General features: G+C 44.5%; 2 protein-coding genes across 2 annotated transcripts; one reads left to right on the forward strand and one right to left on the reverse strand.

Moving 5' to 3' along the window:
- Positions 1 to 30,149: 30,149 nt before the first annotated feature.
- On the reverse strand, positions 30,150 to 197,661 carry LOC147899807 (putative serine/threonine protein kinase IREH1). The gene is made up of 17 exons (XM_087377056.1): positions 194,997 to 197,661; positions 169,052 to 169,131; positions 168,720 to 168,893; positions 167,132 to 168,514; positions 137,899 to 138,071; positions 126,598 to 126,847; positions 104,218 to 104,310; positions 96,204 to 96,344; positions 95,896 to 95,988; positions 81,663 to 81,870; positions 81,450 to 81,535; positions 67,762 to 67,850; positions 55,143 to 55,194; positions 40,445 to 40,501; positions 40,101 to 40,262; positions 30,966 to 31,043; positions 30,150 to 30,669 (listed from the first exon to the last, which is right to left on the reverse strand). Exons 1-17 carry the CDS (start codon positions 196,000 to 196,002, stop codon positions 30,574 to 30,576), a joined length of 4,221 nt encoding a protein of 1,406 aa, XP_087233182.1. The 5' UTR covers positions 196,003 to 197,661; the 3' UTR covers positions 30,150 to 30,573.
- Positions 197,662 to 239,745: 42,084 nt separating this feature from the next.
- Positions 239,746 to 241,869, forward strand: LOC147899808 (pentatricopeptide repeat-containing protein DOT4, chloroplastic-like). The gene is made up of 3 exons (XM_087377087.1): positions 239,746 to 240,874; positions 240,959 to 241,249; positions 241,322 to 241,869. The coding sequence occupies exons 1-3, from the start codon at positions 239,746 to 239,748 to the stop codon at positions 241,867 to 241,869; spliced, it is 1,968 nt and encodes a 655-aa protein (XP_087233213.1).
- The last annotated feature ends 21,587 nt before the right edge of the window (positions 241,870 to 263,456 follow it).

The raw sequence follows: 263,456 nt of genomic DNA on the forward strand, positions 1-263,456 counted from the left end.
CATATCTGCACAGTCGCTAGACCATCAATTCTCTAGTGATCCTCGTTTCCAGAGTAAGGTTACTTTGATTGAGCAATTATATAAGGATTACAAAGGCAAGGGTACTTGCTCAAAAGAAAAAGTAAATGTATAGCAGGTTTGCAATGTTGTACATGAATCAACATTGGTTACTTCACCTTCTATTAAGCTATTACACCGCACGCAAGTTATTTTTTTGCCAGAAGCGCATATAGGAACTGGCACATTTACACAAGTCAGCAAGGTCAGAATTTTTTAGGAGACTTCAGGGATGGTGTGTTTGCTGCAAAGTGTTTTGTAAGAAGTAGTCGTCAAAATAGCAAAGAATTGCTTGCACTATTGGAGGCTACATGTGTCCATGTTACTTATCCAGGCATTGTCAGTGCAATAGGATTAGTCAGAGATGACAATGAGCCAATGGTCAGATAAAGGTATTGGAACGATAGCCACTTGGATAGGTGGTTATACTTGATTAGTGCAAATACTTGTAGATCTGTACCCAAAGATTTTTTAGATATACTTGAAGGAGTAGGTACTTTGGAACATTTTAAGTGCCATTTTAAGTGCCATATATTTGACATTATCAATGGGTTGATCAAAACTGTCAAATACATACACAACAAAGGCATTCTACATAACAACTTGCACTCAAAAAATATAATGGTTCATTTTTCGTAAGAAATAGACGATGTTTTTGTTGATTTGGTGGGTTAGAGCTTGAGTACTAAAGCTGATAAATTGAAAACATTTCCAGCTCTTCCGGATGATACTGTAGAAACATTCCAGCAACATAAACAAAGGTTTCAACATGTTGCACCTGAATGTTTTAGTATCAACCCTCCCCGATATTGCAAAGCACAGGATGTCTACTCGCTTTGCTTTAACATTAGCAAACTAGCAAAAGGGTTAGAATGTACTGCTGCACCCAAGGAAAGATATATACTGAATAAGCTTCATGACATATGTACAAGAGCATTCTTTGTTAGTGCTGTCCATCGTCCTACTATTGATGCCCTATCTGAAACAATGATCAGTGCTTATCATCTTGGAGTATTGACTTCTACAAACTCAGGGCTTTGATGTAATAGTAAATAGATAGAATTTGAGAGCCATTGATTTGTCTTGTGCAAATTGTAATTTGTAGTTGCAATATTCATATACAGTGCAGCTACTCACTTGTTTTTCTCTCTCATGCTAATTTTTAATAATAATTGAAAAAAGTTATTGGAAAATAAATATTTACTACTGCTTTTAGTTAAATACAGTTACAAATTTTTTTACTTTTGCCATCGAAGGATGAACAGGTCATACTATATTAGAGAAGATCTCAAAAAGGTACTTCAAAACTATAAATACAATATCATAAACAAATTTCAGGGTACTAAAAAAACATTTGACAAGGTACAACAGCAATATCTAGGGGTTCCCATTTATCTCCATTGCAAATAATTTTGAGCATTTAATTGTGTCATTGTATGATTTCATTGCTACTAGAAAATAGATATTTCTTACTACTTTTATAAAAATGAAAATTTTGCAATTAAATATTTTAATGCAGTTACATTTTTTTCACTCTTGCTACCGAGGGATGAATAGATCTTAATGTATTAGAGAAAATCTCAAAAAGGTACTTGAAAAATACAAACACAATATCATAAACAAATTTCAGAGCAAGGTACAACCGCAATATCTAGGGGTTTTAATTTATCTCTTTTGCAAATACTTTTGAACATTTAATTATATCATTGTACAGCTTCATTGCTTTAATACAATTCAAATACACTTCTACTATCATATATATGCATGTATACATACATCTATGTTTGTGTATGCTATCTATGTATATACGTACATGTATTTATGTGCATAGTAACATAATGATAGCATATTTCATATATGTATAGACATATGATAATAACATACTCAAATATATTACAATTTACATTTCATATTGAAAACATGTACACTGACCTCACTAACTTTTTTGTTGGTTTGACAGGTATGCATGCTTTGAGACATGGAAATGAAAAAGCAATTACGATGACAATGAGCTTTTGCCTGTTGCAAAAAACCCGCTATTGCTAAAAGTAATACCACCAATACAGATAAATACTCCAACGTACCAGGTAGAATCCATACAGAGATAAACTCAAAACTTGAGACTATACAAATAAAAGACCTTGAGATAAACATACGAGATGTTGCATTTGAAGGTCTAATTTTAGACAGATATGGCACATATGACAGGAAAAAAGACTCCATATACCAAAATGTCCATGCGGATTTGACCGATCGATTGGGATTGATTACAATTACTTTACAGCTTGACAATACTCTGAACAATACCTAACATGCCTTCAAAGTAGCTTACGAAGACCCACACTTTTTTTGAAAAGACCGCTGCACAACGTATGGACAAATTGCAAACATGCAGCACCCCTTTGGCAAGCGAACACGGATGCACAATTCATACTAGACCCTTATGCAACGGCAAGCTACTGCACATCGTACATAACTAAAGTTGACAACACAATCACAAAAGAACTGCATGAAATAATGGCACAATGTCATCGAGACCAAACTGATGCAGAACAATTCAACTACAGCATGTCATGTTATCATCACTCGAATATCATCATCAAATTTAAGGCTTAAACCAAGAATAAAGGCTAATTTTTTATGACATAATGTATAGAAAAAGAACAAGCCCTGCCATTCCATTGCATATTTTCCTATTCTAAGCTTGCTAGTGGAACAACTAACAAGAAACTACAACAAAGAACTAGGTGTTGATCCCTTGAAATTGAAGGTTCTAGAAACTGCATACACTGGTAAAGCTACATGCCACATAGACGGAAGCACAATTCATGAATCTTTAGGGATTCTTGTTAACTGTATGAACTTAACACACATGCGCTTATAGAACAACCTTGAACAAGAGCCTTCTACTGCCAACAATAAACTAGACATACTAACCAAGGCTTACAGCGACCTCAAAGCAATAGAAATTGATGAAATTTCTCTTGTAGGTAGTAGAATGTTCAGATTCATTGATCAGAGGTTGTGTGACATCATGCATGTTCAACATCTTCCATTCGGAGGCCTCGATGTTGTTTGGTTTGGTGACCTATGCTAAATCCCTCCTATAAGAGACAAATGGATATTTCACGAAACATCGGCTCTTGGCAAGATTGCATTTACCAATATGAGTTGACAAAGCCAATGCGGCAAGAGGATCCAAGGTTTGTAAGCATGCTAAACAGATTTAGAATAGCAATGCAAACAGATTGCGACATCAACAACATCAATAGCACTTGTTGTAACCCTCTCCCACCTAACTCAACAATTCCTCACTTATTCTACTACGTCAAATCAGCCAAACAACACAATGATATGATCCTCAACAAAACAATAGGGCATCCTTTCACATTTCATGAAACCGACACACACATAAGCACATGCCTTTAACATTTTTACCTACTTGATAATCCTCAGAAAATAGTTGGCTTGCACGAAACCTTGTAACTCAAAATAGAAACAGCCATAGGACTATGTGTTGGGAACTACAACATTAACGACAGACTCGTACTCGACTCGTAAATGGTGTTGATGGTATTTTCAAAGGAACAAAAATCGACAATAAAGGTCCAATTATTTGGATCTAATTCCACAACCAGAAAGCAAGTGAGGTTACATGCTAAAAAAATAAGCACTTAGACGAAGATAACATATAAAAACAATGGATGTCGATTTGGCCAATAACAAAGGACATCCAAATTGGTCAAAACAAGCACCACACAATAACAAGAATGCAATTCCCAACACAACCTGCAATTGCCAGAACAATACATTGCTCCCAAAGCATGACATTAAATAGTCTTACATTTTATCCAATGGGTTCAATAAAACACGGCCTAACATATACAACGTTATCACGTGTATGCCACAAAGATCAATTATACTTGCTAAAGCCACTATCACATAGAAATTTCAAAATTGATCCAAAGGTGCAAAAAGAAATGACAAGACTATCCATAGAAAGAGCATGGAACTTAGCTATTACAAATTTGCATCGATACAAAGACACACAGTTAGTTCTCCAGTCATTAAACATAAGATCTTTACCTTCACATTACGAAGACATCAACCACGATCCCAATTTACAAGCCTCTGATATACTATGCTTGCAAGAGACAAGAACCCATGATCCATCCCTCTACTTTGACCAATCGCAATACAAAGCAATAACAATAAACACCACAATTGGCACTGCTATACTCTATAATAGCATGCTATCAGTCCAAATTGCCCAAGTCGATGCCACAAATGAAAATGAATTCATTGCAATACACATCAAGCCTTGTACAAGAAATTCATTATTTGTCATTTCGACATATTGTTATCCAAAAGCAAACATTGATACATATCAAAATAAACTACAAGATGTACTGATGCTCTCACCATTAACATGTCCAAGAATCATGCTTGGTGACTTCAACATAGACATGCTAACCCCTAGTCCGGAACAAACAAAATTACAAATGCTCATGGACAACTTCAACATGAAACTCACATTCAAACAGACAACAATAGTATATAACTCACAACTAGATCATATATGGACAAATGTTCATTTGCAAGACAGCATATCTGGCATCACAACGGCATATTGGACTAACAATGTTCCAATTTACCTTGCCTATCGCATGCTAACACATATCCCACAATTCATCCCTCCAGTGTAAGTTCCTTGCTATCCCACCAATCAACAAAATCTACCATAACAAAGACTCTAGAAAATTGATTATGTTTACGTCATGTACATTTACATTCTTCTTAAAATTAAATACGTTTATGTCATGCACAATAACTAGAGCATGTTGTTGTAACTAACACCAGCAAAGCATGCATCTAACCAAATTCCCTATCCATTGCAGAGATTCCGACATACGTCCTCAATGCTTCAAAGACCACTGCTAAAACTCAGCTTCTCAGGTACCAATAAAATAAACATTCAATCCTGCAAATTCTTAATATACTCTTACCTGTTCCAGTATTCAATTATTGTTAAGACTAACAGGAAATTGTCTATCTTTTCCAGATTCGGAACAACAAGAGCCGACAAAAAAACAAAGGGCTCCACGACACTTGCACTTTTCTAGTCTTAGAACACTCCTTCACAAATTCTTTTTCCCCCAAGAGAAACACTATCACAGTTTCTCAATGTACATGGCTTCAACAATTGGTCATGTTTCCGTAACAGTTACATGGTATTGATATATAAAAAATACTTTCATGTTGCATATATTCACATACACATACACAAACATTCTTTTTTTCCTGGCCTTAAAAAAAAAGTTAACCTTACATTGAATATAAAAGGCAGTGCTCATCACGAGTACTTATACTCACTTGATCTTTCTAAGAAGAAGATATCAGGTCTCACCAAGTGCATTGAGTTGCTTGTGTAGGTAAAATGCAAATCTTAGGAGCGCAAAAGAAAGTTGAGGGTATCACATCATGAAAACTAGTGAACTGTGGATGTTTCTTGTGGGGCTACTTAAGGCTCAAGGGGACAACCCAAACGTTAAGGAGCAAAGCCATGAAGGGTGAATGTTTGAAACCATGTAGCTATCGAGCAAGTTACATCCCTTCGAAGCAACGACTCAAACCAAGCCATCGACACATAGGAAGTCCAAGGGATAACCGAGTCATTTGAATGCACAAGGTCAAGTGCAAGGCTTAAAGTCTAAAGGGCTAAGTCAGGACATCGTGTAAGGGCGCACAAAGAGCAAAACCCAAAGGGTACGATCAACAATAAGAAATAGTGAGGGCACCCCAAGCAAGGGAGGGGCAGCCAAAGGCTAGAAACAGTCTAGAGTGATGAGTTTTGTAGTGAAATGGGCAAGGAGTGACCCTGCACATTGGTACCAAGAGTGAATGTGTGTATTGGTGCTAAGAGTGAGCCTAGCCATCTCCAAGAGACACATGCAAAGACTGACTGAACAAGGCAGTCCAAGCATGGGATGTGCCAAGCGTAGGAGCAAAGGAGCATCCCAGGATAGGGCATGACATGTGAAAAATCGGAAGGCAGTCCAATTAGGGAAAGAGGAGCAACCAAGGCAAGGGCACAATGTGTAGATAATCAGGTGGCAATCACAGCAAGAATGTGCTAAGTGCAAGAAAAGGAAGGTAGCCAAGCAAATGGGCTTGGAACATGAGGTGACCGTGCTGAGAACTAGGAATGTAGAGTTAGCCTATGAGGGGAAACGAATGAGGAGTGAACCCCAATGTAAGTGATTTCACTGTGAAATTGGAACAAGTCATTAGATAATAGTGTGTAATGTGGAAACAACATGTGCTAGGGTGCAAACTAGCACTCTAGACTGGTATCATGAGTGTGATGAGGTGTAAAACAAAGATTGGATGTGTGCAATATTGTGATAGATTTGGATAGGGATAGGAGTGATGTATGCAATGATGTAGATGTGTTGATCTAAGGTGATGTTAATAGATTTATGCTTTCACCTTATATCTTGTGCATCGTGTCCATCCCACACCTCTTGTCAAATATCCATCCTTCTTTTGCATTAGCTTGTGTTTTTCACAAGGTGGGTATTGGTATTAGACATGTGCTAAGGGCAAGTGAATAGTCAGTATTGGTATCAGACATGTGCTAAGGGCAATTGCATAGTGGTACAACCATGGTACAATAGCAAGTACATTTAGGAAAAGACTAAGTGTCATATGTATCACATTACAACGCCTTTGTAGGAAGATATGAGATCTCCTAGTAAGCTGAATGACAATTGAGTGAATTGTATTCAAGTGATCAAAGCACCCTTGTAGCAACCCCTTGCTTGTAATTGCTCTCTTGGAATAAAAAGTTATTTGCATCTCTTGCTGGTAATTAGTCTCTTGGAATAAAATCCTCTTTGTACCTATCATGTTACAACTCCTTTGTAGAACGATATGAGATATTGTTCTTGACGTGGCCATTTAGCAAACTATGTTCAAGTGATCAAACCAACTGCCAAGCAATCTTTTGTTTGTAATTACTATGTTGCAATAAATTCCATTTGCATCTCTTGCTTGTAGTTACTAGCTTGGGATAAAATCTCTTTGAATCTTTTTTCTTACAATCTTGTCACATGAGCATGCATAAGAAGACAATATAACGAGGGCTGGAGAGCATGAAAGGACCATGAGGGCACTCGATTTACCACATTGTAGAAAGTAGGAAACTATGAACATCTCCTATGCCAAGTGGTCATGCTCAAAGGGGTCAAAAAAGAAGACTTGAACCTATAAAAGAAATCCATGAACTCTAATTGTTTGAAACCATATAGCTATGTGGTGTATTGCATGTAAAGGAGAAGCTCCTCAAAAGCGACAACTTGGACTAAAAGCAAGAGACTTTGAAGTGATCAATTGCTCATATCTTGTGAATCATGATGTCAATTAACAAACTATTTGGATAGGGTAGTATTAGTGTCACATGTGAGGCTTCAGGTCTAAGGGGATGAGTTGGGAAATGGGGCTTTAGCATGATGAACCAAGGGGGTCTAAGGCAAGTCCTAAACGCTTAGGTCCCCACTAGTCAGTGAAGAGGGGTCCATCCATGGCTATGATAGTGGTGGTTTAAAAAATATAAGGTGGCTGGAAAGATTTCTCCATGAGATTCCTAGTCGGTTTGAAGTCTAGCTCTCAAAACAATTCCAAAAAGCTAGCAATAGGTGATAATGAGTGCAACCTAAGCAAGGGGATGTATCAACTCATTCAAAGGCTAGAAGTAGTTGACAGAAATGAGTCTAGGAGCAAAAAGTTTTGAGGAGCCTTGTAGGATGGTGCCAACCCAATGAGGAGCTATGAGGAGCAAAATGACCATACATGGGTAGGAAGCCTACGTGTTGGTGCCAAACCATGAGGAGATGGGTGTAATCATAGATTTTTTGATAGGTGATGAGGGATTGAAAGTAGCATCTTGGACTAGCATGCAATTATAGATTTGTCTTTTTGTGACGTGGGACTAAGAGTAACATCTTGCACATGCGTGCCATTGAATAGCTTGCCACCATTTGGTATAAGACCACTATGTCATTGGCAGCTTACCACCACCACCATTTGTGTCGTACATGGGTATGAGGACATGGGTGCAATCATAGGTTTTTTATATAGGTACAAGGGACTGAGATCAGCATCTTAAAATAGTGTGTCATTAGTAGCTTGTCACTGTTCGGGTCTTGCATGTTCAAGGATTACATCAGTACTTCCTATCTCACGAGACAAACATTGTGGCTTGTATACCTATAGAGGGTAGTGAAGCTTGTGTGATAGGTTATCAAAACACCACAAACACTTGATCCATGTGTTGTGAGATGTTGTACATGGGTGTGTTTTGGAGGGTGCAGTCCAACCCTAATGGGTTTAGGGCGTTTCTTGCCTCAACCCTGAAGTGTGAAAGGGAAGGCAATGTGAAAGGTTTTTGGGATGACGAATGTCACCCTTGTGTGCCCATTCTACATTTTTCTATGCTTAAGCATGCACAAAGATTTTTTTATATGCAAGCAAAAACATTACTGGATGGACACGCTTGGGGTGGAGCCCATCATAGTGCATACTCGATCCTCCTAGGATTGGTCACTTCCCATGGCCATTGGGCTTGTACTATTCATATACTTGAGGATAGTGACCTAGTTGATCCTACCACCAGTATTCATATGCTTGTCTCAAAGATTAAGCCATGCATGTGTAGATATAAAATCTCTTATATTGTGAAACCACAAATGGCTCATCAAATCAATTATGGTTTCTTTGATGTAATCTTGCTACTTAGATAACCATAGTAATTCTAGAGTCGATTCGTACACCAACTTTTTTGACTTTTGACAGGAACATGTTTATTAGATGAAAGGCTAATGCAAGCTGTGTGGTATTGCGATGAATTATGATAACTTCTCAAATCACATTATGGCCTTTGCACTGATGATGCTTCGTTTGAATTTGTTGCCCTTTCCATGGTAGGATAGAATCCTCCCATGGTGGTGATGAGTGTTAGAGAGTTAGGTTTTGATCTTGGAAATGAAATAGATACTATGTCCAAGGAGGTAGTATGAGTGCAATTTCCATATCCAACGAAGGTGTTGGGCATGCAAATTACCATAATGTTGAGGCCTACCACCATGTGGTGATGGGTGATGGATTAGGGTTTGATTTAAAGAGGGATCTTGATAAATAAATGCCACAGCTAAGGAGTAGGGTATGGGATTCTAAGAAATGGATATCACAGCTTATGAAGGAAGCAAGCTAGCAAATTACCTAATTTCCCAACATGAAAGCAATAAATAACAATACTAAGCTTTTGTAATTTTTGTGGTAATTGGATGGGGCGAACAATCTGGCGCTTTTGGTGTGCATCAATCCATTCTTTTTATCGCAGACATGCTCTTGGTCTTAGTTGGCTTGGACTTGCATTTAATGATGTTACTTTGAAAAATTTAAGGTGCCCATGTGAGCATATTCTCAGAATGCATTAACATATGGAATAATGTGATAGGGCATTGGTCCTATGACTTCATGACATGGTTGAGCCCAAATCAATGGACCAAGGAAAGACTCCCGTAAGGGCAATGATCTAGAAAGTGAACAAAATAAATAGCAGTGGAGCATGTTGAGTGGGTTGGATGGGTTGGTGAGAGTCGGTAGCACTTAGAGCTACCCCTCTCAAAGAGGAACCACAATCCCATAGTTTAGGTACAAGAAGATGATAAAGAGAGGAACTCCTATGGATAGATAGAAAGTCCTCTGGTGGGGGTAGATAGAGGAATGAGGTCATGCATCTAGCGCTTACATTCACTATCAAGAGGGAGAACAACTTGATGACATGGTTTGACCAAAAACTTGATGGACTAAGTCTTATCTCATCTTAGTTGCATATAAGATTTTCACAACGGTCATAGTGATGTGGATTGAGCATCAAGTCAAAATCCCATGGTTTGTTCGGTAGGCTAGTTTTCAATCCAAGGAAGAGTGTATGGGACAAATATATGCACTCAAAGAAATTGCTATGAGGCATAGGAACATTAAAGATCCTCATAAGGGTCATAGTGATGTGGATTGAGCATCAAGTCAAATCCCATGGTTTGTTCCTCCAGGCCGGTTTTCAATCCAAGGAAGAGTGTATGGGACAAATATATGTTCTCAAAGAAATTTCTAATGAGGCATAGGGACATTGACTTGTAGCCTACATCACATAAACTTCCAAAGGGCATATAATAGTGTACTATACAAGCCTCTCCACTAAATTGAAGGCAACTAGTGTAGAGGTAAAATAGACTAAGATTCTTGACTTCTATATATGATTCATCCCAAGTGAAAATTTGGGTAGGGAACCAACTTTTGGAGCTAAGTATCATCCATTGTTGGGGTGTCTACCAAGGCTACTCAAGATCCCCTAGGATACTTGTTTGTTCTAGGACTAGCTCATAAGATCTTAGGCTTCTTGTTTGATGATGACATGGTGCTACTAATAGAGTATCTAAAGGAGCTCCAAAAAGCATTGGATAGAGTTTGTCCCAATATTGGGACATGTCCTTTGGCATCAATAAATGAAATATAGTCATTTTCTTTGGATAATTGGATGCATTCAAGCAACAGAACTTGGAGATCTTTGTTTCCTTTCGAGAGTTGGATGCCCTCAAACTACATAATTTCATGTTGGGATCTTTGTTTCCTTTTGAGAATTGGATGCCCTCAAACTACATAAGTTCATGTTGGGATCTCACGAGGTGGATTTGGCTGACAAGTATACTATCCTTGAATGTCATAATGATTACCTTCCTTATGATGTTAACTAGACCAAGTTCCCCTTCTAGAGGAATCACCAGTGGTCCTTTAAATAAGTGATATGTAACAGGGTTGAGCATAGGCATAACGATACGACACCTCTAACCTCGAGGGCTTCAATAATGTTTTTCCACCCAGCCACGGTCTAGACCTTCAGCTATATGCTAGCTCACAAAAATAGTACGTGGGTTTTCTCTCTCAAACCCCCTTCTAGCCAGCTTCCCATCTAGATCCTCCCACATAGCCCAATACCTCCCAAGTGGCCAACCGTCATGGTGCCATGTGTCCAAGTGGACCTTACCATTAAACCCCTCTTTAGGTTCAATTAATGACCCTTCCATTAATTGCCTAGGCCTAGGATTTCCCCCTAGACCCTAGCCCTCATTAGCCACATGGGCAAGCATTGTCAAGCCCTCATGGTTTCCCTGTTATACTGATGTCATGGTATTATAGTTGACATAACATTCCCTCCCCCTTAAGAATTGTTTACGTCCTCGAAAACAAAATTGGGAAACCTCCTCTGGAGACTGCTTACCCTTTCCCATGTTGAACTCTCTTCATATCCATCTTTCCACTTAACCAGACATTCTTTCCATATAGTATGTCACGTTCTTTTTTCTTGTGTATCTTAAATTTTTTCTGGTTCATGTGGTAAAGATGCAGGTTCAATAAGTTCAACTAGGACTTTATTTCCAATGAGATTATCATCATCTAATTTTCTTTTAGTCTACTTACATGAAAAACTGGATGTACTCTACATCCCTCAGGTAAGGCTAATTTGTAAGCAAGTTCTCCAATCCTCTTAAGTATTGTGAATGGTCCACAATACCTAGAGGACAACTTCGGACATTTACCTATCTTTAGAGATTCTGAAGATTCAGGTACCTTAAGGTAGACTTTCTCATTTACTTCAAACTCCAACTTTCTACGATGGGGGTTTGCATAACTTCGTACTCTATCTTGAGCTCTTCTTATGCTATTTTTAGCTAACTTAAGCATTTGATTCATATCTTCAAGAAAGTCTTAGGCCGCTTGAACCTTCTCTTTTTCGAGTCCCACTATCATTGGGGCTCTAGGTTGAAATCCATACATCATCATGAATGGACTGAAACCTATAGCTAAATGTTTGGCACTGTTATATGCAAATTCTAATATGGGCAAATACCGTTCCCAATTAGTTTGCCGTTTACTTACATATGCTCGAAGCATATCCTCAATGATCTGATTGCCCCTTTCAGTTTGACCATCACTCTGTGGATGATCCGCGATGCTCATATTCAATGAAGTTTCCAACCTCTTAAACACAGGCCTCCAAAAATGGCTGTTAAATTTGCTATCCCGGTCACTAACAATTTTGGCTAGTAGCCCATATAGTCTACAGATATGCTCCACAAATAGCCTAGCTAATTCTGGAGTTTTAACATCTTCACTGATAGGAATAAAATGAGCCATCTTGGTCAACCGATCCACAATTACCCACACAGAGTTGTGTCCCCTCTGTGTCCTAGGTAATCCCACAATGAAATCCATGGAGATGCTTTCCCATTTGCCAGATGGAATCTCCAATGGGTGTAGGAGACCTCCTACCTTAAGGCATTCAGCCTTGTTGACCTAGCATTTTTGGCACTTTAATACATAATCTTGGATGTCCTTACCTATTCCAGGCCAGAAGAATTGTCTTTTCAGAAGCACATATGTCTTTTGAATTCCCGGGTGTCCAACACACTCGGACTATCATGACATTCAAAAAGGATTTGGCGCCTAATGTCATTATCCTCCGGGACACATGTTCTACCCTTGTAGAGCAGGTAGCCATCTTTAATAGTATATTTTTCCCACTTGAGTCCTTTATCGCAAACCTGTGGTGTGTCGCCATTTCCATGCAACTCCTCAGTGAAAGCCTCTTGATTTGTTGGATCCCTATTTTTAATTGCTTTCCATATTTCAGAGAAGTGAGGATCAAACTCACATTTCCCCTTTAAGGACTCTAGGAAATCATTATGAAATTGAGTAAAACTCAATTCATTAACAATTGGCATTCGGCTAAGAGAGTCTACTACCACATTAAATTTCCCTTTCCTATATGTCAATTGTATAAATCAAACTCTTGCATTAACTCAGCCCATCTAGCTTTTCTACCTTTAAGCTCTGGCTAATTACAAATCCATTTAATGCTCTCCTGATCAAAGATGATCTCAAATTTTGCACCATATAAATAGTGCCTCCACTTCTTTAAAGCATAGACTATAGCATATAGTTCCTTCTCACATGCCGAGTAATTCCGTTGGGCACGATCTAACTTTTTGCTTTCAAAAGCCAGCGGTCGATCTTTTTGTATAAGTACCACCCCAACAGCAAAATCACTAGCATCTGTCTCAACCACAAATGGCTCATTGGGATCCACTACTTTTAAGATAGGAGCTGCCGCTATAGCTACCTTTAATTTTTCAAAACTTCTTTTTTAAGGTTCATCCCATATGAAGGTGCTTCCCTTCCCCTTAAGCTGGTCTATCATCAGAACAACAATCTTAGCGTAATCTTGGATGAATATCCTATGAAATCATGACAAACCTAAGAATGTTTGTAATTCTTCTAGATTTGTAGGATGTGGCCATTCCAATATGGCCCTTACTTTGTCAAGGTCCATACGAACCCCTTCTTGGGATATTATATGTCCCAAGTATTTCACTTCTTTTGCAAAGAATTCACATTTGGATTCTTTAGCAAAGAGTGAATTATCTCTAAGCAGTTGGAATACTTTTTGCAAATGTTCCAAATGTATTTTCCTTGTTTTACTATAAATAAGGATATCATCTAAAAATACTACAGCAAATTTTCCTAGATATGGCCTTAAGACACTATTCATAATTGTCATGAAAGTTGCTAGAGCATTTGTTAATCCAAATGGCATTACTTTAAATTGATAATGCCCACACCTAATACGAAATGATGTCTTAGGGACATCCTCTTTCCTAATTTGTACTTGGTGATATCCTGATCTTAAATTAATTTTAGTAAAGTATTTTGCCTCTTACAACTGATCAAAGAGCTCATCAATGCGAGGCATAGGATACTTATTTTTTAAGGTGATTTTATTTAGTGCTCGATAATCTATGCATAAATGCATAGTACCATCCTTTTTCTTTACCAGTAAAACTGGTGCAGACCAAGGTGAGCTACTTGTTTGGATTTTGCCCTTCCTAAAGTATTTTGTTAACTGTCTTTCGACCTCACGTTCCTCCGTTTGACTAAGTCTATATGGGAGTTTACAAACAGGAGTAGATCGAGGAATTAAATCTATTTTATGATCTACTTCTCTCTCAGGAGGTAAATCATCAGGTAAATCAAATGGAAGAACATCTTTAAATTCAAACATTAAATCATTGAAATAAGATTTATACTTTTTAACATTATCAAAAACAACATTACTTCTTTCCGATGCAGAAGACATAAGCCCAAACATTTGAAACAAAGATTTTCTTGCCTTGCCCTTTCATAATCCTCTTTCTTCACGAGAGGATAATTTTGTGTTTGAGGTTTCTTAGGTGGTGCCTGAGGAACCTCCTTCTTAAAGTGCCCCTTCCTTTTCAAATTGGAAAATTTATTGAACTTTGGCCACTTGTTTGCTCTAAAGTTCCAACTCTGAATTTCCCCATTGTTATGTTCATTTTGGAGGTAGGTTATCTAGATCTACAGATGATATCCTTACACATTTTGTATTTTAGCTTGTCAAGGTTGTAGGTGATGTGAAGCAATGCTTTTTGGAGTTGGGATGGTATCTAGATCCCAACCTAGGTCACATTCCCTTCAGGTCTTGGAGGCTTTGCCTCTATGGAGATAAAGGCATTGAGAGAGGAGCCTCCCTTCTTTTGATACACAATTTGTAATGTGAGGAGGTTTCAGCTTAGCCTTAGGTGGGGGGCTGGAAGCCCATCAGAGCTCCTCATTTGGAAAAAATTTAGATTTCTTCTTATTTGCAAAAATCCTTTTGAAAGAGACTCTGGAAATCCTTCAAGAATAGAAAAAACACTATTTTCTTGTGGCTTTCTACTCATGTAGTGAACTAGTGGTGGTCAAGGTTTGGGGTAGATTCCATGTGTATTCGTTTCCTTTCTACTGATGAGGACTCAATTCAACATTTCTTATGCGAATGCAAACATGCAAGGATCATTTGGAAGGAGATGGCTAGACTATTGAGCACCTTTATGCGTTCTCCTTTCTTCATGACTCTGGGGCTCTGTAGCTTGGCTCTCTCTTTCGAGGCATCTGGTGTTCTACAAGAAAAATTTATGTTCTTGGACTCGCTCGATTCGATAAGATTAGGTTGAGTCATGTTCTTTGGATGATGTTCCTCGCTCTCTAGATAGATCTATGTATGCATCTATGGATACTTCATGGGAGATCTTGGTGAGCATATCAACATGACATCTTTGGAGATCCAAATGCATGAAAGCTTTCGACGGTTTACAGGTCTACCCCACACACATTGGCTAGTATCTACACAGATAGGATACACACTTGGTAGCCATTTGGGGGAGCATGCAAGTCACGGGCAGCCTCTACTAGGAGGAATGTATTCTTGAGGGAGTGCTTTGAGGTGCCAAGTCAACTGGATTTTGATGAGTTGTGCTCCCTTCTCCTTGAGGAGGGATCGATTCTCATCTCCTAGGGTAAGCTCCGAGTCACTCTAGCTGGTTCTAGGTGGAGGTGAAGCACTTTCAACAATGCACAAGAAAAAGCAAAGCAAGTGCTATAAATGCAAGAAGAAATAACAAGTGGTCAAAATTGTTGGTCCAAATGTAAAGCTAAGGACCAGGAATGGAGTCAAACTCATCTTCTCAATTAGGTGGTTCCAAGGCAACAACGATTGCCAAGGATCACCAGATACCACCAACCTTCTAACAATAAGATAGTCTCTCCTCATGGGTCACAGCTAGAGAGGGCATGTGGACAAGAGTGCGGGCTAACAATGGCCCCAATCATTTGAAAGTATGGTAGGCAAAGCAAGGATGTGGAGCTATGGACCAGATCGAAGTTCATTGCTTGGCTCGCAAAGACTATGGATATGGTGTGTTTATGGAGTTTGTTCTTTGAGGTTCCTAGACATGATGTCTCACAAGAGGATTTCAATCCTGGTGGGTCCCACGCATCATTATACACCATTAGAAACTCACTACAGACTCCATGGGAAATCACAAATGAGGACATCTCATTTGATGTTCATGGTGGCATTATGGTTCGAGGATCCACTCTTTTCGAGGTGAATCCAATAGGTGCACTAATGGAGGGTCCATGGTTGTATGTTCATCGGCTTGCTTCTTTAGATCACTACGCTCACCATGAGCTGTAAATAGGGAATAGGGTGTTACAGTTAGGCATCTCATTGTGAGAGAGGGTTGCGGATGTGGCCACCCAGAGAGGATAGGTTAGGATAAGACCTAGATAGGCTAGTTTAGTAGGCTAGTAAGGCTAAGTTGGGAGCCCAAACTGGGCCCCAACCAGGTGGGTTAATTGACCTGCACAAGTCAGCCTGATGCAAGGGTCCAGCCAACTTGGCTAGTCGGCCTGACTTGGTTGGCGAGGGGGCCTATAAATGGCTCCCCTCATTCTCCACGTTGTCTTATATAGGGCCACCTTTGGAGCATATTCTCTCTCCATTTAACCAACCTCCTTAGGTGTGGTTGTACCCTTGGATCAATATATAATTGTATTCCCTTCTTCATGTCTCTCGCGCTCTCACTCTCCCCTCCCTCTCCCCCCCCCCCCCTCTCTCTCTCTCTCTCTCTCTCTCTCTCTCTCTCTATTTCACCAGATGTAAAGGATCACTATTTTTTATAGTGAGATCACTAGTCCGATAGAACCTGAAGAGTCTCAAGAGGACTTTAATATATATCATCTCTCTCTCTCTCTCTCTCTCTCTCTCTCTCTCTCTCTCTCTCTCTCTCTCTCTCTCTCTCTCCCCAAAATGCTTTTGCACATGCACAACCCTCACAATTGTAAGTTTCAATTAGTAAGTCACTTTAGAGGAACTGAGATGAGAATTGAGTAGATCGATGCAACCCTACCCTTTGATTGGGGAGCTACACATGGTAGGCCTCACCATCCTTATTCTTGGCTTGGGGCTTTCATAAGGTCAGATATCCCACTTCAGGTGATAGGACTTCGCTGAGGTTCAGAGACAAGGATGCCTTGGCTTTTTATGTTCACACTGGGGCTGTTGTCCAAGTCCAAGGATGAGGATATTCTTGTGGACGTTTCCTTTGAGCTTCTCAAGGATTGGGTCATGTGGAGCAGTGTTTCTTGACTTCAGGTTGGTACCTAGGCCCTAATCCAGATCACATTCCCTTGGGATCATGGAGAACTCGGCTCTACAAAGGTGTCCCACTAAAGGTGGAACCCCGAGGAGTGGGTGTGGATTGATGTAGGGAATTGAGAAAAGAGCCTCCCTTTCTTTTGCTACAATGTTACTAATACAAGGAGATTTCATCTCAGCCTTAAGGGTTGGAAGCCTACCAAAGGTCCTCATTGGGAGACTTTTCATATTTTTGCTAAGTTGCAAAATTCTTTTGAAAGAGACTCTGGAAATTTTCTCAAGATTAGGAAAAGTAGTATCTTTCTAATCACGAAGGGATTGCAGTGAACCATTAGACCTATTGGTTTGGGTCATACCCCTCGCTCTCATTACCTTTCTATTGAGGAGTCCATTGAGTATTTTCTTTTTAAAAACATCGGACCCCAAGGATTTTCTATTACTAATTGTTTCTAGTCTAAATTTACTATGTTTTGGAGCCTGAAAGATAGGTGGGTACCAATACAGAGATTCTAAAGAACTCAACCTAATATTTTTCTAAGATGGGACTCTACTCGGAGGGATTTTGTGCCTTTCTGAACCCGAATATCCCTAGGGGGTGGTTATTTTCTATAGAATTTTATTACTTTGGGTTCTTATGTCCATTTTCTTTCATTGGGGAGACCATTGTAAAATTAGCATATATTATGTTCTAAGACTTCTAGTTTTCTTTGGATTCTATCTAAGGATCTGAATTTTTATTAATAAAAGCCTAGCATGATTGTAATAGGGAATTATACCTTGCAAAGAACAGATAGGGGTGTACCTCCTTGAGACCCCATCAGGTATCAAAGTCTAATCTTTCTCTTTTCTCTACCCTATCCTAGTTGAATGATATGTGATTATTAATTTCTAGGTAATAGCTGTTTAAAATTCTTAGTTGTCAAATAATTTAACTGGAAATTTTGCTCTCACATGATCACGACTCTGATATCACATCATATCTCTCTGTGAGGAGAGATACACAGACCCCCTTTGGAGATGATACACTCTTGATGCGGTATACATAAGCCACCTATCCCTGGGCCTAGGGACCCCCTTTGGAGATGATGCAAACGTCCCTCACACTTTGTATACACTTGTCTCACTAGTTCAAGATGCAGCCACAGCAGATTGTTTCCCACGGCCTGCTTTATAGCACGGTTGCCCACTTGGAAGATGCCACAAGATCCATGGTATGATGATGAGTGTTAAGAGCTGAGATCCCACCTCGTACAAGAGAAGGCTTTGGGGAACTTGACAAGATTAGAGGCACAATGGATCTCAAGGTGTCTGACATGATGTAAGAGATAGGCATTTCTCTCACACAAGGTGGTTGAGGTAATTTATTGTTTCCAAGGAGGTGACCCCCTGACCCCCACCATTGCTTGGGGGTTATTGACTAAGGGGAAACCACCGATTCCTATCATAGATCATCCAAGCATATGGTACACATATGCGACATCACTATATGATGCCCTAGATCAAACCACACCTGATATGCCTTCTGGCCTCAAGCCCACCACTTGCTCTCTATTCACCACCTACAATGTGTAGGCTACACTATGTTGACTTCATAAAGGATCATAAGGGACTATGAATTAAGCATTTTGCACATGGGATGGAGGTCCTGGCTCCAATCCTACTGCAATTGTTCAACCAACAACCAAGCTGTTTGTCATGGATTTGCCCCTACTTGGAGCACTACCACTATTGTCCCGATACGCAAGTCAAGAGCCCCATGGATATCGAGAATTACCGTACACTCATGATTGCCACACACGGGCTAAGGTATATGGATTAGTGCTAGAGAGATAGATCCGTAACTTCATAGAGACACATGGGTAGTGAGCCTTAGGGCATGCCGGGTTGAGAAAACACTATAGTTTAAACAACATTTTCACGCTATGGGCCATTATTGAGTGAAGGACTATGAATTAAGCATTTTGCACATGGGATGGGGGTCCTGGCTCCAGTCCTACCACAATTGTTCAGCCAACAACCAAGCTGTTTGTCACAGATTTGCCCCTACGTATTTGCCCCTACTTGGAGCACTACCACTATTGTCCCGATACACAAGTCAAGAGCATGGATACTGAGAATTACTACACACTCATGATTGGCCACACACGGGCTAAGGTATATGGATCAGTGCTAGAGAGAGAGAGATCAGTAACTTCACAGAGACACATGGGTAGCGAGCCTTAGGGTAGGCTGGGCTGAGAAGATAGCACTATATTTTAAACAACATTTTCACTCTATGGGCCAATATCGACGAGGAGGCGAGGTCCAAGAAGAAAGAATTCTACACTTCCTCGTTGACTTTCGGAAGTACTTTGACATTGTCCCATAGGCTCGCATGATCAAGAGGCTTCAAGAGATGCAAATCTTGGGAGTCATGATATGGGGGGTGATGAGCCTATATGAGACAGCCAGAGGTAGAGTACGCACCCCACGAGGTCTATCAGATTGGGTTGAGAGTATGATTGGAGTGTAGGATGCCCCCTATCACCAACACTCTTTGGCCTTTATATTGATGAAACCACTACCTTCATTGATAGTTTAGAAGGAGAGGGATCACTGCTCACTGACCTGATGTACAAATATTGCTATATGTTGATGACATAGTCCTCATATCCTTTTCCATCGGCAGTGGGTCTCCAGAATCACATAGAGGCCCTAGAGGTGTTTTGCAAGGAGAGGGACTTGACCGTCAACCTTGGAAAGACCAAGGTTATGATTTTCAACACCTTGCACGCAGTGTTTCATCGACGTAGTTTCACCTACTGAGGTCATCCCATAGAAACTGTGTAGTCCTCTGCTGACCATAGAACTCCCGCTTTGCATGCAATGACAAAGAGAGAAAGAGTCCCTAAGGGATCCCGCGCGACGTGAATACTCCGCCCTATCCACCACACATACGTCAGAGCAATTTTCTTGGGTCCAATCTTCAAGGTGTCCCAAGTGGCTAAAACACAACTCACACGTGGCCAGGGAGCTCTAGTGCGACTAGAGCGACAATGCTTTCAAGCACATTTTCAGGACCCCCACACGAAGGGACGACTCTTTTGATACACTCGTGAGATCGATAGCCATGTATGCAATGCCCTTCCAAGGCTGACCTTTTGGCAATAGATTGAAAGAGTTTTGAGAAATTGCAGGTGACTAGGGGCGCTTGGATGATCCGTAGTAAGTCCTTAGTTCCCCATCAGATTATACAGGTAGAGTTCACCATGACACCTCTCCAGAATTGATGATATCTTCCAGACACTGACATATATTCACAAGGTTTGGACTCTACGAGATTGTTGAGATTGTCAGTAGAGTCATCACGATGACTTGCAGATAGTGGAGTCAGTGCAGCTTGGTATGCATGTATTTCCAAATGGTTTGATAGCCAAGGTATCTAGCTCATGCCCTTCGAGTACAGTCCGGATGCCTCCTGAGCCCCCTGGGGGTCCTTGATTCCACGAGATGAGATCAAATTTATCATACAATTACATCTATTATAGCTTTACATGGCACAGACTTGGGGGGGAACCAGGTACTCCCCACCAAGATCCACTTCTATGGATTGATCATCAGAGCCTCATACCTGGAGGATAGACACATCTCACATGCATTGAGGATTGCCATTGGACAAATGCGAGTGTCTTTCCATCAACTGGGGATAGAGGCAAGTAGAGCTGCCGGTATACCCAGAGAGCAACTGATATGCAAACTTTGAACAATGAGGGAAGTGGAGTTAGAGAAGCATGCTCTATGCATATGTCCAGCATATATTATGAGATTCGAGAGCGGTACCACTGCCTATATCAAAAGGGGCTCCAATTTCAACCTCTCTCTTACTTGATCCATTTTCAGGACCAGGTCTGTGTTAGTCATTATGTGATGGAGATGCGATGACATAGAGAGACTCTTCTGAGACATATTAAACAGCATTTGCCAACAGTATTACCTGAGCCAGAGACAGGCACAGCCTTGTGACATGTCATAGAATTATACATCTTTGAGTTATCCCTGAGGCACAATGAAATGCAGTTAGGAGGAGATAGATGATGTGATGGCATAGTGGACTGGGCATGCCATGATACTTAAAAATATTATGCATAAATAACTTCGCCATATGATCTGCCCCAGTCTTCTTTTGTACATGAAAAAAAAGTGCCTGCTTGCTAAATCAATCAATGATCATCCATACTACATCATTACCTGTACGAGTCCTGGGCAAATAAAAATGAAGTCCATGGCTATGCTTTCCCACAATCTATCTGGGATGGGCAAAGGATGTAACAATCTTGGATTCGGAAGCTCATACTTCACCTTATGACAGGTCATGCATGTGCGAACATATTCTTCAACATCACGACGCAGTGTAGGCTAATAAAAGAAATGCTCCACTGCCTTAATTGTAGCATCAATACCACGATGTCTTGCATACAGTGGATCATGGCATTCACTCTACCTTCTGCCTCAACTGCTTAGTGACACACAACTTGCCATACATCATCATATAGCCATCCTTAAGCACATAATGCTCATGTCTCTACCCATTCACAAGCTAATCATAAATTCTAGCAAATTGCTCATCATCTGCATATTGATCCTTCATAACCTCAAGCTCATTAAGATAGGCAATTATCACAACTGAAACTTGCGGCTTTCGAGACAAGGGATCTACAACCACATTCTTCTTACCTTCAACACGTATAATTTGAAAATGAAACATATGACAAAAAGCTTGCCCACCTCGTGCTTCTTGGGCAGTTTGGATTGAGTTAAAAAGTAGCGCAAGGATTGATGATCCGCCTAGACCGTAAAATCACCTCCCAAAAGATAATGTTTCCAAGTGGACAACGCATGAGGTACAACCAACATCTCCTTCTCATAAATCTGTAAATGCTTCTCAGCTGACTGTAATATGCGACTCTCATTGGCTACAAGGTGCCCATCCTATGTTAGAACAACCCCAATACCATTCTTACCACAGGCATCCACATGCACATGACAACATTTCTGCAAATCAGGCAAAATTAGCATCGGGTCTATTGTAAGTTTCTGTTTCAATTTCTCAAAAGAGTCATTTATCTCCCTTGTCCACAAAAATACTCTTTCTTTCTTTGGCAGTGCCTGCACAAGTTTGCAATATCTTCAAAATGATGGATAAAGCGGCGGTAATATGAACACAAACCCAAGAAACTGTGAACTTGATGCAAGTTCTTCGGTTGTGGCCAACTCTTTATGGCCTCCACTTTAGCCGGATCCATCCGGACTCCTTCCTTGGAAACAATATGCCCCAAAAAATGAATTTCTACCATGAAAAATGCAATCTTCTTAGGGTTAATAAACAGCCTCTGTTTCCTCGGCTCTGCAAACACAATTGCCAAATGCTCCTGATGCTCCTCTTCATCTTTTGAAATCACAATCATGTGATCAAAGAATGCATCAATTACATGGTTCTTCCCTTTATGACAAACTGTAATTTTTCTGTTTTTTGGCTTCTATCACTGCATCCATGGAATTCCCATCAAAACATCACAACCGGAGAGAGGCATGATATATAGAAGTCTTTGCTGTCCACCAAAGACTGAATATGCAAGCGAAGCTTCCGTATAATGGGAGTGACAAGAGTGCTAAACTCTGGATATGCCATGCTGGCTTCACAACTCGGCCCCATCTCATCTACATGGATCCCCAATCTGGTTGCCATATCTAGAGAGATAAAATTGGCCTTTGTGCCACGATCAAAGAAGATGAGGGATGTTTGATCCCGAATCTTACCCCAAGCCCTGCATAACTTTGTTTCTTCACCCTGGGGCTGTTCACTGATTACATTTGGCATTAAACCAGCCATGGTCTTCGATTTCTTTCCCTTCTGATCACTCTTATCTGCATCACATGGATCCCCAATCTGGTTGCCATATCTAGAGAGATAAAATTGGCCTTCGTGCCACGATCAAAGAAGATGAGGGATGTTTGATCCCGAATCTTACCCCAAGCCCTGCATAACTTTGTTTCTTCGCCCTGGGGCTGTTCACTGATTACATTTGGCATTAAACCAGCCATGGTCTTCGATTTCTTTCCCTTCTGATCACTCTTCTCTGCATCAGCCTTCTCCTCTTTCCATTGTGGGCAATCCCTGGATATTGTCCGAGTTCCTTGCATTTAAAGCACTTCTTTTCCTCATACAAAGACTTCAGCTCTTCAGGAGATAAATAAGCAACTGCCTTCTTATTCTTTTCCACCTTGCAACAAACACAGCTTTCTGGCGGTTAGCCTTCTTCTCTATTTTGAAAAAACGAGACCCAAACTTCTTCTCTATGCTGTCCTTGACTTTGTGCTTCTAACCTCCCTTGAATTCATAAGTCTTTCCCTACATCACTCAGAAACCTTCGTTTTCGTACAGTGGTCTCTAAGCTCCTTTGGTAATTCCCGTGATGAGGGACCTAGAGATGGCTGAGCTGATAAAATTCTAAGGCATTGCTTTGTAGATCGAAAGTGATTTGGAGGGCAGATTGCTGACTGCAGAGCTTCTACAAGGCATGCTGCAGCAAATGTAGCAGGGAGCTCTTGAAGGCAGTCCTTAAATGGTGTGGACAGATCAAAGGGTCAGCCACAAGTCGGCAAAAGGCAGTCTGTTACACTTTCAAACAATTGGATAGCACTGATCAGTGCTTGCAGCAGCCTGACACATGCGATCTACAGCAAAGATAAATCGGCCATTGTTCAGGACAATTTGTTTGATCACCTAAGGGAGCTGTTCAGAGGAGTTTCTACTAGGCGCAGAACGCCCTGCACAAGGTGTCGTGAGGCTGGAGTTCAGAGCAGTTTGAGGGGTCAGCTGTTGGAGAAGGCAGCAAGGGTGCGAGTCTTCTCTTCCCCAAACCCCACCTTCCCTTTCCCGCCCTTCCTTTCCGCCTAGTAGGCTTTCTTTTGCCAGGATCAGAGGCAAGGTGCAAGGTTTTGAATAGTTCCATGGGACACTTGTGTACGAGTAAGAAGGATAAGCTCTACGGCCTGAACTATGCCCATTGGAAGCTTCACATGATGGGCTTATGGGACCTTGTTTAGGGCTGTGAACGGAAGCCTCAACGTCCCAGGAGTTCTATCTATTGGGATGCAGCCCGGGAGGATGAATTTCATAAGGTTGCACATTCAGCTTTGTCTGGGCAATCACTAAGAATGTGTCTCCGGCTGTCTACACACCGCACAGTGCATACGAGATCTGGTCCCAAACTGGAGGACCTCTACAAAAGGGATTCAGTGATAGGTACTGTCACTTTGCACGGACAATTGTTCAATCTCGAGTTCCTCAAAGGGAGTACCATGTAGCCATTCTTGATGCAGGAAAAGGTTCTCCATGGTCAGCTTGCAGGTAATGGGTGCTTCCCCCACATCTCTTTAGGTGGCGCTCATCCTGACCAAGCTTCCTCCAGATTACAACATGGTCTCTCGAGCTTTGAGGTGCCAAGTCACAAGTCAGCTGGACTTTGATGACTTGTGCTCCCTTCTCCTTGAGGAGGAATCAACTCTCGTCTCTTTAGATAAGCCCCGGGTCACTCTGGGTGCCACTCCAGGTGGAGGTGAAGCACTTTCGACAGTGCACAAGAAAAAGCAGAGCAAGTGCTACAAATACGGGAAGAAGGGGCATCTAGCAAGAGATTGTCGATCCAAATGCAAGCTAAGGACCAGGATCCGAGGCAAACTCATCTTCCCAATCAGATGGTTCCATACCTTTGAAAAAGTAGGAGTTGGTCTTGCACATATAGAATGAGCTTTAAAAGTTTGCTATCATGTAAGCATACTCTACTCTGTATTAGTTAGTTCACCTTATTCAAGTGGTTCGTGGTAATGTAACCTTTCAAAATGTGACATCAATATTTGAAATTCAATCAAATAATGAACCTCTTGCATACATGCATTGACATAATCTTACTTAAAATTTCTACAAGTACAAATAAATCATATTTGAGGTTGGTCTAAACTATCGCAACATTGTTCCTCATCATGTAGAGTTAAAGATTTTCACTAGTCTAGTAAGTTTCATATAGAAAAGTTTATGCTATAACAACAAAGTTTCCAAGTTGCATCAATATCATTTATTGTTTTTGTTATTAAATGTGTTAAAGTGCATAAGAATATTTTATAAAATATCAAAATAATTTTGATTATGGCTATGGTTTGATGCATTATTTGTGACTTAATGTTCATGCCCATTAAGAACTAATATACACTATTTTGTGTTGGGCTGAGCAGATTCATAAAATATTGAATTAAAAACAAATACTTCTGGGATAGAATGCAATCATCGCAATTGTGGCAACTACAATTGACAAAGAAATGGGAAATCATTATAAGGTGAATTCTTAAGTTTATAAGCATAAGGAAAATCTCAATTTAATATGCATACTAGCACAAAAGGATATCATGTACACTTTTCTAGTTGGTGGGATAGTTCTCTTTAAATAACAAATGGGTGAGTTCTAGAAAATCCCCACTAGTAATGTTATTTTCAACCCAAACAAGCATTATGGTTGGTTTGAGTGAAGGTTCATCATTGTTGTAATAGGAGATGAAACTACCATGTGATTCTTCATCCCTTATTTGAGATACAGGAAGTCGTAACAAATGGAGCCTAACTTTTGAGAGGGAAATAATACCAATATGTTTTGTATATGAAAGTGATCTCATAATTGTTCTCAATCATGCCAAGGTATTAGGTAAACTACTACCAAGTATACCACAAATATAAAAGAGTAGAAATTGTTTCAATTGTAGTTGTCTAAATGTTGAGATCAACTTCACATTTGATCTTCCTTGAAATGAAATTTATGAGTGTGAAAATAAAAAAAAATAGTTTCTTGATCACTCTTTTTATGAAGTTTATCTTCATGGCATGGATTGTGCTTATTATCATCTCATGCTTGATGCTCATCGATGCTCAAGTTCCCAATTTATGTGATGAGTTATGACTCATTCCATATGAGATATAGCAACTCTCGATTGTATACAGACTTGCAATATGTATTTAGTGTTAAATTTCTCTAACTCAGTTCTCATGCTTGGTGCTCATCCATGTTTAGCCTCATGCTCCTCCATGCTCAAGTTCCCAATTTATGTGATGAGTTCTGAGTCATATCATATGCACTGTAGCAATTCTCAATTGTATTCACACTTGTAATATGTATTTAGTGTTACATTTCTCTAGCCTTAGCTGTCATAGCTCAAGGCAATTTAAATTTCTATAATGCAAGCTGATCAATGATGGTTATGTTTCCTATGGGTACATATTCATGTCTTGTGAATCTATAATACTTTTTAAGTCTACTCCCTTAAACATCTTATGCCTCTAAGATTTAAGAGTCTTTCGAGTTTGTACCTTATGCATCACATATAACACAAACCTTACCACTATGACCACTACACAAACTACCACCAAGAGCATCCATTGACTTTGCAAATTGTCGCAAGCCAAACATGTATCACATCCACTAGCTTTGGATGGTCTCTTACCATAAACTATCCACAAGGGATACTCAAACGGATTGGCTTTTGGATACTTAGAAGTGTGGATAACCATCGTCCAATGTGAACATATTCTCCATCATGCTTGCAAAGTTGCAAAAGGGTTTTTGGTAGCTGCATCAAGATCTAGAGACATGATTTTTATGTACTCATATAATTCACATAAGATATCTATACATAAATGCAAAATCACAATTTCATTAAGTTCTTTTCTTCTGCTTATCACAATCGATCACAACCAAAGTAGCACATCATCCAATCATTGTGTAGAGCCATGTAAATGTAAAAAGTGCCAAGACACACCTCACTATTTGAGAAGACCCTCGAAGATCCTATGATAATCGCTACTCTTATAGTTTGCTCTAACTTCAAGATGCAAGGCCATAAAAAATCTACCAAAATACCAACCTAGAGTCTTAACGGTGATAATGTATAACTTCCAAACTTTTGTTTGTTTCATGAAAAACTCTTATGATAAAGCTTCACTCAATTTTCTCAACAACATTTCCATTTGACAACTCAAACACAGTGTCAATAACAATGAAATGATATCAATGACTCATGTAGATCTCTAGAAACTAACTTCACATTGCATCTTTCTATTGAGTACTCTACTCTAGCTTAGTGAATATACCTACTCAATAATGATTTGAGATTTTATAGATTGTATCAAATGCTAGTTCTTCTTTATTAAGCCTTTTATTCTTATTCCCAAGGTCTTTGGCCAATGCTAACATTGAAGCGATCCTTTGTATGATGTTAGCCCCTAGCCTTTTAAAGTTGAAAAGAGCTAAACTATTGTAACCTTACCTTTCCATCGGGCAATAGTATGTGCTTTTCTTTCCTATTTTTCCATACATACACAATACTTGAATATAATCTCTTTTGAATTTTTGCAAGGTAATTGCAATATTCAATCGATAATGGTTGTTCTTGTTTCTCCTTCATGACTTCTCATATACTTAATCTATGTGCCACTTTTTGTAATACAAACAACGGTGAATTGCAGCTTTCTTTCACATCAAATAAGTTGTAGTACCACAATACTTTACAATATTTGGATCTCAAAATAAATGTCCTTTATTGATTGGAATACCCATTAAAAATGCATTTCTTAAAAGTAGAATCCAAATTTCTTAAACGTTTTGAACATAAACGTATGCAATTGAACATTTAAATCTAGGGTAGATACAATTTTGAGCCTTTCTACTTGAGGGTTCTTCTCTTTCTCCTTTGATAAGCACCTAGCTACTATGAGCTAGTTAGTCTATACAAAGAGAAAATCCCTTTGGTCCATGCAATCGAGAATCCAAATCGTACAAGGGTACCCTCTGAAAAACCTGATTCTACTCTATCATAAGCCTTTTCAAAATTCAAGAGTAAAATGGCAAGGCACTGGTTGCTCTACATAGCCCAATATAAGCCTTCCAAAAAATGAAGATATTATAAAAAATGCTTCTGCCATGCAAAAAGAACGTCTGTATCGTGAATAAGATCTAGAATTATGGGATGCAAACCTGAAGTTACACCTTTAACTAAAATCTTACAAAAGCTTTCCAAAAGAGTGATGGGCTTTCAATAAAATGTTTCCTTCATTGAAGGAGATTGGGGAGAGGAGGGTTGTGCAAGGGGGGGAGAAGAGAAGGAGGGAGAGATTGCAAGAGAGGGGACTAAGGGGAAAGGCAATGTGATGGAGGGGAGAAAGGAGTGGCAAAAGAGGGGATAGAGGAGGGCTAGTAAGAAGGGAGGTGATGAGAGGGGTGAGGCGAGGGACAGAGGATAATTGGAAAAGGGGGAGTGTAATGGAACGGAGGGGAAAGATAGGAGAGGGAGGGCAATATGGGAGGAGGGATGGGAGCAAGGGTGAAGTGGGATAAGATGCATTGAGAGGGAGAAATGTGAGGGAGCAAGGAAAGAGCGTAGGCAAAGGGCAACAATATGGGCACGAGGGGGACAAGAGGAGACGTGAAGCGCGAAGGAATGAGTTTTGGTTTACTTATGTTAATTTTTCAATGGGGAGGTTCAACTTTGATTGATTTTTCAATTCTAGGGGGTTGGGTTGGGGGGAAGGGACTTAATATGAAATTTGATCAAAAGTTTGTTAGGGGGAAACATTTTAGAATACCCTTGACTTTGATACCTTATGTGTCACCAATATACTTGCAACATGTGTATAATACTAAATTTCATTAGGCTTTCCGATGCCTAAATCTTAAATAGCTTAGTGTGATGGATATATTCCCACATCTTTAATATTGATTGCCTCGCTCTTTCCAACTTTTGCTCACTTGAGTACTCTTATTTGGGTGTTATATGTGTCTACCAAAATATAGTCTTGTTTTCTTATTAGCATTCGTGCCCTTACTACTTAATAGTAGACCTTTAAAACAACTTAAATAGTAGACCTTACAACTTATTAGTAGACCTTTAAAACAACTTAAATAATAGACCTTACAACTCAATAGTAGACCTTTAAAACAACTTAAATTCAACGTTCTCTTAATCATTCATTGGTATAGTCTTGTCAAATTAAAACTATATGTTGTTGAATTGCGTCTACTTTCACATGTTGCCGTTCACCATGGATTTTAGAGTCATCTTTTTGACTGCGGCACCTTCACCATACCCACCTCCTCATACTATTCCCTTTTGTTCTTTGTGGTACAAGATTAATGTTGAATCTTTAATGTATCCTCTAAAAACACAACATAGTGCAATTTCAATCCCATGATAGTCACTCGTAAGGTTGAAAACCATAAACTCCATCACGCATGGTAGGGACTAGCTACTATGACATCCCCACTGATGTCATCAGCGGCCAACAGTGGGTGTAGACCATAGTATAAAACTATGCTCACATACATACAAATCCACACTTCCACACATACTTGAGCATCCATTTATATAGTCTTTCGTACTCAGTTTTTGTCGGCACTCCGGAGGTGAAGGGCTGACTCAGCCATGACGAAGTATAGCACTAAATCAAGAAGCTACAAATGTGGGCTTATTGGCTAAGAAAGCACTTGTGGATAAGGTACTCAATGAAATGAAGAAAAAGGGTGGGAAGATGCAAGAAGAAAGGAGGACAGAGAGGAATGGGAAAAAGACAAGTTGGAATGGGTAGCTGCCAGCCTTCAAGGTAAAGTACATGCATTGGAAATTGAAGTACTGTACATAAAAGAAAGGCTTCCCTCTCATAATGATTGCTACCCTAGTAGCTTCACATGGAAAGATATGGACATAGGAAAAAATATGTTCAGCAAACTTCTCTAAAGAAATCTCTAGCTCCGATCTCAAGTTGAGCTCCTTGACTATGCCCCTTGTGATCTAGTACTAGTGCTCAATCATCTAAGAAACTCTATTTGTGTTATCAGTGTATATGCAACATATTGCTATCTTAAAGTAGACCTTGTTATCCCCAAAAAAAAAAGAGAAAAAAAGAACAGGTAGGATCTTGTGAATTGTAACAGAGATTTCCAGAAATTACTGCCCAAAACTGTTGTCAAATGGATGCACCCTCCCGAAGGGGGTATTTCCTCTCGTATATTACAAAAGGGACTCTTTTCCAAAGCTCCCCTTATTTCCCTCTTCATGCTTGAACCATATCAGCCCAACAGTGCTAAAATTGAACCCACTTATGGGCTTGACAAGGTCTCACCGTATAACAGGCCCTGTAGGGTTATAAAGGATACTGCACTCAAATATCAATTTGTATGACACATGCCCTCTGAGTTGGACCTTCCCCTCTTTATGTTTCTGCCTTTCAGGAGGCACTCATTAGAGCAGGTTCAAGTTCGCTAATTTGATACATGCTACATAATTTACAAAATCTAGATTTGTTGCATTGGCTACAAGTATTAAGATGCTGATTGATGTCTTGAATGCCCCTTGGAAGGATCCTTCCCAGTTTGTAACAGCAAATCATAATTAATAGAAGCAAGCTGTGATAGATTCTGCAATAGAAAAGTATTCAAAGTAAGTTACACAGGACAAGGTTGCCCTTCTTTGAACAAACAAATTTTCAGCTTAACGACCAGAGTGACAGACAGAGAGAGAAAGAGAGAGAGCGGGGGGGGGGGGGCAAGCTATTCAAATACTCACACACACATTGTCAAGATAGAAGGTTTTCCCACACATTGTCAAGATAGAAGGTTTTCCCACACATCACACATTATTCAGTGAATTTGTGTAGAAGGCAATAGATAATGCATTCACTACCCTCTCATATTTTTAAAATTTGGGCATGTACCTTGAAAGAGAAATTGTTGAAAGTGTGTTCAACTGAGGCATTGCTTCCGAAGTCGGCAAGATCTCCACATTCATCCTCCTGCCGAATTTGACTTGAATCAATTTCAGTGTGCGTCATAACAATCATCATCCTATGTATCTTTAGGAAACTCTAATTCTAGACACACAGGATGGCAAAACATGCAAGTTCACTCACAAACCTAGCATCAATGAAAAATACAAACAAGCACGTACATTGTTCATTTTCTGTCTTCCACACTCACAAAACCTCAAACCAAAAACTTTGCAATGCTGGTCACCCTACAACCCCCCTGTTTTTTGGTTTACCCATGTGCCTTTACTGTTGGGCATTGTTGATATGCAATACTCATGAAAAATGACACTGACAGATGAGCTTTTATTTAAAAGCATATATCAGTCACCGTGCATATATGCATGAAGTCTGGACGCAAGCATTTGCATATATGCTTCTTGCATATAGATGCAGATGTTTGCAACACGATTCATAAGCTTGGAGCTCGATCTTCAACGAACAGAGTGGACCTCTTCCAACAAAAGATGCTGCTCCCAAAAAAGCCGAAGTATGAAGGGTACAAGAGTGCTCTCCCAAACCATCTCTTCTTGAGGTTCTATACCCATCCTTGTGCCCTGATGTGGTCCTGACTGAGTGCCTTCGTGAAGAAGTCTACTGTGTTATGCTTGTTTGGGCATTGAATATGACTAATGTCTTTGCTTTGGTTCTTTTCTCAAACAAATTGGTGCTAAACCTGGAATTGACTTATCCAAGAATAAGACTAAACCTGGAATTGGTGCTAAACCTGGAATTGACTTATCCAAGAATAAGAAACTGGATTCTTTGCTATGGGAATGAGTAGATCTTGTGGCATTACATCTAGTGGAATCTACAAAAAACTGGATTCTTTGCTATGGGAATGCAGCTCTCATCGCATTTCAAGATGGTTGAATCAGCGTGAGAAGAGCCCATGTCCCACAAGATCCCTCTCAACCACACTGCTTTGCATCATGCATGAGGCCTCACATTCTGCTCGTGGTGAAGATCATCTTGGTTCCTCAAGCCTCTCAAGGGTAGTGTAAGGAGAGGTTGCTCCAACTGCAAAATAATAGTGATCTGCCATCGTCGTGACCCCGCTGCTTGAAACCTGCTATAGTCTAGTGAGCTCTTAGCTCTTTCCACTGATCTCTGCCTCTAATACAAAAGATAAACTATTCTTAGCGGGGTCATGGCTGTTGAGTTACCTACAACCACCCATGAGTCTACATTGGGCTAGTAAGTTGGCACCCAAACGGTCCTCTTAGTGGGGTCATGGCTGTTGAGTCTACAACCACCCATGAGTCTACATTGGGCTAGTAAGTTGGCACCCAAACAGTCCTCTTTGTTGTTTGCAAATTGGAGCATAAACGTTCGGGACCCCAATCTTAAGGTTCAACACTCTCAGCCCCATCCAAACCGCTCACCAACCACTGAGCTCTCCTTGGTCAAACGCATAAGGTGCAAGGAATGAGCTAATCAAGATATCAAGACCTTTCACTTTGCCCCAACAAGTTCTCTACCCTCTCGCTAGTAGACAATGACACCTAAAACCATCTGCATAAGAAAACATGTGTTATTGTAGAATACGTATGTTGCCAGTTCGCCTACTAGGGCAATCTGCAATTTTCGCTGAAGAATCAGGTGCTTCGGCTACTTTTTGGCACACTCATCCAATGTTTCATTGGTTAGAAGGGTTAGGACTTAAGTGTGAGGGGAAAACCAATGTTTCATTTGTGTGGGTTAGAGCATTAATGAGGGGCCCACATGGCAACCACTCATGCACACCTACCCTCTTGCTCCCCTTCCACCTTGGTTTTCATGAAGGTACGGGTTTTCTTGAATGTTGCTCGCTCTCCTCTCTTTCCGTACACATCACGAGGTCCTCCCTCTCTAAGGCTCTTTCTCCAAGGCTCCCCTACGGCTGTACGGAAGTATTAATGATTGATTGTACAGGCTGTTGCACGGAATCCAAGGCAAACATCCGTTTTGCTGAGGCTGTTTGTACGGTTGATTGCACACTTCCCGTGGTAGTTTGGCGCTGATTTTGAGACTATTGTGCAGCTGTTTTCTGCATATCATTCAAGGTGCACGCTTCCCTAGGCGGATCTTGCAGGCTGCATTGATCTCTTCCTCCTCCTACCCATGATCCTCCTGCTCTTTTCTTCTCTCTGATTTCCAGCCTGTTATCTCTCTCTTCCCTCCCTTCACCAAGCTGCCAGTTCCTCCTGCTAGTCTCCACACTGGATCTGTTGCTTCTGGAGGTGTTTTTTGCATGCTATAACTCCGATTGCATTTTTTTAAAGTTCAAAATCGAAAGCATGAGTAGCTCTATGATATTTGACTGCAAAAATAGGTATACGACCCTATTTTTCCTCGAATGTTCAAATGCAATGTAGAAAACCTTCAAAAATCAGTCACAAGTTGAGGGGATCATAAATTTGTAATTACTTTGGATACAAATGAAGGAAAAGGGACAAGTTTGCATATAAAAGGTTCACCTCTCTACACAACAAACTTGGAGGTGGTGTATTCAATACTCTACAATTCAAAGCGATATTACCTTATATTGAATTAACAACACATTCAAAATTTCAACCATGACTAGTGAATCAACATTATTGCTTATGACATGAAGCTGGTTTGAGTTCTTTTGTCACTATCGCTTTCATGTTGATTGCATTTGGTGATTTTGGAAGCTTGTTATTGCTCCATTTGTTGTTGGAAGCCCCTTTTGGCCATTCAGGCAGTGATTGGGAACCCAATTATAGAGGGTGTAACCAAAGGGGCAATGTGAGGATTATCTTCCTGTATTGTGGTCACTTGTTCAGTATGAGATCTGTGTTGAAGCTTCATCACCCTGAGAGGCTGATGAGTGGGTTGTGGGATTGCCAGTCTTGGTTGAGTAAGTTGGATGCTTTGTGGAATGCTTGGACACCTTTACAGTTGGTCATGGACAATGGTGAATGCCTTAGCCTTTCCTTCGAGGCAGAGCATACGAAGCATTTGGTAATAGTTTTTGCAGAAAACTCAAGAAGCATAGGCTGCTCATAGATGCCAAGAAAAGTGACTTCTTTACGCTTGAGATTCACTTTTTGGGACACATCGTGTCCAAGGATGGAGTGCATATAGATCTTGCTAAGTAGAAGCAATCCGCAATGGACCACAGTTGAGAAACTTGCATGATGTATGTAGCTTCATCTATGCTCGTACTATAGACAGTTCATACGTCATTTTGCTGAGGTTGCTTAAGCCCTTTATGCATTGCAGAAGAAGGGAGTTTCTTTTACATGGGCTGAAAAAGAAATGGCAGCATTTGCAATGCTGAAAGAAAAGCTTACTTCAGATCCAGTGCTGACCTTGCCAGATCTCTAAAAAGCTTTTGCTGTCCAGTGTGACACATGTGAAAAATTTAGAATTGGTGCAATTATCATGCAGGATGGATGGGTTGTTGCCTATGAGAGTAGAATTTTGCAAGATGCTGAAAGAAATTTGCAGATTTATGAGAAAGAAGTGTTGGCTGTGGTTCATGCTCTTTTTACATGGAAACATTACTTGCTTGGGGCTGATTTCACTATTCAAACAGATCACTTCTCCTTGAGATATTTCCTTACTAAGTCTAAGTTGTCTAAGAAGCATATGTGTTGGGTCAATTTCTTATCCATCTTTACAGTCAGATGGTGCAAGTTGAGGGCAAAAAGAACGTTGTGGCTGATGCCTTGTCAAGGAAACCCCAGGTTTCAGCAATATCCATTGCATACCACCATGAGTTGGATGCAATGAAGGATCCATATGCACGAGATAAGGATTTAGCAAGGATCTATAATCAGTTGTCTAATGGTCAATGTCTTAAGCATTATACTCTCAGAGATGGCTTTCTTATGATGCATGGTTGCCTTTATGTCACAAAGTAGTTGAGGCCTAAGGTTTTAAAACATAGTCATTCCCCACCGTATGCAGGACATAAAGGCATTGATGCCACAGTGAAGGCAGTTGAGCAATTCTTCTATTGGCCAGTTTTGAGACAAGATGTAGAAGCCTTTGTCAAGACATGCATTATCTGTCAGAAGGTCAAGTTTGACCGACAGAAGGTACCAGGATTGTTGCATCCGTTGCTTATCCTAGATAGACCACAAGAGAGCATTGCCATGGATTTTAGTTTTGATCTTCCGAGAACACCTACAGGGAATGATGACTTATGGACTGTGACATGCAAGTTCAATAAGCAGACTCATTTCATTCCGGTAAGGAAGAAGATAACAACGTGCCATATGGCAAAATTGTTCATGCAGAACCTCTTCAAGTATCATGGCATGCCCGAATCTATCATTAGTGACAGAGATCTGCGTATGACGAGATTGTTTTTTGGAGAGAGCTTTTTGGGAATATGGGCACTACTTTGAAGTTCTCATCTTCTTTTCATTCACAAACAGATGGGCGACCAGAAGAGGCTAATTCCATTGTGCTTGATCTTTTAAAATGCTATGTGTCTCAGCATAAGACACAATGGGAACAATATTTGCCTTTGGTGGAATTTGCTTACAACAACTCCATTCATACTTCCACGGGTAAAGCTCCTTTTGAGATTGTGAAAGGAGGAAGGGAAGTCCCACCTATCTTCCATACACAAGATAAGATCTTTGAGCCCAACAAGTATGTTGAGAGCATGGATGTAGCATACCACAAAGTCAAGCAAGCTCTCCAGAAGACTCGGGCAAAGCAAAAGAAAGTAGCTGATCGTCAATGCTGCGCACTAGATTTGCAGAGGGTGATTGGGTCTTTTTGCGTTTTGAAAAGGCAAGGCTGAAAAATAGAAGGAGCAAAGACCGGTTGTTCCCCAAGTTGAGTATGAGATATTAAGGGCCTTTCAAGTTGTGTAAGATCAATGATGTACCTTACAAGGTTGAAGCTACCAGATCATTAAAGGATTCACAATGCTTTCAAGTGAGTCTTCTCAAACATTTCCAAGGAGATGTGCCGAAGGATATGCCTTACGAGATACAGCCATAGGTTGAGGAATTTGATGAGATTCTAGTTCCAAGGCAAATATTTACACATAAGGAAAGGAAATTCAGATGTAAACTTTCCTTCTGCTATTCAGTGGAGTTTTAGAAATATTCAACATTGCATGCGAAGTGGCTGGAAGAGGGTGATCTGGCAGATATATCTCAGTTGTTGCAACTGTACCTAGAAGCTTTTCAGCTTGAGACAACTTTGGTTGTGGCTCCTTCAGGCTTAGTGAATCAAGGTCAAGCCTTGGCCACGTGGCCCATCCCTCTGTAGTGTAGGCATTGTCCACCAAGACCAACCAAACAGCTTGATGACACTTCAAAAGCACTCTATGGTTGATGCATTGCCACCTCTTGAGATACCTCCTCCACATGCCTGTGAAGGGTGCATTTTAGGCAAGATGCATAGATTCCCCTTCAAAAAGGATGGTTCAGTTAAAGCTGTACGCAAATTACAGCTTATACACAGTGATGTCTTTGGTCCCATGAGGACTCCATCATTGGGTGGTCATCTCTACTTTGTTACTTTTATTGATGATTACTCCAATTTCACTTGGGTCTTTGGGCTGAAGCGCAAATCAGAAGTGTTCATGGTGTTTAAACACTTTTCAGCCATGGTTGAAAATGAAACCGGACTCAAGATATGGACATTGCACACAGATAGAGGTGGGGAATACTTGTATGCAGATTTTGATGCTTTTCTGAAAGGCAAGGGTATTGTGCATCAGCTCACAATGAGGCTGACCCCTCAGCAAAATGGCAAAGCTGAGAGGAAAAATAGAACTCTTATGGAGATGGACAGATGTATGCTGAAAAGCAAACACATGCCTCACAAATTCTGGCTTGAAGGTCTGATGTGTGCCAACTACATTTTAAATCGGGCTCCCACTAAGGCTTTGAAAACAAAAACTCCCTACGAGGTCTGGAATGGGAGAAAGCCTTCAGTGGATCATTTCCGAGTCTTTGGATGCCTTGCATATGCTCATGTGCCAGTTGAATTTAGGCACAAGTTGTCAAATAAGGCAATTAAGTGCATATTTGTTGGGTACAGTGCAGAAAGCAAGGGCTACCTTCTCTACATTCCTGCTACACGCAAGATCATTGTCAGTAGAGATGTGATATTTGCAGAGAATTCAGCTCACACTCAGGCTGAATTTCATATGCCTTCTTCTTCAGAGGATGTTTTTGAGGGGTTACTACCCATTGCTTTGGGTTCCCCTGCTGATATTTCTGATACAAATCAGAATTTACAGCCACCTCCCGATGCTCCAGTTCAGCCACAAGATGTCTTGCCACCTCCACAGGCAGTGGAATAGGTGGTTCAGCAAGAAATTGCAGACATACATGCAGCAAAAACAGTCCCAAACTGGCTGTTACAGACTCTCAGAAAGAGTAAGATTGATGCTCCATTACCTGGCAGGACTCGCAGTGCAGCAAGGCACATGGAAGGTGCTAATTCAGTGGAATCAGCATATGCAGATACTCTTCTCGATGAGGAGGAGCCTGCAACATTCGAAGAAGCAAAGGACAATGTGCATTGGATGAATGCCATGCACGATGAGTTGCAGTCCATTAAGAAAAATCAGACTTGGGATGTTGTAGACTTGCCACCACGTAAACATACCATTGGCACACGATGGGTTTCCAAGGTGAAACGGAAGCCAGATGGCTCCATTGACAGATACAAGGCAAGGCTATGCTCAGAAAAAGGGCATAGATTATGAGGAGACTTTTTGCTCCTACCATCCCGGATGACCACCACCCGATCTGTTATTGCAATGGCTGCACATTTTGAGTGGAATGTTCATCAATTGGACATAAAAACAGCCTTCTTAAATGGAGACTTGCTGGAAGAGGTTTATGTCAAACAACCTCCAGGCTTTGAAATTACAGCAAATGCACTTCAGGTATGCAAGCTAAACAAAGCTTTGTATGGGCTGAAACAGGCCCCTCGTGCATGGTATGCCAAGATTCATGCCTTTTTGACCAGCAAGGGGCTGCACAATAGTCCTACTGAGAGCACCCTCTACATCAAGCTGGATGGGGGGGAAATTTTAGTCATCCTTCTTTATGTCGATGACTTACTGCTCACAAGGTCCAAAGAAGATAATATTGCAGATTTCAAAGCTGATTTGCAGACCACCTTTGACATGTCAGATTTGGGGCTGCTTCACTTTTATTTGGGGATCCAGTTCTCTCAAGAGAGACGTGGCACTGTTATGTCTCAGTCCAAGTATGTGCAGAAACTCTTGGACAGATTTAACATGGATGATTGTAAGCCCATAGCCACTCCCATGGAGCCGGGGCTGAAACTCACAATGCATGATGCAGGAGAATCAGTTGATGCCACATCTTACAGTCAGGCTGTTGGATGCCTCATGTATCTCTGCAACACTAGACCTGATATTCAGTTTACAGTATCTCAGGTGAGCAGGTATATGCACAGCCCAAAAACTATGCATTGGCAGGCAGTTAAGCGCATCTTCCGTTATTTGCAGGGCACGAAGTCTTTTGGCTTGTTATTTCCCAGGGGGGGTGACTTGCAGATGCATGCCTACAGTGACTCAGATTGGGCTGGTGATTATGACACTAGGCAGTCCACTAGTGGCAATTGTTTCTTTTTGGGTAAATCTTGCATTTCCTGGCTGAGCAAGAAACAATCTACAGTGGCTACCTCATCATGTGAAGCTAAGTACGGGGCAGCTTTCACAGCAACAGTTGAATGTGTTTGGCTGCGACGTCTATTTGCTGATCTTCATCTGTCTTTGGAGGGTCCTTCTCCAATTCTCACTGATAGTCAGAGTGCCATTGCAGTGGCAAAGAATCCAGTGTTTCATGCTCGCACGAAGCACATTGAGGTTCACTATCACTACGTCAGAGAGAAGTTGCATGCAGGAGAGATCAGTATACGTTGCAGATATTTTCACCAAAGCACTACCACGTGAAAAGTTTGAGGCATTTCACAGTGCCCTGAACTTATATCCGTTTGGTGATTGATCAGCCTTGTACATGACATTGGCACTGCAGGGGGGTGTTAGAATTATATCTTATAGATATAATTCTAACAGTGACCTGTAATTTAATAAGCTAGTTAGGGACACTTTTCCCTCTTTAAGAGGTTTTTCCCCCTAACCGCGGTTAGTTCACTAACTATGGTTAGTGACTACTAAGGTTTTGTCAATAGGACAAAACCTTATCTCTCACTCTTTCAGTTGAACTCTTACACTATTCTATTGCAACTAAGCTTTCAAGCTTTCAGCTCTCAGCTCACTCTCTCTTGCTCTCTCTCTCTCCCCAACACTCACAGTTATGTTGGTCCTAAAAGGTGATCAACTACACTGCGATCCCAGCACATATGCTATGATGACAGTGGCCGAGGTTACATAACACTGTAGATCAGAGGGCTTCCTCATTGCCTTGCAATGCAAGATTAAGTGCTCATACTATGTAATAGCTACACTGTGACCTCAAAAGATCCATGAGAAGTGAGATCCATTCTAGGCGACCATCTCAAAGTCAATAGATCATCGAAGGAGGCATAGAATTCATCTTGGGATTGGATCTTGCAACCTCACATTGCAGTTCCACCATTCTATTTCTGCTGACTGGTTGTACAAAAAAATGTGACGATGGCCTTCAACTGACATATAACCTGGCCATCAACATGCTGAGTATATAGCATCTGATCTTCTGAAGCAGTTATAAAGAGAATACTTTTCTCTCTTCTTGTGGAGTTGTCATCTTACTTTTTTCCTGTGACTTCTATTGACATGATGATTATTGGTCAGCCATATGCAATATTTCTCCCAAACTGTATCAAATTCTGTGCACTTATTGCTGCCCTTTGTCTATAAAATAACATGCCAAAGGACGATTTTAAAAAGTGACACAAGCAGCTTATGTCATATAACTTTGAAATTTTTGAAGAGAGTGGAAATCCAATAAGACAAGTCCATTAATAAGACAATGCTTGCAATTCATAAGATACATAGCTAAGATTTGAGAAATCTGTTACTGTATCCCTTGGAACACCACAACTTCCTCAGTAAGGAATGAAGAACAGTGATTCCTTACATACCCCTTCATTCAGTATGGCCTTCATGGAGCTGGTGCTTGAACAGCTTGTCGAGGTATCGCTTGAATCTGCAAACAGCGGGGATGAATGTCTATACTCTTCAAGATGCCTAGACATGAAATAACTGGTATCATCCACACTTTCAGGACTGGGAACAAAGGCAGCCTGCAAATGGTTCTCAAATATCAGTGCCATATTCTAACTGTGAAAGTGAATCCGCAAAGACTACTATAACATCGAACCTGCAAAGACCACTGTAAAACTCAATCGCAAAGACTACTGTAGAACTGAATCTGCAAAGGCTGCCTCACAATTTATCCAGAATTACGAAGAAAACTCGAATGCACCTTTTGTCTAGCTAGAGTGTCCCAACTTATATCCTTGAAAAAGGGATGATTTTTCACCTGTATGGTCAGCCACACAAGATACATTCAAAGCAAGTTTGATGTTTAAAAGCATAAAATAGACATAAAATCATCAGTTTCTCAAACTCCTTTTGTTAAAACACATGATATCTTGCAGCTGGTATATATTCGGCTTATCGAGCCACCTTTCTACAATGCCTCTTAAGTCTTCAAGCCAACTCTGACAAGCCTTTCCTCAAACAAAACTTGCTCCCCATCCAGCCTTCCCCTGACTCCGCCCCTGTTTCCCCCCGCCCACCCCCCCCCCCCTCCCCCGCTCCTCTCCCCCCCTCCTCCGTCAGCTTGCTGAACTTTCCCAATCTATTCATGTTTGCCCATCTTTCTAATTACACAGTCCCAACTTTGTCCTTGAAGAAGGAATGATATTTCATCACACATGCTGCATTCAAAGAGAGGTTGACATTTATAAACATAAAAAACACAAAATGATGCCATTGCATCCTGAAACCCTCTTGTTGAAAGACACAAGATATCTCACATAAGTGTCTGGCTGTTAAATAAAAAACATTTCTATGAGATTGCCACCCTATAATTGTGAAGGTTGGACAAAATCGGAAGGAGTAAAGCACCACCTCAACTGCCAAAGGAGATGTGTCCATGCTTAGAGACCATGCTATTATTGAGCACATCAAGGTTATCTGACAAGGGGTAAAGCAATGAAAACCATTTCAGACAAGGTTGGGATAGGGAGATCAAAGAGATGAGAAGCTGGCTTAATTGGTTAGCGCAAGACATAAGCAAGCTTTTTGTGGAGCTCTGGATAGCGGCACAAGAAAATAAAAACTAATCCTTGTAATGTGACCATTCAAGATGACAGGAAGAAACATGAAAAATAGAGGTAAACCAATATGAGATAATGAGAAATAATGGAATGAATGGACTCGGATTAGAGCTTGCATGCACTAAGAAAGGAATGGTGACAGGAACAACAAAACTTCACATAAGAGCACTCTATGATCATCCAAGGGCTGTTGAGAGAGAGCAACAATTGGATTACTGATAATCAGGAGCAATCTTAGTAGTGTAGCAAATATAGGGACCTTTTCAAGTCCGAATACAAAAGCAAAAGCACATTCACTGCAATAAAACAGGTTTGGAAGCAATCCCCCATCTGGAGCAGCTCAAAGAGAACCTCAAGCTTGAGATTCCATCCAAAGAATGACTATAGAAATGGTTAGCTAATGGCAAGGCTCCTAGGCTCTCATCAAGTGGCTGGCTAGAAACTAGATGGGTTTTGAAGAAGAAAAGCAATTCACAGCAAGCAGACTCCCAAGGTAAATACACTCATTTGGTTACTGTCCCATGAAAGAAAGAAAGAAAGTTTATTAAAGTCTATCCATGTCGAGCCCCAGTCAGGGAGTTCACTCGGTTCCAACCAAGCCCGAAAAGTGTGTAGCTGTAGTAGATTCTCACGGATAACCTCGTTGACCTCGTGTAATAAGAGGGGAGAGAACGGAGCATCCATGCTATACTGGAAGGGAGGTAGTCTATCCATGTCAAGCCCCAATCGCTCAAACCCTCTCTCTGTACGTGCATATCAGCACCTCTGATCTCCTCCTGCTGCAAGTGCCATAAAAGAGGATAGAGCTATCCATGGTAGCCTGCTATGCCCCGAGGTATAATCCCCATATTCCCTAACTCGGTACAGATATGTGATGACCTGAAATGCAACATCTAGCTGTAAAGGGGGTGACCCAAACTTAGCCTGAATGATCTGGTGAGGAACGGATGACTTACCACGAATCATCCGTGATAGCATGAGAGCCTGTAGCCGCTCCACACGGGCCTACTCTGTATCCGACAAGTCTGGCCCCCAACAAGGACTGCCATACATCCCCGCTGGGCGAGCCAAGGAGTCAAAAAGCAACCCCTTGGTGCGTGGATCCTAAAAGTGTGAGCGGAAGCACTGCCTCTCTAGCCTGGCCAATGAGGCATACCCTCTACTCAAGAGCGTGCCTGCATCGCGGGTCTCATAGTGAAGCTCGGTCCGTAGAAGATAACCCCAAGATAAGTGTATGATGAAACTATCTCAACAGATGACCCCGCAAATGTGAACTGCTCCTGACGCATGATGGCTGGAGATGTATTGAAGATCATGACCTTAGTTTTACCCAGGTTGACCTTAAAATCATGAGACTCACAAAAGGACTGTAGTGCGTCTAGGTGTCTCTAAAGCCCCTCTGCTGAGGAAGACAAGAGAGCCACGTCATCTGCATAGAGCAAAATCTGGATCAGCGTGCCCGCAAGAGAGTAACCTACACCCCCCTGTGTCTGCATCACTGTCTCAAGCTCGTCAATGTAGAGGCCAAACAAGGTAGGCGACAAAGGACAACCTTGTTTGACCCCGATGGTACTCATGATCTCGTCTATCCATCCGGATCCTGCCTGAACTCTGCCAGAAACTCTCTCGTAAAGTGCCATGACAGCCCAAATGATCTCCTGGTCATAACCCAAGTCCTGTAGGCGCCGTATGAGGCGGGCTCTCGGGACTGTGTCAAATGCCTTACGAAAATCCACAAAGCAACAATAAACCCTCTGCTTCCGTGACCTCGCCTCCTCGATGATACATCTGAGCGTCAGAATGTGGTCCATGGTTCCATGATCACGCCGGAATCTAGCCTGTCCTACTCCTCTGAGTCCTCGATACTTTGCAAGTCTGCTAACCTCGGAGTCAAGTACTGATGCATAAATCTTGGACATGACATGTCCAATCATAATGGTCCTGTAGTTCTCCGGGCTCATGGGATCCTCTGCCTTGTGGATGGGTGAGATAGTGTTAATGGCCCAAGTGTGTGGAAATCCCAAACAAACCACTTCATTAAAAAGCTTTGCTACGATCGGGGCTAGGAGGTTAATCCCATATGCAATGAACTCAGTGCATAGTCCCTCACGATCCTTCACTCGGCCATTATGAAGTTTCATTACAGCATCCTTTACCCCTCCTCTAGTGAAGAGGGTGCAAGATGTGGGACGAGGCATGTGTGAGGCTAGGGACTGATTGATTTGGGATGTCATAAAGTGTGTGTGCATAATCAAACCAGATCTGGGTGTCAGTGAGTGGCGGAGGGGACCGTCCTTCTAGAAATCTCCGCCACAAGTCCTTAGAGTTGTTACTAAACAAAATGTTCAGTAGCTCCTCCTCGTTTTGACGAATGAAGTCTAGTTTCTTCCTCCGTACCAGTCTACGGTATTCACGTAGCGTATCTGGTGTGCTCGGAAGACTATTTTTGGTTTCGAATCTGAGTTGACGGCGTAAGGCCTTACACTCATCACTGTACCAACTATTACAGGGTACGGTTCCAGGGGGTGGTGGGCGGGTGGAGCGGGTGGTGTGGGGAAAAGCGTGAATGGCAGCCTCGTGTAGTGAGCGGGTGACAAGGGCAGCACGATCCTCTAAAAGGGGTATGAGAAGATAGACAACAAAATAACTCAAAAATGCCACATGTGGAACGAGGGTGATGCAAGCTGAATGGAAGGCGAATATCTATCAAGAATTTGACAAAATGAAGCACACAAGGGGATGATATTGTGGATTTCTATGAAGAGCGGACATAAGTGTACATTTCTGTCCTCATTTGGATGAAGATTATGGATTTCCCACATTTTGGACACTTTTCGTCCCAAACAGAAAAGAAAACAGCAACAAGGTAAATTTTCAAACTACAACTTCAGTTTTTATGCATATTATGGGGGTGCTTACTCAGGTTGCAAAGTGACAAGAAGTGGGGCCATAGTGAAGGCCATGGAAAATGCCTACCTAGACCAGATCTGCTCTACTCCACTAGTGACATTACCACCAAGACAAAAGAAATGGAGAAATTGGGAAACCCACAAGAGTTAGCACAAGATATTACAACGGGAACTACAAGTGCTTAAAAAGGCCCACAATGAGTCACAAGATGCCATAAAAGGGGAAATCGATGCCTGAAAAAGACATTGGAGGAATATGCATTCAATAATTCCGGCAGTCAAACTCAAAGTCACATGGCACCTGACTCAAGAGGATATGCTGCCCTTAAGAAATGACTTGAGGAGTTGAAGAGAACATAAGGGAAAGCATTGAGAGAGCCCAGAGACAGGGAGGAAAAAAAAGATGCAACAATTGAAGCAAACACCAAAGATACAAAGTCTTGGTCATAGATGGTGGGCAAGCATGCCCCCTGCGAGGTCATTCAAGAGACTTTTGAGAAGGAAAGCCAAAGACGCACACCAAGGTTCTCAATCCCAAAAGTAGTCGTGATCAAGAATAATGTGACCAGCCATAGGCTAATAGTGGTCACTCTAGACTCTCTTAGCAATCTAGTAACTAGTTAGTGAGTTGTGACTAGCTGAGGGTCAAGACTTGACATTGGGGCCACGCTCATCTTTGATCAACGTGAACTCGGAAGTTTCAAGTCATATTTTCAAATTATGGAGCGTGCAACATGTAAGTTGCAAGCTGCTTTTGAGGAAAGGTTTTCATATTTCACTTTGTAATTTTTTTTTAAAAATGGTCAAAGCCCTAAACTTCGTAATTCAGATTTTTTTGAAAGGGAGGGGGTAGCAGGCAGTGGGTGCAGGGGGAGATGAGTTGCTTGGGAGAGCAGCAGAGGGGAGGTGGGTGAAGGCTGAGTCAACGCTGGAGGAGGAGGGGAATGGGTTGGCAGGAGCCAAAGGCGGGTGAGCAGGAAGCGGCAGATCGGCAGGAAGGAGAAGGTGGGTGAGCAGGTGTCCGATGGCGGCGGGCCTGGGGCAGCAGGTGGCAGATGTCCAGCAGCAGCCTTGAGCAGGGAGGTGGGTGAGCAGGGGGGGGGCTGCAAATGGCAAGGCTGCAGCAGCAGCCGGGCAGAAGAGGGTGAGTAGGGAGAAGGCGGGTGAGCAGGAGGTAAAGGCAGTAAGCAGGAGGGGAGGCAGGTGAATAGGAGCATCTGTTCAAGGATTTCACTGACTGAACAATTTTGGCATGCACAGCAGAAGTAGAGGGTCTATAACAGCTTGGTGGTATTTCACAAACCTTTTCACACATTGACATGGGCCCGACTATTCAAGCGATTACTGGACCTAGGAAACAGCTCAGACATCATTTTGACAATCTGAACACTCTATGAGTCACATAGTGTCAGGACTGCCACCATTTCAATATAGCCTTGAGACCCCATCTACCCGGCTCACCTATCACAAAGAGAACCAGGTCATCAGGGAGGATCTCTTACAACTCCACATGTACAAGACCTAGCTAGCACCTCATGAGTTTTCGGTAAACTTAGCTTCTACAACAATCAATGCTTGCAAATCTTGGAGGACGGTTTTGTCGATCCCCCTCGGTATACTCAAATCTATCTTCTACATGCACTGAGGATATCAATACAGCAGCTCCGAGTATCCTCTCATTGGTCATGGATTTGAGGCAAGACGAGCAAAGGGCACCCGACACAAGAGGATCTGCATTTTATCCAACGTGTATGATGTTAATACAGAGGAGCACTTTCCATTCAGATGCCCTATGTACTATGAGATCCCTCGACAGCATCAATATTTAATCAACGGCCGATTTGGACCACTCAAGAGATATCTTGGCCCATCTTGATCAACGGCATGTAAAGACTATCCTTCTAGAGGCCCAGCGATAGAGACTGACTCCTTCAAGTGCAAAGGCCAGACCAAGTGGGCCCATTGGAGTCCATCAAGGGAACAATCAAAGACTTCTTCTCTAGTTACTCAGGGGGGCATGACACAACAGGGACCTAGAGAGCACGACACGAAAAACTTGTCCTCATCTCACATGAGGACAACAGCCATCTCCTCCTTACGGTTTTGACTTGGCGAGACAGACCACCGGAGTGACAACCGCACTTGTCAGACGTCGAGCTACCTCTTGGACACTACAAAGGAGGAGAGAGGAGACCAAAGCAGACTGAACACGCGTGATTACCAACAATTCTAGTATGATTTCCTTGCCTAATGGCACTAGCTCTCACCAGATCCAGAGTCACTGTCGGACGGCATCAACTCCTCTATCCCTCAATCGACCAACGAAGTTGGTTTCAAGAACAACAAACATAGGCTCCGTCACTCGAATAATCAACTGATCAAACGGACGCCCCACTGGTGTGAATTTTTTGCCCCTTTCTTTCTTTTTTGTACTCTCCTAAAAGACGGCGCAAAGTATATCTCCATTGATATTCATGTCTCAGACATCAGCCTTGGGAGTCGATACCCGCTTTAGTTGCTCAACCTAGTCTCATAGACCCTTCCATCTTAATAAATTCCCTCCCTCCCTCTCTCTCTCTCTCTCTCTCTCTCTCTCTCTCTCTCTCTCTCATTTTGCATTCTGCATTGGTGTGGATGCTCGTTTAGTACCTCCACCCTCACAGCTCGTTTGTACCAGGATTTTCACAATCTCATAGACTCCCTCCCTCTCCCCCCTCTCTCTAAAACATGTCCATGGAGGCCTCTGCTCAGCCCTGTATTAGCACACCTATTCCTCTTCTCTATCGTAGAAATATAGCTAGGTTTTGCACCAGATCTCATACGCTTGCTATAGAGAAGGGAGCTTGGATGCATCAGCCCAAAGACGCCAAAGTTTGTACTCTCTGCGACTTGCAGTCAGTTGAGACGGAGGCACATATAGCTTTACAGTGCCCCCGATATGCACATATCAGGGAGGACTACCAACAGATACTGGAGGACTCCTCTCAGTTGACATCAGTTCTCTCTACTGCCTCTCCGGCAACGTTGGGATCTTTTGTCACCCGTCTTTTTACATGTCCTCAGGAACTCATAGATAACTGACCCCTCTTTTTTAGGAGACTTTCTTTACATTGTATTCAGATGGTCCCATGGGTCATTTTTGGCCCCTCGTGGACGTTAATAAATTCTACTTCTACTTCTCTCTCTCTCTCTCTCTCTCTCTCTCTCACTTGCCTTTAATGTAGTTCCACGCAAAAAACTATGGGAAAGACTGGAAAAGCTTCAAGTCCATCACAATTTTCAAGAGGCTACATAATGTTTATACAAGAAAGTTGTAGCTGAGCTAGCCCAACCACTTGTGGATGAGTCATTTTCCAAGCGACAGTTGTCATAAACAATGACATAGGGGTCAAATAGGGATGTCCCCTCTTGCCAACTCTTTTTGGTCTTTCCATGAACAAGGATGTCTCCTCTCACCAACTAATTTTTGTCTTTTTATTGATGAACTGGAAGATTGGGTGAAAATACATAGTAGAGAAGGTGTCCCAGTTGCTCTACAATTGCTCATTTACATAGATGGTGTGCATTCTTCGCAAGAGCAAGCAAAAAATGCAAGCACATCTAGATGCACTGGGAGACTTCTACAGACACTCCAAGATGCAGCTACATCTCTAAGACAAAAATCATGGTGATTGGGACTCGCAGTAAACCGATTGATGTGACTTTCGAAGGGCAGCCCTTGGAATTAGTCAAATCATATCTACGGCTGGAATTTACGGACAACTACAAGTGGAATTTGTATGTAAAAAGAAGAATTTTGGGAGCACTGAAAGCTTTGTACAGCTGCCAAAACAAGTGCAAGGAAGGCACATTTGTGGAATTGGAAAAGAATGAGAGAGTTTCTTTACACTACGCTTGTACAAAGAATGATCCTTTATGGGTGTCTAACATGGGCTCCCACACTCTCTAGGACCTATTAGAAAAGAATAGAAACTTTATATAAAAGATTTCTCATAAGGGAATTGGAGGTTAAGGCACACACACCCTACCCCATCCTACTAGCCGAAACGGGTATGATACCTCTCAAAGGGCAAGCATTATGCCAATTTATGGCCTACCTCAACAAAGTTGAGAAGATGGATGCCATTAGAATGCCTCAGAAGGCCGTAGGCTATAGGTTTGTGTTTGCCTTCAATAAGCTACAAAACACTTTTCTATCATGTCTCGAGCCAAGAGTAGAGAAGTGTTTATTGACTCTTCCTCCCATCTAAGTCCAACACGACTTTGGTACATGAAAGGAAAACTCTACTCTCTCTTATCTAAAACACAGATTCCAGAGACACTGATATGGGGGGTGATGAGCCTGTCCGACGAGTCGAGTCAAGGCAGAGTTCGCGCTCCAAGTGGTCTAACGGATTGGGTCGAGAGCACGATCGGAGTGATGCAAGGCTGCCCCCTCTCACCGACTCTCTTTGGGCTTTACATTGATGAGATCGCTTCCTTCATAGACCGCCTAGAAGGCGGAAGGATCACTACTGGCCGATCTCATGATACAGATATTGCTATACGCCAATGACATAGTCCTTACCTCATCCTTTCAACAGAGGGGCTATAAAGAGGGGTTATAAAGACACTTGGAGGCCCTAGAGGTGTTCTGCAGAGAGAGAGATACCTGACATCCAACCTTGGGAAGACCAAGGTTATGGTCTTCAACACCTCACATACTATGCTTCGTCGTCTCAGCTTCACTTATTGAGACGAGCTTGTGGAGATAGTGCAGTCCTACACCTATTTAGGAGCAATTTTCACAGGACCCCTTTTCACTATGACACATGCAGCCCATGCACAGCCCACACAGGATGGGAGTGGGTTTGGCCCACTGTCGCGACTGATCCATTTCCATGACCAAGTCTGCATTGGGCTCTATCTACTTGAGATGCACTGCCACAGGGAGACCTTGTTACGATAGATTAGGGAGCAGCAGGAGGGGACTAGACCACAGGATACAGAGGTTGACTAGACACAATGGCATGTCACATATTTCTATGGATTTCAGTCGGCTCTAGGACACAGTGGGGTGGAGGAGAAAGAGCTAGCTGACATGCGGGCACTATAGAGTGCTGAGAAAGATGCAGAGGCTACCCATGACACGGAGAGAGACCAAAGAAACTTGATTGAGGTCCAATCTATCACAACTTTCCTCAGAGGAGACCGCCCAAGACGATGGGTCACTCTGAACATAGGTCAGCGGGTTCAAAGATTGACAGACCACGCCCTCCTCTACCACCAAAGCATGAGACGGCTAGCCAGACGCAGATCCGAGACATCTTCGCCGCTCATAGACGAGTCCCCACAGTGCTTGGTTTTGGATTTGGAGATCGTGTCCTAGTTCCAACACTCTTCCTACTTCAGACAGCACATGATATGATGTGACATAATACTATATGATACGACATGATTTGTATTTGATTCTGCTTAAGCTATTGACCTCTTTATTTCAGCGTGGTACTCACCAAAGACCTTAGCGTGCCCATTGCTCCAGCACTTGGTGGCTTATATGAGTTTTTTTCCCTTTTTGCTGTTCCACACTTCGACCCATAGGCCCACGAGGCCTTCCGCGGTCGTTAATCTCTATGTGTGTGTATGTGTGTTTACATAAATTTCCCACTGACAGATTGCCTTGCCAAAGGCTTTTGCTGATTAATAATAGTTATCTGGAGCATGCTGTCTTTAAAGCCTTGTCTCTGATGCTATTCAGCCTCTCTCTCGTCAGATACGCATTGGTTTGGATTATGCCTAGCAGGCTTTTGTTACTCGGAGGCAAGCAGTTATTCGAGATTATGGCAAATCCTATATGCAAGCCACAAGGGAGACTGTAGCACATGCCAAATTTACCTGTCAGAGTTTGACTGAGCTTGCTCATCTTCGCCCTTTGTCTTCAGAGGAAAGCATGCTCTTATGTCAGGCTCAATTCTCTCTTCAATCTAATGATCGCAGAAAGCTTGCTAAATGGGAAACTCGATCCAGACAACGGGCATTTTTGGATATAGGCTGCACTTCCAAGCAATTTTTTAAGAGTTTACACTACAAAAGACAGGCTGCCAATATCTGTCGGATCCGGATGCCTGATGGTTCTTGGTCAACATCTCATTCAGAGCTTGCTGATTTATGTGTGCAGCACTTCTCCACTCATTTTGGGCATCTGAATACTCTTTCTCCTCAGGTCGTGTCTACACGTCAGCTTCTTTTGCAGCATGTCCATCCAATTCTGACTGATGCTCAGGCTTTGGAACTTGAACATCCCTTCACTGAAAGGGAATTGTCTGATGCACTGAGATCCTGTGGCAGATGGAAATCTCCAGGATGGGATGGTCTCACTGTTGAATTTTTTCTTGCATTCTGGGATCTTCTTAAATTCACCTTGTTGCAAATGGTAAATACAGCATGGCAAAATCAGCAGATGCCTTTGTCATGCAAAAAGGGTCTTCTCAAGCTGATTCCAAAAAAGCAACTATGTGATTCACTGGGTGATTGGAGGCCAATCACACTTATGCCAGTCATTTACAAGATCATTGCCAAAATGGTAGTTGATCGGATTAAAGGTTATTTGCATGATGGGTTGCATCCCTCCCAATATGGCTTTGTTCCACATCGCCATATCGCAGATAACATTGCCAATGCTTATATTGGGATTGAATATGCCAAATACATGCAGCAGGATGTTCTACTCTTGCAGGTAGATATTGCAAAAGCCTTTGGCACAGTTCAATGGGATTTCATCTCGCAAACTATGCAAGCTTTGGGGTTTGGACAAAAAATGCAACATGTTATTTCCTGGCTTTACAAAGATAGCAATGCGGCTTGCATTATCTCTGGGGATATCTCTGATGAGTGGACTCTTCGTTGTTCGGTCCGCCAGGGATGCCCTCTCAGTGCTTTACTGTATACCATTGCTACTCATCCTATGCTGCAATATATTGATCACCTTGTGGCTACAGGATCACTTCATGGCTTGGAATTGGATGCTAATCGCAGCATGGTTGCTCAAGCTTATGCTGATGATTCCTTCCTTACCCCGAAGAATACGCCCCATGATCTTGGTGCCTTGATGCAGACCCTCTCTATTTATGGTTTGGCAGCTGGTCTTCATGTTAATTTTCAGAAGTCTAAGCTGCTCCCTTTGCATTCCAAAGACTGGCATAGTCTATTATGGCCCGGGGATATCATTCCACCCACTCAGTTTGTTCGTCATCTTGGTTACCCTTTGGGGTGGGAACTCACTCGCCGACAACAAACTGATTGGGTTTTGGCTAAGCTTCGGAAAAAGCTTGAGTATTGGAAACTGGCAACCTGGCCTTTGCACGTTCGTCTTCAAATAGTGCAGTCCATCCTTGTGGCATATATTCAATTTTACTTGCCATTGATCATGTTCACTAAGGCAAATCTTACATCTTTCATGTCTGTCTTTATGGAACTCTTCTGGCGATCCAGACATGGCAGAAAAAGTCTCAGGCTGCTTTCGATGCATCACATTTGTTCTCCCAAGATGCATGGTGGATTGAACATCACGGATATTCATGTGCATATTCTTGCCCACACGGGGAAAATGTTGCTGCAATTTCTGCAAGGTGATCAGCCTTGGGCTCTTATGATTAGGACTCTGGTCACTCATATCAGTATTTCTGCGTTTGGTCATTGGCAACTCGATCACTAGGGTTTCTTTTTTGGCTGCACTGATGGCACTTTGCCTGGATGCCCAAGGAGAAATCAGTGAAAAACCAGTCGATTTTGAAGGGGCAAGCTATGGAGTTTTGACGCGTTTTTGCGCCTCTTCTTCCCAGAGGATCTTCTGTGGTATAATAGCTCTCTTTTGCCTTAAAAATAAGTAACACTGCCATAGCATCATCTGGAGTAATAGGAGAATTGATAGAAGCTAATTGAGTCATAAGACTCCGCATATAGTTGACATGAGCTGCCAAAGTAGTGCCATTAACCATCTTCAATTCAAAGAAAGAGATTTTAAGTGATAATTTAGAGATGTGAGAGCTAGCACCAAAAATCATGTCAAGCTTCTGCCAAGCTTCTGAAGGAGACTCTAAGTCAGAAATGTGGTGAATATAATCATCTCCTAAAGCAAGAGCAATGATACCATATGCTTTCTCCTCTCTAGCCGGATCCCTTGCCGGTCGTGTCGGAGTTAAGGATTCTCCAGCATTGGAGGCTGTAGAAGAAGCGGTTGGAGTCGGTTTGACAAGTCCCCGGAGGTTCTCCCTCATCAATGCAAATTTCACCTTCATCTGCCATGTGTGGAAGCCCTTTCCATTGAACTTCTCTAGATTCAATAGGGTAGCCATGAGAGGGTCTAACCCAGATATTGGGCAGTGTCTTTCTCTCTTACAAGGCAATAAAAATAACTGAAAGGCTTCCAAAATATAAGCACTTGATGTAGCAAAGACTAGTGACCAATATTCAAACAATGATGCTTCTTCTTACATGCTTCATAGAGGTGGCTAAAATGAATACTTTCCAATCAAAACCAGGTCTAGCAATTCAAAGCAAAACTGAAGCCACACTTGTACTGATGTTATTGAAAGTTTCAAAAAACCAGAAATGCTAGAATAGCATCTTATGTAGCATCTTTTTCAAAAACTTGTCAAAACTGTCAAAACCAAAAGACTGAACTTGGAGGGCTTGTAGCTTACTCTTCAGAGCAAAGGAAAAGGGGGTGACACTGTTTATGCTGTAAAAGTCCAGAAGGGCAAGTATACCCCTTACAATCACTGTGGAAAGACAAATCACCTTTCAAAGGACTGCTTCAAAATTAACCCATGCAAACACTGTGGCAAGAACAACCATCATGAGAAGTTTTGCAGAGCCAAAGCAAAGACAGAAAATGCAAATCTACTTTCAGTTGATGAGCCTCCACAAGATGAGGCATCCTTTGAAGATTATGCATTTTAAATCATCTCTATGTATGCTCCAGATCTCTCTTTTTATGTCAAGGTACTCAGCCTGGAGAGTCCTCCAAAATGAATGAAATAAACTATTGTGTTTTGTGTGTTTTGTAAACACCTCTGGTCACCTTATGATGTAGGCCATGTGTATTTGCTCCATGGTACCTCCTGCAGACATTGTGTGCATGTACATGCAAGGGAGATAACCATTGGAAAGTCTTTTTGTATCCCTTTTGTTTACCTTACACCCATGGGAACCCTTGCTAGCATGAGAACCTAGCCATAGATTTATCCTTGACCACCATGAGATGGCATGAGAAACTATGAGACTAGATGTATCCTTGACATAGCCTGAGGCATTCCCTTGAAGGGGGGTTTGATGGGATATCTCAAGGTGTATGCCTCAGGCACACCTTGGTTTCTATGTGTTAGTGCTAGAGGCACAGTTAGGTGCCCACAAGCACAATTAGGTGGTGGAAAGCCACATAGGATGATTGCGAGAATCTAGGAGCAGATTGAGGAGATGATTGTGGAGCTCTGAAGTCATCAGTGATGTCAGTGAGCATGTATGAGGTGCCTACTTAAGGACCTCACTCTTCTTCATTCAATAATGCAAGTATTCTGAGTTTGTGTCCACTCTTTCCTTTCCTTTCAGTTTACCAACAGTTCTCTGCAGCAATCTTTCTTTGATTGCCTGCAGACCCGCTGCATAGATCATGAGGTCTTTTTGGCATATACTGAAATTTTCAGTTGATGTAATTGTACAACCTTTCTTTGAGGTTACTACTCATATAATATAATCAATCAATGATTTCAACCCCCAAAAAAAAAAAGTGTGTGTGTGTGTGTGTGCGCGCACGACTACTTTCTTGTTCTCTTTTGTTTTCTTGGCAAGCCATCACCATTCTTTAAGGTTTTTTGGGAACATGTCCTGAATGTGCCTCTTCCTTTGGTGGATCTGCCACATCTTTGAAGCATAGTTAAGAGGACACTAACATCACAATTGGCAGCCCGGTCAGGAGGGTGACATTATCATAATGGTTCCATGGGGTTTACAGAAACTTAAACAAGTTCTTCTAGTATCACTCAGTTTCTTCTTCTCTGTGTGACCTTTACAATCCTGGACAGATTATTGGTGACTGCAAGATGGCAGCATCAATAGCCCCAAACTGGTTGCCAACTAGAAATTATGTGCCACAAATTGAGTTCCTTGCAGGTGATGCAATCCATCTTCGTTCCATTATGTTTTCTATAGCTTCTATTGGTTGCCTCCAGGGCTTCAGCAATCAGCAGTTCTGGGAGCCCAACTTTGAAAGCCTTGTAGGATGGCTGATATGTGTTGATGAATCAGGATGCATGCATCCTTATCCAGTCAGTATGGCAGCCAATCCAGACATCTTACAAACCTAGAAAGGTCCACCATAGAGTCTACGTACCATCCAGCTTCTCTCAGCCTCACCTATGCAGCTACCTTCACTCCATAAGAGAACACTCTTGTTAAAAAATTTAGGCAGCAAAGCATCTTTGTCATCATTTCTCTCAATCAATTTTTTACAAAAACACAGTACTTAGCTGCATCAAAAATACTTCACTTTTAACACTTTATAAAATAACACATTTCTGAGAACTTATGCTACAAAGCATCTTCTAAAGTTTGTTCAGCATTACACTCCACTTCTATTATTCTTTTATGGATCCAACCTTCTTAGAGACCCCTATGATCCTCTCAAGAGTGCGTCTTAGTATCACTGGCAAAAAATACATGAACTACGTCCGATTCTGATAAACTTGGTTAATTTATTTGCTTTCGAAGTCTTAAATACACTCTGGCGCCCTGATACAAAGCATAACTTCACGGGACACAAACAATAGTAGTAATGTTGATAATGTATCTGAAAACTACAAGAGGACCCATCCAAACATCAAGCATTTAAGAAGGCTACCACAGAATTTCAAGCAACCACAGTTGCCCTATATGACAGAGACCAAAAGAATACCTCTCGTGCCCCCTTTGCTCCTAATCGCTGATTAGGATCTTCTGTCAGAAGTCTGCAACAAAAAGAATGACCTCCATTAACTTTGGGTGACATATTGTGCCTCTTCAAAACAACAAAAAAAGTCTTCAAATGGTCAAGGGACTGCAAGGTTCCTCTGAATCTAAGACAAATAAGAAATCCCAGAGTGATGAATAACAAGCTGGATGGCCAAACTTTTACCACCAGCTTCTTCAGTACGCTCTCTCAAGGACAGAAACAATAAAATAGAGGACAGACAAGCTTTAAACTCAAAACAAGAGTCAGACACAGTGGGTTGCCTGTACGGATGACTCCTCTACAAGCTTTATCAAGATCAAGAACAAGCACCAGACCAAAGGGATGGAAAAAATAGAGAAATATCAGCATTAGCTACAGCCCTCCACAAGGAGAGAAACCTTGAAATAGAGTGATCAACAAGTTTTTACATAAAAACTTGAAATCCACAGAAGCCAGCTGCCAGCATCCACCCCTCCCTCCCTTCCAAAGAAAAAAAGGATAATAATAACAAGCAAGTACAAGTACTCGTGAGCACTGCCCTTAGAAGGAAGAGTCGATTTGGAAAGAGAGAGAGAGAGGGAGAGAGAGAGAGAGAAAAGCGGGGGGGGGGGAGGGGGGAAGGGGGACTAGTTGATTTGGGAAGGGGGGAGAAAAGAGGGAGGGAGAGAAAGAGAGAGAGAGAGAGAGAGAAAAAGAAAGAAAGAAATATTAATGTCCACAGGAGACCTTGCGGGTCTATGGGACAAAAAAACACACACCAAAATCATCAACATCAGTTAGAGACTGAGAGTCTTTGGGGGAGTATATCTTAGAGAGAGAGAGAGAGAGAGAGAGAGAGAGAGAGAGAGATGTCACTAGAATAGAAAGTGTAAACGGTGGCCTAAAATAACTGGAGGGACAGTTTTTAAGAAAAGTGTACGGAGAGCACTGCCTGCAGGGCACTGGTAATCAAATCAAACAATTAGGCAAAAAAAATAAAACAAAAACAAACGACAATAGAAAAAAAAAGAAAAAACAGCTCTTTCTATTGACCCTCTTTTCACAGTTTGGTTTTTAATGTCACCCTTGAAGGTTTTCAAAAGACAGGTTTACGGAAATAATAACCAAGATAGTTCCCAAAACACATTTTGTTGGATTCTGAAACATAATGAAGGATTCAGCTCTACATAGCCAATTCAAACAATCTCAAATTAGTTGAATTGTCTTTCCAATGTTTCACAGTTTTTTTTTTTTTAAACATCGTTTTAGCCACTAATAACAAACATTAATCTTGGCTGGACGAACAAGAGTGTCAAAGAGGAGAGACTTTAATCCTAAGATCCTGGAAATACTCTCCTGCTGCCCACCCTGCCTCCTTGCCTTGCCCTCGCCCCGCCTCGCCCCTCCTCCCTCTCCGCTCCGCCCTGCCTCCCCCGCTCCACCTCTGCCCTCAGCCCTGCCTTCTCCCCCGCCTCCCCTTGCTGCCATCTCCCCCACTGCACCTCCGCCCCCCAGCCTGCTTTCTCCCCCCCTCCACCTCCGCCCCCCCGCCTGCTGCCTTCCCCGCTCCACCCCCCCCTTGCTGCCCCCCCTCGCCCCCTCCCTCCGCCTCCTCGCCTCCCCTCCTTGCCGCCTCGCACATCTTCCCGCCCTTCTGCCCTCCCGCCAGTGCGGCCCCCCTGCCACTCCGCCTCCTCCAACCTTCTTCTCCTCTTCTCCCGCCTCCTTCCATTTCTTCATTCCTTCCTCCTCCCCTTGCTCCCTCCTTCCTCCCCTGCCCTCTCCTTCTCTCTCCTCCGCCTCTCCGCTTCGTCCCTTTTTCATTTGCCTCCTTGTAGCGGGAGCATTCATGTTTGTTACGTTGAAAGAAAATCTTGGTGGTGACCTTTGGTTTGGCCAAAGGGGCTCTATGGCAGCACCCTCGACTCCCACAGCCGTTCAGGTTCTTCTTTCCCCATCTGACAAGCAGCAGGTACAACAAGCAGTCCAGTCCCTCCAGAACAAGGCGCTTGTGGGCAAAATTGTGGGCCTCACGCCAACACGGAGACACGTGCGAGAGTGGATCTAGGCGAGCTTGACATTATAGGGCAACCACATCCAGGAGGTCAACATCTATGGACGAGGGGTTTTCCTCATCCAGTTGAGCTCCCCTGACACCACCTCGACACTTGTGGAGCAGAGCCCCATTCTCCTTGGCCCGCACCTTGTCTACCTCTTTCCTTGGTATCATGGGTTCACAGTGGAGGACATGGATACGACACACCATGTTCGACGGTTTCCGGTTACATTCCGCTTCCCAGGGCTCCCCAAGGAGTATCGAGCCATCCTCCCTTCCATTGGTCGGGCATTTGGCACAGTGCTCGAGTCTCGCCAGAGACGGCCGCCTCCGTCCTAGCAGATGATGGAGTCCCCGGGATCAAACTGGTGGTGGAGAGCCCGAAGTCTCTCCCAAAGCTGATCCTTCTAGAGACCCTGGAAGGGGGCACACTTCGCCAGAGGGTGAAGATCTCCGAGCTATCAAGCCAATGTCTTCGTTGCAGACAGATGGGTCATCTCACCAAAGATTGCCCCCGTGGCCACCCATGTGCGCCTCCCCCCCCTCCTCCACAAAGTAGGCAGAGTCAGCAGGCCCGAGTTTAGCGCCCTCTCAGGCAGGAGCAACAGGAGTCTCAGACCCCATGGGTCAACCCCTTAGAAGGGAACTGGACACAGGTTAAAAAGAAAAAGAAACCAAGCAAGCAGGCGCGCAAACGCCGCAGACAGAGGGCCAACCGCAAGGAGAGAGACAGGGTTGCCCGAGAGGCTTTGAAAGAGGAACAGCAGGAGTCACCTCCCCCAGCAGCAGAGGCCACTGTCCATCCAGTCGATCCTCTAGCTTCGGAAGTTCAGCCTCTGCACCCACCCTTGCAACAGCAGAGAGCCCCAGAAGCTCCAGATGCGGCGATGGCTGAAGCCGCAGACACTAGCCCGACGAGGGCCGTGAAGGAGCCGACGATCCAGAGCCCCGACAAGCCTGATCAACAGGGGGCGGTGGTCGTCCTTTTCCCTCCTCCTCCCCCTCCCCCCCCCTCCCCCAGACCCCTCCCCCTTCTCCTCTTCACTTCCCCCTCCCTCCCCAGGGTTCCCCCCGTCCCCTCTCCCCCCCTCAACCCCCCCTTCTATGGTCACCCTCATTACCCGCCCCCCGCCCTCTGTCCCCGCGTCCCTACCTCTCACTCTCCCGCCCCACCCCTCTCCGCTTTAGTGGCAACCTCTTTCGCTTTGACACCCCTACCATCAGGCAAGGGAACGACGACGCCTCCTTCTGCTTCCTCATCACAGCAGCAAGTCCGCTCAAAGAGGGATCTTGAGGGACGAGGCTCGTCTTCCCAGCCAGCAACTCCCAACTTCCAGCCTAGGCGTCTCTTACCACGGAACTTCTGGAGGTTAGGACACTGGAACTATCTAGAGATTCCGGATTCATACCCTCTATCATTGGAGGTCACGCTCATGGTCCTTCAGTCCCGAAAGGGGGGTTTGATCAGCGCAGTGGAATCTCAGACACACCTCGTTTGGAGATTTCTATTTGCCTCCACAGGGTTGGAGAAGTGGTCCCCGGAGGTGTTTGATGCTATGACAAGGTAGTCTTTCTAGGATAGGCACCCACTCACACGGGAGCCTTGTTCCCGACTCCCCCGTCCTCATGAGCTGGACTATAGTGAGCTGAAACGTACACGGGCTCCACGACCGTGTTGGTAGTCAACCGCAGTACCTGATGCTCCGACAGGAGTTGCAGAGGGTAGTGGTAGGGCGGGCAATGGACATCCTTATGATTCAAGAGCACATGTTTTCAGCAGCAGACATCAGACGACGCCATCACCTTCTCCCAGGGAGAGGTCCAGAGGAGTGGTCTCCGCAGTAGGACGGAGCGGAGCAGTCTGCATCTCAGTCTCACAGACTTTGGCTTCAGAGGTCTACCATCAGGGCAAGCTCCAGGACGGGCAGTTTGGATGGGAGTTCGGACAAGAGAGTCCAGAATCGGAATCCTGAACGTGTATGCCCCAATCTTTTGGAGGAGGCTGTCAGAGTGTCTTCCGGATGTTGACTCCTGGATTGTTGGAGGGTACTTCAACAACCTGGAGTTTGGGGAAGACAAGCAGGGCGGCGCCTCGTTCTCAGAGATGCCAGCAGCAAAGCGTAGCGTCTTGTGGCCCGAGAGCTAGTTTGGGATCATGTTCCGACAATAGTCTCGTGGGACTTATGCAGCAGACTTGAGCCTTTTATAGATCAAGAGCTCTGGGAAGCCCTCAAGGCTCTCCCGACCTGGAAGTGCCCGGGGGAGGATGGCTTCACTTCGGCCTTCTTCCGAAACTTCTAGGAGATCATCTCTACCCCTTTCTGTTTAGCTTGCCAAGAGATTTTCAACACAGGCCTTCTCCCTCAGTCCTTGTGTAGGGGGTAGATCTGTATGATCCCGAAAGGGGGAGATAGGTCAGATATTCGACAGTGGAGGCCGATCACTCTGCTTGATACTGCATACAAGATTCTCGTCAAGGTCTTGAGTTTGTAGTTACGGCCTCATCTTACCGACATCATCCATGACACACAGACTAGGTTTGTCCACGAGCGCAACATCCTGGACAACATCTTCACATTCTGGGAGGCAATGGACTGGTCCAGGGAGGAGTCACAGCCACTGGCCATCCTTCTCTTGGACTTTGAGAAGGCCTACGACAGGGTGGAGTGGTCTTTCCTGGAGGGCACTATGAGGAGATTGGGTTTCTCAGACAGATGGGTCAAAGGAGTTTCAGTGCTATACGTAGGGAGCTCTAGTCAGATGATTATCAAAGGACACACAGGCAAGGCCTTTCCTCTCTCTCGCTCGGTTTGCCAAGGCTGCCCACTAGCTCCCTTCCTCTTCCTGTTTGTAGCGAGGGTCTGGGCTACTATTTGAGATCACAGGTGGCGGGTCTCACAGGGTTGAGGCTCCCAATCAGGCAGAAGGAGGAGCTCCTTGACTCAAAGTTTGCAGATAACACAGCCTTGTATGTTGAGGGCACCACAGCGAGTCTAGAGAGAGTCAAAGGTGCATTGGCTATCTATTGTGAGGCCTCAAGGGCACGGATCAACTGGACAAAATCCATAGGCTTCTTCACCGGCTTTGAGGAGACACAGGAGATCCATGAGTAGGGTGATGGGATATCTCAAGGTGTATGCCCCAGGCACACCTTGGTTTCTATGTGTGTGTGCTAGAAGCACAGTAAGCTGCCCATAAGCACTGTTAGGTGGTGGTAGATGCCACATAGGATGATTGAGAGATTCTAGGAGCTGATTGAGGAGATGATTGAGGAGATGATTGTGGAGCTTGGTGGCTCATGTAAGAGGTGCCTGCATATGGACCTCACCTTTCTTCATTCCATAAGCAAGCAAGCATTCTCATTTAGTGTTCAGCTTCATGCTTTCCTTTCAGTTCTTCAACATGGTATCAGAGCACTATGATCCTCCTTGAGCCCATTTGTGCCATGTCATCTTCTTCTTCTTCATCTTCCTCTCCATTTTGCCCCTTTCTGCCCAACCACTTGGAGGGCTGACTTCTTTACCTACAAGCAACCATTCCCAGGGTCCTTCTAGCTAGAGAGACCCTTCATATGGGCGAACTTCCACGTCAAAGGAATAAGATAATGGTAACCACGAAACCGCGCAACAGTCGTCTTCTTCCTGACGCCATTTCTTGCAATGCGACTTGCTGGAGCAGCCATTCCAAAATTCCTCTGAGCCAAGCTTGCACAACAGTATGAGCTAGCTCCTGTCCAGATTTGAAGGGAAATGGTCCACCAGGGAGGGAGAAACAGCAAAAACAACGGTCGACTTTCAAGCTGCTGGCTATGGCGACGTGATGCGGCATTTTGCCTCTCCTCCTCAATGGCTGTTCTCTGGTATATCAGCTTTATTTCTACCTAGAAAGCCCTCTTTTCTTTGCTTTGAGGAGTGAGATATAAGCCCTCCAAGTTCAGGCCTCTGTTTTGGACAGTTTTGACAATGTTGTGAGTTTGGTGCTACATTAGATGCTACTTAAGCATTTCTGATGTTTTAAAGTGTTGAATAGCATCAGTACAATTGTGGCTACAACTTTACTCTAGGTTGCTATACCTGGATTTGGAATACTTTCATTTAGCCACCTCTATGAAGCATGCAAGTTGAAGCATCATTTCCATTATGATTTTTAGTATGGAATTTGGTTACAAGTCTTTGCTACACTAAATGATTGTACTTTGAAGCTTTTCAACTCTTTCTAGCCTTGTAAGAGAGTAGACACTGCCCATTCTGGGTTAGACCCTCTCATGGCTACCTTCTTGAATATGGATAAGTTCAATGGTAAAGGCAGATGAAAGCTAAGTTTGCATTGATGAGGGAAAACCTCTGGGGAATTGTTAAACCTGCTTCAACTTCTTCTTCAACAGCCTCTAATGCTGGAGAATCCTTAGCTCCTACACACCCGCCAAGAGATCTTGCTAGAGAGGAGAAAGCCTATGGCATTATTGCTCTTGCCTTAGGAGATGACTATATTCATCACATTTCTGATTTGGAGTCCCCTTCTGAAGCTTGGCAGAAGCTTGATATTATTTTTTGTGCTAGCTCTCACATCTCAAAATTGTCACTTCAGATTGCTTTCTTTGAATTGAAGATGGCTAGTGGCACTCCCTTGGCTGCCCATGTCAATCACATGCGGAGTCTCATGACTCAACTTGCTTCTATCAACTCTCCAATCACTACAGATGATGCAATGGCAGTATTGCTCAAAAGTATGCCTGAAGATTATGATCATGTTGTTACCACTTTGAAAAATCTTCCTAATCCTACTCTTGAAGGTCTTATTACTGCCCTTCAAGAAGAAGAAAGGCACAAGGAACTCCGAAGAGGCAATGACACAGCCTATGCCATAAAACCTCAAATGGGCAAGTTTTCACCTTGCAAACATTGTGGGAAGACTAATCACCTCTCAAAAGATTGCTTCAAGATCAATCCTTGCAAACATTGTGGCGAAAACAATCACCATGAAAAGTATTGTAAAGCCAAAAAGGAAGCAACTACAAAGCCAGAAACTACCAATTTACTTTCAGTTGATGTGCCTCCACAAGATGAGGCCTCCTATGAAGATTATGCTTTTTGAACCATCTCCATATATGCTCCAGATCTCTCTTTTTATGTTGAGTCAAGGTACTCTACCTGGATAGTCCTCCAAAATGAATGAAATAAACTATTGTGTCATTTGTAAACACCTCTGGTCACCATATGATGTAGGCCATGTGTATGTGTTTTGCTCCATGGTACCTCCTGCAGATATTGTATACATGCAGGGGAGATAACCATTGGAAGGTCTTATGTATCCCTTTTGTTTACTTCACACCCTTGGGAACCCCTTGCTAGCATGAGATCCTAGCCATAGATTTATCCTTGACCACCATGAGATGGCATGAGAAACTATGAGACTAGATGTATCCTTGACATAGCCTGAGGCATTCCCTTGAGGGGGGGTATGATGGGATATCTCAAGGTGTATGCCCCAGGCACACCTTGGTTTCTATGTGTGTGTGCTAGAGGCACAGTTAGGTGCCCATAAGCACTGTTAGGTGGTGGTAGATGCCACATAGGATGATTGAGAGATTCTAGGAGCTGATTGAGGAGATGATTGTGGAGCTTGGTGGCTCATATAAGAGGTACCTACATATGGACCTCACCTTTCTTCATTCCATAAGCAAGCAAGCATTCTCATCTTGTGTTCAACTTCATGCTTTCCTTTCAGTTCTTCAACATAGGGGAGTGAGTTTAGTTTCAGATGGATACCGCGGGGCCAAACAGCGAGATACCTCGGATGCCAGGTGGGTATTGATAGCAGATTGCCCCGGTCCTTGAGAGTGTTCGGTGCAAGCTTCTCTATTAGAGCTCGGCCAAACTCTCCCTCGCAAGTCGCGCCTTAGTGGCAAACCAGGTCCTTCTTGCCACTGCCTGGTATGTTGCCTCATGTTGGTGCTTTCACAGAGGATGCATTGGGCAGCTCCGACGGTTGGTACAGAACTTCCTTTGGGCAGGTTCAGACGGCATGAGGAACACTAGGGCCCAAGTACCTTGGCAGACGGTGATCATGCCGCAGGCACTGGGAGGCTTGGGTATCATTGATCTGGAGATGCAAAGCAGGGCCCTTCTGGGCAAGCTGGTGGCTCGTGGCCTCACCCCAGGTGCCGAGCCTTGGAAGCTCCTCTTACAGAGAGAGCTTCTGAGGAACACCCCACGCACTGGGGGACAGTGGCAGCCTTCACATAGATGGATCTTCTCAGAGGCCCCCCTTATGGGAAAGGGCTCCCCCTTGATGAGGAGTCTTCACAGGGTTTGGCAGAGACTAGCAGGGGGTCTCATCCGTGCTCTGCCCAGATGCAAAGAGGAGTTCGAGCGTCAGCCCCTTATGTGGCACCTAGAGGTCAGAGATCAGGAGCGACGTATGCTTGGGCAGCAGACTCACATTGGTTGGGCACAGTGGGACAGTGGTCCAACAGGCTCTTTTGGTCCCTGGAGCAAACTACCTATGGAGGCAAAGGCGAGGCTTGACGCCCTAGCGCATCTGAGAGGGACAGGGCAGCGGATGGGCGAGATCGACTTAGCCATCCCTGAGTCCTCGTGGGAAGGACTTCACATTTGGAGAGACAGCAGATGGCTAGGGCAGTTTTCCCGTAATGGTGTTCCCTTGAGGATTAAGATGCAATGCGGCAGCACACACCTTGGCTTCTTCTATGTAGGACCTGGAGGCCTACTGCAGCCCCTCACGAGCAGTGGAAATGCAAATGGAATACTAGGGAGCAAACGACAACTGAGAGAATAGGAATACTTGCAAATAAATAATAATAAAGTACAAGTGTGGCCCCTATATGGCCCTAAGTCAACTGGTTGACCATGCCTAGGACAAAATGTCCTAACTAGCCTACAAGGCCATGGTATGGCTGAAGTATCCTCGACACATCTCAGATATACCTGGAACCGATATCATGGTTGCACATATTTGTCCAAGATGGATATAGCAACCTATTAGCAACCTACGGAAGTACACGAAGATCGACATCACGTAATAAATGGTGCCGAGTGTAAGGCATGTCGAAAAGCCTCAAAGTTGGGTCGGTAGAGCCTTCGTGAAGAGATTTGCTAAGCTATCTTCCGCCAGGACGTAGGACATCTGTATAACTGCAGCTATCGGGCGCTCTGGAACATAATGAATGTACCTCAATGTGCTTCATCCGTGCATGAAGCACTGGATTAAGCGCACCTACTAAAGCACTATGGCTATCAGTGTAGGTGATAATAGAAGTGTCCTGGATGAAATGAAGATCTGAAAATAATTTACATAGCCAAACACCCTCTTCTGTAGCTGTGAAAGCCACCCTATACTCAGCTTCACAACTAGAACTGGCACCTATAGGCTGCGTATTGATGAACCAAAAGATGCATGAAGAGCCAAGCATGAAACAGTTGCCACTGTGTGACACACGCGTGTCATAACAACCTGCCCAATCACTGTCCATGAATGCATGCAACACTATAAAACAGTGCCGAATGCTGAGTGGCCTTCACGTAACACAGACTTACTTCATTGCTTGCCAATGCTGCGTGCTGGGCTCGTCAATGCACCTGCTTAATTGGGAAATGGCTTACTGCAAACCAGGCTGGTATAAACTAGGCCGGTATGACATAAGTAAATAAGGCAGCCCACAGCTTGCTACTAAAGAATGCCATCAAACAGGGCACTCCCATCTTCAAAGGAGAAATGGAAGCTAGGTCCTGGCTTACAATCCCCGAATTGGAAGCATTGCAAGAGCTATTCAATATACTTGGATTGACTCATCATTATGCCCCCCTCAACATTCGCATACTGGATGCCCAAACAATAGTGCAACCGGCCTATATCTGACATTACAAACAATTTCTGCAAAACTGCCTTGAAATATGCAATTTTTTTAGTGTTTGGCCCAGTGATAAGCATGTCATCCACATAAAGAATTAAAATCAGAAATCCAGATTCACTCTTCCGGACATAAAGAGTGGTCTCTGTAGGGCTGTTTTGAAATCCAATGCATAGCGAAAAAGAATGTATCTTATATTATGCCCGTGGTGCCTGCTTCGAACCATAGAGGGCCTTTTTCAGCCTGCATACGTTATTTTCAGAACCTTTAACCTCAAAGCCTGGAGGTTGGGTGACATAGACCTCTTCCAGTAAATCCCCATGAAGGAAAGCAGTCTTAATGTCCATCTGGTGGACCTCCCAATGCCTCTGGGATGCAAGAGCAATGATGCACCAAATGTTCGCGTGAAGTGGGAGCGAATGTCTCTCAAATTCAATGCCATGTTGCTGGGCATAGGCTTTTGCAGCAACAGGGTGGGCTTTGTAGCGATCAACACTGCCTTCATCTTTCGACTTTAATTTGCAGACCCACTTAGTGCCTACGGCACGCTTGCATGCTGGCAAGTCACACAACTCCCATGTGGAATTAAGTTCTGTTTTCATCGCATTCATCCATTCTCGAGCTATCAAATGCATCCTTATGACAAAGAGGTTCCTGATTGCAGGCTGAAGCAATCAAAGCAACATGAAGCAAATTGGCATCCACTTGTTTTTTACCACCTCTAGTGCAGGCAGACAAGGGCTCGGCTTGCTTCTTGTCTCGTAGAGTATCCAAGGGCCACCTAAGAACTCGTTTTTGCTGTCTAACGACAGCATGTTGTTCTGTAACTACCTGTTCAATTGCATGATCATCATGTGGCTGCAAATCAGGCTGAACATTGGTAACTAGAGGAGACTGTGAGCTGCTAGAAGCATTTGGAGCCGTACCCTGTAAAGTGCATCTGAAACTGTGAAGGGCAGTATGGCATCAAATACATCAAAGGCTTCAACTGCTGGCTGTTTTTTACAGTCCAGCCAAGGTAAAGGGGCATGCTCGACAAAACCACATCTCTACAAGCAATCACCTTCCCTATGCTAGGCTGAAACAATCTGTATCCTTTACTCTGTGAGCTGTAGCCAATGAAAATGCATTTGATGGCCTTATCATCAAGCTTATGCCTCAAAGGCTACATGTGCATTGATGAGCTGTGATGTTTATTCTTTTGTGGATAGTATGCATCCAACAAGGTATGATGCACTGGTTCCTTTTTTGCACTTAGTCCGATAATATAAAAGCTTCGATAGCAAGCAACCTGTATATTTTAAGTCCAAAGGTGCATTATGGCTTTTCATTTCTACATATATTTTTATTAACAAAATTTGTTAAGATTCTTTTTTAGCGCTTTACTTCTCTAAATCCTTAGTCAACATACCTCCAACAAGAAAGATAAGAAAGGCACCCAAGGAAGCTTGTCATACCAGGCTCTTTTAATGAAGGGTACAGCACGACATATTTGGAGATTTAGACTCATAGAGGCTTTAGATGGCTCCCAAAACCACCCATTACAAACATTGGCCAGTATTTGGACAGATACGGTACACTCAATGACGGACATTTGGGTGAGCATGCAAGGGTCTTCCCCTGGCGGCTTTTGCCAGGAGGACTATTTTCCTAAGGGAGTGGAGTTGCTCTCCCCATTTTCTCGGAGTCCTCCGTATGGTTGAGGTATACTTCCAGCATCAACCTTGTTTTTTGTTGTAGCTCTCTTGCATGAGCACGTTTTTGGCCCTCTTAGGGTGTTTGGCTCTCCTCATGCTTTGCATGATATATTTCTGCCATGAGCTTTGCTCTTTGATTTTCTTTCATACTTCAGAAGTCTTTTCTTCGGGGTGTTGGGGGGGGGGGGGACCCTACTTATCCGGCATGCAAGGCTCCCACAAACATGAAAGATGCACAAAGAAATAAAGAGCTACTATCTGCAAATGCTCATGAAGCTAAACAGAAATAAAGAAATCCCAAAAATTTTAGACAAAGAGTCATGGACAAACGCACATACGCACACACAAACTCACACATTGAGGAAGGAAAGGAGAACTGCCGATTACAAAAATTAAGATGACTAAAATGCTAGATGAGTATGATGGCTTTTAAACCACACTAGATCAATCACTGATGCAGTATTCCAGGAATATGGTATATGATACACCTATACTGAAGAACCATTGAGGAACAAGCATTTTGTTATGTGCTTGACGTCTAACTGACTTCAGGCCAATCAAAATTTGTTGTGAATTATTGCTTTCTGATGTGGATTTCTTTTCCTTCTGCTTTTTGAAGCCATATATCCCAGGTAAGCCTAGTGAAATATCCCTTCTGAAACTTCATGTCAGGAATTATTTTCAACCAATGCTCTTGCTGTGAATTATTTACCATGTCCACAAGAAATCATACAGACTATTGACCATTCCGTGTGAATGATATACTTGTTGTCCAAGCAACAACAAATCAGACGCTCTCAGAAAGATCTTCTCTACTATGAAAGCCCCAATTAGTACAAGACCCCAGCAATTCACACAGAATCATTCATTATGAATTCTTTCAAACAATTGAAACCCATATCATAATGTGAATATCAATTCATGAGCATTCTATCCTATGGGAATAGCACAATCAATGGACTTCATGACCAAGTACCCTACTTGTCAATCAAGTCTTTTGCCTCGCAGGACATGTCATCCGGAATGTGAGGCCAGGGTATCTTCCGATTCAATATGTTGTCAAAAATTATCTGCCATCACAACCGATATAGAGGCAAGTTATTACAGAATACATATCAATTACATAATTCCAGAAGTGTTTGATGTACTTCCAACCCACACCAAACAGCCAAAAGCCATCATCTGTATAAGCTGTCTAAGGATCCCACAGCTGACATGGCATACAGGTGAATTTCTCCAAACTACATGCATGACTGTTCCACAAAAAAAAAAACATGCAATGCCATCAGGTATGGCCCAATATTACAACAATTTGTAGTTTCAATATTCTTTAAAGTTACCTTAAACACTTTTGTATGTCATAATTATTAAATTTACACACATCCTATTAACAAGCCGAATCAATTCAGGGGACTGGTGTACATGGAAATGAAGTTTTGGTTCGATTTGATTTGGTTGTGTCTTACACCTTATTCAGGCCCTCAGGCTCATAAGGCCCTTATACATGACAGTAAGCATTTAAATGAACACTAATGATTTTTTTGCAACATTCACACTACTTATTTGCTACCGTCATGTCTATTGTGTCACACCACACTTTCTGAGTTGTGCTGATCAAGTCTCTCCTTTCCTCTGGGTTATTCTATAAACATAGAACAGGATTCAATTTGCCAGTGCCTCCATTGGACTCAATCCTTAAAATAACTCATCCAAATTACCCTCTTGTTGAGAAATTCCAATGTACGGGGGTGGGTATCATTTGATCCTCTGCTGAGCCTGAGGGAAAGGGTAATCCCCGTTTGCCTTTTGTTGGTCCTAACCATTGTATAAAAGGTACCTTAAATCATGAATAGAGTATCTGCCCTGCATTGGTGGCATAGCTTCCCTAGAGTATCCATAAATCCATCCCACAAGCTTCAGTGTCTGTCCCGGACAGCTTTCTCACCTTTAGCAACTTGCCCATTCCCTTCATTTCCATAGTTACATACTCCAATCCCACTCTCAACTCCCCCAACTTCCTCATTTTCAGCAATTCCTGAGTCAAAGAACGTGACATTTGCAAGCAATGGTGGCTACAAGATGGTGATGGAAGTGAAGACTGATAAACAAAATGGGGCCTCATTAAGTGTACAATCATGCATAGATCCTGCACCGTTAAATACAGGAGTGCATCCCTTCTCATGATGCCCTGATCAAGTGCCTCCCCAAGTACTGCTCTCTCTTTGTACTTGCACCCAATGCTCTGTCTGCCCAAAACTCAATCATATAACAGTGAATCACCTTTATTAACTGTGATACACTGCTTACTAAAGTACAAGCAAGGTACAAGTCATTTAACCCAAAATAAGTTCCCAAACCTTGCAATTCACTTCTGTATCAGTATCTTAGCAGTTAGAGAGCTTGAAAAACTGAGCATAACAGAGAAAAATGTCATCCAACCTCAATGAGACTGAGTAAATGCCTACCTTACACAGTAGAGGTGGAGCTGCAATCATCTGCCGGAAGGGTTAAGCATCCAAGCCTGCTATGGGTGTAGGTTACCAAATCATCCTAGACCCCATAATCACCTGTAACTGCTCAAATTTCTTCCAGTCTATCCTCGGGTCGCATCCCCAAAAGGGTGCTGCATGTATGGCATTCGGTTGCACTAGCGTGTCAAAAAGCTCATCGGTGGATCCTGGAAGTGTACCTAGAAGCATTGTCACTCTAGCTGAGCCAAAGCATTACGCCCCCGTGTGAGTCATGCCTGGGCTGTGTGGGTCATCGTGACAATGGGTCTTGTGAAAACAGCTCCCAAATAAGTGTAGGGCTGTACTATCTGGACTGGCTAGTCACAATAGGTGAGGCTAAGTCAGCAGAACACTGCACGTGAGGTATTGAAGACCATAACCTCAAGGCCTTCCCAAGATTGATTGTCAAGTCTCTCTCTCTGCAGAACACCTCTAGGGCCTCCAGATGTCTCTGCAACCCTTCCACTAAAATGATATAAGGAATATATCATCATCATATAGCAGTATTTGCATCATGAAGTCAATCAGTAATGATCCCTCGTCCCCTAAACGGTCTATGAAGGCTATGATCTCATCGATGTAAAGTCCAAAGAGAGTTCAAGATTGTGTGACAATGTCGAAGGCCTTCCAAAAGTCTACGAAACATGTGTAGAATTTTTGGTGTCTAGACCTCGCCTCCTCAATGATAGCCCTCAGAGAGTGATGCATCCTGAATCCTGCCCACCCTAGTGCCCGCTGCCCTCGTGCCTCTGTGTGACTGTTAATCTCCCTCTCTAGTACCAATCCATAGATCTTGGCCAGTGTGTGGTCAATCATGAGGGTGCGATAGTTCCAGTATTCATGGGGTCTCCTGCTATGCGTATCGGTACAATAGTGGTGGTGCTCCAAGCAAGTGGAAAGCCGTGGCATACCGCATGGTTTAACATCTGTGCAAGAACCAAGGCTAAGACCTCCTGTCCATGTGTGAAATGCTCAGTCTAGAGTCCCTCGTGGTCATGTGCTTTCCGGTTGTGGAGCCATTAAAGTGCAGCCCGTGCATTCTATGTCGTAAACAAGTGAAAGGTAGTGGGCCTAGGCATAGAGGACATATCCGGTGGTTCTTGCATTGGGATATCATATAAGGAGCATGCATAAGTGTACCACACCCCCATATCAGTAATGGGAATGATGGCTGGAAGGTTCGTCTCTTGCGTCGTGTCCACTGTTGGAAGATCAATTGTGGCTCAGATGATGTGAACTAACCCACGGCTTGCTTCCATGTGAGATGGGCTCACGCCTCTTCGCACTCGTCATCAAACCAAGGGTTTTGAGGCATCTTCCAATCTCGTGCCTGTGTGGATTCGGGTTGTAAAGAAGGGTCTGGTGGTAGTGTCTTGTACTATTGAGGCAAGGGTGTCTGAGGCGTGTGTGAGATCTATATCATCCTCCAGTAGGGCAGGAAGTTCTCTTGCCAAGTGACTCACATATACTGGGTGGAGGGCACGGTCAAAGTGCATCTCGGTACGAGCAGGTGTGGCACGGGCTCTCCTTGTGGTTGGTGCGGTAGCAAAGATACCGAAGGCTAGATATAAATGGTCAGCTCTGAGTAGGGGAGGGGGTACTGTGAAGTCATGTATACGCGAGACAAAAGCTAATGGGCCCAGTAGGTAATCCAATGTGCTAGACTCACATGATGGCCATCTCTGAAGGCCATTGTAGATGATGAAGTCGTGGACTACTCCCAACTCAAGTATCGCACGTATGCTATCAAATGTGAGGTATATGTAGAGTGTCTCAAGATCCCGAGCTCTACCGCATCTAGCTCCGGAACCACGTGAGGATCTTTCTCATATACAAAGTCTAGTAGGCCCACTTGCCTATCTCTTGTCCTAGCATTTAAGTCCCCCAGAGGAGGGTGTCTCCCTGTCTGGAGAACTCTGTGATGTCATCATGTATTGTCTCAAATGGGATGTGTCCCTCTGTAGTGACCTCATGAGCATATGATGACGTGTCCGAGGGGGAAGTAGTGTACCACAATGGAGATCGGTCGCGCATCTAACAACTGGACTCGTATCCACATATGGCGTGCATGCTCCTCTCTTCGTACCACAGATATGAGTGGTCTTAAGTGTGTCTTGAAAAGAACAGCCACACCTCCAGAGCCTCGTACACCTTTGTCTCTTCTCAATTCTCTAGGTGTATCCTGTCACTATGGGCAGCCCTCTCTCTGGGCTGTCGTGTCTCGGTGTAGAAGATGAAGTCTCTATTTGTGTATGTCTCTAAGAAACCACCTTGGAAGGACCAAAGGGTACTGTTACGATTCCATACATCCATACTCAGCTTGCTCTGTGCACTCCCCTCTTGGATAAGAAACCGTCATAATTCCCCTTCTTTCTTCTCCCGCTTGTGTGCTCTTTCCCGAATAATCACTTTGTAAGCATATACCTAGATGAATCCAAGAACGTTCCCAAACACATCTTCTAAAAACACAACATAGTGCAGTTTCAGTCTCACGATAGTCACTCATAAGATTCAAAACCATAAATAGCCCGGACTAGCTACTATGACATCCCCACTGACGTCATCGGCGCCCAACAGTGGGTGTAGACCATAGTATAAAAATATGCTCTCACACATACAAATCCACACACCCACACACACTTGAGCATCCATTTATACAAAGTCTTCGTACTGAGTTTCTGTCGACACTTCGGAGGTTAAGGGCAAACGTAGCCATGACGAAGGCTAGCACTAAAGGAGAAGCCTAATCAAAAAGGAGTCCAAATCTCTTCATTCAAGCTACAACTGCTTGTGAAGTCTAAATGATTTCATTTTAGTCTCTCCCAAACGAGCATCTAAATCTAGCTGATAGGGCAACACAGCCCATTTCCCTGCTTCCCTTGCTGCCATTACTCGTGTCATCCCTTCGCTTCTATGTTCCTGCTCTAGAAGCATGAGTTCATCATCCATGTAGGTTTTGGTTCCTTTCAGAGATGCTCTCATGCTCATGAGGGTGGACCTATATACCGCAGTTCGGAATTTCAGCACTAAGGGTCTTGTCGGTATCTCTGTATTTCCTACCCTCCAAGCTGCCTCACACGTAAGGTTGACCCCCATCTTGGTGAATAAAGTTTGAGAATATGCCATTGGGGTATCTCCCACTGTTAAATCTCTAGCTAGGACATTCATTGCTTTGCTGGCCCTGCTTTTCTCTTCCTCTAGTGTCTTAGAGATGAACTCTTTTTAAGGAGCTGCTGATCCTTTTTTAACCGCTTCTTTCCACTCAAGCATCACTTCTTTTCCCTTATCAAGCTGTTGTGCAAACTCGGCATGTTTACCATTCATGGTATCCTGCATGACTACCATCTCTGCTGCATTTTCTGCTCTGAGCTCTTCCATAGCTTTGTAGCCCCCATCTGATTTTATTTGCATGTCCTTCATTTGTTGTAGTTTAAACCCCATTGTGTGTACTTTCTCTTGGAGCTTGGTCTTCTCATTTTTCCATCCTGCCCTCTCCTTCTCCCATTCTTCTTTCTTGGCCTTTTCCTTCCTCCATTCTTCTTGTACCTTCCTTGTTGTTTAATCTGAACTAGAGTCTTGTCTACATGCACTTTGTCAGCCAATAGGGAGACATTGGTGGCCTCCAAGTTATCTATTTTTTCTATCAGCATGAGGAAAATATTGTTGAGACATGTGAGCACATCTGTGGTACCTTTATGTGCTGTCCCGTTAGTGAGGGCTACCATAGCTGTCTCCAAAGCTTGTTTTCCCCATGTGTCGTCTACTTCCGCTCTTGTAGGCATGGTATCCTCGCTAACCGTGAGAGTATGCAGCAGATTTTGACTTACAAGATTGTGTGGCAATGCAGAAATACAGACATTTTCACATATTTGCTGGCGATCTTCAAGTGTGCTGGTAATCCTTCTTTGCCCTTTCTTTGACTTTCTACTATTGCATTTGCTGGTGAAGCTTTCCTCGCTGAACTTTCTTGGTGTTGATGCTGACATTCTTGATCTTCTTGCTGTCCTTGCAGGTTTGGAGCTGGTGGGAGTTGCGAGCCTAAGTCCTTGTTGGCTAGGTGGAGGGCTGAGAATCCCAGCAACCCTAGAAGGCGTGCGGGGACTAGTAACAGCCCCCCGTGACCTACAAGCGCAGGTTTATGCGCGAGGAAAGGGGACGAAGGCAGGCAGCTGCTTCACGACAGCAACTGCTACCATGGCGAGATGTAGAGAGTCATGATAGGTCAGGGGTCGTGGCAGGGGGGCAGCAGGGCGCCATACGCACCATACAGGAGCAGCAACAGCGCCATAGGTGCCGTGCGGGAGGCGGCAGCAGCAGAAGAGTGACAGGCTGGGAAGAGAGAGAAAGAGAGAGAGAGAGAGAGAGAGAGAGAGAGAGAGAGAGAGAGAGAGTCCAATTATGAGTAAAGCAAATGGTGACCTTAGCATACTACCAAATAAATTTGTCTATTCCAAGCTATTATTCAAACAGCAGTAGTCGTCTTCCCACCCCTACCTTGCATTTTTCATGTATTCAGGCCTATGGCATAGTTATATAGCCGTAATGTATTTTTTTGTATAGCTTGGAGAACAAGAGGCTGAGTTATACGGTTGCTTTAATATAGCGCTTTGAAAGACTGCCACGTGGCCTTGGGTGAGCCATTACCCCGTGTGTGTGTGTGCGCACGCACGCGTGTGTTTGGAGAGAGAGAGAGAGAGAGATTATTAAAAATATACGAAAGACCGAAGGTTCTATGAGATTAAAAGAACCTGATACCACAAGCTAAAGGGGTGGAGCCTCTAAGCAGTCATCCACATCCATGACGAATACAAAAAGGTCCATAATCATAACAATACTGGGATTCCGATACCAATACATAAAGAGAAAACTCTCAGCTCATGCAGAAGATGGGGCTGGCAGCACTATGATGGTCATCTGCGAGCTGGGAGAGACATCAAGCATAAGAGGAGGTCCGTGATGTATGAGGCTGCGGTGGCATAAAGCCTGTGATGGCAATCCACATGTGTGGTCAGTTATGATCTCTCCAGGGTGTGTTGGACAGCCTGATGGAAAGCCACCAAGCATCTCTGATCTAGGTAGGACAAGAAACTAGATAGGGATCCGAAACCATCGCTGAAGAGACAATGATAGCATCCTCGATCTCAAGGTATATAGGGCATCTGAAAGTGCAGTGCTCCTTTAACTCAAGTGATCATGATCACATAAAGTATAGATGCGACCCTCTCTATGTATGCCCTCCACCCAACCACACTCAATGCAAAGTTGGTGTGATGAAACACGGAACTTCCCGATTGATATACTTAAGGAGGGATGTATTCATTATTAAGGAAGTAGGGCAATATAGATATATGCTCTCAATTGTTTAAGGTCGTTTTGTGAAAGAAAAGAGTAATAATTTTAAAACAAGCGATAAAAAACAGGTGATGTAGTTTTATTTAGACATTTGTAGGCCATCTTCTCTCGGTCGTATTGATGCCCTCTGGTCCTTGGTATGTGCCATGTAGCTTTAGTTATTGGCACTTAGGTCACCTATCTAGTACTAGTGATACCACTAGGACACTACTTTGTACTTTCATTTTCATTCTTCTAGTTGATGTGACGGCTTCCACTTCTTGCTCCACTCTTGTGCATACTTTTGCTTCTGTGAGCCTACAGTGTATTAGAGCACTTCCTTCCCGGACCTGCTCCTACTCCTAGCATCCTGCTTCCAGCTCCAGCTCCCGCACTACAGTTGCACGAAATTCCGTACTGTCCGTACAATTTCGATTTTCGACATCCGTACTTTTCCTTGCCACTCCGTCCGTATTGTCCATACAGTCGTCCGTACACTGTACGGATTCCGTACGGGTTTGTACTACAGGATTTGTTTGCAAGCTAAAGGTGTTCGGTGTCCATTTGCAGGCTAAGTTGTGCACCAGCCATCGTTTGGCTTCGATTTTCGGAGCAAACATTGCATTGCAGTAGATCTGCAAATTTTTGGCGACATTTGGGGCTTTTGCATTCGGGCTACGATTTTGCAAGTGGATTGCAGATTTGTAGACACTTTGGGGCTTTCCCGAATTTGCCCCATTTTTGGCTCAGTTTTGCTCTACAAATTGGGGCTTTTGGGTCTATTGCCTGTAGATTGCATGATACTTTCAGATTTGCAGTGAATTTGGCAAGAAATTGCAGGCCATTTGATCACATTTGCAAATTACAGCTTATTTTGGGGCTTTTCCAGATTTGGACAGCAAGTCCTATTTTTTGCAGTTGCAAGCCTTAAGGCTATCTTTAGGGTCACTTTGTAAGTGCTTTTTGACTTGTCCCATTTGCAATGGCTAGCAACAATCATGATTTATTTGACATTCTTCGTGAAGATGATAAGTTGGATGGCACCAACTATCCCATGTGGTCTTAACTCAAGAAACATATTCTTGTTGCAAGGCATTTTTGGAACATTGTTTCTGGGTTGAGATCTGAGGCCAGCCAATGCCACAGTGGCTGCCCCTACTGCTGATCTCTCTGCAGAGGGTACTCCTCCTAATGCTTTATCCTCTCACACCCCTGTTTCTGCTCCTCAAACAAGATGGGATGTAACAGATGCAAATGCACATTCTATTGCTTTATCATGCAAGAGAATCATTTTCCACACATCCGGTCATGCAGGACAGCAAAGGATGCTTGGGACAAATTGGCTTCTCTTTATCAGATTCAAAATGAGGCACGTATTGCATATTTAAGAAGGCAATTGCAGGAAGTCAGCATGAATGAAGGTGACTCTATGGATGCATACTTGACAAAGGTCAAGGACCTCATGGAACATTTTTCCAATATTGATGAGGTGGTGCCAAATTCTCAGCTTGTCAGTACCACATTGAATGAGCTGCCAGATACATATCAAGGGATTGCTACAACCCTTCGACTAGTGGCCATGGGTAATCCAGACCACTACTCCTTTGATCAGTTAGTCACTTTGCTTTTGCAGGAATTGACTAAATATCAGAAAGCTACTGTTCTACAGGTAATCGTATTCCAAGAACCTCGCCACATATACGTTTCCCCAGCTAGAGCTGTGCACGTAACCGTACCCACGCTCACGGGCTATTTGCGTGACCACATCCAATTCAAAATGTGGCGAAAATGGGTTCCATCCCTCCAACGTTTAGCTCGACAATGGATGTGGATTCATTCTCCACACTGCCCATTTCTGCACGCAAGGCACAACTTCCGCAACACCTCACAAGGGATCAGGCGCATGGGGCTGGTCCCAAGCATCATCCAACAGAGAGAGATTGCCTATAAGCGGATTGTTTAGCTATCGGCAGGGACGTAACACAGGCGATAGCAGCCACTCTTTGCTCTCGTTGGAGACCCTTCTTCCTGTCTCCAAAATTCATCCTCTCAACTGACAACTGTTACTGTAGATGAACACGCCATCGTTCTCTATCTCAATCTCAAAATAAGCATTTCTGCGTGACTCGCGATACACGCTTCGGGGTTCCTATATTCTCCGTCCTTGCTCTGAATCGTCGAATCGGTTGCACTGCAACAGAAAGCTGAGAGCTTTGTCCAAGAGCCCACGCTAACTACCCATCAGCCCATGGATACTTGCATACGCCAACAATGCCAGCCCTGCGCTTCCTTCATACGCGACTCCTCTCTTTCACGCGCCACCGTTCCCAGGCCCTACTGTTCGTCGTCACAGCCTTGACCGAGCAATTGATACGATCATTATCTAACTCTCTCTCTGCTTTTCGTCGACCGCTGGTCTCACGTTCTTTCCACGAAGTAATCTTTCGTCCAGCCTGAACGCTAACCTGCTCTGATACCAAAATGATACAAACACTTTCTAATCCTTCAGCTTTTCGTTGATTCACTAGCTAATCCAAAATCACAGGCGCTGGCATCCCGAATATCCACCTAGCCTATCTCATGGATCCCATGTACAAAAGATACGTAATTCAATTTCTTTTCATGCATATCCACAAGCCCTCAGTTCCCTAGATGGTTCCTTCTGCCACATGTCATCATTTTAGACCTTTAACTTGGTACACCATTTACCCCTCTCTTGGGGCACAATTAAAACATTTGCCTCTTGGCATTATTACACATTTAGGTGCACCTAGGCCTTAGCACTCAGAACCACCTAGTCGATGCCAATACACCCTCACCTAGGACCTTGGCAGTTACTTCCCTTGACCATTTTATTTACGCACATAAAATATTACAGAAGTCGGTCTTCTAAGGGAAAATGCCCACCGATCTTTCCGAGGTCACGCTATCTCAGCTAGAGCATAACAATGGGTACCTTCTTGAATATGGATAAGTTCAATGGTAAAGGCTTTCACACATGGCACATGAAGGTTAAGTTTGCATTGATGAGGGAAAACCTCTGGGAGCTTGTCAAACCTGCTTCAACTTCTTCTTCAACAGCCTCTAATGCTGGAGAATCCTCAGCTCCGACACTCCCGGCACGAGATCCTGCTAGAGAGGAGAAAGCCTATGGCATCATTGCTCTTGCCTTGGGAGATGACTATATTCATCACATTTCTGATTTGGAGTCTCCTTCTGAAGCTTGGCAGAAGCTTGATATTATTTTTTGTGCTAGCTCTCACATCTCAAAATTGTCACTTAAAATTGCTTTCTTTGAATTGAAGATGGCTAGTGGCACTCCCTTGGCTGCCCATGTCAATTACATGCGCAGTCTCATGACTCAACTTGCTTCTATCAACTCTCCAATCACTACAGATGATGCAATGGCAGTATTGCTCAAAAGTATGCCTGAAGATTATGATCATGTTGTTACCACACTGAAAAATCTTCTTAATCCTACTCTTGAAGGTCTTATTACTGCTCTTCAAGAAGAAGAAAGGCACATGGAACTCTGGAGAGGCAATGACACAGCCTACCAGAGAGGCAATGACACAGCCTATGCTATAAAAATTCAAAAGGGCAAGTTTTCACCTTGCAAACATTGTGGGAAGACTAATCACCTCTTAAAAGATTGCTTCAAGATCAATCCATGCAAACGTTGTGGCAAAAACAATCACCATGAGAAGTACTGTAAAGCCAAAAAGGAAGAAGCTACAAAGTCAAAAACTTCCAATCTACTTTCATTTGATGAGTCTCCACATGATGAAGACTATGCTTTTTAGGCACTTCACCTTTTTTGTTTATCATCACTTGGTCAAATTTTGAGGTTCTCTACCTGGAGTAGTACTCCAAAAAGAATATGTTATGTAAATCACCTCTAGTCACCATATGATGTAGGCCATGTGATATGTGTTTTGACTATCCCATTTCTGTAAACCTCACACCCTTAGGAATCCTTGCTAGCATGAGATCCTAGCCATAGATTAATCCTTGACCACCATGAGATGGCATGAGAAACTATGAGACTAGATGTATCCTTGACACTGCAAGAGGCAATCCCTTGAGGGGGGTTTGTTGGGGTGAGTATGATCAAGGGCTTACTCTATGATTCATGTGTGCATCTAAGGGAATCACATATGTGTTTGTGTGTGTTGTAAAGGCACATCAAGTGCTATGATGTGTCTAGTGTGTGACCTAACTGATGATGTAAGACAAAGGGAATCCCACTGATGTAGGGATTGATTCCCACTGATGTAGGGGCTGATTGCCACTATGTAGGAAAGGTATTACCTTCTCCCTCTTTCTATAAAAGAGAGTCCTCTCTCTCACAATCATAATAGAGATCTACTATCTTTCTTTCATTGTGCTCTCACACCTCTTGCAAGATGCATCTATTCTATCCTACAGGATTCTACAATGCACACTTACTATCCCTTGGTTTTCAGAATAGCCCCATAGAGCCCACTCTTTATGTCCATGGGAGTGGATCTGATCTTTTAGTGCTGATTTTATATGTGGATGACATGCTGATCACGGGCCCTGATACTCAGCATAGTAGTGCAGCTTTCAAGGCTGATTTGCAGCAAGCTTTCAAAATGTCAGATATGGGACAGCTGCACTACTATTTGGGCATTCAGTTTGCTCATGTTGAGGGGGGTATTCGCCAGACATCCTCCACTATGGTCCACACTAACAGCCAGAGTGCTTTGGCCATTGTGCGTAATCCAGTGTTTCATGCGCGTACCAGGCACATTGAAGTTCACTATCATTATGTTCAAGAGCGGTTGTCAGCAGGAGACATAGAGTTGTCCTACCTTCCCACAGAGGACAACATAGCAGATATGTTTACAAAGGCACTTCCTCGTCCCAAGTTCGAAGTCTTTCGACAGGCTTTACACTTGGTTCCCTTTGTTACATGATCTGGCATACCTTGTACACTCATAGGTGGCTATATCCTTTTGGATGAGCATGTGCCACCATGACCAAAAAATACCAAGTATTCTGAAACGTTTCCAGAATACTTCAGCCCATACCATGGAGGGGGGGTTGTAGGCCATCTTCTCCCGATCGTATTGATGCCCTCTGGGCCCTAGTATGTGCCATGCAGCTTTAGTTATTGGCACTTAGGTCACCTAGTACTTTTAGTGTCTTATGACACCTAGTACTAGTGGTACCACTAGGACACTAGGTCCTAGGGTTCTCTTTTATAGTACTTTGTACTTTCATTTTCATTCTTCTAGTTGACGTGATGGCTTCGACTTCTTGCTCCACTCTTGTGCATCCTTTTGCTTCCGTGAGCCACCTTCTCCCGATCGTATTGATGCCCTCTGGCCCTGGTATGTGCTAGGTAGCTTTAGTTATTGGCACTTAGGTCACCTAGTACTTTGTGTCTTATGACACGTAGTACTAGTGGTACCACTAGGACACTAGGTCCTAGGGTTCTCTTTATAAGTACTTTGTACTTTCATTTTCATTCTTCTAGTTGATGTGACGGCTTCCACTTCTTGCTCCACTCTTGTGCATCCTTTTGCTTCCGTGAGCCTACAACATCATGGCCCAATTTGACTGAGCTTAAGATTTTATTGAAGCAACCTGGTAATTTAAATCAAAATCACACATGAAAATTTCCCAAAAGTAAGATCCAATTCTCCAGTCACGCACTCCATCTAAGGAGGAAACACTAAAGAGGCCCAGCATATGGCAGTGCCTCAAATCAAAGGTAATCAATAGGCAAGGTCCAAGGATGATATTAGAGGAAAATGACAAAACAATCAGCACGCCATGAGTCATTTTCCAACCACCTATTGATCACAAAAAGTCAATAGGAGGCCTTTCTCAAGTGTCAAGGTCATCAATGAAGTAGGTGATACATGGATAGATACATATACATACCTGCATGCATACATGCACGCACACGCACGCACGCACACATCATTCAGCAGCAACTTTCCTACAGCTTCTTTGTGTCATAGGTTAATCATTATCACACCTATATGTGTATGACATTGACAGTCCAGGCCTAGTGCCATATCAAGTAGTGGCCTGTTAAACAACAAGCTGAGAGGAAGGCAAGATGAAGGAGGTATGAAATGAGAAGGTTGGGAGATACTGTGCAAAGCAATTAAGAACATCTTGTAGTGGAACACCTGTTCTGAATCCCCATCCTTGGGGAGTGGGGCATGGCATTCGTTCAACACAGGGCTATAAAATAAGCTCAACGAACCGCTGACTAGTCATTTGAGAGGGAAACACTGTATGTGGTAGAAGGGTCCGGAAATAAGGGCATTAAGCCAAGCCATCACTACCAGGCCGAACTATTATCCAAAAAATCGGAAGACCTCTAGCTGGAAGACCAAACTAACACATGCTCAAAGGGGAATATGTTTAGACTTGTAACTGGGCATTGTGACCAAGACTTTAAACTTTTGGGACTCCACCACATAGTAGCACATCCACCTCCACAACAGTGTCAAAAAATTACTGAATGAATCCCAAGTAGGCAAATTTTCCAAAACATTCTATACTTTTACCAAAACAAGTTTTACTTTTACACATTTTTATCTTTGAATGAATCAAGTTCCCCATTCCATCACATTTCTGGAGCCATTAGGGAAAACATTCTATACTTTTACCAAAACAAATTTTACTTCTACACATTTTTAACTTTGAGTAAATCAAGTTCCCCATTCCATCACATTTCTGGAGCCATTAGGCAAACATTAACTATGTACAAATGATAAGACTACCTAGATTGTTTTTGTGAAGTTTGGAACCTTAATCTGGATAAGTCAAGAAAAGGGTCCACACCTGGGGATGTTCTGCATTAAAAGGTGGTAGGCCTGTAAGACACTCAAAAAGGATGACACCAACTGACCACCAATCAGCAGTATAACCTGTTGTAATAGCAAAGAATAAATAAGCTTGCGCTTACAAGACTTTGAAACTTTAAAGAGCCATTTGCAAATTGAATCGGCTATCTGAATGTTCTCTGCACAATTTGTTTGTTAAAGTGCAGCATACCATGTTCTGTCCCTAGAAGAATTTCAGGTGCCAAATAGTCAGGTGTTCCAACAGCAGAACGCTCCTTGCAGTGTTTGTCCTGCATGATATGTTCTTCGGAGTCTACAAATATCCTTTCCTCCATTAGCACAGCACCATTACTACCAGGACCAGATAAATCATCTGTACTGTTGATGAGACCCACTTTTGAAAGCCCGAAATCTGTCAGCTGAGCACATTTCACAAGTCTTAAAGATAACCAAAAAAAATGTGTAGGTGCTTCATATATTCAAAGAGTCATGAACAAGGCTCCTATATCCAGAAAATGGTATCCCAAGAAGAATGCAAGCATCAAACTCTAACTCTCAGACATTTTTCCTACATTGCATAGTGAGTTTCAGAACTGAGTAAAAGTCTCCACTACAATAGTTGGATAAAAGCCTATATCAAATGCTTCCTTGGACATAAGAACTCTTCGCTTCCTTGTATGGTGTGCAAACATTCGACCAACGACAGCCCTTTTCCAAAGATTGCAAACTATAGCATTGCGATTCAGATCCAAAAGAAAACGTGGCTACGATATGTTAAGATAAAAACTCACAACAAACAAGCCCAAAGGCACAATGGATTTGGAGACGCAAGTGATTGTGGAAGTGGACACCAAAGTAAGTCTGACATTCAAGCAGAGATTAAAGAACACGAAGCTACATGTGATAATGCGCTGAAGATTAGAATAGGGGGACTCCCAGAAGATTGGTACAAAGAGGAGGACACTCTCTGTACCACAGATACGAGTGGGTCTTAGATGTGATCTGGAAAGGACAGCCACGTGCCCAAAGCCTTGCACCCCGGTGTCTCTCCTCATCTCCACCGAGAAAGAAAGAAGTTTATTAACGTCCACTAGAGACCAAAAGGTCTATTGGACAGCAAGAAACCCTCTAGTACATCTGCTTTAGGGAGGGCACATGGCAGCTCCCAAGGAGTGCAAGAGCAACCCACAATATTTAGAGTACCTACATAATAGTCTGAAAGAGTAAACAGCCATACATCAGTTTAAGACTGAGAGTCATTTGGTTTCTCGGATTAGGGCCACGGTAAACTGCCCATTTTCATCCTTTCTGGCAGCCTTGACTTTAGCTAATTCAGTTGCCTTATTCTTGAGTTAAGGTTGTGTAAGCTCCTCAGCTATCCATACTTTGGTACCCTTCAGCTTGTAAGATTGTCGAAGAAGCTAGATCCGCATATCTTTTGACTTCAGTGTAAGGATTGCATGACCTTTATAGTGCATAATACAAGCTGGCCTAGAGTCGTCATCATCATCCTGCTCATCATGATCCGCCCATTCAATGTTGGGCAAGCTTGCTTTGATCTTTGTCAATACACCCAAATACATCATCTTATGCACGTGAGGTCACCACAGAGGGACATAACCCATATGAGACGATACATGATGACATCACGGACTTGTCTAGGTAGGAGAGATATTGTCCTTCTTGGTGACTTTAATGCATGCACCGGAGATAGGCAGGTCGGCTTGTTTGACTTCGCATCGGATTACCTCATAGTACCGGAGCTAGATGCAACAAAGCTCAGGATAGATAGACTTTCAGCAGATGCACCCCATCTGTGATAGGGTAAGGGCAACATCTACTGATTTGATCATATATAACAGTCTCCAAAGATGACCATCATCTCGCGAGCTCACTTGCTTCCCACATGGCGGGGGGATAAGTGCACTAGACTACCAACTGGGTGCCTTAGTGTTTTCCTGATGAATACATGACTTTGTTGTGCCTCCTCTCCAACTCGATGCTGACCACTCATACCTAGCCTTTTGTATCTCTAGACCTATGCCAACCACAGGGAGGGCCCCTCCCATGCGCCCACTAATGTCCAAATCAACTTTGACAATGTCCTTGATCCAGTCTATGTAAGCCACCTAGCCCAAGAGCTTCTGGCACTATTTGGAATTGATGTAGACCTTGCCACACCTCAGACACCCTCAATGGTACACGACACTACCACCACGATTCAATCTGTAGATGTCCCAGCTGAAAAGATGCTTCAACACCCTTGGTTCAACGACAAGTGCAGAGAGATGAGAGCTTGCCTCACACATGAGCGAGCTTTAGGCCATTTGATGTCAACTGAGGCATAGTGGATCTCACGACAATTTACACGTCGTAAGAGGTGGGCTTTCCTTACACAGAGGATGGATGAGGTGATCGAATCTTTTCGCAGGATAGATCCTATCATAGGATGGGGGCTTCTATCGTAGGGGAAGCCACCTATTCCCATCACAAATCAAGCTGTCTGGCACTCATACGCATGCTCTCTCTATGGCATCCCTATGTAGGCACCACCTGATATGTCCTCTATGCATAGGCCCACTACTCGTCATTTGTTCACTACACAGAACGTACATGTTGTGCTCCATCTGCCCCATAACCGAAGAGCATAGGATCATGAGGGACTATGGCCTGAGCACTTCGCACATGCACAAGTGCGGATGTACAACCAAGCGGTATGTCACGGCTTCCCACCTGCTCGAAGCACTACCACTATTGTACCGATACACAAAGCAAGGGACCTGGAAACTGTAACTACTACACACTTATGATTGGCCACACTTTGGCCAAAATTTATGAACCCATATTATAGAGGGAGATCACTATGGCATGGACAACGGGCTTTAGGGCAGGCAAGATTTCGGAGACGGCACTCCACCCTACATTGCATCTTCATCCTGAGGGCCATCATTCACGCAGCGACGTCAAGACGCCAAAAATACTACACTTGCTTTGTAGACTTTCAGAAGCCCTTCGGCACTATCCCGCAATCCCGCTTGATCAAGAGATTATCAGAGATGCACATTCCAAAAATTATGATCTAGGGTGTGATGAGCCTATACGAGTCGGTCAAAGGCAGAGTTCGTGCCCCAGAAGTCCAGTCGGATCTGGTTGAGAGAACCATCGAGATAAAAGAGGGATGCCCCTTTTCACCAACTCTATTTAGGCTCTACATTGATGAGATCACATCCTTTATAGACATAATGATACAGATACTACTACATGCGGACGAGATAGTCCTCATGTCATCTTCAACAGAGGGATTATAGAGACATCTAGAGGCCCTAGAAGTGTTCTACAAAAGAGAGAGAGAGAGAGATGAGAGTTAACCTTGGAAAGACCAAGGTTATTATCTCCAACAGCTCACGCGCAGTGCTTCACCAACGTAGCTTCACTTACTAAGGTGAGATAGTGGAGATAGTGCAGTCCTACACATACCTGGAACCAGTGTTCACAGGGTCAGTTTCCACGATGACCCATCCAGCCAAGACACGACTCACACAAAGACAAGGTGCTTCGGCCTGACTAGAGACGCAGTGCTTCCAAATGCACTTTCAGTATCCACCGATGAAGGACTAGCTTTTCGACACCCTAGTAAGGCCGACTACCATGTATGCAGCACCTTTTTGGGAGAGTGATCTCTTGGCAACAGAGTGGATGAGATTTTAGATTTGAGTAGCTACTACAAGTGACTATGGGGTCTAGCATGATTCAGAGTAAGCATTCACTCCCTCATCAGATAGCAAAGTTTGCCATGACCTCTCTCTCTCTCTCTCTCTCTCTCTCTCTCTCTCTCTACATGCGCACGAGATAGTCCTCATGTCATCTTCAGCAGAGGGATTATAGACACATCTAGAGGCCCTAGAAGTGTTCTACAATCCCTCTGCTGAAGATGACATGAGGACTATCTCGTGCGCATGTAGAGAGAGAGAGAGAGAGAGAGATGAGAGTTAACCTTGGAAAGACCAAGGTTATTATCTCCAATAGCTCACGCGCAATGCTTCACCAACATAGCTTCACTTACTAAGGTGAGGTAGTGGAGATAGTGCAGTCCTACACATACCTGGAACCAGTGTTCACAGAGTCAGTTTCCACGATGACCTATCCAGCCAAGGCACGACTCACACAAAGACGGGGTGCTTCGGCCTGACTAGAGACGCACTGCTTCCAGATGCACTTTCAGGATCCACCGATGAAGGACTAGCTTTTCAACACCCTAGTAAGGCCGACTACCATGTATGCAGCACCTTTTTGGGGGAGTGATCTCTTGGCAACAGAGTGGAAGAGGTTTTAGATTTAAGTAGCTACTACAGGTGACTATGGGGTCTAGCATGATTCAGAGTAAGCATTCAGTCCCTCATCAGATAGCAAAGTTCGCCATGACCTCTCTCTCTCTCTCTCTCTCTCTCTCTCTCGATGAGATTACATCTTTCATAGACCGCCTAGGAGGCGAGGGAGCACCACTAGCAGACTTGATGATACAGATTCTACTATATGCGGATGACATAGTCCTCCTGTCATCTTTGGCAGAGGGACTACAGAGACATCTAGATCTCTCTCTCTCTCTCTATTGATGAGATTACATCTTTCATAGACCGCCTAGGAGGCGAGGGAGCACCACTAGCAGACTTGATGATACAGATTCTACTATATGCGGATGACATAGTCCTCCTGTCATCTTTGGCAGAGGGACTACAGAGACATCTAGATGCCCTAGAGGTGTTATGGAGAGAGAGAGTCCTAATGGTTAACCTTGGGAAGGCCAAGGTCATGATCTTCAACACCTCCTACACAGTGCTTCACCGACATAGCTTTACATACCATAGTCAACCAATGGAGATTGTGCAGTCCTGCACATACTTGGGTGCAGTTTCCACAGGGCCAGTTTTCACGATGACCCACGCAGCCAGAGCACAACTCACACAAGGGCATGGTGCCTTGGCCCAACTAGAGCCACAGTGCTTCCAGGCGCACTTCCAGGATCCACCGACGAAGTGTTGGCTTTTTGACACTCTAGTGAGGCCAACCGCCATGTACGCGGCACCGTTTTGGGGGTGTGATATTTCAGCAGCAGAGTGGAAGAGATTCAAGCGGCTGCAGGTGATTATGGGCTCCAGGATGATTCGGAGTAAGCCCTCGGTACCCCATCAGATAGTACATGCAGAGTTTGCCATGACCCCTCTCCAGGTTGATGCCATATTTCAGACAGTGACTTTCCTCCACAGAGTTTGGGACCTACCTCGTGAGAGACTTCCGAGACTGGCACTAGAGTCCTCCATACGACTATCTGAGAGGGAGGCAGGTAATGTCATGGTTTGCACACATCACCGCATGGTTCGCCGGTCACGGGATTCAGATGGATCGGCTTCCCCTGTTTCAGTATAGCATGGATGCACCACCCAAGTCGATCCCACGAGATAAGATTAACCGCATCATACGGTTAGATCTCCTCCAACTCCACACATCTCGCACTTGGAAGGGGAACCAGGAGTTCCCCACCAAGACCCAGCTCTACTATGACCACTTTTTGAGAGTATCGGAGGACGGGCTCATCATGAGACCTCAGTATCTCGAGGACAGACTGCCTTTTTCAGGAGGGATACGGCTTTGGTCCCCTCTCATGACTGATCTACTTCCTCTAGGCTATCCATAGATGCCGCTTATACCTTGGTATGAGCCTTGTAGGCCTATTTATAGTCAGTTAGGACTATTAATATAGTTAGTTTATGTAACATCTAGGTCAGTTAGGACACTTAGTCCAGTCAGGGCACTTAGCCCTAGGGTTTTGTTATATTGGCTCTCCCTTGAGCCTTCACACTTCAGTTTGCAGCAATCCATTACAGCATCGCGTTTTTCTCCATTGTGCTTCCATTTTTGACCTTCCATTGCTTCCAACACCCAATAGTGGTATCAAAGCAGGTTGGGAATCTATTCCCTCAGCCATTGACAGCTTTCCCAAGCTGTTTGGCAATCTCTGAAGCTCTCATTCTTGCTGGTCTTGCTGGTTTTCACACTCCCACGAGTGTTTGAGACCTTTCCAAGCACTTTTGTCGCAAAAAACCTCATTTTGTCACGAGAAGAGTGCACTTTGGAGCAACTGTCGTGAAAAGAACTGTTTTTCGGTGCATTTTCCAGCCTGCTGCAGCGAAAAACGACCACACGCGAGCATTTACAGCATCTGTACAGAATTCCGAACTTGGCATATATATATATATATATATGTACGAATTTTCATACAATTTCTGCGTACCTGATGAGAATCCGTACATCTATCAAAATTCGTACGGAAATCCGTACATCTGTCAAAAAATCCCGTACTTATGTCCAGTTTGTCAGAATTTCAATACATTCACTGCAGTACGGGCTGCCTTGGGGTGCACACAAGTCATTTCTCAGATTTTCCAGCATTTCGGAGCTGTCTCAAGCTGCACGCCAACATTTCGGAGCTGCCTCAAGCTACGTGCCAGCATTTCCGAGCTGCCTAGAGCTGCGTGCCAGCATTTTGGAGCTGCCTCGAGCTGCATGCCAGCATTTCAAAGCTGCCTCGAGCTGCGTGCCAGCGTTTGGAGCCATTTGGAGCTGCTGAATTGATCCTGAGACTTCTCTTTGAGCCCTTCCCTCATTTGGCATCCCTTTGCCTCGGGCTGCAAGCTTCTCTCCATTGGATCTCTTTTTCTCCATTTCTACGTGCTCTCCTCCTCGTGGGAGCACTTCTTTTGCTGTAATTCTCATTTCCAGCCCTCATTTGCTCGCTTTCAGAGCCTGTCACTACTGTTCATCATTGGGTAAGCCGTTGTTGCATTGGCTTTTTTCCAATTTCTGCTTCATTTGCATTTTGGAAAGGCCTCGTGTTGCCTTTGGGGATTTTTCTTGCAACAAGTACACCTTGGGACAGCACAGTCTTTTGCAAACATAAACTTTGAAGCTTGGGCAGTTTTTTGGCACCTGATTAAGCTTTGAAGCTTGGGCAGTTTTTTGGCACTTGATTCTGAGAGGTTGCCTTTCTCTCATTTGCTTTGCCAATTGGTGTTTTTGCCTTGTATTTCAGCACCATGTCTAGTGGCAAAGATGATTTGTTTGGGCTGATTGGGGCCGATGACAAGCTTGATGGCACCAATTACCCCATGTGGTCATACATGATGGGACATGTTTTGGTTGCCAAGAATCCATGGCATATTGTTTCAGGTTCTGAGGCCAAGCCTACATGCACTGTTACTGGTACTACACCTGCAGCCTCTACTTCTTCAGGTGATGGGTCTTCAGGTGATGGTTCTACTGCTACAGCCAGGACTCCTGCACCTCCTGCTCCAGGTGCTTTGCCTCCTTTACAGGAGCAAATTCAGTGGGATGGTTGTGATGCCAAAGCAAATGCCTTGATTGCTCTTTCAGTGCTGATTCTCTTCTGGTTTCTAATACCCTTGATGGGTTGCCTGATTCATATCAAGGCTTTGCTACTACATTGAGGTTGGTTGTAGGGGGTGATGCCAATCATTTCTCATTTGACCAGCTTGTTGCTCTTCTTCTTCAGGAGGAGCAAAGTCGTGTGAATCGCAATGCTACTATGGCTAGTGATCAAGCATTTGCTGCCCATCATAAACACAAAGGTAAAGGCAAGGTTTCAGCTGGAAAGCCCTCTCATTCCCATGATGATCATTCACATGGTGTCTCTTCTTCAGGGGATAACAAAAAGAAGAAGAGATGTAACTATTGCAGGAAACCTGGGCATGATATTTCTGAATGCAGGAAGCGCATAGCATTTGAAAAGAAAAAGAAAGAGTCTGGTCTTGCAATATCTGGTTCTTATAGTACAGAAGATCGACATGAGTCCGCTAATTTCGCACAAGACCACCATTGGGCTTTCTTGGTTGCATGTCAGTATAATCCTGATGTTCATGATGCTTGTATGGCAGTTTCAGATGTTCGTAATGCCTGGTTCTTTGACAGTGGTGCTAGCAAGCACATCACTTCCTACAAGAAGTTATTCAGCTCATTGGAGCTTACATCTAAGGGGGGCAGTGTCACATGTGCCAATAATGCATCATATACCGTGAAAGGTATTGGGCAAGTTGCTCTTACTTCTGTCTCTGGTGGTATTGTCACTCTAGAGCATGTGCTTTATGTTCCAGGCATTCGTAAGAACCTCATTTCTATTTCAGCCATTGCTACATGTGGCTTTCAGGTCATTTTTAATGGTGTGAGGTGTGCAGTGTATGATGTTACACATGCCTCTACCCTGGTTTTGACTGGCACATTGTCTAGCGGTCTTTACAGACTTGATGCTTATGACAGATGTTCAGATGATGATGATGCACTTGCCGATGCACATGCCTTTGCTATTGATTCTACCATGGCAGATACTCATTTGTGGCATGAGAGGTTTGGACATCTCAATTTTGGAGCCCTGGTGAAGTTATATAAGGAAGATATGGTTGTAGATCTTCCCAAAATGCATATGCCTACTAAACATGTTTGTGAACCATGCTTACTTGGTAAGATGCACCGTGCTGCGTTTCCCAAGGATGGGAGAGTTGGTGCTTCACGTAAGCTTTATCTAGTTCATAGTGATGTTTGTGGACCCATGAGGGTTGCAGCTCTAAGGGGGTTCTACTATTTTGTTACTTTTATTGATGATTTCACCAAGTACACTTGGATCTTTGCATTGAAATCCAAGTCTGGTGTTTCTTCATGCTTCAAGCACTTTATTGCCTTGGCTGAGAATGAGAGTGGGCTGCACATTGCTCACATTAATACAGACAAGGGGGGTGAATACATGTCGAAGGAGTTTGCTTTTTTTTGGCTTCCCATGGCATTAATCATCGATGCACGCTGCCTTATACTCCTCAACAAAATCCCGTGGCTGAGCGTGTTGAATCCCGTGGCTGAGCGGAAGAATAGATCAACGATGGAAATGGCCAAATGCATGTTGAAAGGCAAACATTTGCCTAATAAGTTGTGGTTGGATGCGGCCATGGGTGCAAAATAGATGTCCTACAAAGGCTTGGATGGGTCGTAAGCCTCGCATTTCCCACCTGAGGACTTTTGGATGCTTAGCTTATGCTCATGTGCGAAGACAAAGACGCGCTAAGTTGGATGATAAAGCTGTGAAATGCATTTTTCTTGGGTATAGTTCAGAGAGCAGGGGCTATAAGCTATATCAGCCACGCACGGGCAAGTGTTTTGTCAGTCGGGATGTTGTGTTTGATGAATCTTCCACTATGCCTTTGCTGGGCTGTCAAAAACAGCCCGTTGTTGATGCCCTAGACATATTTGACAGCTTGATGCCTTTGTTTCCATCCGATTCTCTAGATGATGTTCCATCTGAGGTTGTCCCTCCTCCATCTGTTGGTCATTTACAGCCCCATGTGCATGCAGAAATTCAGCCTAATATGCCTATCATTGATCAGGATCATTTGCACTAGGCTCTTGACCAAGAAAGAGCAAAAATTCAGGAGCCTAAAAAGGTACCCCGTTGGCTCCTTGACACATTAAAAGACAGCAAACAAGACACTCCTCTACCAGCCCATACGAGAGCAGCTGTCCAAAAAGAGCATGCTAGTTTTGTTGCTTATGCTTTGGTTGCTACAGCATGCAATGAAGAGCCATTATGTCATCAAGATGCCTTCCAGAATGATTGTTGGATGAAGGCCATGCAAGCTGAATTGGATTCTATCCATCAGAATGACACTTGGGAGTTGTGTGATTTGCCTTATGGTAAGAATGCCATTGGAACTAAGTGGGTTTACAAGATCAAACCGAAAGCTGATGGTTCAGTGGACCATTACAAAGCCCGTCTTGTTGCTAAGGGCTATGCTCAGCAGCATGGCATTGACTTTGAGAAGACTTTTGCTCCCACTTCCAAGATCACTACCATTCGCATTGTTATTGCCTTTGCTGCCCACTTTCATTGCCAATACATCAGCTTGATTTTAAGACAGCTTTCCTTCATGGGCATTTGCAGGAAGAGGTCTATGTTTCCCAACCTCCTGGCTTTGAGGTTGAAGGTTCTGAAAGCAAGGTATGCCGCTTCAGAGAATGATATGAGGGCAGCAAGGACAGTTTGAAAAATGTACTGGAGCAGCCAGTCAAAAAGCTGGACAGTTACTTGAAGGAGGATTTGGAACATCGTAACAAGGTACTGGGACTAGCCCACAAGCTAGCCCAACAGGTACTCAATACAGGAAAGGTTGTAATATTTCTTTCATTGGATGTAAGGGATCACTATTAGTTGACAGTGATCACCAGTCCCATAGATCCTGAAGGGTCTCAAAGTGGACTTCAATACAACCACATCATATCATCTCTCTCTCTCTCTCTCTCTCTCTCTCTCTCTCTCTATATATATATATATAGGAGACGGAGTGGGATCGAGAAGAAAGGCTTCAAGCTCTCATGCTTCACGGATGATCCGCAGTAAGCCTTCTGTTTACATCACATAGTTATGGCTGAGTTTGGGGCATCCCCACTACAGCTCAATGCAACATTCTAGGTCATTGCATCTCTCTTCTGCATTCGGCACTATGGATCTTGCACCACAGGGTGACGTAGGCTTCCTTGGTTGGCTTTATCCTCCTCCATGGCACTGGCAGCAAAGGTTGACCAGAGGTGTTGGTATGCACGTACTTGCAAATGGTTTGAGATCCTTGGGCTCAGATAGACAAGCTACCTCTCTTCCAGTATAGCGTAGTGGTTCAGACTCTCAAGGAGAGTAGCTTGATGCTCCTTTGCTTGGAAGAAGTCGTATTAAATCTAGACATGCAAAGGGGTCACATTTTGTGGATTCAGTTTTTATTGGTGCACTTCTGGATGAAGAAGAGCCTGACACTTTTAAGGAGGCTCAGGATAATGTGCAGAGGATGAATGCCATGAAGGATGAGTTGCAGTCCAATGATAAGAATCAGACTTGGAATCTTGTGGATTTGCCACCAAGGAAGAATGCCATAGGTACCAAATGGGTTTTCAAGGTCAAGCGAAAGCCAGATGGGTCTATTGATAGGTACAAGGCAAGGGTGGTTGCAAAAGGTTATGCTCAGAAAAAGGGCATTGATAATGAGGAGACTTTTGCTCCTACTTCCAAGATTACTACTATCGCCATGGCTGCACATTTTGATTGGCGTGTACATCAGTTGGATATAAAAACAGCCTTCCTTGATGGAGACTTGTTGGAAGAGGTTTATGTGAAGCAACCTCCCGGTTTTGAGGTGTCAGGTGCAGCCCATAAAGTATGCAAGCTGAATAAGTCTTTGTATGCGCTAAAACAAGCTCCATGAGCTTGGTATTCGAAGATTGATGCCTTTCTGACCAGCAAGGGTCTTACTAATAGTCCAACTGAAAGTACCCTCTACATCAAGAAGGATGGGGGGGATATCTTGGTCATCATTCTTTATGTAGATGACATGCTGCCCACAGGTTCAAATGAAGGAATAATTGCAGATTTCAAGGCTGAGTTGAGAGCCACATTTCATATGTCAAATTTGGGCATGCTTCATTTCTATTTGGGGATCCAATTCATACAAGAGAGACGTGGCATCATTATGTCTCAATCCAAGTATGTGCAAAAGCTCTTGGATCGCCCGTAGCCACTCCCATGGAGCCAAGGCTGAAACTTACTATGCATGATGGAGGTGAACCGATTGATGCCACACTCTACAACCAGGCTGTTGGATGCCTCATTTATTTGTGCAATACTTGGCCTGAGATTCAGTTTGCAATTTCACAAGTGAGCAAATATATGCACAGCCCAAAGACTATGCATTGGCAGGCTGTAAAACACATCTTTCGTTACTTGCAAGGCTCAGAGCAAGATGCCCCCAGATGGCACCTCTGGCTTTGGGAGGGTAGGCCCTTGAGAGAGGTCCAAAGGGATCCGGGAGAGTGGTTTGGGCCCTCCAGGGACGGCCTTGCCGATCAAGTGGACGAGGTGCCCTTCTTTTCCTACACCACACGGATTGGCAGGAGGCTTCAGGTGGACTCTTCGATGTGAACCCCTTCGAAAGAGAGAGGCACTGGGTGGCCCAAAAAGTGCCCCAGGATGTCCGTTCCAGATTTTGGACGCAGTTATGGTCCAATTTGCGACCAAGGAAGATATCCTACTTCTTCTCGCTGGCCGCCCACGGAGGCTTGCCCATCAGCCCGTGGTTGGAATAGATGCGGGTGGAGCAGTGTCATTGTTGCTCTGCTAGTTTTCTGGAGACGATCCCACACTGCCACTGGAGTTGTCGTAGTACAACGAGGATCTGGATGGGAGCCCTCAGGATCATGACTCGTATGCAGAGCCTTCAAAGGGACTACACTTGGGGGATGGTGGCCTGGTTGACTAAGGGAGGACACGTTCCAGATTGATGAGATCTCCCCAGCTTACCAGAGACAAGGTCAGAGCATTCAGAGGATATAGCTCCACGAGGCGGTCCCTCCTGATAGCCTCCTCCTCTGGAGGACAGCATATGGGAGATATTAGCCAATATCACTACGTGTAACATTTGGGTTGCTCGCTGCAGTCTGGTGATGGGTGAGCATCCGATTCCACCCTCGGCTACCTTGGTCGCCACATATGGCAGGATATCATCTACAGCCTTCGCTCCGCCTAGGAGCGTGGGACCCTAGGCCCAAGGGCAACTGTCGCGAGGCGTGCTCGATTCTGCAAGGCTTGGCCTACATGATTTTTTTACACTTTCACTCCGCAAGGGATTCGCTGGTTGTATAGTCCCCCCCATCTGGCTGTTAGCCCCAGTTTTTCTGGAACAGGCCTGTTTTTTCTTTCATCCTTTTCCCAGTTTTTTCCATACTCAGCACCTTCGGGGCTGCTGTTTTGTATGAATTCTTTCAAGCATTAATAGAAGGTTCCTTTCTTTGCAAAAAAATTAATTTTTTTAAATTAAAAAAAACCTAAGAGAACGCGCAGTGTCTAGTGAATGTAACCCACACAAAAGACGGCAGGCCCTAGATGCATTGGAACTGGCCCTGGCTAATGGCGATTTTCCGTGGCAAGCTCTGGAAGCTCCTTGCACATGACAATTTGGCTCTAGCAGCACCTGGCAAGCTCTAGCAGCTCCCAACTGATGATCTGGCTCCTTCTATAATTGATATTGGCCTTCTACCTCCAAAAATAGGGCTCTGTGCTCTTTTTGGAGTAAAATTAGCAATTTTAATTGCACCACTCTTTTGGCCCTCCTGTTGCACACTTTGGCCCTAGGAATTAATTGCCTAGTAACTGGGCACACATTCACAATTTCCGAGGGCCGAGGGCCCACTAGGGAATTTTAATTCCCAAGTCCCGCCCCATGGCGGACCCTCGCGCCCAAGACATTAGGGTGACACAGCTGTCCCCGTTTTCCCTAGAGGGTTCATCACCAAACATGGCTGCTTGCGATGTGACAATCACACGTGCATCAATCTTTTAAGTCCTTGGGTGACTTGTTAAATCACCCAAGGCATGACCATGCAGGATGGTTTAATCAACCATCTAGTCGTCTCAAAACCTATCACCAAGGACCTCGACAAAAAAATCCTTCACCGCAATTGATTCAATCCACATAACAAACATTCCTCTACATTTTTTTACATTTCAATGGTCTCTCTAAGGACTTATTATCCCCGATCCATACAAAGTCCTATTACATTTCTTACCGGAAAGTAACAAGGATGCAGAACTCTGGCGCAAGCATCTTAAATCCCTACAAACAGACCAGCTTCCTAAAAAAGGGTCAGATACAGGGCAATGAGCTTGAACCAAATTCATCAAACGGCACCAGGTGACAGAAAAGATGACTCCCTAGTTGCATAAGTATAGAAATAGTTGCTTAAGGGTACAATTAGTCCCATGGGATACTAGCAGTAAGCTAGAACACCACGCAGAAAGGAATGCAGGATTGCTGTACAGAGTAATATGAGAAGGCCACAAACTTGCAGGCTTCTCTCAGATGTTTATTTGTTACTCGGAGCATTATGCTAGTACCAAATGCATATTTCTATCACATCAATTGTTTCGATAAAGAGATAAGCTGTGTGCCATAACCAAAGCACATGGGGAGAGAAAGGAGTTGTAAATTACACAGATACATAATTTCATAGTTAGATTGTAAAGCCTTTGCTCAGAGTCAGGAAGCGTCATTACAATATAGGAAAAATCAATTCAATAAAACCATAGAAATACTTTGCACATGCGCAGAAGAACACGGTATGCCAAAGAGTGTTCCTCAAAGATGCTTAGAAATGGATGCATTCCCAGATTTTTCTAGAATTTTCAAGGCAGCTATAGCCATTCGAAAGCAGCATTATGTTATAAAGAAGATTTGTACATTCTCTCTTCGTGTCTTTAGTACAAGATCAGCATTTTCATGAAACAAGTTTTGATACAGCTGAGTTCAGTCCAAACTTTAACGTGATACAGGTGAGTTGTATGACTGCACCTTAATGTGCCCATCACGAGCAATGAGAATGTTATCTGGCTTGAGATCTCGGTGTACAACCCCCAAGGAGTGTAAATATTCCAGTGCCAAAACCTGGAGGACATAAAGAGCACTTTCTTATCATGATTTATCTAGAGCAGACACAATCCCGATAAAAACATGCGCTCAATTAACATGTGTGTATGTGCCTGTATCACCCCCCCCCCCCCCCCCCGGCCGGTCCCCCCCCGCATCCCAAAACCAAGAAATGGGAAATTGCACGTAATAAAAAAGGCACATGCAAAAATCAAGGAGGGTAAAAACCTTACTAGTTCTGCCATATATACCCGAGCCACATGCTCATCTAAACAGCCCATATGTCTCAGCAATGAGTAAAGATCACCCCCATTTAAATATTCCATAACCAGATAAAGGTTGTCCCTACAAGTGAAAGAGTAGAAAAAGCGGACCTACACAAACCCACAAGCAACAACTATTTAGTCAGCTGAAATCTGACATGTAAAACACTTGAGAAATCAGTCTGTGTCTTAATGATTTTTGTAGTAAGAACATCCTTGATTTAAACTTAATTACAACATGCCCAGTAAGTCAAAGGGAAAAGGGTTGCACAAGTCGTGTGTGATTACGAGTGAGGCGATTGATAGCATGACCCAGTCATTAAAGAAACAAACCAATACAGCCTTGAGGATGACAGTTGGGACACTCTTGAAGAAGATGGCACTCCCAAAAAACCATTTCTTTTGTAAATTATATAGTATTTTCCATTGGTAGAGTTCAATAGTTTCTTCTTGAGGTCACACTCCTACTTGTATCGTTCAGATTCAAAGATTAAGCCAAAACCCTTTCAGGATTTCCTTGGCTGACAATATAACATAATTGGCAGCCTTGCTTCCTACAGCATTCATCGCAAGGCTCTCAATCTGTCAAAGGAAGGGGGAAACAATGCAGAAAGGACTGGGAGTTGAGACTTTGTAATGAGGGACTTACCCCTCCTTGACACACCTCAATGCCATAGCCCTTCATTTCATGTCCATGGGAAGGCACACTCTTATATATACCTTTCTAAGACTAGAATGAGTCCAATCATACAAATTTAGATTTTTTGTTGTTCTAAAGATCAAAAATCTACACAGAGGTTTTTGGCTTTGGAGCTGCTGCTCCCCCTCCCTCAGCCCGTCTCTCTCTCCCCTCAGCCTGTCCCTCGCCCCCTCCCTGCTGCTCCCCCCCCTCCCCCCCTGCTGCTCCGCCCCCTCCCCCTGCCCTTCCGCCCCCTCTCCCTGCTGCTCCGCCCCCTCCCCCCTGCTGCTCCGCCCCCTCTCCCTGCCTCCGCCCCCTCCCCCCTGCTGTTCCGCCCCTTCCCCCTGTCCCGCCCCCTCCCTTGCTTGCCCCTCGCCTCCCCCCTGCTGTCCCGCCCCCTCCCTGCCTGCTCTCCCGCCCCCTTTCTTCCTCTCACTCCTGCCCTTCCCTTCTCTCCTTCCCCTCTCCTTCTTCTCCTCTCCTTTCCCTCTTAGCCCTCCCCTCCAACGCCCCCTCCCTCCCTCTCAGCTTGCCCCTCTCCCCTCTCAGCCCCAGCCCCTCTCCTCCTTCCCTCCCCTTCCCCCCTGCTTCCTCCTTGCCTCCTTTCCCCTCCCTTGCCCCCCGCAGCTTTTTTGGAACGGAAGGAGCCTTTATTCTGTTCGAGTCGGCCTCCTCACCTTGATTGGCGATGGATACCCCGTCAGCCAATCCTACTCCATCTCCACCGGCCGCGAAAACTATCACTTTCTCTAAAGACGAGTTGCACCAGCTCAAGAAGGATGTAGAGATTGAATGCTCTACCACATTGCTAGCACGCATCTTCGGGTCTCACCCTTCCAGATCCCAAGCCAGAGACTGGATGCTTGCGGCTCTCCCCCCAGACCTCACTCCTCGATTGTTAGATGTTCACCTTCTGGGACGAGGTTTTTTCCAAGTTGTTTTTGACACTCCAGAGGCTGCGAGCACTGTGCTCAAGGCCGAGTTTTTACACCTGGGACACAGGAAGATCTTCTTTGAAGCCTTTCACCTTGGTTTCGACCCAGTAGAGGCAGATAAGAAAATCTTCTCGCTCTTCATCAGGTTCCCCGGGCTTCCCCAGGTTTACCATCGACTTCTTTCTGTTATTGGGGAGCATTTTGGCACAGTTGCTGAGATCCCACCCCTCCCTGGGTTGCCATTGACTGCAGCAGAGGCAACCAAGGATGATGGGGTTCCTAGAGTTAGGGTCCTTTGCAAGGATCCTAACCTCAAGATGGACCACGTCATGATCCAGCGCCCGGATGGTTCCTTTTTTCGCCAGAGAGTGAAGATTTCAGGCAGGCAGGACCAGTGCAGGATTTGCAGGACCTCGGGACACTTTGCCAGGGATTGCCCCAGGAAGAAGAAAAGTCCTAAGAAGCCCTCTGGTACAGCTACCACCTCAGGGCATCGACAGGGGGGACAGGGGGGGGGATTAGACCCGGCACTTGCCCCTCGACCTCGACAGAGGGGTGGTACAGGTCCAGCTCCTGCTCCTCGTTCTTCACGTGGCGATCCTGCTCAGTCAGGTGGTGGTACAGGTCCAGTACCTATTCCTCGGCCTCGACAGGGGGGTGGTACAGGTCCTTCACCTGCTCCTCGACCCCCACCTCCCTCAGGCACACGCGACGCTTTACAGTGGGTTCCAGTACGTGTGCAGGTCCCTCCTTCAATTCACGAGGGTACCTTAGTAGACTCTGCTTCACCTCGAGCTGTCCTTCATGTCTCACCTTGCACAGTCCGAGACGCTGAAGCTTCGACCTCCTCCCCAGTTGCAGCTTCTTACTTAGATCCAGCAGTGCCAGATGTTCCTCTGGAGGACGGAGAGATCTCCGCGGCTGGGCAGACACAGGGTAGAGAGCATTCCTCACTCCCTCCCTTGGATAGGGGGAAGGGGATAGCTTACACTGTTGATCCTCTTTTCTCACAAGGGATCCTTCGTACTCCGGTGTCTGGATTGCTCCACAGGAACTCGTTTTCAGCCTTGGCAGAGAGTTCAGATTTCCCAGAGGAGGAGTTTGTGCCCGCTACTTTTGGGGAGCCAGTGGTTGGGTTTCCTATTGACAGGGCTTCTTCTTCAGGTGCCAGGATTCTTTCCCCTATTGACTTTCCACCACTGGGTTCCTTCCCTTCCTCCTCGAGCAGGAGGTCTTCCCCTATTGAGGGGTTTGTTTCCGCCACTAGGTCGGGTAAGGTGTTCCACTCTACATCCTCCCGTCGATGAGGATTATCAGTTGGAACATACAGGGCCTAGGTGGCGTCCCACATCGCCGCCGTAGACAGCTGATCCGGGATCAGCTTCATCCAGGTGTTACTGGGGGTCCCATTGATATATTATTTATTCAAGAGCACAAGCTGGATTATAGAGATTGTGCCAAGTCAGGCAAGTTGCTTTCAGGCCATACTTTTTGGTCGCCTGCATTGGGCACTAGGGGAGGCACTTCTATTTCAGTTTCGCAGTCGGTTCTCCCCTTAGTTGTTGGGCACGGAGTCATTATCCCCTCTAGAGCTCAGTGGATTATTCTTTTGATTGGAGGGCGTAAGGTTGGCTTCCTCAACCTATATGCCTCCAACATAGAGGGGAACGTGTCCTTATGTGGAAGACTTTGCTCTCCTGGGCCCCCATTGTGGATTCTTGGGTGATTGGAGGTGACTTTAACATGGTCGAGTTACCTTCAGACAAAAAAGGGGGTAGAGAAGGCGGACTTCACTCTTTAGAGAGAGCAGCTTGGGATGCCTTCCTTTTCCATTTCTATGGCAGAGATACTTGGTGTGATGATGCCTTTCTTATTCAGCCACAGTCCCTCCTGTTCTCTTGGTCGAACAGGAGGCAACAGATGCCTATTCATGCACGCATTAACAGATTTTATGTAGATGACTAGGCACTAGACAGAGGTGGATCGGTATGCATTGCTGCGGGGGTTTCCACTTCAGACCACTTCCCTGTTGTTCTGGCTATCTCAGAGCCTCACTTGAGAGGCCAATCTGCCAGCATCAGGATTCCAGATGCCTTTTACACAGAGGAGGACCTTACGGAGGCAGCCCTACGGATATGGTTTGCTCATGTCCAGGGTGGGCAGCCACATCCATCACATTTAGCCGCTGCCCTCTCTGGTATTAGCGACTTTTACTGCTCAGTTGCTTCTACCAGGAGACGAGATATTCTCAAACGTGAGATTGGTGTTCGCCAGCAGTTAGCAGCTTTGCAGAGGGAAGAGCAGAAACGGCCTTCAAATGCTTGGATTCAGGAGCGCCTTGCTGCAACGAGGGCTCATCTGCAGTTATTGCTTGATCAGAGAGCAGAGTTTGCCTTTCATGCACGGGAGTCCTTCTGAATTCAGATGGGTGGTAGAGTCAATAAACACTTTTTCTCTACTCTTGGCCCTAGACATAGTAGAGAGAGTGTATCTCAGCTTATTGACTCACATGGGGTTTTTACGGACAGAGCCAGATGACGTCTTACGCATAGCTTCAGATTTCTATGCCACCCTCCTTACTGCTGATCCTGAGACACACGATATAGAGGATGCTAGACAGGCTATTTGGCAGAGTATCCCAGTGTTGGTGAATCCGGATATGCATGTTCTACTTGACGCACCTTTCACCAACACAGAGTTCAGGACTGCACTTTCAGCCCTTCACAAGGGCAAGTGCCCAGGTTTAGATGGCCTCACCCCGTCTTTTTTCATTGCATTTTGGGATATGATTGGAGACTATATTACTTCAGCCATGCAGGCCATTTGGGACTCTAGCAAGATGCCTGAGTCGCTTACAGAGGGCCTCATCCACCTTATCCCAAAAGGAGGTAGCAGAAATTTATTGTCCCAGTGGAGGCCTATCACACTTCTGGGGACTTGTTACAAGATTCTGGCCAAGGCTATCAGCCTCCGATTACAGCCACTTCTCCCTGATCTTATTCATGACACTCAGACGGGATTTGTGCATGGCAGAAGTATTTTTGATAACATTTTTTCTTTCTGGGAAGCTTCAGAGTGGGCCATGCAGAGTGGCCAGAATCTTGCCATTCTACTGTTGGATTTTGAAAAAGCTTATGACAGAGTAGATTGGAGTTTTTTGGAGGGCACCCTTCTACGCTTTGGATTCACTGATGTTTGGATCAGAGGTGTTTCCTCTTTGTACAGATCAGCCCATAGCCAGATACTTATTGGTGGGGTAAGGGGTGAGAGATTTCAGATTTCGAGATCAGTCCGTCAGGGATGCCCCCTTGCTCCTTTCCTTTTTTTATTCGTGGCCGAAGCTATGAGCATCTATGTTAGATCTCAAGCTGACATCTTTGGGCTGAGACTTCCCATCAGAAGAGAAGAGGAGCTGCTTGACAGTGAGTTGGCTGATGACACAACGATTTATTTGGATGCCTCTCCACGGACACTGACTTCTTTCAGGACAGCATTGGATTTATTTTGCTTGGCGGCAGGGGCGCAGATAAATTGGCATAAATCCAATGGCTTTTGGATCAGTGATGAGGACACTCCAGTTTGGGGGCTTGACATAGGGTTCACTTGGGTTCAGAGGGGTGTGCCTATCAGGTATTTGGGCTGCCAGGTCGGCTTGGGTATTTCTACCACGCAGCAGTTTGCTCCCGTGTTGGAGAGCATCAGAAGGAAGCTTCTCTTTTGGAGCTCAGCCAAGCTAGATCTTGCCTCTAGAGTTGTGGTGGTCAACCAGGTCCTCCTGGCCACTGCCTGGTTTATTTGTTCATGTTGGTGCCGTTCTAGGGACTGCATCATTCAGCTCAGAAGACCGATCAGGAACTTTCTCTGGAGTGGGCTTGATGGCACAGCAGATGCCTTAGCCAGAATGGCTTGGGAGACCCTCATCCTCCCTACACAGGATGGGGGTCTCAATATTATTGATCCAGATTTACAGTGCAGAGCTTTACTTTGCAAGATAGTGGTACGAGGACTTATGCCAGGACAGGAACCGTGGAAGGACTTTCTTATCAGCAGCATACAGAGGTGCACACCTTCCTCAGGAGGAGACTGGATGAGCAGCGTTAGATGGATCTTCACCACAGCACACCTCAGATCACCTTCATCCCCTCTCATGGTTGCCATTCTGAAAGCTTGGGCTAGTTTCAGAAGCTCTCTTCGGAGGATTCCTCCTTCCTCCCGGGAAGAGATTGATAGGCAGCCCATCATGTGGAACGACAGTATTTTAGATGATCGTGGCAGACCACTGGGTGCCTCACTCTACATGCAGTGGGCCAGGTGGGAGAGGGGACCTGCTTCTTCTTTGGGATCTTGGAAAGCTTTCCGTAGGCTTCCAGAGGAAACCAAGTCAAGGTTGACATGACATCTCAGAGGGAGTGCAGGGAGGATCTTGCAGATTGAGACAGCCCTTCCAGAGGCTTGGATAGACACAGATGATATGCCTCTCACTTCCTCCACTTGGGCAGGTACTTTCTCGAGAGGCGGGGTTCCACTTCAGGTCTTAGCCTCCCGAGATGCACAGGAGGATGCTTTGGTTTTCAGTGTCCAGGATGGTGGCAGGTTGCTCAGATCTACATATGATATCTTGCTTGAGTCTGCTTTTCAACCTATCAGGGTCGTAGGCCTTTTGATGCAGGGATCAGATTCAGAGTGGTTCTTAGACCCTGACCCCCACTTACTCTCCACCGGGTCTTGGAGACTCTGGCTCTATGGAGGAGTTCCCATCAGGTATTTACAGTGGGACCCCGGAGAGTGGGAGTGGATTGACGCGGGGCATCGAGAGAAGACCATCCCCTTCTTTCGTTACACGGTCAGTAATGCCAGGAGATTTCAGCTCAGTAGTAGAGGCTGGAGACCCTCCAGAGTTCCTCATTGGGAGACTTTTGGTATTACTGCGGATCAGCAGAGGTACTTCTGGAGGAGGCTCTGGAAATCCAACAGGAATAGAAAGATCACTATCTTCTTTTGGCTTTCTATTCATGGAGGGATTGCAGTGAACCTTTGGAGGTCCAGATTCGGAGCCGACCCTACTTGCCCTCGTTGCCTTTCTGCTTCAGAGTCTATTCAGCATTGCTTATGGGATTGCAGACAGGCAAGATTGATTTGGATGGGGATAGCCAGGATCTTCTGTCACTTTGCCCATTCCCCACTTTTTATGACTTGGGGCTCGGTGGCTTGGCTCTCTCTTACAGGACCTCAGGTTTTCTATGAGGGACTTGACTCCTCTCGGGCCATTTCGGTTCGACGTCATCGGGTTGAGTTCTGCTCGTTGGATGTGGTTCCACACCGTCCTTTTACAGCTGTACATGCCTCTGTGGATACTTCTTGGGAGATTATAGCGAGCATAGCAGCCTGGCATATCTGGAGAGCCAGATGCACAGAGGCTATGGAGGGTACTCAGGTTCATCCCTCGCACACATTGGCTAGTATCTGGACAGACATCGTACACACTCTGGTGGCCGTATGGACGGGTATGCAAGGGGACTCCCGTGCAGCCTCAGCTAGGAGGGCTTCTTCCTTCAGGGAATGGAAGGATTCTCCTTTCTTCTCTGAATCTACTACAAGGTTGAGATGGCACTTTCAGCCTCAGCCTTGGTTTCTTTCCACCTCACTTTGAGGGGTTTTTTATTATCCTCATGATTTCATGATGTATTCCGCTTTGAGCTTGCTCTCGCGGGTTTTTGTTCTTACTTAATAGAAGTCTTTTTCATGGAAAAAAAAAAAAAATCTACACAGAAAATAAAAGAGAATATAAAAGAGAAGAAAAAAGGCACACTTTTATATGAACGTTTTAGATCTCTTTTACGACTAAGCTGTCAATCGATAAAACAAAACTAATAAACATTTCCTTCAGTCTGTATACCAAACAACTGCAGAGAGACACTTTCATCTGTGAGCTCTTGAAGTGCCATTTGTAATAGCAGCTTCAAAGAGTGTTAAGCAACAGATATGCTGATTAAACACTATGCAAGTGAATCCACCAAGCTAGCAGGTAAAATGCCTACAAGTGCTCTCGAAAGATCCTGTAACTGGTGGTTGAAACCTCTATATTGCATATGCTATAAACAAAACTACAAGCTGGGCTGAGTCCGAACTCATAAGTGAAAAGATGAAGGCCACTGTGGATGCATGTGACAACATTCCTGAAGCAAATGGGACGGTTGATTTTAGAGTAGTCAGCATTTGTGTGGATAACCAAAAAGATCTTCCAATGGTCACCTAGTATTACCATGAGCTGAATTATGAGATTCCAAATATCAACCGTTGCCACTTCAAAAATGAAGAGTGCCAACAATGTGTTACACCTTTTAAAAATTCAAGACTCCACATCACTTACCACAAAAGGATTGCACACTGTAATAAGAATATCACGCTCAGCTAAGATGTTCTCCACTGCATTTTTCCGGATCATGTCGATCTTCCTCAAAACCTGCAAGAACCGTGACACATCCCAAACTGAAAAAGAAAAGGTAACAAAGAAGATCATGGCACCAAAAACATACTATATATATACCTTTGTAAGACTAGAATATATCCAATCGTACAAAACATACTACCCAAAAGACAAAAAGGAAATGTCTTCCCAACCCATGTAAAGAATCTTTTCATCCTCAGTACCTGACACCTGCCGACTTTTCTATCCAATCACACAACTGCAGATCCCCACCAACAGATTGATCATAACCAAATACGATTACGTGACAAACTTGCCGAATTGCATGATGTCTATAGGTAAAGACCAGCCTTCTCCAGAATAAACCATTTGCATTCTCGAGCTAGGAAACAAACCCAAAAAGTTTCACCAGGAAATAGTAGCCACTAATCATGCCAAATGTTCAAACATGTAGCAAAAACACTGGATAGTATTTACATCCATCATAAGCCAAGGCTTATTCTCAACCTTGGGGTCCTTCATGAGGCACACAAGAGACTGGAGAGTGCAATGCATAATGATCGTAGGTAGAGAAAGAAAGAAAGAAAGATTTACTACCGTCTGCAAGAGGTCAAAAAGGTCTATAAGAACAACCCTGAATAAAATGACTGAAAAAAAAAAAGGACGGGTCTCTGGGACCTTCAGTCCTCGGACACATATTTAGGGGCCATGATGAATGATCTAAGCTCTACATATGCCAGGCTGGGATCCCAAGTGACTCCCAATGCCTGGAGCATATCAGAATGAGTCCCTAGTGTCGTCCACACTACTCTCTGGGACAGACCCATAGAAATCATGCAGCTGCCTGGTGTAGGGATGCAGCAATGACGGTACCCCAAATGAGGTGGTACTCATTGGCCTATTGACCCGTCATCATTGCACGGTGGGCTCCGAATATCATGATTTACAATGCCTGATGAGTGCATCCTTCTCCCTTTGAAAAAACTCAGTAATCCTTTGTTGCTAAGGATTTTGGTTATATGTGGGTTGCGTGAGTGTTCATCAATGTGTGGCAAGTCCTGACACAAAGAGTGTTGCAAATCTTTGATCTAATAGTTGACCACCTATCTTATGTCAGTGAACCCCCCTATCCATTAAGCAATGGTTCCAAGCATTGATAGAATGTTCTTTTCTTCCTTCTTACTACTTTCTTTATTTTTTTGAAGGAGGGGGCAAGTGGGGGCAGGAAGGGGTGGGGTGGGGGGGGTGTAACTGCCTCTAATCTCATGGTATATGGCATCATAGAAATACATGCTGTCTCTCTGTTCGTCCTGCTCCTGCGAACTCCCTCCCCCCTCTGTTCCCCGTCTACCCCCCCCTCGCGTGCTGTGCGGCCCTCCCTCTACCTCCTCCTCCGCCCGTCGTTCCTCCCCTCCCCCCTCGCCACGCTCCGCGCACCTCACCTCACCTCACCTCGCCCCGCTCCGCTCACCTCAACCCCTCTCCGCCCGTCGCTCCCCCCCCCTCTCTTCGCTCCTCCGCCCTGCTCCCCCCCTCACCGCATTCAGCCCTCCCCAACCGCCCCACCCCCTCGCGCGGCGCTGCCACACCCTCCCTTCCCCTTCCTCTCACCCCCCTACGCTGCGCTGCCCCCCCCCCCCTCTCTTTCTCCTCCTCTTCCCCCGGGGTGGTGGTGGTGGTGTGGGGGGGGGTGTGTAACTGCCTCTAATCTCATGGTATATGGCATCATAGAAATACATGCTGTCTCTCTCTTCGTCCTGCTCCTGCGAACTCCCTGCCCCCTCTGTTCCCCGTCTACCCCCCCCTCGCGTGCTGTGCGGCCCTCCCTCTACCTCCGTCAGCTGCTGCCGCGCAGCCAGCCGCCCCCCTCTCCTCCTCCTCCGCCCGTCGTTCCTCCCCTCCCCCCTCGCCACGCTCCGCGCACCTCACCTCACCCCGCCTCGCTCCGCCCCGCTCCGCTCACCTCAACCCCTCTCCGCCCGTCGCTCCCCCCCCCCTCGCTTCGCTCCTCCGCCCTGCTCCCCCCCTCGCCGCATTCAGCCCTCCCCAACCGCCCCACCCCCTCGCGCGGCGCTGCCACACCCTCCCTTCCCCTTCCTCTCACCCCCCTGCGCTGCGCTGCCCCCCCCCCCCTCTCTTTCTCCTCCTCTTCCCCCGCCAACCCTTTTGTCACCACCTTCTTCCCCCCCCGTTTCCCCATACCCCTCCATCCCCCCTTCCCCCCGCCCCCACCCTAATCCACATCCCCGTTCCTTCTGTTTCCTTTCCCTTCCCCCGCCTCGGAGAGTTCGCAGTTAGTCAAGCGATATGGCGGCTACGTGCCCAGAACCGATGGCCCAGACGGACCCCCCCTTCCATCAGCCTATCGCGTTACATTGACAGAGCACCAGGTCTCCTTGTTGAAGCAGGCCGCCATGGATTTCTCCCAGACATCAGTTTATGGGAGAGTCATTGGCTACTCCCCTTCACGAGCAGACATCAGGGACTGGTTGCAATCCACCCTCTACCTCGAGGACAGTCACATTGAGGATCAAGCACTGTGAGGGTCACTGGTTGCAATCCCTTCGGAGTTCGAGATAGAGACAGACACCCTCATTGAGGATCAGGGACTGGTTGCAATCCACCCTCTACCTCGAGGACACCGGTCACTGGTCGCCCAAACCAGTGTCTGAGATGCCATGGCTTCGGGCACCAGGCGCGCTCATGTCCTCGCTTCACGGGTACAGAACCTCAGAAGACCCCCGTTCAGGCAACTCAAGATACTCCGCACCAGTCAACGACATCCCCTCCCGAAGGGGAAGGCTGGACGGAGGTCAAACGTAAACGGAAGGGAAACAAAGCAGGCCCCAAAAAACCTGCCCATCTACAGCAAGAGCCCCCTCCGATGGTCCCTACTCTTCAGCAGCCCGGTAAGGGAAAGAAGAAGGGAAAGGAGAAGGTCAGCCAGCCTCCCCCTCATCCTTCACCCCGCCCTCCTCCCCCTCCCCCCTCCTCCTCGATTCTCCGACCCCCACCCCCTCCAGGATCCCCCTCCGCACCGGTGGTTTCCACTCCACTCTCTTCCTCGAGCATGATCCAGAGGGAATCCCCCCCTCCACCTGCGCCACCTGCAGCCCCGAAGCCAGCACAGACCTCACCCTCACCTATCCCTCTAGGCCCGGCGGAGGGGAGAGGCCCTTCCCCGCAGGTGGCCAGCACCCCTCCCTCTGGTTCAGACTCCTCATCTTTGTCCCCACGCCCAAGGGCTGCTCCTAGAGCTCTTCCATTGGAGTTTTATCGAGAAGGTCCTTGGGATTACTTGGATGCAGCGGGTATTGGCTCCTTCCCCACATGCCTAGACATCATCATCTTCTTCCTCCGCAAGGGGCCGGAGGGTAAGGTGTCCATCCTTGGCCCACACGATGGTCCTAGCTATTCCTTCACTATCTCCAGTGAAGGGAATGAGCAATGGACGAATGAAAATGTTTGGGAGACGATACGAGACCAGTCTCAGGAGCAAGTACAGGACTGGATTGGTAGCAGAGCAGCGGAGCTTCTTTAGCAGCAGTGGCAGGAGGGTGATGTTCGTTTGCGTTGGCGCCACAGCGCCAAACGTTTCCGACTCCTGGTCATTAAAGACCACTGCTGGAGTGGGCCTACGCGGAAGGGCTTCGCCCATGCAGGACATCACAGGTAGCGGGCTTCTACAGCATTTCCTTGGCAGAGGCGTCGAGCTGGTTAGAGAGAGCATACCACCACGGGACGAAGGGCCTTTCCCCTCTGCTGAAGGTTTTAGAGGATGGGTCCGATGATCCGGCCTCTCCTTCGAAACCTTCACAGAAGCGCCTTCGTCTGGATCAGAGGTATTGCTAGCCTTTACAGATCGGCCTCCAGTCGGGTTATCATTAATGGCAGGATGGGGGAGAGATTCACACTCGAGCGCTCGGTGCGTCAGGGCTGTCCATTAGCGCCCTACCTCTTCCTATTTATTGCGGAGGCCATGACCCACTTCCTTCGAGCCCGTACCACTGGTCTTCGCGGGATGCGTCTCCCTATTCGAGATGATGCAGAGCTTCTGGACTCCGAGTATGCAGACGACACAGCCCTATATGTGCAAGATGATGTCGAGTCACTGGAGCGTGTGAGACTGTCCCTAGAGATTTTTGGCCTTGTGGCTGGAGCGAAAATCAACTGGCATAAGTCAGTTGGTTTTCTTACGAATCCGGGAGCCAGCTCACAGTGGGGTATTTTCCTGGGGTTTCGCTGGATCCCTAGAGGACAGACGACACGTTACCTGGGATTCCAGGTAGGCCTGGACATTACACCGGCTCAGCAGTTCTTGCCGGTCCTAGCCTCCATTCGACGGAAGCTTGCTTTCTGGAGCACGGCTCGGCTTTCCTTGGCAGGCAGGGCCCTTGTGGTCAACCAGGTCCTTCTTGCCACTGCTTGGTATGTGGCCTCCTACTGGTGTTTCTCGAGGTCTTGTGTAGCCCAGCTGAGGAGACTGGTGCGGAACTTCCTATGGTCTGGTTCAGACGGTTCCGGCACCACCAGAGCTAGGGTCGCCTGGCAGACGGTCATTCTCCCCCAGGCAGAGGGCGGCCTCGGCATCATAGATCCAGAACTGCAAAGTCAGGCACTTCTTGGCAAGCTAGTCATCCGCGGTCTGACCCTAGGAGGGCAGACGTGGAAGCTCTTGCTACAGCATGGTCTCAGTGCGTGTACTCCCCAGAGAAGGGGTGTTTGGCAGCCTTCTATCCGATGGATCTTTACTTCAGCTCCTTTGACTCAACCCCGTTCCCCCTTTCTCCGTAGCCTCATCTCGATCTGGAGGAAGTTGCGACACAGCCTTTCCCACGTTCCCCCTAGCTGCCGAGAGGAGATAGACAGGCAGCCCCTGATCTGGAGCAGCCAGGTGACAGATGCTACAGGTCGTCAGCTTGGAGAGAGATCCCATATCCCTTGGGCGCTCTGGGCGCGTGGGCCCGTGCGCTCGCTCCGGGTTTGGAGGGACGTCTACAGTCAGCTGAGCCCAGGCGAGCTGGCAGCAGCAGTAGGTACGGCACGTGGGATCCAGGCTCGACGAGCGGAGATTGATGCTGCCATTCCTGCAGGTTGGAGGATTCCCATAGTCACCGGACAGCTCTTCCCGGGAGATGAGAGGTGGCTAGGACAGTTCACTCCACGAGGCATTCCTTTGGTGGTTGCAAGCCTCTTCTCGGACTCCTCGGTACACTTCTTCTCTGTAACTGATGACAGTCGCCTACAGAGCAGAGAGGCCGTGATCGACCCCCAGCTTCCCTGGCAGCGCCTTCGCATAGTAGGGCGCTGCAAGGGAAGACGTGGCATATAGACCCCTTGATTATGCAAGACCAGGATTGAAGACTCTGGATATGGGAGGGCCGTTCCTTGACAGAGGTGGAGTGGGACCCAGGAGAGTGGCGTTGGCCACCATCGGAGACCTCAGAGAACCCTACCCCCTTCTTTTCTTACAGTGCACGCACGGGTCGGCGTGCTCTTGGGGCTCTCCAGCGAGGGCTACCCACACAAGCACTTAGGTGGTATGCCCAGGGGATATCCTTGGTCTTTCTTCGCACTTTCTGGAAGACTCTTTGGGCTAGCTGGCGTCCGAGGAAGATCTCCTACTTCCTTTGGATGGTGGCACACAAGAGGCTTCCAGTTGGCAGCTGGCTGAGACAGATGGGGCAAGAGGGGCATTGCCAGATGTGTTTTCAGGAGGAGTCGTCCCTGAAGCATTGCCTTTGGAGCTGCTCGCATGCGCAGACGGTTTGGAAGGGAATCATGGGGATCTTAGCGAGGGCTACACCCGAGCTAGGACCGATCACTTGGGGAGCCATTTGCTGGTGCAGCACTGAGCCGGGACATCACTTGGCCTATGAGTTCTCTAGACAGGATCCCGTCTTTTTCATCACGCAGGCCACCTGGGCATACATGGACAGCTTCCCTTGGCATCTGACAGAGACAGATGCAGGAGCGATGCCTCGGCACCCAGTTTGGGAGATCATAGGGAGCATTGCAGGCTGGCATATCTGGACTTCCAGATGCGCGCAGACTGTAGGAGCTCAGACTACTTCTACTACCCAGACCCTAGCAGACATCTGGAGCACGATCATTCACACGCTCAAGGGTCAGTGGGATCAAATTTAGAGAGAGTCCCGCGCAGGGAAGGAAAAGAGACGACGTTTCCTTCGCGACTGGGACCACCGGGAGTTGTTCTTCCAGCACTCCACTCTAGAGTCTTCAGTGGCATTACGCCCCTCCACCGTGGCTGTTTGTCCACTCTCCAATGATTATGCCCTAAGAGGCTTGTATTTAGCATTTTGACTCCTCGGGCTGAATCCGTTTTGTGATTACAGCCCGCTGGCCTTTAGGCCTTCTTGTACTCTCGCTTTCAAGTAATATAACTAGCACTACTTTTTGCGCAAAAAAAATAGAAATACATGCTCCTCCATCTCCCCTTCCTACGTGTTGCATAGGGCGCATATTCTCATATCATACCTTTTTCGTGTGGCATCTATCTTGCATCCCAGGCTCCAGCTCAATCTAGAATCTCTAGGAGGATAATCAAAGCTGGCCCATGCTTATATGTATGCATGCGGCAAATGGATATGGAGGAGAGGGAGATTAAAGGCGATTCATTAAGTAATACACTGCTCTAACCTTACGTCTCACTATGGTATTGAAAAAAGATAAAGAGTTTGGCTGGAAGAAGATTAGGTATTAGGCTGCTCTAACCTTAAAACTCACCAAGCTGTTGAAAAAAGATGAAGAATTTGACTGGGAACAAAGACCAAGATCGAGCGTTTGAGGAGTTGAAGCTTACATTATAGAAAGATCCAATTCTTGAGAGTCTCATTATACTTGAGAAAAGAGGCTATGCCTAGCTATTGTCTACTCGACTCAAAAGCTAAGACACTACATACTGAAAACTAAAACAATCTTCTTTGTTGAGAGTGAAGCATTGCAGCTTATGATGAATAAGCTTAAATCTCTAGATAGTTGATTAAGCAGATCATCATTTTAGAGGAATCCAACCATAAACTTTGAATGAATCCACCCAAGTTGCAGCCAGTACTTTAGTACTAGGTGACTAGGGACGATCCTGTTATCAATGGATACGAGAAGCTTGACGGATTGAATCAAGCAAGCTTTAAAGGATTGGGGTCCCTAATTGGAATTCCATAATAGCCCGGTATCTGTGGACTTGGGAGAACCCAAGAGGATATCATAAGAGCCAAAAGTGTAAATTAACCATTCAAGCACAGTTCTCTAGCATTATAGCAAGGCTAAATGCCCTTGCACCTGTCCAAACACAACCCAACTGAATGTCAACACTGGCAAGCACAAGCAACCTGCTACTTTGCCAATTCCTGGCTCAAAAAGGCATCCAAACTCCAATGCATAATCCATGTCCAACGGTTCCAAAAATCCCATCAAGACCTACAAGGCAGAAACACCCTCTTTCTGGATGTCCAAGCATCAATCCCTCAGACACACAAGGTTTGCACACATCCCGGAGTTGTTACTAACACCCTCGTCTCAGCCCCACAGCTTTCACGGGCTGTCACTAGTCCCAAACCTTTGCTGCCCTCCTGGGCATACTCTACCTGACAAAGAAAAGAAGGTGATTCTGCATGCAAACTGTCTGATAGAGAATTCTGGAAGCAACTCTCTACTATCCGGATCAGGAACGCAACACCAGACCCAGCAACTAGCCCTGGATGAAAACGAATCACTCTGGAGGTCCCTGGCAGACATGCCTCACCTCTTGAGGAATATGGTGATAAGCCGGCAATGGAACCATTGAAACCAGCCTTCACATAAACTAAAGGGCCGTGAATAAATATTAACTAGCAAGTACCATAATTTCAGCCACATAGAAAATAATTACAGCAACACAAAGAGAACACAGAACCTGGATTGCTCCAGCTAGATTGCCCTTGCGAAAACCAGACACCCCATTGGCCCGAAACCCTAGCGCCCCTTTCGGTATTTCTTTATTTCTTTATTCAGTAGGCAAAATTGTAGCAAGGCTAAATGCCCTTGCACATGTCCCAACACAACCCAACTGAATCTCAACACTGGCAGGCACAGGCAACCTGTTACTTTGCCCATTCCTAGCTCAAAAAGGCATCCAAATCCACTGCATAATCCATGGCCAATGGTTCCCAAAATCCCATCAACACCTACAAGGAAGAAACACCCTCTTCCTGGCTGTCCAAGCATCAATCCTCAGACACACCAAGTTTGCACATAGCCCGGAGCTGTTACTAGCATCCCGTCTCAGCCACACAGCTCTCACAGGCTGTCACTAGTGCCAAACCTTTGTGGCCCTCCTAGGGATACTGTAGCTGACAAAGAAAAGAAGGCAGTTCTCCATGCAAACAGTCTGATAGAGAATTTTGGAAGCAACTCTCTGCTCAATGCTGGCCGGAGCTGAACGCAACACCAGACCCAGCATCTGGCTGTGGGTTGAAAACGAATCAATCAGGAGATTCTTGGCAAACATGCCAGTCAATCTGGTTGCTCCTAGTTGAAGGCGAATTCACCTAGCAGCTCCCTGATTGAAGCCGATTCAGTTCTGGAGACTCCCAAGCCATAGGCAATTTGTTCTTAAGGCTCCCTGGCTGTAGGCGAATCCTTCTAGACGGTCCCTGGTTGAAACCGGCCTTCAATAAAATCAAAGGGCAGTAAAACTAAGAAGTAACCAGTCAACACTGTCACATTAACAATTCAGCAAAAGTATTACCAGCAGATTGGGAGCTAGAGTGCCCCTAACAAGATCAGTATTTCTTTAATTTAAGTGAGAGGCCCTAAAATCCAGGCTACATGTTACTAGCAGCCCACTCAGCCACTCAGACAATAGGATACACAATGAATTCAATCCCACTTGCATTCAATGCATCTTCCACTCTCGGTAGGCATCAAAATTCCAAACATTAGCCCTGCTGGGCTTTGCTCTCACACCCATGTGACCATAGGCATCCATACTCAGTGCCGACACCTGCATTTAACATAGGAGCTGTTACTTACAGCCCAAACATTCTCCCCAGACAATCACAAGTGCCCACTGATCCACATGCTCCCTAGACAATCACGAGTGTCCACTGATCCACTGGGATACCCAAACAATGGGTGAAAGCATAACTGACCCCTGTGATCAGAAGCACAAACAACCTCTGCAAGGCTCAAGCATTCATTGTGAATCACCCTGCCAACCAGGCCTTTCCAAACACAGCTCACAAGCTGAGCAAGGATAAAGAGAAGACAACCAGCTTACCCTGGTCAATCAAGGAGCATTCAAACGAGCTCTTACACAAGCTTGAGCAATTCAGCCACCAATTATGCATTGCCATGCTTGTAAATCAGCTTAGACTGCTCATACAACAGCAATGGCTGAGGGAAAAGGGAAAGAAAGAGACAATAGAACGAGAACAGCCCCTTCAGGAAGCAATTCGTGGCTTGTGTACTTGGCCCTGTGAGCCGCCAGGCCCTCAAGCATTGAAGCAACCAAATTCCTGCACTGGCTGTTCTCTGTACTAGCAGCCCACAAAGCTGCAAACGGACGCCCAGCCTCCCGTACGGACTCCCAAACAGCCACACGACAAGAAAAACTGCTGTGCACAGTCCCCGAGGCAGATCCGTGCATCAAAAAACATCAAAATCAGCCCGTCCGTGCATCCAAAGTCTCTCCGTCGGCTCTCGTACGTGAAAAACGCGAATTTCCAGCCCTTTCCTCCACCATGAACCTTGCTAAATGCATCTAAGGATGGGAAGATGCCACATGGCATTCCCCCCCTTCGTTTGCCCCTTGGCCCCCTCTAGTGGGACCTTTTTAAAGTCCTAAACAATGAATTTGCCCCTTGCCCCCTCTAGTGGGACCTTTTTAAGACCCAACCAATGGCCAACTTCGGATCCTAAGGTTCTTTGACCCCTTCTTGGTCCAAACTATAAAATTCACCCCCAAAGCACAATTTCTAGAGTTCTAGCACATCAAGCAACCCTTGACCACGCTCCTTGTTTTCCCAAGGTCCTACCCAAATGCAGGCCAACATGCACGCGCCAGAAATCACACCCTCGTGACACTGGCTGTAGGCGAATCAGCTTTGGAGCTTCTTGGCAGCTCTCAAACAGCCCACAAACTGCTCTGGAAGTCAAAAACAAGCAAGGCGATTTATTAGAACAGCCCTGGAGCACTTTCCCAACCTGTGACTTGCCTCTCCCTCCCTTCTTGTCGTCCAAAAAACTGCCTCAAACCAAATATCAACATTTTTTCTTGCTTCCCAAGCCAGCTTGCCAGACGTGGCCTATGGAGCTAATTTTTAGCAATGGGATTTTTACCCCTCTCATGCCCTTCAGCTCCTTGCCTAGGCCCATGGAAGTAATACACTGGATTAGCCCTTTTCACAATTCTAATAGATGAGATGCCAAAGGTATTCACAAGTTTAGAAAATTCACATCCACGTGACAATGAAGAATACATCTAAACCATCGAATGGTCCTTAGTCTCAACCTCCTAGGGCACATTCGCATATCATTACATTCTCTCATTGGGAGGAATATTCCATGCCATGTCTCAAATCCTCATTCTATGCAATAAAAATCTTCACAGACCAAGGAAACCTTCAGATGGGTCTGAACATATACAGTCTCTAAATAGAGAGATGAAATCCCTTTACAACTTCGCATCATAGGATGCATAGAAAGGGAAGACCATAAGGTATGTTTAAGAGAGATTAGAATGATGACCTATGTTCTTCTCCATCTAAATAGATAAATGGCTGAGGCATCTAGCTTTTTAGAGGAAAAGGTGCCCCCCTAAAGATTGAATCAAGTAAATCATCGTATGACATGTGCGTACTAAAGGCCTGCGCTTCGCTCCCATACAAGGGAGGAAAAAAAGGACAATGCCAATGCAAGTAACCTATCCATAATGCAGCAATTCACCGTCTAAAAAGACTAGAAAATTGCAAAAAAATTGCCAAAAGGTGGACAAGCAAGCCTCAAAACACGAAGCACTTGAGGTGGAGATCCAAGAAATTAAAAAGGATCACATAAAGACAATCCAATCAGCGTCTCTAGATGCATTGACACAAGGAAATGCAGATTTAAAGAAAATTTGGAGGCATTGTAGAAAGCACACAAGGGCAAGCAATAGAGGATTCCAAGAAAATGGAAGCTGGAATATCCCAAATGGAAAAAAATACTAAAGAGGTCAGATCTTGGACAGAGGTAGTAACGGGCGAAAAACCAAAAGTAATTTAAGAAACCTTCAAGAAGTAAAGGAGAAGACAGGGCAAAGTTCTAAACCTGAATATGGTTGGATGAAATGAGGATGCAACCAGACTATTAAACAAAGCAAATGACTTCTGACCTGCCACATTTGGGATTGCTGGAACACAAATCGAGAATGCATGGAGGGTAGGGAAGGATGATTCACAGGACAAGCCTCTCCTTATCAAGTGTAAGGTTGCTCAAACAAGAGAGGACGTCTTGAAACATAGAGTCAACTTTAAAGGCACCAATATCTACATCAATGACGACCTCCCCCTTATGCCAAATCAGAAAAAGCAGGCATAAAGTGGCTCACAGAAGCCTGAGACAAGGGCAAACAAAACGTAAAAGATGGTTGTGGATGTTTACCTTGCACCTTGCACATACAAGCTAATAATTGCTTGGGCTGTGTTCTAGACGGGACGGTCATCATCCAAGATAGGAAGTCGCCCTCCCCTGACCAAATAGGTGGTGGGACCATCAATGCTTTGTCTATTGCCTTTTGGAACAAGACCAAGCTGATTCTTTCCAAGGGAAAGGGGAAAGACCTTAGTGTGTATACCAAAACACACCTAAGCCTAGAGAAGGGGGTCCCCATAGTACATGGGTACACATGGCAATCTACATACATATGGTGATCAAAAGCATTGGCAGTTCTCTTCTGCTCTCATCTACAGACATGGCTCACAGTCACTGACACGGATGAGCATGCCTACTATATGTGGATCCCATTCTAGAGACCTCGGACCACAGATCTATACACCGATCATTGCATGCTACTTCCCTCGCAGACATCACGTTATGCTAGGATCGCACAAGGAAAGGGCCAACCTCACTATTCCTAGTACTTTATGAGGATACAAAAAGATATTCCGTCACATAGCATACGAGATATTTGCTAGGCATGTGCTCATCTACAATGGATTAAAAAGGTGGCCAAGGCCAATGAGATACACATGGAAGCAGCCACAGTGTAGCAGATTATGTCATTAGAGGCCATGCCTTCATGTCACAAGTTTCTGATCTCATAGTATACCCTCTTATGCCAAAAGTAGACAATTCACACCTATCCTTCAACTGACACTTTCTCACCCATAGAGGGGACACACAAGATCACCCCCTCCACATACTATTGGAATGACTTTGTTCACACCCTAGATCACATCTATGGTAGCTATCTCGCCACTCACTTAGAGCACATAAATGAGAAGCCAAACACACATGCCAAAGCTCTCCTTCTCACTGATTCTATCCACATCGCAACCCTGCAATCCTTTCCTTACACATTCAAAAACAGAAGCAAACCGCCAGAAGGATCTGTATCCCAAAATAGTTGGTATGACGACGAGTTCAAAGCACATAGGTAACACTAACCTTCTAAGACCAAACAAGGGCACCCTAACAAGGGACAAATTGGAAAAGTGTGAAGGGCGAAATGAAAATTTCTTGCCTACCATGAACAATATCTCTTAAGCGTCTTATATAGCAATATTTCCAAAAAATTTTGGATGAAATCGTTGGAAACAAGTTCAAGCCGTGTCAAGGACCCTAATCTTCGAGAAGCCTATGTAGACACTCTCTCTGATGTTCCTACCCAGCCCATACCCATCTTAGAGGAGATCCCGCCCCCCCCCCCCTCAAGGACCCTAATCTTCGAGAAGCCTATGTAGACACTCTCTGATGTTCCTACCCAGCCCATACCCATCTTAGAGGAGATCCCGCCCCCCCCCCCCCCTCCAAAAAAAATCCTCCACTCATTTCACCACAACTCAATTCAAGAAGGCTATTAAGAAACTTAAAAATGTTAAAGCAAAGGATCAAGAGGGCCTCCAAGCAGAACTCCTAGCCCACGGTGGGAAACACTAGCTTCAATACTAGCCAAGTTTTTAAATAGACCTCTACCAACACCATACTCATTCACAAGACAAGGGATCCTATTGATACAAATAGCTACAGGACCATCATGATTGGGCACTTGATGGCCAAGTGCAACAAACTCGACCGGCAAGTATCCGACGAGATCGATCCACACCAAATCACACTGCAAACAAATAGTATATGTTGCTTTGTGGACTCTAGAAGGCCTTCGACTCTGTATCACAAGCTCGGCCCATTGCACGACTCAAAGTCCTAGATACAGCACACAACTTGATATGAGCAATCATGGATATGTATAAGAGGGTTTACAAGCACGGTGCACACAAAGGATGTCAGAGGAGGTGAGCAGCACCATTGGGGTGAAGCACGGATGCGACCTCTCTCCCAACATCTTTGGGCTTTACATTGATGAGATGGCCTCTTTCGAAGATGTATCAGGAGATCAAGGATTGGCTCTGGCAAGCCTAATACCTATCTTAATACATGTGGATGGCAAGCTCACAACTATCTTAGACACAAGAGCAGATAATTTACTTTTTACAGCAAGAACCTCTTTGGAGAGGGAAGTCTTTGACATGGAAAGCAATGGAAAACCGGAAGTAATCCAGGAGGTAATGCATTAATGCAATGCAGCAACACTTGCACCACATCTTGTACCCAGAGTTAGAATATGGTTACCACGCAGCTCAGTCCATGGGACAGGAAAATGACAGCAGCAGAACAAAATCAACACATGGGGCATATAGGGGGAGGTAAAAGGACAAGAAACTAGGACTGCCAATACCCGGGTTATACGCATAGGAGGGCTGCCCAAAGGCTAGTCTGCCAAAGCTCGGAGCATGAGAGAAAAGATTGATCATATCAAGGAAAAAATCCCCCGGATTGCGTGGGATTCAGAAGATATATCTTGTGTCTTCCAAAAGCAGGTACAAGCACGAGTAATTTTCAATGACAAGATGGCAAGGAGCAAGGTTCTCAAGTAAACTAACAAGTTGAGAGGCACCAAGACATGGATCTTGTAGGAGCTCACCCCGCATCATCTCAAGGCAAGGGCTGCAGATTTGGTTAAAGTGAAGGATGCTCAAAAGGAAAGTGGGCTGTTTATAGAGATGGGAAAGTGTTAATCAGAGACTTCAATCTAGACCCAAAGACTCTCAGTCTTAAATTGATGTAAACGCGGGTCGATTATCTTTATAGTGGATCTTAGCTAGCCTATAATAATTTCACAGATACTATGTACACTCCCACAAGATGCCTTGTGCACTCCCTCGACCCTCTGATTACTTAGAAGTAGGCCCGTGAGGCCTCTTGTGTTCATCATGGGTGTTGATGCCAAGTATGATGATAGAGGTATTGGGCTGTCGCAGTCCTAGTATATTGGTAAGCCCTTAGAACCGTTTAGATCAATTCTTCCTGACAGTCAGAGTGTCATTGCACTGGCATGGAATCCTATGTTTCTCCTCGTCATACAAAACACATTGAAATTCATTCAAGGAGAGGCTAAATGCATGAGACATCAACTTGGTCTTCTGTCCTACACAGCAGAATGTGGCGGATCTCTTCACCAAAGCATCACCTCGTCCAAAGTTTGCAGCTTTTCGCAAAGCTCTCGACTTATATCCGTTTGGTGATTGTGTTTACCTTGTACATTGTCACATTGTCACTGCATGAAAGGTGTTAGAAACATTTATAGTTCCTAATCCAGTGTCCTATGTTACGTAATAAGAGGCTCGGGGTAATTTTTCCTTTATTAAGGATTTTTCCCCCTAACCTTAGTTAGAGGTTGATTCGAGGGTGAATTAGTCACCACATATCTTTTGAGCCCAGTTAGGGTCCATCATACGGTTTTGTCTATATGAATACCCTAGCTTTGTAGTTCATTATGGTTGCTCCAATTCATTCCATCTTGCTTCAGCTCCAGTTTCTCACGTTCTCTCGCTTCCATTTCCAACAAGAAGAGGCCTGAAGAAGCTAAGGCCTCAAACACACAAATGCTAGTGGCTGAGATGTTGACATTGGGAGGCGTGAAGACGAAGGGAATTCTCACCAAGCTCGTGAATAAGGTTTTAGAGGAGGGAAGGTTAGGAAGAGAAGAACCACGGGGAGAGAGTGAGAGAGAGAGAAGACTCCAAACATGCAGGTGTGAAGTGATGAGCCACACCACAAACTCATAGGTTTTATTAGGATTAGGTTTTTCCCCCCTATGACTGTCTTAAGACAGTCATAGGTGTCATATCTTTAATAAAGGGGTGGCAATGTGCCTTTACCCCAACAACCTCCCACCTAAAGGCCAATGTGCCTAAAGGGGAGAAAAGAATAAAAATTACAGCAATATACAGTTACTGTATACAAGACCATAAAATGAGGATGGTCTCATCCTAATCCCATGATGTGGCGGCAATGTGCAAACCGCTCTGTAGGCAAGCTCTTAGTGAGCAAATCTGCAGGATTATCATCAGTATGCACTTTCACAAGCTCAAGTCGCTTGTCTTCCAGTACCTCCCTGATGAAATGATATTTCACTTCTATGTGCTTGGTCTTCTGATGAAAGACCGGATTCTTTGCCAACATGATAGCACTCTGACTATCACAATGCAAAACTGGCATATCTCCTGTAATGCCCAAATCTCCCACTAGCTGAGTAAGCCATATTGCTTCCTTGCAAGCCTCAGTGGCTGCAACATATTCAGCTTCAGTAGTTGACAGTGCAACGCATTTCCACAACCGAGACACCCATGATATAGCACCTCCTGCAAATGTGAAAATATAACCGGTAGTAGATTTCCGGTTATCTGCATTTCCTGCATAGTCTGAATCTGTAAAACCATGCACCAATGCATCGTGCCTACCATAGCATATGCACAAGTCTTTGGTACCCTTGAGATACCTCAAGACACCTTTCACTGCTTCCCAGTGCCGCTTGCCTGGATTTGCCATATACCTGCTGATGACTCCCACCGCAAAAGCAATATCCAGACGAGTGGCAACCATGGCATACATCAAAGAACCAACTGCAGATGCATACGGAACTTTGGCCATTTCAGCCTTATCATCATCTGATTTGGGGCTGTCCTTACTGCTGAGTTTTAAATGTGGAGGCATCGGGGTACTAATAGACTTCCCCCCCTCCATTTTAAATCTCTGCAGTACTTTGTCAATGTACTCCTTCTGTGACAGAAACAAAAGTCCCTTGGACCTGTCACGGGTAATCCGCATGCCAAGAATATGATTTGCATCACCCAAGTCTTTCATGTCAAAAGACTTATGCAGTTGTTTCTTCAAAGTACTAATCTCCTGCTGAGATTTACTGGCAATCAGCATGTCATCCACATATAGAATGAGTAGCATCAAACTGCCATCCTTTGCCCATTTGGTGTACAAGCAATGATCGGTCTCACACCTATGATACCCTTGGGACTGCATGAAGGCATCAAACTTCTTGTACCATTCTCTTGGTGCCTGCTTGAGTCCATACAAGCTCGTTTTGAGCTTACACACAAGCTGCTCTTTCCCTTTAACAGCATATCCCTCTGGCTGACTCATATAGATCTCATCATGGAGATCTCCGTGAAGAAAAGCAGTCTTCACATCCATCTGACATAAATCCATGTCCTCATGAGCAACAAGAGCTAACACTGCTCCCAAAGTAGTCATCTTGACTACAGGGGAAAAGATCTCATCAAAATCAATGCCCTTCTCCTGCTTAAATCCCTTGGCATCCAATCTGGCCTTATACCTCGGTAAAGCATTTGAATCCACTTTGACTTTGTAGACCCACTTGCATGGCAAAACCTTTCTGCCTGCAGGTAGCTGCACCAAGTCCCATGTATCATTTTGAAGTAGGGAGTCCATTTCTGACTGCATGGCTTTCTCCCACTTCCTTTTCTCTGTTCTTCCCATAGCTTCCTTGAAGCTGGAAGGCTCACCACAATCTGTCAGCATGATAAAATCAGCCACATTATTGGCTCTTGGAATAAACCTGGCAGGAGGCCGTTGTACACGGGTGCTCCTCGTAACAAAATGTTCCAGATTAGGCTGCTGTCCAACCTGTTCGTCATGCATGACGGGTGGCTGTACCACTATATCTGGCTGTTCTACAGCCCCATCTGCTGGCATATCCAGTGGTGCATCATTGGCAAAATTATCTGGCTGATTTCCAGCCTGTATACCCTCTTGAACAGGGTTATCTGCAGCAGCCTGCTGCTGCATATAAATGGGCATTCTTTGCTGTCCGACATCATCATAAATAACCCTCCTGTATTCCACAGGTTGCACGGGTTCCTTGTGTACACTATCCTCTTTAAAGATGACATCATTGCTGCGTATAATCTTCCGTTTAACGAGATCCCATAACCTGTACCCCATTTCACCTTCGTCACCATAACCCATAAAGATGCATCTGAAAGACTTTGGCTCCAGTTTGGTGCGCAGTTCTTTGCGTACATGAGCAAAGCACTCGCAGCCAAACACACGTAAGTGCTTATATGAGGGTGGCTTGCCAGACCACACCTCCTCTGGCACTTTCAACTCCAAAGCCTTGTTTGGCGACCTGTTAATAATGTGAACTGCTGTTTCACGGCTTCTGCCCAAAAGCCATGGGGTAATGCAGCATAAGACAACATACATCGAACCTTCTCCTGAATAGTTCGATTCATCCGCTCACTTACACCATTTTGAGATGCATTATGAGGGGCTGTGAGTTCCTGTTTAATGCCCTTAGCTTCACAAAACTGTACAAAAGCATGTGACACATACTCACCCCCATTATCGGATCTGAGGCATTTCAGCCTGCGACTTGTCCGATTTCAACCTGAGCGACAAACTTCTTGAAAGCATCTAAGGCATCGCTCTTATGCTTCCAGAAATTGACCCACACTTTGCGTGTGGCATCATCAATAAAAGAAATGAAATACTTTGCACCCCCTAGTGATAACTGTGGCATCTCACACAAATCAGTGTGCACTAGATCAAGCGGTGCTCTATTCTGGGGAGTTCTCCTCTTATGAGGAGTCACAGAATGCTTGCCAAATATGCAATGATCACAAGTAGGCAAATCTGAAAAAGAAAGAGACGGCAGATAACCCAAACGTGATAGTTCTTGCATTCCTTTAACGGACATGTGTCCCAACCGGCTATGCCACAATGAAATCTTTGGCAGCTCGGTTATGGCAACAACATGATTACCTACACTGGAAATATAAAGAGGGTACAAGGTATCACTCTTAAAACCCTCAGCCACTACACCCTGGCCATCAGTAATCACCCATTTGGAATCCCCAAATGTGGTGTGGTAACCACTGTCATCCAACAAGCCAGTGCTAATCAGATTTTTCTTGATTTGCGGCACATGGCGAACACCATCAAGCATAAATGTGCGTCCATCAGCGAATACTATCTCTATACTGCCAATCCCTGCAATCTGACACGCATAGTTGTTCTCCAGTTACTGTACCTTCTGACACACTGTACCGTGCTCAAATAGGCATAAAACAGTAATTTCAGAATGCTGCAGCTGTTCCACAAGCGCTTTAACAGTGCATCATCAGCTGACAAAGCACAAAGCACTGCTGTCCTGATCACTTCTCCCACCTCAGATGAGGTATTGCACTGATTTTATATGCATAAACCACTTGTCATACACTGTTCTGTTCACTGAAAGAAAAGCTCCAGACTCTTCATCCTGTCACAAACCTGCAACAGAAAATGGGACAAATCCCAAGTAATCACCCTTCAGCCAAGGGGATAAAAGGCATCTGAAGGTCTCAAAACAGTAACCCAAGTGCTCTCAAGCAAAATCTGGGCAAAAGCCCCTTGATTTGACACCATGTGTAGAAGTGACATACACAGATCCCAACGTACAAACACTCAATGATGAACCTTTTGAGCACTGTCAACGATGGACAGTTAGGGACCGAGTAAACTCGATGCGCCTTGGCCAAGCGTGGCTCAACTGAGGTTCTCTGAGTGTTGCACAAGAAATGTGAGCTGCAAGAAAATGTCACCTCCGCACTGCGGAAATCGAGACAAATGTGTGCACTCTGGCACTACACTACCTCAAGGCATACAAGGCATCAACTGCTGGGCAAAAGCCCTATGATCTGCTCAGCCGTAAACTGAGATTCAAACCCAGTAAAAGCATATATCCTCTGTCAGATGCATAAATCCCGATATCTGTGCACAAGTCCTCCTCCAAACAGGAGGGAAATAAAAGAAAAGTACTTGCTGTACTTCACGCAATGCAATGCACCTCGGGAAAATTCCAAATCTCCTCGCTGTACCTGCTGTACTTTTCTCGAAATTGGAGATTTTCTTCTTCTTCCTCCTCGAATGCTTCCTAGGCTTGCGTGCCTAGATGCACGTTCAGTTGCACTCGTGCTGCACACAACTCGTATTCCAGCTGTACCAGCTGTACTTCAGCTCGTGTACTTGTGCAGGGTACGAGAAAAAAATTTCGAAAAAAGAAACCTTCCTTCACGCAGATCCCTAACGCAGAAGTTCCTTGCGCTGCTCCCAATCGAAAAATGTACCTCCCTGTCGCAGTTCCGTACAGCGATCCGTACGGTACGGTCGACCGTACAGTGTCTATACGGATGTACGAACGGCCGTACGTCCGTACGCGATTCGACGCCCAGCTACGCCCACGCGCTGCCTGCACGCTGCCCGCGCTGCTGCTTGCGCTGCTGCCTGCGCTGCGCTGAGGATAGATAGAGGGGGTGGGTAGGCCAGGGTAGGGGGGGAAGGATAGATAGCTCTGATACCAGTTGAAGGGGAAGGTTAGGAAGAGAAGAACCACAGGGAGAGAGTGAGAGAGAGAGAAGACTCCAAACATGCGGGTGTGAAGTGATGAGCCACACCACAAACTCATAGGTTTTATTAGGATTAGGTTTTTCCCCCCTATGACTGTCTTAAGACAGTCATAGGTGTCATATCTTTAATAAAGGGGTGGCAATGTGCCTTTACCCCAACACACTGGAGGCACAAGCAATTAGGGCACTCACAAGCAGGGTTCCCTCTCAAGAACTCAACGGTGGATGTTTTAGTTGCCATAAGAACGGGGACCGAGGGAGCCAAAATTAAGACAAGTCGTGTATATTGCTGCTTTGTAGACTTCAAGAAAGCCTTCTACACAGTTCAACGTAGAAAGCTATGGGAAAGACTAGAAAGGGGTTGTATATTGCTGCTTTGTAGACTTCAAGAAAGCCTTCAACATAGTTCCACATAAAAAGCTATGGAAAAGACTAGAAAGGCTCCGAGTTCCTCAAGAACTTGATACATTAAGGGACAGCAAACAAGATCAGCCTTTTGCTGCCCGGACAAGATCAGGGAATAGACAGCATGGTCACTTTCTTAAGTTTGCACTCCTTGCTACAGCTTGCAATGAAGAGCCTCTGTGCCATAAAGATGCTTTTGACAGCAAAGAGTGGATGGATGCAATGAGAGCTGAGTTACATTCCATTGCTAAAAATGACACATGGGAATTAGTAGATCTCCCTCCAGGCAAGCATGCCATTGGAACTAGGTGGGTCTACAAATTAAAAAGGTAATCTGATGGCAGCATAGATCGATACAAAGCCCGTCTTGTTGCAAAAGGGTATACCCAACAACAAGGCATTGACTTTGAGGACACATTTGCTCCCACATCCAGGATTACTACCATTAGATGTGTCATTGCCTTTGCAGCCCATCATCATTGGCAAGTGCCCAGATACTCAGCAAATTGCAGCTTTCAAGGCTGATTTGCAGCAGATTTTTGACATGTCAGACATGGGACAGCTCCATTATTATTTGGGCATTCAGTTTGCTCATGTTGAGGGGGGTATCATGATGTCTCAGTCCAAGTATATTGGACAGCTCCTTGATCGTTTTCAGTTTGAGGATTGCAAGCCGATCTCTACTCTAGTGGACCCTAGCTTCAAATTCTCAGCTCATGATGGGAGCCGACCATGTGATATCACTCTTTATCAGCAAGCTGTTGGATGCCTTATTTATTTATGTCACACCAGACCTGACTTACAATATGCAGTATCTCAGCTCAGCAGATTCATGCACATGCCCAGTTCACAGCATTGGCAGGCAGTGAAGAGAGTCTTCAGATATCTCAAAGGCACTCAGGATTTAGCCCTCTTGTATGGTGATCAAGGTTCACTTACCATGCATGCTTACATGGATAGTGACTGGGCAGGATGTTCCGACACCAAAGTGTCACATACTGGCAATTGTTTTTTGCTTGGCAATTCATGAATCTCTTGGCTCAGCAAGAAGCAACCTATAACACACCATTATTAGTTAATATAAATCGCCAGCCCCATAGATCGTGAAGGGTCTCAAGAGGATTTTAATACAATCCTCTCTCTCTCTCTCTCTCTCGCTCTCTCTCAACAAAAACTAGCACAAAAACGTGAACAAAATGTATGCAAAGTTCAACAATGAGGACAGTCATATTCAAGAATATATATACCTAGATGAATCCAGGAACATTCCCAAACTCATCCTCTAAAAACACAACATAGTGGAGTTTCAATCTCATGATAGTAACTCACAAGGGTGAAAACCATAAATTCCATCATGCATAGCAGGGACTAGCTACTATGACATCCCCACTGACATCATCAGCGCCCAACAGTGGGTGTAGACCATAGTATAAAAATATGCTCTCACACATACAAATCCACACACCCACACATACTTGAGCATCCATTTATACAAAGTCTTCGTATTGAGTTTCTGTCGGCACTCCGGAGGTGAAGGGCAGACTCAGCCATGACGAAGGCTAGCACTAAAGGAGAAGGCTAATCAAAAGGTAGTCCGAAATCTCTTCATTCAAGCTACAACTGCTTGTGAAGTCTAAACGTTTTCATTTTAGTCTCTCCCCAACGAGCATCTAAATCTAAATCTAGCTGATAGGGCAACGCACCATTTAAGATAGAAAGAATTATCACAATCTGCTAAAGAATCTAATATGGCACATGACACCAAAAGCTCCACGTGTGACCCTTTTTTTCAGAAAATCCAAATCTGAGCATATTCATGTCATGACATAAAGATTTGAAAACTGCAGAGTCAAGTCTCCTCCTCTATAGGATTGCAATGCATCTAATTTCAGCATATTTTTCTAGAACAAAAGAAGTTGCAAAGAGATTTGAATGAGATACACTACAAGTCATCACTCACTTTTATTGCAAAGAGATCCCCAGTTATTCTTTTTCTTGCCAAAAAGACTCTGCCAAAAGCACCTCGGCTTATAGGCTTCAAGATTTCAAAGTCTTCTATGGAAATCCGATCTCTATATAAAGGATGAGTTGGTGTTGACTTAAAGCTTTGCACACCATCATCTGTTGACATGCCATCATCCTCAAACAGACTACTCATGAAGTCCAACTTCCTCGGATCTCCAGCACCACTAATCACATGAAGCTTTTCTCTGCAACACAAGAACACATTTCAACAGCAATGCAAAGAGCACAAGACTCAAGTGTATCAGTACAAGGACATAATGTTACATAAAACCTTAAGGTAAATCCTTCAAACTGCATCTAGAGTTCCAAACAATTCCAGCATTCTTTAATTCATGGACTTGAATTCAGTGACGAAAAATGTCCTAAGACATACAATATTAATTTTAAGAATCCTTATACGGCCAAAATTGGGTAAGAAAGCAACTACGTTGGTGAAGCAAGATCTAGCAGATAGAGAACCCTCAAATTAAACAACTTTGACAAAAAAATTTTGAAGAATGAATCAAAAAATGACCTAAACTAAGTAAACAAAGCAATCTACTCAAAAGTCAGTGCAAATGAGTTGCATGGATATGCTAGTGCACATGGAGCAGGTTCAAGAGATGCCAAAGAGTTAACAACTACATATATGTTTCAACTCGGTTCAAAGCTAATATATTCTACAGAAAAAAGCGACAGTCAAATGCACCTTGAAGGGATGCCACGGAAAGATATAACAGCTATCACGAAGCACGTTGCTTTCAAATGCCCCGTATACTACGAGATCCGAGGTCGTTACCAAGGTGCACAGCCAAACTCTACTCAGAGCATGATCATTAAGGTTTGCCAGCCAGATAACACGGACCACCAGGTCCCAGGGAGATGGCGTAGCCGAGGCCCAAAGCGAAAGACGTGATCTTCCCTCATGTTCACCATACCGGAGACACAATCAATAGGTGTGACTAGTACTTGGTCACAACTAGGAGATCACAGTGGACCACGCACACCAACCATAACCAACGCTCTATTACAAGTTCTATGCCACCACAGCCTCGTAAATCACAAAGCTCCCCCCTAGGCTTGACCCCTCCGCCAGTTCCAGAGGACAATTGCAATGATGCCTCACCACAGCTCACATCCTCTCCATGGGCTCAGACATTTCATGTATTAATGTTTCTATGATAATGTTGTATTTGTCTTGGGTGTAGTTTCCCCCTTAGGCTCAACCCATTCAGCCCATTGTATTTGGTTCTTTTCATTCTCATAGACCCTTCGGTCTATCCAAGATTTTCAATGAACTTTTTTTCTTTCTTTCTTCTCACTCCTTCACACACTAGAGTTTTCTGGCAAGAGTGCAAAACCTAGCCATATGCTCACCTTGAGTTGCAAATGGCGTTACACGTGCTGCATTGAGTTTCAGAGGATTGTCTATATTTGTGACAAGTGATTACAACCTGGTGTCACCCATTGACACCAGTATGGTACTCTCACTTGCACTTTATGTTTTCTTGTGTTTTAGTATTATTTGATGATCTTATTTCCTAATGGGCTTCTACATTACATGGGTCCTTTAACCAGGAATATTGAGATGTGTACCATTGGATCTATGACTAAGAGTTATAATTTGGTTAAGGACTTGGAAAAGAATTATTCTTTCATTTTATTATTCGAGTGTTTCTAAGCATGAGTCTTGCTAGTTGAATTGTTGTATTTCGGAGTTTCATCCGTGCATCCCGATTAAATTAAAAGAATATTTCCCTTTAGGGTAGATCTCTTGCATGTAGATAGACACAAGAGTTGGTTCATGCATATGGATTATATTAAAAGAAGATTTTCCCTTTAGGGTAGATCTCTTGCATGTAGCTAGATACAAGTTACCACGAGTCATGGCATTTGGTATGAAAGCATGGCTCTTATAGTGATTGTGGACCATGTGGCATATAAGTAAGTCCTACCATAATAAAATGCCACCCCTTTTATGGCTGGCTTTGCCACCTCACCTGTGGACGGCACTACAGCCTTAGAATGGATAGGTCTGCCAATAATAAACGATTACTATGTGAACCTGTTAATCTACAGCTGGCTGCAAGTATTTGAGCCACTACAAAATGCAGCTATCCTGTTAGCAGTAAACATACATGCACTACAAAGTTTTCTACCATGATGATAGAAGCATACTACTAGACAATCTCTTGATATGTGTATCATGCTTGGTTGAAAACGAGAAGTAGTGCATGTCTTCCCATACAAACAATCTCCAATGCTTATGGAAATATGAGTGTATACGAACCTTATTCAAAAAAGGTCTATGCAAAGTTTTGTCACCATTGAACACATGCACTTATGGTATAAGCGTACTGATACACAATTTTTAAACCTCGCACAGCTGAAAACAATCAATACGCATGCCCTACCATAGAAACTATGTCAGCTCATCTTAAAATTTGAGAGTGTATATATACCTTACTCAAACCAAGGTTTGTGCAAAGTTTTGTGACCATTGAACACATGCACCTACGGATATGCATAATGAAACCTTCCTTAAACCAATTGGCAGCTCCACAACTAAAATCGCGGCAGATCTGCACCTCTAAAACAGTTTTGAATAGCGGTTGGAATTCTGACCCGCAAAGAAAACTCAACGATGGGGCTGGGACAGAAATCACAATAAAGTGAGAGAGTGGAGGACACAGGAAAATGCAGCATAAGGGGGCAGAAATAAGCCCCCCCCACCCCCCCCGTTTCTCTTGAAGTTCTTTATTGCAGTAGAAAATTGCTTGTACAAAATGGCTCACAAGGGATCAAGAGCTGAGTACAAATCACAACTGATGCTAAGAGCATGAGAGCTCTTTCCTTTATAATCTAAGGGGCACCGATGCTTTTTGGCATTTGCTCCAGAAAGGTAGAGCTTGCAGCCAAGAAAAGCTGGCTGAAGTGCTTTTTCTCCATAAAAGGTGCCTCAAAAGCAAAAATTGGCAAATTTCTCCAAGTGGACCCTTCCAAAAGCTGGTCCTCCACCTAGCGCCTTTTCCCCCCTTAAAACATGGACCTTTTTGCACTCTCCAAGGTCCTACACAATTGATAAATAATATCCAAAACTTTAACCCATTCGAGGCTAGCTAATGCATGCATTCTAGTTCTTCGACTAATCCTAGTCCCTCGTGGGCATCCCCACAGTGCCCACTAATCAATGCAAAACAAAGGAAAGTAAAGTTACTCCAATTAACCAAAATCTGGGAGAAACTCCTCATCCACCCACTTGGCATCTAGTGCCGAGTAGTTCTTGAACTTGACAGGGTATCTGTGGGTAACCTTGCCTCTAGGCCCTTCCTTCTCTATGCGATATACAATTTGTTTTGGGTGGAGGATTTTCTCAATTTCTTCCACCTCTAGTGGCTCTTCTTGAAACAATTCTGCAGGCTCAAGCCCTTGATATTTCTTTACAAGACTCACGTGAAAAGCATTGTCAATCTTCCAATTCTCTGGCAGCTCTAGTCGGGATGCAACTAGAGCTCCTAGAGAATCCAATTCTCTACATTCCAGTTGTCCCTACCATGCACTCTTCTTGAGCCTAGCTTTCTCAAACTTGAGTAGAGTACGGTGTACCCAATCTCCTTGTGCTTATTTGTTACTCTTTCTGCTTCTCTTTGGGTCTTTCTGTGGCTGTCTGAACCTTAGGAAAAGCTGTCTTGAGATATCGGACATGTTGATCAGCTGTGAAATCTTGTTCATGGTCGTTAGAGTACGTGGTAGAATCACCTTTCCATCCATCGCTTCGAATGGGGCTTTCCTATTATACTGTGAACAGTTGTTGTACGCAAACTCCACAAGAGGAAAATACTTTTCCCATTCAGTTTTCTATTTGGACACATAGCATTTCAAAATATCTACCACTGTAGAATTTGCAATCTTGCTTTGGCCGTCACGCTAGGGGTGAAAAGAGGATGAGAAATCCAACTTTGTTTCCATGTAATCAAATAGGGCTCCCAGCTCTCTAAAACAAGCTGGCCATTCGGGGGGCTCAGTCACTTATTACAGACTTGGGCATCCCAAGGTGCTTGAAAATATGTGCCATAAACAACTCTGCCATGTGATCCTCTTTGATGGCCTTCTTGGTGGAAATAAAGTGAGCTTGGTTACTAACTCTATCAATAATGATCCAAATCCCGTCATTTCCATTCTTCGATCTCGCAAGATCAAAGATTAAATCCATGGCTATACTTTCCCATGGAACCTGGGATACTGGAAGTGGTATCAAAAGTCCTGGAGTCTTTTGCCTATCATACTTAACTTTTCTGGCAATTGAGGCATTATGTTACAAGAGCTTAGGCTGGGTCAAGAAATACCAAAGACTTTGGGGATCTGTCTTGACCGTGAAATCAGCTCCCAACAGATAGTGCTTCCACATAGTTAAGGCATGAACTACAGCCAACAACTCCTCCTCATAAACCTACAAATTCCTTCTAGCATCACGCAATCTCCATCTTTCATAGGCCACTACATGACCATCTTGATGAAGAGCAGCTCCAACACACTCTCCGCATGCATTGCAGTCCACATCAAATGGCTTATGCGAGTCAAGAATGATCTACCTCATCCTTGGAAATTACATGACCAAGAAACAACTCACTTTTCTTACCATTAATGTAGAGCTTGTATCTATTAATTCTTGAAACACTATGGGTCTCTTGTGCTCCTCTTCTGACCCTCGAAAACACAAGAATATCATTGAAAAAAGTACCTGTGAAATGTCTATGAGGTCTGAAGATCCGGTCCATCGTCTTGTTGAAGGTAGGAGGAGCATTCATAAAACCAAAAGGCATGACCAAGAACTCGCATAGCCCAAAGGTTGTCCAAAAAGCCATCTTGTGGATCTCCTCGAGATGGATCCTTATCTGATGGTAGCCACTCTTCAAATCAAACCTACTGAAAAAAGTGGCTCCTTCCAATTTGTCCAACACATCATCTATGCGTGGAATCGAAAACATATTTTTGATAGTCATCTTGTTGAGGCTCTACAATCATCCTTCTTTTGAACCAACAACACAGGAGAGGAACTAAGTCGGATAAGTCCTTGGAAAGCATATCCTGTATCTAAGCCATGATGTCCTCACTCTCGGCTGCACTCACCCGATAAGGTGGCTGATGTGGAGGTTCACTCCCCGGTGAGCTCAATGTTGTGATCCTTGAGCCGCTCTACAAGCAACTCTCCCGGCAGTGACTCTTATTAACGATCTTTAAAAGCATCTAAAAACTGAAAATTTTTTTTTATCTTAAGGATCCAACTCAGTTTTTGGTTCATTCTCTTTTCCTTCACAAAAATCATGGAAGCGAGAATAGAAAACTTTATCACTTTTCTAACAAAATTACTAGATACAAATGGGATAGTTTCTCCTCTTCCTTTAGCAACAATCTGATGCTCTCTGCTTCCATGACTAAAAACAAATGTTCTTACCGGCATCATGAGCTTCACTCCTTTCCTATGGAACCAAGGCATTCCCAAAACTACATCAAACTAATCCAATGGTGAGATGAAAAAGTCCTCATGATCCACAAACCTGAATACGGATCCTAAGCTTGCTAATAAGAGAAGTCATTCGAACTAAAATATCTGCTAGGAACCTCCTTGCTTGTTCTCAGCGAACTCTAGCAATCCAAGAGTCTACATCCGGAAGGCACTCCGTCAAGCATCTCCAAAGGGGTAGGCGGTGCTATTGGCAAGCTAATCTTAAACTCACCTATGAGGAGGCCCATCCATACATCTCAAGAGCTACTGCCTAGCACGCTGAAATACAGACACCTCCGCTGTTGCAGCCTATTGCGGGAGACACACACATCTAGGCCACTCCCCAAAGCAATTTCTGACGACGGCAGATATCTGTTGCTGATAACCTATGCTCCTGAACCAAAAGGAAATCCACTACTCGTCCCACCCCTCTCCGACTCCTATCGGAGAAATAAGTACTGAGGTTGGCTCCTTGTGTGATCATGGAGACCATGCACATTCCAACTAACCATGGTCCACCTCATGAGAAAGATGACACGTAGTGAACAAGGCTTGTCTATATGTGGGAGCATGCACCACAGTCTTTGACTTATGTGATTTTGGGGGGGGCTTGGAAGGGGAGTAGTCCATATCTGTGTCTCTGCACACTAGGGGCATGACTGGTTCAATGCTCACCTTCCGTGCCGACTGCATCATGAAGGAAGTGTATACCCCTAACCTGTCGGCACATTGTTGAAGCGTCCAATAGGTCGGCGGATGCGTGATCTCCACCTCTGGGGGCAGACGGATCATGGCTACTTCCAAGCCTTCTCTAGGACGCGATGTGGAAAAGCCAAGCTAAAAAATGGCAAAGTCCCCATGGTAGAGCCATACGTCGATCCCTTGTGGACCTATCCACTACTCCATCATGTGATACATCTGCCCACTCATCATACAATAGAATAAAGACTGGGTCCATTAATCCTCTCTGATGGAGGCAGAGTGAAGTCCCCGGAACGGACCGATACAGAAGCAACCACGCCGATAGAGCGCCTTTGAGGGGATGTAGAATCAGCATGGCCATCTCCAGGGACAGAGGATATGTGTCAAGGACCTCAAGATAGTTCGACGGCCCCAGTCTCCAATGCAACAATGGGAGGTGGAGGCAGAGGGGAGAGGGGTGTGAGGGAGGGGGAGGCGTGGGCGAAAAGTAAAGAACAGGCGGGGAAGGACGGCTAGCTGAAGAAGAGGCTGTCTCGTTGAACCTATTGTAAATCCAATGCCCCTTTGCCAGCTGCTCTAGTCCCAAGGCCTCTACTTCGGCCGACAAGGAACCTCGTAGATGGGGCAAGTGACACCGGAACCTCACAGGATCCAGCATCCTGCTGTTGTACTTGCGCATGTTTGTCCTGGGCCCCAGTCCCTTGTGGGTCCTCCAAAAGGTCAAAGAAAGTCTCATCCTCGAATGTTTGAGACACACAGAGGAGGCGCTACCTAGGTGCACACCTTGCGCCTGGGAAGCAACCTCGCTCTATGCCCGCAACTTCTCCTTTGCCTTTGCCTCTCTTCTGCAGTTCCATTCTCCCTGCTTTCTTCGCTTTTTCTTTTTCTTCCCAGCTTTGGTCCACTTCCCTTCGTATGGCTCCACCCAAGGGATTTGGAACTCGTGCTGTGTTGCTGTAGCTGTTGTTGTTGATGCATGTGGTGCTGGTGGTAGGCTACCTTAGGTCTCGCTGCCCATGGAGCACTCTGTGGTCCCTGGTGCATCTACTGAAATGGGGAGGGAAGTGGACCTCGTCTCTCACCTCTAGGGTGGTCCTGTGCCTCGTGCCCCATCATCTGACATCGAAGACACTGGGCCAGGAGGCCTGAGATCTCTACCCTCTGGCATAACTTCCCCCCATCTAGTTGTCTCGAGGTAGTACTCTTGAGAGAGAGAGACTGCGCACTCCACCACTAGCCAGAGTCTGGGGACCCTTTCATCCACCAGCTACAACCGAGGCTGCTATGTCCAGTGGGGACTCCAACACCGTGCCAAAAGCTTGACCAATGGAGAGGAGAATGGCTTTGTGCTCTCTCTAGAGCCTTGGAAAGCGGAGCGTCACCTGAAAGCGGGGTACACGGTGTGTCGTCCTCTACCGTAAATCCATGGTACCAAGGAAAGGATATACCAAGTGCGGGCCGAGGAAGATCGGGCTTTCTCCACAAGCGTCAAGGTGGTCTCCAATGAGCGCAATTGAAGGAGAAAGACTCCCCTACCATAGACGGTGATGTCTTGAATATGGTCACCTTCCAGTTCTAAACACGACCGGATCCACTCATGCAGCTGTCGCCTTGTGGGGATAAGGCCCATGATCCTGCCTACCACTGCTTTATCCTGCAACGATTGAACTGCTTGTTTGCCCCGCTGCTTGTCTTCCGGAAAGAGAAGGACCTTCACAGTAGTGGGATTCGAGGGTGCTGCCATGAGAGCCCCTCTAGCCAGACCAGGGTCTCCACCAAAAAAGTTCTACTCCAAGAAAAACCAGAACCACCGCTGCCACATGGAAGGGTACGAAAGAGAAAGGAGGAAGGAAGCAAGGGAAGAGAGAAGGCCAAAGGGGCTAGAAAGCTGAAGGCCACCTCGGAGCGCAAGGAGCGGAGAGCTAAGGAACCGCTGGGGGCAGCAAGCAGCCCGGGGGGCTGAACCGCAACCTAAGGGGCAGCCTCCACCAATGGGCTGGCCACTGCCTAAAGGAACCCCTACCAGCACAGGCTGGTTAGGGGGGCGGGGCAGCAAGAAAGGGGCCAAGGTGCCCTTGGCACCTAGCCCACATCCATGTGGGCTGAGCACACTAGGCGCAGCTCGCCGTGCAAGCCTAGGCACAGGCAGTGCGACCTAGGCACACCCCAATGGCTGCACAGCAAGCGGGGGGGGCGGCGACCAGATCATCACCTAGTAAGGCTTTGAAAGATAATCACCAGGTCTTTTCAGCAACATGCACTTAGGCTTGCTTGGAGAAGCCTCGTGATCACATCCACGTTCATCACTAATCTCAACAGTAACCATGCAGCCGGCATCAAAAGCCTCCACATTGAGGAATCCCCTTCTGTCTGCATGGAAGGCTTTCATCCTCCATTCTCCATCAAACTGAGAATGCATGTACAAACAACCATCCCAAAGCAATCTACTAAAATCTCCAATAAAGTATATTGAGGATACCTACCCTTTAAACTTAGTTTGATGTCGCCTACCATTAGGTACCTCCTAGAACTATTCATGCTCCCCCTAGCGACTTCAAGCTCATCAAGCTCCATCTTAGTGAGCTCCTCCCTCTCTATAGATGGTACTGGACTGGTCCTTAGATCCCTAGGTTGAGCAACACCTTCTCCTCCACCATAAAGTCTAACTCTGTGCTCCACTCTTAATGTCTCTCATAAACATCGACACACTTGGGTCTGCAAACTCTCTCAGAGGGACATGGAGCCATCACTAAGAGAAGTTCCTCTTCTACCACGTTGGCCGATGCCGTGTCTCACTAGTCCTCCTCCTTTGCTTGATCAACCTTTTTCTTCTTGCAGTCTTTAGCAAAATGCCCAAGCACGTTGCAACAGAAGCACTTTTTCTTGTTTTTTCTCTTCTTCTCATTCTCCCCGCCATTAGAAAAGTCCCCATCGTCATGTGATTTCGTGGCATCCTTTTTGTTCGGTTTCATTTTTCCTTATTTGTGTTGGCCATGAAAGCCATCATCACTTCCATCATACAGCTTGATACATGCGTCTTCCTGAAGCAATAGCGGGCCCAGCTCTTCAAACGTGATAGGCCCTGCCCATTGATCTACCCAAACCAAGATATTTCCTGAGGCATCCAACATGTCGATAGGTTGCGGATCCGTACCTTCCCCGTCACTCCCCACATTTTACTAGCAGATAGATGAATATGAACCTTCACTTTCCAAATAGGGTAATCGGTTAAAGGTATCCCAGACTGTCCAAAATTCAAAACAAGTGAATTGGATCCCATGCAACATGTAGATGGCCTGCTGTCTTTTGGCACGTTTCTCCACCCACTACAAGTCATCACAACAGCACTTGAATGTGGCTGCTCCTTCCTCCTTGTCAAGGCCAGCACTCTTGAGTTGGGAGAATCCTTCTTGTTGTTGATCTTCAAGACACTAGAGCTTGTCAAATGCTTGGCTTTGATACCATGTTAGATAAAAGGGAGTGCTGGCTAAAGCTGACCCCTATGAAGCAGAAAAAACCATATGGAGATCTCACAATGAAATTTCACATGCCAACATGCTTGTATGTATCGAGAGAGAACACTTCAGACAGACAGAGAGAATATACACAGAGGTAAAGACAAATAGTTTCATTTATAGATAGCAAATCCAAGTACAAAACCTTGTTCAAATCTGTACCATCACCTACAGCAAACAATCGCTGAGGTAGGGCATCAGGCTCAGACTTCTGTTTGTTGCTCCAATTGTCGTAGAACTCTCCTAGATCACAGCGTGTCTTGATCAAACTTCAGTGGCAGCTCTAATCTACTGCTGATCCAGTGGATCCTCCTGTGCATCACGGTATGGCTCTTCTACACTGCCTCTCTATGTGCACCCGGATAATTCAAAAGCTCCTGCAAATTGACTACTTGCTGATCACTGGGACTGCCTCTATTCTTTACCCTAGAAGGTGATCTGCAGACTCAAATCCCTGGATCCCTGGACCCCCACAATGGACCCTATTTATAGGGTCAGGTAATAACCCTCCACAGACTTGCCGACCCAGTCTGTAAAACACCCGACCCAGCAGCCTATATTACGCCTCCTCATGCCGACCTGCTGCTTCCTCCCTCTGCTTATATCAAACCTTATTTGCAGGCGCCTGGCTGCTGGTTCCTGCTCCAGCCCTGCTGTAGCCCTAAGTCTTCTTCTGTACCTGCTGCTTCACCCAACCACCAGTAGCTGCTGCTGTAGTACATCTGCTGCAGCTGCTGCCCGCCTGTTGCAGACTTCTGGGCCTGCTTCTGCCAACCTGCTGCAGGTCTTCCGTACTGCCATTTAGCAGCCCCTCGTTACTGCCTCTGTTGCTGTCCTGCCCCAGGCCATTGGCCTTTGTCCATAGACACCCATGCCTGGCTGCACACAGCAGTATGCAGGTCCATTCCAGGGCATCAGTGCTGCCCATGTGTCAGCACTCCATGCTGTCCACAAGGCAGCCACTATACCTCCTTTATTCACCCTATCATACACATGCATCAAGCCCCATCGCACTCCTTATTTAGGGTTTAACAGCTGAGGCATTGACCCTGTATTTCCAACTTGGGCACAACTCTAACCCAAATAATTACAGGAACTGCTCTTGACTATAGTTAAATGACCAAAACTTTACTCATTTTCTACATATATGGAATATCTGTGTCAGAACACTCAATCTTTTAATGACTTTGTAAAACAAGAATAGCTCCAATGAGGTGAATCAAGAGGTAGTGTGAAACTAAGTGACAAAACACAGAGAGAGAGAGAGAGAGAGAGAGAGAGAGAGGTGTGTTCAAGAGGGGCCCTGTAAAAGTACTTAGTAAGCACATGGCAAACTAGGGACGAAAACTACTGGTCTGAAAGGCTTCCAGAATCTTAAACACAAATACAAGTCCAATTTAGGATCATTAAAATTGCTGAGAATATTTCTGTGGAGCCTATCGGGTTATAGAATGTTGTTTGTGTTATAATAAATATATGTAGTACAGACACAGCCATTACAGTAAATACTGTGATAAAACTAGTGACTTTTCACCTCAAAAGATTTTCGATGCGCCTTCCAAATGTATCTACCGTAAGAGCCTCAAATTTGTTGCGTGCCAAAATATCCTGCAGCTCCTCCAAAGAAGATTCCAAAAAATCCAGTGTCCCCTCCTCCATAGGACCTCTATTGGCTATTCGTCGCGCAATACCTGCAAGTTCATATATCTGACAAAACAAATACCATGTTAGCTACTACTCATCTGAAGAAAATCATTGTCTGTAACTTACATGGCTAAATCAATTGCCAAAAAGTGGAGTTATTCAGTTAGAATACTTAGTAGGATACAGCATACATAGACAGACATCAGACCTCGGTTCCACAAAAGCAGCTCCTCTAATAGGATGTTGCAATTTACGTAACAAATTAAAAGCTCATACATAGATTCTTGCATTCAAAATGTATAATCACTAGAGTATTAAAATAAGTTTTCCAGAGTCATGAAAGCAAGCGTCCAAGAAGGTGGGGTGGATCAAATGATTTGATCTGAGGCCTGTTTCAATGCTGTAAACTTTTGGAGCACCACTGTTTACAAACTTTTCACAAGAACGACTGCTCAACTTAAGGATCATCATACAAAACAAAATGCTTCTCTTACGTTTAACTTCCCCTTTTTGTTAGAAGTTTACCCACCATAAAACTCTTTGTATTACGCTTTGAAAAACTCCATATGGTCAACTACCAGCAAAGGTATTAACAAAAGGGAGACAGCCATATACTCCTTTAGGTCCCAGCTCATCGCCTAAGTTAGACCCAAAGCAAGCACTAACAACTAATATTGTGGACTATAGGACATGTGGATACCTCGATTCTTGAAAACATATAGAAAGAAAGAAAGAAGTATTAACATCTTCCGGGGGGCCTCGCAAGCCTATGAGACAAGGTACAAACAAAAAAGGTAACGCATACAAGCCACTATGGGCTGAGGTAAAAGGGCTTGCTCAGGCTCTTGTTCAATGCTATACTCATAAACTCAAAAACACAAAACTTGTACTCACAACACAAAAACTCAGAAAATCCTGAGATGACAAGAGATGAGATGGAGTGTCATCTATGATCCTCGTGCCATGGGAACTCTCCAGTGGGATGCAAAGATATCATGTATCTCCCTCCATCAAGTCATCTCTTGTTGCGGTGGGGGGCGTGATCTATGTATCCAATTAGCCCCATCGAGAGAGACACCTTGACTATGGAGTAGAGCTCGGATGGCCCGGACCTCCATCATGTGTGATCTAATCAACCTCTGCATCGTGCTGGCCCCTGGCTCTGCTCCCTAGCTCCATGTCCTCTCTTCCCACTGATCCACTTTGCCTTCACATCAGCTAGCTTGTCCTCTTCTCGAGATGTGTAGATTGCCTCCTCTCGATAACAGCCTCTAGAGTGACAATGTGATCAAGAGTAGAATGGTGACTCCAAAACCCAGCCTGTCCCAAAGCAATTACCATTGTGCCTCTATATACGAGTTGCTCTCTCTCTTGAGTATGATCTTGACCAATTTGTGACCAATCATGAGAGTGCGGAGGTTCCCAGTGTCCATGGGATTTGTATCGGCACGATGGTGGTGGTACTCCAAGCACAGGGAAGCCGAGTCCTTTACCTTCATAAAGGTTTCCAAGTCTCCTTCTGACCACATCTCAATTTAGACCTCTAACAGTTACATCAAGGTTTTGAAGCCTTACCTCAATAACACATGGAGATGTCACCAAGAAAAGCTCTCCTATTACCATTTGTGCTTACCTAAAAACGTCTTTGCATCCTAATCGAAATCTTTCTTCTTCTTCTTCTTATTCTGATCTGCCTTCTTGAATCTTCTTTTGCAGTCCTTTGCACAATGTCCTGGCATATCACAATAGAAGCACTTCTTATGTTGTTTTCTTTTCTTCTTAATCTCATCATCAAAAGCATCCCCCTCCTGTTCAAATTTGGCATCCTTCTTCTTGGACTTCATGTCCTGACAGGCTTGCCCTTGCTTTTGTTCTTATCCTGAAGAGTAAAGGCCTTGTCATGATGGATCCTTCATACTTCAGTTCTCGAGCTTCCTCCTAAAAAAGCAATGGCACTAGATCCTCAAACTTCACCGACCTCGCCCTCTGCCCTACTATCATTGTCTTAACGAAGCTTTTGTAGCTCTTGGAAAGCATGCCAAGCAGAAGCCTAACCATCCTCGTCGAATCTATTGCTTGACCAACTGCTGAGAGTTTGTCCCTAACCACCTTCATTTTAGTGATGTGGACATATACCGTATCCCCTTTCTCCATGCTCATGCCGTATAGCTTTGTCCCAAGGTTGAGAATCCTCGCGACATTATTCACCTCATACATATTCTTCAATATGGTTCACGCGGCAAAGTAAGTGTCCGCCATCTGAATGTGAGGAAGTACTGCAACAGCAGTGGTGCCAATGATAATGGCCAAGGCCTCAACATCACACGTCAATCAATCTTCACAATACAAGATCTGCCCGTACAATATCTACCGCTGCAGTTGCAATGGCTGAGTCACAGTGGGATGAGGCATTAACACGGCTCCCGTTGCAATCTCCCATGTCAACCTCAACACCAAATGGCTCTCAACTTTCATCTTCCACAGTGGGTAATTTGTCCCATCCAACTTGCTCATCTCCCAAAATTAGGAATAGGATATCTCACAACCATGACAATGAACGGAAAGAGAGAAAGAATTCATACACCCGCCTAAATCTGAGTCACCCTCCTTGCAAGGGCACTGGTCCTTCAAATGCAAAAGATGATTCCCTCAAGTTTTGAATCAAGGTTGTCCTTCTTAAGGTCCTTTCCTTCAAGGCCCACCACTTGTGAACTTATGTCAAGGCTCTGACACTTATGTTAGTGTAATAATGTAGGAAGCCTAACCCCAAAGTTAGTCATGTAGCCCAAGAACTCACACAATGGTATACTTGGAATCCAAAACTTCTTTTTCTTAGTGTGTACTTGGCAGAGATATGCAGCAAGTAAATGGACAATGCATAGGAGAGATGTAGAGACAACAAAGCTTAAATTTCCATCCGGACGGACAAAATATAAAATGAATGTTAGTGTTTCACCCTCTAGTAGCAGAGTGCTATCTAGATGTGAGCCCCTGTACATTACCAAAAGCTATTTTCCTATCTCCGTGGCACTCCCAAAACCCTAGGCCTACATGCTCCCTAGCCTCACACAGGGCAGCTCCCAAGGAGTGGAAAGGCAGCTCCATTTTTAAAGTACCTACGTGATAACCTAGATAAAACATATATGTGGAACAAATGGAAGGTGGCTCTTTTTGCCTGAGACTCCTCCCAGGATCATCAAGAAGGACAGATTTGTTGCTGGCCTGCAACCAGAAATCAGGATTAAGGTAGAATGTAAAGAATTGCCTACATATGAGGATGCCCTCAAAGTAGCTAAGAAGAAAGAGAGGAAGTAGAAGAGGTTGACACAGAGAGTATCCACAACTTGTGCAGTTGTACCTAGAAGCTTTTCAGTTGAGGGCAGCTGATTAGAAGCCGAGGGGATACCATGAAATTGTACTTCTCCCAAGAAATAAAGAGTAATCTTTTATTATTGGCTGTGGTCAAAGACAGTTATCCTCGTCATCATGCCCCACAAACACACCTTCATGCTGCTCCTCCCAGACAGCCACAAGTAAGGTAGTGTCAGCCATGGCATCTTGCTTTACTTGCTGCTCTGAAATGCAGCCAATGGTGACACACAAGCTCCCCCTTTGATCTGACTTCCTTGCTGCCCTGTAGACAGCACTTGGTGAAGACCTTGATCCCCCTTTTCTTTGTTCTTCTTGTAAGCTCGCTGCCTGCAAGGCAGCCAATGTGCTGCCCATGTGAAAGCCCCATCCTACGTTGGTCGACCTCCCCCATGCTCTCCTCATTGGGGGCTCACAACTAGAGAGCTGACCATCTAATTTAAATAAGGACCCAAGTGGGAGCAAGAGGGTCCCGTCTTGTGGCTGTTGCGGCAGTCTAGATGCTGAATCCCAGATAGGAATACTCATGCCAAGTAGGGAGGAAGACACAATAAAGTCAGAGACTCACGACACAAAGTCTAGGGAACCCATCAAGTAGACCATTGTACTTGTCCCTTCTCATGTGCGAAACAAGTGATCCCTCTACATAACAGCCATCTCTTAAGACTATTATATGATCAAGTCGTGTATCGCTCCATCCGCCATAAGTGTCGCCCTTGTCACATGTGATGCATCATCTGAGTACCTCACTATCCCAAGCTCAGCTAGGTCTATCTCTAGCACTTTGAGGAATCTAATCAAGTAAACCCACCTGTTTGGTCCCCATACGTGTTAGAAACATGGTAAAGAGAGACAGAGAAAAGGTTAGGGTGTGAGGAAATGATACATGAATGAAAACATAATGAAAGGCTTTCTTATTCATAATCATGAGAAGTACAAGCCTTATATAGGCTACTCACTCACACACTAGCACCTAGTGCATATGGGATAAGTCTCATAATGGCACATGGCACTCACGCATGAGACACACACATGAACTAGTACTGGATCACCTAGTACTACACACTAACACATCACATTAGATTCACATCACATCACATCACCACACTTTTTGGCTATGATCTCTCCAACACCACCCTTTAAAGCAAAGAGTCTAAGACCCAACGCGCAAGAGTAGACCAATCCCCCCTCCACCGCAAGTCCAACTATCCAACACCTTGGCTGAAGTAGTGAGGTCAAGTTGATGAAGTAGTTTGTTAACCAACTTCACACTAATAAACGCCATTGCTTTGTCATTCTACTCATCCCTAGCTGTGAGTGGTGCTCATGAATCTTCACCACGAGGACAAGGCTCATAGTATCAAATCGGGGTAACAAAACCAACAGGCTGAAATGGATAACCAGCAAATGAAGAGGCTGGTCTAGGGCTTTGAAATGGATAAGCAGTCTTCACAAATGCAAGGCAATTGAAGAAAGGCTTGAATAAGCATGGCAAGCAGCTTGTCGATGACCTTGGAGGCTCCACGTATGCAAGAGGACAGAAATAAAGGCATAGTGGTGCTCCAAATGTGAACCCGATTAAGAAAGAAGCAGGTATATGCCCCGAAAAGCAGAAATAAACCACGAGGTGAGTACTTGTGGGTGTGATAACTGCCCAAGGTGCTGCAGCAGATCTGAAACCTTAAAAACGGCTCACCAGGACACTCTGAAGTGCAAATACAGGTCAACAATGTGAAAGGCGGCTCCCTAGAACAGCTCCGAATGCTGTAGCAGGTCTCTGATGCAAAAAAACGGCTGATGTAGATCTGCTGGAGGCCAAGGAACTGCTCGAAAATGCTTCTGTTGTAGGCAGTTCTGCAACAGCAACCCTAGAACACCTTGAAAATGCAAGCAGGAGTTCCAAAACTGGTTGAAAATGCCTCCAAATAGGTCAAAAATCTGCAACCAACGCGCGTGGATGGGCTGCTCTGCTGCAGCGGCCTGGAAACCCTAAAAACGGGGATGAAGATGCTCTGAAATGGCTCGAATTTCCACACGTGCTGCTCCTAACAGACCTGAACAGAGGCGGCTATGAAGGGGAGGCAATGGAGAGGCTACACATGCAGAAAGGAGAGCAAACAGGCTGCAAAACAGAGGCGGAATGGGCAGCAAAGATGGCAGCTGGGCAGAAACCCTAAAAGGGTAGAAAGCAGCTGAAAGGAGACAAAAATGAGGCTGAATCTGAGGCGGAAATGTGCAGGGCTGAGGCGGCTGCAGGAAGAAAGGTTTGAGCAGAAGTAGGGTTAGGTCTAGGATGATGTGGCAGCTATGGCAGGGTGAACCTGCTCCAATACCATGTTAGAAACATGGTGGAGAGAGACGGAGAAAAGGTTAGGGTGTGAGGATATGATATATGAATGAAAACATAATGAAAGGCTATCTTATTCATAATCATGAGAAGTACAAGCCTTAAATAGGCTACTCTCACACACTAGCACCTAGTGCATATGGGATAAGTCCCATAATGACACGTGGCACACACGCATGACTCACACACATGAACTAGTACTAGATCACCTAGTACTACACACTAACACATCACATCACCACACTCTTTGGCTATGATATCTCCAACAGTGTGTAGTACTAGATCACCTAGTACTACACACTAACACATCACATCACCACACTCTTTGGCTATGATATCTCCAACAGTACATGCATTGAAGTGACCTAAGAGGAGGATCTCCCCTTGCCTAGAAAACTCCATGATATCACCCCACATCTTCTAATTTGGGCCATGAACCTCCATGGTGACCTCATGCCCATAGGATGATGTATCCGGGGGAAAGAAGCATACTATAAATACAATCAGCCGTGTGTCAAGCAACTATTGTGCATGCTCCTCCTTTCACATCACAAAATATTCTCAAGTGTGATATGAAAAGAACTACCATCGCTCCAGAGCCTCGTATCCCATTGTCTCGCCTCATCTCCTTCCTATGAGCCAACTCCCAGATGTCACCTACAACCGTGGGTTATCCTCCCTCTAGACTCTCATGTCTCTCAATATCGAAGACCACATCTCTATCAGTGTAAGTCTTTAAGAAAGGCTCTGGGTCAAACCAAAGGGTGCCATTGCCGTTTAAGACCGCCATAGTCAATCTGTTTTGCGCCCCCGTCCCATAGCCCAACACCATCATGTGATGTCCACATCCCTCTCCTGAGGTCTAGCACAACGTAAGAGATGAGCATTCCTCTCACATAGCTCTAGTGCGGCTAGATCGGCCATGTTTCAGCCACATTTCTAGGACCTCCGACAAAGATATGGCTATTTGACACACTGGTGCGACTAATAGCCATGTACATTGTACGCAACACCCTTCAAGGGAGGCGATCTATCGAGTGAGCGGCGGCACTTAGAGAGGTTACATGTGACTATGGGATGCAGAATGATTCAGAGCAAGCCCTCGATCCCCCACAAGATCATACAAGCAGAGTTCGGCATAGGACCGCCGCTCTAGGTTGATGCCATCTTTCAAACCGTCACTTATCTTGACAGGGTCTCAGCATTGTCTAGAGGGAGACTACCAAGGTTGCTACTACAATCATCTATAAGAGTTAGCATGGCCTAGTACGCACACACATCTAGATGGTTTCGCAGCTAGGGTATTCAGATGGACCATCTCCCCCCCTTTCAGTATAGCTTGGATGTCCTTGATCCCTTGCTCCCAAACGATGAGCCCAACCGTATCATACAGTTAGACTTGCTCCAACTCTATACTTCACGGACTTGGGAGCGGTAGTTTCCCACGAAGATCTAGTTCTATCGCGGTCACTTCTTGAGAGTACCGTAGGATGGAGTGATTATCAAACCCCGGCATTTGGAGGGCACGCGAGTCTCACATGCCTTGAGGATTGCTATCAGACAGATGTGGGTCTTGTCCCTTCGGCTGCAGATCTACAGACTATGCACGTTGGAAAAGGTGGAGACAGAGAAGCACTTCATGAGTACTTGCTCAGTTTACTATGACATTCGAGGACAATGCCGTTATCTCTTTTAGGAGAGGCACGGATTTGGGCCTCTTCCCAACTTATTCGCTTCCAAGACCAAGACTGTGTTGGACTCTATTTTAAGGAGATGCGATGACAGAGAGAGATCCTATTGCGTCAAATCAAACAGTAGGAGGAGAACGTACAGGAGGGGACAGTACCACAAGAGACAGAGATCAACTCAGCTTACCAACATGTCATAGATTTCTACGCATTGGCGGAGTAGAGGAGGATGTAGATAATATGAAGGCAGCATGGGTCAATTGGATTAGATGACGGGGAGGAGGGATGCAAGAGACGGAACAAGACACGCATGATGGAGATTCAGCCCATCACAGCTCTACTTGGAAGGGATCACCCAAGCAGAGGCGTCAATCTCGACATGGCCCACTAGACACAAAGATCAAGGAGACCACGCCCCCTACCACAAAGAGAGACAACTCAACAGACACACATAAGAGAGATTTTCGCAGCTCACAAGAGAGCCACCATGGCACCCGGTTATGTATTTTGACTCTAAGATTGAGTACTAGTTTTGAGTTTTGAGCTTTGAGCTTAGTTTAGTATAGTACTCAGCAAAGAGCCTTAGCGAGCCCTCTGCTTCAGCCCACAATGGCATGTATGAGTTACTCTGTGATTATATTTTGTCTCACATACCCGCGAGGCCTCCTACAAATAGTGATACATCTTTCGTCTTTCTTTTCTCTTCCCTTTCTGCTCTCTGTCTCGAATAATCACTTTGCCATCTCTATAAGCACCCAACTTCCCATCTCGTCTTGTTGCCATCACACGTACCATCCCCTTCCTCCAATGTTCTTGCTGCAAGAGTATGAGACCATCATCCAAAAATGTCATAATCCCTTCAGTGTTGGCCTCATACTCATGAGAGTGGACGTTGCTGAGTCTGGAATCTCACTAAGAATGGCCTTGTTGATGCATCAGCCTTACCCACTCTCCAAGCTGCATCACAAGTAAGGTTGACACCCATCTTAGTGAACAAAGCTTCAGTATGTGCCATTGAGGTATCACCTACTGCTGGGCCTCTAACCAGGACATTTAAGGAGTTGTTGTTCCATCTCTTATCCTCCTCCAGGGCATCAGATAAGAACTCCTTCTTGGGGACTGATTTGACCACCTCTTTCCACTCCAACATCTCTGCTTTCCCCTTGGTAATCTGCTGTGTGAATTCAGCACGTTTCACTTGCATGGTGGCCTCCATAACTGCCATCTCTTTTCTGAGTTTTTCATTTTAATTCATCCATTGCTTTGCATATACCTAGATGAATCCAGGAACATTCCCAAACCCATCCATTGATTTGCATGTCTCCTCCAATGCCCCTTTCATGTCTCTGAGTTCCTTCAGTTCCCATTGGTTTTTCTAGCTCCCATTCTGCCTTTTCTTTCTCCCATTCATCTCTCTTGTTCTTCTCCTTCTCCATTCTTCTTGTATCTTCCCCCCTTCTATCTTCACTTCAGCCTAAAACCGGCCTCTAATCACTCAGAGGGTAGTGGAACTAAACCTTTAATCACTTCAGCACTTATTTACAGCTCACAAAGCATATATCACAACCATTAACCATTGCATGATCACCACTTGGCATTTACCCATTTGTTCACAAACAAAACCACTGAAAAAGAGATGGAGGCTAGAATGCCCCTGCTCAACAAACATAGACAAGTGCACCCGATTGGCCCCAAACACCGTGGTGCCCCTTTCCGTATTTCTTTATATATCACAGTGAAATGATTACAAGTTGCATCTCGGAGACCTTCCCTGCAACTGAGCACGCAACCCCAATTCACTAAGCCTTCGCAAGGCTTTTAAGCATAGAACACCATCACATAAGTGCATTTAACCCATAGGCTCAATCCAAAGGCATTCTCTTTTCCGAGTGCAATTCCATTGGCTGTCCAGATGCAATCACACTGCACCCCACCTGCACTCTCTTTGAGTGGTTTCCAAATGGCATTCACAAAGCTTTTCAAAGCTCCAAAATAAAATCAGCAAAGTACCCAACCAAAGAATGACTCATGTAGCACTGCCTGGGCACCTGTGAGCCAAGAAAGAAGCGGCACACGAGGCCAACCAATAGCTTATGGCAAAAAGAAATTGCAGCAACAAAATCACAACTCACCAAGCCCTGAAAACTCGAACCAAGTCCTCAATCGCCAAGAGGACATAGTAGCCAATGCCCAATTGCATTCTCACCCAAAGAGGAGTGCAAAGGCATGAAGAAAGAGCATTTACAAGAGCCGACCAGCAAGAATTCCACTAAAAAATGCGAAAAGAAGCACTTCTGTCGCGAAGAAGTGGGAGTTCTTGGGCTCAAAAGAAGCGTGCTTCAGAGAGGAACGCATTGAGAAGGTTTTGGAGAAGTTTCATCGCCGGAAAGTCCTCCAAAACTGAGAAAAACCAGTCAACCAGCGCGTGGGACCACTCGAAATTCAACAGAAAGCTGTAGCTTTGCAAGAGGAGAGGCCCAGGAGGCGGTAGAAGCAAAAAGGTCCAGAAAAAGCCACTTTTGCAAATTCGACCAGCAAAAGAAGTGCTCAGCTCTGCCCGTTCTACCAAACGCACGGAGGCAAAAGCATATCACTACGAAGGGGAGGCAGAGGGGAAGCCATCGGGCCAAACGGAAGTCGAGGAATCCAAACGGGTGAGGAGTTATGAAGAAAAACGGAATTCAGCTGAAGGAGGCTGAAAAACCAGTCCAAAATCTCAACAAAGGGAGAAGATGAGAGAGCATGTGAAGTTTAGAAGGCCCAGAAAGGTCCAGGAATGACAAAGGAGCATGTAGAAGGCACTAGAACCACCTGGAACTCTAGGGGGGCCACTAAAGGTACATGGCCCTCTAGGGGCCCATTAAAAATGCCACATCATCATTTCCCAACAACCACTCTTTTAATTCCTTGGAATGCCTTTGGGCCTAGGGATTAATTACGCTTATGTGCTAGGCACCATGCCGCGTTTAATTACACATTATTAAGCCCACGCTTGGACTTTTAAAACCAAAGTTGTCACGGTCTTGTAGTACATTAAAGTACTTAGAATTTCACGCCCCCGTGACACAGCTGTTGGGTGTTAAAAATGTACATCCAAACATTCAGTCAGGTGGCTGTGGCACAAACCTGTTGCCTCTCAATTCAAACATGCCAAGCTGCAATACCAGCCAATGTCTCCCAAACATCATCCTCCGGTACACATGAGGGGCATTATTACGTCCCAACCCTCGAGGGTCTTTATAACTAGCTGTAAGTCGACATCAGGCTCACCACCCAACCGTAGACCCAATCCAAACCCCGAGCTCGGACATCTAAAGATCTCTCCAGACAGAGTAGCTACAGAAACCTTGGCATGCCATACCACCAAGACACCCCTCAAGTGTGGGACTACAGAGTTCTGTCCAAATTCAAGGATCATTTGCCCCAATTAAGCACCCTGCCTAGCATATACCTCCTCAGCCCCTTGCTAGAATTAGCCAAGATAAGCCTTACTAACATCGCAATTCCCAAAAAATGCCAGGCGATATACTTAATGTCAGGCATACAAACCTTGCTTTTTCTTAACAAAAGATCATTCCTAATGAAAGATTGTTGCACTAGCTTACTTTCTGCTAACCCAACTCAAGCCTCCAAATCACGCCAAGTTTCCTGGGTTAAGGCCAGCCTGAACTAATTGCAGAATTCTTCAAGAGAATATAGAGAAACCCCTAAAAGCCAGAAATGATATTACTTGTCTAAGATTTCACGGAATTGGCCATTCCACCACTTTCCTTACCTCGTCACAGTCTACATGTAGACCATCCGCTGAAACAATATGACCAAGGTAAAGGATTTCTTTCTTTTAAAATTCACACTTCGACTCCTTTGCATGTGGCCTGTCATGTCCTAGTATATTCAAGATAATCCTAAGTTCTTGGTCGTGCTCTTTCAATGATTTACTATAGATTAGCATATCGTCCAAAAAGACCACAAAAGCTCTTGCAACCCATTTTGGAAACATCTTTTGCCTTAATCTATATTTGATGTTAACCTTATTTGAGATCGAGTTTATTAAAGTCTTCGGAAGACCGATGGGTCTACGAGACTATGAAAAACTTGGTACAAACGAGCTGTGAGGGTGGAGCTACTAAACGAGCATCCACACCAATGCAGAATGCAAAAATGCAAAATGATAGTACTAAGTACAACATAGTCATGTCAATGGTCGACTACATATCAATCTCATCACCATCATCATCATCATCATCATCATCATAATCATCATCGTCATCAAGACATCAAGGTGGATGAGGCAATGGAGGCATGAAAACGGCGATAGAGTAATGTCGGCTGCTCATGGGTGCGGCTCTGTGACATAACCTAGTCATAGCTCTTCGTCTAACAATGGCCACAGTAACCCCTGTTGGCCGGGCTCCGACTCTGAACAGAGAGGGGATGTCCCCAAGTGTAATATGTGCGTCAATCCTCTGTCTAAGCTGTCGGATAACTGGCTATAGATCGCGATCATGTCGAAGCCTCGTCTCATGGGGGGATTACACCTCTGGGCGCAACAAACTTCCTTGACTAGCATTGTCCTCCTCTGTGGCACTTTCGGCAGGGGGGACCACAGATGCTAGTATTCATGCGCACTGAGAGATGGTTTGAGCGACTAGGGCTCCACACGGATAGACTCCCTTCCCCGTTTTCTCCCCTCCTGTCACACGAGGTCAACCAAGTAATCCGTGAGGATCTCTTGCCGCTACACACATTCCAGATCTGGTTGGGACCGAACGAACTTCCAGTGAAGCTCAGCTTCTACAGAGATCACTGCTTGCTCATCACAGAGGGGGTTTCATTGACCCATCAGGATATATGCAGATCCACCTACCCCACTCATTGAGGATCTCTAGTGAGCAGTTCCGGGTCTCTTCACATAGATTTCGTATCGAGAGCGACAGAGCAGAGGACATACCCAGGGAGAGGCGCATATGCACATTATGTGACATACATGAGGTTGAGATGGAGGGGCACTTCATCTTGATGTGCCCTGTTTACTATGAGATCCGAGGGCGTTTCTATTGCCTCTTCAGAGATAGCTTTGAGGTTTTGTCCCGATTCCTCTCCTACCCAGACCACAGATGTTTGGTGGGCGTCATCCATGAGGTAGTCAGGCACCACGAGAGGATACTTAGATCACGGAGAGCAGACTTCTTCCTTAGCAGATCCTTCTCAAAGCTCTATCATGTAGTTCTTCTTGCCAGATCACATGGACATGTACTCCCTAACTCGGTGCAAATACGTGATGACCTGAAATGCAGCATCTAGCTGTAATAGGGATGACCCAAACTCAGCCTGAATGATCTGGTGAGGAATGGTCGGCTTGCCGCGAATCATCAGTGATAGCATGAGAACCTGTAGCCGCTCCACACAAGCCCACTCTGTATCCGATAAGTCTGGGCCCTAGCAAGGGCTCCCATACATCCCCGTTGGAAGGACCAAGGAGTCAAAAAGCAACCCCTTGGTTCGTGAATCCTAAAAGTGCGAGCAAAAGCACTGCCTCTCTAGTCTAGTCAATGAAGCGTATCGCCTACCTAGGCGGGCCTGCATCATGGGTCTCATAGTGAAAATGAGTCCGGAGAAGACAACCCCCAGATACGTGTATGATGAAACTATCTCAATAGGTGACCCATCAGACGTGAACTGCTCCTGGTGCACGATAGCTCGAGATGTATTGAAGATCATAACCTTGGTTTTAACAAGGTTAACCTTTAAATCATGAGACTCACAAAAAAACTGTAAAGCGTCAAAGTGTCTCTGAGGTCCCTCTGTTGAGGGAGATAAATTTGAACGTCATCTGCATACAGCAATATCTGGATTGAAGTACCAGCAAGAGAGCATCCATCCCCCCCTGTATCTGCATCACTGTCTCGAGCTCGTCAATGTAGAGGCCAAACTGGGAAGGTGATAAAGGACACCCTTCTTTAATCCCAATAGTGCTCATGATCTCGTTTGTCCACCCAGACCCTGCCCGAACTCTGCTTGACACTCTCTCGTAAAGTGCCATGACAGCCCAAATGATGTCCTGGTCATAACCGAAAACCTGTAGGCACCAAAGGAGGCGGGCTATCGGGACCGTATGAAACGCTTTGTGGAAATCCACAAAGCAACAGTAAACCCTCTGCTTCTATGCCCTCGTCTCCTCGACGATACATCTTAGCGTGAGAATGTGATCCATGGTTCCATGATCCCACCGGAATCCAACCTGTCCTGCTGCTCTACGTCCTTGACACTCTGCAAATCGACTAACCTCGGAATCAAGCACTGATGCGTAAATCTTGGACATGACATGTCCAATCATAATAGTCATGTAATTCTCCGGGCTCATGGGATCCCCTGTCTTGTGGATGGGTGAAATAGTGTTCATGGTCCAGATGCGTGGAAACCCCAAACAAACAGCTTCCTTAGAGATCTTTGCTAAGATCGGGGCTAGGAGGTTAATCTCGTATGCAATGAATAGCCCCTCATTATCCTTCGCTCGGCCATTATGAAGTTTCATTACGGCATCCTTCACTCCCCCCTTAGTGAGAGGGTGCAAGATGTGGGACGTGGTCTATGTGAGAGGTCAGGGACAGGCTGATTTGGGATGTCATATAGTGTGCGTGCATAGTTATGCTAGACCTGAGTGTCAATGAGTGGTGAGGGCCACCGTCCCTTCAGAAATCTCCGAGAAAAGTCCTTAGAGTTGTTACTAAACAAATGTTCAGTAGTTCATCCTTGTTCCGGTGAATGAGATCTAATTTCTTTCTACGTACCAATCGACGATACTTGTGTAGCATCTCTGGTTCGCTCGGAAGATTGTTTCTACTTCAAATTTGAGTTGACGACATAAAGCCTTGCACTCATTATCGTACCAACTATTACAAGATACCATCCCAAGTGGTGGTGGGCGAGTGGAGCGAGTGGTATGAGGGAAAACGTGAAAGACAGCCTCGTGTAGTGAGCCGGAATTCAAGGCAACGCAGTCCTCTAATAGGGGTATGAAGTCAATATAAGCAAGAAGTATGTACAGATGGCCCGAGCAAATAGATAAGCGATCGCGGTCGAAGCGTATGTCATGATAGGTAGAGTAAGAAATCAGTGGGGTGCAAGGTGCTGTGTGACGGAGAGTGAAAATACTAAAGAAAAAGTATGTATGATCAACTCCTGGGGGGAGAGGTGCTACAGTAAAATTAGTAATGCAAGATGTGAAGGCAGGGGATCCCATGATGTAATCAATAATGCTAGAGCCTCCCCCATGCGGAAAGCATGTGAGACCATCTGAGACGAGCCATCAATCAAGACCATTATAAATAATAAGATCATGCATCCTATCGAGATCCAATAGGACCTGCCCATAAGATGTGACCCGACCTCATCTGTCATCCGAAACCCATAGCATACATGTACTCTCAAGGTCAATGTCTGGCAGTAGGTCTGGCAGTAGATTGGAATCATCCCTGAAGTTGAGAAGTGGTACCTGACGCACGCCTATCCTTGCGTTGAAGTCCCAACTAGGAGAAATGATAGAGGGCTGCAAATGGAGATGTCTCAGCCTCATCTTGAATATCTCTAGTAAAGTGGGAGGTCTCGAGAGAGAAGTAGCATACTGCAACAACCAGGTCCCGGCTATCCATGTGTCGGCGGATCAGGATCCAAAGAAGCCTCGAATGTGCATCTCTCTGCTCTATTGGAATGGTTCCCAAATCTGTAAAGAACTGCTACTCGTCCTGACCCTCGTACTCCCCCTATGTCCCTAGTCTCATCTCTGTAGGCAAACTCCCATGTGTACCCGCTGACTACTGGTAGTAGAAACTCTGGACTCCGATGTATCTCTGTGTAGAAGACTATGTCGCGACCTGTATAGGATTCCCAGAAGTTCCCTGAATCAGACCATAAGGTACTATTACAGTTCCAAATGGTGTAGGATAGGGTCTCGGAGATCTGAGTCTCATAGACCGCGTCTCCCTATGTGAGAGGGGGGGCTGATGCGGGAGCCTGTAAGAAGTCGTCCATGTCGTATACTGCCCACTTCCCCCCTTACGGGCTGCAACAAGGAGCGCCTCTCCTCAACCTGTAGGGGGATAAGGTCCTCATCCATGGAGATCGTTGGTTGATCTCGCAGGACTGACCTCAGCCGTATAGCCGAAAGTCGTGCCTAAGCGTCATGGAGCCGTATGATCAAGGGCTTCTCTCGGTTAAGGTCTCTCTCCACCTGCCACGCTCTCTCGATCTTGTGCTCAACTACACCCAACGTAGTGGCCACGAAGGTCGTCGTATCTACCATCGGTGTAGCCTCAATGTGCGGGATCCCACGGACTATGATGTTGAGAGCATTACTAGCTCTATGTTACTGCTCCATGAGGATAGCCGAAACGGTTGCCCTTACAAGTTCTCGTTTGGCCACATCAACCCATCTGGAAGTCTCCTCAATTATTGCATGCTCGCAATCTGTGCCTCAACAACTAGAGAGCTTCCTGGGACTACGTTTATGGCGGTGACCTCCTGCCGGAGCTAAGAAATATCCTATCTGAGTCCCTAAATGAGATCAGTCTAGTCCTCGAATGACACGAGCCTACTCCTGTACGACGTGGCCTTGCTCCTGTTTGCTGCTCCTGTGCAAAGTGTGTCAGCTCCATCTTGCACTCACGGATATTGTGTACCTCCATAAGCAAGGTCTCCCAGGCCACTGGTGGGTCAGTCCGTCCGTGTCCTAGCTGATACTGAAAGGGCTGTGACATAAAAGTATAAGGATGAGGCCGGAAGCTGGGTGGTGATTGGGTAAGTTGGGTAAGATATGGAGATGACAGTGGCATGGATAAGGCGATCCCAACGCGGTATGGGAGCACAGGCTGACTGAGAGGGAGAGGGGAGAGAAAAGTCAAGGCGTAATGTGGAGCAGTGTATGTCATAATCGGTGAGAGAGCTGTAGCGGGAGAGGAAGGGAGGGATGAAATCTGTAACAACTCCCTCACTGGCAATAACTGTAGCTATGGATGTAGGAGCTGTAGCTGAAACTGGGGCTGAAGCTGAAGATGAGGATGTAGCAAGGTCTGAAACTAAAACTGAAACTGAAGCTAAAGCGGGGGCTGAAGTAGAAGTAGAAGGAGAGACTGAAGCTGAAGCTAAGGTTGACGTGGATCCCGCCTTTGCTTTGCTGTCAACCCCAACTCCGCTTCGATTGTAGTGCGTGTTCACATCCTGGAGTTTCAGTTGTGTTTGCTGTTTTTTTTAAATCGTCCTTGGTTTTATCCGTCTCTTTATCTCGTTCTCCCTTTCCCATTTCTCTTGGACTAACGTCTGGTTGCTTTCTTGTACAAGTCCTAGTGCAGGGGCAAGGGCAGGAGCGGGAGCACAAGGACCCCCTCCGTGGCGGGAGGCACTCTTAGGGGCTTCAATGAAGAGGCAGGGCAGGGGGCTGCTGCAAAAAAAGCAGCAACAGCAACACACGGGGGGGAAGGAGGGGTAGGTTAGCTGCCCGAGGGGGGGGGGGGGCTAGGCTTGCTGCGCGGGGTAGGCTAGCTGTGGGGGGGTTAGGCTAGAGGTGCCCGGAAAGTGGATGAGTGGCCAGCCGGGAGGCGGGCAACAGCGAAGTAGCCCGGGGGGTGCAAGCAGGAGCGGAGGGAGGGTGAGCAGGAGCGGAGCAGCCCAGGGGGGGCGGGCAGGAGAGAAGCAGCCGGGAGCGGAGGGCGAGCAGGAGGAGCTGGGGGCGGAGGGAGCAGGAGCAGAAGGAGCTGCACGGACAGAGGGGTGGAGGCAGCTGGCGAGGGGGGAGCTGCGAGGGGGGAGGCAACTGGGGGGAGAGAGAGAGAGAGAGATGTATTAACATCTGCCGGAGGCCTCGCAGGCCTATGAGAAAGAAAGAAAGAAAGTTTATTAAAGTCTTCAGAAGACCGATGGGTCTATGAGACTGTGAAACCCTGGTACAATCAAGCTGTGAGGGTGGAGCTACTAAACGAGCATCCACACCAATGCATAATGTAAAAATGATGCAAAATGATAGTTCTAAGTACTAAGTACAACATAGTCATGTCGGTGATCTAACTACAAATCAATCACATCATCATCATCATCCTCATCAGGACATCAGAGGTGAATGAGGCAATGGAGGTAGGAAATCGGTGATAGAGTGTTGTCAGCCACTCGAGGGTGCCGTCTTGTGACGTCTCCTAGTCATAGCTCTACACCTAGCAAGGGCTACAGTAACCCTTGTTGGACCGGCTTTGATGGGTGAACATGGAGGCGATATCCTCGAGTGTAATCTATGCGTCTACCCTCTGTTTGAGCTGTCGAGTCACTGACTCTGAGTCCCGATCATGTCAAGGTCTCGTCTCGGGGGAGTCCAGGAGATCTGGCTAAAAGAACTCTGGGAGGGGTTGTTGGAATTATAGATATAATTCAGCAGTGACCAATGTAATATAATAAGTTAGTTAGGGGCACTTTTCCCTCATTTAGAGGTTTTTTCCCCTAACTGCAGTTAGTTCACTAACTATGGTTAGTGACTACTAAGGTTTTGTCACTATGACAAAACCTTATCAACTCCACTTTGTGTTGTACTCTTTACACTCTATTTTGCAACTACAGCTTCTAAGCTTTCGACTCTCTCACTCTCTCAAGCTCTCACTCTCTCCACCTCCTTCATTTGGTATCAGAGCAAGTTCTAGGCCTGTGTGCCCTCTGCTCCTTCTTCATACCAGCGCCTTACCTCCAGCTCCAGCCCGCTCCAATCTGTCCGTACAGTCCGTACGACTGTACGGAAGCCTTACGCAAGTGTCGCCATTTGCTGCCGCCGTACATCGCCATACCATCTCCGAAAAGTTTCGTCATCTGCGCCGTACTTCGCCGTACCTGCAGCCGTACTTCGCCGTACCAGCGCCGAAACTGTTCGTCATCTGCGCCGTACTTTGCCGTACCTGCAGCCGTACTGCGCCGTACTAGTTCCGTACGTTGCGTCATCTGCTTCCGTACATCGCCGTCTGTACCGCGCCGTACATCGCCATCCGTACCTTGCAATAACATCTGTACCTGCCGTCGACGTACTAGCCGTATAGTGCCGTACAAACTGTACGGCACTTCCGTACTATCTTCAGTACAGTACGGATACTGAATCTGCTTCAGTACAGCAGGTGTTCTTTGACAGGCTTCTCTTGCAGAAAAATACAGTTTGGTGCAGTTGTTTTGGAGTACATTTGGGGCATTTTTGCATATTGCAGCCATTGCAAATATTGTGCAATTCAAGAGCTACATCTGGAGAAAAATTGGAAATATAGTCTAAAATTTGGGGCTTTTGTCTTAAAATTGCAGATTTGGGGTTTTTAGCATTATTACCCCTTTCTGGCTGCAATTTCTAGCCACAAATTGGGGCTTTTGTGTTGGGAGAGCATTTTTTGGAGTATTCAGTACATACTGCCTTTCTTGGAGTGTTTGGAACACTTTTGGCAGATTTTGGAGAGTGTTTTATGCTTGGACAGATTTCTGACAGCTCAAGTGCAGAAATCTAAGTTGCATCTACAGCCCGTGCTTGGGTGTGGTTTTTGGGAGTTGTGCATTTTATTCCCAGTAAGGGAATTCAGCTTTGTATCTGCTTCAATTCCTTTTTCAGATATGGCCCATCAAAATCAGAATGATTTTCAGTTCGGTGGTCTTTCTCAGGAAGACAAATTGGATGGTACCAACTACTCTCTCTGGAGTTTCATGGTACGTAATATTCTGATTTCTCGCAATTTATGGGATTATGTCAATGGGGATGAAATCCGACCAGCAGATATTGCACCTGCTACCCCTCCTCACCAAGGAGGTGGAAGAGGTCGTGCACAAGGTGCAGCTGCAGGACAAGTTGTTGGTGCAGCTACAGTCAATACTCCTGAGCAAAAGAGATGGGATTCACGGGATGCCTTAGCCTTGTCTTGCATCTCTCTTTCAGTGAAAAGATCAATCATTCCGCATATCCGGTCGTGTAAGACCTCCAAGGCAGCGTGGGATATTTTGGAAAGCATGTATGCAGCACGGAATGATGCCAGGGTATCTTTTTTAAAAAGAGAGTTGAGCAATACACATATGGAGGAGGGTGACTCCATGTCAGCCCACCTCACTAAGCTACAGGATCTCAGAGAGCAGTTGTTAAACATAGATGAAATTATTCCTGATTCAGAGATGATTACAACCACTCTGAATTCTCTTCCTGAGTCTTATCTCAGCTTTCATACTTCGCTGAATTTATCATTGAGGGGGGGTGCAAATCCTCTTTCTTTTCATGAGCTGATAGGACTTCTGCTTCAGGAAGAGCAGACCAGGAAAAATTTGGCTTCACGTGCAGGTGAACAAGCCATGCTCTCAAAATTCAAATCAAAAACAAAGGGACAGGCAAAAACAGCAGCAAATCAGCCTTCCAGTGGGTCAGGACAGCCTTCACAAAAGGCTAAAAGTGATGCAAGCAAGCCCAAAAAGAAGGGTTTTTGTCACTACTGCAAAAAGCCAGGTCATCACATAGCAGAATGCAGGAAAAGGATTGCAAAGGAAAAGAAAAACAGCTCAGGAATGGCTGTTTCAGATTCAGCCCCTTGTGCATCTGATAGTGGGGATGCTGCAGCCAACTTTGTTGGTCAAGATTATGCCTTTTTATCTTGCATTTCTGATTCTAAGTTGGCTGTTCCAGATGCTCGGGATAGTACAGCTTCTTGCAGTGATGATACATATGCATTTTTGACTTGCAGTTTTGACTCTCCCTCAGATGCATCTGCTTTCAGTGTTGATGAAACACTGAACACATGGTATTTTGACAGCGGTGCATCCAAGCACATCACTTCGAGGAAGTGTCTTTTTACTTCCTTGAATCCACCCCCTGTTGGTAAGAAAGTCACTTGTGCCAACAACTCCTCATATTCAGTACGTGGCACAGGAGAAGTTGAGCTCACTGCAATTGATGGCTCAATTTTCAGACTTTCTGATGTCTTATATGTGCCTGGCATAACCAAAAATCTCCTTTCAGTGTCCACTCTTAACAGAGATGGATTTCAGGTCATCTTTGAGGATGACAAATGTGCTGTCCGGGACAGGGAAGCTAACGATGCCTTAATGTTATCTGGTACTCTGCTGCGTGGTCTTTTTCAGCTTGATATTTTTCAGAAAAGAGCAGCTCATGCTTTGGCAATTTCTACCCCTACAGTTGCCATGCAAAATGCAGAATTATGGCATGCCAGATATGGCCACATGCATTACAACAGCTTAATGACACTTCAGAAATTTTCAATGGTTGATGCATTGCCACCTCTTGAGATACCTCCTCCACATGCCTGTGAAGGGTGCATTTTAGGTAAAATGCATAGATTTCCCTTCAAAAAGGATGGTTCAGTTAAAGCTGTTCGCAAATTGCAGCTTATACACAGTGATGTCTGTGGTCCCATGAGGACTCCTTCATTGGGTGGTCATCTCTACTTTGTCACATTTATTGATGACTACTCCAATTTTACTTGGGTTTATGGGCTGAAAAAGAAATCTGAAGTGTTCACAGTGTTTAAACACTTTTCAGCCATGGTTGAAAATGAAACCGGGCTCAAGATACAGACATTACGCACGGATAGAGGTGGGGAATACCTATCTGCAAAATTTGATGCTTTCCTCAAACAAAAGGGTATTGTGCATCAGCTCATAGTCAGACTGACTCCTCAGCAAAATGGCAAAGCTGAGAGGAAAAATAGAACCCTCATGGAGATGGACAGATGTATGCTGAAAAGCAAACACATGCCTCATAAATTCTGGTTAGAGGGTTTGATGTGTGCCAATTACATTTTGAACAGGGCTCCCACTAAGACTTTAAAAACAAAAACTCCTTTTGAGGTCTGGAATGACAGGAAGCCTTCAGTGGATCACTTCCGAGTCTTTGGATGCCTTGCCTATGCACATGTGCCAGTTGAATTTAGGCACAAATTGTCAAATAAAGCCATCAAATGCATATTTGTTGGATACAGTGCAGAAAGCAAGGGGTATCGTCTCTACAATCCTGCTACACGCAAAATCATTGTAAGTAGAGATGTGATATTTTCTGAAAATTCAGCTTACACTCAGGCTGATTTTCAAATGCCTTCACCTTCAGAAGATGTCTTTCAAGGGTTGCTACCCATTGCTTTGGGTTCCCCTGCTGATTTTTCTGATCCAAATCAGAATTTACAGCAACCTTCAAATGCTTCAGTTCCGCCAAGGGATGTCATGCCTCCTCCACAGGAAGTGGAACAAGTGGTACAGCAAGAAATTGCAGACATACATGCAGCAAAAACAGTCCCAAACTGGCTGTTACAGACTCTCCGGGAGAGTAAACTTGATGCTCCGTTACCTGGCAGGACTCGCAGTGCAGCAAGGCACATGGAAGGGGCTAATTCAGTGGAATCAGCATATGCAGGTACTCTCCTTGATGAAGAGGAGCCTGCCACATTTGAAGAGGCACAAGGTAATGTGCATTGGATGAATGCCATGCACGATGAGTTGCAGTCCATTGCAAAAAATCAGACTTGGGATGTTGTGGACTTGCCACAGGGTAAACATGCTATTGGCACACGATGGGTATTTAAAGTCAAACGGAAGTCAGATGGCTCCATTGACAGATATAAAGCCAGGCTAGTTGCTAAAGGCTATGCTCAGAAAAAGGGCATAGATTATGAGGAGACTTTTGCTCCTACATCCCGGATGACTACCATCCGATCAGTAATTGCAATGGCTGCACATTTTGAGTGGAATGTTCATCAGTTGGACATCAAAACAGCCTTCTTAAATGGGGACTTGCTGGAAGAGGTGTATGTCAAACCACCTCCGGGTTTTGGAATTACAGCAAATGCACTTCAAGTCTGCAAGCTTAATAAAGCTTTATATGGGCTGAAACAGGCCCCTCGTGCATGGTATGCCAAGATACATGCCTTTTTAACCAGCAAGGGGCTGCACAATAGTCCTACTGAGAGCACCCTCTACATCAAGATGGATGGGGGGGAAATATTAGTCATCCTTCTTTATGTTGATGACTTACTGCTCACAGGGTCCAATGACGACAAAATTGCAGATTTCAAAACTGATTTGCAGACCCACTTTGATATGTCAGATTTGGGGCTGCTTCATTTTTATTTGGGGATCCAGTTCTCTCATGAGAGACGTGGCACTGTTATGTCTCAGTCCAAGTATGTTCAGAAACTCTTGGACAGATTTAACATGCAAGAGTGTAAGCCCATATCTACTCCTATGGAACCGGGGCTGAAACTCACAATGCATGATGCAGGAGAATCAGTTGATGCCACACTTTACAGTCAAGCTGTTGGATGCCTCATATATCTCTGCAATACTAGGCCTGATATTCAGTTTGCAGTATCTCAGGTGAGCAGGTACATGCACAGCCCCAAAACTATGCATTGGCAGGCAGTTAAGCGCATCTTCCGTTATTTGCAAGGCACCAAGTCTTTTGGCTTACTATTTCCCAGGGGGGGTGACTTGCAGATGCATGCCTACAGTGATTCAGATTGGGCTGGTGATTATGACACTAGGCAGTCCACTAGTGGCAATTGTTTCTTTTTGGGAAAATCTTGCATTTCATGGCTGAGCAAGAAACAATCTACAGTGGCTACCTCATCATGTGAAGCTGAGTACAGGGCAGCTTTCACAGCAACAGTTGAATGTGTCTGGCTGAGACGTTTATTTGCTGATCTTCATCTGTCTTTGGAGGGTCCTTCTCCAATTCTCACTGATAGTCAGAGTGCCATTGCAGTGGCAAAGAATCCAGTGTTTCATGCTCGCACGAAGCACATTGAGGTTCACTATCACTACGTCAGAGAGAAGTTGCATGCAGGAGAGATCAGTATGATCTTTGTGTCCACACATGACAACGTTGCAGATATTTTCACCAAAGCACTACCACGTGAGAAGTTCGAGGATTTCGCAGTGCCCTGAACTTATATCCGTTTGGTGATTGATCAGCCTTGTACATGACATTGGCACTGCAGGGGGGTGTTGGAATTATAGATATAATTCAGCAGTGACCAATGTAATATAATAAGTTAGTTAGGGGCACTTTTCCCTCATTTAGAGGTTTTTCCCCCTAACTGCAGTTAGTTCACTAACTATGGTTAGTGACTACTAAGGTTTTGTCACTATGACAAAACCTTATCAACTCCACTTTGTGTTGTACTCTTTACACTCTATTTTGCAACTACAGCTTCTAAGCTTTCGACTCTCTCACTCTCTCAAGCTCTCACTCTCTCCACCTCCTTCAGGGGTTTGCCAAGGAAGAAGTCTGCTCCTGTCTCCGTGATCAAAGTATCCTCTCGCAGTGCCTAACTAACTCATGAATGAAGCCTGCCAAGCATCTCTAACCTAGATAGGAGAAAGAAAGAAAGAAAGAAAGAAAGAAATTTTATTAGAGTCTTCGGAAGACCGATGGGTCTATAAGACTAAAAGAAAACCTGATACAAATCACAGTAAGGGTGGAGCTACTGAAACGAGCATCATCACCCGTGCTGAATCCTAAGTCTTATCATACATAATCAAATACATCAGGATGTAACAATGAAAAGAAAAGGATTGGAGCGGAGCGGAATCCTCCGTATGTCATGTCGCCCTAGCTGGTGCATAGCCGGTGATGGGACGTTGGCGTTCGTCAAGGGGTGCCATGCGTCTCGATCTCCTGGACGAGACTCGACGCAAGACCAGAGCCACCGTGACTCCCGTGGGACGTATCCCAAGTCTAAACAATGATGGGAGGTCCCCAGAGTGATTTGTGTGTTCCCTCGATGTCTCGTGTGTCGTGTTGCGGTCATCGGATCGGGGTCTCTGCCACGTTTGTGGCTAGAGACTGGACAATCAATGTCACTCGATGGGAAGAACTCTGTGATCCTACTCTAAGAGGTGTCTGACGATGTGGCTAAGCCCCGTCGCCTGAGTAAGTACTCTCTGTGTCGGACCCCCTCGTGAATGAAGGCCGCGAGGCATCTCTGATCTAGGTAGGCGAGAAATCTAGAAAGGAGCCCATAGCTGTCTCTGAAGAGGCAGTCGTAGCGACCTCGGATCTCGTAGTACACTGAGCACCTAAAAATAAAATGCTCCTCCGACTCAACCTCCTGACAGTCGCACAATATGCATAAGCGATGCTCCTAAAGAATCCCCTCTGCTCTACCGCTCTCTATGCGAAGGCGGTGTGATGATACCCAAAATTGTCCGATGGAGATCCGTAGTGAGTGAGGCATATGAAGCTCAGTGTATCCTGGTGGTGTGATGAATCCCTCCTCCAAAATACGAAGACAATAATCTCTGTAGAAACTCAGCTTCACTGGAAGCTCCCTCGGCTCCAACCAGGTCCTAAAGGTGTGTAGCTGCAGGAGATCCTCTCGAATGACCTGGTTGGTGTGTGGCCCAATCGGGATGGTGGGTGGGAGTAACGAAGGGGCATCTAAACTGCACTAAAAAGGCGGTATCCTCTCGATGTGAAACCCTAGTCTCACAAACCATCTGTGAGTCCGTGCATACCAACATTGCTCGTCTCCCTCTGCTGCCAACCTCATGGAGGAATCGAGAGCCAACCATGGCAACCTCTGTCTCCCTGATGTGCAGTCCCCATATGATCTAACCCGGTGTAGATATGTGATGGTCTGAAAGGCTGCATCTAGCTGGAGTGGAGAAGCACCAAACTCGGCCTGAATGATGTGATGTGGTACAGGCGGTTTCCCCTAGATCATCCGTGAGAGCATGGACATGTTAGGCCCCCAATAAGGGCTGCCATACATACCGGCTGGTCGGACCAAGGAGTCAAAGAGAAGAGCCTTGGTCTGAGGGTCCTAGAAGTGGGAGTGGAAGCATTAACTCTCTAGCTGAGCCAGTAAGGCGTATCCCCTGCTCAGTCTAGCCTGCATCGCTGGTCTCATCGTGAAGATCGGGCCAGAGAAGATGATCCCCAAGTAAGTGTATAAGGATACGATCTCAACTGGTGACCCACCGAAAGTAAAAGTAAACTGCTTCCATTGGATGTTTGCTCGAGAGGTGTTAAAGATCATGACCTTGGTCTTGCCAAGGTTGACCTCCAAATCATGGGATAAACAAAAAGCCTGTAGTGCATCCAAGTGTCGCTATAGCCCCTCGGGTATGGACGACAAGAGTGCCACGTCATCTGCATAAAGAAGAGACAATAGAAACGCCCGCAGATTTCATACTAGATGGGACACCTGAAGATGAAGTGCTCCTCTATCTCAACCTCATGCATATCGCATAATGTGCATAAGCGTCTCTCCCTAGGTAGACGCTCTGCCCTGCCGCTCTCTACACAAAGTCTATATGAAGAGACCCGGAACTGCCAATAGAGATCCTCAATGAGTGGGGTAAGTGGATCTGTGTGTACTCTGATGGATCAATGAAACCCTCATCTGTGATATGTAAGCAGTGATCTCTGTAGAAGCTAAGCTTCACTGGGAGTTCGCTCGGTGCCAACCAAGTCCGGAATGTGTGTAGATGTAAGAGATTCTCACGGATCACTTGATTGACATCGTGTGACATGAGGGGGGAGAAAGGAGCATCCAAACTCTACTGGAAGGGAGGGAGTCTGTCCATGTGGAGTCCCAACCCCTCAAACCATCTCTCTGTGCATGTATACCAGCATCTCTGGTCACCTCCTACTGAGAGTGTCATAGAGGAAGACAATGCCAACTATGGCAGCCTCTTGCGTCCGGAAGGGTAATCCCCAGGCCCCATACTCCCTGACTCGGTACAGATATGTGATAACCTGAAATGCAGCATCTAGCTGCAGTGGAGATGACCCAAACTCAGCCTGTATGATCTAGTGAAGAACTGATGGCTTACTGCGAATCGTCCGTGATAGCATCAGCACCTGTAGTTGCTCCACCTGCGCCCACTCTGTATCGGATAGATCTCGACCCCAACAAGGGCTGCCATACATGCCCGCTGGGCGGACCAAAGACTCAAACAGCAGCCCCTTGGTCCGTGGATCCTAGAAGTGTGAGCAGAAGCACTGCCTCTTTAGTCTGGCCAATGATGCGTATCGTCTTCCCAAGCGTGCCTGCATCGCGGGTCTCATAGTGAGACAAAGTACAAAACCAAAAATAACTCATACAAGCCGCTATGGGCTGAAGCAAAGGGCTCACTAAGGCCCTTGCTGAAAGCTAAAGTGCTAAACTAGTGAGCAAAATAGCAAAGTAGCAAAATGGCAAAATAGCATCAGGTGCTCAAAGCTAATGCTCCAAGTACACGCTAATAGCTTGTAAGACTCTAGTGCTGAAAGCTAATAGCTTGGAAGACTCTAGTACTAGCCTCAGTAATATCCATTGGGGTAAGGCCCAAAATTTGTGGAGAAATGTTACTATCTGAAAGATGGCATCAACCTGGAGAGGGGTCATGGGCGAACTCTACCTGTATAATCTGATGGGGGACCGATGGCTTACTCTGAATCATCCTAGATCCGGTTGTCACCTGTAGCCTCTCAAATCTCCTCCACTCTATCACTCACCCATAAAGGTGTTGCATACATGGCAGCCGGTCGAACCACGGTGTCAAAAAGCCAACCCTCCGTCGGCGGGTCTTGGAATTGTGCCTGGAAGCATTGCCTCTCTAGTTGGGCCACAACACCCCACCCTCGTGTGAGTCGTGCTATAGCTGCATGGGCCATCGTGAAAACTAGTCCGGTGAACACTGCCCCCAAATATGTGTAGGACTGCACTATCTCCACTCAGCCAAATGGTGCTAGAGCAGCTTGAAGCACCTAGAAGAAGGCCCGAATGACTGAAAAGAGTCCAGATCTCAACAAAAAACCTCCCAAAACCATTCAAAAATGCTAGAAATCAACTTCTGACAAGTCGTACAAATTCCTAGCAGCATCGTGCACCTGCCCATACAAGTCCATACGGACGTCCGTACAACTGCAAGGGCAAAAATAAATTCAGCCGAAATGGTGCGGGACAAGGTAGTTTGTATGCGGGCAGCTCAGAAATTTCAAAAACGTTGGAATCAGACCTAAAAAAGACAGTCACTAGACTGTTTTTCTGCTCAAAAAACAAGTTTCTAGTGATGAAATGTCGCATCGGACTGAGCTAGAGCAAAATGGCAGGTAGGATCAATGGGAGAGCACGTGGGAAGGCAGGTAGGAGCAAGAGAACCTACTCTGAAACCACTGTTGGGTGCAAGAAGCAATGGAACGGGAGTGGAGTGCGGGAAGCAAACAACAACCTGGAGCAAAACATAGTACTGGTCAAATGGAAAAGAGGAAAATCAAAGGGTGGCCTATATGACCCCCAAGTCAACCATATGGTTGACCAAAGAAGTCAACCCATAGAGTTGACCTGACCTACGAGGCTCATACCAGGGCTAAGTGCTAACAATGTCATAGGCCAGCTAAGCCTCTTTATTAGCACAATTTTTTTGGGGAACAATAGGACCTGCCTAGATTCAAACCCAAAACCAGTTAACTAGAAAGTCGGCCTCTTTATTGCCGTCTTATCCAAACCTTGAAAGCAAAATGTGCAAGGCAACCACAAGTCACTGTTAAGCCAATGTATTGCTCTACTACCATGTGATTTCGGCAGTTATTCAACCTCAACAATAGAAAGATGCAGATCCAGGAGGCAACAAACATATGGGAGGCAGGATTTCATTGCCCGTTTTAATGTTTGTGAAAATGTATCTGAGGAAACTATATAATATATCTAGAACATGCCCAGACTCATCCTCAGAAAACACAACAAATAGTGCAGTTTCAATCTCATGATAGTCACTAGCTATTATGATATCGCCACAACCGAACCGTGGCAGTAGACCAAAGTATAAACATACATATCCACACACCTACACACACTTGAGCATCCATTTATACAAAATTCTTTGTACTGAGTTTCTGTCAGGAATCCAGCGGTGAAGGACAAACTCAGCCATGACAAAGGCTAGCAATACACAAGAAAAAGTAGTTAACATTCTCTTCACTCAAGCTTCAATTGCTTGTGAAGACTATAGCATCTCATTTTACTCTCTGCCAAACAGGGCAACACACCACTTAAGATAGAAAGAATTTATCTCAATATCAGCAGGCCACAACATGGACGAGAACTTCACTTGAGGAAATTATATAATTACTATTCCAAAATCAAAAGAGTGTTTCGCTGTCCCTCATTGTACTTGAAAATAAATATATCTCGTCCTTGTATCAAAGAGAACCTTTATACCTACAACTACTCTTATCGATACCTGGTCCTCATATACCAAAACTCAACAGGCAAATCGAATGAAAACCAAATCCCTAGTTTGATAGCTGCCAATCTATTTTGATTTTTCATTTAGAACATATCTGAAACCATGCCTGCCGATATTTTCAAGAATGCAGTAACTCTACAAAATTGCTAGCTTTGATGTGACGAAACTACTCGAATAAGTCTGCTTCAAACATCTCATATTGCCCAACCATCTGCATATTAAGCCTTGTTCAAACTACCTCTTTCTAATCCAGAATTCTCCTATGAAGCTAATTATGTATTTCGCATTGCAATTAAGAATGCATTTATGCATGTTGACTTAATTGGCAAGTAAAAAATAAAACTTGGCCTGAACTCATTCATACTTCATAATAAAATGGTTACCATGTCATCCTAGTGGACAATGCCAAGAGGCAACCTTTTCAGCATGACCTTTAAAGATCTAAATTGAAGCCTAGAAAGCTACAAAAATGAATAGAGTTTTGAAACCTGTGAAATGTCTTCTGTTTCTGTGAAGCTGTTACGCTCTGCCCATAACAAATCAAGCTGACTAGTTCTTGGAGTCGTCAAAGTGGATCGAGGAGTCCCACTTCCAGCAGAAGATGATGCCACCCCCTGATCTGATTTGGACCCTAGTAGTCGAGTGAAACTAATCAGGCTAAGCCCTCGTAGCTCCTCTACACTTGCAGTATCACTAACACACATTTCATCATATCTGCTGTCTATAACCTTTCCCTGAAAATCATCTGAGAGCGGTGATGCATTATCAAATCCCTCATGTAAGTTCGACTTGAGCAGTCTCACCCCATCAGGGCTCTCCTCAGCTGCTGTCTGGTTACTTTTGGGTGTATTTAACTCAGCTATTTTCTCCAAGGTGTCTGCAAGCATTCTGAGCCGCTCATTCAAATTCAATCCTGGGACATCACAAGCATCTGCTAACGTGCAGCGTAAGGAATGAGGCTGAAGGTGTGAAGTACGGACCTCTTCTTCACAAATTCTACAGATGACAGAATCTGACTCTTCTAAAGGGTTTTCTGAATCTGCCCAATCATACCATGGTGTTTTCTGTCCCTGCTTTGAGGGAGACGTTGTCACTGGCTGAACCTCATCTTCATCTAATTTGTTGCTTTCTCTTTGATCCCACCTGACATCCACTTGAGTCAAAGCACTCTCATCATATGTTTTAATTGCCGTATCTTTTCCAGCCTGCGCATGGTTACCACTTGTCTCAAAGGTTTCAGACATAACAGCACCGAGCTTGTTCAGATTTGTCATGTGATTCAAGTCATCTTGTTGCTGGTTCTTTGTTTTATTCTTTTCTAGAGCAAACCTAGGCTTTCTTGTGTGATTTGAGCTTTTGAGGCTGCTTGACAATCCCATGTCACTTCTAGCAATCTGATCTAGAACCTCAGGGAGAAGCTTCCGGGCAGTACTCGCAGCCTTTCCCTTTTTTCTAACAGCAGATGTGAACGAGCGCTCGAGGGATGGAACACCCTTCAAACATTGCTGTATTTTGTGAAAACCTTCCTCATCAGGACTAGTCTCCTTCTGGAACTGAAGCAACCTCGTGCAGCGCGTGAGAATAAAAAGCATGCGAGTATGAAGCTGCTTTAACAAGCCCATGGGCAATTCCTGGCGTCGATCATCTAGCTCATGAACAATATTTTCACATTCACGGCGAAAGTCGACAGATGAGAGTAATGTACACCTACGAGCTAGAAGTAGGAGATCCTCAACATTTTCCTGCCATTGTGGAAATGGATCAGCATTGCGATCAAGAATCTCAACCAGGTCTGCTGCAAACAAATTAAGCTCTGCATCCACTTCTTCTTTAGCAGTGGTGAACCTTGCCCGTAAAGATGCCAACAGCTCCTGCAAAATCATCAACCTGACCGTTATCCCTTATCTCATGTACCCAGACAGAGAAGAAAAAGATAAAACAAACACTTGACACGACCCAAATCACCTAATCTGAAGCTGATCATGTCTTATTATGTCTCTTTAAATAGGAAAAGATACCTTCGAAAAAGTTAAGTAATTGAGCCAACTGAACTTTTGCCTTTACTTGATTACTTACCTCCAAGTAATTGTCACTATGTGGGCGAGGAACATCATATGGGCGTCCACCTCTAGGACCCAATTCATGTGAAAAACTTTTGATATCCTTGGGCCACTTTTTTGACTTAGCAATCTCAGAAACTCGAGGTACAGAATGAAACTTAGCTGACTCGGTTTCTTTAATCACATCAAGCTGTTTCAAAGAAACCTATGTGCTGATTAGAATGCAGATACAGACACAAAACGGAAACGATATAGCAGCACTAAAGTTTTTCCCATATCACCAAATGCAATTTTACACTGTAAAATCTGTACAAAGGACCTGCCCAAACTAAGGGAACACACACATACCTCTGCTTCAAAGCTTTTCTCGCACTTGTTTTCAAGATATGAAAGAAGGCGGGATGGAACTCTCTTCTCCAAGATGTTATCTGTATCAAAAAAGCAACAAAATGTTAACAACAATCACAAGGCTTTCACATTAAGGACTCAGTACCCTATGATTTATTGTGTTACTATTGGGAAACACTCTTTCACAAAATCCTTTACAGATACATCCATTAGAAATATACCAATGCCACTAGCAATGCACCATATATCTCAATCCCTGCTACTAACCTAGGAAGTATCATAAGGCCATGCCTTAGACTCAAAGCCAAAGCATTGTTACTTGAATACCTAGCCCATACCATGACCTCATCTACAGCCAGCCCTGAAGCTCTAAGAAATAGACATCACAAGTGAGCCTCACTCATATTTGAAGCTTTGTTCCATACCCCAAAAGGCCCCAATTTGAGCTTACAACATAAACATTTACCAATTTCTCACATCTGACCTTAAAATCACCAATGAAAATCTAAGTCCCCTGATTCAAACTTCCAAACTATGATTGCTTTGTTGGAGATAAGTGCACACTAAGTGTACTATTTCCTAGTCTACATTTGTCTAAGTCTAAGTCTAGTCTTTATGTCGTGAGTGTGTGCCATGTGGCACTTCTACAACTATCCCATAAGCACTCTTGCTTTATGTCTTGTACTTTGGCCCATATATTCATGGGTCACATCATTGTAATCCATCAGTCTAGCTTGTGTCTCGTCTACACTCTTCTCAAGGTATTTCTTGTCTTTCAATCTTGTTATTTCATTTCCAGTTTCTAGTTCTAGTTCTTGCTTCCATATTCCGACATGGTATCAGAGCTAGGTTGATCCCTCTTCTCTCCCCTCAGTCTGCCTCTTCTCAGATCTCTCCCCCGCTGCAGATCTGCCCCTCTTCTCAGATTTCTCCCTCTTCTCATTTCTCCCTCTTTCTGCCCCGCCATTGCGCACCAGATCTATGTGTTTCCGCTCCAGATCTGCGCCAGATCTGCGCTCCAGTTCTGCGCACCATTTCTGCCAGATCTGCGCAGTCCTGCTGTCACTCCTGCACCCGCTCCTGCTGTCGCTCCTGCATCAACGTACCTGCTATCCGTACAGATCAGCGCCGTCCGTACGCCGATCGTACGTCGTCCTCCGTCCGTACGCCGTACGCCGTCCCTACGTCGTCTGTACTCCGCTGTCCGTACAGTCCGTACAACTGTACGGAATCTGTACCTGCACAGGCCGACTTCTCCAGCTGCTGTTCGAAATCTGCTCCATCTTCACGGAGATCTGCGCCATCTGTTCGACCTCCTGGACTGCGCCCTTTTTTTTGCACCTCTACCTCTGCCTGGGATTAAGGTACTGTGCTTTGCCTCTTTAAAGTTTGCTGAGCAGTCTCTCTTTTTTGCTGGTTCCTCCTGCTTCAATGGGCTGTCATATGCTATGGCCTTGACAAAGTGGTGAGAGAACCGGCTTCTTGGATCTCTCCTCTCATTTATTTCTGCAATATTGTAAGGGAATAGACACTGCCCTTGCATCCTAGCAAGAGGTAAGACCTTCCCACATGGCATCTTCCTCTCATTCTCTCATATCTATCGACAAATTCAATGGGTCCAACTTTCATACTTGGCAAATCAAAATCAAGTGCCAACTTATGAAAGAAGGTCTTTGGGACATTGTTCACCGTGCTGCTCCCGAAGGTCCCTCTGAGCAAGTTGTCACTGCCAAGAACAACAAAGCCTATGCTATCATATTGCTCGGCCTTGGAGATGATTACATTCATCACATCTCCGACATACAGTCTACTCCTCAAGCATGGATCACTTTGGATACCCTTTTTGGAGCCCGATCTAAAAACTCTAAGATTGCACTTATGATCTCATTCTTTGATCTACATATGCAAGAAGGAGCTACTATAGCCTCTCATGTCAATTATCTTCGCAGTCTTATGGTTCAGCTTGCGTCAATCAAGTCTCCCATCTCCGAAGATATTGCTATTGCTGTGCTTCTCAAAAGCTTACCTAACACCTATGCTACTCTTGTCACTACCTTCAAGTATCATAATAATCCTTCTCTTGAGGGTATCATCAATGCTCTCCAAGAGGAAGAAAGAACTCAACAACGAAAGGTAACTGACACTGCATTTTTAGCAAAGAAAGGAAGTTCTAAGGTAAGAAAGCCTTGCACCCATTGTGGCAAAACTAATCATATGGAGAAGGACTGTTTCAAGGCTCATCCATGCACCATTTGTGGCCATGATAATCACCGGGAGAGGGACTGCTACTCCAAAACCTCTACATCAGCCCCTGCATCTACCTCAGCCCATGTTGCTGCAACATCTCCATCAGTTGATCCTGCTGTTCCTTCCTCACATGATGAGAAGTGGGCTTTCTGATTACTTCTATTTCTTGTCTACCACTTTGACCACCGATAATGTAGGTCAAGGGGTTCTAGTGTCTTGGTCTTTTTGTTTGTCTACAATCAGTCTTCTGTCTATCTAGTCTTGTCTGTCTATTTGTCTATCAATCTGACTGTGTTTTGTTTTAGATCCATCTTGTCCCTACCCTTGTGGACCCATATGAGGATATCACTTGAGGAGGGGTGTCTCAGGATCTTTTGTCTGTCATGTCTTCTATCTTGTCTCTCAGTCTATCAGTCTTTATGTCTGTCTTCTAATCTTGTCTTTCTGTCTTACTCCTAGTGTCCACTTAAGGAGGGTGTTGGAGATAAGTGCACACTAAGTGTACTATTTCCTAGTCTACATTTGTCTAAGTCTAAGTCTAGTCTTTATGTCTTGAGTGTGTGCCATGTGGCACTTCTACAATTATCCCATAAGCACTCTTGCTTTATGTCTTGTACTTTGGCCCATATATTCATGGGTCACATCATTGTAATCCATCAGTCTAGCTTGTGTCTTGTCTACACTCTTCTCAAGGTATTTCTTGTCTTTCAATCTTGTTATTTCATTTCCAGTTTCTAGTTCTAGTTCTTGCTTCCATATTCCAACATGCTTGACAAAACTGTGGCCCTGCCCCATTGGCCAACAATGAAGACTGTCCCAATCCCACACAATGTTTCTTGAAACAACATGACTAGTTTGCCCGGGAAAAAGAAAAACTGCATCAGACAATATCTTCATCGAGATCTCAATACCAAGTATTTTAGTAAACTATCTTTAATCCCAAATTTCACGACTAAGGAACATCTCTAACAGAATATACTTGCCAAAATCACCAACCTAACCAGCCTCTACAGAGGTAAGGATTTGAAAGTTCCTGAGCTCTCCAGGCCTCTTCATCGTACTTACCAAGGATCAAGAATGTTCTGGGAATGTTCGATGCCGGAACGGTAATGTTTCGCATCATTCATGCAGTTTACACAGGACCCTCGCTTCCAAAAGATGCTGAATTCTGATGGGCAGCCAAAGAAAAGGAAGCCCGATGAGGCAGATAGGGAGTTCGAAGCTAACAAGAGACCGCATGTCAGCTTTCAAGACCAGCCCTCATGGTTTGCAGCAATCTACTGCTATCCCGGTGCTGAATCAAGGCAATGATTTTCAGTCCATGGTTTCCGGACAGCAAGGAGTTATGGCACCCCCGATGCAATAGAGTTATTTTGGGGGAGGATCAGTTTTCCAGGCGATGGTCAACCCTCACGCACAATTTGCTGGTATGCCTGTGAGTCAGATGATGGGGTATCGGCGTACTTTGCAGCCCATGGGACAGAATTTGATGTATGCCAATGTTGGTGCGGCCCCAGGGATGCAAACGAGAATGCCTAATGCAGTAGCCGGCAACATGGTTATGCCAAACATGCAAAATTTAGGAGCTAGTCTGTGGTGTGGGAGATTGTGTGAGTGCTGTTGTGCCCTTTGCTACCTACATATGATAATAATCTGACACCGAAGGGAAAGTAAAAGATTACAAGGAAGCTGGAGCTGCGGTTAAATTTGAGACGTTCAGGACAAGCTCAAGGCTCTAACCTTTCTCCAACAGTTTGATGCAACATATACTAGAGGAGCTTTTCTGAAGCATCTAAGATACGTCAGGCTGCAAGTTTTCTGAAGGGTAACGCTCTCCAGTGGCAGACCACCATGCTTACGCAGAACATTGCACCTACTACTTGGGTAGGCTTCAAACAAGTGTTCGCAGCTGCGTGGCTTACTACGACTTTTGAGGTTGATATTATGAATGCCTGGCATACGCTGAATTCAAACAACTACCGAGATCTCGAAGAGTACAATAGTAAATTTTGGGCGGCTTTGTTGCCTGTAAGCTCGTATCGGCATGTCCCTTTCTTTGAGTAGGTGGAGAAGTATTGTTGTGGCTTACCAAAGGAGCTCAGAGACTACTGTACAAAAACGAAGGTTTCTAACATGTCTCAATTAATTGAGAATGCCAGCACCTCATATGCACTAATGCAAGGAAAGGGAGGTCAACAGCATAAGATTAAGAAGGATGGCTCAAAGAAGAAGTTTGGGTCTCGTCCTTTCATAATAGAGAAGGAGGCCAAGCGCCAGAAAGTTGTGTTTGTTGCAAGGCAGCATCAAAAGAATAAGAAGGCAGCTAGCTGCTTATTTATCTCCTGAAGCGCTAAAGTCTTTGTATGAGGAAAATAAGTGCTTTAAATGCAAGGAACCGGGACACATATCCACGGATTGTTCACAGTGGAAAGAGGAGAAGGCTGATGCAGATAAGGGTGATTAGAAGGGAAAGAAATCGAAGACCATGGCTGGTTTGATGCCATATGTAATTAGTGAACAGCCCCAGGGTGAAGAAACAGAGTTGTGCAAGGCTTGGGGTGAGATTCGAGATCAAACAGCCCTCATCTTCTTTGATCCTAGCGTCAAGGCCGATTTTATTTCTCCAGATATGGCGGCTAGATTGGGGATCCGTGCAGATGAGATGGGGCCGAGTTGTGAAGCCGGCATGGCAAATCCACACTTTAGCACTCATGTCACTCCTATTATAGGGAAGCTTCACTTGCATATTCAGTCTTTGGTGGACAGTGAAGACTTCGATGTATCATGCCTCTCTCCGGTTGTGATGTTTTGCTGGGAATTCCATGGATGCACCGTTTGGATGTAGTGATAGAAGCCAAAAAAGAGAAAAATTACAGTTTGTCATAAAGGGAAGAACCATGTAATTGATGCAAAATTGAAAGGAATCTGTCCCAGTTGTAACGGCTTCTACCATAAATTCTGTAATAAAAAGTCATATTTCTGCGTACATGGTTTTTGCTAGGGAGATTCCTCCAGTAAATGAAGAGCATACTATTTCTCGCATGGAGAGAGAAAGGGCTATTTTTCTAAATCAGTTTTCAGATTGCTCACGAGGACGTGAATTTATGGGACTTTTGATTTGCAACTCCCATAATTTACGCGCGACTGCCTTGAGCCTTTGGGACGCGAGAGTCTGGCCACGTGTGCGAAACTGGGGGAATTAAAATTCCTAGTGGCCCCTTGGAAATTGTGAATGTTGGCTAGGCAATTAACCAAAGTGTGCAACAAAGGGCCAAAAGAGTGCTGCAATTAAAAATTGCTATTTTGGGCACGGGACTCTAAAATCAGCACAAGACACCTGTTTGGCATGCAGGAGGCCAAAAAGCAAGCAAAAAAGTCGAAATTTTCTTGGAGGGCTGTTTTCTGGACCACCGAAGAACAGGAGAGGCAAATCACAGGCTGGGAAAGTGCTCCAAGGCTATTCTATCACATCGCCTTGCTGATTTTTGACTACCAAGGCAGTCTGTGGGCTGTTGGTGGGCTGCAAGGGCTGCCAGAAGCTCAAACACGAAATTCGTTTTTGTGCCAAGAGCCTCCAGATCAGTTCGTTTTTGCTGCTTCCAGTCTGCACAGAGGTTGCTGCAGGTGTTGTGGGCTGTTTTGGAGCTGAGCAAGAGCTTCTATAGGGATTTCGACCTGCTTTTGGTTGCTTTTGGGCTGTTGCTGATATTTTGGAGCTTTCCAAGCTTAGGCGACCTCTTCTAAGTTGCTTTTGGGACAGTGCCAGGGCAGAATCAACTATTCTTTGCAGGATCTCGGGTTTTCCAGCCTTGGTGACCTGAAAATTGTGGATTCTAGGTAGAGGAAGGCTAGCTTTTGCTTGCTTTTGCCGTTCCCAGACTGGTTGTTTGGTTATTGCGTTTGAGATTGATTCCTTGCCAAAAAAGGGTTGGTTTTGCTGTTGGGCAGTGGCCAAGAGGGCTACAGATAAGGGCAACTTGTTTAGGAGTGCTTGGCATGGTTGTAAGACATGTTAAGACACGACACGTTAGACACGCTTCAGACACGAGTGTCTAAAGTGTCTTAAAGATAAGACACGTAAGACATGCCGTTGTGGTTATAATAATAAATATTTAATTAATATATGTATAAGTATAAAAATGTACCAACTTGCTAGCATAGCTAGCTGCTAGATTCTAGAAGTACAATAAGCTACACTTAAATAATGCAAGAAGAAACCATGCACTTGTACAATGTAGTTAAGAGTCAAGACTCGTCACTCAAGACTTAAAAGTTAAAGTTAAGACTCACGATTGAAGAGCTTGCAAGTTTTGAGTACTAAAAGGTTTAAACTGACAATTGAATCTTGTCACATGTGACATGAATGAAAACTGCATCTCGATACATATAATTGAAAGAAAGCTATCTCTAAAGATTCATCCTAATCTGAATCTATGAGGTCACTGCCACTGCTAGATCCAAAGTCACCATCAATGATAGCATGGCTAAGTCAAACTCAATGTGTGTTGTTACTCCCCACCCACAAAAAAAAAAAAAAGAACACTAGAGTGTCTAAAGGTGTCTTAAGATAAGACACGTGTCTTAAGTGTCTTAAGTGTCTTATCATAAGACACGAGTGTCTTAACAACCATGGTGCTTGGTGGTTTGATTGCACCAAAGTTTGGCTGTTTGGGGCTTTTCTGCAATTGTTCAGCCGTGTCTAGCTGGTTGGGCACTGGGTTGTGCAGGTGCAGGAAGCGCACAGTCAATTGATGCCTTGGGGGTTCTGTTGCACACTTGGTTGGTAGGGAGATTGCAAGATTGCCTAGTGATTGGATGCCTATTCGCCATATAAGGTTGAGCAGGGATTACAAGGTGTGCAAGATATTGGAAGTCTGTGGGCAGTGGTGTGCCTAGGGTGCAACTTTCAGGAGACCTTGTAATGAGCCGCTTGGCTTTATATGATTATTAAAGAAATACCGCAAGGGGCGCCAGCTTTTGGGGCCAATCGGTGTCCTTGTTTCTGAGTAGGAGCGCTCTAGCTCCCTGTGATTAAGTTGTGGTGGTTAATTGTTTGGCCATTTACTGTGTATGCTATAGTTAAAGTGGATCTCACCACCCTTTCATCTGTGAAGGCTGGTTTCACTTACTTAGGTTTCTGGTGGTATGGTCAATCTAGAGAATGTGCTTTATGTTCCAGGCATTCGCCATAACCTCATCTCTATTTCAGCCAGAGCTACTTGTGCCTATCAAGTTCTCTTTGATGGTGTTCAGTGTGCGGTTTATGATATTACACATGCCTTTACCACGGTCTTGACTGGGACATTGACTAGAGGGCTATATAGACTTGATACCTATGAGAGATGCTTGAATGATGCTGGACTTGCAGATGCAAATGCCTTTGCTCTTGATTCTTCTACCGTTGCGAATACCCATTTGTGGCATGAGAGGTTTGACCACCTCAACTTGGGGCTTTGGTAAAGTTACATAAGGATGGTATGGTTGTTGATCTTCCCAAAATGCATATGCCTTCCAAGCATATGCATTTTGGGAAGATCAACAACCATACCATCCTTATGTAACTTCACGCAAGCTTTATTTGGTTCATTGTGATGTTTGTGGACCCATGCGGGTTGCAGCTCTATTATTTTGTCACATTCATTGATGGATTCACTAGGTATACTTGGATTTTTGCATTGAAATCCAAATCTGACGTTTTTGCATGCTTCAGGCATTTTATTGCCTTGGCTGAGAATGAGAGTGGGCTGAAAATTGCTCACCTTAATACAGACAGGGGGGGTGAATATATGTCAAAGAAGTTTGCTGTTATTTTGGCCTCACGTGGCATTCATCATCAGTGCACGGTGCCTTACACTCCTCAATAGAATCCCATGGCTGAGCGCAAGAATAGATCAGTGATGGAGATGGCTAGGTGTATGTTGAAAGGCAAGCACTTGCCTAACAAGTTGTGGTTGGATGCCGTTATGTGTGCTAATTACATTTTGAACAAATGTCCCACAAAGGCAATGAAGACCATCACACCTTATGAGGCTTGGACAGGTCATAAGCTCAAGATTTCTCAAATGAGGACTTTCGGAAGCTTGGCATATGCCCATGTGCCTTCTCAAACACGCACAAAGTTGGGTGATAAAGCTGTCAAATTCTTTTTTTTTTTGTATAGCTCAGAGAGCAAGGGCTGCAAGCTTTTCCAACCCCGCACGGGCAAGTGTTTTGTCAGTAGTAGGGATGTTATAATTGATGAATCCTCCACTATGCCTTTGCTGGACTGTCAAAAACAGCCCATTGTTGATGCCGCAGATCTCGTTGACAGCTTGATGTCTTTGTTTCCGTCAGATGCTCATGATGATGTCACATCTGAGGTTGCTCCTCCTCCATCTGTTGGTCATTTGCAGCCACATGTGCAGCATGATATTCAGCCTCATTTACAGCCTGATTATGCCTCAGCTTGACAGGACATTATGCATAGGGCTCTTGACCACGAAAGAGCTGAAATAAAGGAGCCCAGAAAGGTCCCCCGTTGGCTCCTTGACACATTAAAAGACAACAAACAAGATACTCCTCTGCCAGCCCGTACTAGAGCAGCTGTCCGGAAAGAGCATGCTAATTTGGTTGCTTGCGCATTGGTTGCTACAGCATGCAATGAAGAGCCCTTACGCCATAAGGATGCCTTTCAAAATGATTGTTGGTTGAAGGCCATGCAAGCTGAATTGGATTCAATCTATCATAATAACACTTGGGAGTTATGTGACTTGCCTCCTGGCAAGAATGCCATTAGAACTAAGTGGGTTTATGAGATTAAACGGAAAGCTGATGGTCTAGTGGACCGTTGCAAAGCCCGTCTTGTTGCTAAGGGCTATGCTCAGCAGCAAGGCATTGACTTTGGGGAGACTTTTGCCCCCACTTCCAGGATCACTACTATTCGCATTGTTATTGTCTTTGCTGCCCAGTTTCATTGGGAGGTACATCAGCTTGATATCAAAACAGCTTTCCTTCATGGGCATTTGCAGGAAGAGGTCTATGTTTCCGGCTTTGAGGTTGAAGGTTCTAAAAGCAAGGTATGCTACTTAAAGAAAGCCCACTATGGATTGAAGGACGCACCTCGGGCTTGGTATTCCAGAATACATGCTCATTTGCTCACACTTGGCTTTCAGAAAAGCCCTACAGAGGCTATCCTTTACATCTGCAAGAGGACAGATTTGCTGATTTTAGTGCTCTATGTGGATGACATGCTTGTGACTGGGACACATGCTGAGCAAATTGCAGCTTTTAAGATCGACTTGCATAAGACATTTGCTATGTCTAATCATGGTCTTTTGCATCTATCTCGGCATTCAATTTACTAGCAGTGAGGGGGGTATTTTGATGTCACAATCCAAGTATATTGGACAGCTTTTGCAGCATTTTCGGTTTGAGGATTGCAAGCCAGTACCCACACCATTAGAGCCTGGTTTTCACTTCTCTTCTAAGGATGGCAGCGGTGCATGTGATGTCACTCTCTATCCACAGGCAGTTGGCTGTTTGATTTACTTATGTCATACGAGACCCGATCTTCAGTATGTTGTCTCACAGTTGAGCAAATATATGCACAGCCCCTTTACGCACCATTGGCATGCCGTGAATCGTGTCTTTAGGTATCTCAGCGACACTCAGCATTTGGGCCTCCTTTATGAGGCTGATTCTTCAATTATTATGCATAGATTCACTGATAGTGATTGGGCTGGCTGTTCGGACACCCGTGTGTCACATAGTGGCAGCTGTTTCATGCTTGGTACTTCATTCATTTCTTGGTTCAGCAAGAAGCAGAGTAAAGTTGCTACTTCTAGCTGTGAAGCTGAGTACAGAGCAGCTTTTACAGCTACATTGGAGTTTATTTGGCTCCGGAAGTTACTTGCAGGTTTTTATGCACGTCAGACTGCTTCTACCGTCATCTTCACTGATAGTCAGACTGCTTTGGCTGTTGCACGGAATCCAGTTTTCCATGGTCGCACAAAGCATATTGAGGTTCACTATCACTATGTCAGAGAGATTATCAACACGTGACATTCAGTTGTCTTATGCTCCTACCGTCATCTTCATTGACAGTCAAACTGCTTTGGCTGTTGCACGGAATCCAGTTTTCCACGGTCGCACAAAGCATATTGAGGTTCACTATCACTATGTTAGAGAGATTATCAACAGATGACATTCAGTTGTCTTATGTTCCTGCCGAAGACAACTCGACAAATCTTCTTACGAAGGCTCTACCTCGACCTAAGTTTGAAGCTTTTCGGCAAGCTTTAAACTTAGTACCTTTTGTGACTTAATCTATTTACTTTGTACAGTCATAGGTGGAACATGTGCAACCATGACATTAGATATTCAGGTATCCTGAGCCATGTGCAGGGCATACCATGGAGGGGGTTTGTAGGCCATTCTATGGGCTATCCATAGGTGCCACTCATTCCTTGGTATGTCCCTTGTAGGCGTAATTACATTCAGTTAGGTCAATTGGTGCAGTTAGTACATGTACCACTTAGGACAGTTACGGCACTTAGCCCTAGGGTTTTTGTTATGTTGGCTCTCTCTTGAGCCTCCACTCTCAGTTTTGCAGCAATTCATTATAGCATCTTCTTTTTCGTCTTCTCTCCTCCATTTTTGAGCTTCCATTGCTTGCCATAGCCTACACTAATCTCTCCCAGACCCTATGGAGGCTCCTCATCATGGGGAAACCCTTCCCCGTAAGGAGGGCCTCTAAGAAAATCCATCTGTGTGAATGATGCCACTGCCCCCAAGTGCATGGGGTGTTCCAAAGAAGCCCTCGTTGTAAGAGGAGCTTCCAGGGCTTTATGCCAGGGGTGAGGCCGCTCCGGATCAATGATACCCAAGCCTCCCAATGCATGCGGCATGATCACCATGTGCCAAGCGACCTAGGCCTTGGTGTTCCTCGTGTCGTTCGATCCTGCCCAAAGGAAATTCCGAACCAAACATCAGAGCTGTCCAATGCACCCTTTGCGAAAGCACGAACAGGAGACAATGTACCACGCCATGGCAAGAAGCACCTAGTTTGCTACTAAGGCACGGCCCGCTAGGTAGAGTTTGACCGAGCTCCAGTAGAGAAGCTTGCACCGAACACTCTCAAGAACCGGGGTGATCTGTTGCTCTGTTGTAACACCGATACCAATCTAGCACCCGAGGTATCGCGTTGTCTGGCCCTGCTGTATCCAACGGAAGCCAAAGGAACTCCCCCACTCTCAAATCTCCTAAGTCTCCTCATAGCCTGTGAAGAAACCAATGGATTTTTTCCAATTTATCTGTGCACCCAAGGCCTCACCATAAATAGCTAGGGTTCCCGGACTCTCTCCAAGCTCACTGTGGTGCCCTTTACATGCAAGTCTGTGTCATCTGCAAACTCAGAATCCAACAGCTCCTCCGTCTAATTGGGAGTCTCAACCCTATAAGGCCCGCCACCTACGATCTCAAGTAGTAGCCTAATGCCTCCGCCACAAAAAGGAAAAGAAAGGGAGCTAGTGGACAGCCCTCATGGACCAAGCGCGAGAGAGAGAAGGCCTTCCCAGTGTGTCCACCTATAAGCATCTGACTAGATCTCCCCGCATAGAGTGCAGAGACTCCTCTGATCCATCTATCTAAGAAACCCAACCTCTACGTAGTGCCCTCCAAGAAAGACCACACCACCCTATCGTAAGCCTTCTCAAAATCCAAGAGAAGGATGTCCAAGGGCTGTGACTCCTCCCTAGCTCCATCCACAACCTCCCAAAACATGAAAATGCTGTCCAAGATGCTTCGCTCCTGTACAAAGCCAGCCTGTGTATCATGGATTATGTCCGTGAGATGAGGCCGCAATTGCAAACTCAAGACCTTAGCAAAGGATCTTGTATGCGGCGTCTAGCAGGGTGATCGGTCTCCATTGTCGGATGTCTGACCTATCTCCCCCTTTCGGGATCAAACAAATTCAGCCCTTGCTCAAGGACTGAGGAAGGGAACCCGTGTCGAAGATCTCATGGCAGGTTGAGCAGAACCTAAGACCTTCTCATAGAGTGCCATGACTGCCCAAATGGTCTCCTGATCGTATTCCAGATCCTGCAAGCGTTTGATGAGGCGAGCTCTTGATAGTGTCGAAAACCTTGCGAAGGTCCACAAAGTAGCAATAAACCCCTTTGTCTCCATGCTCTCGCCTCGTCATAGACACCTCGAAGTGTGAGGATGTGATCTAGAGTCGCATGATCAAAACAGAACCCTGCTTGTCCATCATATAAGAGTCCTTGGAGCTCTGCAAACTAGCTAACTAGTGTGCCAAGCACTAATGCATAGATCTTGGACATGACATGCCTTACCTTAGTCATGTAGTTTCCTAGGCTCATGGGAACCCCAACCTTGTGAATCGTAGTAATGGTACTAAGGGTTCAAATGTAGGGAAAACTGGTGCAAACTGCTTCGTTGACAAGCTTTGCCAAGATGGGGGCCATAGTGCTTAGTCCATATGCAATGTATTTAATATATAACCCCTCGTGATCTTTGGCTCAGCCATTATGTAGTTTTCGCTACATGTTTTACGTCACAATGGTGAAAATTGTGCATGAGGTGAGGTGGGATAACTGTGAGAAATCATGTGGTAGCTCATGGGAGCTGTATAGGGTGTATGCGTAAGAGTGTCCCCGTGTGTGGTTTCTGTGAGACGAGAGGGGACTCGTCACTCGAGAAACATTAAACAAAAGTCCTTCAACAAAATATTTATTAACTTCTCATTCTAGCAAACAAAAGCCTACTTCTTCCGACGGACCAAGCATCGACGATACTCGCGTATCATCTCTAATTGGCTCAAAAGGTGATGCTTGGTCTCGAATCTAAGTTGACTAGGTAAAGCCTTATACTCATCATCGTACAAGCTATTGCAGGGTCGTGACAAGGGGTCGCACGCGAGTGGAAAGGAAGATGTGTGCAAAATTGTGCACGACAACCTCATGAAGGGAGCGGGTGATCAAAGTGGCTCGAGCTTCCAAGAGCGGACACAATACAACAGAGGGCCAAAGGTCCACCAAACCGTGGTCCTTTGTCCTCACCAAAAGATGCTATCTTACTACCTCCAAGACACTCCTATATCCCTGAGTCCGCATGCTCCCTCATGAGTGTATGCGTCCTCATGAGTGTATGCGTCTAGACCTTAGTCTCCGTGTTTGATCCTCCGCACCTTGCTGCCCTGAGTGTCAGCCTGGGTGTGCAGCCCTTCTTCAAGCTTTGTCTACATTACACAACCCTTCTTGGTCTTCCTTGATGTAGGTCCCAAGTGTGCTGCTCCTCTGCTCCAAACTTGCTCCTTGAAGACAACCCTAGTGGATAATGAATGGGGCTGCAAATGCCCCCTTACATAGGGCTCCAAGTCTTGCCTTGTTGGCTGACAACCTGCCCCAAGAAACCGACCCATGAGAGTCCTACTGGCCGACCCAACACTCCCCCATGGGCGCTCCATTCCAAGCCCCTTTGTGCCCTTCAATGTAGCCGACTTGTTCTCTACCCCCTCACCGACCTGTGGAGTTATAAAGCCGGGCCTTAGGGGCCCAACCCCTTTGTCTGCTCCATCCTGGAGCCTGGTTCACTGGCTCCAACCAGCCAAACCAGCCCTCCTTTCCCCACAACTTGTGGGGCTCTACGGCCCCTTTGTATGTATGCTCCATCCTTGGCCTGGTTGGCTGGCTCCCACCAGCCCTCCTTTCTGGCTGACCCTGGTGTTGAGATCTCTAGATGGGTGGATGTCGCGAAATGGTAATTTGCGAAGGGCACCGTTTTCAACCACCATTCTTGAGCAAGACTGGAGAGCCAATATAAAGTAAGGTTCTCAAAATCAAAGTCAAGAGGATCCCTCTATCTCTCACTGCCATCGATGATGTGACCAGCTTCGTGGTTCCACCTAGCATGGATTGAGGACACATGGCGCATAGGACGGGACCTAGCTACAAAGCAGCCTTTTGTCATCCGATTTAGGGACACTCTCTTGGAAAGGTAAACTCCCCATCTGTAAGCCCCCAAATGAGGAGAGCATGGGGGAGGGAGACCTCGGGCAAGACCTGCCACTTGGGTATCTGCCCAAAGAAAAGAGAAAGAGAGGGCTGCCACATGGGCAGCACCTCACAGCAAACCACCTAGGTTGAGGCGCATGCAAAGTATATTGTCCATCGAATATGATTTGCATGGTCAATCATGCACTATACACCGTTTTCTCCCTAGTGTTATGCACCACCGTCAAAAAATGTGCTCCCAAGTGTGTTATCCGAACAAGTACTTATGGGATGGGTGCGCCACTTTGCATGTAGGTCAATACCAACTGGCACTTCAGAGGCTGCATCAAAAGGAGCTGTTGTGCAGGAGAGATGGCGGGGCATCTAGCCTTGGATTTGGCCTGTCAGAAGGCCTGGTTAGGGCTGGTTGGAGCCAGCCAACCAGGGCAGGTCATGGGCAGACAAAGGGCTGGGGCCCTGCATACAAGGAGGGCTGCAAATGGGAATCACCCTGCCCTTAAATAGGGCTGGGCTGGCGGTCAGCTAGCCAACCAGGTCGGCCAGCAAACAGCCCCATAAGGGGTGACCACAGCCCCATAAATAGGGCTACGTGGGGTCAGTTGGAGGGCATGCTGAGTCAGCTAGCGAGGCAGCAAGGTCGGCCAGTTTTGTGGCAGGATTGCCATATAAAAGGGAGGCCCTTGACCTCACTTCATCATCCAGCAGATCAGCAAGCAGAGGAGCAGAAGGAGCAGCAGAGACTCATCCTTAGGCCTACATCTAGGAGGCAAAGGAGGCCCAGAGGTGCTGCAGACTGAGCTCACTTGGAGCTGAGCCCTAGGCTGTCTACCAGGGAAGCAAGGTGCTGAGATCTTTGGACAAAGAGTCTACATAAGCTCGAGGTGGAGCACACCGGCTAAGAGATCTAGAAATAACCGGCAGATAGTAGAAGATGTTGGAAAGGTCACCTCCCCATCTGTAAGCCCCCAAATGAGGAGAGCGTCGGGGAGACCTGGGCAGGATGTGCCCAAAGAGAGATTACCTGGATGTGTGGATCTGGGACAGATCTGGAGCATTGGTTGGCGGGGTGTCCCAGGTAAAAGACGCGATGACATCAGCAATGTACGGAACAGTACGGCGCTGCATATGTGGCTGGAGAGAGCCTGGCAGAGGGCAGAACCAGCAGGGAGAACAGGCGCTGACATGGAAGGGGATGGAGCAGCACATGGCAGCCCATATGGAGGGCTGGTTGGGCTGGGCAAAGCCAGCCAACCAGGCCCTATCTAGGGCTGGCCAAGGGCTAAGCCCCTGCATGGAATCGTGGGCCAGCAAGCCCTGGAAAAGAGAGCCCAGGAGGGCGATTTTGTGGGGCCAGTAAAGGGCCCTATTAGGGCTGGTTGGGCTGAGCCAAGCAGGTCGGTTGGGCCAGCCAACCTAGTCTGTCCAGTCGGCCCAGATTGGGACAGACTGGTCGGGTTTCTCAGCAGGCCTTAGGGCCTATATAAGGAGAGGCTCTTGGCCTCATTTCTCATCCAGCAATGCCAGCAGTTCCAGGGCAGAAAGGAGCAGCAGGGAGCCTACTCTCTGGGCCTATTTACAGGAGGTGAAAGAGTGCAACAAGTGCTGCAGACTTAGCCAGGAAGAGGCTGGACCTTGGCTGTCTTCTAGGGCAGCAAGGTGCTGAGATCATCATCTTCTGGAGCAGCCATTCACAAGCAGGTTGGAGCAGTGGAACAGTTATCTTGGAACCTACATTCAGGAGGACCAAGGGGACCTGTGTGCTGCAGACAAAGCTTGGCAGGGGCTGCCCACCTAGGCTGATTCACAGGCAGTAAGGTGGAGAAGAACACACTGGACGGAAAGTCTAGAGATGCTCGAGGTGGAGCACGCGGGCTCGAATCTAGAGATAGCCAGCAGATTGGAGAAGGACCTTGTGGTTAGATCAGAGGACCACACCATTGGTGGGACTCTCGATCTATCTATTTTGTATTGTGTCCATAGTTTTGGACGGAAATATATATTTTGGTGGTTTCTCTATCTGGCTGGTTCATTGACTATTGATGAGTCTGCACACTTATTTTATGCACGTAAGTAAAGAAGTTTGTGATTCCACACCCACACCGCACACTATGTGAGCTCCTGGGCATTACTGTAAGTCTTCCGCTGCGTGTACCCTCTGTTGGGTCATTTCTAACAAAAGAACCTTTTGGTAAGATCAGAGGACCACATTCTAGTGGGACTCTGGATCTATCTTTTGTATTGTGTCCATAGCTTTGGACGGAAATATATTCTTTTGGTGGATTCTAGATCTGGCTTGGTTCACTGTCTATTTGCTAGTCTGTACAACACATCTATGTGAGGCACACTAAGTAAAGAAGTTTGTGATTCCACCCACACACACACACACACAGTGTGAGCTCCTGGGCTATTCTATCAGTCTTCCGCCTTGCATACCCTCTGTAGGTCAATATTTCTAACAACTCCATGACGTGTTGCTACCACGCCCTGGGTGCAATCTGGTGTGACTGATATGGATATGGCATGAAGGGGGGCTGAGTGAGTGAGATAGGGGATAGGGACACAACGGTGGAGGGGACAAAAGACTGAGAGTGGTGCAGGGACATCTGGGAGATGGCTGAGATGAGCCCGACTGTAGAGGGAGAGGGTGATTGGCAAAGAGGCAGAGGTGACAAGAAAGTGGAGTTCTATAAGGGGGCATAAGGGGGTAGGGGGTGGGGTGAAGGTTGGACTAGAGGGGTATGTCGAGGCCAGTGCTAATGCCAACGTCAGTGCCGATGTCGATGCCAAAAATGCAGCTGGTGTCAATGATGATGATGATGAGACGCTGAGGCTGTTGCTGTTGCAAGCTTCTGCACGGTCATGCAGACCGCTGCGACTGCGGCAGTTGTTGATGTCATCAACGTCTGGCTGTCCTTTTGGCAGTTATTTGAGTTGTTGGTTTCTTTGGCTTCTCTTCTTTCTTTTCTCCTTTCACTGCTTCTGCCATGTCGTTGTCCTGATTTCTTTTTCCGTTCTTTTGCAATCTTTGCTGAGTTACAAGGGGGGGAGGGACTCACTGCCCTTCTCTCCCATCATTTCTGCAATGGGTACAGCAGCAGTGAAATCCTTTAGCTAAAAGGACTGAGAGGGGACTTTATTAGGGGCTGGATGCCAGAGGGCAAGCTGGGAATGGGGCTAGGAATAGAGGCCAGAATGGCCAGGGGGGGCTGCAAAGCAGGCGGAGCGAGGCTAGGAAAGGGTTGGGGGTGCTGCAAAAAGAGCAGAGTGGCCAGGGGGAAGGGGAAGAGAGGGGAGAATGCAGGAGGAAAACCAGCTGAGATGAGCAGGGCAGGGAGGGAGCAGCCAGCGGGCAAGGAGGGAGCAACTGGCAAGGCGGGATGGGAGTGGGAGGCAGTGCGGGGAGGGTGCAGCTGGCAGGGCAAGCTCGGAGCGGGCAGCAGGGCAGGGAGGGAGCAGCGAGAGGGAAGAGGGAGGGGAGGGAGCAACTAGCAGAGCGGGCTGGGAGCCGGGAGAGAGAGGAATAGGAGCTGAGAAAAAACACAGCAAAAGGGAATTCCGAGGCTGAAAATTCAACTGTAGCCTGCAAAGCAAGGGGGGGAGGGACTGAGGAGAGAAATGTGAAAGAGAAAGGGGGAGAAGAGAGGCTGCACCTTAAGGGGATCTCTAAGCTGAGAGGAGGGGGCAGAGGCTTGAGCAATGAGAGGAGCAAAGAGGGGCTAAAAGGGAAAGGCTTACCCATGTGCCATGGAGAGTGTCTAACCATGAGAACATTATAAGGAGCTGCCACTATGGGGCTTATGCTCTGAGCTGCCACTGGGGGCCTTATGCTCAACCTACTCAGTCTGTAATACTCCTTCTCAAAACAAGGAGGTTAGTAAACCATGATCCAATGTGCATGGATGCGAGAGGAGTACTCAAGAAGTGTGTGAAGCAGGTCATGATTGAATAACTGTGTGCCAATAGATCAAGCCTGTAACATGATAATGACAACAATGTGTCCAGAATAGCAGAGGATTTACAAGGCTGATGTATGTGTGCAGGAACCGATGTCAAAAATAGTCAACAATGTGACTTTACAAGGGTTTCATGGGTGTGCAAATGCTGCAAATGTGAGCAACTATCTTGAATCCAATAGAGCCTCACTGCCAAGTGATACCAGTGAGGCCTGCTGCCTGAAGGCTGAGAGCCTAAGAGGCTCGAGGCTAGAGGAGAGGCTGAGAGGACTCAGGCGGGGCTGAGAGGGGGCAACAGGAGGGCAGGGCTGACAGAAGGCTCAAAGAAGACGATGCAACAACAAACTGCCAAAATGGCACTGTTTTGACGATTTTATCCCAAACCACGGCAACAACAGAAAGCAGATTTAGAACCGCCTTCCGTAACGCATTCCAGTGCTGAAATGGCATTTCCTGGAGTTCTGGACCAAGTGAACGTCCCGGACATTCCAGGTTACCTGGACTTCTTGAAACACACGTTTCCCCGTTCCGAATGGGGGAAACGTCGTTCCCTAGTAAGTATGCTCTTAATGCGCCAGCGGGTGATCTCAGTAAGAAGGCCCGAATCAGGGAGGAGCCCATGCCATAACAGCAGATCACATGAACTGGTAGGACAACCCATTTACCCAGCTAGAAAGCTGAGTAATTAGCCCACCACGTCCCTGCACAGCCTGGCCAACCACAGTCCTGAAGAAGAAAAGAATATCTGAACCAAATCGTGTTCTCCTTGCAACCCCACAAAGTGCACACTACGACCCCAATACTGATGAGAAAGGGCCATCAAGAAGTAATCAAGCTCAATTACAACCTTCTAAGAAACCATTTTGCAATCCATGTTTTGCCGCGCAGATGAGGACCAGCCTGCACACTAGCAGGGATACTTCTTCAATCTCCCCTAGAGTCCGCTATTATCATCTCTTAGAAGCAAAGCTTGCCTGCCATGGTATTTGATCCAGAAGAAAGGAAGCATGGACCAGACACCCTGTCCTCTATGGTAAGGGAGAACTAATACAATAGTTTCTTATAGGTTCATAGCTTTATGTAAAATTTGTGCGCAGCACAAGTAAAATATAACAAATGGCAGGTTTGGGATGGTCCCTTTCCCAAATGAATGAGTTCAGCAAAGCCAATCCAAAACCAAAGAGCCACAGAGCTCATAAGCTATCACTCAACTGTTAGATGAGGTCATGGAGAATGCGTAGAGTTCTTCACCTTCTGGTTTGGGTAGTCCATGACTCTGTGCTCATGACACTGTATCCATGGGCAACAAGGCAATGATACCTCCCTCAAATCTCATATTGTCTGGGGCAATGCATCAAGAGATGCTCCTTGGTCTCCAGCTTATGTGTCGCATAGATTGCAGAGCCTTAGATCTATGTGTGGCTGCAATCTCACGTACCGAATTTGTAAGAAGTCTTAAGCTGACCCATGGTGATCCATATGCATGAGGTGGATCTGTAAGTATCCCGGTGTCTGGATAAATCCATTGTCATCCAGACAAAGGAAGTGCTCTTTATAGAAGGCCATCTAGTCGCATGTGGTTGTGGGGGATATCCAGGTACTATGGAAGGCCGTCTAGTTGCATGTGGTTGTGGGGAAGATATACAGGTACTATGGAAGTATACTTGCCAGAGGTCATCCCGAATAATCTTATGAATCTCAAGCGCAAGAAAGAGACATCTATTGAGTACTCGTATGGTGGTAAGTGGTCAACAAACACACCTGCGATTAAAACCAACTAGATATTCGTGCATACCTTCACTGCTCATCTCCCTCAATTGCAAGTTGCAAGTTGCATAGATGACGCAAAGGGCCTCCATGGTAGTCTTTGCTAAATGGCATCCGTCCAGCCAAATTGTCTCGCCTTGTCTAGGTATGTAAAGATATGAAAAGACGCATCTATGTGTAAGGGTCTCAACGCAAACTCTGCTAGCATGGTGTCATGCGGTGTACGTCCCCTCGGATCATGCGAGATAGCACCATGACTTGTAGTCCCTCAAAGCCAATCCACCTTAAGGTCTACTGCCCAGAAAGCCCTTGCATGCAGGGCTGCTAGCACAAGCTGGAAGGGTGCTTGGAAACACTCTCTATCTCTAGTGTCAACAGAAGCATGCCCTTTTGGTCATCATGCCTGTGTTGCTGGTTTAATGGTAGACTCGTCACTCGGGGTTTCTGAAAACGCACCCTATATTTGACTGTCTCAACCGACTCCTCTAGACTGAAGCAACGGCCCGCGGGGAGGGGGCGCAAGATGAAATGAAATGAAACGAAACGAAACGAACATCTTATTTATGTCCTTTGCAGACAAGATGGATGAGCCACATCTAAACATGTCACCAGTCTCCGTGGACAATGAAGCTGCTCTGTAGAAGAAGAAGCCGGATGTGAAGTTGATCGGCATAGCTGTGAAGATACAATCCGGAAGGTTGTGACAAACACGGGTGTCGCCAAACCAAGGTAACTGGCAGCACTGTATAAGATACATGATCTATGAAATCATTGGAACAGTCACAATATTTGTTTTGTAACTCCCAAGTGTTAAATGGCTCCGTTGTGCTTCCAAATCTCAATAATGTTGTTCTGCTTGGGAGAGAATGCAAAACAATACAACAGATTAATAGGCTGCAAGTTGTGGATGTGTCAAATTTCATTCTAATGTGCTCATAGTTGCTGCAGTAGCACTGTATACTCTATGAGTGCTCTTGTACATAGCTTGCAGATCATCTTATTAGTTAGTATTCCTCCATCAACTAGTTCATTTTCTAGATCTTGAGAACCTTCTCTTATAGAGTGTCATGATTGCCCAAATAAAGTCCCAATTCTACCCTAAGCCTTGTAGTTGCTAAGTAGCCGAGCTCGTGACATTGTATCAAAAGCCTTGTGAAAATTCACGAAGCAATTGTAAACTCTCTGCTTCCATGCCATGGCCTCTAAAATAACACATCTCGAGGTGACGGTGTGGTCCATCATTGCATGGTCAACTCGGAAACTTGCTTGCAAATAGCTCTAAACCCCTCGCACTCTGGAAATTAATTAACCCTATTAGCTTCTACTGAGGCATAAATCTTAGACATGACGTGCCCAATCATAATGGTCCTGTAGTTCTATGGGCTCATGGGATCCCCTACCTTATGGATCTAGACAATGGAGTTAAGGATCTAGGTGTAACAAAAACTGGTGTAGACCACTTTGTTACATAGCTTTACTAAGATTGGATTGAGGTACTCAGTCCATATGCAATGTACTCAATGCATAGCCCCTCATGATCTTGGCTTGATCTTTGTGTAACTTTGGGGCTGCATGTTTGATATCACCGGTCGTCAAAATTGAACAAGAGGTAGGGTGGGCAGTTGTGAGAGGCCTAGGGTCTGCTGATGAGGGATGCCATAAAGTGTGCATGCATATGAGAACCAAATGGTTGGGTTAGTAAGAGGGTACGAGGATGTTCGCTTTAGAAACTTTTGCCCAAAATCCTAGAAGTTACTGCTAAAAAGTATCTCTAGTAATTCCTCCTCGGTTTGACAAATGAAATCCATTGAAAGACGGTAATCTTTTCGTTTGGTCTTTGCCCCAATCGAAAGATGATGCTTAGTCTTGAATCTGAGTTCACGACGCAATGCCTTACACTCAAAATTATATTAGCTATTCTAGGGGGCTGATCCAATGGGTGGTGGGTGGGTGGATTCAGTGGTATAGGGAAAAGACCGAAGAGCGGTACCATGAAGGGAGTGAGTGATCAAAGTGGCTCTATCTTCTAGGAAGGGGTGTGTCATCCATATCAGCAAGCAAAGTTGAGAGACTAGTGGCATAGGTGGAAGCTAGCTTGTGGTCAAAGTGGATCTCTTGATAGGTAAAGTGTGTGAGATGATGCCCTCGGTATAGGATGTGAGCAAATAGGAATGGTTTGTTCTTGGGCGTGGCGGAGTGATGGAGAATTTTGTCATGTGAGAAGCAAGGGCAAGGCCAAGGCCAAGGCCAAGGGATCCCATGAGGTAGTAAACTACTACGGAACCTCCTCCTTGCAAGAATTAAGTCAGCACGCCTGAAGAAGGTCATCTATCTATACCATTGTAGATAATCAAGTCATATATCATGCCAGAAAGAGTCCATCTATGGAGACTCGGGATATGCACGCCTCATCTAGATCAATATCAGATAATAGAATAGAATCATGCTGAAATTCAATAATCGATATTTCTCGCTCTGTAGTTCTAGCGTGGAAGCCCCAAGAAGGAGAACTTCCCTCAAACTTGAAAAGTGCTTGATATTTGGATACATGGCTGCGTACAGTGATGTCTCTATTAGATATTTCCCTGTGTTGTTCCTTGTGTGTTTGGCTTTGTGTGTGCTCAAAGGGTCAAGTGACCTTTGGAGGTGAGATAGGATTAGATTGAATTGTGTGTAACGTCATCAGTGATGTCAGTGTGTGGAGAGAGAGGCTTGCTCAGCCTAGACAAGAGGCACAACATGTACTTGCTTGATATCAATCAATCTGTTTGCCTTTGCACTGACTTGCAATCTTGCACTCTATGTTTCATGGGATTAGACACTGCATGTTTATAGGTAAGACCTTCCCATACATTTTCATTTATGTTTTGTGTCATAGCCTTGGTCACCTATGACCAGGTATGTTATCTACTTCCATGTGTGGTTCCTTATATGTTTGGCCTTGTGTGTGCTTGAAGGGTCGAGTGACCTTTGGACGTCATATAGGATAAGATTGGATTGTGTGATATCATCATCTTAGTGTGTGCAGAGATAAGGCTTGCCTAGCATAGAAAAGGAGGCACATGTATGCTTGATATCAATCAATCTACATCGTCATTTGCCTTTGCCTTGACTTGCAATCTTGCACTCCATCTTTCTCTTGTGCATGGTGGTTCTCTGCTAGCTATGGAGATCTTCTATCCTCCTTAGTCAGTTCTGCCTTTCCATCTCCTGACCCTAACAGTCTCACCTTCCTCTCGAAGCTGCCTTGTGAAATCTGAGGTCTCTTGGGGAAGTAGCAAACTCTGATGAAAAGGTCCCCAAGAGGTGCGTCCCTGATCCAAGCCCATAGTGTGGGTCACGTCTCTCCACTAAGATCATCCCACTGAGAGAAGATTGGTATCAAACTGCGACTCTTCCAAATCCCCATCCTCCGTCTCTCTCTCTCTCATCTTGTCCCAATCCGCAATCTTTGTACACAAGGTCACCCAACTCATGCCTAGACTCATGAGACATACTACATTCATGCCCCTAGACAATAGGAGATATTCACAAGAGAACAATTGGTCGGGAGACAGTAGGACCAAAACCCTAACTTTCAAGCACGCTAAGTCAATAGGAGACAGGACACAAGCCCCACGAGCAACTCAACCCATTTAGTGGCATCTCGACACCAAGCGGCATCATGTCGACCACAAATACACCCTCGAGAGAGAAGTTGAGCATGCCAACAACAAATCTCGGATATGTTCCAAAGATATCAAGACTCTTGATGGGACCCTAATCACACCCATGTGGAGCTCAGACTACTCATTTCTCAACAATACTAGACATTTCTCAAAAATACTGGACAGGACATGAGGGACAAGCAATATCTCAATCTGTGGAACATGAGTATGTTGTGTTGTGTTATGCCTCATCCAGGTGAAGAGAACAAAGTGCCATAACACATCAGAACTTAGTAGTCGAGATGTTGTCATACCCTTTGGAGTGACAAAGTGAACATTTATGTAAAACATGAAATACATCTAAAGGTCTGCCTGCTAGCGAGCACAATAAGGACAGACACCATTGGCCAGATGCCGTATAGAAAAAGTTACCACAACAGACTTTGTCGTATCCTTTGGGGGTGACAAATTGAACATTTACATAAAACATAAAATACATCTAAGGTCTGCCTGCTAGTGAAGCACAATAAGGACAGACACCATTGGCCTGATTGCCATGTAGAAGAAACTACCACACAGCAATAGTCATCAAATAAAGCACTATACATTGGAGTTTTTTCCCTCAGTTCATATCTTTGCTCCTAGGTTCAGTTTATAAGTTTATCAGTAGTTTTTTTTTTTCGATAGGTGTGATAGACACCTCTATTCCTCCATGGGTGTATCCTTATGATGGCTTTCGGTTTCTTGGTATCGTAGGCCTTTTCTGCCTTCCGCAACCTTAATAAATCAGGGTTCGGATGTTGATGCAAAGGATGAAGAGCAATTGAGACTGCCCTTAAAAGCCTGCACTGGGTTACGGGGATAGAGCATACCAGCTTTCAGCCCAGTAAGTTACTGCATTTAGCATCCATTGCGTTAAACCCTTAAAGATATGACCCAAAAACACACAAAGGTATCAAACATTACTGTGAATAACAAGGTATACAATACCGCATCCTGCAATCATTCACGGTTTTGAAAAGTTTGGTTTAAACTCAACTAGACTACTGTAATGTTGCTCTACATCAGGCCTCTAAGGTATCCATTGGAAGATGGCAGAAGGTTCGACTGTACACAGAAAAGTAGATGAATGAGAGGTTTACCGGGGAGCAACAGAGGATCAAGCAGAGGGAAAGGGATAGGGCTTGGTTGGACAGTTAGGATATTCCATTGCCTCGTATCGAGACGTTAATGAGGCAATCACCAACTTACAATCTACCCAAATATTAAGGAAGCTCCCCTGCTGAAGAAGCTGCAAGAGATCCTACACTCTGATGCATTCAGCAATTGCACAGGTACAAGGGAAAGTAATAACAAAATAGAGATGGACACTAAGTCACCTTCTGAGTACCAGCTCAAGCTTAACGACAGATCTATTGTTCACAGGTACTGGTGCAGGAAACTCTGTTTTGTCTAATATCTACTTAACCTTTCATGGAACTTTTTCCAATTGATGGGTACCTACGAACCTGGGTAAATCTGCAGGAGTTCTTGCTGTGGAATTCGCCATTCCTGGTCATCCACAAAGAAGGTGCAGAAACTCACACAGCAGGGGGCTGTGTTTCACGGATGAGTGCGTACGTGAACCCATTCACTCATACAGCTGCCTGATAGGCTGAGCTATGTAAGGGTGCCAACTTTCAAGAGTTTTCCAGATCCTTCCGTTGTACTCAAAAACAGGTTACGGTTAGCTAAGGCGCTGGGGAGATTATCTTCTTGCTACTAGAGCAGGAGTCCAACTCAGTAGCTCCGACAATCTGCGTATTTTGGGATGTCTCAAAACCCATCCACAGTCTCATTTGCTACCTTCCCCAATGCCCGCTACACTTACCAAGGGGATTGGGATTTCACAAGGGCTTGTGACTTGTCCTCTTAAACCACAAGTAAGATGGCAAGAGACAAGAAAAATCAATCGGGTATGAGTTTACAAGTGGCCCATAAGCAGCATCAGCTAAAGGGAATTCCTCTGGACCTTAACAATAAGATTTTGAGCTCTGACACTAAATGTAAGACTGATCCAAGGTTTGATCAACTTGATGATCGCTGTAGGGCCAACTTGTTCTGTCTCAGACAACCTCAGATGATTTTTCGAATTCAGTCTAGTGACGAGGATGTGTGCTGTTTGCAAGCTTTGAAACAACAACATACAATGAAAAGAACAGATACCAAAATGTCCCATAATTAAAGATTCTGCTGCCCCAACTCTAAACCCACCCACGTTCAAATTTGGAAAGCACACGTCCCTATCAGTCTCTTTTTTTGAATATGATGTATGGTGTACCTGATTTTAAAGGAATATTTGAAAGCTCTCTGGAACACATAGGTGAACTCTCCATCGACCGATCTGCAGCTGGAGTAACAGGGATGCTACAAGAGGCAATGTCACCAGTCACAGGCATCGCCATCTCACCAGAGGTTCTCCTTCCAGAACGTCCCTTTTGAGGCCTTTGTGGATCAGCTTTAGATTTACGTCTATTCTTCCCTTGCAAACTTCTTGCTGTCAGATCTGCATCACGTTTCGGCACACTGACATTTGTTTGGCTCTGTTGTCTGGCTGCCAAAAGCTTAATTTTGCTTCTATTGCCAGCTTTCAACTCTATGCTGGACATAGCTTCTAGTGGGGACCCTTCGTAGCAGCCTTTGCCAATATTCCTGGCAGTAGACTTGGCCTTGTCACCTTGCAAAGACCTGCTTTCCAGTTCACTTTGTCCGTCCATGCCATCCTCATACAAAGGCCCTGAACGGGTTTTGATTCGATTCAGCCCAAGAGAGCGAGTTAAGGTTGAAGTTTCAAGATCGGAACTTTCAGGTGCCACAATTTGAGTCCTGTGCATCATTTCAAAATCCTTAATTTCGCAACAAGAAGAAAGCTGGGATGATTCCTCTACATTCAGGTTCTGCTTACTCTCTCTCCTGTCTTTAGACCTCAGTCTGGTATCCTCCCGAATTCTATCTGTTTCCACACTTGCCCTTTCATTTCCCTCTTCACTTGCATCAGAAATGTTACCTTTGAGCCTCCTTGCACCCTTTTCTAATGCACTTGACGCCTCTTTGAACAAGCTCGACTCTTTCGTATTTACTTCTCTCCCCGCTTCAATTGACCCTTTCAACCGAGCGTTCCCGTCAAAGTTTCCAACCTCGCATTTAACTCTGCTGATATCTTCGTGTGCCTTGCTTTCTCCCGATTCCTCTGACTTTTGAGTGTTGGAATCAGACCACTGTTTGCCAGTTTTGCACTCCTTTTGCTGACCCTTCAACTTACTGGTAAATTTACCAAAAGGACCCATTTGTGCGCGGAAAGCCACACTGAGGTAATGTCTCAGATTATGGAAAGGTTAAGTGGCATCCTCGGTTCCATTTAAATTTTTCAACACTGCACAAAGAAATATTGAGGTAGTACAAGCAAATTACGACGCACTTCATGTTCCTGCCCGCATCTCTCCTATACCCTCTTAGCAGCTCCACTAAGCGCTGCTTTTCGCTCTGCCATCCCTTGAGTGTCTGAGATGCAATCCTTCAGCTGGAAAATTCGTCTAGCAAATCTCTGATAAATCACGGCTTCAGGGATGGGCCCACTCTACTTCCAAGATCTGACCTTCAAGATAGAAGCCGTCACGCCATCAGTCAACAAAATACCCACCGCTCACACAAATCTGTCCCGCCCATCCTTCTTCATCTTGATGCTTAACAGATCGATGACGATTCGTTTCCCATTTACATACTTCTGCGGGTGTTTCGCTGCCCAAGGTTAGTTACAGCGGATCTGTCTCGGCAGCTGAAGCAAACGATCGAAATAGAGGAACCTCTGTTGGCAAGTCCGCAATCTTTCATAAAGCTTCGCGGTTGCGCTCAAGATGCGTTTCTTCGTTCCTTGAACTACTTCACCACGAGAACCGAAGTTTACGTGAGGTTGCTCTCAAAGCATCCTCCGGCATCCTCCCACCATGAATGCAAAAAATTTGAGGCAGTTGCCCGACATTTCTGCAGCATCGCTCGAACTACACACAAAGCATTTCAACTTACCGACTCTGACTATGTTGATGACCTATCCCGACGACATTCCGATGATCGTCCCTTGCCTGATTCTTCCATCTCCTTCAGCAATGCTTCACTCAATGCTACGCCACCCCCGCTCCCAACTCTATCCTCCGAGCCCAGAGTCCAATCCTTCCCTTATCCAGATGTTCCAGACAGTTTGATTTCTCCCGTCTGGAATTTCCAACCACCTTTCCGACCCCAGATTCCAGTTTGTCCCTCCCAGAGTCCGTTCATCCATTCCACCAAGTCTATTTTCAAGTTCCTCACACCACCCGACCCCTGTTCTACGAACCCTCAACGCCCAGCTGATGTCAGACATCAAATAAGGCCTCCTCTTGTACCGACCTAACCTCGCATCAAACGATTTGGAAAACCGCACAGAATGACTCCCCAAGTGCAGGAGTAACACGCTGACCCACCAACCTGGTGTCCTGGAAAGGGCCGAGGGGACTCACCAGAGACTAGCTGAAGCTCTTGCAGCTTCTCCTGGGTTTTGGCTATGGAGGCAGCTCGAGTCTCCCGAACTTCCACAAACACAAGCCTTTAGCTGCTGGCCCTTGTGGAGTCTCCTTCATTGATCTGCTTGAAAAGCTCAATTTGTCAAGCCAAACCTCCTCCTCCTACACACGGCCCAGCCCCCCATGCATTCTTCCTCCACCAACCCCCACTCCATCCTCCTACCACTTGGACGCGCTTCGCATTCCCAGCCGTGGCTCTCCTTCAAGTGTGACTTATCAATCCTCGCCCCCTAAACGTCTTCCCCTTGCATTTCGCGTCATCATGAGCTTAGTTTTGTTGATCTCGCGCGCGCGCGCGCGCACTCTCTCCCTTTCAAGAACTCACAACTGTGACACATGGTGTGTCATGAGTCTCGTTTCACACCTTGTGTCATCCTGTGCTCACAAAAAATATCCCAACGTGTGTGTACCAACACACATGTATGCATGAGCTTCCTTTTGATTGTTCATACTTGTGTGTTTGTGTGGGGGGAGAGCGCATGTGCACGTGCACATGTGCTCTATGCATGAGACTCTAAGGCTTCTTTACATACAAGTATCATACTCTAGGGCCTAGTTAGATACATCTACTATACCCATGTGAAGTGTCTCCTAGCCTCGCCGCTCCCCTAGCCTCTCCGTTCCCCTAGCCTCGCCGCTCACCTAGCCTCCCCCCTCCCCTAGCCGCTCCACTCAGCCTCCTCCCCTCCCGCTCCGCCCCTGCAGCTCCCCCCACCTCTTGCAGCACCGCCTCCACCCCTCCTATCTCGCCTTTCGTCTGCTGCAGCTCCCCCCGCTCCACTCCAGCCACCTGCTACTGATCCCCCTGCCTCCTCTACTACACCCCCTCCTCCCCTTCTACTCTGCCTCCTCCACTCCAGCCACCCCGCCACCCTTCAACTCCCCGCCATCCTTCATCCACCCCCTCGCGACCCCTCAGCTACTCCCACTGCTCCCTCTACCCCTCAGCCACCCCCACCTGCTCTCGAGTCGCCCCCTCCCCCTTCCCTACTAGCCCCCCCACCACCCCTCAGCCTCTCTTCAACCCTCACTGGGGGTACCTCCCATCATAGGGAGGGAGCTCCCGCTCCCACTCCTGCACTGAACACGGGTTAATCAAACGAAATGAAAAAAGGTGGCAAGGATACAGATAAAGCAACAAAGAAAAAACAGACATAGCTGAAACTCGAAGATGTGAACACACGATACAACCGTAGTGGACTTAGAATGGACAGCAAAGCAAAGGCAGGGCCTGCTTCCGCCTCAACTTCAGCCACAGCCTCAGCTGCAGCTTCAGTCTCAGCTTCGGTCTCCCCTACATCCTCATACTCAGCTTTAGCACCAGCCTCAGATCAGTGTCACCTCTAGTTCCAGCTCCACCCCTCTCTCAACTCCACTTCCGCCCACAGCCTCTACTGTTACAACTACTGGCTCTGATATACCCCTACCCATGACATCGATTGTTCCATCCTCCCCTAGGACAGAGGGGTTGTCACTAACACCATCTCTTTCATCTCTTCCTTCTTCTCCCACTACAGTTCTCTCTCCAATTATGACACCTACTTTGGAGGGGTCATACACTGTTCCACACTACTCGACCTTTCTCTCTCCCTTGCCTCTCAGTCAGCCCACACTCCCTCACACTGCTAGGATCGCCTCATCATCCCCATATCGCACCCATCTTACCCAGTCATCACCTAGTCTCCAGTCTCTTACTCACACCCATCTTACCCAGTCATCACCTAGTCTCCAGTCTCCACATTCCTATCAGTTTCCGTCAGAGCACGAACGAGCTGACCCATCAGAGGCTTGGGAGTATTTGTTGATGAAGTGAACGTCCAGAGCATCCGAGAGCGTGAGAGGGAACTATCACGCTTCGCACAGGAGCAGACACGTTTCACTCAGGAACAGGCACGACTCATACAGGAGCAGTCTTAGGCTATCCGAGTCCAAGCTGATCTTATTCAGGGGCTCAAACAGGAGATCTCACAGCTCCAACAAGAGGTCAGTGTTGTACGTACAGTCCCAAGGAGCACCCCAATGGTGGAGGCACAGATTGCGAGCATGCAATCTGCCGTCGAGGAGACGTCCAGATGGGTCAACGTAGCCAAACAAGAACCTACAAGGGTAACCGTTTCGGCTACCCTCTTGGAGCAGCAGCAGAGAGCCAGCAAGGCTCTCAACATCAGAGTACGTGGGATTCCTCGCACTGAGGCTACCCCTATGGCAAATGCATAGGCCTTCATGACCACTACCCTAGGGGCAACTGAGCACAGGACTGAGAGAGCATGGTGAGTTGGGAGGGACCCCAACCGAGAGCAATCCCTTATCATCCGGTTCCATGACGCCCAAGCATGGCTTTTGGCTTTACGTCATAGGTCAGCCTTATGAGACCAGCCAGCAATCTCCATGGACAAGGACCTCACTCCACTATAGGTTGAGAAGAGGCATTTCCGGTTGTAGCAACGGGGGGATCAGGCCCGCAAAGAGGGGAAATGGGCAGCAATACGGGATGGACGACTCCTTACAGGCCCCTGTCGGGCACCCACCTCTCCTCCTGCATAGGGGGGCAGGGTCTATGAGACCCAGACATCCGAGACCCTATCTTGTACCATCTGGAACTGTAATGGTACCTTATGGTCACAACCAGGGAACTTCTCGGAATCCTATACAGGTCACGACATAGTCTTTTACACAGAGACACATCAGAGTCTAGAGCACCCACTACCAGTAGTCAGCGGGTATATATGGGAGTCTACCTACAGAGATGAGACGAGGGATACAAGAGGGGTTCAAAGATCAGGAGTCGCAGTCCTTTATAGGTCCACACTTTTGGGGACCATCTTAGTGGAGCACAGAGATCCACACTTTAGGTTTCTTTGGATTCGGATCCAACACATGGATAGCCAAGATTTGTTTGTTGTAGTTTGCTACTTCCCCCCTAAGACCTCGCGCTTTGCCATAGATATTTCAAGGGAGGATGAGACATCCCCATTTGCTGCTCTGTATCAGTCCATCGTTGACTTCTCTAGCCGCGAGGAAGTCCTCTTAGTTGGGGACTTCAAGGTGAGAACAGGCGCTCGTCAGGCACCACTCCTCAACTTCAGGGATGATTCCACTCTAGTGCCCGACATTGACCTTGAGGAGGCAGGTATGCTACGAGTTTCGGCTGACAGACGAGGACCGCTCACATCCTATGGGCAGGCCCTATTAGACCTCGGCAGGATGCATGATCTCATTATTTATAATGGTCTTGACAGATGGCCCGCATCAGGTGGCTTCACTTACTTTCCACATGGGGGAGGCTTCAGTGTTGTGGACTACATCATGGGATCCCATTACCTTCACATCTCGCATCACTAGCTTTACCATAGCACCTCTCCCTTCAGGGGCCGATTATACCTATCTTTTCTTTAGCATTTCTACTCCCCGCCGCACAGTACTTTCTACCCCGTTGAGCTCTTACTCCACTTACCATGATATACATTTTGACGCGATCACTCACCTACTTACTCTAGCCGTCTGTACATACTTCTCGCATACATTGACTTTATACCCTTACTAGAAGACCGTGCTGCCCTAGTCACTCGCTCACTACACGAGGTCGCTCTTCACGCCTTTCCCCACACCACCCACCCACTACCTCCTGGGACCATACCCTATAATAGCTGGTACGATGATGAGTGTAAGGCTTTACATCGTCAGCTCAGATTCGAAACAAAAAACAGCCTTTCGAAAAAACCAAAGACACTATGCGAGTATCGCCGTCTGGTACGCAAGATGAAACTTGACTTCGTGCGTCGGAACGAGGAGGAGCTACTGAACATTTTGTTCAATAATAACTCTAAGGACTTTTGGTAGAGATTTCTAGAGTAACAGTCCCCCCCATCACTCTCACTAACACTCAGGTGTGGTCTAATTATGCATGCACGCTCTATGATATCCCAAATCAGTCAGCCCCTAACCTATCACATATGCCATGCCCCACATCCTACACCCTCTTCACTAGGGGGGGTAAAGGATGCCGTAATGAAACTTCATAATGGCCGAGCGAAGGATCATGAGGGACTATGCATTGAGTTCATTGCATATGGGATTAACCTCCTAGCCCCAATCTTAGCCAAGCTATTTAATGAAGTCGTTTGCTTAGGGTTTTCACGCACCTAGACCATCAACACTATCCCACCCATCCACAAGGCATGGGATCTCGTGAACCCGGAGAACTACAGGACCATCATGATTGGACATGTCATGTCCAAGATTTATGCATTAGTACTTGATCCTGAGGTCAGTAGATTTGCAGAGTGTCGAGGACTCAGAGCAGCGAGATAGGCCGATTTCAAGCGGGATCATGGGACCATGGACCACATTCTCGCGCTCAGATGTATCATCGAGGAGGCGAGGGCACGAAAGCAGAGGGTTTACTATTGCTTTGTGGACTTCTACAAGACATTCGACACCGTTTCAAGAGCCCGTCTCATACGATGCCTATCGGATTTGGGTTATAGCTAGGAGATCATTTGGGCTGTCATGGCACTTTATGAGCGAGTTGTTTCAGGTAGAGTCTGGACATGATTTGGATGGATATGCGAGATCATGAGCACTATCGGGGTCAAACAAGGATGCCCATTATCACCTACCTTGTTTGGCCTCTACATTGACGAGCTCAAGACAATGATGCAGGCACAAGGTGGGGTATGCTGCTCTCTCGTGGGCACGCTGATTCGGATATTACTTTATGTAGATGACGTGGCTCTCTTGTCTTCCTCAGTAGAGGGGCTCCAGCTCGGCTCCAAAGACACCTTGACACACTACAGTCCTTTTGTGAGTCTCATGATTTGATGGTCAACTTGTGTAAAACCAAGGTTATGATCTTCAATACATCTCGAGTCGTCATACGCGATGAGCATTTCACATTTGATGAGTCCCCTGTTGAGGTAGTTTCATCATACACGTATTAGCAAAAAGGGCATATTGGAATGGAGGCCTACTCATTGCCTATAAGAGAGTATCGAAGGTTGGTGGTTGGCAATTTCACAAAGCTAACCCACTACATCACCTGTATATTGCCATGGAGTTGTAAAATCAAGCGTATATGGTTTACCACACATTTTTGTGTCCCACAAACTTATGGACTCAATATTACCACTTCTTGTACACAATATTTACCATGATTATAGTGGAAGGAATGAGGAGAGCTAGTGCACCAATTTCTATGTAGATGATATGGCTATGAAGGGCTATGCACATGCGCCCAAAGAAGCACGGTTGGTAGCACACCAATTAATGGCACGCGGAGGAAGACGAGGGCAAATCAATGCCATTGGGTGCTTTAAAATGTACCTTTGGAGGTGCCAAAAATTGCACTAGTGCATAGTTCAAGTTTGATTGGTAACAACCAGTAAAATGAGGATAGATGACTACCACTTGGAGGTCTCATGAGGTGAAGAGTGGGGTAGACATATACTGCATTATAGAGGCAGCAATTGGTGATGAAAATCAAGATAAATTATTGTGCATGAATGCCACATTGCCCATTATAGGGCATCAAGAGTCTTTGGCCAATGCGTAGTTGGATAGAGCACGAATGTCCACTGATGTGCTCATGTGCCTAGCCCCTGATATGACAAGGAGGGGCATTTTACAATTGTACATCCTTTACCTATCTATATGACATCATGTTGTAAATGTTGAGTATATCAAAGAATAGATGGTTTACCATGCATATATATGTTCCGCCAACTTATGTGCTCAATTTTGCCACTTCTTGTACACAATATTTACCATGTTATGGTGGAAGGAACGAAGAGAGATAGTGCACCAATTTTTAATGCCACAGAGAGACAGTGCACCAATTTCTATGCCATAACATGCAACAATTATGTCCAAGCTTTAGTCATGTGGATAGGTGGCCTCACACTGGGTTGAGATTCAATCCATATGTTCTATATAAACATCATCAACATATAGAGTGCTAAAAAAACAACTAGTGGGTGATGTCCTATCTTTGAGATTTTGAGTGTGGCTAGGCATAGGCCTATGTGCACGAGCCATATGCACATATGCAATGTATTGGATGAATCAAGCACCTTATATGTTGATTACAAAGTCCTACAATTGAGTTTTAGAGGCAAACTATCATGTGGAGCCTAAAACTTATTTCACGTATGTGATAAACCTTGAAAAAAAGTTAAAATCATGTGATGTGCCTAGTTTGACACTTGCATATAGCTATTATCACCCATATACCTAGGTTTCCTAAAATAATTGATTTGCTCCCATTCTTAAGCATATGCTGGTTTAATATTCATGAATTGAACTTGAATTAAAAATTTCAAGATTTTGACATATTATATCATTGCTTTCTTGCAAATGTAATTTTTTTGGTCTAAGGTCGTTATTGTAAAAGTGGTTGCTCTGACGGACTTCATTACATTTATTGTTGTTACTAAGGCTGATATCATAATGATTGCCATACTCACCTTATATTCTCATATATATAAGTGTTTGGTATTTGAATATATTGTATCAATTACTGATTTTATGGCTATTTTGTTCTCGCTCCAAGCCACCTTCCTCCCACACACACACAAGTACATGTGGAGTTGGGCCAAAATCTATCTCTAAATTTTATGGCTATGTTTTCTCACTTCAAGACACCTTATATTGGATCCCCTCCCACACACAAAAGTACATGTGGGATTTTGCATCAATCTATCTCTACTCATAATTTTGAAAGCACGGCCCTACATGGTGCTCCTCTCCTCATCAAGTACTGAACTAATTATGTTGCCTAAGGTAGGATCCAATAGATGCTTCAATATAGTCCGCAAGCTCTCATATGACTGAGGCATGCTTTCACAAGCACTACAATCACATCCTTCTCTTCCACCTTCACATCAATGAAGTCCAATTGGGTGATGACAATGTGTAGCTTGCTGGTGAAATCACTAAGTTTCTTCTCTTCAGATTATCCTAGACCAAACAACTTAACCATGAGAGCAATCCAAGAATGCTTCGCTCTTGCTCCTTATTACAACCTCTCCAAATCATCCCATGATAGACCCTGCAACCAAGTGAATGAGATTGGGGTGTAATTTCATGCAGTGACTGTCGTTGCCTACTCTTTGGCATCCTCTTCATTGGTGATTTAGGAAATGATGGTTTTTGCCTACTCTTCTCCATCCTCTTCATTGGTGTCCATGATGTCAATCTACTTAGTGTAATGACGACTCTTCTCCATCCTGTTCATTGGTGTCTATGATGTTGATTTGTGTCTACCAAGTATGAAAGACTTCTCTATCGAATGGCTTGATGTTACTCAAGAGGAACTCCTTTGTTGACATGCTTGATGCAAGCACCAATGTCATTGCTTTTGATAGCAATTGTATAAGAAATAGAATTAGATAGAATGCAATACCATACTTCTTCAACAAGTAGAATATATATAAGGATTTTAAACAAAAAACTTTGACATACTCTTGCACCTCATTTGGCAACCTCTAAAATAGCTCCAATGCTAACGGGTATCTTATACTATTTGCCACAACTCCCTCTACAACTTCTCAGATATCCTATTATTCACACATTTCTTTATAGATTCCTTGTTGTTTTTTATGGGAGTTCTTTGAAAATCTCCTGCTCCATTGCTAATTTCTAACATGGAACTACTTAATTGGCCCATTTGCACTTAGCTTCTCCTTTTTATCCTATCCACACTACTATGCTGATGTCATCATCCACTTCTCTTGCTTGCTTTGCTTGTTAGCTTTACTTTTATGGTCTAACTTTGCTACTAGTTTGCATTTCATAGCTTTGTTGCTACTAAGTTGGCTTGTGTCTTGATGCTATAGTGCCTTAGCTTTTGGCCTCTACTAATTGCTTCTATAGCATTGGGTTGCTACTCATTGCATTATTGTTGTTGGCTTGCTTCATATCTATGCTACCAAATTTTGTTTTTGGCTACTGTGTTGATGCTTGCTTTGGCTATTGCTTATGCTTATGCTTCAATGCTTTGCTTCGATTCTATTATGTTTTAACTTGCTACAATTAATGTGATAGCATACTCACAAGTGATAGCTAACAAAAATGGTGGCTCAAAGAAATCAAAAAGTTGTAACACTAGATTGTGATTGACAAATGGATGGTTGTTGAAGGAAGATAATGAAAGAATACTCAAGGATAGAGTCTACTATGGCTCTAATACCATGTAGATAAAGTAGTATAAATGTAGATTATGGGAAGCTAGGTGGTGAAAGTGATGCTTCAATGTGAGAGGAGAGAAAGAGAGGGAGTGAGAGAGAAAGCCTTTTCCAACTATCTTCTACTCTTCCTTGCTATTCATTCATTTCTTTATAGCTTCCTTGTTCTTGTTTATGGGAGTTCTTCAAAAATCTCCTGCCTTCTTTGCATAACTAAATTCCATTGCTAATTCCTAACATGGAACGTCTACTCAATTGGCCCGCTTGCACTTAGCTTCTCCTTTTTCTCCTATCCACACTATTGTGTTGATGTCACCAACCAGTTCTCTTGCTTGCTTTGCCATTAGCTTTACTTTTAAGCTCTAGCTTTGCTGCTAGTTTACATTTCACAGCTATATTTCTACTAAGTTGGCTTGTGTCTTAATGCCACATGCCTTAATTTTTGGCGTCTAGTAATTGCTTCCACTGGGTTGCTACTCATTGCATTATTGTTGTGCTAGCTTGCTTCATGCCTTTGCTACCAAATTATGTGTTTGGCTATTGAGTTGATGCTTGCTTTGGCTATTGCTTCTGCTTATGCTTCAATGCTTTGCTTCGATTCTATTATACTATAACTTGCTATTGCTTTAATGCCACCAGCCACTTCTCTTGCTTGCTTTGGTGTTAGCTTTACTTTTAAGCTCTCACTTTGCTACTATTATGCATTTCATTAGCTCTATTTGCTACTAAGTTATCTTGTGTCTCGATGTTGCACTGCCTTAGCTTTTGGCCTCTACTAATTGCTTCTATTGCACCGGGTTGCTACTCATTGCATTATTGTTACTGGCTTGCTTCATGTCTACGCTACCAAATTCTATTTTTGGCTACTGCATTGATGCTTGCTTTGGCTATTTCTTCTGCTTCTACTTTGATTTTGGATTGAAGTGTCAAATATTCTCTTAGCAAGAGTCGAGATCTGACCATGCTAAAAACCATAAGAAGGAGATAAGTATTGGATATAAGCAAACTTGAAACCTACCAACAAGCTATCACACTAAAATTAGTAGCAAGTGAAAACATGCAAAGCATGTGTGTGTGTTCAAGTCCTAGAAAATCACTCGTGGAAACTAGGTGTTGGAGTTTCAAGAAAGCTAAGGAAGATATCTCATTCTAAGAGAGTTTAAAAAACCTATGACTAGAATGTGATTAGATTCTAATAATGTTAAGTATTACTATCAGAATGCTCTAAGTATGTAATATTGTAAATTGGGAGTTTTTTTCCTTTAAAAATAATAATTTAACAAGACCAAAAAGGTTAGGACAAGCTTCAACTCAAAATTTACTCTAAAGCTTGGACTTGATACTTGCCACCATCCAACACAAACAATAATGAGTAGTCCATGATGGGAAAGGAGAAGATTTAGACACATGGTCAAATCCTAACCCCTTTTTCGAAAGTGGGACTTGGGAGATTCCCAAATTTTATAATATTGTGTTCTATAGATGCTTTATTAAAGATTTTGCCAAGATTGCAGCTCCATAGTATGAGTTGACAAAGAAAGATGCCAAATTTAAATGGACTACCGAGTTGTCTATGGTTTTCCATGATTTAAAAATCTAAGCATTGGCTACACCCATTTAAGGCAGTTGTGAGATGGGATGTTATTTTCCATGTGCATGTGGATGCACACAATAGGTTATCTCTACTTTGTGTGGCAGGCAGCTTGTTGCTCAAGCAACACCTTGGAGTGAAGCATAGCTTGTTGCTTGGAACAATAAAATCTCTTGATATGAGTAAGAGGTTGTGTTGCACCCCAACATATTGCTCAAGCAAAAAGGTAATGAAAGAGCTAGACCCAAACTATTCCATAAGCAACAGGATTGGTGCAACTCAATTCCTTGCTCAAATTCAATCATTTTTTAAATTGTTGCAAAAATATGTACATGTATTCATACGCACCCAAACATACATACATGTGCATGTGCGTGCGTGTGTGTGTGTGTGTGTCTGTGTGTGTGTGTCTGTGCGTGTGCGTGTGCGTGTGCGTGTGTGTGTGTTTACATGTATTTCTCTTTTCTAATTTCTTATATTCGCTCTTAAAGAGGGTTAGATGTGGTGTTGTATGGGAGCAATGAAGTGGCACCCTTTGGACAAATACTTACTCTTGATCTGATGAGTAGGCACCATTTGCAACATTGTGGTGAGAGAAGATGTGTGGTGACAATCACCAACGTGATTTTTACACATATTAATTATCATTTGGGTAGACTTGACCTATCAAGTAAAAATGAAAGTCCAAAATATGATGGCTTTAAATAAGATCTAGAAGCATAGGATAGCAGTTTCTATGCCTCTTTCTAAGCAAATGGTGTATCTTTACACCACCTAATATTGTTTGAAATAAATGGTCTATCTTTAAAATTATATGTTGAATCCAACTAAATCTTCAATTACTTTATGTAATTCATGATCATAACTCTATACAATATGTTATTATATTTTCACTATCAAAATTTGAAGAAAGGTGTGGAGATGACTTGCCTAGTGTTGCAATTGAATCAAATTTTGAAGCTTATTAGATCATCATTGAGTGGAGGTCGCCACTAAAGCTTTGCTAAATTTTTAGTTTTATAAGGCCATATTTGTGTGGATTTGACGTATGTATTATTGCAAATTTACCAAATTTTAGAGTTTACTGGTGGTAATATTAAGTGGAGGTGGCCACTCGGAAAAATTCAATTGGAGGTGACCATCCTTGAAGAAATCCAAACAAAGGGGCTTCCTTAGTGAATTTGTACAAAATCCTAATAAATATCATCTTCATGCTATGAGAATAGTTTTCAGATATCTCACAAACAACTCATTGGAATCTTGATCTATTTGACAATCACCAAGTTTGACATTTCTTACTCAATTGGTTTTCTTAGCAGATTTATGCAAAATCCCAATAAGAGTGACCTTCCTATTATGACTTTCAAATATCTCATGAGATGAATCCTTAACAATAAAAACGTATAATTGGCATCTTGATCTATTTGACAATCAATAGGCCTGAAATTTTTGACTTAGTTGGCTTTCTTAGCCAATTTATCAAAATCCCAATATGAAGTACCTTCATGCTATGATAATAGTTATTATCTACCTTATAAGGATATGGGATTATGGCCTAAAATATGATGGATTATCATATATTAGCTGCTACAGATATACCAATAGGTTATGTGGACAACATCAAATGCCATAATTTGAGTTTTTCTTCAATCTAGGTTCAAATATCTTTGTTAAGGCAAAAGTGCCTCAACTGGAAGGAATCCGTGCGATAGAGAGAGAGAGAGAGAGAGAGAGAGAGAGAGAGAGAGAGAGAGAGAGAGAGAGAGAGAGAGAGAGAGAGAGAGAGAGAGAGAGAGAGAGAGAGAGAGAGAGAGAGAGAGAGAGAGAGAGAGAGAGAGAGAGAGAGAGAGAGAGAGAGAGAGAAGGGGGGGGTATATTTGCATATCAACTAAATAGGAGAGGAGTGAAGCTACTACTCAATCTGCAAAATCGGGTGTATCATCCATCTATCCATACTCAAAAGAAAAAAAGCATACATTGAAATAGGTGGTCTCCAATGTTCACCTCAACGTCCCTCAAACATCCACTTGCCCCTTCATTGATGCCAATGTTCCCTCCTATGTGTCTAACTCCACCAACCTCCAACTCTATGCCCAACCATGGTTGGGGAATAGTGCAATTAGACTCATCCGGTCAAAATGGTTAGACCTACAACACTTTGGCACTCTCAAGGGAATCAGAAACCATTGAATCCACACAAGCCAAATGAATAAATAAAACTAGAGATGGATCAATTTTGGGTCCCAAGTGCATGGGGTGGACCAGCGATGTGTGAGGATTGGTGAGCTATGTTGATGAAGTGCAGGAGATCACTGGGCTCTACATGGCAAACACTAGGGACAATGAAGGATGGACTTTCTAAATATCTTCATTCGACAACATATGTTAGGTTTCTTTTTGTTTAATAAAATCTCTGAAAGCATGTAAATCCCCAAGTTGCCAGTCGATTCTCTACAAGCTCTTTCTCTTGCTATGAGAAGTGAACTTGATTTCTTCCTCTTGTGTGCTCTGAGAATTCTATTGTTTGACTTGCTGTGTCGGAAACTAGTGACTTGAAGGTTCATGCACAACCCTCTCTTTCGTTTGAGGGGGGGTGTTGGGAGATGCAAACTCTAGTTTGGGATGCGTGCATAGTTGAGTTAAGGGGAATTGGTAGATCAACTCCACGTGGAGCTGCATTGCGAGATGCATGGAGGAATCTAAGCATAGTTGGCTAATGGACTTGCTATGAACTCGGCTCCCTCTAATGGCGCTTCTGTGATTCTCCATGATGGCAAGATCATGATGAACTTGACGACGACTGCCCTCAATCTTCCTCTATATGACATGGCTCGGTACCTTAGCAGATGTATGGTTGTAGCTAAGCGTGTGTGTTGTAATGGATCTCCAACAAGCTCAGAAGGGCTGAGGAGATAGTGATGGAATGAAATGTTGATCATACTTCTTTTACTTCGTATTTCATTCTACGTAATAACGAATTCATTTTGCTTGTAGTTTGCTTACATTCATTAGTTAATAGGCTATCAACAGGACTGGCGTGTGGTAAAACAACATACGAGCAACTGTCGTGTGGCAAGTAGAGGGGTAGGAGTCAAGACATATGTGAAGACCGTATTAGATAATTCGGGAAAAACCCAATTCCCAGAATGGCAGTTTTGGAAGAAATTGTAGCTCCCCTCAATGAAAAAACAGGAGAAATATGTGAAAATAGACTAGATAGCCATTCATGAATTGTGAAATATCAACTACATTCTCAAATAATAAATAGAATATCAGTGTCTAAACTACATTATCGTCAACAAAATAATAAACTTTGAAACCCATTTGAGTTAGATTCATCTCGTGAGCCATAGTGATGTTCAAAAACACCTTCATAATTCTGGAATTTCCATTGATATTGAGACTCACTTTTGTTGTGAGCATTCTCATTTGAAAATCTCCAAAACACCGTTTACAAAATGTAGAGTGTAATTAATAACCATGAGTATTGCAATGAAAATGCACAGGCTCTTTAACTTAGTAAGATATGTAGTTGATGGAAAATCAAGATATGTAGTTGAGGAGAATGAATGCAAGATATGTAGTTGATGGAAAATCAATGGGCAATGACAAGCATTTGATGTAATTTAGGTGGCAATGACAATCATTTATTGTGCACTTTCAAATTTTGGACTGACTATCATTATTGTAAAATGATAACTTTACATGTCATGTTGATTACTCATTGCAAAGTAAAAAAGTACACTTTAGGATGGAAACATAACAACTTGTTGATACACCATTGAAATCCCTAAAATAAATCATGATTCCAAAGAAACTCTCAACCACTAGCGGAGAATGGCAGTAGGATAATGGCAAAAGTGCCAATGCACATGTGAGTTTAGGATTCCTTGTGCATGTTTTCAGGTCATGATATGAGATTGGCACCACTACCATTCTCCACTGGTGGCATTCTCCACAGAGATTGGTACATGGGAGTTTAGGCTTCTCAATGACATTTCTTAGGGCCTAATAAGAGATTGGCACCACTGCCATTCTTCACTTGTACAAATGTTTACCCTACTATTCTAGGAGGGGTACTCCAGTGATCATAGGAGAGTGGTGTCCGATTCCAATCGACATGTGAGTTTGACGATCTCAGAGACTGACACAATTCCATATGATCTCTACACAACAGAGACAGTGATCACTACATAAAAGAATGCACATGTGAGTTTAGGATTCCTTGTGCACCACTGCCATTCTCCACTGGTGGCATTCTATAATGGCAAAACTACCAATCCACATGAGTTTATGATTCCTTGTGCTTGTTTTCAGGTATGAGATTGGCACCACTACCATTCTCCACTGTTGGCATTCTCCACAGAGATTAACACAATTTCATATGATCTCTACACAGCGGAGACAGTGACCACTACATAGAAGAATGCACATGTGAGTTTAGGCTTCTCAATGCCATTTCTTAGGGCCTAATAAGAGATTGGAACCACTACCATTCTCTTGTACAAATGTTTACCCTACTATTCTAGGAGGGGTATTCCAATGATCATAGGCGAGTGGTGTCCGATTCCAATCCACATGTGAGTCTGATGATCTCAGTATAATTATGTAGGTGCCACCATGAGTTTGGCATCACTACCATTCTCCACTAGTGGTTGTCTAGACAAACTAAACCTATAGATTGACATTCCAAGGCCTAATAAGAGATTGACACAATTCCATATGATCTCTACACAGCAAAGACAGTGATCACTACATAGAAGAATGAGCATGTGAGTTTAGGCTTCTCAATGCCATTTCTTAGGGCCTAATAAGAGATTGGCACCACTGCCATTCTCCACTTGTACAAATGTTCACCCTACTATTCTAGGAGGGGTATTCCAATGATCATAGGAGAGTGGTGTCCGATTCCAATCCACATGTGAGTTTGATGAACTCAGAGATTGACACAATTCCATATGATCTCTACACAGCGGAGACAGTGATCTCTACATAGAAGAATGCACATGTGAGTTTAGGATTCCTTGTGCATGTTTGCAGGTCATGTTATGAGATTGGCACCACTGCCATTCTCCACTGGTGGCATTATCCATAGAGATTGACACAATTCCATATGATCTCTACACAGCGGAGACAGTGATCGCTACATAGAAGAATGAGCATGTGAGTTTAGGCTTCTCAATGCCATTTCCAATTCCCAATTTGGGGAAAAACCCAATTTCCAGAATGGCAGTTTTGGAAGAAATTGTAGCTCCCCTCAATGAAAAAACAGGAGAAATATGTGAAAATAGACTAGATAGCCATCCATGAAGTGTGAAATATCAACTACATTCTCAAATAATGAATAGAATATCAGTGTCTAAACTACATTATCATTAAAAAAATAATAAACTTTGAAACCCATTTGAGTTAGATTCATCTCGTGAGCCATAGTGATGTTCAAAAACACCTTCATAATTCTGGAATTTCCATTGATATTGAGACTCGCTTTTGTTGTGAGCATTCTCATTTGAAAATCTCCAAAACACCGTTTACAAAATGTAGAGTGTAATTAATAACCATGAGTATTGCAATGAAAACGCACAGGCTCTTTAACTTAGTAAGATATGCAGTTGATGGAAAATCAAGATATGTAGTTGAGGAGAATGAATGCAAGATATGTAGTTGATGGAAAATCAATGGGCAATGACAAGCATTTGATGTAATTTAGGTGGTAATGACAATCATTTATTGTGCACTTTCAATGTTTGGACTGACTATCATTATTGTAAAATGATAACTTTACATGTCATGTTGATTACTCATTGCAAAGTAAAAAAGTACACTTTAGGATGGAAACATAACAACTTGTTGATACACCATTGAAATCCCTGAAATAAATCATGATTCCAAAGAAACTCTCAATTTCTAGCCCCAAAGAGAATGGCACTGGAAAGAATGGCACGAGAGACACTGTAGTTATGAACATGTTTGCATATTATTCACACACAACAATTACGCACCAATTTACATAGTTGGCAAGAAAGTAGTAATTCCCATAAGTAATGATTGTATAAAGATATACAATGTTGTTATTCAAAACTCATAGTCTGCAAATAGCTCCTCTCCTACATGTATATCATCTATGGATTCAATACAAATGTAAACATATTCTGCAATATCTATGTTCATCATGGGGTCATACCAAGGTGGAACATCATGGGAAAATATATAACAAACATTTGGCTTTACATTGGTATTTCTATTGCTGTTAATAAATCTTGCCACATTGCCATATTGAACATCACCAACAATATGCACCATATCCTTCATAGGGACAGTAGGGTCCTCTTGGATCGAGTACTTCTTTAGCCTTGGATGAACTTTACATAATTCCTTCCAGTCTCTGTAGGAGTACTTGTCACCTCCATAATGGAGAATAGTAGTCCCTCTCTTGATGGAGCCATGCACAAACAAGCCCAAGCCAGCTCCTGTAATGGTTGACTCATGCACCTCGAAAGCCACATTTTTTATCCAGAACACTTCGTTGATAGGGACAGGTAACTTTGGTGGTCCAAATGGATCTCGTTCTGGTATGTACCTACTCAAGGTTGATTTGAACGTATATCTATCTACATCACAAAAGAAAAATTCAATTAGCTACAACAACAGTTATATATATTGAGATAAAATCAAAAAACACTTTGACATATGTACCTTCATGAAAAATACGCATTCTATAGTCGGGTTATGTAGTCCTTAGCAATGTATTTCTTGATATAGCGACCTTTGTACCCTAGGTCTATAGCCAATTGAGAAACTTGCATAGCATTCATGCTAGAGAGTTGCGGAGCGTTCCTTAAAAGTCTTATTTGGGATGCATTGAGTTTAGGCACCTGGCCATCACCACCATGGGTTGCCCTACCACCTATATCCATCTCTCTTAGTTGATCTGCAAGAGGAAGATTTCTTGTTTTATATTCCATTCTTGACCATGCATGATTTTCCTCCCTCCATTCATCAATTACTTTCTGGACAAGGTTGAAATCCTTATGCCCCTCCATCACAGGTAATTGTCCATACCGATTTGTCTCAATCATGCTGCGCACATCTCTAGTCTCATCGAGTTGTAGTAAGTACGGCATCAACTCTCTCAGTAGAATATTATCATCCTTGTCTTGTACATCAAACGTTGAAGGAAATATGCAATTTGATGGAGGGCTAATGCAAGCCTTGTATGGGGAGTCATCAACAAGAATTGTCCTTCTAGCATCACATCCAAATGCCTTTGAGATTTTTGCTAAGGGTTTGAACATTGCCTCAACACCAACCTTGTCAGGCCTATTTATCCTTGTCTTACTGTAAGTGCAGCATCCTTGCTGAGACCATATAACAAAGAAAGGGAGGCTCTCATTTGCATAATTTTGCAGCTTTCCTACCATATCAAGTACGTTATGCTCCATCGCAGCTGACCAGATACCTACATTAAATCTTTGTAGCAAGATTTTAAGAAATTCTATGCACCCAGGACGAACAACCATATAACTATTTTTGCCATGCATAATAGACGGATGTATTGGAGACTTAAATAGGCAGCGACTTAATAACAGGCCATTCAAGTCTAATATGATTGTTAATCGTGGCATATCCAAAGAAATTGTATGTGGATATAGATCCAAATTGTCAGGTGCTATGATTTCATGCATGTTTGCAACAACAATAAGATTATCTAGTTTTGTCCCCAATGTTGAGACAGTATGTTCATCCATGTTCTCTTCTAAGAGTATAGGATTCGTGATATTCCTTGCAATTTTCTCCATTTTTGGGGTTATGTTTTCTTCTATACCTCCTGCATCCATCGTGTAATTGATAGTCCCCATAACTGGTGGTATGTTGTCCTCTACATTTGATGTCTCCACATCCTTCCATGCATCATTGGTCCCTGTGGAAGTTGAGGAATATAGAAATATTTTGATTCTTTAGAGTGTATTCAACAATGTCGAAACACAAAAGCATATGAAACTAATAAATAACAATAAAGTATGAACATTATCCATTGTCGTTCCACTGATTCCATTGTATTTTTGGGGAATGGCAAAAGTGCCAATCTCTCTAAAGGTCAATTGAGAATGCAAATAGTGCAACCTTTCTCTCTGAACCCATAGAGAGAATGGCAATACTGCCATTCTTCTCTTGGGGTGGTGCTAGTGCCATTTTACATATAAGGTTATGGAGAATGCCACTAGTGCCTTTCTCTATACCCTCATTGGGAGGAGAGAATACTACTAGTGCCTCCCCCATGTCCCAAAAGAAATGTACAATGCATGATCTGAAAGCATAGATACTGTATTACTTTGGACCAATAGATTTGTAGAAAGCACCCAAATCAAAACTTTGGTAGCATAGTTAATATTATACAATTTTTAATCTCTGTAATGCTTTCAACTAACATAGATTCAAGAAAGGAACATAACAGTATTACCATTTCTACATAACCACAAAGAGAGAATGGCACTAGTGCCATTCTCCATATGAGGTCGCATAAAATGTTAATAGTACCTCTTACGTATAACCCGACATAGGGAGAATGACACTAGTACCATTCCCACACAATTTTATCATACCTAATGTTTAATATCTTTAATATGATGAGAGTATGTGAAATCGAGAAAATCCATAAAAGTCATATTATTTTGAAACTAAATACACAAGGCATAAATGAGTAGCTAAAGACCTTGCTCCAAATCTTCCAATGTAATCTTTGGGATAGCTTCAAGATCTGCTTCAGTTAAAGGTCGCAAGTCTTCAATGTGATGCTCACCCTCTTTAATTCCTTCATCGATAGGTGAATCAGCTCTATGTGTCTCAAGAGGCCTCTCAATGCTAGACCAAATCTTAATATGGGGATTATTTGATGCATGTGCCACACACATAGCCTCGACCTCTGTCGCCTGTTGGGATGTCTTCACCAGCGATATCACTTTTCTTTTGCTTGACAATGCTTGTAATGCCACACATCCATTAGTAAAGACGTCAACAACAACTTCATGTTCCCTACTACAATAGCACCTGATGCACTCCTTGATGATGCCATGCTTCACAACTGCCTCTTTTCCATACTCATCGCCCTCATCAGAATAAAGAATATTGTCCTCAATTATTGTGTATGGCCTTGTGATTTCTAACATGTGCTCAAATCCATCAAACCCATCATGTGAGCTGACAAATGACAAAAAACAGAAGGTCTTAGACAAACCCTTTTGTGCACTATCCGATTCATGGATAACACCCACAAACCTTCTATGCCAAAATCGAGCCTCTATCATTGCTTCCTTGAGATTTACCATCTCTGTCATTGTCATAAATGATAGCAATACATACTGTGACGGAGTGGCAACGGTCTCCATCAAGCCACAGAGCAACTTCTTGAAGGCAGCCTTATCCCAACACATGCCTTTGGCAGATCCCTCTGAGGTGTCAAGCACACACAAGCTGATTGGAAGTTGTCCCTTGGAGTGACGTGTTAGAAAGCTCTCCCCCTCCATCTCCATGTTCACTTGAATAATTGTCCAAGGAAAACAAGATTGCGATGTAGACTTGTTACCCTCTATTAAACTAATCACCCAATCAACATAGATTGACGCGGCTTTTGAGAAATTAGGTGTGGACTTGCCAACTTGCAGCTTCTCTTTGACCCATGACTCACATGAACCCTTGAAGCTCTGATAAACAATTGAATCAATTTTGAAGTAAGTTGCAAGGGCATCCCATGTTTGATGTTGGGGCGAAGGGTGACGTGAGTTGAACTCCTTGATGAGTGCTTCTTTCAGGGCTCTATCATGCTTAATCTCCATTGCCCATTGAGACATTTCAATGGAGTCCTTCTCTTTGCTTGACTTGACCAAGACTATTTCTTTAGACACAATCTTTGCTTGAAGTGCACGTACATCTTCGTCTTCCAATCCTAGCAGACACCTCATATATGTTATTGTGGGATTTCGACCCTCAAGATCACCCTCCTTCACCAATGTCAAAATCCTAATCCATTGTTCGTAGATGTCATCATCGTATGTGACCATGTGTGTGTCCTTGGTAGCAAAGTTTGCGCCCATCGATACGCTTGCAACTCCTACAAAATTCTGTATAAAAAAATCAAAATCATCTTAGACATTCTTCTAATCCAAATCATGTAATAGAGATAATAATGACACTAGTGCGATTCTCCCATTACCATGTCAAAAGCATGACTTGGTAACTAGAAGAATGGCACTAGTGCCATTCTCACATCAGGGAATTGACACTACTATCATTTCTTTTACAAAGCCATAAACATTCTTGAAATAAAAAATGCATACAAAACAAAGTTTATTACTCACATCCCAACTTTGTCGATCTTTATGCCCTTTGACAAGGCCTTGGGTTGGTTTCTTTGGTCGTCCGAATGCAATCCACTGTGCCCTTAGGTGTTGTAAGATATCGATATATGGTTGATTTTTCAAAACGGTATGTGCCTCCATGTTGGCCATTGATGATATCTTACAACTTGCTTCAACTGGTGCATTGACAACAATTCTCGCCTTCCTCCGTGTATAGAAACCTTTTCGTTGATTGAAGGCTTCTCCATGTGCTTTAGTTATAAATATCCTTGCAGCATAAATTGAATGCTGCCCTGTGAGAATCCAATAATTATACTCCTTTAACTTTTCCACCTTTATCTCTTCCTTGCACATCGGAGTATTTGTGCCAATGTGGTAAGGCATAAGATATGCACATGTTGCAGGAGGTCGTGCATTCATTGCAAAACTCTTGACCAAGTCACTGACATAGCTAAGGGTCAACGTCCTGTACACATATTGGCTTGGTGCTCTAAAGCAATTCATCACTGGGATCAACACCTCAAACTCCAAACCAAATGGGAAGTACTCTACGTACTCCATCAAGCCTGTCATACTTGTGTCCTTCCTTTCCAATTTCTTTTGTAGTGCCTGGATTTTCTTATACAGGATGATAGTTGCTTCAGATGATTTCTCACCATGTCCTGTTATATGTGTCTCACCACTCCCCGTTGCATCACCTCCACTTCCAATTCCATCAGTGACTATTCCCGTACCTCCCTGTGTTCCTCCTAAAGTTGTCTCTTTGTCTTTAGCATCCAGTTTATCCCCAATGCTTGTTTTTCCATCTGACCTTATTTCCTTCTCACCTGTTGTTTCCTCCTCACCGGTCTCTCTAGCCTTCTCTTTCAATGTGTTCTGAGACACTTGAGAGCTTGATCCAACAACATCACTTTTCTTGGTTCTTTTCAAAACTTTTCTACTCTTTTTTAAATCTTGCTTTATAACTTTTGTTACCAAATCAAAGCTTTCTAATATCTGTTGGTTGGTATAATTTTCTGGCTCATTAATCCAACCCCTAGATATCATCGTGTCCTCCCCAGTAGCATTCATCCTCGCATGATCAAAACAAGCAGGATCCAATTGATACACATTGCCTCCCAATGTATGAATTTGGAGACAAGGAATGTTGTCTTTCTCGGTATCCTCCATCTCTTGAACTTGTCCAACATCTTCAAAAGTTTTTCCTTGGATGTTCACAAAACAATGCACTTTATGAAGTTTTTGGAGTTCGTTATTGTATATATCCAAAAACCATCCTCTTCCAGAACTAACTCCATCATAAACTGACACCTCTCGAACCTTTCGCTTTCCCTTGCTAGCCATTCTTGCAATGTTCTATTAATAAAAGAACCAAGGACACAATGAAATGTATAATAGAAAATCATAACTGTAGTAGGAAATATTACAACCACAATGCAACTTCTATTAACAAAATAACCAAGGCGAAGCAACTTATATATGCATTATGAAAAACTATACCAACATAGCAAGCAAATATACACAATATCAATCTCCACATAGATTGACACAATTCCATATGATCTCTACATAGCGGAGACAGTGATCACTACATAGAAGAATGCACATGTGGGTTTAGCATTCCTTGTGCATGTTTTCAGGTCATGGTATGAGATTGGCACCACTGCCATTCTCCACTAGTGGCATTCTCCACAGAGATTGACATAGGCTTCTCAATGCCATTTCTTAAGGCCTAATAAGAGATTGGCACCACTGCCATTCTCCACTTGTACAGATGTTTACCCTACTATTCTAGGAGGGGTATTCCAATGATCATAGGAGAGTGGTGTCTGATTCCGATCCACATGTGAGCGGAGACAGTGATCACTACATAGAAGAATGCACATGTGAGTTTAGGCTTCTCAATGCCATTTCTTAGGGCCAGCATGAGTTTGGCATCACTGCCATTCTCCGCTAGTGAATATCTAGCCAAACTAAACCTATAGATTGAAATTCTATATGAACTCTACACAGCCGAGACAGTGATCACTACATAGAAGAATGCACATGCGAGATTGGCACCACTGCCATTCTCTGCTAGTAGAAGTCTAGACAGACTCCACTTGTAGAAGAATCCATATGTGACTCTGATGATCTCAGAGATTGACACAATTCCATATGGTCTCTACACAGCGGAGACAGTGATCACTACATAGAAGAATACACATGCGAGTTTAGGATTCCTTGTGCATGTTTTTAGGTCATGGTATGAGATTGGCAACACTGCCATTCTCCACTGGTGGCATTCTCCACAGAGATTGACACAATTCCATATGATCTCTGCACAGCGGAGACAAAAATCACTACATAGAAGAATGCACATCTGAGTTTAGGCTTCTCAATGCCATTTCTTAGGGCCTAGTAAGGGATTGGCACCACTGCCATTCTTCACTTGTACAAATGTCTACCCTACTATTCTAGGAGGGGTATTCCAGTGATCATAGGAGAGTGGTGTCCTATTCCATTCCACATGTGAGTTTGATGAACTCAGAGATTGACACAATTCCATATGATCTCTACATAGCAGAGACAGTGATCACTCCATAGAAGAATGCACATGAGAGTATAGGATTCCTTGTGCATGTTTGCAGGTCATGGTATGAGATTGGCACCACTGCCATTCTCCACTGGTGGCATTCTCCACGGACATTGACACAATTCCATATGATCTCTGCACAGCGGAGACAGTGATCACTACATAGAAGAATGCACATGTGAGTTTAGGCTTCTCAATGCCATTTCTTAGGGCCTAGTAAGAGATTGGCACCACTGCCATTCTTCACTTGTACAAATGTCTACCCTACTATTCTAGGAGGGAAATTCCAGTGATCATAGGAGAGTGGTGTCCTATTCCATTCCACATGTGAGTTTGATGAACTCAGAGATTGACACAATTCCATATGATCTCTACACAGCGGAGACAGTGATCACTCCAGAGAAGAATGCACATGAGAGTATAGGATTCCTTGTGCATGTTTGTAGGTCATGGTATGAGATTGGCACCATTGCCATTCTCCACTGGTGGCATTCTCCACAGACATTGACACAATTCCATATGATCTCTGCACAGCGGAGACAGTGATCACTACATAGAAGAATGCACATGTGAGTTTAGGCTTCTCAATGCCATTTCTTAGGGCCTAACAAGAGATTGGCACCACTGCCATTCTCCACTTGTACAAATGTCTACCCTACTATTCTAGGAGGGGCATTCCAGTGATCATAGGAGAGTGGTGTCCTATTCCATTCCACATGTGAGTTTGATGAACTCAGAGATTGACACAATTCCATATGATCTCTACACAGCGGAGACAGTGATCACTCCATAGAAGAATGCACATGTGAGTATAGGATTCCTTGTGCATGTTTGCAGGTCATGGTATGAGATTGGCACCACTGCCATTCTCCACTGGTGGCATTCTCCACAGCGGAGACAGTGATCACTACATAGAAGAATGCACACGTGAGTTTAGCATTCCTTGTGCATGTTTTCAGGTCATGGTATGAGATTGGCACCACTGCCATTCTCCACTGGTGGCATTCTCCACAGAGATTGACACGGGCTTCTCAATGCCATTTCTTAAGGCCTAATAAGAGATTGGCACCACTGCCATTCTCCACTTGTACAGATGTTTACCCTACTATTCTAGGAGGGGTATTCCAATGATCATGGTGTCTGATTCCGATCCACATGTGAGCGGAGACAGTGATCACTACATAGAAGAATGCACATGTGAGTTTAGGCTTCTCAATGCCATTTCTTAGGGCCAGCATGAGATTGGCACCACTTCCATTCTCCGCTAGTAGAAGTCTAGAGAGACTCCACTTGTAGAAGAATCCATATGTGACTCTGATGATCTCAGAGATTGACACAATTTCATATGGTCTCTACACAGTGGAGACAGTGATCACTACATAGAAGAATACACATGTGAGTTTAGGATTCCTTGTGCATGTTTTCAGGTCATGGTATGAGATTGGCAACACTGCCATTCTCCACTGGTGGCATTCTCCACAGAGATTGACACAATTCCATATGATCTCTGCACAGCAGAGACAAAAATCACTACATAGAAGAATGCACATCTGAGTTTAGGCTTCTCAATGCCATTTCTTAGGGCCTAGTAAGAGATTGGCACCACTACCATTCTTCACTTGTACAAATGTCTACCCTACTATTCTAGGAGGGGCATTCCAGTGATCATAGGAGAGTGGTGTCCTATTCCATTCCACATGTGAGTTTGATGAACTCAGAGATTGACACAATTCCATATGATCTCTACATAGCGGAGACAGTGATCACTCTATAGAAGAATGCACATGAGAGTATAGGATTCCTTGTGCATGTTTGCAGGTCATGGTATGAGATTGGCACCACTTCCATTCTCCACTGGTGGCATTCTCCACAGCGGAGATAGTGATCACTACATAGAAGAATGCACATGTGAGTTTAGCATTCCTTGTGCATGTTTTCAGGTCATGGTATGAGATTGGCACCACTGCCATTCTCCACTGGTGGCATTCTCCATAGAGATTGACACAGGCTTCTCAATGCCATTTCTTAAGGCCTAATAAGAGATTGGCACCACTGCCATTCTCCACTTGTACAGATGTTTACCCTACTATTCTAGGAGGGGTATTCCAGTGATCATCGTGTCTGATTCTGATCCACATGTGAGCGGAGACAGTGATCACTACATAGAAGAATGCACATGTGAGATTAGGCTTCTCAATGCCATTTCTTAGGGCCAGCATGAGTTTGGCATCATTGCCATTCTCCGCTAGTGAATATCTAGCCAAACTAAACCTATAGATTGAAATTCCATATGAACTCTACACAGCGGAGACAGTGATCACTACATAGAAGAATGCACATGTGAGATTCGCACCACTGCCATTCTCCGCTAGTAGTAGTCTAGACAGACTCCACTTAGAAGAATCCACATGTGACTCTGATGATCTCAGAGATTGACACAATTCCATATGGTCTCTACACAGCAGAGACAGTGATCACTATATAGAAGAATGCACATGTGAGTTTAGGATTCCTTGTGCATGTTTTCAGGTCATGGTATGAGATTGGCAACACTACCATTCTCCACTGGTGGCATTCTCCACAGAGATTGACACAATTCCATATGATCTCTGCACAGCGGAGACAAAAATCACTACATAGAAGAATGCACAACTGAGTTTAGGCTTCTCAATGCCATTTCTTAGGGCCTAGTAAGAGATTGGCACCACTGCCATTCTTCACTTGTACAAATGTCTACCCTACTATTCTAGGAGGGGTATTCCAGTGATCATAGGAGAGTGGTGTCCTATTCCATTCCACATGTGAGTTTGATGAACTCAGAGATTGACACAATTCCATATCATCTCTACACAGTGGAGACACTGATCACTCCATAGAAGAATGCACATGTGAGTATAGGATTCCTTGTGCATGTTTGCAGGTCATGGTATGAGATTGGCACCACTGCCATTCTCCACTGGTGGCATTCTCCACAAACATTGACACAATTCCATATGATCTCTGCACATGTGAGTTTAGGCTTCTCAATGCCATTTCTTCGGGCCTAATAAGAGATTGGCACCACTGCCATTCTCCAATTGTACAAATGTTTAGCCTACTATTCTAGGAGGGGTATTCCAATGATCATAGAAGAGTGGTGTCCTATTCCATTCCACATGTGAGTTTGATGATCTCAGTGTCATCATGTAGTTGCAAGCATGAGATTGGCACCACTACCATTCTCTGCTAGTAGTAGTCTAGACAGACTGAACCTATAGATTGACATTCCACTAGTTTTATTGGCTGCAGTAGGATAATGGCAAAAGTGCCAATGCACATGTGAGTTTAGGATTCCTTGTGCATGTTTTCAGGTCATGGTATTAGATTGGCACCACTGTCATTCTCAACATGTGGCATTCTCCAAAGAGATTGACACAATTCCATATGATCTCTACATAGCGGAGATAGTGATGACTACATAGAAGGATGCACATGTGATTTTAGGCTTCTCAATGCCATTCCTTAGGCCCTAATAGGAGATTGGCACCACTCCCATTCTCCACTTACACAAATGTTTACCCTACTATTCTAGGAGGGGTATTCCAATCATCATAGGAGAGTGGTGTCCGATTCCAACCCACATGTGAGTCTGATGATCTCAGTGTCATTATGTAGGTGCCACCATGAGTTTGGCATCACTGCCATTTTCCACTAGTGGTTGTCTAGACAAACCTAACCTATAGACTAACATTCAACCACATAGAAGAATGCACATTACCACTAGCGGAGAATGGCAGCAGGATAATGGCAAAAGTGCCAATGCACATGTGAGATTGGCACTTTTCCAATGCACATGTGAGATTGGCACCACTGCCATTCTCCACTGGTGGCATTATCCACATAGATTGACACAATTCCATGTGATCTCTGCACATGTGACTTTAGGCTTCTCAATGCCATTTCTTAGGTCCTAATAAGAGACTGGCACCACTACCATACTCCACTTGTACAAATGTTTACCCTACTATTCTAGGAGGGGTATTCCAGTGATCATAGGAGAGTGGTGTCCTATTCCATTCCACATGTGAGTTTGATGATCTCAGTGTCATAGTGTAGTTGCAAGCATGAGATTGGCATCACTGCCATTCTCCGCTAGTGGTAATCTAGACAAATTGAACATATAGATTGACATTCCACTACATTGAAGGATGCACATTACCACTAGCGGAGAATGGCAGTAGGATAATGGCAAAAGTGCCAATGCACATGTGAGTTTAGGATTCCTTGTGCATGTTTTCAGGTCATGGTATGAGATTGGCACCACTGCCATTCTCCACTGGTGGCATTCTCCACAGAGATTGGCACAAATCCATATGATCTCTGCACAGCGGAGAGAGTGATCACTACATAGAAGGATGAACATTACCACTAGGGGAGAATGGTAGTAGGATAATGGCAAAAGTGCCAATGCACATGTGAGTTTAGGATTCCTTGTGCATGTTTTCAGGTCATGGTATGAGATTGGCACCACTGCCATTCTCCACTGGTGGCATTCTCCACAGAGATTGGCACAATTCCATATGATCTCTGCACATGTGAGTTTAGGCTTCTCAATGACATTTCTTAGGGCCTAATAAGAGATTGGCACCACTGCCATTCTTCACTTGTACAAATGTTTACCCTACTATACTAGGAGGGGTATTCCAGTGATCATAGGAGAGTGGTGTCAGATTCCAATCCACATGTGAGTGATGATGAACTCAGAGATTGACACAATTCCATATGATCTCTACACAGCGGAGACAGTGATCTCTACATAGAAGAATGCACATGTGAGTTTAGGATTCCTTGTGCATGTTTGCAAGTCATGGTATGAGATTGGAACCAGTACCATTCTCCACTGTTGGCATTCTCCACAGAGATTAACACAATTCCATATGATCTCTACACAGCGGAGACAGTGACCACCACATAGAAGAATGCACATGTGAGTTTAGGCTTCTCAATGCCATTTATTAGGGCCTAACAAGAGATTGGCACCACTGCCATTCTCCACTTGTACAAATGTCTACCCTACTATTCTAGGAGGGGCATTCCAGTGATCATAGGAGAGTGGTGTCCTATTCCATTCCACATGTGAGTGATGATGATCTCAGAGATTGACACAATTCCATTTGATCTCTAAACAGCGGAGACAGTCATCACTCCATAGAAGAATGCACATGTGAGTTCAGGATTCCTTGTGCATGTTTTCAGGTCATGGTATGAGATTGGCACCACTACCATTCTCCACTGGTGGCATTCCCCACAGAGATTGGCACAATTCCATATGATCTCTACACATGTGAGTTTAGGCTTCTCAATGCCATTTCTTAGGGTCTAATAAGAGATTGGCACCACTGCCATTCTCCACTTGTACAAATGTTTACCCTACTATTCTAGGGGGGGTATTCCAGTGATCATAGGAGAGTAGTGTCCTATTCCATTCCACATGTGAGTTTGATGATCTTAGTGTCATCATGTAGTTGCAAGCATGAGATTGGCACCACTGCCATTCTCCGCTAGTTGTAGTCTAGACAGACTGAACCTATAGATTGACATTCCACTAATTTTATTGGCTGCAGTAGGATAATGGCAAAAGTGCCAATGCAGATGTGAGTTTAGGATTCCTTGTGCATGTTTTTAGGTCATGGTATGAGATTGGCACCACTGCCATTCTCAACTTGTGGCATTCTCCAAAGAGATTGACACAATTTCATATGATCTCTACACAGCGGAGACAGTGATGACTACATAGAAGGATGCACATGTGATTTTAGGCTTCTCAATGCCATTTCTTAGGCCCTAATAAGAGATTGGCACCACTGCCATTCTCCACTTGCATAAATGTTTACCCTACTATTCTAGGAGGGGTATTCCAATCATCATAGGAGAGTGGTGTCCGATTCCAACCCACATGTGAGTCTAATGATCTCAGTGTCATTATGTAGGTGCCACCATGAGTTTGGCATCACTGCCATTTTCCACTAGTGGTTGTCTAGACAAACTAAACCTATAGATTGACATACCACCACATAGAAGAATGAGCGGAGAATGGCAGTAGGATAATGGCAAAAGTGCCAATGCACATGTGAGATTGGCACCACTGCCATTCTCCACTGGTGGCATTCTCCACATAGATTGACACAATTCCATGTGATCTCTGCACATGTGAATTTAGGCTTCTCAATGCCATTTCTTGGGGCCTAATAAGAGACTGGCACCACTCCCATTCTCCACTTGTACAAATGTTTACCCTACTATTCTAGGAGGGGTATTCTAGTGATCATAGGAGAGTGGTGTCATAGTGTAGTTGCAAGCATGAGATTGGCATCACTGCGAGTCTCCGCTAGTGGTAATCTCGACAAACTGAACCTATAGATTGACATTCCACTACATTGAAGGATGCACATTACCACTAGCGGAGAATGGCAGTAGGGTAATGGCAAAAGTGCCAATGCACATGTGAGTTTAAGATTCCTTGTGCATGTTTTCAGGTCATGGTATGAGATTGTCACCACTGCCATTCTCCACTGGTGGCATTCTCCACAGAGATTGGCACAAATCCATATGATCTCTACACAGTGGAGAGAGTGATCACTACATAGAAGGATGCACATTACCACTAGCGGAGAATGGCAGTAGGATAATGGCAAAAGTGCCAATGCACATGTGAGTATAGGATTCCTTGTGCATGTTTGCAGGTCATGGTATGAGATTGGCACCACTGCCATTCTCCATTGGTGGCATTCTCCATAGAGATTGGCACAATTCCATATGATCTCTGCACAGCGGAGTGAGTGATCATTACATAGAAGAATGCACATTACCACTAGCGGAGAATGGCAATAGGATAATGGCAAAAGTGCTAATGCACATGTGAGTTTAGGATTCCTTGTGCATGTTTTCAGGTCATGGGATGAGATTGGCACCACTACCATTCTCTACTGGTGGCATTCTCCACAGAGATTGGCACAATTCCATATGATCTCTGCACATGTGAGTTTGATGGTCTCAGTGTCATTATGCATTTGCCAGCATGAGATTGGCATCACTGCCATTCTCCACTAGTGGTAATATAGACAAACTAAACCTGTAGGTTGACATTCCACTATATTTATTGGCTCTAGTAGGATTATTTATTGGCTGTAGTGTGAGTTTGATGATCTCATTATCATTATGTAGTTGCCAGCATGAGATTGGCATCACTGCCATTCTCCATTAGTGGTAGTGCCAATGCACATGTGAGTTTAGGATTCCTTGTGCATGTGAGTTTAGGCTTCTCAATGACATTTCTTAGGGCCTAATAAGAGATTGGCACCACTATTCTAGGAGGGGTATTCCATTGTGAATCCAAAATTTTGAATTAGGACATTCCATTGGGAGAATGGCACTAGTGCCATTCTCCATTTTCCATGGGAGAATGGCACTAGTACCAATTTTGAATTAGGACATTCCATTGTGAATCCAAAATTTTGAATTAGGACATTCCATTGGGAGAATGGCACTAGTGCCATTCTCCATTTTCCAATGGGAGAATGGCACTTGTACAAACTTTGAATTAGGACATTCCATTGTGAATCCAAAATTTGGAATTAGGACATTCCATTGGGACATTCCATTGGGAGAATGGCACTAGTGCCATTCTCCATTTTCCAATGGGAGAATGGCACTAGTGCCATTCTCCATTTTCCTATTCCTAGTGCCATTCTCCATTTTCCTATTACAATGGAGAATGGCACTAAACCTATAGATTGATACTCCACTAATTCCAATGGGAGAATGGCATTGGTGCCTTCTACCTTTGTGAAGCCAAAATTTTGAATTAGGACATTCCATTGGGAGAATGGCACTGGTGCCATTCTCCATTTTTCAATGGGAGAATGGCACTAGTGCCATTCTCCATTTTCCAATTGGAGAATGGAACAGTGCCATTCTCCATTTTCCTATTACAAAGCTAAAAACTTAGGACATTCCATTGGGAGAATGGCACTAGTGCCATTCTCCATTTTCCTATTCTCCAGTGCCATTCTCCCATTGCAATGTCCTAATATAAATTTCGATTTTGAAATACAATTTCAAACAGAATAATTTGAATTTGAATTTAAATTTAATATTGGAGAGAATGGCATATGTGCCACTCTATATATCCAAATTCAAAAGGGAACTAGTGCCATTCTCCATTTTCCTATTACAATGGAGAATGGCACTAAACCTATAGATTGATACTCCACTAATTCCAATGGGAGAATGGCATTGGTGCCTTCTACCTTTGTGAAGCCAAAATTTTGAATTAGGACATTCCATTGGGAGAATGGCACTGGTGCCATTCTCCATTTTCCAATGGGAGAATGGCACTAGTGCCATTCTCCATTTTCCAATTGGAGAATGGCACTATTGCCAGTCTCCATTTTCCTATTACAAAGCTAAAAACTTAGGACATTCCATTCGGAGAATGGCACTAGTGCCATTCTCCATTTTCCTATTCTCCAGTGCCATTCTCCCATTGCAATGTCCTAATATAAATTTCGGTTTTGAAATACAATTTCAAACAGAATAATTTGAATTTGAATTTAAATTTAATATTGGAGAGAATGGCACTGGTGCCACTCTCACGGACTTCTTATGAGGTCTTGGAGAATGGCACTGGTGCCATTCTCCATTTAAAATTAGAAATTCAATCTCTAAATTTGCCATTCAATCATGAAAATCAAAATTGAGATTGAAGTTTAACTTGAAATCAAAATTTAAAAACTAGAATTTAGGTTTTGAAATACAATTTCAAAAGAATAATTTCAATTTGAAATACAAATTGAAATTAAAATTATCAATATGAATTTGAATTTAAATTTAATATTGGAGAGAATGGCATAAGTGCCACTCTATATATCCAAAATTCAAAAGGGCACAATGGCGGGAAGACCTATATTTCAAAATTTGAATTATTTAGTGGTTTCAAATCAAGACCTTTTCTCTCATTTCAATTGATGCCTTTCCCTTATTCACTTTCTATTCATTCCAAAGCGGATTGGAGAGGAGTCTTAGAGTCTGAGAGTTTTACTCACCACAGCTCGCACGGAGATTCTTGAGGCAAGAAGGCTGAACTCCACCGGAGCTACGAAGTTGATGGAGCTGGAAGCAAACAACACAACTGCAGTTCGGTAGCTTCCTCTCTAATTCACAGATTTTTTGCTTTGAATTCACCATAGCCAATTCCTATATTTTATTAAGCTTTCCATAGTTAAATTCGAGCAAAGCGTACATACGAAAGCTTACGAAAGTTAAAGTTTTGAAAGCTTTTGTTAATTATCTTAGAAAGCTTAAGTTTTGAAAGCTTACCGTACGTTTAGATCTTTGGAAGTGCGAATCCCTTCATTCTTTGGAAAAGCAAATCCTTCATGCTTACATTCTTTGGAAAAGCGAATCCTTCAGAGATTTTTGGAAGTGCAAAATCCTTCGAAAAGCAAAGAGAGTGAATAACAGCGAGCCGTGCTTCATTGGAAGAGAATCCCTTCAATCGTTGGAAAGGCAAAGAGTAGAGAGGCTTGCTAAAGAGTGAGTAGGTGAACGATAGGCAACGAGTCGAGCGGCGAGCATAGGAGAGATAGGAGTTTGAGTAGAATGACGATAGGCTGGGAGTGATGAGCGATAGGATTTTGAGAGATGAGAGTGGGTTTTAGTAGATTAGGATAAGAGTATCTTCTAAAGCTAGAGGCGAGCGGACGAAGGCAAGAAGAAAAGAGAGGGTGAGTCGAGCGGACGAAGCTAGAGATGAAAGAAAAGAGATGGCGAGTCGAGCGGCGAGCAGCAAGAAGAAAAGCGAGGGCGGCCAGCAGAAAAGGCAAAAGACAAAGCTAAAGTTAGGAATTCGGAAAAGCGAAAGTACAAACGAGATAACGATGGGCTCGAAAGCAGCACAGCATGCGAGGCAATCAACCTAGGGCAACGAGATGAAGGTACTAGGGTTTTTTAATTTTTTACCTTCGTTAGATTAACCTTTTGCATTTAGTTTAAAAAAACGTTTAATAAACCACACAAGGCTCTAGAAGCCTCTTGTAATAGGCTTTACAAGAACCACACAAGGCTCTAGAAGCCTCTTGTAATAGGCTTTACAAGAACTACAGTCTTTTCAAGAGCATAAGAATATTAATTGTGGCTTTAATGAATGCTTAGTTAAAAGAAAGTGTTAATAAATTGTATGTAACCTATCTACTAAAAAAGTAGACGAAGATGGAGAGTATCAGCATTTGATTGTGCCAACCAAAAATCTATTTTTGGTCAATGCCATCCCATTCTGCAAGATATTATAGGGAACGAAAACCTTACATATAAATTCTATACGAATTATGTTAATTTAGAGAATGGAAACATACACACATACCATCGACACGGACGTGCATGGATGCACACATGTAAACATATATACACACCCAAGCACACACACACACACCTATGTGCATGTGCGTGGAACACACACACGCACACGCGAGATGCACATGCTCACACACGCATGCAGAGAGGGGGGGGGGAGAGAGAGAGAGAGAGAGAGAGAGAGAGAGAGAGAGAGAGAGAGAGAGAGAGAGAGAGAGAGAGAGAGAGAGAGAGAGAGAGAGAGAGAGAGAGAGAGAGAGAGAGAGAGAGAGAGAGAGAGAGGTTCTTAGCAAATGGTTGCTTTTAGTTCAGATGACATTCTTACTTACTCTACCAGACCCCGAATGAGCAATGGGAAGTAGAATAAAGAGAGATATTCCATTTGTACTAGGATGAAGCATCTTCCTATACCAATGTGAGGAGATCTTACCATACGTACCACTACTTGGCTTAATGGGATTTAGCCTCTAGTAGACTTTGTTCTCATGTCTAAGTCAAATTGGTATGCCTTATGGAGATTAGGAGGGTCCAATCAGGCACTCTGTGGCTAAAACAATTCTCATTAATGATAAAAGAATCTCCCAATCACCATCAAAATCAAGAAACATAACAATATTGCAACTTCATGTTCTGAGATTGAGACGCTAGAACACAACCTCCATTTGTGTCTTTAGTGCAGATGTGGGGAGGTACTCTTGCATTGGGAGGTGCGAGATCCAAGAAATAAGTTCTCATTGGAGTTTAGAATGCAAGTTTCAAGAGCAACACATAAAAATATAGTCAATGTTGTCTAGACATACTCATAGTGATGTAGAAGTCGTAGACTTTGTGCAAATTCACAAACCTCTGTCTCTGTCTCTCTCTCTCTCTCATAGACGGGAATTCCACACACAAACCCTATCAAACATAAATTTCACACACAAATCAATTATTTTTCATCTACTCCTATATTAACTTCATAACTAAAAGTTAGGAATACTCAACATTAAAAATGGAGAATACATAATTAATAAAATACAAATATAGTAAACACACAAAAAACATATAGAATATATATATTATCATATTTAAATATAATCAAATATATCAATGAAATTGATGTATATTTCATCAAAGAGTGAATTCAATTGCAAATCAATTATTGGGACGAGTTTCATTGATAGATGGTGCCCATCAGCAAGACAAGAATGACTAGATTATAGTTCCCCATTGCCCATTGCCCAATCTCCCCTCCCCCCCCAGCCCCCCTTCCCCATTGGGAGAATGGCACTAGTGCCATTCTCCATTTTCCAATGGGAGAATGGCACTAGTGCCATTCTCCATTTTCCTATTACAAAGCCAAAAAATTAGGTCATTACATTGGGACATTCCATTGGGAGAATGGCACTAGTGCCATTCTCCATTTTCCTATTCCTAGTGCCATTCTCCATTTTCCGATTACAATGGAGAATGGCACTAAACCTATAGATTGACATTCCAATGGTGGAATGGCATTGGTGCCCTTCTACCTTTTGTGAAGCCAAAATTTGTCATTAGGACATTCCATTGGGAGAATGGCACTAGTGCCATTCTCCATTTTCCAATGGGAGAATGGCACTAGTGCCAGTCTCCATTTTCCTATTACAAAGCCAGAAAATTAGGACATTCCATTGGGAGAATGGCACTAGTGCCATTCTCCATTTTCATATTCCTAGTGCCATTCTCCATTTTCATATTACAATGGAGAATGGCACTAAATCTATAGATTGACATTCCAATAATTCCAATGGTGGAATGGCATTGGTGCCCTTCTACCTTCTGTGAAGCAAAAATTTTGAATTAGGACATTCCATTGGGAGAATGGAACTAGTGCCATTCTCCATTTTCCAATGGGAGAACGGCACTAGTGCCAGTCTCCATTTTCCTATTACAAAGCCAGAAAATTAGGACATTCCATTGGGAGAATGGCACTAGTGCCATTCTCCATTTTCCAATGGGAGAATGGCACTACTGCCATTCTCCATTTTCCTATTCCTAGTGCCATTCTCCATTTTCCTATTACAAAGCCAAAATGTTAGGACATTCCATTGGGACATTCCATTGAGAGAATGGCACTAAACCTATGGATTGACATTCCAATAATTCCAATGGTGGAATGGCATTGGTGCCCTTCTACCTTCTGTGAAGCCAAAATTTTGAATTAGGACATTCCATTGGGAGAATGGCACTAGTGCCATTCTCCATTTTCCAATGGGAGAATGGCACTAGTGCCAGTCTCCATTTTCCTATTACAAAGCCAAAAAATTAGGACATTCCATTGGGACATTCCATTGGGAGAATGGCACTAGTGCCATTCTCTATTTTCCAATGGGAGAATGGCACTAGTGCCATTCTCCATTTTCCTATTCCTAGTGCCATTCTCCATTTTCCTATTACAAAGCCAAAATGTTAGGACATTCCATTGGGAGAATGGCACTAGTGCCATTCTCCATTTTCCTATTCTCCAGTGCCATTCTCCCATTGCCAAATTCACATGGAGAATGGCACTGGTGCCATTCTCCCCCCGCTACAAGGACAACTTTGTTGGTCTTATGAAATCCTTTGGTTGTAGTTTGTTCATAATCAATTTCCTGTCATCGTAATGAGAGGGGATGGCTACTATTAGATGCATGAATCAGGTCATGACGATGGTGAAAATAATTCATGCTTTAGAAAAAGTTTTATCAAATTGCTAAAATTTTTAGGGAAATAATTCATGCTTTCATGAAAATTTTGTATAGACTCATTCATGCTTTATAAAGATTTGCACCAATGCCCATTCTTCCCATCTAGAAGGACATGTTTGATGGTCTTATGAAATTCTTTGGTTGTAATTTGTTCATAATTAATTCTCCGTAATCATAATGACAGAGGATGGCTATCAGAAGCGGGGACAAGGTCATGATGATGGTGGGGAATGAAGTGGTTGGAATTGGTGGAGTGTGTGCAATAGATCCGGAGGCCTACTGTAGTGGTATGAAGATTGGGATAGAAAATGTATCGGTGATAGTGGAGAAGTCTATCAATAGTGAAATGCTCTTGCCATTTCCCACTATGGATGCAGTGCTTGTTGGTGAGGCAATTTGGAGCATTGTCAAGTGGCCTAAGGGCTCTCTAAAACATGTTGGTGATTCTTTAGATGATGCGGTAACTGAAGAAGCTGCACCAAGTGAGCCTGAGTGACCTTATGTGATGAGAGCAAAACAAAGACCGTGGGGGAAGGTGTGATCTTATATGTTTTCCCGGGAGACTCTATAAACTTTGACCTATTGGGTAACGATTGCATTGGTGTGGGTATTGAAAAGAAAGAACAAATTAGAGGAAGTGACTCAGGGTCTTCTATGCAAGATGTCGGCTCTCTCAGCCTAGTAAAGTGGCCCATCAAGTAGATTACCTTACTTGATGGAAGCCCATTGCAACAATATGTGCCCATGGACCACGTTGCTGGTATAAATGAGTTGGTCAATGATCAAATGTTGAAAAGGGACGATCCAACATCAAAGAAAAGAAGGTACACTTTCATTAACAGGGTGCCTAAACAAAGAGACCTCCAACAGCAATGTACAAAATGTCACTAGATTCGGTGCAGCAGGTTTCTTCCATCGATTGTTGTGGGAGTAGGTGTTGCCAACATGCAGAGCGAGATCTCTTAATGAATCTAAGGAAGAACTTTTGGGGCAGCTCCTTGGAGTCTCGTACAAACTTTATATACGATGTGTTGTCAACGGCTTGGCATCATGACTACACAGGGAGGATATGCTACAACTTCAGGATAAACAGTCGGGATGTCTATTGTAGAGCATGGTATGAGATGCATGGAATTCCAAGGACATCATTTTATTGATACAGGGAGCAATTTGAGAGTGGTGTGCAGCGATATGTGCATGGCAATTCAGGGATTGTGAGGAGGAGCAGGGAGCACATAGGTATGGGAAGGGCTCTCATTCAACACTTTGTGGATAATAGCACAGAGCATATGCCTCACAAGAGTAGAACCATGCAGGATGGTTCTAGAGAGACACAGCAAGTGATACCTGAAGTGTATAAGAAGATAGACGTCCTACGTGAGGTCAACGCTTCACTTAATCAACGTGGTTATCAGAGCCTATCCACATCCACATTTGGCAGGATTTGGAAATCAGACTTAAAAAATGTAGCCCTTGCTAAGACGAGTGAATTCTCCAAATGTAGCTTATGCAGCCGGATCAAGGCTCAATTGGCAGCCACAAAAAGTCAAGATGAGCGCAATTCACTGATGGAAGAGAGAAAGATGCATATGATACAGCAACAAAGTTGTAGGAACTTATACTATGCATGGCGTAGGTACTCCAAGATGGATCCAAAAAAGTATGTATGCATAATCCATGATAAGATGGACCAAAAAAAGACGGCAATTCCAAGACTTCGGGTGAGGTCCAAGGACACCGATTCTGCATGGCAATTACAGGTTTCACTCATTGGAATGATTACCCATGGGCATGGAAACGGTCATTATGGACACTTCACCCTCAATGGTTTGTGGCCATCTGATCCTAACCTGACGATTGGATCGCTCTCAATTTGTTTGCGCAACCTCGAGAGGATGGATATGCATGACCTTGGAGACCTTGCTATTAATGGGATTCCTAGAAGCAATGCTTGCCTTTTGAATGCTCTATGTTCAAGAAACGCTTTGTTCTAAAGGTGCACATGTTTCCACAAGTGGAGCTAGCTTGTCTGAAAATGTAGATGTCACGATCACAAATGCAAATCTAGAAACTGTATCAGAAAGTGGCACGAAGTCTGTCACGGAGGCCATGCCAACTTCCATTGCAAGGGCTACAGACACATGTGTGAATATTTTTCCGTCAAATACAAGAGAAAACCCACCCTCTTTAGAGGGGAGTGTTGCTATTGAGCCACCATTCCAAAAGTTGCCAGAGAACTTGCTACTTCAACTAGATAATTGTGGGTCTGAGAACAAAAATAGATACTTGTTTGCATACCTTTCTCTTCTTGTAGCAAGGGGCATTTTCAAGACAGTTCAATTGGGCTTCTTGATGGTAGGGCACACACATGAGGACATTGATGCAATGTTCAGCAGGTTTTCTGAGAGCTTGCGGGTGGGACAAACATTCACTTTCCCGCATCTGATGGATACATTCAAAAAATGTACATCATCTTCACCGGCACCATTTGTTCTTACATGGGTTCCTAACTTCAAGGATTATGTAGATGGCTACCTATGTGATGGGCAAGAAATGCTAGTTGGACATGCAAAGCCATTACAATTTCGATTTTACATGCAAGGTGACATACCAATGATGCAGTACAAGGTGCATTCAAAATCACCGAATTGGATGCCCATTGAAGGGGGAATCGAGCTATGGAAGAAAGATAGTGAGGGTCGATCATTGTTGCCAACAGGTTGTCCGGATATACTGCCAATGGCTGCATTTGTGAGAGATCACTTGCAAGTAATATCAGGGATAAAGGATTACATTAAGTTTTGGGAGAAATGTGCAAGTGGAAAGAATGCATCCTATGAGTCCTACATTAGGCCAGTGATAGACTATTGGAAAACCATGATCGGTGAGCTCGAACAGGAAAACATCTCAGAGATAGGAGTGTACACAGAGTTTTGGCCAAGAACACAATCTCCTGATGAGGAGGATGATATAGATGCTTGCATTAATGATTTCCAAGGCTATGAGGAATGGAATGATCACTATTGTGGGCCTCTAAAAGGTAAGCCGAGGGAAGAGTTTAGACCAATGGTGGATGTTAAGCAAGGTGACTTCGTCTTGGTGAGGCCATCAGATCCTATATACCCCATATGGCTTGGGGTTGCCATATCAAGTGCCGAGATGGATGCTGCTTCTCCTAATTTCAAGAAATTATTAATTCAGTATTGGGCACCATCAGTTAAGAGAAAGGGGCTCAATGATGCAGATGCCTATGTTGATTGCTGGAACAAGTAAAATAGGTTGGATCCACAGGTATGGGAGTGTATTGATGCAATTGTCTGGTCATGGACATCAAAATCCATAAATAGACCCAAGAAGATCAAGATTCCACAGAGCGTATGTATCAAAGCATAGGAGAGCTTGCTTGGTATCAGAGCATAGAAAATGGTGTCGATTTTCTCCCTCTTAATCTCCCAAACTTCCATTGTAAGGTGTGTTCTCATGTGCTGTTTCTCAATTGTTGTTATCTTGTCAATGGGTATTTGCATATTATTAATATGACAATTTTCAGAAGCTGACCTTCACCAACAACTGCTTTGTTTCTAGTGGAACTCACTATGCATGGTGTTTGTTAACACCACCAACTGGTGTTTATTAACACCTCAAGTAAAATATACATGTTGTCCCTAGACGGTGTTTATTAACACCACCAAATACATGATTTTCAAACTCTGCCACAAATGCTTTGTTCCGATTTTTATACGCAATGAACTGTTTCACAACCAATGAAGTTTTTCATAATCATTGGAATTCCAAATATTAGCTTATTCAATATTGGTAAAATTCCCACAATCAATGGAAATTTTCCCAAATTTAATGAAGCCTTTCCCAATTTTAATGAAATCCACCCAATTTCGAAATTCCCAAAATGCAACTTTTGTCCCACTTTATCTAATACCGTGTTTGTGTAGAGTAATGGTTAATGCAAACAGTTAATAGGTAGGGAGAGAAGAGATCTAACATGACAATCAAAGTAGTGGCAAAGAGACTACATGGTGCAGACCCGTGAGTAGAGAAGCTCTCACAAACAATTAGCCAATCACATATGCTGCGACGATAGATAATGAACCATAGGCTTAACCAATAGTGGACAAGCAGACACATGGACATCACAAGGAGAATTGATGATGTGGCAAATGCTAAGAAAGACCATGTATGTAGACAAGGGTGCAGAGGTGGACATGACATGTGGGTTGTCCCCATGTACACAAGGCAGTGCAAGATGGGGTGTGTATCAAAGAACCTGTAGTGTGACATGTGCCTGTGTTGCAAAGCTTGAGGAGGGGTCACCTTATGGACATCACTCATAGACCAAATATGGCTTGAGGAGGGGTGTTGAAACATATGGTGTGGCAAGCCATATGTGAGATTACCACATGGACAGGGTCCAAATGAGATATCCCACATACAAATTGGGTACTCATGGGTGGAAGCCATATAATGGTTTCAGAGGAGAGGAAGCTTGTATTGATGGATCCATTTTGGGGGATCGGGCTCTCTCGTGGGTGGCTAGGCAGTGGGATTAGGACCCCACAACTAACATGTGGCCCAATGAGCGTGGGTGCCATGTTTCTTTAGCTAAAGCATAAGATGAAATGCACTTCACATAATTGTATCTCAATAGGACCAAGTGGACCAAAGGAAGCATCAAAGAAACATCCCTTATCCAAAGTATACCACACATCTCCTTTTCTAATGTAGTTTATAGTTTTTTTTTCGTAATATAGTTTATAGTTAGCTATATGTGTGTACTCTATCTCTCTCTAGTTTTTTTTCGTAATATAGTTTATAGTTAGCTATATGTGTGTACTCTCTCTCTCTCTCTCTCTCTCTCTCTCTCTCTCTCAGAGTTCGCAATTGTGAACACAAACATATAGCCATGGAGATGAATGCACATTAATATAGCCGATGCTACCTCGCCCCATCCTTTGAGGTAACATTAAGGAACCCACTAACTTCCCCACCACCCCTCTTTAATAACCGCCATGGCACTCATATTCGCTTTACATCCATGTGACACTTGCCAATTGATAGCGATGTATTTACCTTAAGCACTAAGCAAAAGAATGATAGAATGGAGCATATGAGACACTGACTATAGCTAACCATCTCAAATTGAATGAAGGTAGTTGCATGAACTCTTTTTTGGTGCATATTTTTTATCGATCTTCTTCATGCACATGTCATGGGTGAAACAAGAACATGATCATCGAGACAAGTGCTTGATGATAACATGAATATGTCGACAAAGGCTAACTTAAATGTCGGAGTGAAGAACATTGTCATCCCTAAAGAATGTGATTATTAAAATGTGTGCCCTACACTGCATGAAACTTTGTTATGGTTCCGTAGGGAGTTATGTCAAGGATGGGAAATACGAGGGAAGTAAAGGCCTTATGACGTTATGGTAGTTTTGTGGGAAATGGGAAATTGAATGCCAAGGTGGCATGCTTGGGGGATTTATGGGAAAAAGGAAATTGTGAAGCATTTGAAGTTTGAAAATGACATAAGTGCGCATTTCTACCAAACAATACGATATTCACCATGGGAAATTAACTTTTCCCACGAAAACCTTTTTCCCACCATGTCATGACTGCTTTTAAGTCCCCCTCGAAATAGCAATCCATGGTTCCTACCGTACTTCTTATGTAGAGCCCTCTCTTATTGATTTGCATTTTCGTTATAGTGCCTTTCAAAAACGAAGGTTGATTTATTAACACTAGCTCTCCTACAGATAGTGCTTTAGGATTGAGTTGAGTGCAAGTTTTGTGATTATTCTTAGTTTTTTAGGAATTTTTATTAGGAATTTCCAAACCTACTTTTAGATGGCTATTGGCTTTTCAACTTTTAGCTTGTGTGTGGCTCTTGGCTTTTTATCTTTTAGCTTGTGTGTGCTTTTTAACCCACCCCCCCCCCTCCAACATGGCTATAAATCAATTCAGGGGCTCTACTCTCCCTCCATGCTTGAGCTCTCTCTAGAATGATTGTCTTGGCTTCCTCCAACTACAAGTCTTCAAGTCACTTCAAGCTTTCCAGTCGCTCATCCAGGTCTCGCGTGTTTGTTTGTGAGCAAGGTGCTAAAGCCGATTTGCCTGTTAACTGCTGAAGTTGTTGCCTGGAAAAAAAATTGATATCCAAAAAGCCGTTTGCCATGGAAAAAAATCCATTTCCCTGTTGAAATGGGCTTTATGCCTGCCAAACGGGCTTTATGCCTACCTAAAGAGATTGTTGTCTACTGGATCTGTTTAAAAAAATAAAGCAAAAAAAAACCCAAAAAGTCGACATCAAAACTTTGCAAGTATCATTCGTAAAACCTTCAAGGAAAAATAACGAGAGCGACTTTGAAGTCAGTGTGAGAGCATGCAAATAACTATAGAACCTTGGGAAAGCCTAATGGATCTTGCGAGTCCTCAAAGCGTTTAGTGCTTTCGTGCATGCATCCACCTTTGTTTTCATTGCGGCTCTTGCTTTCTTATTAACGTGAACTGTATGGCGTCATTCCTCCGTCGCAAGCAATCATACAGGGATGTTGCACGCCTACAAGCTCATGGCCTGGCCCTCCTTTTGGGCTACGAGTGTAGGCGTTGCTAAACACAAGGGCAAGGTGCTAGGATGGTTGCCTCTCCTCTCGTTGAGGTGGATGGCCATCAAGCTACACCGTGGATGGACGTCCAAGCGGGTGAATCTTGCAGAAGCGGAGCTAAGCGAGCTAGGAAGCAGCAAGGCTTATCATAGACATAAGCTAGATGGGCACCATCATGAAGACTGCGGGCCTGAAAGCTTGAATCAGGAGATCCACAATCAGCTCGGTACAAAGACGGATGGCCCTACTTATGCATCGCTTTTGAGGCGTTGCACCATTGCCAAAGCCATGTCTGAAGGTCAACGTGTGCATGAACACATAATCAGGGGTGGCTATGCGGGCAACAGGTTTCTGAGGAACCTTCTTGTCCAAATGTATAGCAAATGTGGGAGCCTGGATTATGCACGGGCTGTTTTCGACAAAACACTCAATCGGAATTTGTACTCTTGGACTATAATGATCACTGCATGCGCCCAGAACGGCCATTGGAAGGAGGCCTTAAAACTATTCTGTGCAATGCAGGCCGAAGGGTTGGAGCCAGACAAGATCACCTTGGCCTGTGTTTTGCATGCGTGTGCAGCTGTGGCAGCCCTAGAAGAGGGTCAAGACATCCATGCTATTATTGTTGGCAATGGATTGGAGGTGGATGTAGTTGTATGGAATGCCCTTGTCAATATGTATGGCAAGGGCAGGAGCATGGATAATGCAAGGGCTGTTTTTGCAGAGATGCCACTGCGGAATGTGGCCTCCTGGAATGCCATCATGGCAGCTTGTTCCCAGAATGAGCACGGCAAGGAGGCCCTGGAATTGTTTGATCAAATGCAGGTCGAAGGCATTACGCCTGACATGATTACCTTTGTCTGCATTTTGGATGGATGTGCCATTGTGGCAGCCATAGAACAGGGTCGTGAGATCCATGCTACTATTGCTGGCAATGGATGGGAGTTGGACGTAGTTGTGGGGACAGCCCTCGTCAATATGTATGGCAAGTGTGGGAGCTTGGATGATGCAAGGGCCCTCTTTGTGGAGATGCCAGTGCGGAATGTGGTCTCTTGGAATGCTATGATGGCATTGTGTGCCCACTATGGGCATGTCAAGGAGGTCATACAACTCTTTTGTGAGATGCAGGCAGAAGGCTTCAAACCAAACTTGATCACCTTCATCTGCGTGTTGGATGTGTCTGCCAGTGTGGCAGCCCTAGAAGAGGGCCGAGAGATCCATGCAACTGTATGTGGTAATGGATGGGAGTCAAATGTTGTGGTGGGGACAGCGCTCATCAATTTGTATGGCAATTGTGGAGGTCTGGATGATGCAAGGGCTGTGTTTGCAGAGATGCCATCACGGAATGTTGTCTCTTGGAGTGCCATGATCAAAGCTTCTACACAGAATGGGCATGGCAAAGATGCCTTCCAACTGTTTGGTCAAATGCAGGCAAATGGCGTCAAGCCAAACAAGATCACTGTCCTCTGTCTATTGGATGCTTGTGCTGGTATAGCAGCCCTAGAAGAGGGTCGAGAGATCCATGCTGCTGTTACTGGCAATGGGTGGGAGTCTGACAAAAGTATGTGGAATGCTGTCGTCAATATGTATGGCAAGTGTGGGAGTTTAGATGATGCAAGGGCTGTTTTTGCAGAGATGCCACCGCAAGATGTCATCCCCTGGAATGCCATGATGGCAGCGTGTGCCCAGAATGGGCATGGCCAGGAGGCCCTACTATTGTTTGGTGAAATGCAGGCCAAAGGCGTAAAGCCAGACAAGACAACCTTCATATGTGTTCTCACGGCATGCAGTCATACAGGTCTGATTGCTGATGGGAGGCAATACTTTGTCTCTATGAATAGAGATCATGGCATAACCCCTTTGATAGAGCATTGTGTGTGCATGATTGATCTTTTGGGGCGAGCAGGATTATTGCAAGAGGCAGAGCACCTAATTACCAGCATGCCAGTTGAACATGTGGCACAGGCATGGTGGCGGTTGCTTTCATCATGCAGAATTCACAGTGACGTGGAACGGGCTTTGCGTGCTGCCAATTCTATTTTTGAGCTAGATCCCGAAAATGCTTCATCATATGTTTTGCTAGCAGATATCCTTGCTGATGCTGGTAGGTCGGATGATGTAGGGAAGCTGAGAATTGCAATGATTGATAATGGCATCAAGAAAGTTTTAGGTTGCTATTGAACCAAGGTCAATACTATGCTGCATGAATTTTCTTGAGTGACACAGCTGTCCCCAACCTGCGTACAGCTTGGGTTTACTTCCCTTGAGTGGTGTGGACCTGTGGTGGGAGTGTCTATCAGAAAAGAACATGGGTTTTTTGGACAGAGGCCAGAGAAAGGGGAAAGTAGGCGATGAACACAATGCACCCTGAAAGAGAGAGCCTGTAGAGAACCTGCATCCTTACACAATGGTTTGGCACAACGGCATTCGTGACCGGAAAGTAAAAGCGCGCAACATTTGGGGGAAAAGAAGGGCAGGGGAGAGGGTGGGTTTCATTCACCTACCCCTGCTTCGTGGCAAACCTCTTTGCACTCCACTCCTTGAGCTCTTCATAGCAACCCGTCAACGAATAGTGATGGTTCCCCTCGGAACCTTGAAGACTTGGCAGTGGCCCTAGTCTTCACAGCAACAGCATACTGTTTGAGGGCCAGGCTCATGCATTTGGGGGAGCTCGAATCCTTTGTAGTTCGAGGTAAGCTGCCACAACAGTTTTTGTTAAGCATAAGCCTTTGGTGTTTGGGTTATTGCTCTGCCATGCCCGCTTGGGTGTGGGTCCTTGAGCTTTAGTCGCTTGCGGTTGAGCAGAGGCTCCCTCGGGTTAGTGTCTGGTTTGGACGGAGGAGCCACCTTACATAGGGAGAGAAAAGCCAACGTTGTACTCAGCCATTTACGAAGGATTTTACACAGTTCCATCAGCTATCTTCTCCCTCGTTTTGTCTTACGATGAAAGAAAGAAAGTGCCTTATGTCCAAGAGCATACACTGACACATGGCTGTCACCTAGGCACCTCATTTGGAGCACCACATAAAGATACTGACAGGTACATCAAATGGACACACAGTCAGCAAAGCCTCGATATGGTTGTGGGTCCACCTGTGGCCAATCTCTGTTGCATAGCTGAGCAAGATGACCAAGTACGGACGCCATTCTCATCTTGTGGCGCATGGGTGGCATATCCATGGATCCATATGTTACTGCAATGCCCATAGATCCATCGGGCTGCTGGGACTGCCATGTCATCCGCGGGGCTGCTACTTGATCCAGTGAATTGGGCTGTCACCTCATCCAAAGGGCTGTTGGGCTGCCACATTATCTAGAGGTTGTCAAGCCACCACTCCATTTGGAGGCTGTTGGGTTGCCAGATCATCCAATGGGTTGTTGCACTGTCACATTATCTGGGCTTGTTGGGCTGCCATGGCATATGGTGGGCTGTTGGGCTACCATAACATCTAGTGGGTTGGGCTACCAGTTGGGCGGGCTGCCAACTGAGGTAGGGAGTGCTCCTGTCCATCGTGGCCTCAAAGTCACCAAACAGGGAGGCCACACAATCCGGTAGGACCTCAAGCCAGCCATCCATCTGCTGAGGGACAAACAGGCTTGCTTGCAACCTCGAGCTGTTGGGCTGTCATGTCATCCAAAGGGCTACTTGAGGGTTTTGATCAAGGTACCTTCAAATTAGCTGACCTACATAGGAACGTCTTTGACAAACTAGTCAATGGGTTGCCATGTCATTCGGTTGGCTGTCGGGCTGCAACATCGTCTAGAGGTTGTCAAGCTACCACGCACTTTTCGGAGGCTGTTGGGTCGCCACATCGTCTGATGGGCTGTTGCACTGTCACATTATCTGGGGGTTGTTGGGCTGCCACGTATACAGTGGGCTGTCAGGCTACCACATCATCTAGTGGTGGTAAGGGCTACCAGTCAGGTTGCGAGCTGAGGCAGGGAGTGCTCAGTCCATTGGGATGTCAAGGTGACCAAAAGACCAAACAGTCTTGTGTGTAACCTCGGGCTGTCTCATGAGGTCGCATCCCATGGGCGATGTGTTGGAGACCAAGTGAATCCGCGAGGGTCAGCCAGTGAATAGTTCATCAGCCCTTGCCGATGAGCAGCTCATTACCCCCCCCCCCCTTTTCAATCCCACCTCGTCGTGTGAATGGGTGTGTATTGTTAGTGACCTGTTACCTATCTCTTCAAACCTCCATAGGGCTTGCCGCTTTCTGCCATGAATTTTCACTGGCTGATTAGTGCCAATGTACGTTTGACTCAGGCCAAATAGGTTGCACCAGACCCAATAATGCAAAATCTGCTCAAGGTCTTTATCTGCACCTCAATTAAAGACCAAGGCTGGCCTATGTTGGGGCTGATCCAGACACAGTTCCTTCGGTGTGTTTTTGGGTATAGAAACATGAAAGACCGGATGTACATAGTAAGAGGTTGTGGCATTATCTGTAAAGACGTTGAAGTGGCCACTTCCAGGTGCGCACAATATGCACTAAGGCTGTCATATCTTTCTCATGGGTCGGGTAATGGGTCTCACGATTGAGTAGCTTCTGGCTCTCATATGCCATTGGGTGATCAGACTGGGTGACCCGATTGCACCAAGACACGGCCAATTGGTACATTCAATCGCATCTGTATGCACCTGAAACGGGGCATTCAGAGTCGATAGAGCTAGGACCAATCCTGAGCTCACAGCAGTCCTCAAGTCATCAAAAGCTTTTTTACACCAATCGCCAGGGCTGCACGCTGGGGGTAAGGTTTGTGAGTGGGGCCATCTTTTATGCATACTTGTTGATGAAGGTTCTTTAAAGAGGCAAGTCCATTGAAGCTCCTCACTTCAAATGGACTGACACAGTTGGCTACTCGACAATTGCCTTGACCTTTGCCTCATCCATCAGTAGCTTCCCCTCATTCACCTTGAACCCAAGACAATGTACCATCCACATCGCCAAGGTGCGCGTCTACTCTTTGAAGTAAAGCTTGATCTCCTGAAGTATCTCAGTAACTTCCGTAGATGCTTTACATGGTCCTCAAGTGTATTGGAATACACAAATATGTTACCAAGATACATGACCAGAAGTTGTTAAGGAATGCAAGGTCTTCTCCTCATCCTCAGTGGCTATCTAGATCTCGTAGAAGCCAGAGTAGGTGCTGGTCTTCATGAACCACTTTGCATGCACAAGCTGTCAAACAATTTCCTCATGTTCTACAAGGGACACTGATTTTTCATGGTAAACTTGGTAGCCTTAGGTTGCCATCTTTTCCTTTACAAACAAAACCAGGGCACCATAAGGGGACTTGGAAGGCTACATAAACCTTGCATCCAGTAACTCCATGAACTGCCTTTTGAGCTCTACATTTTCTTCCCTATGTTGGTGGCTCCATCCTCATGTACACGTTAGTTTGGTGATCAATGCCATGTTTCGGAGGCAACGCTCATGGCAATGAATTTGGCATCACATGTATGGGCTACCTTAGCAAACCAAATAGCTAGTTGTAAGGACTGATCATCCAAATCTTCAGGCCTCTTTTGGATCACCACCAGGCACACACTGTGTGCCTTTTGGACTGCTCTCTTGAGTTGTACTGCTAGCAAGCAGTAGTATATGGGGCTACTTAGGTGTGCTTACTAGATGCTATTTCTCCTCATGGAAAAAGACCAATTTGCATTAACCCAAGTATCACTTTTTTAAGTCATCCATGGGGATCATATTCAATTCAGCCAAACAATTGGCTTTCATCCACGGTGATTGCCGCAATGTGTGCCACGTGTGCTACCATCACACCTTTAGCATTAGCAAGCATCATGGTCCTTCCAATGCTTGCCTCCACCCGTACTTCAAACTCTTTGGCCTTTTTTGAGGTCATAACAATGTGGGTGACTCCTATGTCATCCAGCACCTATGTTGGCCTTCCATTGATGAAGGTGGTCACATACAACAACCCACCTATCTCCTGCGAGTTTGCTATAGCACCAAACAATTGGAAGGATGTCATGGTCTTGATAGGGGTCTTTGGCATGACTCTTGGTCATGGGTTGCAAGGACTATTTTGTGGGATAGTCCTTGACACGATGAGGATCGAAACAGATGAAGCAATTAATCTTTTAGACTTGCATTAGCTCAATTAGGTCAATTGTTGCTCTTAATGTTTTGGACTTGTATTAGTTCAATTAGGTCAACTGTTGCTCTTATTATTCTGGACTGCGGCTTGCCTTTACCCTTAGAGTTGTCGAAGGGGTTGTTTGTGCAAGAGCATTGTTGGTTGCATTACCACAAGGCCTCATCCTCATGCGATTGCTATAAAAATGTCACATGCACCCCTGCACTTGGGTGGAGCTCCTCCTTAGTCCCCTTTGAATAACTTGACACTCACTCCCAGTGGCCCTCTGATCAGCCTCAACCTTTGGCATCAGTTCAGCCCTCTGGGAAGGTGTTCATGCAGCGCATCAGACGGGGAGTCAGGACAGTGAATGGAGTAAGGTTTGGGATGTGTTTCAATAGCTCTTTTCAGTTATCTTTTACAGTTTTATACAGCTCACTTTCAGCTCTATACTTCAGTCATCTCTGAGCTCTCTTCTAGTATCTATTACTCCTAGATTTCACTCTCTCACTCATGCAGTAACCCTGCATTCTGGTGGACAGCACAAGCCTCTCCCTTGCCTTGCAGAATTGTCCTACATCGTCAGTGAGGACAGCATCAAGGTCTCGGTATTGGTCAGCGTTGCCTCTCAAATCTTTGGGTCTACTATACGTGTGCACAGTGAGCTCTTCAGAAGTGTGTTTCCGTGCTCTCTCAAAGAGTGTTCTTTGTATTTGTCAGTTCTCCAAGTATAAAGCGAATTCTCCACATGGACCCAATCGGTTGTCGACTCTACTCTCTCTCTACCCTCATCTCCTTTCTCTCTCTATGGTGGATTGTGCTAATTCCTAGCTAAGGGTTTAAAGAAGGTCTTGCTGTGAATTACACGATCAGATTACCATTGCATGTTACAAAAAAGAAGATCATGGCGTCTTCTTTCCACAAGCATAATCATAGGGCTACATCTTCAGGCTTGCATGCCTCTCTTGGAACCTCCTCTCGCAGTTTCATACCAATCAGTTAGTTGGTTTGCTTCTTTCAAGGCCTCTTGGAGCCTCTTGACATTTTGCCTAACGAGTTCACCATGAGCCCAGTGCTTTAAGCCATTCTAAAAGACAAGAATTTGTCTTTATCATTCATCATGTCCACCTCTAGCATGAGGTTGTTTATGGCTTTATGTACTATCTAACTATGGCGATATGCCTTCCAATGCCTCTTTAGTCTTCCATGCAACATTAAGGTAGACGAACTAATGCTCAAGGCTAGTCTTCATCTTAGCCCATGTAGACATGGTGAAGGATTACCATTTGTGTGCCACATCATATTTGCAATGTCTCCATCACAACTTCGCATCTTTTGGGAGAAAGATGAATGCATGGAACACCCAGTCCTCATCTTTAGTGAGCTTGGCAACTTTTAAAAGTTCCTTTACATCATAGGCCTCTCGATTGCCATTGACAAGCCTCTTCTTGTCATGAGTATAATCACGGGGCTACATCCTCCGGTTTCCATGCCTATCTTGGAACCTCCTCTTCCAATTTCTTACCAATCAATTAGCTGGTTTGCTACTTCCAATGTCTCTTGGAGCATCTGCACATTTGACCTAAATAGGTCATCATGAGCCCAATACTTTGACTTATTCATGAAGGATCAGAATTTGTCTTTATCATTCATGATGCCCAGCTCTACCATGAGAATTGTATTTGCCTCTGTACTCTTTGACAGTTTCAGGATGCCTTGCAGCACCTCTTTAACATTCCATCCAACTTTAAGGCAGAGAAACTAATGCAAAAGGCTAGTCTTCATCTTAGCCCATGTAGACACGGTGAAGGAGTACCATTTGTGGGCCACATCATATTTGTAATATCTCTAGTACAGCTTGGCATCTTTTGTGAGAAAGGTGGATGCATGGGACACCTCGTCCTTATCTTTAGTGAGCTTGGCCGCTTTGAGAAATTCCTTTATATCAAACGTGGGGGTTAAAGGTCACTGTGCCTTTACCCCGGTTATGTACAATACTCAAACACATATATAAAGGAATGAAAAAGAAGATTAGGGTGTTCTGCACCCACCAAAACTTGTGTGGCTCTCTGTCTCTCTCTCTCTCTCCCTCTTCCGTTCTTGCTTCCGTTGAGAGCACTCTCCACTGGTATCAGAGCCCGGGTGATCTAGCTGAGTGTGCGTGAATGCCTGGAAGCTCAGCAGCTCTATGGGAGGAAGGAGAAGCTCTGTGGAAAGCTTTGTGGGTGACTTTACTTGCATCCGAGTGTGCAAAGACCTTGGAGGAACCTTTGGAAAAGTCACTTTGGTTTTGCGAAGTGGTTTTGAGAGCCTGTTAAGTGTTTTCAAAGAAAAAGTCATTTTTTAAGCTTTTCCCTATTCTGTTCGACGACAGAGACTCCGTATTGACTTGTAGAGGCAACTATTGCTTGCTTTTGGTGTCCACTTCACTTCAGGAGCTTGGAAACACCTTCATTCTTGAATCTGGGATCATTTCATTGGATTTCTGACTCATTGTGTCAGTTCCTATGTTTTTCTGTCCGGGTGTTGGAACCCAAGTTTGAAGCAACCATTTACAGATCTGTCAGTTCCGGTGGACTCAGGAGGTTCTAAAACTTCTACGTTGCTCATCATTCGCACTCCGGTGGAGTTTACAAACAGCTCTGTTTTCAAAACGTTTTTCAGTCCATGTGTTGGATCCAATAATTGAGACCACGGTTTTTAAAACCATCTGTCCCATTGCGTTTCGGACGCCCAAAAACCTCTACCTATTAGTTCTTGCGCAATTCAGTGGAGTATTTTCAGAGTTATAGATCTTTGTGTATTTGATTTCGTCTCTTTGTTATGCATTTTTCATTCTAAGGTTTTAAAACCTTAGATTTATACCACATGCTAGTGGATAAGTGTTGACTCCCATTTCTCACTCATCGGTTGGGATTTTGAAGTTCGGCAGAAGAGAGATATTTGCAGATTTTCTTGCTGAGTCCGATTATGCAATGGTGCCCATGTTTTGAGGCATCTTAGGTTTTATTTTCAATAGCGGTCTTTTCCGTGGGACCATGATTTCTTGAGCATACCTTATGCATATTACTCTGGTTGCAGTTTGAGCCATGTTCCCTCATTCGTGGTGTGCATTGGGTTGCAGTGGATGATTTATAGGCCATTTGGATGCATTACGATCCTTATTGGATGCGCTGATAGGCTCAGATTGCCTTGTGGGATGCTATTTTTATGGACACTTTGCACATGGATGCTATATTATGCTGAGGGACAGCTTTGACACATTGCAGTTGATGCATTGATAGTGTTATGCTCTCTTGGATGAGATATTATTGATGCTTATGTCCATGATGGTGTTTATGCTTGAGGCATTTGGCACTTATTGGCATTTTGGATTGCCATTGCAGTTGGCATTTTCTTTTGGGCCAGATTTGCTCATATGGATGCATAGTACATGCACATGAGTCAGCTGCATCTTTTGATGCTTTGAGCTTTGAGTTTTGGTGATATTTCACTCTATTGTGGCATACACATTTGGGTGCACCTAATATTTGGTGTGATTCTCTCTTGCAGGCACTAGCATTTGGGATTTTGCTTTATTTGCATCATGGCAACCTCTTTTATGTCTGAAAAGGAGTTTTTCAACATTAAAAAGTTTGATGGGACAAACTTTTCTTTGTGGAAAGAACAGATAAGGGATGTGCTTATTCAAAAGAAGCAGATTAAACCCTTGGCTGGGATTGAAGCTAAGCCTGCAAATATGTCTGAGGATGATTGGAATGAGTTGTATGCATTAGCAAAGTCTACTATTAGACTTCATCTTGCAGGGTCAGTTTATTTCACAGTAGTAAATGAGTAGACTACGGAAGATTTGTGGAAGAAACTATGTGCCACTTATGAGAAGGAAACTGCGTCTAATAAAGTTTACATCATGAAGAGGTTATTTGAGCTGCAAATGAAGGAAGGAGTCTCCATTGCTTCTCACTTGAATGAATTCAATATTATTTTCAGCCAGCTTCAGGCTCAGAAGATGAATTTTGATGCGGAGACTAAGGCAATATTTCTCTTATGTTCATTGCCATCCTCATGGGATACCTTTCGTACAGCTGTCAGTAACTTTGCACCTGGTGGAGTACTGAAGTTTGATGATGTTGTGGGTAGCTTGTTGGCGGAGGAGATTAGATGAGTCTATGGACGGCATCAAGCAGGATGCAGCCTTAAATGTGCAAAGGGGCAGATCACAGTTCAGGGAGAAGTCCTAAGAAAGAGGGAAGTCTCGTAGCAAATCCAGGGCATGGAACATTGAGTGTTACCACTGTGGCAAGAAGAGCCATATGAAAAAGGATTGCTACAAGCTGAAAAGAGAGCAAAAGGAGAAGAAAAAGAATGCAAATTGGGGTGCAAATCAGAAAGAAGAGAGTCGTGGGGAGGACAAAGGAAAAGTGAAGATCGAGGAGATCAATGCAATCACACATGATAGTGACAATGACCTTCTCTTCATGTCTAGTTTATCTGCAGAGTTGCTTACCACTTCAGATGATGCATATCCCGATGCATGTTGTGACTGCTACTGGTTCATCTCTTTGTCCCATGGCGCTTTCTTTAATTGGGTTTGTAGGACAATATCCATTTGCAGATATACAAAGAAGAGCAAAATGAATGCAAATCATTAGTATGCATGAAGCATGACGGCAAGGGGAAATGCAAAAATCAAAGCAAAGTGAATTCTTAATGAGAGATGGAAGAAAATGTGTAATCATTGTACTTCCATAAGCCTATTTATTACTTAGTCCAAATGGCTTGCATACAAACATCTATGTGTTGCACTCCACACCTGAGAATACCCATGCTATATAAACAATCTTAACACCTAGAACTTTAGATTCTTATATAGATGTCTCTAATTCAATATTCATAGTGGGTGCTACCTACCATACAACGATTCGTCTTTCTTTTGTCAAAAACACAGACGTCTTTGCCTCGCATTGGTTCAGGTTGACAAACTTGTTGGAAAGGTCACCTCCCCATTGGTAAACCCCCATATGAGGAGAGCATGGGGGGGGTGAACCTAGTGTTTAAGAGAAAGCCATATGGGTAGCATCATGCCTGCCATGAGAGTAGGGATCAGACAAGAAAAGAGAGAGGGAGGGGGCTTCCACATGGGCAGCACCTCACAGCCAAGAGAGAAGAAAAGGGGCTACCACATGGGCAGCACATGAGCTGCCATGTGGGCAACACAGTAGCCTGGCAAAGGGTTGATAGAGGCACATCATATATAGGCTAGAATAGACCTCCAAAAGAGGTGCACACGTGAGCAAGCTGGAGGCGCCTGCATGGCAAGCTACCTGGCAAAGAAGATGGCACAGAAGGGCAGGGCAAACCAGAAGGTTAGGTCGGCCACATGGAGGCAAGGTGGAGCATCAAAGGGGGCTATTAGTGGGTAGTGGCATGCCCTATATAGGGCTAGGCCCTTGCCTTGATTAGAGGGCCAAGGCCTTAGAAGAGTGGGCCAAAGGGCCCTGGTTTGAGAGCCCTTAAAGGGCTAGACCCTAGCTGGCTAGTCTGGTTGGCTAGAATGGGCAAGGCTAGTCAATTTTTGTAAGCAGAACTTAGGCCTATAAAAGAAGGGCCTCCAGGCCCTCATAACACATTTTCTCTGGAGCAGCAAAAGACAAGAAACAAGGAGCAGTAGAAGACCTACTCTTGGAGCCTATTTCTGGAGGATCGAGAGAGCAAGAAGAGTTGCAGACTAAGATTGAAGAGCTACCTACCTAGGCTGAGTACAGGCAGTAAGGTAGAGAGAACCATTCTAGACACAAAGTCTACATATGCTCGAGGTGGAGCATGTGGGCTCGAGTCTAGAGATAGCCGGTAGATAGGAGAAGTACCTTGTGGTAAGATCAGAGGACCACACCATTGGTGGGACTCTGGATCTATCTCTTTTGTATTGTGTCCATAGCTTTGGGCATAAATATATTATTTTGGTGGTTTCTATATCTGGTAGGTTCATTGTCTATTAATGAGTCTGCACATCTATGTGATGCACATTAAGTTAAGAAGTTTGTGATTCCACAGCCCACACACTGCGTGAGCTCCTGGGCTATTCTATCAGTCTTCCACTGTGTGTATTCTCTGTTGGTCGAATTCTAACAAGACTTTACCCGAACATATCCTTGGACAGCTTCGACATCGTCCCCATCTGATGGATTGACTCATTGTCAGTTAGTGTAATGGTGCAAGCCTGGGTGACTGTGTTGTCGATCACACACCTCTGAGTCCCTTTGTCATGTAGTGCCACTTTGTCATTTAGCACTGTGATCCTTGGGGTGTCACTTGCGCACGGTCTAGGTAAGATTAATACATAACTACTTGAGGCTCGGGCACTATGTAGACTAGTGGATTTGTGTTGTTCCCTTCCTTACCAAGTCCTTTAAATTGTGAACTCCCTTCTACCTTTGCTAGGAAGATTTGTCATCCTATTACATCCTTTAGTTTATGAGCTTGCCTTTGATCATAGTTGAATACCCAAATTCTTGGCTCGGGGTTTAACACTCTATTGGCCCTCGGGTTAAGGCCAACAGGAGCACAGGTTAAGGCACATAGGATCATGGTTCTAGATTGTTGAGTGCTACCTTACTCGAGGGCGGTGGAAGTAGAGGAACCTTCTAGATCGAGTGTACCATTCACTATTAGAGGTGTAGGTGATTGCGAGCGGTCCAACCAATAACGAGTAGCGGTGTGGTGCACTGAGCGCAATGTCTTTTAGAAGGCGGTTTGCTTAGTAAAAGGCTTTGTAAATAACAAGGAGATAGAGAAGAGTGTTGTGATGAGCACTCTCCCTCTCGCTTGAGCTTGCTAGGTTAGGAAGCTATTTTTGAGTGTTCGTTGCAAGCTGAGGTCACTAAGTATATCAATACAAGATTTCCTTGTCTATTCATCTATGGTGTTGTGCATTCAATATTGTTTTTCCTAAGTAATGTGAACTTGGTTCTCTCATCACCATATGGTTCCCTTCAACAACTATCCCTAAACTTTGAGTATTTAATGTTGGCATTTGTTTTGTCACTTGAGCACACTGCACTAAGGATTACAAGAGCAAGCATCTTCACCAAGCACTACATAGGGTTGGTTGGGATAGCACTGAGCTCCTTAAAGGTGGTCGTGGGTGAGTGAACCAAACCGTCAACAGTTTGGTGATCTTACTGGGGAATAGTCAATTGAATTATGATTGGATAAGTTGATAGCCTGAGAGATCTAGAGAATTGAGGTAGCAAGCCTAGAATTGAGAGGTCATTGAAAGGTCCATGTTGACCAATGATGGAGTGAAACAATTGTTGGGAAGTGTGGACTATTACAACAAGAAATTTCTCCAAGTAACGCCATACGAGTGGCATAGTCAGGGGGTGTGCTTAAGGACAAGCGTGTGGGATACACAAATTATTCAGACAGCTAATCGTATACTTTCTACCGTAATCAATGGCTGACAGCCATTTAAAAGGAAGACAAAGATACACGGCCAGGCGCGAAAAGTTCCTAAGCCAAAGGAATTGGTTACACCCTACCATGAGAACTGGTCTGGCCTCAGAACTGGAGTTCAATGCCCAAAGGAGACTAGCAAATCATCAACTGTCCAACAGGAGCAAAGAGCAAGAGGGGAGAGACGACTCATCCATGCTACCCTAGGGGTGGAAGCTGATTACTATATGCAGAATCAGAAGGATGGAACAATGGTCTTGGGCTAAAGCACCCCAGAAGATTTGCTGTCATGGCAAGTGGATTCTGAGCATTCTTCTACAGAAGAATCAATCGATAGGAAGAGCAGTGTGCATGTGATGGATAAAGATGGTATCAAATACCTAAAGAAGTGAACATGGAGCAGCTTTCCCGAGTTTCCCGCACTATGGATAGAAGTTCTACCCAACCTTTAGACATACAACAATCTGCACCCCTAAGCTTGAAGATAGTATAACACCGATTGTGGGTTGGTCAATAGCGACCTCGTACGCATGAAGGTAGATATGATAGGTGGAGAACAAGTGACTCGGTCCTTCCGAGTAGAAGACCTATCTACCTTGGGTATGGAGCAAGTAGGATGGAACCACCTCTAGAACGGGCAAAGAAGTCCAAGTCCAACACCTATCTACCCTGGGTATGGAGCAAGTAAGATGGAACCGCTTCTAGAACGGGCAAAGAAGTCCAAGTCCAACACCAACATTAAGGTAAAATTTTGGAACTTCAAAGATACTGATGACAAACACCCATGTAGTCATTTGCAAAGTTTCTTGTGAGTTTGCCACATCAATGGTGCCACGATAGACGAGGAATACATGGACTATTTTTTGTGTACTCTGATAAAAACGCTCAGATGATTTAACCAATTTCCAATTGGGTATTTTCCTAATTGGTATACGATGTCTGGAGCATTCCTTTGGAGGTTTAGACGAGAGATTAATGAAGAAGATGTTCGCATAATGCTAAGTGAGGTGAAGCAAAATAAAGGAGAGCCTGTCCAAGACTTTGTGCATACGATGTTAGCTCTTATCAACAATCAATTCAGTATGTACCAGATGATATGTCTATGCAAGCTTGGCTGATCACAAGGTGCCTTAGGTAGACCTACGTAAGCCAGAAATAGTTAATTCAACTAAAACTTATGAAGAGTTGCTGGATCGAGCTATTGCTTTAGAAAAGAGTGAAGGCTTAAAGAGCAAGGCAAAGAAGAAAGATGCTGACAGCGACACTGAGGTGATGCTAGCAAAGAAAGATAAGCTCAAGACCATCGACCAAGCTGAAGAAGGCCTTTAAGGAATTGGGCAAGGAAAATGAGGTAATAATGAGAAATGGTGTAATAAATGTTCTCCAGGTGGACACTTGGAAAATAATGAAAAACTAAGTACTATAATACTTGTACCAAGTTTAGGCATGATGAATCGGAATGTTAGTTCAATGGAAAGAATCACCAGGTGTCAGCGAACCAAATGACAATTGATGTTCAGCCACCGAATGGTAAGCCACCAAGTCCCAAGCAGAAGGATAAAGGTAACAATGGTAAAGAGAAAACAGATCCATCCAAGGTCAAGTGTTTTTGTTGTGGATAAAATCATCTACTTTTTTATTATCCGATTTGGGCTGAACATTTGAAATTTCTCAAAACGAACATGGAAAGGAAAGAAGTGGATCCGGAATGCTAAGTAGTTATAGCCGAGCTACCAGATGTAGTTGATGCCCAAGTGGCTACCAGGTCAAAAAATCACAACTTCCGTAGATACAAATTCCTCAAGTAAAGATATTAATTGGAAAGCTCAAAAAGAGTTTACCACCACTAGAAGAACTACAACGAATTTAAAGGGAAAAGCGCCAGTAGTGGAGATTTTTGAAGAACAATCTCAGCCGTCCATTATCGAGCAAGGAGAATCCTCAAAATCTAAGGCAAGTGCATCAGTGAACAAATATGGAGAGAGGAGAGGAAAAGAGTGGAGATGAGAAGAGAGGGCACAGCTAGAGAGCACACCACAAATGACTAACTTTACACTAGATTTAGTTTAAAATAATGAATATATACAAACTCCTTTAGGATTACGGTTTCCAACCCTTTCCTTTTTAGCACTCTATGTGTTAGTGCTATGCACATATGATAACACATGATGTTGAGATGATTCCTAATACCTTCCCTCAAGATGATGATTATGGAGATGGATTGAGCATTACATTCTATCACACCCCTTTAATGGGAATGTCATTCCTCTGCATCAAACCAAGAGCTTGTCGGTGCATCTCAAAAAGCTCTTTTCTAAGTGGTTTCATAAAGATGTTTGCAATATTTTATTTGCTGTCACAATGTTGCAATGTGATATCACCAAATAACACTCTTTCTCTAATGAAGTGCTCTCTGAAATCCATGTGCTTTGTCCTAGAGTGATAGACTAGATTCTTGGCTAATGCTTGAGTTGATTGATTATCACAGTTTATTGTTGTTCGCTTTGTCTCATCGAAGTAATTTGCTTCTGCCAATAGTGTTCTAAGCCATATATGGTACCCTTCATGTACCTCATGATGCACTTAACTGCCTCCCAATGCCTCTTTCCTGGATTAGCCATATACCGGCTAACAACTCCCACTGCAAATGCAATGTCTGGTCTAGTACCTATCATAGCATACATAAGACTCCCAACTGTTGATGCATAAGGAACCTTGGCCATCATGGCCCTTTCCTCATCTAATTTGGGACTATCTGTATGACTTAGTTTCACATATGGAGGCAATGGGGTACTCATTGCCTTCCCCCCCTCCATATTGAAACGCTGTAATACTTTTGTAACATACTCTTTTTGTGAAAGCCAAAGGAGTTTCCTACTCCGATCACACTTGATGCGCATACCAAGAATATGACCTGCAAGTCCCAAATCCTTCATATCAAAGGCCTCATGCAACTTGGCCTTTAATGCATCTAGCTCATAAGTATTCTTGCTAGCCAATAGGATATCATCCACATATAGTGCAAGGATTATCAGGCTACTATCCTTAGCCCTTTTAGTGTAGAGGCAGTGACCAATTTCACTCCTTCTAAAACCCTGGGACCGAATGAAAGCATCAAACTTCTGATACCATTCTCTAGGCGCTTGCTTACGACCATAGAGACTCTTCTTCAGCTTGCAAACTAAATGCTCTTTTCCCTTTTCTTCAAAGCCTTCCGGCTGCACCATGTAAATTTCCTCATGCAAATCCCCATGCAAGAAAATTGTCTTGACATCCATCTACATAAGCTCCATATCCTCTACTGCCACTAGTCCAAGCATGCATCTAAGTGTGGTCATCTTCACAACCGGAGAGAATATCTCATCAAACTCCACAACCTTCTCTTGCTTGAACCCTTTAGCAACCAAACGGGCCTTGTACCTAGGCACATCATCACCTGTGACCTTCATCTTGTAGACCCATTTACATGGCAATGCTTTCTTTCCATGTGGCAAGGAAAAAAAGTCCCAAGTCTTATTCTTCATAAGTGAACTCATCTCTGATTGCATAGCATACTCCCACTTGCGTTGATCCTCGCACATCATAGACTCTTTGTAGCAAGAAGGCTCCCTGCAATCAGTAAGCATCACATAGTCTACCCCTGGAATAAACTTATCAGGCGGTCTAGACACTCTAGAAGATCTTCTCAAGGGCATTTCAGCTTGCTGTCCCACTTGCATATCAGCCACATTTTGCTCATCATTTCCACCAATAGATGATCCATCATCTACCCTTGATTGTATACCTGTGGGAGTACTTGGTGGTACCATTTCTTGCACATTTGGTGCATGGACAGCTTGCTGTCTATCAACATAGGCAGGTGGATTCACATCCTGAAAGTGATTCTCCTCATTTTTACATCCCTCATGGGTGCCTTATGCATCTTCTTCTCATTGAAGACCACATCATGGCTGCGTATGATCTCTTTGCTTCTGGATCCCAGAGACGATAGCCCATCTCTCCACTTTCACCATAACCCAAAAAGATGCATTTCCTAGACTTAGGATCTAGCTTCTTTCGAAGCTCTTTTGGCACATGTGCATATGCCTCACACCCAAATATACGCAAGTGAGAGTAAGATGGCTTCTTGCCACTCCATGCCTCTTCAGGAATACCACCATCCAAAATCTTACTAGGTGATCAATTGATCACATGCACTGCAGTCTTCATTGCCTCAGCCCAAAAACCACCAGAAAGACTTGCATTGGAAAGCATGCATTGCAACCTTTCTTGAATGGTACAGTTCATCTTTTCTGCAATTGGATTTTGCTCTGGAGTGCGAGGGGATGTGAGCCCCCTCTTAATCCCACGTGTATCACAGAAATGCTGAAAGTCATGAGAGAGATACTCTCCACCATTGTCAGTCCGTAGGCATTTAAGCGTTCTACCTGATTGATTCTCAACCAGCCATTTCTGAAATACCTGGAACACATCACTCTTCTGAGCTATAGCATAAGCCCACACTTTCCTAGTTGCATCATCAATGAATGTCACATAGTATTCAGCCCCGCCTAATGACCGTGTAGGCATGGGACCACATATGTCTGAATGCACCAAATCAAGCTTTTCAAACTCTTTCTTTCCTCTTCTTTTATGGGCTGATTTAGTCTGCTTCCCATAGAGACAGTGCTCACAAAATTCAAAATCACAAAAACTCAAATGCGATACATAACCCAAACGGCATAAGAGTTTCATTCCATTCTGGCTCATGTGCCCCAACCTGCAATGCCACAAAGAAGTGCTTGGCTGCTCAGTTATTGCAACAACATGATCAAAAACCCCTGATACATGTAAGGGATACAAAGTCCCACACTTGGCACCCCTGGCCAAAAGCATAGAGCCCTTCTGAATTTTCCAACTCTGAAAGCCAAAAGTGGTGTGAAAACCAGCATCATCTAGCTAACCCACTGAAATAAGACTCTTGGTCAACTTAGGCACATGTCTCACATGTTTCAAAACAAATGCAGACCCATTTGCAAAAGAAAAGTTTATGTCACCTGCTCCCACTATGTCACATGCATAGTCATTTCCAAGATGCACACAACCTGTCTTTCCACTGTCATAAGTGGAGAACCATTCCCTATGGGGAGTAACATGGAATGAAGCACCAGAATCCAAAATCCAATCCTGGGAATATGCATCATCTGAAGTGGCAAGCAACTCTGTAGATAAACTAGACATGAAGAGAACGTCATTGTGACTATCATGTGTGACTGCATTGATCTCCTCGATCTTCACTTTTCCTTTGTCCTCCCTTGGACTCTCTTCCTTTTGATTTGCACCCCAATTTGCATTCTTTTTCGTATCCTTTTGCTCTCTTTTCAGCTTGTAGCAATCCTTTTTCATATGGCCCTTCTTGCCACAGTGGTAACACTCAATGTTCCGTGCCCTGGATTTGCTACGAGACTTTCCTCTTTCTTGGGACTTCCCCCTGAACTGTGATCTGCCCCTTTGCACATTTAAGGCTGCATCCTACTTGTTGCCATCCATAGACTTCCGTCTAATCTCCTCGACCAACAAGCTACCCACAAGTACTCCACCAGGTGCAGAGTTACTGATAGCTGTACGGAAGGTATTCCATGAGGATGGCAATGAACATAAGAGAAATATTGCCTTAGTCTCCACATCAAAATTCATCTTCTGAGCCTGAAGCTGGCTGAAAATAATATTGAATTCATTCAAGTGAGAAGCAATGGAGACCCCTTCCTTCATCTGCAGCTCAAACAACCTCTTCATGAGGTAAACTTTATTAGAGGCAGTTTCCTTCTCATAAGTGGCACACAGTTTCTTCCACAAATCTTCCGTAGTCTGCTCATTTACTACTGTGAAATTAACTGACTCTGCAATATGAAGTCTAATAGTAGACTTTGCTAATGCATCCAACTCATTCCAATCATCCTCAGACATATTTGCAGGCTTAGCTTCCATCCCTGCCAAGGGTTTAATCTGCTTCTTTTGAATAAGCACATCCCTTATTTGTTCTTTCCACAAAGAAAAGTTTGTCCCATCAAACTTTTTAATGCTGAAAAACTCCTTTTCAGACATGGAAGAGGATGCCATGATGCAAATGAAACAAAATCCCAAATGCTAGTGCCTGCAAGAGAGAATCACACCAAATACCAGGTGCACCCAAATGTGTATGCCACAATAGAGTGAAATATCACCAAAACTCAAAGCTCAAAGCATCAAAATATGCATCTGACTCATGTCCATATACTATGCATCCATATGAGCAAATCTGGCCCAAAAGAAAATGCCAATAAGTGCCAAATGACTCAAGCATAAACACCGTCCATTGGCATATAATATCTCATCCAAGAGAGCATAGCACTATTAGTGCATCACCTGCAATGTGTCAAAGCTATCCCTCAGCATAAAATGGCATCCATGTGCAAAGCATCCATAAAAATAGCATCCCACAAGGCAATTTGGGCCTATCAGCGCATCCAATAAGGACCGCAATGCATCCAAATGGCCTATAAATCATCCACTGCAACCCAATGCACACCACAAATGAGTGCACAACTGCTCAAACTGTAACTAGAGTGATCTGCATAAGGTATGCTCAAGAAATCAGAGTCCCACGGTAATGACCGCTACTGAAATTAGAACCTGAGATGCCTCAAAACATGGGTGCCATTGCATAATCGGACTCAGCAAGAAAATGTGCAAATATCTCTCTTCTGCCAGAACTCCAAAATCCCAACCGATGAGTGAGAAATGGGAGTCAACACTTATCCACTGCCATGTGGCATAAATCTAAGGTTTCAAAACCTTAGAATGAAAAATGCATAACAGAGAGATGAAATCGAATACACAGAGATCTATAACTCTGAAAATCCTCCACCGAATCGCACAAGAACTAACAGTAGGGGTTTTTGGGCATCCGGAACGCAATGGGACAGACGGTTTTGGAAACTGTGTTCTCAATCACTGGGTCCAACACACGGACTGAAAAACGTTTTTGGAAACAAAGCTATTTGTAAACTCCACCAGAGTGCAAATGATGAGCAACATAGAAGTTTTAGGACCTCCTAAGTCCACCGGAACTGACAGATCTACAAATGGTTGCTCTAAACTTGAGTTCCAACTCTCGGGCAAAAAACACAGAAACTGACACAGTGAGTCAGAAATCCAATGAAATGATCCCAGATTCAAGAATGAAGGTGTTTCCAAGCTCCTGAAGTGAAGTGGACACCAAAAGCAAGTAATAGTTGCCTCTACAAGTCAATACGGAGTCTCTGTCATCGAACGGAACAGGGAAAAGCTCAAAAAACGACTTTTTCTTTGAAAACACTTAACAGGCTCTCAAAACCACTTCGCAAAGCCAAAGTAACTTTTCCAAAGGTTCCTCCAAGGTCTCTACACACTCGGATGCAAGTAAAGTCACCCACAAAGCTTCCCACAGAGCTTCTCCTTCCTCCCACAGAGCTGCTGAGCTTCAAGCATTCACGCACGCTCAGCTAGATCACCCAGGCTCTGATACCAGTTGAGAGTGCTCTCAACAGAAGCAAGAATAAAAGAAGGAGAGAGAGAGACAGAGAGCCACACAAGTTTTGGTGGGTGCAGAACACCCTAATCTTCTTTTTCATTCATTTATATATGTGTTTGAGTATTGTACATAACCAGGGTAAAGGCACAGTGACCTTTAACCCCCATAGCCCCCTTGTCCCCTCAAATCAAGGGCTCACAAGTGGGGTAGTGACCTTCTAACAACCCCTCTCAATGTCACAACTGTGGGCCAATCCCCATGCGTTGAATGAGGTGCTCCAACTGCTCCCTGGGAAGCACCTTCATGAAGACATCTGAGATGTTGTCGTTGGTTGGGCAGTATATCAACTCTATGACTTCTTCATCGATGAGTTCTCGAACAAAGTGGTAGTGGACCTCAATGTGCTTCGTCCGTGCATAAAACACAGGGTTGTTGGTGATCACTATGCAACTCTGGTTGTCGCACATAACTGCAGTCGCATCTTCTTGGGCCACATTCATGTCCCCCAAGATCCACCTGAGCCACAATGCTTCACATGCCACTATACAAGTAGCCCTGTACTCCATCTCTATAGATGAAAGGGTGACAGTAGGTTGTTTCTTACTTAGCCATGGCACGGCTCCTCATGAGAGTAAGAAACAATATCCAAAGGTCGATCTCCGTGTATCAAAGTCACCTACCCAATCACTATCACAGAAACCTCCCAACTCTATGCCTTTGGTATAAGTGATGCCGTAGGTGCAGGTACCCTTCAAGTACCTTAGCACTCTCATACATGCATCCCCATGAGCCTTCTTGGGTGTGGCGAAGAACTGACAAAGCAATCCAACTGCGAAGGAAATGTTTGGTCAAGTATTGGTGAGGTAAAGCAAACTCCCCACCAAGCATCAATATAGTGATGAATCAATTGGCTGAGATGGATCACACACACTCAGCTTCAAATTAGTTTCCATGGGAGTCACTATAGCTTTGCAATTTAAGTAGTGAAGTATGCCTAAGTCAGTCATCTCAAACTCCTCCATAAGAAGTCTCTTGACCTGAGCAATCTTCTTCGTATGATCCCCAGTAATGATGAGGTCATCCACATATAGAATCAATACCAGCCGCAAATCCCCCTTTGTGTCGAGATAGAGATTTGCCTTTGATGGACTCCATTGAAGCCCGATCTTCTGAAAGAAAACATCTATCTGCTACTGGTACCAAGCTCTGGGGGCCTGTTTTAACCCGTATAAGGTCTTCTTTAGCTTACAGACTTTTGATGGGGATCCTAGAATCTGAAATCTTGGTGGCTGTGCCACATATACCTCCTCCTCCAGGTTACCATTTAAAAATGCAGACTTGATGTCCATCTAAAAAATAGGCCAACTGTGATGAGCAACCAAGGCAATGACTGTTCGAATAGTCACCATCCTAGCTGTGGGGGCAAAGGTCTCATTGAAGTCAAGTCCTTCTGACTGTGCATAGCCTTTCACCCCACCAATCTTGCTTTGTCCTTGTCTAAGCTCCCATCTGACTTGAACTTAAGCTTGTACACCCATTTAGTCCCAATGACCTTCTGCTTGGTTGGTTTGGGCACTAAATCCTAGGTGTCATTTTTCAAAATGGCATCCATCTCTGCCTTCATGGCTTCTTGCTATTCTTGTATATCCTTCGCTTCCTAGAAGGAACGGGGCTCCGCAAGTTTAGCTACCAAAGCGTACTTCACAGAGGGAGTCTTCATGTTTCTTTGAGACTGTCGCACTCTGAAACTACTCTCAAGTACGTCTGTGACTCGTGAGTCTGCTAACGTCTTCAAATACCATTGAGGTAGCTTCTTCTTAGATGGAGGTACTTTGGATGAAGTTGATTTGGGAGTTGGCTCTGGAATGGCATGCTCCTCCTCCTCCTCGGGGTCTTCAGTCAGCGGCTTCGCCTCACAGATGGTGACTTTGGGTGGGGGTAACGTTGGAAGTTCTGGAACCTCCTCGGCAAGTTGTGGCTCGGTCTCTTCAAAGATCACATCCCTGCTGATAAGGATCTTCTTCTTGTTTGGGTCAAATAGGCGGTAGGCCTTGGACTCTTTGCTATATCCCACAAAGATACAACTCTGGCTATGGGGATCCAGCTTTGTTCACTCATCTTTGTGTACATGCGCAAATGCTTTAGAACTAAAAACCCTCAGTGATGGGCTTCTTACCATAATAAGCTTCGTATGGAGTAAAATCAAAGTTCTATAATTATTGCAAAAATCCCAATCATGACATCTCAGAATGTCACAAATGTCCAAGCTACCCCTAAACATACTCATGAGGCAACAAACATGGCTCATGATGAATAGGAATTTGTTGTGACATGTCAATACCATCTGGAAAAGCATGCTTCAGCCTTATTTATTTTAGATTGAGAGCTTGATTAGTATTTTGACAATGGTGCATCTAAGCACATCACTTCTTGCAAATCTCTCTTTCAATCCTTAGGCACTACTCCACATGGTGGAACTCACTTGTGCCAATAATGCATCCTATCTCATGAAGTGGATTGACTAGGTGTGGTCACTTCTATGTCAAGCGATACAATCACACTTTTGGAAGTGCTTTATGTTCTAGGTATAAAAAAGAATGTAATTTCTATCTCAGCCATCTTCCTAAATGGCTTTAGGGTTCTTTTTTGTGGTTATTTTTGTGCCATATATGACAACTGG

This window comes from Dipteris shenzhenensis, chromosome 7 (assembly GCF_047967505.1).
Source record: "Dipteris shenzhenensis isolate YYH24624 ecotype China chromosome 7, Dip_SZ_1.0, whole genome shotgun sequence".
Classification (NCBI taxonomy): domain Eukaryota; kingdom Viridiplantae; phylum Streptophyta; class Polypodiopsida; order Gleicheniales; family Dipteridaceae; genus Dipteris; species Dipteris shenzhenensis.

Excerpts from the sequence above, each read along its gene's own strand:
- LOC147899807 (XM_087377056.1), bottom strand. The coding sequence starts at position 196,002 with ATGGGTCCTTTTGGTAAATTTACCAGTAAGTTGAAGGGTCAGCAAAAG. Across the intron at positions 55,195-67,761 it reads GCAAAAGACTTGATTGACAA|ACTTCTGACAGAAGATCCTA; the intron begins GTAGGGTACTTG and ends TTTTTGTTGCAG. Across the intron at positions 40,502-55,142 it reads GAGCAAAGGGGGCACGAGAG|GTGAAAAATCATCCCTTTTT; the intron begins GTATTCTTTTGG and ends CTGACCATACAG.
- LOC147899808 (XM_087377087.1), top strand. The coding sequence starts at position 239,746 with ATGGCCATCAAGCTACACCGTGGATGGACGTCCAAGCGGGTGAATCTT. Across the intron at positions 240,875-240,958 it reads CGTGTTGGATGTGTCTGCCA|CGCTCATCAATTTGTATGGC; the intron begins GTGTGGCAGCCC and ends TGGTGGGGACAG. Across the intron at positions 241,250-241,321 it reads TGGGTGGGAGTCTGACAAAA|AGATGCCACCGCAAGATGTC; the intron begins GTATGTGGAATG and ends CTGTTTTTGCAG.